Source organism: Talpa occidentalis, unplaced genomic scaffold, assembly GCF_014898055.3.
Source record: "Talpa occidentalis isolate TD23 unplaced genomic scaffold, MPIMG_talOcc4v2.1 talOcc4.11, whole genome shotgun sequence".
Lineage (NCBI taxonomy): Eukaryota > Metazoa > Chordata > Mammalia > Eulipotyphla > Talpidae > Talpa > Talpa occidentalis.
Genome location: NW_023601104.1, coordinates 92,999,405 through 93,279,491, shown reverse-complemented (window position 1 = coordinate 93,279,491; position 280,087 = coordinate 92,999,405). Strand labels below are relative to the sequence as shown.

The window sequence follows — 280,087 nt, the reverse complement described above, 5'->3', positions numbered from 1 at the left end:
TTAATGTACTTTTTCTCTCAAATTATCTGTGAGTTGCAGTTTGGTAAAGTACATCTTTGTAAGCAAAGATGAAACATTCACTACTTGACCACTCCAGAATTCAGAAACTCCAAAGTATTCTGTTCCTGATAACACAGTTATTTGCATAAGTTCAGTAAGAATCTATTCTCCTTGCAACAAGACATAATTAGAACACTGGTTACTAAGACTTTGATTGAAATCTCATATTTAAAAGAAGAATTCACCTAAACTCTCAGTATTAAAGGCAAAATCTGAGTCTCCTTATAAAAAGTTCCAGGAAATCAATCTTGAAAAGAGCTTCACATATATATAATCAAGCCAAGTTTTACACAAACAAATTAATTTACTGCCATTATCTTGATGACAGTTTTCTTCAGATGATAGTACAAAGAAAAATTATATTTGCACCATTGTCCATATTAGATACTGATCCTTTGTAAACTGTAAACTGGACTGGATCCTGAATTCTTTCACTTTCTTCAAATATCTGACTATGAATTTCCAAACTAGCATATCCTATTTTCTCCTACTCCTCTGACTGGGAATCACCAAGAGAACAAAGACCGCCCTTACATGCCCCAGGTCCTCCTCACAGCCAGATGGCGGTCAAACTTCTGGGACTTGGGAACTGGGTCCCACAGACACCAGGAACTGCATGCGCACCGAGTGGAAACTTGGTGTTAAATTGACCGGGGACAATCTGAAGCAGATATCTTGAGGTGACAGTTCTCAAGAGTCGAGACATCATATTTTAATTCCCTTTGTTCTCTTTCTTTCCTTTTCTCTGACATTGACCTGAAAAGATAACATGAGGTTCAGATCTCCCAGATCATTGCTAAAGGGGGGCTGGGAGAGGTAACCTTTCAAACCGCTAGATTTGTCATCAAAACCCCCAATCTGTTCATGTTAGAAACCCCAGGCCCTCCCCTGAATTGACGCCAGTGACATAGAGACCCTTCCAGGAGGTGTTTGTAATTCGGGATCCCCTGGCCCATCCCCACTCCCGTGCCTGGGAGTGACTACAAGTAAGAATGTGGGCACATGTCCCCACTTGCTCTGGAAGATACTGAAACTTCCATTGCTGGATAATAGCTGCCCAACAAAGGCCCTTAAAGGCCTCTCTGGGCAAAGTGTAGCTAATAGCATAGCCCTTGCTTGTCTTTTTGCCCAGCAAAGGGGTTTCTGTGCTCTGCTGGGCCTGGATTACTACTTCTGCAGAAGCTGAAGCTCACATAAGCAGCCATTTCTCTTTAAAAGGGACTCTTTCTTTTATTTATTTGATTTTAATTGGTTTGGGTCTTGGGGACCATGGCTTATTATAATCCTAATAATCCCACTGGTGCATTGTGGTCTCTCAAAATCTTTAACATGTGTTAGAAAACACTAATCACCATATGATCTCCCTAAGACTGGAACATCAGAGACAAAAGCAGAAATGTCGTGACTGTGGGTACTGAACAAGGAACAAAAATGGCCAAAGTTTCAGAGCAGTGGCTAAGAGAGGCAATAACACCTCAAATATTGATCACATCTCAAACAGTCAAAATGGGGGGGAGGGGGTTGTTACAAGGAAAATGACAGCCCCAAAATGGAGTTACTTATGCTAAGCCCACCAAGACTTAATCCCTAACCTAACTGCAATTGCTACCTCCCCCAGGAATGTAGTCTTAACTTGTCAGTATAGAATTTTTTGGTCAGCACCAATGAGATAATCTTCCCCTAAAGATGATGAGATAATGGACCCCAAGACTTTTTCCATCCCCCATAGTTAGGTTATCTAAGCTTGAAATAATTCTCTCCTCCCTTATCTTGCCTTCTTTCTGAAAAAAAAAAAAAAAAACCTCTCATTTTAAAACCTAACAAAAAGGAAATAGAAGACCTGTTCAGTGAAAATTATGACATTGTTAAAAGAAATAGAAGAAGACACAAAGAAATGGAAAGATTCCATGCTCATGGATTGGAAGAATTAATACTGTTAAAATGTCTATCTTACCCAAAGCAGTATGTTGATTCAATAAAATCCCTTCAAAGTTCAGTGGAGTTCTTCAAAGAACTAGAGCTGGAATTCTTCAAAGAACTAGAGCAAACATTATTGAAATTTATATGGAACCACAAAAAAAACCCAAGTAGCCAAAGCAATCTTGACAAAAAGGAAAATAAATGGAGGCATCACACTCCCACACTTCAAACTATACTCTAAGGCTATAGTAATCAAACAGTGTGGTATTAGAATAAAAATAAACAATAGAACAATGGAAGAGAATTGAGATCCCAGAAATAAACCCACATTTACATGGACAATTATTCTACAACAAAGGAGGGAAGTTTATACAAGGAAGAAAGGACAGTCTCTTTCGCACAGATGGTACTGGGAAGACTGGACAGCCACATGCAGAAAAATGAAACTAGAACAATCTCACACCATGCCCCAAAATCAACTCAAATGAATTAAAGACTTGAGAGCAAGCCTGGAAACCCCAGAAGACAACACAGGCCAAACACCCTACAACATGGGCTTCAGCAATGTCTTTGGGGACTCAACTCCAACAGCAAGGAAAAAAAGGCAAAAATAAACTAATGGGACTACATCAAGCTAAGAGCTTCTGTACAGAAAATTAAACTATCATTAAAAAGAGAGGCAGCCTACTGAATGGGAGAAGATGTTTGCACATCATACATCTGTAATATCAAAGAGTTGCAAAGAACTCATGCAACTCGACAAAAAGAAAACAAAGAACCCAATCAAAAATGGGCAGAAGAGCTAAATAGATATTTCTCCAAAGAAGACATACAGATGGCCAAAGGTGATATGAAAAAAAATGTTCAATATCACCAGTTAACAGGGAAATTTGAGTCAAAACCGCGATGAGATGCCCCCTCAGTCCGGTGAGATGGTATTCAAAAAACAAGAAGAAAACAGAAACAACAAATGTTGGTGAACGTGTGGAGAAAAAGGAGCTCTCCTGCACCACTGATAGGACTGTCAACGGGTCCAGCCCCTGTGGAAACGGTATGGAGGTTCCTCAAAATAGTAAAAATAGATCTACTACCTGGTCCACGACAAGATCACAAATGCACTAATCTGAGGGGCTCTGCTCCCCTGGGTTCACCGCAGCACCATCACAGTAGCCACGTGACCGAAACAACCTGAATGCCCATGGACAGAGCCGTGGATTAAGATGTGGCCTCTATAACCATGGAATACTACTCAGCTATAAAAAAGACGAATTCTTGCCATTTGCAACAACATGGATGGAACAGAAGGGGATTATGCTAAGTGAAATAAGGAAAAAGACAAATACCAGATGATTTCGCTCATATGTGGAGTGGAGAGAGAGAAAAACACAAAGGAACTGATGAAACTAAACCAAAACAAACTCTAGAAATCTGACTGTAGAATGAGGCTGGGGGGGGGGTGAGAACAGGGGAGAGGGGCCCACAGGTCTAGGGGAAAGGACTGTGGGGCCTTTGGGGTGGGAGTAGTGTGGTAACAGATATCTGAGGAGGTGTGAACTTACTCCCCTAAATCATACACAGTGTTATAAACCAGTGTAACCTCAATAAAGAAAAAAACAAAAATCCTTTCATTTTGCACATCCCTTTGGAGCACCTGCCCACCAGGTGAATGGGGGCCGCCTGACTCATGAGCCATTTCTAAAGCCAATTTGTTTTTAGAATTAACTTTGGGGACCTCCCTGGTGGCTCAAGGGGTTAAGTCTCAGCACTATGACTCTATCTGCAGCTGTAGTGAGTTTCACCCCCGGCCAGGGAGCTGACCCACACTGCACAGCAGACCTCTCCTGTCTCTCGGCTGCTCCCCTCAGCAGTGAATTTCAGTGGATCTGCCTGTTCTGCTCCCCACTCTGCCTCTGGGGAGTTCTCTCACCCCCATACCTCAAACCTGCACCCCAGCTCTTGTATGCATAAATAAATCTTTAAAAAAATAAAAATAAAATTAACTTGGATTTGTGCTGTTTAACAATCCATTCTCCCGGTGTCTCCCCTTCTGTTTTTCTCTCAAAGTCACTCCCTCCTCTCCACCCCTCCCCATGGCTGCCCTGTTCCTGGCCCCACCTTCTCCTCCCTCATGGTCCCCTCTCCCATGGCAGCAAAGCAGAGTGACCTTCCCAAGGCAAACTGAGGGATCACCACTCTGCTAAGTCGGCGAAGGCGCCCCACTGCCTCAGAACAAGGACAGCAAGGATCCTCGTGGCCCCGTCCAGACCCACCTACTCCACACCAACCTTAGCCATTCTGCCTCTTTCCACAGCCCCTTTCACGACCCACCACCAGCTTAGCTCTGAGCTGGGCCCCTGATGTGAGCCTGGCCCCCGAGTCCAGTGGGGAGGAGCTGCCACACCATCTCCCATGCAAGGGCATGTCCAAGGCATGCAGGAGCCCAAAGGCCAGAGCTGGGACAACAAAATAAATTATAATTCATTATAAATAGGATTAATTACTACCATCCAAAGTACAACATTAACATCCAAACTGATTCAAATAAATAACTGGCTAAATAAGCACATGAGGATGGAAAGGCAAATCTCTTTGCAGAAGAATTCCAAATCATCTGTGTAGCTGCTCTGCTCCCTGGGGGCAGCCCAGGCTCCAGGTTCCGAGGGGAAGGAGGACCATGTGCGGGGGAACCCCACAAACACCGCGCAGGTGATCTGGCCAACAGCACCCGGGAGAAGTCATGCTGCTCTTCGGTACCCTTGATCAGACGCAACCAGGACAGCCCTTCCTGTCTGGCTCTCCTGCAAGAATCCTACCTCTAGGAGAGGCCCCAGGCCGTCCCCAGCATTTGACAATGAGCATGAGCGGGTTGGTGCCCCCACTGGACCTACATCACCAAGGACAGGGAAAGTCTGAGAAACTCTCAGCCCAACACCTCGGAGGGAGAAGTTGGCCAGAGGGGCTCCCAGAGCAGAAGCCTTCGGGTGAAACTAATGCCATCTTCAAGAACTGGAGTCAAAAGGTGAATTGGTGGAGGACATTCTATGGGGTCTACAACTGATATAAAGTACATATAACTAAAGATATTACTTAAGAAAAGATTAGTAATTATGAATAAAAAATGGGCAGCAGAGCTTAAAAGACACTGCTTCAGTGAGGAAATGAAATGGCCAACATGTATATGATAAGATGTTCAACATCAATTATAATCAGGAAAATGCATATTGAAACCACAATGAGACAATGCCTCACACTGGTGAGAATGGCCCACACTAAAAGAAAAAACTGTCAGAAACAATTAAAAAAAAAAAAAAAAGAACTGGAGTCATTGGTTAATAATGTGGCACTATTTGCACTTCATTCAACTGATAAGGGACTGATCACAAAGATATACAAAGAACTCACAGGGCTCAACCAAAACAAAATAAACAATCCAGTTAAGAAATGCACAGAAGAACTTAAAACACATTTCTCCAAAGAGGAAATGCAAATGGCCAAGAGGCATATGAAAAAATGTTCAATATCCCTTATCATCAGGGAAATGCAAATTAAAACCATATTGAGATACCACCTTACACCAGTAAGAACGGCACATATCAAAAAAACAAGCAACAACAAATGTTGGCGAGGATGTGGTGAAAAAGGAACTCTCCTACATTGCTGGTGGGAGTGCAGACTGGTCCAACCACTATGGAAAGCTGTCTGGAGGTTCCTCAGTCTACTAAAAACAGAGCTACCATACGACCCAGCAGTTCCACTGCTAGGGATCTATGCAAAGGACACAAAAACATTGATTCAAAAGAACACCTGTACACCTATGTTTATTGCAGCACTGTTTACAATAGGTGAAACCTGGAAACAACCCAAATGCCCAAAAATAGATGACTGGATCAAGAAGATGTGGCATATGTACACAATGGAATATTATTCAGCAATCAAAAAATATAAACTCATGCCATTCACAGCAACGTGGATGGAACTAGAAGGAATTATGCTCAGTGAAATAAGTCAGAAGGAGAAAGAAAAATATCAGATGGTTTCACTTATAGCAGGAATATAGGGGAACCCAATAAGACATCAGTGTAAAAAAATAACAGTACAAAACACAACAAATCAAAAATGGACAATTATGAATCAGAGACATCCTGCAGGGGAGGAGGAGGGAGAGGGATCAGAGGGAGGGAGGGAGGAGCACAGGGGACTGAGGTGATGGTGCACGGGTGCCTTGGGGAAGGAAATTCTATGGGGACTCAATCTGAGGGGGTGAGGGGAAGCAAATATTGTTTAAAAAATAAAAAATTAAAAAAATAAAATAAAATACTACAAGAATAAAAAAAAAATTTTGGCACTATTGGCCTGTTAGTTGTAATAGGGTGAAAGAAGGAGAGTCGGCAACCTCAAAAGAGAGCCGTGGAAATTCTCCAGCCTGGAGGATGGAGAGAAACAGAACTGAAAAGAAATGGGTGGGGCTTCAGGGACCGTGGGGAGATATCAAGAGGCCAAATGCAAATGTAACCAGAGTCACACAAAAAAGAAGAGGAAATGGGAAGAACAAATATTTAGAGAAACAATGCCCAAAGTTTTCCAAATGTGGCCAAAGGCAAAAATTTTAAACTTTGAGAAATTCAGCAGACCCCACACAAGAATGGGATGAAAATAACCAAACATGCCTAAGCATGAAATAGTTGAATTGCTGACAACCAAAAATAAAGAGGGAGACCTGAAAGCAGTCAGAGGAAATGATTCTACACAGAACAAAAATTCAAATACCCACTGATTTCTCATCAGGACCCGCAGAAGACAAGATGGTAGATTAACATCTTTTCAGTTCAGAAAGAAAAAAAACCTTTCAACTCAGAACTCTGTGACCAAAAAAGATACCCTTCCAGAATGAAGGTGAAATAAGAACATTTTCAGGTCAGAGAAAATAAAGAGGATCCAGGGCACCTGTACTTCAGATAACCCTAAGGAAGTTCTCTCGGCTGCAGAGAAGTGATACCAGATGGGAACTGAAATCTTTGGGAAGGAATAAATAGCCTCAAATGTGATACATAGTTGGTAATTTTTATTTAATTTCCTCTTATTTCTTTAAAGTAGATAAGACTTTTTAAAGGAAATTCCAATTTCCTGGGAGGCTTATGTGCCTTGATACACTGCCTGTACCATGCAGCATGGCGGCAACAAGTGGATAGGATTGCAAGATTCTACATTTCACTTGGAGTGGTAAAATATTCATACTCAGTATAAATAGACAGAAAAGTTAGGAATGTATATATTAATCTCTAGAATAACTACTAAAATTTTTACAAATACAAGGAAGTTACAAGTAAAAATGCCAATAGATAAATTCAAATAAAACTCTAAAAGATATTCAAATTATCCAAAAGAAAACAGAAAAGAGAATGAGATGACCCAGAACAAAAGGGCAATCATAACACCAATAATAAAATGAAAGAAACAGATGGGCTAAACACCACAAGTAAAAGATAGAGACTGTGAATGTGGATGCAAAAACAAAAACCAACTACAGGCTTCTGCAAGGAATATTCTTTTCTTTCTAAAAACAGCATGATTGAAAGTAAATGGATGTGAATAGAGGAGTAGCTGTAAGAAGGCCGGGGTCAGTATATTAACATCAGATAAAAGAGGCATCACCAAGGGTTTTATTAGACATAATTATGACCACTTCAGGAAGATTAAAGAGCTAATTCATCAGGAAGAATAAAAAACATACAAGTGTATTCATAGACTACTCAGACTTCAAAATACATGAAGCAAAATGGAGAATTATAGGAGAAATAGACAACTCTCTACTCTCTCCATAATTGATATTATAATAATCAAAAAAATTAGCTCAGGCAGAAATGACAAAGTTGGTCTGAACAATATTATCAAAAACGTAATGGATATTTATGTAGTACTGAATCCAACAAACACAGTTTTCATATTCTTTTCTGAAGTATTCACACAGATAGACCATATGCTGAGCTCTAAACAGGTTTGATAAATTTGAAAGGACAGGAATCAGACAGCATGTATCTGATAACAATGGAATTCAATCCAATAACAACATGACATCTAAGAAACCCCGAAGTCTTTTGAAATTAAATATGAGAATTATAAATGATCAACGGATCAAAGAAATCACAAGGACCAAATAATAATAGTAAACACAACATATCAAAATCTACAAGTGCAGCTAAAAGGGTGCTTAGATGAAGCTTTGAATGCTTGTATAAGAAAAAAGAAATGTGGAATGACTAAGGCCACACTTAAGAAGACAGAGTAAGAAGAGCACAGAAGAGCAGAGTAGAATGAAGTGAAAGGGAAGCGGTGACACAGAGCAGGAATAGACTGCGTAGAAAGCCAGCCAGCCATGTGAGTCTTCAGATAAGCAAAACTGGCAAACCTCCAGGCAGACTGATCACAACAAAGAGAACACAAATTGCCAATACCAGAAATTAAAAGGCGATGCCCACTACAGATCCGACAGAAGACTGTATGCAACAAATTCAATAACTTAGGTGAAATGGGCAGATTTCTTGAAAAATACAACTTTCTCAAACTAACACAAGATGAAATGATTTTCTGGATCAGGCAACCAAAGCAAAAATAAATCGATGAGCCCACATCAAACTAAAAAGCTTTTGCCCCACAAAGGAGTTCATCAGCAAAATGAACGCCATGCTCCCCCAAGGTCCGCACGCCATGCACCCCGAAGGTCAATGTTGAAAACGTAGGAAGAATGTGTACAACTCGACAGCAAAGAAAAGCAAACAGTGCCATTTAAAAACTGGACAGAAGATCTGAATAGACATTTGTCCAAGCAAGACATGCGCTGGCCAAAGGTCCATGGAAAGATGTTCAACATCACTAACCATCAGTGCAAATCAAGCCTCAGTGGACACCACCTCACTCCTGGGAGAATGGCTCTCCCCAAAAAGATGAGATCACAAGTGTTGGCAAGGACGGAGCGCAAAGGGAGCCCTCTACCCCACGGTGGATGCAGACTGGTGTGACCACTGTGGAAAACAGTAAGCAGTTCCCTCAGAGGCTACAAACGAACCTGCCATATGATCCAGCAATCCCACCTCTGGGTATTAATCCAAAGAAAACCAATAACACTGGCAAGAGAAGACTTAGCTCTCCAGCAGCCCCTGCAGCCCTGTTCCCGGCAGCCAAGCCCTGGCAGCAACCACCTAGCCCTCCCCTCCCCAGCCACCCGCTCCACCGAGACTGGGGCAGCAGGGTGTGCTAGAGCCCAGCAGGACAGCTAGAGGGGGGTCTACACCACAGTCCATGAACTTGACAGGAGGACACGCTCGTTCCCGGGCCCTGCACCATCATCAGGACACTGCTGGCCTTTGCGGTCAGCATCCCCCAGGAACAACAGCCTGGGAGAGGGCCCGTGGAGGCTGCAGTGTGGGGCCCTGATGCTGAGGGCACTGAGTGCCCGTGCCAGGGAGACCCAGGCGTCAAGGCACTGGGCTTCCCACCCCCAGCAAGGCAGACACAAGGAGTGCAACAACCCGTTGTGCAGATGAGGAAGCTGAGGTCTGGGGAGAAGCCCTTGCTCCAGCACACAGAGGCTATACTCAGTGTCAGGTAGAAGCCCAGGGCAAGTTTGTCCTGACGACCAGCCCCCACCAGCTGCACATGGCCACCTGCCTGCTGGACATCGCCGTGGGACAGGCCCCATCCTGCCTCGGTCCCCTCTCCTGGCAGAGTTCACTCTCAAACTTGGACATAACCTTTGGCTTCTGTCTTTCCCCCCAATATCCAAACCATCGTGTATTTCTGTTGTCCCCTCCATGTCTAAGGTTTACCAACAACCTCTAGAGAGCCCACCCACACAGCACCTCCCGGCCTGAGCACGGCTGGAGTCCCCAGGGTCAGCACAGTGCCCCTCGGCTGCCGCCCACCTCTGCCTTCCCTCACGGCTGGGTTCTCTCCTGCCACTTGCTCTCCTCCACCAGCCTCCCACGTGTTCCTGAGACTCCTAAGAATGCCTGCCTCAGGGCCTTCACGCTTGCTGTTCCCGGCCTGAAGTGTTGTCTCTCAGGAGTTCTGTGACTTGCCCCCTATATTCATTTTGGGACCTGTAAGAGCAGGACAGGACACTGAGCAGGTTTTCTGATCCAGCAGACCGGGTAAAAGAGGAATCAGAGTCCTTAGTGGCTTTTTGCAGGTCTTTTATTGGAATTTAGCAGGTACATGGCAGGCAGGAGTGCTGGATTTGCCCCCAGCAAATCTTCACTCTGGGCTCTCTGGCCTTCTCTCTGCTTCTGCTTCTCTTGCTTCTCTCTCGGCTTCTCTCTCGTCTTCTCTTTCGGCTTCTGCTGGCGTCCCTGTGACGCTGCCCTTAAAAGCAGTCTTAGCCCAGGTGAATCCCATCTACCTATGCCCACACCCTACTCCAGGTACCCGCCATCAGGCATGCATTCAGGACCGCAAGGATCCATCATCTCTCCTGATGGCGGGAGGGCAGAAAAGCCCGACATTTTCTTTACCCTACAGGACCCCCTTCCCATTAGTCCCTGTCCCCTCACCCAGCTCTCTTCACACCACTTACCCTCCACCTTGTGTTATTTCTTCACTGTCTGTCTTCTCCCCTAGAATGGCAGCTCCTGGGGTAAAGTTCTGACCTTATTCACTGCTGGAACACCAGTGCCTAGAAGGACTCTGCACACAGTAGGACCAAATGGCTGTTCACCAAGTGGGTGAACAATGCCCGCTGGTGTTCCTGGTTCTCAATCATGTTTTCCCTGGATCACTTTCAGGAATGGGAAGACTCAGGAACTCTGCCCCTCAGTGGTCTGGGCTTCGCCCTAAACATTGGGGTTCAGGGTGTGTTTGGAAACTGTCAGGGTCTGTGGATCAAGGGTGAGCATCCTCTCGTGCTGCGGGGAGGGAGGGGGGCAGGGAACCCCTGCGGGTGCTGTTCCAAGGGTGAGGACAAGTGAGCAGGCTCTGAAAAGAGCAAGGCTGCGGTCTGCACCACTCACAAGTCTCTGGGCACGTCTGGTTCCCTAAGTGCCTCCGTTTCCTCCTGGGTAAAATGTCCTGCAATATGAACAGCAAGAATAGAAGAGGAGGCATCACCGTTGGGTCACAGCTTGGGTGCTGACGTCAGGTGCCAATTCAGATTTCAGGTACTCTGGGCGGATTCCCGACTCCTCTGTGCCTCAGTGTCCCCATCTGTAAAGTGGTCCCAGTGATCCCCACATACCTGACAGAACTGGTGGAGGACTAGATGAATTGCTACATGAAAGTGCTTAGTGTAAAGCCTGGCCCCAGATACAAGCTCAGTAGTTTTTTAATAATAGTAAATGGCAGGGCCTCCCCGGTGGCGCAGCGGTTGAGCGCTGGGTTGCGAAGCTGCCCGCAGCCTCTGCAGCGCCGGTTCGATCCCCAGCTGCTCCCCAGCCACCGGAGGAGGGTCCCACACGGCGCGCAGACCTCTCCTACCGCCCGCTGCTCCCCTCAGCAGTGTCCTTCGGTCCTTCTGCCTGCTCTGCTCCCCGCTCTGGCTCTGGTGAATTCTCTCACCCTCCCGTGCTTCTGACTGTACCCAGTGCTTGTATAAATAAATAAATCTAAAAAAAAAAATAGTAAATGGCAGACACGTGGCTTTGTGCGAATTCAGCAAGATGGCACCTAGCACTTGACCACAAATTAGTTCTCACTGACTCTGAGGGTCCTGAGAACAACCTCCACACAAAGGCCACACAGGCGCCAAATCACCACCTCATTCCTGACCTGCCTCTTCATCCCCATCGCCCTGACCAGCCCAGCCCACAGGGAAATGATTGTTTGTCTCCTCTCTGGTTCAGAGTAGAAAGTGAGATGCGAGGTGTGCGGCCTTGCCCAAGGTCACACAGTGCCATTGAGGGTCAGAATTCAAATGTTAGCACCCCTCCTCCCAGGCTCCCCAAGCTCCTGCCCCAACTAGCTCCAGTCTCCTTAAGAGCAATCCTTGCAGATGAGTCATCGCACGGGTGCTCATGTCTTTCCGGTCTCCCATCCCTGCAAGGGCCAGAGCTGCTCATGCAAAATTCCCTGCACCTGGGCCTGAGTCAAAGCTTGTTCACATTAAAGGTTTATTGAATGAATGGGTGGATAGATGGCTGATAGCAGATGGAGGAGGGAGAGAGGGGCTGGAGGGTGGATTGGTGAGTATACGGGTAGCTGGGTGGGTGGGTGAATAGGTGGGTTGATGGATACATACGTGAATAGATGCATTCTGGATGAATGCGTGATGGGTGCTTAGGTGGTGAGTAGAGAAACAGGTGGACTCCGGGGATAGTTCTCTCCCTGTGACATCTCACCGAGCCCTCACCATCTGAAATGCAAGGAGGCTTTAATGATCCCTGCAATGTAAAAGGTATTCTAGGTCGGAATTTGACAAGATGATGCCACAGTGAGGACACCAGGCTCATCTCATCCATCACTCACAACTACATTGCAGGGGGACAAAGCCAAAACCCCTAGAGGAAAGCAGATGACCACAGCACACACTAAGAGCAATAGTTTGGTAGAAAGGGAGTAGAAAAAACTTTAACTGTGTTTGTAGGGATACCAGAGCAGTGCAACCCACAAAGGGAGGGGTATTGCTGGGCAAAATTCCCCACAGTTTCTGACTCAGGGGCATAAACCCACGCTGGCGACTCTTGCAACCCAGCGCTGCACTAAATACACGGGAGGACCGAGTTGGTGCCCAGGACACAGTGTGCACCACTGGAGAGCTGCAGGGAGGAGGGTTACAGGCTTGAGCCTGAGGCTCTCAATTAGAGCTGCTGGAGCCAGAGTCAGCAGGGAACGAGGTCAGAGCACCTGTGTCTCCTCATCAAAGAGGCTATTACTAGAATCTGTAGTATTCAAAACACCTGCCACCCCTCAGCCCAGGTTTAGAGCCAAAATAAAAAATGAAGACTTGCAATACCTAGAATTTAAGCACTCGTTAATAATAGGGGCAAATACCTCAAAAGAAGTCTCTATGCTGGAAAAGAAAAGAGAACTCCCAGCCTGTGACTGCATATCAACTACAATCCTTGCCCAGCACTGCCTCTAGTACTCAGAAATAGCCTGGAGGTGGAAGCTGACACAAGACCACAGGAGACATTAAAGCCAGAGCTGGAGCAGAGGAGAAATCACTGTGGATCCCCACTACACAGCTCTGGCCTATATCATAGTAAGAAGCTTGAGTCCCTGACACTTACTGTTGTGATCCATTGGTTCCCGATAGCCCTACCAGTATCTGTTATTCAATTATTTCAATAGGTACAAAGGCAACATTCTGAAAGTCTATCCTAGTTATAACCTATAAAAACTAAAAATGAGGAGACAGAAGAACATACCACAAATGCTTGAACAAAAAAAAAAAATTGAGAAGGGTCAAAATCCAGCAGAACATGACTGAAAGTAAGGTAACCATTATAATAATGGAGCTCAAAACAAAACATGGAGGATATAAAACAGTAACAGACTGAAGATGAGGAAAATGTGAGGCAGTTATGCTTAGAAGAAATGGACATAAGAAACACTATAACTGAATTTATTTTTTTTTATTTTTTTTAAAGATTTATTTATTTATTTATACAGGCACTGGGTACAGTCAGAAGCGCGGGAGGGTGAGAGAATTCACTAGAGCCAGAGCGGGGAGCAGAGCAGGCAGAAGGACAGAAGTACACTGCTGAGGGGAGCAGCGGGCGGCAGGAGAGGTCTGTGCGCCATGTGGGACCCTCCTGCGGTGGCCGGGGAGCAGCCGGGGATCGAACCGGCCCTGAAGAGGCTGCGGTCAGCTTCGCAACCCAGCGCTCAACCGCTGCACCACCGGGGAGGCCCTATAACTGAATTTAAAAGTACAATTGAGGGCCTCAACAGCAGACAAACAGAAGTGATGGACAGAATTAATTAAGGAGCTCAAAAGAATAATGTTAGAAAACATACAAACAGAACAACATAGAGAAAAAAGAAAAAGAAAATAGTGTAAGAGCCCTTTGGGATAACCTAAAGAGGAATTACATTTGTATCATGGGAATCCCAAAAGAAGAAGAGAACAAGAAAAGCATAGAAAATTTGTTTTTAAAAATAATTGCTGAAAAACATCTCAGTCTGGGAAGCTAACCAGATCTTGTGATCCAAGAGGCCCAAAGAGTTCCAAACAAAATAATACCAGACAGACGCATATACACCAAGACATATTATAATAAAACAGTTGAAAGCTGATGACAAGAACAGAATATTAAAAACATCACGAGAAAAAAAGGTAACCTATAAGGGAACACCAATCAGACTGTCAGCAAACTTTTCAGTAGAAACATTACAAGCATGAAAGGTTTGGCAGGGTTATTCAAAGTACTTAAAGAAAAAGACTTCCAGCCCAGACTTCTCTACCCTGCAAGGTTACCATTCAAAACAGAAGGAAGGGTAAGGAGCTTCACTGAAAAGCAAAAACTAAAAGAATTCATAAGCACCAAGTCACACATGAAAGATATCTTAAAGGGGTTATTATAAAGCAACAGAACAATAGAGAGGCAAAAAACACTGAAGCCATTTAAGCTGGAGGAGAAGAGGAGGAGGGAGAGTAACAGTACGGCCCATCAAAATGAGATGGAGACCAGGTTGTCCAAAGGGTTACACAAATAGCCCATTATATACTAACCTCAGCAGAACCCTGAAATCAAAATTAATGGAAGCAATACATACAACAACAGAACTGGAACCTAAACAAAATATAAAAGGAAGACCTCAAAAAAATTAAAAAGATAAGACAAAAAATATTAAAAGGTAACTAAAAAGTTAACCAAAAGAATAACAAAATAGCAGTGAGCACTTATGTGTCAATAATCACCTTAAACATAAACAGCTTGAGTTCACCAGTCAAAAGAAGTGGAGGAGCTGAATGGATTTCAAAACAAAGTCTAATCTGCTATTTATAATATGCCCACCCATCTTACCAACAAAGATAAGCATAGACTTAGAGTAAAAGTCTGGAAGACAGTCATACAAGCAAATGGCAGAAAGAAAGAGAGAGAGTGAGAGAGTGCTATATTTAAATCAGATAAAATAGATTTCCAAATGAAAGAAGATAATAAGCAAGGACCTAATACAACAAGAAGAAATAACACTCATATATATACCAACTGATGGAGCATCGAGATACATAAGACAATAAAAAACATGAGAAAAAATGATGATAAACAATACTATAAAAATAATGTTATAAGTGGGGATTTTAATACCCCACTTATAACAATGGAGAGAGAAACAAGACAAAGAATAAAAAAGAAAACAAGTCTCAAGTGCAAAGCTAAACCAAATAGGTCTAACAAGTATCTAAGGGGCACTCCACCAAAAAATTGCTACATACACTTTTTTTTCAAGTGTACCATGAAACATTTTCAAGCATAGACCATATTTTGGAACACAAGTCAATTGTTAACAAAACTACAAAAATCAAAATTACACCAAATACTCTCTCTATAATGCCATAAAGTTGGAAATCAACTATAAGAAAAATAAAAACAGGAAAAAACAATAAATGCATGGAGACTGAACATTATGCTGCTTAATGACTACTACTGGATAAAAAGGGAAATTAAAGCAGAAATCAAAACAATACCTTGAGGTGAATGAAAATGAACATACAAGCTATCAGAATCTATAGGATACAGCAAAAGCAGTCTTAAGCGTGATGATTATTATTGCAATACAGGCCCACATTAAGGAGCAAGAAAAATCTCAAATAAACAATCTAATGATACACCTAAAGTAACTTGGAAAAGAAGAACAAACAAGACCCAAAGTTTGTAGTAAGAAGGAAATAGTAAAAACAAGAGCAGAAATAAATGAAAAAGCAATCAAAAAGACCATACAAAAAATCAAGGGAACTAAGAGTTGGTTCTTCAAGAACTTAGCCAAAAAAGACAAACTTCTAGCAAGGCTAACAAAGAAAAAGAAAATATTAATAAACAGAATCACAAATGAAAGAGAAGAAATCATCACAGGTAGAACAGAAATACAAAGGAACATGAGATTATGAGGTTATGCCAATAAATTTAAAAACCTTAAGGAACTGGACAAATTTATAGCTCTATATAGTCTACCAAAACTAACCCAGAAAGAAATAGATAAGTTGAACAAACTGATCACAACCATGGAAATTGAAACAGCAATAAAAAAAATAAAACTGGGCCTCCCCGGTGGCGCAGTAGTTGAGTGCTGGGTTGCAAAGCTGCCCGAAGTCTCTGCAGCACCAGTTCTATCCCCGGCCACTGGGTGAGGGTCCCACATGGTGTGTAGACCTCTCCTGCCACCCGCTGCCCTCCTCAGCAGTGTGCTTCATCAGTCTGCCTGCTCTGCTCTCCACTCTGACTCTGGTGAATTCTCTCACCTTCCCACACTTCTGACTGTACTCAGTGCTTGTATAAATAAATAAATAAATAAATCTTTAAAAAATAAAATAAGTAAAACTTCCCCAAAACAAAAACCCAGGACCAGTTGGCTTTACAAATGAATTTATCAAACTTCAAAGAACTAATTCCCATCTTGCTCAATCTGCTTTAAAAATATAAGGAGTGCTTCCTAATACACTTTATGATGCAAACTTTACTCTAACACTGAGACCAGATAAAGACAAAACCAGATAAAGCACAAGAAATTAAAATTATGGACCAATATCCCAGATGAACATTAACATAAAAATCTTCTATAAAATACTAGCAAATCAAATTCTAAGTATATCGACATGGACTATACACCATGATCCAATGGGATTTATCCCAGGGAATGCATGGATGTTTTAATACATGTAAGTCAATCAATGTAATACATAATATTCAAATGAAAAGATGAAAATCATATAATAATATCAGTAATTGAAAAAAAAATTTAATAAGGTTCATTATCAATTTATGATAAAATTTCTAAACAAGATGGGAATAAAAGGAATCTCCTTCAGCATAATGAAGGCTGTGTATCACAAACCAACAGCCAATACAGTACTTCATGGTGAAAAACTGAAAGTTTCCCCCTTAAGATTGGGAATAAGATGAGGATGCCCACTGTCACCACTTCTGTTCAATTTAGTATTGGAGCTTTTGGCCAAAACTATAAAAATAAAATAGGAAATAAAGAGAATTCAAGTCAGAAAAGAAGAATTAAAACTACCACTATTCACAGATGATATGCTATTCATATATATAGAAAAGTCTAACGACTCCATCAAAAAGTTACTAGAAATTATAATGTATACAGCAAATCATACATTTATATGTAATATATTTACATGTATTACAAAATCAACACAAAAAATCCATATTCTTTGTATGTAAACAATAAACAAGGAGCAAAGGAAATTAAGAAAATAACTCCATTTACAATTGCTTCAAAAAGAATTCACTAAGGAGATAAAAGATCCATACAGTAAGAACTACAATAGGTTATCACACGATTCAGATAGCTGCATAAGGATATGGAAAGATATCCCATGCTCATGGATGGGGAGAATCAATATAATCAAAATGACTATCCTGCCTAAAATGACATACAAGTTTAACACTGTCTAACATATCAAAATACCAGTAATGTTTTTCAAAGAAACTGAGCAAAAAATATTGAAATTTATGTGGAACTACAAAATTGCAAAGGCAACCCAGGAGAAAAAAGAAGAAAATGGAGATATCATGTCACCTGATTTGAAACTTTACTATAAAGCAAAAGTACTAAAAACAATATGTACTAGCACAAAAATAGATTAATGGATCAATAGAACAGGATCAAAATCCATGCCCATGTCAGCACCTAGCCTATGATAAAGGAGTTATGACCATACAATGGGAAGGGGCAGTCTCTTTAGCAAATGGTGCTGGAAAATTGGAAAACCACACATAAAAGAACGAAGTTGGATCACACCCTCACCCCATACACAAAAATAAACTCCAAAGGAATTCAAGATTGAGATGTAAATCTGAAGAAAAAAACCGGTGACACAATGCATGCATCAACAATAAAGATATTTTAGTGACTCAACCCTTAGACAGGGGAATTAAAAACAAAAATAAACAGTTAGGATTACCTCATGGTAAAAAGCTTCTATACAGGGAAAGAAATACGATATTAAAAAGACACCCTATTGAATAGGAGAACATATTTATACCATGTAAAACTGGTAGAGATCAATACCCAAGACATACAATTCAATAATTTTTAAAATCCCAAATTAATAAATGGGCAGTAGATATGAATAGACAATTCACCAGAGAGGATATTCAGAAGGGGAACAGACATACAACAAAATGTTCATCATCGCTTCCAGTAAGAGCGCTGCAGGCTAAAACTACAATGAGATGCCATTCCATGCCTCTGAGAAGGGCATGCATTAAAAAGCCCCCCAACAATTGCTGGAGAGGATACAGATGTAGGGGCGTGACACAGACATAGGGGCACGGACAGGTGGGGTTGTTATGGAAGGCAATCAGGTTTGCCACTGAAAGCTGAAAATGGGACTTGGGCTTGTTTTGGGGGTGTAATAGATACAGAGTTGAACTGCTCCCTGGGTTCGAACCCCACACTTACCTAATAAACAAGCTTTTAAAAGAAAAACACTAGAAATGGAAATAACATAAGACCCAGCAATCCCACTCAGGCGTGTATGCAAACATAAAGCCATCAGTGCGAAAACCACACGTCCCCCCCCCACCCCCGTTGTTCACAGCAGCAGTATCCACACAGCTGGACCCACAGGTGGCCAGGAGTGGTTCAAGAGGACAGTGGTCTGGCCTCACGGAGGAATATGAGCAGCCATAAGGAGAGATGAAATGCAAACATTTCCTACGTCCTAGGGAGTTTGAGAGAATTAAGTGCAGTGAAGCAAATCAGAAGGACAAAAACAAGTACTGGACATTTGCATCACGGAAAATTCAATGAGGTAAAATAGAAAAATTAGTGGACATCTGAGGGCTCTGAGTTCAGAGGGAGAAGGAAGAGGTAGAAAGGAGTGAGTGAGTGAATAAATGAGTGAGTGAGTGAGTGAGTGAGTGAGTGAGTGAGTGAGTGAGTGAGTGAGTGAGTGAGCCAGCCAGGCAGCGAAAGGGAAATGCCCTTGACCCCGCGGGCCTCTGTCCTCAGGGGAACCTCAGCGGGCACAGCCTGGTTGCCAGAATGGCCAGGGAGCGAGTAAGGCAGCACCTGGAAAATGCTAGGAGCAGCAGAGAGCTTGTCAGAACATAGCGTGGGCCTTGGCACGGGCGCCAACAGAGCGGCAAGAGACGGCCCCGCCAGACCTGCCCTAGGAGGCCCTGGGTGTGCCCGGGTGTGCCCCGCTGGCAGGTGCGCTGAAGCGGGAGCCAGCACCTCCCGCCCGGCGCGCGTGCCCTCTGCCCCGAGGGCACCTTCTAGGAAGGGACCTGAGGAGCCAGCCCAGGCCCCAGAGACTCGGCGGCGCTGAAGGCAGGGGCCGGGGCGCTCGCCTCGCCCTGCGAACCCCGCATTTCTCTGCGCTGGAGTGCGCCGCGGTCCTCAGACTGCTTTTGAAGAACGTCTCCCTGGTGTGGGGGAAGCTTGCAATGAACTCTTAGCGAAAAAAACCCACATAGGAGCGGGCGCGGGAGCTCTCGCGCCCCTCAGAGGGAGACGCCTTTGGGTCCGCGGGGAAGCCCGACGCGCGCACCCTCCGGGCAGCGGCGTCTCGGGGGCGGGGACCGCGGCGGCCGGTGCTCTCCGTGCGGAGTGCAGAGGGGGTGTCCCGGGGCCTCGCCGCTGGCCTTTCCCGGGGTGCAAGCAGGGAAACCCCGCCTGAACTCGCAGACAAGGGGTCCAAGGTCGCGGGAGCAGGGGTGACAGGCCCCGCCTCTCTTGGCCCCACAAATCGGAGCCTGGCCCTTTCAGATGTGGGGGTGCGTGAACCCGGGGCCCCTCTCCCTGCCTCTGGGGCTGGGATTATGAGTCTTGCTCTCCTGACTGCCGTGCTGGCTGTTTTCTTAACCGGCCACGTTTCCTCCCGGGCGCGCGATCCCTCCGCTCTCAGGGGCGCCGGCTGGGCCGCGACCCCAGCCCCGGCGCCCAGCCCGGGCCTGCTCCGACCCGCGGGAGCACCAGCCACCCCGCAGCCACCTGCAGCCGGGGGCGCAACCACCACCCCGGACTCAGTTTCCCGCGCGTGCAGCGAGGACCCCGCGCCGCCCCCCGCGGAGCGCTGGGAGGAAGGCCTGCGCGGGCGTGGGGGTGCCGGGACCCTCGCCCCCTCAACTCCCCGGAGGCCGCTCCCGGCCCACCCACCGAGGGGGCGGGAGAAGAGTGGAGGCCGGGGAGCAGGGGGAGCGAGAGGAGTTGGGGGCCCGGCGAGGGGGCGCCGGCGGGGAGGGGAGGGGCGGGCGAGGAGAAGGTGCGCGCGGGCCTCCAGGCAGCGCGGCAGGAGCACCTGTGGACGTGGAGCAGTCAGGGGACCCCTCCCCCCGCATGCGGGTGGGGAGCCGGGGCTCGAGACTCAGACAAAGCGGATCGCGACCCGGGTCGGAACAGGGTCGGGCGCGCGCCGTGATGAACGCCCTGCCGCGCCATTCGTGAGGAAATACACAAGACGTGTCATCGCCTTTGTGGTTTGGACGCTCGTTAGGGGAATAATAAATGTTGTTATTTATTAACACGGTCATGAATCATTCCGCTCTTAAAACGAAGCGTTAAGCCGCTCGCAAATTGAACGTAAGCGACGGCCGGCGCGGGCGCGGGCTCTGGCGCGCGGGGCCTTCCCGGCGCGGGGGCTGCGGCCGGGGTGACGCGAGGACACGCGGTGACGCGAGGACAGCCTGCCCCCTGCCGGCCGCGCGCGGGAGCGCCCCGCGCCCCCCACCCCGCCCCCCGGGCTGCGCGCGGGCCCGCGGCGGTGGCGGCGCCGGGGCTGGCGGCGGCCGCGCGTCCCGCTGAACCCCGCGGACAGCCCCGTGAGCGCGGGGTGCGGCCCTGGACGCCCGCGCCCGGGAAGCCGGGCTCCCGCGGCGGCTGCGCCCGGAGGGGGCGCGGGTCTCCCCGCCTGACCCCGACGGAGCGCGGCTCAGAGACGGCCCGCGGCGCGCCGAGGCCGCACAGCCCAGGCCGGTGCGGCTGCCCGAGGCTGCCGTCCTCTCGCCGCGGCGCGCCTTGGTGGCAGTGGGGGCCTCGGGCTGACCCCCCACCCCCAGGCCGGGCTGGAGGCCGGGAGACGCGGGCTGAAGCGGCGGCTGTGGTTTCCCGCCAGCCCCCCAGCCAGTCCTTCCCCAGGGCCGCCGCCCCCCAGCGGGGTGTCGGCGCCGGCTCTCACCGAGCCCAAAGCCCTTGACCACGGCAGACCCGGCTCCTCTGCTTTCAGAGGGAGAATGTCAGGAACTGCGCCTTGGGCCGGCCGAGTTCGAGGAAAGCCTGGTTTACTGCCCGTGGGCCGCCACGTGGGCGCCAGGGCGCTCCGCTCCCCCGTGGGTTCGGGGCTCTTTCCTGAGACCCCGGCAAGTCAAGCTGCTAGGATCTCGCAGGGGCCGTGGGGTGGGAGCTCCTGTTGCTAAATTGCCTTCTGTGAAGTGGGACCCACTTTGCACTCATTTGGGGAAGGCCTCCCGCCCCCTCCCAGCCAACAGCCAGAGACACCCTGAGGGGCAGCAAAAGCCCCCTTGACACCAGACTGTGTGCTGAGAAAACCCACTTGTCCAAGAGTCCGTGTCTCCACAGCCATGCCCCAGGCTTCAAGGAGGCGCTGCCAGCCCGGGCCCCACCTCCCCTCCTGCCCTCTCAGCCCAGACCCCTCCCTCTCTTTGCTCCCCCAATTCTCCCAGCCCTTGAGCACAGCCTCAGGTGTGAAGCCTCAGGATGCAGTGAAGACTTAGGAGGGGGCCTCCCTGGTGTCATAAGAGGTTAAGACGCAGCCTAAGAAGCTGTCCACAGCCACTGCAGCGCGAGTTCAATACCCAGCCAGGGAGCTACCCACATGGCACAGCAGCCCTCTCCTGTCTCCTTGCTGCTCCCTCAGCAGTGGATTTCAGAAGATCTGCCTGTTCTGCTCCCCACTCTGTCTCTGGTGAGTCCTCTCACCCCCCCAAACCTCTGGCCTGTACCCCAGTTCTTGTATGCATAAACAAATAAATAAAAGCAGCATACCAAGCACAGTTCCAATTTAGAAAAAAAAAAAATTTAGGAGGGACCACCAGCCCTGCTCCCTTGGCAGTGGGCCAAGGGCAGAGCCCAGCATACAGGGAAGTATCTGTGGGGGACAAACGCAGGCCTGACACAGGGGGCCTATCAGGAGTCACCCCCACCCCCAGGCTGGGAGCCAGGGGGCTGGTTCCTCCTGGAACCCTCACCCCAGTGGGTGGAGAGGGGGGTGGGCTCAGTGACTGCAGAGCATGGACACACCAGGACCCGCCCAGCCCAGGCCCTGAGGTCCAGACCAGCCTCTTCCCCTGGCCTTCTGTCCCCCTGCTTTCCCAAGAGCCCACCTTCCCATCCCTACTCTTGTCTCAGATTCTGTCACCCCAATATCTGGTTTGGGGCGCTGGTTTCTCAGTCCATCAGACTCTGTTCTCCCCCCTCCCCAGCATCCTAAATAAGAGTGAAGGAGCAGTCACCCCGCCTGCCCCCACCCCCACCCCATGGGAGGAGGGCTCAGCCAGCTACGCCCTTATCTCTCAGGGCCGCTCAGAGCCAGCTAATTTGTTTCAATCCCCCCCCACCACCCCTTATTGATCAATGCTTTAACCCAGCCTTGTGTTAAATGGCTTGTTCCCATGGCAACCATCAGATACACGGATGGGATGCGTCTGTTTCCTGAGCTAGATCGCCTCCTAAGAGCTCTGAGCGAACAAATCTCCTTTCATATCCGCCGCTGTTTTCTGAAAGGTACAGGATATTGTTCAGAACAAGTCATTTTTTAAAACAATATTAAAAAAGAACTTAACCAGGTTTCGCAACAGATATAAAGTTGCTTCATAAGGTGCATCTCTCTTAAGAAATATGAAGTCAGGTTAAATAAAAGGAAAGCCCTTGACCACATCCATCTTCCTCCCCAGACACTCTGCTTAGAAAATGCGCTGAGACTGGAAAGGGGTCCCGCGTAACGGCATCAGTCGCATCGTTTAGTAACAGCAAATGTAGAGAGAGCCTAAAAGTTCAAGCACAAAGGATTCAAACAAGCCCTAGTCTCGCACTGGAGAGGATATTATAGGCTTGGGAATTGCCGCCTGGAATGACGAGAAGTGAAGCAAGCGAGAGCCCCGGGATCAAACTCTGCAGGGGAAGACCCAGGGCAGAGGTGGGCAGAGCGCAGCTGGAGGGGCCCAGGGCCAGCTCCCTCGGGGCCCCCGCGCCCCAGCCGCCCAGGCGCTGGGACCTCTGTGGGCCTTTCTATTTCACGTAGCTTCCCAAATGTCTTTATTGAAGATGTGTTACTTTTCAGTGAAAAAACCATTTTTTTTTAATTTTGGGTTTGTTTCATCCGTCACTAAATGCAGCTGCTCCACCGGGAGGGGCGAGGTGGCGCGGCGCGCCCTGCTGGTGGAAGCGCGAAGTGCAGCTGCCTGTCTGCAGGAAACCCGCCCAGTTCCACTCCCCAGGCAGGTAACATGGGGGTGAAGCACCCCCAAACTGACATTGACTTCTCTGCCAGGAGGCCCAATTGTACGTGCCTCTCTGCAGAGCACAGAAAGAAAGCTCTGGAGAGCAGACACCACAAGGCAGATGCTGCATGTCCACCTCCTGTGCCCCGAGCGTGTGAGAGCCTTCCCCAGGGCGCGTCTCCTGTCTCCGCTCGCCCCACCCAGGGTTGGCAGCTGCCGGAGCAGAAGAGCTGGCAGGTTCCTACTGCAGCCGCATTTCCGCCTCCTCGGTGCATCCCTTTCACTTGCTGGCCTCAGTTTCCTCACCTGCACACTGGGGGCCATGATGCCTGGCTGGAGGCTTCCCATACTGCTGCGTGAGGTTTGATCTGTGCCACAGCCACGCAGCCCTCGTGATCTAGGGTTCTGTTTGTTTGCTTCCTGCGATGGAAACAGCAATAAAAATTGACTCCCTGCCACCACCACCACCACGTTCCAGGCCCGGACCACCCCCCTCTTGGCTGCAGGCCCTCCAAGCATTCTGGGGAGGGGGCCTTGTGGACAGAGAAGGGCTTTCCTCAGGGGCTGCCAGCTGCTGCAGCCGCAGATGCCCCATCCTGGCCTTTTCTGGCATTTTGTGCCCCAGGGAGGAAAGAATTTTATTCCTGAAGTTGATCTCCCTCCAGCCCCAAAGCCCAGGCCTCTGTGCCCTCGAGCCCAGCCAGCAGGGTCACCCTGGGGCCACTTCCAGGCTGTTTGTTCAGCTGTTATTTGAAAACTTATAAAACCTTTCTTTAAAAAAAAAAAAAAAAAAGCCAGGCCCTTCTTCAACGGGAATCCAGTGTTTTCTGACTGATCCTAACTCAGCAGGACTTTCAAAAACTTGAAAATAAAAAGGCAGGAGAAAAAAAATGAGTCACCTCTGGTTTCTGAGGGACCCTGCTGTGTGGGCTGGAGTCAGGCTAGGAAGTGGGGAGCAGCCGGGTCTGGCCTTCATGCCGGCACTCAGCCTGCCCTCCAGTCCTCCTGAGGGTGCAGATATAGCAGGTGTGAGCCCCAGAGGCCCACGCCTGGAGGGTGGGGGAGGGACCGCAGACAGGTATGTTGGGGGGCCACGGGGGAGAGGACAGCTCTGGGAACCTGATCCAGGTTGGCTCCACAGAGCTGCAAGCCCAGGGGCTGAGGCGCTAGGAGGTGAGGTGGGGCAGGAGTGGGGCAGGGGTGGGGTGGGGTGGGGCAGGGGTGGGGCGGGGGTGGGGCAGGGGTGGGGCGGGGGTAGGGCAGGGTAGCTCCAGTCCTCCTGGAGGACACTGGCATCTCCCACCCCAAGCCTTCCAACCCTGCATGCCCCCAACATGGCAACACACCTCCCAGACTGGCCATGGGAAGCAAGGCAGCCCAGTTCAGTTCCAGGTATTGCTGCCACACCCCTGCGAGTGGGGGTGCGGCGCTGAGGTCACAGGGGACTGAGTGCAGTGGGCTGTGGCTCAGACCCCAGAGCTGAATGAAAGCATCATCCTAGGGCCTCCCTGATGGCACAAGGGGTTAAGTCTCAGCACTATGAGCTTTAGCAGCCACTGCAGCACGAGTTTGAGTTTGATCCCCAGCCAGGGAGCTGACCCATATGGGGCAGCAGACCTCTCCTGTCTCCCCGCTGCTCCCCTCAGCAGTGGATTTCAGTGTATCTTCCTGTTCTGCTCCCTACTCTGTCTCTGGTGAATCCTCTTACCCCTGCACCTCTAGCCTGCACCCCAGCTCTTGTATGCATAAATAAATCTTAAAAAAAAAAAAAAGCAAGCATCATCCTAGCTGAGACCAAGGAGGGGTCTGCTCACCCATGGTGATGGCGAGAGCAGCAGATCACAAAACAGGGTGAGCAGTGCCGGACTGGATGGGGTCTCTGGAATGGGGGGCCATACAGATGGAGGCTTGGGATGTGCTGAGGGAGAAACACACGTAATATTGTGGTGGTGACTTCTGAGCCTTTCTTTTTTTTCTTGGACCCTCTCATCTCCTGACATTTCCCACATGAGTTAATGCATCTTTTTGTTCATTTCTGAGCCGGCCTGGGAGTCAGACTTCCTGAGTGCCCTTGGACAAGTGGCTTGACCTCTCTGTGCTCCAGTCTCCTGCCAATACATAAGGACAGCCCCTGCCTCCTGGGCCTGCTGGGGTGAAAGCTCATATCTGCAAAACACTTAGCTCACTGCCTACAAGATGATGCGTACGCAAATGCTCGTGGATTTCATTATTCGCTTTTATCTCTACCTAGAAACCTATCACCATGTGGGGGCTGAGAACACGGCAGTGACAGCAAACTCCAGGGAGAAGAGACATTAGAGCAACACTCACACACGATTAATTCACCACCGTTAGGAGTGATGATTAATTCATCCCGCGCAGGAGCGAGGATGTTCAGGCTCGCCCAGGGCACTTACCGGGGAACTTAGTGAGGGTTTTGAGCTTGTGGCAGGAGCGAGGCAGCTGGTGCTGGGGATCGCCAGCAGGGTGATCAGGAGAGGATGATTTTAAAACAGTGTCCACACTAGGGGGTGGGAGGTTGGAAGAGGCACTGGGGTGCTGGCCAGGGAAAGGTTACTTCTGGGGTTCTGCTGAGAACCCATTTGGAAGGAGCCAAGTGAACAGCATCCAGCGCTCTTGAAGAGAGGGGTCTGCAACACCCCAGTGACCCTCAGATAGTGGCACGGGGTGCTGGGGTGACCCCAGCCACCCGGCATGACTCACCAGGGGCGAGAACTTGGCGGCACAGCCTCTGCGAGGGAGCACGGCTCTTCCCTAGCCTGCTCGGGGCTCTAGCCCTGCCGCCCTCCTCTGCCGGGGGAGGAACAAGCAGGACCCACACCATGTTCCATGCTCTGGTGCTGGCCCAATCCCCCAGGACTGGCCGGTACCCAGAAAGCGCGACCCCGCCCCTGCAGGGCACTCGCCCGAGGTGTGTTATGTGTGTACATCTCACACTTAGCCACACATACACCAGGGACCCACCCTCCTGCCAGCCGCCAGCTCCAGGGGCACTTGGTGGCCTGAGGCCCTGAGCATGCCAGCTGCTCAGACTCCAGGTCCATCCTGCAGGGCCTGTGACCTCTGCCTGAGCCCCAGGGACATCCCCCCTTCCCAAGCTTCCTTTGCTTTAAGAGGGGCTGGGCACCCGCACCGCTGCCCAGGTGGGAGGCGCGCTGTGAAGATCTGGACTCGCGCTGGCCCCGCGGGCAGCAGGCCTAGGAGGCCGGGCTAAGGGCAGTCAGGGCCCGCGGGTTCAGCTCCGGGCATGGCTCCTCCCCCCACCCCAGCCCCCGCTCGGGCTGCGGGGCTTTGGGTCTAGTCGTGTGGCCCAGCCAGTCTGGAAGTTGCTGAGGGCAGCGCATCCCCACGGACCCGGCAGCTGACGGGCTGTGAGAGGCACTGACAAGTTAATGAATTCTGCCTGCAGCGTCCCAGGTGCCGGCTGGCCACCGCCGCTGTCTGTGAGCTTCTGGCCTTTAAAGGTGAACGGTTAATGCCCACCCATCACTCACCACCCGATCGAAAGTTTGGAAGATGAAACCGTCTCAGAGAGCGATGACTCACCCTCACGCCCCCGCACCAAAACACCGCCACCCTCTCTGCATCATAATAAAACTTTGCAACACCTGTGGTCCTCTTCCCAGGCAGACATGAGGCCCTGCACCCTCTGCAAAGGTGAGGCTGGGGTCTCCTTCACCCACCAGGTCTCCTCACCAGCTGGGGAGGGCCCAAGAGCCCTGTCTGGCAGCTCTCAAACCCACTCCTATCTGCCTGCACAGTGAACCCCATGGAGGACCGGCTGGGCGGGAGGGCTGTGGAGACAAGCAACTGGACACCAGCACAAGCTCCTGTCTGCTGGACCAGACTTCAGAGTCAGTGGGTTTCCCAGGGCAAGTCAGCAAGTGAAACTATCCCTCCCTCTCTCTCCGCTGGGTTGTCTGCAGGCTGGAACCCAGAGAGCCCTGCCCCAGGCCCCCGCCTGCCAGTCAGCAGCCCCTTTGCCTGGCCCACCATCTGGGCCCCAGAGCCCTCATCCACTCCCTCAATTCACATTTAGTGTAATTCTGGGCCCTGTGAGGGGGTTTATATCCCCTCCTCTAGGGGACCCCCGGAGGCTACGCCCCCACCTCCCACCAGCCAAACCTCTAGTCACATCACCACCTGAATCATCTGTTTTGAAATGCTTTGTTTTGCAGAGATATGGAAATTCTGACTTTCCCTTTTGATTTGCTTATGATTTTCCATAATTTTTAATTCTATCATCAAAGGTTCATATGATGTTTTTTCTTTATGTTGATGGTGATAAATCCTTTATGTTGGGTGTTTACAAATAAAGCATAAACATTTTGCTTTTTTAATTTCCCTGATGGCTACTTCATTTTAAATTTATTTTTAAAACCTGATATTTACAATTCCTCAAATCAGATTCCGAATAAAATTTTGTAATCATTAATACAGCCATCCCCTCCCTCCGGCCCCCCAGGCTTCTCATTCCCCAGTGTCAGTTACCTGCAGTTAACCAGGGTTGGAAAAATTACATACAATAAAAATTTGAGAGACACCACACTCACATAACTTTGATTACAGTATTATACTTGTTCTGTTTTTCTATGTTAGTGTGGTGTAGGAGCAGGATGGCACAGAGCAGTTTCTCTATGACCTAAGCAGACAGGTAAAGTCCTGGAGCCCTCCCTCAGTGGCTTTTTCAGGCTTTTGTTGATCTTTTACGGGGGAGGCGGGGGAGGGACTGGCAGGCCTCCTGGCCCTCGGAGTCTTCACTCTTTCTGGGCTCTTGGGCGTTCTCGTTCCTCTTCTTGTTCTTGCTCTGCTACCTCGTTCTGCTACTCTTTCCATCTCTACTGGTGTCCCCTTGACACCGCCCTTATAAGCCCAGTCTCAGCCCACGTATGCCCACCTATGCATGCCAATACCCCACTCCAGGTGCCCGCCATCAGGCACACATTCAGGACTGCAGGGATCCATCATCAACGCTAATGGCGGGAGAGCAGAAAATCCTGACACTTTTTCACTCATCCTACATGTGGTCAATCTCTTACTGGGCCTAATTTATAGATTAAACTTGATTGTAGGTGTGGTGTGTAGGAAAAGGCGCAATTTCTCCAAAGCTGGACACCATGATCTCCAGCCACTGGGAGGCTCGGAAGTTGTCCCCCCAGGGAATAAGGGAGACCTACATTCACATATTGTGAATTTTCCTGAGATTTAATTTCTGAATTAAATACGAATCAACGTCTGAATAGATCACGTTTTGTAAAAACCCTTGAAAAATTGAGTCTCAGAAGTGGCAAAGGCCTCAGGTCTCAAGTATTTCATATCTACGAGGATGTACTTTTACAGATACTTCTATTCCCTCCATAATTAACAACTTTTTAATTAAAGCTGCAGAGTTATCATAGTCATAAGACAAGCAGTAATTCCCCCCAAGTCTGAGCCGTTAATTAGGCGACATAATGAGAATTGTCTCGCTTCGGGATTCCTGTGCCAGAGCAATTACCCGCCCCCAGCCCAGCCTGAATTGGCCGCAGGGCGGGTCCAGCCAGGAAGGGGGGCGGACACTGGCCAGGACTCCACCACCGCCCTGGTGTGCAGTGCAGGGAAAAGCGGTGACCTTTCCTCAGCACAGCCACCGTGAATTAAGGAGCAAAGTTCTTGGCCAAGATCGATTGCCCCGGTGTCCTATGGAGCCCAAGGAGCTGGGTACAAGGTCGAGCAATTAAGAGCTAAAGCCGAAACGACTCGCATAATTGCAGAATCGCTCATTTTAACAGCCTGATTGGAAATTGTCAACACGGTGTCTGAAACTAATGAAGCAAAGGAAATGGAAAAGGTGACATTTTGGAATCACATTATTAGTAAACGAATTGTCAGCACGTCAGATGACAGAGACAGCTCTGATGAGGGGGTTATTAAGTCCAAAAAAAAGTCCACAGTGCAGACTGACGAATCTCTGGATTCGTGCATTACTAATTGGGCTCCAGTTAACAGCACCAATTAGAATCCCTAAAGGAAAGGGGCTGGGGAGACGCCCCTTGCGCTTTTAGGTGGTCCCCATACCACCAGGACGGGACACGCAGGCCGGAGCAGACGCTGGAGCGGCAGGCCCACCGGCCCTGCTGGGGCGGCCGTGAGGAAGGGAGGTGTGACGGCTCCCTGGCGGGAGTCGGTTCCAGAAAGCCCGGGTCTTCGTCCAGCCACCTTGCCTCGGCCGCATGTAGGAAAAGTTCGCAGGCAGACCCGACGCGGGCCTGAGCGGCATCGAACCACCGATCTGGTCATCGCATGTGGCGGCGCCTCCTCTTCCAAGTCCTGTGGGACAATCACATGGCGTCCGCGGGGCAGGCTGGGCTGTCTCCTACCGTGAGGCTCTCCAAAGAGGGGACCTGTCAAGAGTTTGAGAGTTCAGAGAAGAAATGGGGGTGGAACGTGTAAATGACTCAGAGGTCTCCCCGGGCTTCAGAAAACGGTGCATTTAGCCTGACAGCATGGAACACCTGAGAGAACTCGAGCGGAAATTGCAAGAATTACCAGGCCGGCTGTCTTTCAACCAGCCAGGCTAGAGAAACAGCTTCCCGAGTGAAAGCCCAGAGAATGTCCTCCAGGGCCCTTCCTGGGAGCCTATTAGGGGTGCTGAGATGCCTAATTGTGCCTCTGGAAGAATAACACATCAAAGGCCTGGGTGCTGACAGATGAAGGTAATGCAGCTTGAAGTGGCAGCAGGGAGAGCGGAGGGGGCAGGCGCTGCTGATTGGCACATCAATAACAGGTGGGAGACGGGGTGTCACTTAACCAGACAGACCCCATATTAGCCGGCACCTTCTGAAATTGCCAATATCTGACCACTTTCAACCCACAGAAATGCCAGTCCTATATGGCTTAAGCTAATTAAACGTAACACACGCTGGAATAAAGAAAGTCACTCAAATAAAGGTACACGCGTCCCACCCAGCAGAGACAAGCAAAAGCAGAAAAACAGTGTGGGTTAGCCTTGAAAATAAACTGCGTCGTGAAATGAGGCAAAGCAAAAAGACGAACAGTGTGAGCCGCTCACAGGAGGTGCCCAGGTGGGAGAAGCCAGGAGAAAGCAGCATGCACTCAGGAGGGCTGGCGGCCAGGACGTGGGGAGGCGTTGCCTCCCTGGGACACTCTGGGGTAATGAAAATTCTCATAAGCAGAAATGGTGGGTGCCCCAAAGAGAGGGTATAAAGAGTTTGAGAGTTCAGAGAAGAAATGGGGGTGAAATGTGTAAATGACCTGGCCGTCTCCTCGGGCTTCAGAAAGGGGTGCGTTTTGCCTGACAGCATGGAACAGCTGAGTGAACTTGAGCGGAAATTGCAAGAATTACCAGACTCCTGTCACTTAGCCATGCCCTTTCGAAAGATTTGGTGATAAATGTCATATTAGATGTACATTTGACTACAAGCTTTTTAAGTAAACAATGCAATTATCAAAAATCATTGACTTGCACACTTTATTTTTTTTTATTTAAACACTTTTTTTAAAAAAAAGATTTATTTATTTATACAAGCACTGGGTACAGTCAGAAGCGCGGGAGGGTGAGAGAATTCACCAGAGCCAGAGCAGGGAGCAGAGCAGGCAGAAGGACCGGAGTACACTGCTGAGGGGAGCAGCGGGCGGCAGGAGAGGTCTGCGCGCCATGTGGGACCCTCCTCCAGTGGCCGGGGAGCAGCCGGGAATCAAACCAGCGCTGCAGAGGCTGCGGGCAGCTTCGCAACCCAGCGCTCAACCGCTGTGCCACCGGGGAGGCCCTGACTTACGCACTTTAAATGGGTGATTTGTATAGCATGTGAAATATATCTCAATAAACCGGTATACCAAAAAAATAAGACATGAGAATAAAGGAAGTTATGTTTTAAAAAGTAAGGACAAAGGAAACAGGTCACAGAGAAATAGAAATAGAATAAAGTCGGTGCAGTAAATCGCGGAGTGGAGACCAGCCGAGCAAGCAGAGCAGAGAATGTGAACAGGCTTCACTCATCTATTAAAAGGAAAAGATTTTTGGACCAGCTTGCAGAGCCAGCCGCACTTCACACAGTGACATGGAAAGACAAGATCACAGAGCTGGCAAAAGTCTCTCAGCTCATGGAAACAGTGAAAACTCAGGGGCTTGACTCTGCTCTCCCAAGCTAGGATTCAGACAGAAAAGCACTCAGTGCGACAAAGATGCCAAATTATCAGGCTGGAGGAGAGTCACCCGGACACCAAGGCAACAGAGCACAGCAACCACCTTCTCAGAGTGAAAGTCACAGATGTAAAAGGAAACAGAAACACACAACTAATGAGGCCTCACTCACTGCTGATAGCCACGTGAACAAAAAATAAGATTTAATAAGGCCAGCTTAATGATTTTACATGAAATTGACATCATAATAAGAGACATGGAACATTCACCAAAGTAATTCTCTCTCTCTCTCTCTCTCTCTCTCTCTCTCTCTCTCACACACACACACACACACACACACACACACACACACACGCAATCATAATACTTTCCATAAAGTAGAAATGATACAAATAACCTTTGTTGATTACAATGCTTTAAAAGTGGAAATTAAAAACATTTTTGGTCTGAAAATTTAAAATAGTTCTCAAACAATTCACAGGTGAAAGGCAAAATACAAATTGAATTGTATTTAAGGTTTTCCTTAAAAACAGTGTTAACATACATGGCAGCATCTTTGGGATACTCTTAAGACAGTTATCAGGGGAAATAATGATCACTTCCAATACTTGTATCAATAAAAATGAACTAATGAAGAAAGTGAACTAAACTCAAAAGAGTGAAAAGATGAGCAACTGAGTAAACAGAAGAATGAGCAGTGAGGACATGGCGGCGATAGAAGCCGAAATCAGCAAGGTGGAGAGAACGAAGGTGACGCAACCACTTTTGAAGAACAGCCTGGAAGTTCCTAAAGAAGTTAAACATAACATCACCATCTGCTGAACACAGAGGTCCTACATGTATCCCCTGGGGAATGGAAACATATGTACACATTGAAACTTGTACATGAATGTTATAGCATCATTCATAATAGCCAAAAGGTAGAAGAAACCCAAGCGTTCATCCAACTGATGGATAGAAACACACGGTGTGTTCTGTCCATACAGTGGAATATTATTCAGTCATGAAAATGAGCAAAGGACTGATACACACAAATTAAATGAACCTCAAAAGTAGGAGACAACAGATATTACTTTGCAATGAAAATGAAGACAGTCTACCCAAACTCCAGGGATGCTGCTGAACCAGCGGTTAGGAAAACATGAGGAATGGTAACTATATAAACAAGGGGGGGTGTCAGATAACCTCACTTTCCACCTCAAGAAACTGAGAAAGAAAAGCAAACTAAACCAAGAGCAAAAAGAATAAAGATTAAAGAAAAAATTCATAAAATAGAGAAAATCAACAAAACCAAAAGTTGGTGCTTTGAACAGACTGACAAATATTTAGCTAGACTGACCAAGACATTTTTTTTTAATGATGTTATGTTCCTTTTTTTTTAAAGATTTATTTATTTATACAAGCACTGGGTACAGTCAGAAGAGCAGGAGGGTGAGAGAATTCACCAGAGCCAGAGCAGGGAACAGAACAGGCAGACCGACAAAATACACTGCTGAGGGGAGCAGCAGGCAGCAGGAGAGGTGTTCGCGCTATGTGGGACCCTCACCAGGCGGCCGGGGATGGAACCGGTGCTGCAGAGGCTGAGGCAGCTTCGCAGCCCAGTGCTCACGCGCTGCACCACCAGGGGAGGCCCTGATCAAGACATTTAAAAGACTCAAATTCTAAAACCAGACATGAAAGTGAAGAAATGACTACTAGCCTTACAGAAACAAAACCAGTTTTAAAGGAATACTTTGAACAATGATTGCATGTGGCTCAATTGCCAAGCTAGAGAAAATGGAAGTTTTCTAGAAAGACACAAGTTAAAAAAAACTGACTGCCGGGAAATTTTTAAATCTGATGCTAGGTATTATAAGAGATTGAATTAGTAATAATAATAATTGGGGGAAATGTTGTTTCCTATATTGTGTCCACTCTGCCTGATTCAGAGGAGATGTATCTGGCCCCTGTCATGCCCCGGTGGATAGAAGCAGAAGTCTCCAGCCAATTGCACATAGTGTGATTATTGACATATAGGGGGTTAAATATACTAGTAATTACTGACATGCTGGGAACTAATAAGATCTTCACATTCTTGCCTTGATCTATATTCCTTTTTCTCTCTTGCTATCCTCTTTTGAATAAACTGTTTTTATTCCATTTTTTTTACCCTATGAATTTGGAAATTGTGGCGTTTTTATTATTCTTTTAGTGGTTGCCCTAGAGATTCTAATGTGCTTCCTGCACCGAGGAGCTCAATACTGAATGACGCTTTCATGAACAATGCAAAACACATTGTCATTCCACCGTCATTGCACCACTCCCTGGCCAGGCGCCCGCACCTGCACTCGGCCCCACCTCCACTGCCTGCCGCCGGCACCTGCTCGCCAGGTGCGTCCCATCCGCAGCAGGTTCGCCCTCTGCGGCTTTGCAAACTCCTACTAGCTCGACCTCTCCCCTGAAGACTGCCTTTCAGTGTTTTCTTCTAAAGTGGCACTCCTAGTGCCAACCTCTCTCTAGATTTGTCTGTCTGGACATGTATTTCACTTTTAGTCTGGAAGGATATTTTCTTTGTGCAGGAAATAAGAGTTGGGTAGCAATTTTCTGGGAACACCTAAAAGATAATGTTATGCCTTTGACTCCCTTTATTTCTGTTGCAAATCAGTTGTATCCCTAAGGGAAAGGGGTACCAAAGTTAGGGCTCCCGACCTCCCTCCCTTGATTTAGGAGGAGACCAATGATTTGGTGTAAGGATAATCCAGAAGCTTCCCAGCCTCTGGGGTGTTAACAATTTCCTTTTGAAGCCTCCTGCTCTCGGGGTGAAGGCGAGCGTGGAGTTCTGGCGCCCCCTGGAGGCTGGCAGCGGGAAGGCCACCCGGTCTCCGCGCGTTTCCGCAGGTGCAATCGCAGGTGGCGCCCCAAGGGCCTGGGAACACACGAGGCAACCTAGGTGGGGGAGCAAGAGAAGCAGTAAGCGGCTGGGAGTCCATATGTTGAAATTACCATAGATTGTCATCCACGCATCTCAGAATAATATGTATTCTTTCCTGAAGGAGATAAAAGGCAGGGTAGAGAATTTGCAGAGATCTGACATGTGAAAGGAAGGACTCGTAGGCCTGCCTCTTCGCATGAGGATGCACCTGTGGCCGTCCCCGCCATTTGTGTTGCTTTGGCTGTCACCATGGTGACCGGTTACAGGTAGGCCCACCTGACTCCTTGTAGGTGAACTCAGCAGCATCGCCTCCCCATCTCCCCCACCAACTGGTGACTCTTGGCTCCCACCTAGATTGCCTGGAGAGCAGCTCAGCGCCTACACCTGCGCAAAAGCGTGGTGCGGGACTCCCTGCGGAGACCTCCTGCCAGCGGCGTCCAGGCTGGTAAATGCAGCCCCGCCCTCCTCCCCGGCTCTGAGTCCCTCTGCCCGCACCCCACGCCAGCGTCGGCCCTGCTCTCCCGCTGCCCCCACCCCCAGGCCAGCTTCAGCCCTGCCCTCCCCACTTCTCCCTCCCCGGGGCCTGAGCCTCTGCATCTGGCTGTGGTCCTTCCCTGGGGTCCTTCGGCAGGATGAAGGACCAAACTGAGTGTCAACACAACAGACACTGATGGCCTCCCAAGCCCGGCGGCCAGGAGCGTCATGGGTCACCGGCTTGACGGCTGGGAACCCTCCCTGCAGCGGCCCTCCCCACGCTTCCAGGCCCTCCCAGGCTTTCTCCCCTGTGTCTCTTCACACCTGTTCTCCCTGTGCCTGTGGGTCTCTGGGTCCAAATTTCCCCTTTATAAAGCCACCCGCCATGTTGGATCAGGGCCCCCCCAAATCACCTCGTTTAATCCAATTACTTCTATAAAGACCCGATTTCCAAATAAGTCCTCACCTTGGAGCCGAGGACTCAGAGGTAAATTTGGGGGATGTGGGGGAGGAGCAGCAGGACTAACCCCTATGGCTAGGGGGGCCTGCCTAAGACAAAAATAAAAATTCCACTAAGTGAATAATAATAAAGTAACTAAAACAACAAACTTGTCTGTGGGGCTTTAGGTGGAGCTCAGATGCGCCGGAAGAGAAGATCCAGAATAAAGTACAGGGGAGGCAAACAGAGGGGCCCGAAGGGGCGTCCTGAGCCCACCACTGCTGGTCCCCAAAGTATGAAGCTGCCCCACAGCAACGGGGCAGGAAAAAGAAACACAAGCCTTCCAGATCTGAAAGGAAGGGGGAAAGTGGTCTGTTAGCAGATGGTGTGATCTCGCAGAGGAAATGCCTCAGGACACCACCAGAACACTGTCACATAAACAAACTCAGTGAAGTTACGGGATACAAGGTCAAGAGACAGGAATCAGTTTTGTTTCTATATATTGACAATGAAAATCTGAAAAACAAATAAAGAAAATAGTCCCATTTTCAACAGTCTCTAAAACAATAAGATACTTGATAAATTTGACCAAGTAGGTGAAAGATAAGTGCACCGAAAGCGGTAAGACATTAATGAACGAAATGGAAGAAGCTGCGAGTAAATTGAGAGACGTCTGTGTTTATGGATTGGAAGAATCAATATTGTTAGGATGTCGATAGGACAGAGTCATCTACAGAATTGCTGTAATCCTTCGCAAATCCCTAATGGCATTTTTCACAGAAATAGAAAATAGAATTCTAACATTTGCATTTAACCAAAAAAGACCCTGTGCAGCCAAAGTAACCCTGAGATCGAGCAGAATCTCAGCATCGTCAAGCATCAGGGAGATGCCAAAGAACCCCAAGGAGAGGTCGCCCCACACCGGTTGGACCCACCAGGGCCATCACTGCAGCCAGCAGCCAGCTGGTGAGAGCAGAGGACCCTGTGTGCTGGCAGTGGGGGGGCGGGGGTGAGTCGGCACAGCCATTATGGAAAACACTATGTAGGTTCCTCAATTAAAAATAGAACGACCAGCAATCCCACTTCTGGTTATAAAGCCAAAGGAATGAGATCAGCATCTTGAGGTGTTATCTGCACCCCATCACTGCAGCTCTGGGTGCAACGGCCAAGACATGCATCAGTCTCAGTGTCCACTGATGGGTGTAAGTGAAATATATAAAATAACGTGAGTGTATACCGCACAATACACCACACAGCAGGTTGTAGGCTAGAGTGAGCATGCTGCACGCTAATTAGATCCCCAGAATTTAGCATCCTTATAACCTGCAGTTCAAACAATAGTTCCCCTTCCCCAGGGTCAGGTCAGCATTATTTTATTTTTTTTAAGATTTATTTTTATTTATACAGGAGTTGGGGTACAGGCCAGAGTTGCGGGAGGGTGAAAGGATTCACCACAGACAGAGTGGGGAACAGAACAGGCAGACAGTCCGAAGGCACTGATGAGGGGAGCACCGGGCGCGACAGGAGAGGTCTGCATGCCATATGGGCTTCTCCCTGGCTGGCCGGGAATCGAACCAGCGCTGCCGAGGCTGCGGACAGCTTCACAGTGCGGCGCTCAACCCGCTGTGCCACCAGGGAGGCCTGGTCAGGTCAGCATTAAACTTTAATGTTTAACATGTCCAGGTGCTAGCACCTATGAAAGAGCTGTACACGGGCTGACTTCATATCCGCGTGAGCTGGATTCAAATGAGAATAATTTCTAGGTTAGTCAGCGTATCCCGAGTCAGGAAAAAGTTTCATTTCAACTTGCCAAGTCAATGTATCTTTAATATCAAAGCTTTCTTAAGTTATTGTTTTAAAAGGAAAGGAAAAATTTTCGTTTTTTAAGATAGAAAGAGTAAGCAAAACATTAAAACACTAAGTGAAAAAAACTTGCAGGCAGACCACAGATCTGAGGCCTAGGGAGGGTGGAGGACAAGAGACAGGGGAGGGAGGAGCACCGGGGATTGTGGTGACCGGCGCAGGCATCAGGTGGTACAGAATTATGGGGACTACACCTGAAGAGAGATCAACTATTGTACAAAAATGAACAACGATGTAAGAAAATTTAAAAAATTAATAAAACACTGAGTCAAATATGTATTAAACTAATAGGCTATTTTTTTAAAGATTTATTTATACAGCACTGGGTACAGTCAGAAGCGCGGGAGGGTGAGAGAATTCACCAGAGCCAGAGCAGAGAGCAGAGCAGGCAGATGGACCGAGGTGCACTGCTGGGGGAGCAGCAGGCAGCAGGAGGGGTCTGCACGCCATCTGGGACCCTCACCCGGCAGCCGGGGATCGAACTGCAGCTGCAGAGGCTGCAGGCAGCTTTGCAACCCAGTGCTCAACCGCTGTGCCACTGGGGAGGCCCCTAAACTAATAGACTATTATCAAGTAGTTTTTATTCCAGGGAAATAAGAACGTGTCAATGCTAAGAAAACAACAGGTAGAACAAATTAAAGGTAGGTTAAAAACTAAACTAAGGAGAAGGAAACTTTGTAAATTTAATCGATGCTTTTCCAGGGCCAACAGCAGGCATCAAGCGGAAGAAGCGGGCTCCAAAGCCGTCCCCGCGGACACCCGGAACAAGGGGCCTCGGTGTCACCACCCCCTCGCCATGTGCTGGAGGCAGCAGCAGACACACAAGTGTGCAAACCAAAGGCCACATCCTGCTTCCGGCACCATTTCACGACACTTGACACTTCCTGGAAGGTAACACTGGCGTCAGCAGGCCAGGAAGGAGGACATCTGGGCGCTGGAGCGCAAGCCTCAGGCAGCAGGGGGCACACAGCGGGGCAGCGCCCTAGGGATGTGAGGTGGCCTGGTGACAAGGGGCCTCAGCCTACAAATCCTAGGGGAGGGGAGGACTCCATGGGGTTGAAGTGGTCCCCACTGGGCACCACCGAGTCTGCTGGCAAAGGATGCAGTGAGTCCTCTCAGGCTGGGGACCCATGGAGGAAAATTCAGCCATGACCCTGTTAGGGGGAAGGACGTCCTGAGCTCCATGCCGGCTTTGTGGACTCCACCCCCACTCCATCAAGACACTGGGAACTACAAATCCCATGATCACCAAAGGGAGGGCTGCGAGGACCTGAGCATGGAGTTAAGCAGCCATTTTTTTTTTTTGTTTGGAAATATAACCAGCCATGTGAGCTGGGGTCACCCTCTTGGCCAGGCAGTGCATGGTCTCAGAAGGTCATTGGAATTCCAGGTCAGTGGAACAGGTAGGACACATTTCTGAATTTATCTCCCTCTTTTTCTCCCTGAGTTGTACATTTCCTCATTCCTCTTCCCTTGTAAATAAACCTTTTATCAACCTTTTGTGTGTGTCTGCAGTTTAGCATTAATAATTCCCCCTTTAAGCGCATGGGTGAGGACCCACAGTCAGGCAACGCAACGCATTTCATGTCGGGGTTGCTCTATAACAACCCCAGAACTTATGATCCAAGAAGAGCAAGCTTGAGGACAGGTGTGGGGCAAGCAGAAGAAACAGCCAGCATCTCCTGCAGACTCCTGAGGCCACTGCTGCTCTTATCAGCATAAGAAGCAAATGTGTGTGAAATGCCTGGAGACATGAGGAGACGACTAACAAATACCACAGAGGCTAGGGTAAGGCTGTGGGCGAGATGCTGCCATTACAGCAGTCCGCTGAGCATCAGCACGTGGCTCCTGAATATTTCCCTCCAAAGAGAAATAACTAATCTGTGGTCTGGAGGAGGGAATGACATGATGCAGCTGGGACTTGCTACAAAGACTCAGAAGCCAGCTTGGTGATACACGCAATTAGCATGTTGAGTAAATAAAAGTCCATGAATCCATATTGACATTCTGAATGACAGAAAAATGGGAGAGACTGTCTCTTACAGAAGAGCATCAAATGATAGATAGATAGATAGATAGATAGATAGATAGATAGATAGATAGATAGATAGATAGATAGATAGACAGACAGACAGACAGACAGAGGGTGTATGGATGGGTGGATAGATAATAAAGGTGGGGAAGTTTTGAGGGCAATGACTGCAGAGTTGGGGACTCAGAGCTCCACCTAAGCATCACCCCATCCCACTCTGCCCCCACCCAGCAAAGCCCCAGGAATGATCTCTTTCCCTCCGTCTTCCTGCCCCCATCCAAATTCACCATCCACACCCGCTCCAGCCACCAGGCGCTTCTATCACTAACTGGCCTCTTTATGACCTGAAAAACAAAACCTCACTCCCCAGAGGGGCACCTGCACGGTGAATGAGCAAGGAGACTGTATGGCACCTGTGTCTGCCTGCATAGGAGCTAAAAGGAGAGAAATGAACTAAGATCGATACACGCTTGCTGCTGGATCTCACCACACCTGCCAGCCATGCATCCGTTCACTGTGTAAGACAGTCGAGCTGTCATGAAAGCGAGTCCTGATGGTTCATTTTCCCATTCCCATTAAGACACAAGCCCTAGGGCCTCCCCAGTGGCACAGCGGTTGAGCGCTGGGTTGCGAAGCTGCCCACGGCCTCTGCAGCGCTGGTTTGATTCCCGGCTGCTCCCCGGCCACCAGAGGAGGATCCCACATGGCACGCAGACCTCTCCTGCCGCTCGCTGCTCCCCTCAGCAGTGTACTTCGGTCCTTCTGCCTGCTCTGCTCCCCACTCTGACTCTGGTGAATTCTCTCACCCTCCCGCGCTTCTGACTGTACCCAGTGCTTGTATAAATAAAAATAAATCTTTGAAAAAAAAAAAGACACAAGCCCTAAAAGGCAGGACTTTGTCAGGCTTGACTACCCTCTAACCCCAGCACCTACAACATAGTAGGTACTAAACAAAAGCTGGTGACAGGGCAGGTACCCAGAGGTAGGCAGAGGTGAGGAAGACCTCCAGCTGCTGGGAAAAGTGGTGTGGGAACCAGCTCCAAGCGGGCACTGACAGGACTGGCCCTACCTGCCTCACCAGCAGCCCCACCCAGGCAAATTTCACTACTCCCCTGGGCTGGATCTCGCCACACCTGCCAGCCACACGTCCATTCACTGTGTAAGACAGTCAAGCTGTCATGAAAGCGAGTCCTGATGGATTCATTTTCCCATTCCCATTAAGACACAAGCCCTAGGGCCTCCCCAGTGGCACAGCGGTTGAGCGCTGGGTTGCGAAGCTGCCCGCAACCAGGGCCCGCCGTGGACTGGGCCCTGGGGACACCTGTGTGTTCAGAGGGTGGGGGGAGAACAGGCAAGGACACAGATGTTACTACACGTCCTTAAAGTAAGAGTGTTCCCAGGGGGCTGCACTGCAGGGAGATCCCTGGGTTCCGCCTGGAGGAGGTGGCACCTGCTGGTATTACAGGACTAAAGAGCTTCTCTGCTGTTGGTTTGCCATTGTCTGTCAGGCACCAGCGAAGGGTTTCTTCTACAAGGCTGTGATCCATCCTTCCTGTGACACTGGAGCGCCTGGTCATGGCCCCACTGGCCAAAGCGCACAAGCTGGTTCTGAGGACTGCAGGGTCAGAACATGTGAAGGTGAGAGAAGGGGGGAGGCAGAGGAGGCCAGGATGAAGAAGGCGCCGGGCACCCAGCTGCAGTAGCCAGGTGGCTTCCACGGTCCCCAAAGTTCACCTCGTCCCTGCATAAGCGCTGTGCCGTCTGAAGAGAGTTTTTGAAGCCATAAGGAAACCTACTCAAAGTCCCTCCTAGGTCAGCATAAGCTTCACACAGCCCTGATGCTAAGTATTGTCCTGAACGCTGGGGGCTCCTGCCAGATACACAGTGTGGGGCTGGAAATCAATGGCCCCGTCTCTCTGGCCTTAGGTACCTTTCACCTCTGACAGGCGACAGTCTAGTCACAATCTTGACCTGAACATCCCTTCCAGGACACAGATGGTGAGTCCCAAACACTGGACCTGCTCCCAGTGCAGCCTGAAGGGGCCCAGGGGAGCGCCTGACCTCCCCTAAAGGGTTGGGCTTGACTCCCCTATAAGAGGGTCCCTGTGCCCAGGGGGCCTCTATAGAACACCGTCCTGCTGTCCAGCATCAGGGGGGCACCTCTGGTGCCCCCTCTCCATCCTCTAAGCTCCGTGGCCCTACTGTCTCCCCAGCACCCAACACAGAGCCTTGCACACAGTAGGACCATTGCCCAGCACGGGCAGGATGGGCCAGACCGCCAGGGATGCAGCAGAAGGGCGGCAGGGCAAGGAGGTTCGGGGAAATCTGGGAAGCATCGTCCTCTCTTCACCCCGAGACGGGCGGCTGGGCTGCCCGCTCCCTCCCCCAACACCCGGGACACGCGCGTGGAGAGACACACGGGCACACGCACGGGCGGGCCCTCACCCACCCGCTCCCGGCCCAGCGTGGCCCGGGGCCGCTTTGCCCCTTAGCCCCGCGAGGAGCCCCGGGCGTGGGGGCAGCAGCCAGTCCTGAAGAGTGGGCAGGCGGGAGGGGAGAGGGTGGCGGCCCGTCCTGCTCTCTCCTGAGACCGTGGCTGTGGCCGGACGCGCTGGCCCAGGCGCCCCCGGCGTAATGACGGCCGCGGCCACCAGGGGGCGGGCGCCGACCGGCTCTGCCCCGCGCCGCGCCGGGACCAGGGCGCCGGGCCGGGGGGCGCGCTCCGGACACCGGTGGGCGCGCGCTCCTGTTAGCACACCAGCCTTCACGACCCCCCGGGGAGCACACACCGGGCGCCCCCGACCGCGGCGATGCGTCCGGAGGAGTCTGTCCTTGAGAACGGCCGCGAGCGCCCTGGTGAGTGTGTGGCCACGCGCCCTCAGGGGGAGCCGCAGGACTCCCCCAGGCTGGCTGGAGCGCCTGGGGGGTGGGGTGGGGAACCATCTGGGGGGGGGCCGGTGTGGAGCTGCTGTTGGCCCAAGCTCACGAAACCACACAGGCCGTTTTACAATGAATGACCGAAGGCTCAGCGAGCTGGACCGGACCTGAAGTCACACAGCAGTGGCCCAGAGAGGCGGCATCAAACCCAGGTCTGGCTGGACAGTCCATAGCTGCCGCTGGCCAGTGTGGCCTCTGCATTCAGCTCTTGTTCTAGGAAACACTCTTCCTGCCCAAGATGCCAGGCTAACCTGACAGACTGGGGTGAGCAGGGTGCCCCCAGAGGCGTGTCCATGGTGTTCCCAGGCCCATAGAGCCTCCAGGCTCCCTCGCCACCAGATCACACAGACACGGGCACCGAGGATGGCCTGCCCCAGACTGCCCACGCCACCCGTGGGCCACGACAGAGCCGCGCTATCCAGGACTCGGCCCCCACGCGGCTGTAGACGCAGGACCCCGGACCCGCTCAGCCCCGACATGGTGCGGTCAGGGACAAGGATGCAGTGGTAGGGCCGCCAGCCACGAAGGGGGCCGTGGGCCCCTACTCGGTTATTTAAAAGAGATGAACTCTTGTCACTTGTGGCAACAGGGGTGGAGCAGAGGGGGTGACGCTGGTGAAACCAGCAGGGGGAGAAAGAGCACGGGGAGCTTTCACTCCTGTGTGCAGTCTGCAGGCACAGAGCCAAGGGACAGAAAAGGAAAAACAGAAACCCCTGAAGCCTGAAGAACTGGGGCTATAAAAGGGCACAATGGGCGGGGGTGGGGGGGCAGCCATGGACTGTGGTGGAGTTTGCAGCCCCACGTCTTTTCAAATGACTCGCCCTTCCAGGGGGTCTCCTTCCAGGAGAGACAATCTCTTCCTCCTCAGGTTCTAAAACGGGCGCTGAGGCCACGCCAGGAATGGACCCGTCCTGTGAGCCCTGGGATTCTCTCTCCCCAAGGGAGTCCTAGCGGCCTAGGTGGGTGGACATGTGTCTCCAGGGCACAGATGACCCGAGTGGCAGCCAGAATGGGGACACCCCTGGGGTAAAGCCTTTGAGGCTCAGAGAACTTGGGAGCCTGGGGGCTTCCGTGGCTAGGACCATCCAGGGAGACGATCCTCGGAAAGAGGGTGGCCGAGGCCAGGGTCACGCCAGCAGGTCACAGTCCAAGTGAAGTCGCAGCCAGGGTCTCCTGCCTTCAAGAACTTGTGGGCTGAGACTTGTCCTCTCCCTGCAGATGTGTGTTGGGATTTCGACCTGTCCGTCTTTCGCGCTGTGGAAACCCCGGTGGTGAAGCACGCTGATCCGAGCGGTGGGGTGCCTGCTGCGCCGCCGACACCACCGCTGAGCCAGAGGTGCAGAGCCGGCTGCATGAGGCAGGAGGTGCTGCACGAGCAAGGTCCTGGCCTCCTCACGACCGAACAACCCCGCAGCGTCGGTTACGGAGCGGGGAGAAACGAGAGAAGAGTGGTGCAGCTGACGCTGTGCTTGTCTCCTCTAGGGCCTCAGGGGGACAAGAGTCTGCTGACCAGGTATTTTTTTATCTGTTTGATGAGCCAGTGGTGTGAGGAAAACCAGACCCCAGGCCCCAGCCACGGTTCCAGTCTTACTGACAAGGTGTTCCAGTCTTATCGGGGGCACTCGGTTGTACGTCAGTCAACAGCCCCCGTGTTCCCGGTCATCCCTCGCGATGTAGTCCCCCCCACACACACCCCCGGCGTTCATGTCCTGCTCTTGCTTAATTTGAAAGGAGCCTTGTAGGGGCTGGTATCCTACGTTCCGGTTGTGCTGTCCTTGTACCGCAGGGCAGACTGCACGTAGCCAAGAGGGCGGCCGAGCAGGTCCACAGACCCACAGGGCGCCGAGTCCGCACTGGTGCGGTTAAGCACTAAAGTGAATCTATGCATGTGGAAGAAGACACAAATCCCCCACCAGAGAATCCCACCCCATGTGGGGGGCCCATCTCCCCACTCCTGGGGGGCTGCCACATGACCTCCTTCCAAAGGGACTGTGGGGGCCTAGAGCCGGGCTGCACATGCGGGAGGCCTGTGGTTCACTCCTGAGACCACTCAGCCACTCAGGAGAGGAGTCTGATGTGAAAATCACAAAACCAGCTCAGGAGACTCTTCACACAGAGCTTGGGAAAGGGGAGCACAGCTGGTGGGGGCTTCCCTCCCGCGGCCTCCTGCAGCCAGCACTCCTGGTAGCACTCCTGCCTCCCTTTCTCCTTTAACCCCCTGTCGGGTTGCCCCTCTGCACCCCAGCCCTGAGCTCCAGCGAGGCCTGGAGGGAGGCGCCCTCACTTGCCTAGAAACCCTGGGTAACACCCCGGCTTGCCCTCTGGGTTCTTTGGGGAGCATTGGAGTTGGCAAGCAATGGGGGCACTGATTCGGAGCTGGCTTTTGGATCCAATGTCTGTGGATGGGGGCAGGAGGGAGAAGGAACAGTATGACCCCCAGGCAGTGTCTGAGAGCCTTGCTATGCACAGAGATGGCTGACCTTCATCCTCCGCACCAGGGTGTCATTAGTGGCAGTTGCCCCAGGAAGCGTCTGGACTGGGTGACATGGCTCTTTGTAACTGAGCAACCCTTGACTCTCCCATGGTCAAGTCTCTTGACATAACAGGTCATGGAGAGCAGAAGGCACTCCCAGCACCGAGGGTGACAGGGCGTTCCTGGAAGAGGGACCTGGGTGACTCATTGCCGAAGATATGGGAAAATGCTCGTTAAACATTGTTTAAATATGCAACCCCTACCTTCCCCATTCCAGGACAGAGGTTAAAAGGGGTTAGAGTTCTCAGTCGTCCTTATAAAACTGTGTGCCTTTTCCCCACCCCCACTCTCGCCTCCTTCTTCTGGGGAAACCAACACCTTGACCAACACTCCCATAGTCGGGGAGCGGTCTGCTGTTGCTGGAACTGGCTTGTTCCAGTAAGCAAGAACCGATTGCTTAATTGGTTGAAATGCCGTTAGTCATTAAATGTTGCTAGCTTGAAATGCACCCTCGTGGGAGTATTTACACCATGGGCATTGGTAGATGCTAGGAGCCAGATCAGAAGAGAGTTGCTGACTCAGTACACACTGTTCTCCTCATTCGCCAAGACACGCAGGACTCCCAGGCCATCCCTTGGGACCTTAATCCCTACAAAGCTCTCCTCAACTCCTAGTCCAACCCCATCCTTCACCCCCACTCACAAGGCCCTCACTGCACCCCCAGAGCTGCAGGTGCACCATGGCAGAAGCACCTTTGCCCTGCACGTCCATCTCTCCCGCTTGCTCTGGTGGAGCCAGCTGCCCGGGTGCCCTCGTTACTTGCATGTACTCGGGTTACTATCCCCAAGCACAGCCCCCCAGCCCTCCAGCCCCCCAGCCCCTCAGCCCCCCAACCCCTGCCTGCATTTGTGTGCATACCCCTGGTCCCTCTGACTGCTCCAGGAAGATTTTCACTCCTGGCTTATTGGCTCTCTCTAAATGACTCCCGTCCCAATACTCCTGATAAAAAGACCCACAGAGAGGATGTCTGTACCCCTTGTGCTCTGCCCCTCACAGAGCTTGCCCTCCCCTCCTGGGGACTCTCTCTAGACACTTGCTGTCCAGTACATGGCCACAGGCCATAGGACATGTTGTTGACCCAAAATGGGGTGCACAGCCAGTATGAAATACACTCCAGATTTCAAAGATTTAGCACAGAATAAAATGTAAGCTATCTCATAAATTGTTTTTTGAGGTCTCAGTTATTCTAAGATTATAATTATGACAGCTTCTCTGAGGGGCAGGTGACAAATAAGAGTTCTGTCTATTTCTGGCTACAACATGGTGTTCGCCGTACGTGTGCACTCGAGCCAACTCCTACAATCAAGCTGTGTGTGTGTCCGTCACCTCACCAGGTTTGTGTATATGTGTGCGCATGTGTGTGAACAATCAAGATGGACTTCCCCCAACACATTTCAAGTTCACCAGGTCACCCCACACCTGTTGGACCCACCAGGGCCATCACTGCGGCCAGCACCCGGCTGGTGAGAACAGAGGGCCACCAGGCAGCCAGTTCCCAGCTCCCAGGATCTGTTCATCCTGCGTGACCGGGACTTTTTCCCTTTGAGCAATACCTTCCATTCCCCCATCCCAACCCCTGGAGTCACCCCTCATCCCTGCAGCTGTGGGTTCAGCATTGTCAGACTCTGCATATGAGGGAGCCAGGCGGCACCTGTCTCTCAGCCTGATTATCAGCACAACGTTCTCCAGGTCCATCCACGTTGTCTCAAGTAACAGAATTTCCCTCATTTATAATGAAATAAATACTATCCCTGCATATGTGTGTGTGTGTGTGTGTGTGTGCGTGTAACATTTTCTTTATCCATCAGTAGACCCTGAGACTGATGCGTGTCTTGGCCGTTGTGCCCAGAGCTGCAGTGATGGGGTGCATTTAATGCCTCAAGATGCTGATCTCATTCCAGTGGCTTTATAACCAGAAGCGGTATTGCTGGATCATATGGTCGTTCTATTTTTAATTGTTTGAGAAACCTGCATACTGTTTTCCATAATGGCTGTGCCGACTCCACCCCCACCGCCCCCCACCGCCAGCACACAGGGCCCTCTGCTCTCACCAGCCGGGCACTGGCTGCAGTGATGGCCCTGGTGGGTCCAACAGGTGTGGGGCGACCTCTCCTCAGGGTTCGTTCTCTCCCTGCTGACTGTGAGATTGCACTTCTTTTCATGTACTCGTTGACCGTTTGTCTTCTTTTGAGAAAAGTCTATCCAAGTCTCTGGCCCACTTTTTAAATCTGCTTATTTGTGTTCTTGCTATTGTGAGGTGCCAGTTCCTGGCATGTCAAGATATTAAGAGCTCATTGGATGTCCGTTTGGCAACTACTTCCTCCTAGTCTGTAGGCTGTCCCTTTACTCTGCTGGTTGCTTCCTTCACTTCCCAAAATATTGTTGCTCAAATCAATGTCAGGAATCCGTTCCTTATGTTATCTAAGTTATCTTGGCTTGTTTCTTCTTGCGTCCCTAGTGGATGGCAACCCCACATTCCCCAAAATACACAACGTTCATGCCCACAATTCCAAGGTGACATTTTGGACCATCACCTCCCACCCCAGTGACTCTGCTCCCCCATTCTCCCCCCACCAACCTTCCAGTCCACTAGGCTCCTCACTCCTCACCAGTCACCCCCTCTAGGTGCTCACCTCCGCCTTGCATCTGCCCTCGGCTCCCCAGCTGGCTCTGCCCCCAGCCAGGCCTTCCCTGTGTCGTTACCTCACTAGCCTCACCATGGTCACCTACAGAAACCTCCAACCTGCTTCATGATGATGTCATGCCAGCACCTGTCAAGTGGGGCTGAGGAAAACCCACAAACATGGGACCATCTCATTTCTGTTCTCAGGGGAACACAAGTGTTCCTTGGTTGTGGGAGGGAGACCCATTCCTAGCACCCCAACACCTGCTTTCCAAGTTCAAGACCTGCCCAAGTTCAAGACCTCCCCCACCTTGACTGGCCGATGACGGCCCTGGCTGTGCTCCCCGGCTGCCCCCCTTGTGCAGCAGTTCCCCCACTTTGATGGCAACTTTCCACCACCTCTCACCTGCACTGTCTCCTAGACAATTCTCATTATTTCCCATTAAAAAGCCTCTTGATTTCTCATTCACTTTCCTTCCACTTTACAGTAAGAGCTTAAAATTGTATCAGATTTTGGTTCTTGTGTCTCTGGTTCTCTGCTCTCATTTTCTCTAGGGCCCGTCTCAACAGGCTTTGACCTCCCACTGCTGCCCTGATGGCTCCCCACCGCCACTCAGGGCAGGCGACACCGAAGTCTTCTCAATGGTGCCCAAAACCTCCCAGCACCTGGTCTCCCCTTACCGTGCACTTCTGTGGCAACCGGTTGAAGGAACAGCACAGGCCAGTGACTGCACAGCCCAAATCAGATGGGACTTGGAGAACATGAGGTCCTCCTGGTCACCAAGAGGACCCAGAAATCCTACAGCACCATCCCCAAACAGCAGACACTCTGCTACTCTGAGTAGTTGGGTCAAGGATGGAAACAGTCCAGAATCTGGTTAGTCAAGCATTTCAGCCAAAGAATCAGGGGTTTTTCAAAGAACTGTTTAAATTATTATACTAGATTAAGATTACTAAGTGGGGCCTCCCCAGTGGCACAGCGATTGAGCGCTGGGTTTCAAAGCTGCCCGCAGCCTCTGCAGCGCTGGTTCAATCCCCGGCTGCTCCCCGGACCCCGGAGGAGGGTCCCATATGGCGCGCAGACCTCTCCTGCCGCCCGCTGCTCCCCTCAGCAGTGTACTTCGGTCCTTCTGCCTGCTCTGCTCCCCGCTCTGGCTCTGGTGAATTCTCTCACCCTCCCGCGCTTCTGACTGTACCCAGTGCATGTATAAATAAATAAAAATAAATCCAAAAAAAACTTCAAAAAAAAAAAGATTACTAAGTGGACTCTTTCCTCCTTTCCTATTACCTGGCAGGTGGTGAAATCTTGTCATTTGCTGCAACACGGCTGGAACTAGAGGGGAGGTTGCTATGCGAAATAAGTCAGGAGAAAAACGAATATGGGATTTCACTCCTATGTGGAGTCTAAAAAGACAAAATAAAGAAACAGATGAAATTAAACTTAGACAAACCCTAAAAACCTGACTACAGATTGAGCTACTAGTCAGGGAGGGGCCCCATGGTCGTGCTTGGAGGATGGTGGGGGCTTTGGTGGTGGGTGGGGTGTGGTAACACACATCTGAGGAGGTGTGAACCCATACAGTGTTGCAAACCAGTGTTACCCAATTTAAAAAATTGTAACAGAAAAAAAAATCTAGAAAATAGTTTTAAAAGGTGATAGCACCAAAGAGTCCACAAATACTACAAGGACGATAAAGGAATATTTTAAAAACTGTACACCTGTAAATTACACAATTAACTGAAATGCCCAAATTCCTTGATTGACACATCTTCCTGAAAGAACTATTGAAGTTCTCTCAAGAAGAAATAGATAACCTGCATAGTCTTATCTATTGTCTATTATTACCTTTATCTAAAAGAAATAGCACATGGAGTGAAACATCTTCCTCAGAGAAAACACCAGGTCCAGATGAATTCTGCCAATCACTTAAGGAAGAAATAATGCTAATTCTGCAAAAAATGTCTGGAAACTTGAAAAAGTGAAGAGTTGCCAACTTTTACGAGATCATCATTAAATCAACCATACTACCCAAGAAAAGAAAGAAGAGAGAAAGAGAAGGAGTATGTGTGTGTTCCTCGTTCTCATTGACCCAAAATTTCTAAGCCGAGTGTCCCCCGCAGAATCGAACATCATCCCCAAAATAAGGCCCATTGGCGCTTCTGCAGAACTCGGGGTCCGTCCAGTGCTGCCGAGTAATGGGCCGGAGGGAGGGGAGCGTGCCCTTTGATGTCACCTGTGCCACAGCTAGAAAATGCTGGAAAGGTGTAGGCACAGGAGGAGGTGGATAGCTGCCCAGGGCGGGGCCGTAAGGGAAGACTCGGAAGGAGCAGGCTCCCAGGTGTGTCCACTCGCCCTCACCACTCTGCTCCCAGTTCTGCCTTTTATCAGGTCCCCGATTCCTCCATAAGCCGACTAGGAAGGGGCCGCAGAGGGGGGCACGCGCAGGCGTCTCCCACCCCAGGCCCACTCTCTGCCCCTCTGCTCCAGAATCTTCACTCCCTGGATGACCAGCAGGTGTTGAGGGCCCCGGGGGTTCTGCCAAGTGTGCCCAGCCTTCAGGGCAAGCTCTCCACTTGGCTGCAGGAAGTTTTTCTTCTGGGACGCCCTGTGGCTTCGCACAGCATCCCAGAGAGAGTGATTTCCCAGGCCCAGGGGTAGGTATGAACCCTAAAAGAACCCAAGCCCGTCCTTGGTGTTTTTGGGAGGGCCCGGCCATGGGTGCTGAACTCCAGCTCCGGAGCAGCCAAGGAGTCTGTTCTCACAAGCGCCCCGCGGAGATGCTAATACCCAAAATGTGTGTAGCCCCCCTGACGGGGGGCTTAGGTGACCAGCATAGCGGCCACAGTGTGGTTGCTGGAGACATGCAGAAATAGGGCCCCTCTCTTGCCCTCCCCAGGGGAAACAACAGACACCTCGGCAGCAGGAGGTGCTCTGGCGGAGGCAGCGGGCACCAGCCACAGACGGGCGATGGAGGGGACGAGGAGCCGGCTGAGCTCCTGGGTGCCCAAGGGGCCAGACGGCCACAGGGAGCTGCTGTCACTTCCAGAGCAGGAGAAGGCACCTGTGAGGGGCAGAGCCTCTTGCTTTCCTGCTCTCCTTGCTCAAATGCTTCCCAGGGGCGCGGGGGTGTGGGAGGTTAGCGCCAATGCCCTTTGCCCTCCTGTGAAGGCAAAAGGCAGTATTCTGGGAGGAACATGGAGGGAGGACAGAGTGGACCCCAAGGGGCAGCGACCTGCCAGTGGGTCTTGGGGCGTCCACCAGGCAGAGGCCATGCTGGGCAGAGGCCAAACCAGGCCACTGCCTGACGCGGCACAGGAACTCCCACTTCACAGGGAGACCTCGGACTTTGCATCCAATAGACACAGCTGCAAATTCCAGCGTTATCATTTACAGCCTCAAAGGTGGCCCTTTGGGGCAGGTGACCAGCTTCCCTGGTGGGGCTCCAGGAGACACCGGCCTCCCAAGGCCCTGGCCTCTTCGAGTGTCCATAAAACGCATTCCTTTCCTTCCAGAGCCTTTAGGGCACAGGGAGCGGGGCGGATCCTGGAGAGCTGTGGGACCCAGCCTGGGCAGGGGCGCTCACCATGGAGGGCCGCCCAAGGGTGCAGGAGCCATGCGGCTCGCTGGCTGGTGGTCACATTGCATGGCCTCGCACTGCCCCCACGAGAACCTGCATCCTGGGCATTTCTCCCTGAAACTTGGGGCTCGAGAGCAAAATCGCATTGCCTGTATACCTCAGCAGAGTTTTGAAGCAAAGGATTTCAATATTTAGACACTGCGGTTTGGGGATTGGTGCTGGGATGAAAATAATAAAAACTCAGTCTGTAAAGGGGGAAGAATAGAAATCACAGATGTATTATTTCACAGATTGCTCCTCTCAGGTAAACATACCTAATAATATCTGCTTAGCTAATGAGCGCGGCTTTGTGTCCGGGGCCTCGGCTCTGCCAACACTCTGCACTTGCACAGCACCAACACCCACTTCACAGCACAGCTGCTGGCTGATGGGGCAGGGTGACAGTGTGCAGTGGCATGTGATGTGAAGCATACCATGTGGGAACAACTGGACAAAATCATCTGCACTGCCGTGGCCAGCACAATCGCCATTTACACTCCACTCCACTGATCTCAGGCTGTCTAGTGGGTCACCCCAAAGCTTGGTGACCAGGAAGAACAGGCCCTTTATAGCCAACACTGCAATACCGTCCCTGGGCCTGAGGGGTTTGGGCACAGCCGGGGCTGGTGTCCCCATGCGGCAGGCTGGTCTGGGTGCTGCCTGCAGCCACAGCTGGGGAGCGCTGCCTGTGCCCTGGCCGGGCACTGAGCCAGTGTCCTGAGAGGCAACCTCTGATGGCCCAGCCTTGGCAGTCAGGCGGGGAGGGAGCACACACACGTCTGGCCTCTCCTCCAAGAACGTCATTGTCACCCAGGGGACGGGAGACCTGGCTGAGGCCACCTGGACAAGGCGATCAGCACGTATGCCTTCCCAGCACAGAGATTGTGGCTTAGAGGGGAACATGTGGAGAGGGCTCCCAGGGGGCTCAGGCCCTTGGCCCTGCCAGCTGGGTGACTGCTGGAGGTGGTAGGCTGGTGTGGAACCCTCAAAAGTGCGGGTCCCTGGGCATAGCCTCCCAAGTGCCCGGGATCCGGTGGTAACACAGCCTCAGGAGTCCGTGCAAGGCAGGACATAACCCAGCAAAGGTTTTCAAAATAACTTTAAGCTGGAGCCTCCCTGGTGTCGCAAGGGGTTAAGTTTCAGTGCTATCAAACATCGCAGCCCCTACAGCACAGTTCGAGCCCCAGCCAGGGAGCTGACCCACATGTGCAGCAGACCTCTCCTGTCTCCTGCTGCTCCCCTCAGCAGTGGATTTCAGTAGATCCACCTGTTTTGCTCCCCACTCTGTCTCTGGTGACTCCTCTCACCCCCACCATCTCTGGCCTGCACCCCAGCTCTTGTATGCATAAAGATATAAAAATAAATCTTTAAAAAAATGGTAACTTTGTTGTTACTATGCATGAATTCAAGCCAATACTGAAATTGACATCACTTCAGCGTAGCCCCTAGGTGACATTGTGGCCCCAGATGTCCCTGAGACACCGTCCCTGTGTCTGCTGGGCACAGTGCCTGGACATCAGCAGGGAGCTGATGGGACCCCAGTGTGGGTGGGTCAGCGCTCAGGCCTGCTGGTAGGTGGTGGGCAGCACCCTGGGCAGTGGTGGGCAGGAGGAACCCGCTGGCCGGTGGCACCTCTCCCAGGAGGCCTGGAAGCCAATCTGGACAGTGGGACTACTCGTCATGTGCTTGCCTGTCCCTCACCACACCACACATGGAACTTCCTTCCTGCCTCCTGCTGTGTCAGCCCCAGGAAGCTCCCTCGCTAGGCAGGACAGAGGCTCACATGTCACGCACTTCCTCACTCACTCAAACAGCAGCCGTGAGGAGGCAGAGCATCAGGCCTGCTTCACAGAAGGGGCAGCAGCGGCCTGAGGCTCCACATCTTCCCCAGGTGGGTGTGAGGGGCAGGTAGAGCTGCACTGGGCACGGTACCCCTAGGCAAGAGCAGGGGTAGACAGGTAGTGGGAATCAGGAGAGGGCTGAGACAAGCTTCCTCGGAGGCACGAGCAAAGGTTGTCCTGGAAACCCAGAGTGGGAGTGGGGGGGAGGCCAGAAGGTGTCAGGGACAGACTTTGAGGACGCGACAGAAGGGAGGGAGGCAGTAAATGACAAACCAGGCCCCTCACCAAGGAGGCCAGACCGGGCTGAAGTTCCACCCAAGGCAGCCAGTGGTAGGAAGTTCCAGAGGTAAGTCACAGGAAGACTGTCAGAGGCCACCCAGAGTCACTGAGGGCGCCCGTCCACCATGCGAAGCTGGATGCAGAGACACAGGGTCCTGGGCTTGGAGGGGGTGGAGCTGAACAGGATGGGTGGAGGCCTTGGCAGTGTCTCCTGCGGCCCTGACAGAATAGTTGGGGGGTTGGAGGGAGTGGACGCTCTGTCAGACCCTTCCTGGAGCAGATGGAAGCAGGATCCCAACCAGGGATCCCTCTGAGCCTGCAGAGGGCTGGGATGTGCTGGAGGAGCAGGTCACCAGGAGCTTGCCAGAAAGCAAGGCAACAGGGCCTCCCTAGTGGCGCAAGGGGTTAAGCCGAAACCTATGAAGCTGTCCACAGCCTCTGCAGCACGAGTTCGATCCCTGGCCAGGGAGCTACCCACATGGAGCAGCAGACCTCTCCTGACTCCCCAGCTGCTCCCCTCAGCAGTGTGTTTCAATCAGCCTGTTCTGTTCCCCACTCTCTCTCTGGGGAGTCCTCTCAACCCCCTCACCTCTGGCCTGCACCCCAGTTCTTGTATGCATAAATAAATAAATCTTAAAAAAAAAGAAAAAAGCAAGGCAAGGAAAAGAGCGGATAATTAGACTGTGTGGACAGCGTTAAAATGCTAAGCATGTGGGTATCGCCGGCCAGATCTGCAGCGGAGGAGCCGCGGGCATGGGGATTGCGCCGCTCGCTCTCTCGTGTGTCTCACACGAGCACACCCAGAAGACACCGGGGTGCACCCACAAGACACTGGGGCGCACCCACAAGACACCGGAGGGCCGCGGCTCGACGGCCGGCGGGCCAGGACGCAGTCGGGCAGCCGAGGCCGGGCGGGGCTGCCCACCTCGAGGGTCGGGTGGGCGAGGCGGCCCTGCCCGGAGCGAGACCACGAGGCCGCGGTGGGCACAGAGTGGCGGCTCCTCGCCGCTGAAACACAGGACCCCGTAGGAGCCGGCAGCTCCACTTCTGGGTAGACACCCCGAGGGGCGGGAGGCGCGGCTCCCGAGATACCGGCTCACGCGTTCCACAGCAGCAGCAGCGAGGCCGAGGGGCCCGGCCTCCCAGGGCCGCTGCAGGGAGAGAAGCTGCTGGGAGGGAGGAGGCTCCGCGCCTTCGAGCGGCCCCTGAGGACGCGCCCCACCAAGCCAGCGGGAGGGGCCCTGGGGCGGGCGCCCCGGGTCCGGGTCACAGAAGGCAGAGGGAGGGGCGGGTGTTGCAACCCGGTGTCGGTGTCGGTGTCGGTGTCGGTGTCGGTGCAGAGTCCGAGGCGAAGCCGCCAGCGGGGAGATGTGACGCGCTCAGCCCGGGAGACACACTGGACGCGGGTTAAACGGCAAGCGCCATCTTTTGTTCACTTTACCACAGTTCAGAACTGTCGCCCAGGGCCTCCCTCGTGGCGCAGCGGGGTGAGCGCAGCGCCGCCCCTGCAGCGTAGGCTCGATTCCCAGGGACCAGGGCGAGCCCCACATGGCGCGCAGACCTCTCCTGCCGCCCGCTGCTCCCCTCAGCAGTGCGTTTCGATCTGTCTGCCCGTTCTGCTCCCCACTCTGTCTTTGGTGAATCCTCTCACCCTCCTGCGCCTCTGGCCTGTACCCCCATGCTTGTATAAATAAATCTCTAAGAAAAAAAAAACTTGCAGAAAGACGGCTTTGGGCCGGCTCAGTCAACGGCCTTTCAGGGCTCCCAGGAGGAGTCAGAGCCAGGAAGGGCCCCCCTGGAATAAGGCGCTGAGCTCAGCCGCCAGCACAGAGGGGTTTCCTCTCTGTCCACTTAAGGGCAGAAAAGACAACATTGGTGTGTGTGTAGGGGTGTAGTGTATGTGGGGGTGTGCGTGGTGTGTGGTTATGATATGCATGTGTGGTGTGTGTCATGTGTAGTGTGTATGGGATGTGTGGTGTGTGTGATGTGTGTGGTGTGTGGTGTGTAGGAGTGTGTAGGAGTGTGTGTGTGGTGTGGGGGGTATGTGTGATGTGTGTGTGGTGTGTGGGGGTGTGTGAGATGTGTATGTGTGGAGTGTGTGGTGTGTGTAATGTGGAGTGTGTATGGGATGTGAGCTGTGTGTGGTGTGTGTGATGTTTGTGTGGTATGTGTGGTGTGGTATGTGGGGCATGTGTGATGTGTGGGGTGTGGGGCATGTGTGATGTGTGGTGTGTCGGTGTGTGTGGTATGGTGTGTGGGTGTGTGTGGTGTGTGAGATGTGTATGTGTGGAGTGTGTGGTGTGTGTAATGTGGAGTGTGTATGGGATGTGTACTGTGTGTGGTGTGTGTGATGTGTGTGTGGTATGTGTGATGTGTGGTGTGTAGGAGTGTGGTGTGGTGTGTGGGGCATGTGTGATATGTGTGTGGCATGTGTAATGTGTGTGGTGTGTGGGTGTGTGTGGTATGGTGTGTGGGTATGTGTGATGTGTGTGGTGTGTGTGTGATGTGTGGTATGTGTGTGGTATGTGTGTGAGTGCAGTCAGCACACTGTGGAGTTCCACCCTAGAAGCGAGGAGAATCTCTCCTCTAATGGCGTCTGCACTTCTGGTTTCACACCCACGCTCTCCTGTGCAGACCGCAGAGGGGGCAGGGCAGGTGGTATCACATCCGCTTCTCAGCCGTGGCGCATCCAAGCTGTCTGCACCTCAGCTCTGTTGACATTTGGGGCAGGGGGATGGGGCTGCCCTGTGCATTATAGGGATTTAGCAGCATCCCTGGTTTCTAACTACTGGGGGCCAGTAACACCCCCCAAGTTGTGACCACCAAAAACCTGTGCCTCACATAACCAATGTCCCCTGGCCAGGCCAGAGTCTTCACAGAGTCCAGTCCTTTCTTTTTTTAAAAATTTATTTATTTAAGCATAGAAGAACTGGGGTGCAGGCCAGAGGTGCAGGCGTGGGGTGAGAGGACTCACCAGAGACAGAGTGGGGAGCAGAACAAGTGGATCTACTGAAATCCACTGCTGAGGGGAGCAGCGGGGAGACAGGAGAGGTCTGCTGCACCCTGTCGGTCAGCTTCCTGGCGGGGGTTAGAACTCAGGCCGCAGCAGTGACAGCCTGAGACTGACACCTGGGCCACCAGGGAAGCCCAGAATCCAGTCTTTTCATTCCAAATCTCCCACTTCTCCACCCTCCCAGGTTAGTGTCCCCTTGGGGCCCCCTTGAGAGGCACCCCTCACACTTCTGAGCCCGTCCCCTGCCCTGGCACAGGACTCGGGGGGAAGGCATGGTCCTCTGGCTCCAGGTGGCAAGGCCAATGGGAGGCCCTTCCCAGGCCTCCCGTGTGCACTCTGGGTCCTGACATCAACTCTACCACTGCCCCCCGAAGCCAGGCCCAGGAATGGGGAGGCTTGGCCCTTGGCCTGTGCACCCTGCCGGCCCCTCGCCCCCCTCGCCCGCTGCCTTCCCTCTGGTTATAGAGCTCTCATTTATTTCCATTCATTTACTTTGATAGGGCATCTGCCTCCTGCCTGTTCAAACCCACAACCCCAAACTCAGGACAAGAGCCCAAATTCAACACATGCACACCTGTGGCTAAGGATCAAGGCCGCCCCTCCCACCAGCTCTCCAAGGCCCTTGGGGGGGCCCTTCCCTCAGAACCTCCCACTGCAGGCGGCTAACGCCCTCGGGAACTCTCTCTCTGCTGCAGAGAAGTTATTTCTGTCTCCTCCCATCTCCACTGGACCGAGGGACTTAGGAGGAGAGGAGAACAGAATTGTATTTCACCCAACGTATATGAAAGTAAAATTTTATTTTGAATGTTCCCATTTTTAAGATGTCAATACTTGCGATGAGCTTTACTAAACTATTGTTAAGGCTTTTTTACCTAGAACTGTCAGGTTGTTTTAGAACAATCCATGAAATGGTCAGTTTTCTCCCCCTTGGGCTTCAGAGCACAGGTACCAGTCATGCCCCGCAGTGGCCAGCAGGATTCGCCCTGCTGGGGGTGGGGGTGGGGTGAGGGGGCGGGAATGACAGATGGCATTTCCCAAAGCGCTTCCAGACAAGAGGCTCCTGAGTTCTCTGGCTGCCCCCGCCCCCAACAGCATTGACCCTGGGGTTTCCTGGCATCCTGAGAGCTGACCAGTCACTCACGCAGAACCCCTGCCCTGCGGCAGCAGCTGCACTTAGTCCAGGTCAGTAGGTGCTGGCCACTGCAGGCAGCACTCCTTGAGGAGACCTCCCTTTCAGGTAATCTGACTTCTATTGGCTCCCAAACCTTCACCCCAACTCTGCAGGCAAATTTGTCGAGCATGAATAATAAACAGGCCCAAATCCAAACGGAAAGGAGTGCGCCCGACCTCTGACCTCTGTGAGGGAGAGATTGGGGGGTGAGTGAGGTGAACTGCGAAGGTGGGGAGGGCCTCGGGGTGGCCCTGAAGGAACTACTGTCCAGTAGAGGTCCTGGGCAGTCCCCTGCCAGGAGAGGCCAAGAGGAGGGGCCCAGCCATGGGGCTGGTTGTAGGAGCTGGGTCGCAAGCTAAGGTGGGATGGCAGCCTCAGAAAGGCAGCGGGAGGTCAGGGAAGAGCTTGAGGTAGTCAGACCAAAACCCAGAACAGTCTCTTCATCACCCCCTACGAAGTGCTCACCACCCCAAAGTTCAGCCAGAACCCAGATGGGCCAGATCTCCTGAGGGATGCAAAGTTCACAGGCTGCGGGGGGCCTTTCTGGCTAGGAGAGGTGTGGCAGCAGGATTGGGGAAGGGTGGCCTCAGAGGGGAGCAGGGCCGAGGGTCAGGCCACATGGGGGCACCTTTGACACCAGCAGGAAGGGTGAGCCTGGGAAGACTGGCGCGGACTCTGGGCCAGGGCCGTGTCTTCCCAGCCCTGCTGTCACACCCACTCTGCCCCCAAGGGAGACATCAGGAGGCTGTGGAGAAAGGGGTCTGGGTGACACGGCAGTGCCTTCATAAAGTGGAAGGTGGGCCCACTCAGAGGACGGAACACATGGGCACGAGTGTGCACACCCCCACACTCCCGCACACACACGCGCGCGCACGCACGCACACGCCTGCCCAGGTAACAGCCTGCTCTGAATCCTTTCTTTTGGCAGCAGGAGCCACAGCTATGTTTAGTGTTTCCGAAAACGGCGCAGCAGCCGGGCCGGATATCCAGTGTCCCTGCAGAAGGTCCCACCCCCACTGTCGCGGGGACCGTCCCAGCATGGCCCTCGCTGATGTGAGCAAATGAAACCCAACTCAGTGGCTCGTGAGATGGTGTGGATCCAGACCTCTGGCCGCTAGGGCTTCAAGGTCACTGGGTGCTGATGACACGACTCTTTTGGGTGCCCTCGCCTTTCCCTCAAGCCCCCACCACCCTGGTAACTGTGCCTGACACGCAGTGATGCTCCGGGGGAGAATCAGGTCTCTGTTCCACGTGCAGACACTGAGTCCAAGGTGGCAAAGGTCAAACTCGACCACACTGAAATCCTAGTGCCTCAAAATGTGCCCTCCGTGTGTCACCTGCTCATCACTATTACCCAAGCTACAAGCACCGACACTTACCTCCTCACCCACCTATAGCTCTCTCCCACCAGAGCCATTCTCTCTCCTGGTGTCTGTGGTTCTTCCTCCTGTTACCACCACGGAGATGCCTTCCTGCCCCCTGCCTGGCACACACCTGCCCCACCCCCCAGCAGATCTAGTTGCTCTCCTTGCCTTCTCCCTTCATCCCCACTGCCAACGTTCCTGCCATAGCTGTCTCTAAATGTGAGCACATTGCTGCCAGTTTAGTGACCTTCAGGGACCCCAAACTGCATTCAGAAAGAAGAGCCTCTCCTTGGCCCTCCTAGTCTCTGTGGGAGCCTTTGCTCCTTCTGTCTCCCCTCCTACTCAGCCGTGCTCTCTCACTTTCCCAAACCAGTCACGCCGGCCCTCTGCATGTGCACCTACACTCGGCATGTGCTTCTGAGTGCTGGTTCCCAGCTTCTGCCCCAAGGATGTGCACTGCTCGAGGACAAAGGTGCCTTGCACCGGGCTTTGCCCACAGCGGCATCCTGCAAATGCCTGTGGAATGAATTAATGCCGAGCGAGGCTGCCTGGGTGCATTGACTTGCCTTGGAGAAGCCCCTAAGGCCCTTGGAGCCCGGGTGTCATCACCTGTTTCAAAACTATTACTATTGATGTGGCATTATACTGAGCTAATTAAATGGACAGCATATGCATTGTTTTTTAAAACAAAATAGCATTAATTAGGGACATTGCTCTACTCCCCATGTTTTCCTTAAATTTTTTGTTTTAGAGACATTACTTGTCCACTTAAAAGAGTAATCAAAACCACTTTTTCTCCACAAATAGCTCTTCGGGGCTGTGCAGTTGCCCTGCACATTCCTGGCAAGGCCACAGTCAGCCACCTGCAGGCAGAGCCTCCTCCAGGACCGCCCACGACAACCCTCACTTTAGATCTTTTTTCCTCTGCTATCTGCGAGTTTTCCCATCGCAGAGAAGCACAGAATAACCGAAAGTGCTTTGGCTGGCAATTTTCAAGGCTGAGGACCCGGCCTGAGAGAAAGCGACGACTTCTAAGTGCCCAGATGCTTTCATCGCTACGGGTGAGGGGCCGATGCTTCCCCACGCGGAGGCGGCTCGCTGCTGGAGTCCTGCCACCTAATGCGTCGCTGCAATTTTGAAGCTTGTCATCAGGGTCTCGGACCGCCTTTGCCCTAGTCAGCCGGAGTGCAGAGTGGTGCAGCCAAAAGTTAACCTTGTTCATAATGCAGAGATTGCCTCCTAGAGTGTATGATCAAGTCAAAGTCAAGAATAAAACAAAATCCCCTGGCGTGGCGGAGCCTCTTGCGCGGGGCGGGGCGGGGGAGGGGACCGAGAGGTCCGGGGAGCGGGACCCGGTGGGCGGGACGTGGGGGGGAGGAGGGACCCGGCACCGGGGCGGGGCAGGGCGGGGGCGGGCCGGTGGGCGGGGCGTAGCTGCAGGGCTGGGACAAGCCTGAGGAGCCGGGCCCGGTGGGCGGGGCGGGCCCAGGTGGGCGGGGCGTAGCGGGAGAGGAGTCGGTGGGCGGGGCCTAAGAACTCCCGGCGAAACCGCCGCTCGCGCGGCTCCCGGGCTTCGTCGGTCGCTCCCGTGCGCCTGCGCGCGGGCTCTGGGAGCGCCGCGGCGAGGGGCGAGCCCGGGAGGCCGCGTTCGTGCGGGTCGCGCCGCGCCGGCGGCAGAAGTTGCCATCGCCTCTAACATGCCCGTCCCACGCCCCCCTTGGCCCCTACTCGCTCCGTCCCGCGCCGCCACAGCGGACAGCGCCCGGCAGTCGCGGCCCCACGGCGCGCCCGGAGCCGCTATCTCCCCGGCCGCCCGGCGCCCCCCAGCGCGCCCCTCAGCCTACCCGAGGCGGCCGCGCGCCGGGGGGCGGGGACGCGGGGAGCGTTGGGGCACGTGAGGCGGCCTTGGCCAATGGCAGGGCGCTGGGAGCGCGGCGGGCGGGGCCGGCGCGGGGGCGGGGCGGAGGGCGGGCCGGCCGGCCGGCGGGGGGAGGGGCGCGGCGGGCCGGGGGAGGGGCGAGAGACGCCGCCTCCGCCGCCGCCGCCGCCGCCGCCGCCGCTGCCGCCGCCCGGCCGCCGCAGCTCAGGAGCCGGGCAGAGGCGAGCGCGAGCGCGCGAACGGCTCAGTCCCCGGGGGCGGCGGCGGCGGCGGCCGGGCGGGCGCGACGGCCGGGGCGGGGGCGCCGCTGCTTCGGGGGGCCGGCGGGGGCGGCGGCGGCCCGCTCCAGCCATGCCGAATAAAAACAAGAAGGAGAAAGTGAGTCGGCGGGGCCCGGGCGGGGGCGGGCGGGGCGCGGCGGGGCGCGGGCGGCAGGTGCGGCGCGGGCGGGGGGCGCCGCTGCACCCCGCGGGCCGGGCGGCGGGGGCGGCTCGAGGGCGGGCGGCGGGCGGCGCCCTGCGCCCGCGGCGGGGCCGTTGCTGCCTCAGGTGGCGCCGCGGCCCGGCCCGGCCCCGCGCGCCTCCATGTCTGTTTCTGCGCCGAGCCCGACCCCGCGGCCCGGGAGACGCGCGGGGCGCGCGAGCAGCCGCCCCCCACCCGGCCGGGCCGGCGCGGGGGCTGCGGGGCGCGGCGCGGCTCCGGGAAGCCTCATTGGTTTTCTTGCTGTTTCCCAGGAACCGCCCAAAGCAGGGAAAAGTGGGAAAAGTTCCAAAGAAGGACCAGACACCGTAGAATCTGAGGTAACTTTTCAGTTATTCCCTCCCGTCCTGCAGGAACGTCTCACCCTGGGGCAGGAAACTGGAGGGTGACGGGACCTTGGGGCTCCTGAAGGGTCCCCCAGTGCGGGCGATTTTGTTTTTCTCCTGCTGCCTTTTCATAATTCTCAATTTCTGTGACTCGGGTTTTTATTATTCTGCTTTGAGAAAATAGGATGTTTCGATGCACCTATTTTTAGGGTCATTTTCCCCAAATCTCACTGCCCTCCTGCAGGGACTGGTGGTGCCAGCTCCCCCACCTGCCTCTTAGGTTTCAGACCAGCCCCTTCCTCCCTGGCCAGGGGCTGGTGGCCTGTGTTCCTGGGTGCAGGCTTCACGGCTGGCTTCCTCTTCCACCGCTGGTGTCTGTCTGGCCCGTTAGCCTCGTTCCCCCGGCGTCGGCATATTTTGGTTTATGTAGTTTTGATATTTCTGTGCTGTCTTCTGCCCTCTTTCCCACTTTCTCTCTCTGCAGCTTCTGACTTCTTGGCCTTGGGGTCTTTGAGGAAGCTGGAATAATGAGGGGCGGGTATCCCAGGGGGTCCCCCCTCAGCCATGAGAACACTTGCAGAGGCGCATTTGCCTTTCCTTTCTTGAGACAGTTGTGGCACTAGGCTCCTGGCACACGGTCCCCCAGCCCAGTGGGCCTGGGCAGAGCCAACAGGCCCTTTGGTAGCTGAGAAACTGCTTCTTTAGTGGTGTCTTCAGGGCTGGCTCTTGTGAGGCCTCTGAGCTTATCACACGACATTAATTTGCAAGTGTCAGTCCCCTTCCTGTGAGCCAATTGAGAACAGGCTGGGTTCTGTCGGGGAAACACGGTGAGAGGTCTGATCCATTCCCAGCCTCGGGTTGTTGTCTTCTATTGGCTGGCATGTCCTCCGCCTCACTCCTCTTCAGCAGGTGCTTTACTCCAGCAAATCCCGTGCCCTCCCAAAGCAAAAAGCAACAAACTCAAAGGTTCCTTAAATACCAATACTTCAGGATTATTTGTGCCAGGCTCTCCCTGCCCACTTTTTATAGCAGACAATCAAGTTTTATGTGGCATTTTGCATTTGACTGACTGACATCCACGGTGTCACTCTACATGGAATTGATTAGATGGAATTTAGTCTCTCCACGGGAGTATTTTTTCTTTTCTTTTGGTTTGTGGATCTTTCATTAAAGCTGCTAAGACTCCCTATTGCGTCCAGACCTTTCTCTATCACAGGCCTGTCTCCTTTTTGTGTTACCATCACAAAGGATGATCAGCGTGCATGGTCCGAGCATTCCTGTCTTTGTAGAAAGAGTCTGGCTGCCAGGGTGAATAATGTTAAGTCTGCACCTGGGAGAGCCCCAGCCACAGGGGCAACGTCAGGGCAATGCTGCATCCACCAGCCTCGCCCCTGCCCAGGCCTGCGGTGTCCCTTGCGATGGCCCACATGTCTTTCTGTATTTCTCCTTGCGCTACTGGGTAGGTGCTGGAGCACAGCACTTGAGCTCACTGCTGACACATCCTGATGGGGTGGCCCTCCCTGCTGCCCCTGGAAGCCAGGCCTGCTAGCAGGACCTTGGCCCCTTACTGTGTGAGTCACTGTGTGGGAACACGCCTCGAGGCTCCCGCTCTCGCCTTGCCGCTGAGCCACCCCTTACCCTGCTCACATATCTCTCCCCGTCTTCATCTCACTTCTTGGCTTCTGGTTCCACCCACTTACCAACGGCGTGTGACTCACGCGGTTGAACTAAACCATCACTGCCCCCCCCCCATCTCCATGTTACTCTGCACCATGCCATTCAAAGAGGTGTGCTCAGGCCTGTCCGCCTCACGTCCCTCCCAGCCTGACAGGTCAGTCACCCCCTTGGGGCTCCACAGGCCCAGAGAAGAGCAGGACAGGCCCATGCCAGAGGAGCCCACTTGGAAAGTCAAGACAATAGAGGGAACATTCAGGAACTTGGTGGCGGCAGACTCGATGCCTGTGTCAAGGGGGTGAGAGGTCCGCAGAATGGAATCCCCCTATCTGTCCTCACAGAGCAAGGGAGCCAGCGCCCACTGCAGGGCAATTTTCTAAGCAAAAAGTGGGTCCCAATGGCTTGGATTTTGTAGGCAGGAATGTGACGTCCAAGAAGGCAGGATGGCGTGGTCTGGGTGGCCCTTCCACGCTGGACTTAGCTAGTTGGCATGCTCGCTCCCGCTGGCTACGAACACGGCCCTTGCCTCTGTCGCCCCGGCCCCCGTCTCTCTCGTGTGACTTGGCGAGTGTTGGATTTGGCCGTGTCTACTCTGCAGGGCAGGGCAGGCTCACTCCCTCCCGAGAGGATGGTGGGCTGCATCTTTCAACGTCGTGAGATACCTCTAAGGGTCATCGCTGCTGCTGTATAACTTTTGTCATTATCAAGAAGTTGCTACTCCTTGATAATGCACAAGTGAAGTTTTCTTTTTTTCTCTGTCAAATGGAATGTTTCATCTTGACTTGCGTAGCCGCATGCGCCCTAGAAGTCAGCCTAATGCAGGACACTGCTACCACCTTGTTTCTCGGCGCATGCAGGGAAGGAGGGCAGGTGGGCTCCTGGAGAGGTTGGTGCCGGGAGAACCTGTGGAAATGGACAGAGGGAGCTCACCTTTGAGCAGCTGCTCTCAGGGTAACATCCAGGTCTGTGGGTGCAGACCAGGCACGTTGCATGACTGTTTAGAATCTTAAAAGCTGCTCAGAGCTCTGAGGCCCGTTTGGGAGAGTCAGGCCAGGCCACGGTGTCGGTGGCACTGTTGTCTCCTAGCTTATTAGCTGTGCCCAGAGCTACGTCATGACAGGAGCTCCTGCATCCTGCAACGTGGGTTGTGCTCAGCCCAAGACTGCCAGGCTCCGGGTATGTGGCCTTGCTGGGGTTTGTCTGCAAGTTTCCACAGCAACTCTTATGAAACATCTGTGGCCGAGGAGAGAGCTGAACAGCTCCCTCCAGCCTGTTGGCTAGTCTTGCCGCCTCCCACCTCAGCCCTGGCTCCTTTCCCCTGCAGGCTGTCCCCGTACCCCCACCCCGGCACTGCCCAGGTCTCCGCAGGTACAGGCGGTGGAGCATAGCTTCATGAAGTAAAGCTGAAATTTTTTAATATTTACGCAGTTCAGCTAATGATAACACCTGCTACCCATTAACGTAACCTTTTCAGGAAAAACAGTTTCCAACATGTCTTTGACTTATGGGTCACTGCTGTTTAGCGGGAGTGAGCTCTTGATGATGTGTTTCCTGGGAGGACAATTGTGGTCATCACCCCTGAGCAGCGTCCCCAACTCCCCTCGCCCAGAAGTCACTGTCTGAAGGCTGAGTTCTGAGCTCAACTTTCGGGTGCCCCCTGGCCCCGTTGTCTTCCCAACTTTCCCTCCACACAACTCTGAACTAGCCTCCAGTGACACTCAGAGGACCCAAGGAATAATATCTCTGGCTGTTTAGGAAAGTCACATCACCACGATGGAGCAAATGGAGCTCCTGCTTTCAGTGGGTCTGTCTTGGTTTGTTTTCCAGCCGCTGGACCTAGGCTTTGCTGCTGGAGCCCAGCCAGGGGCCTAACTTGTAGATTAGAAGGTGTTGGTGGGGGTTGAGTTAGGAGGCAGCCAGGGAGCGACTGCCCTGGGGGGGTCGGGGAGCAGTGGGTCCCTCCTGGAGCTGTCACCTCTCTAGCTCCCTCTCTGTCCCAGGCACTGGGCGGAGCCCACGTGGATCCACTGCCTTGGGCCAGGCGTCCTGCCTTCTGGTCCTGTCACCCTGGAACTTCCCCCTTGGGCACTGCCTAAGGTTCACCTGCCAGGACCATTGCCCTACAGTGCATGCATGCATTTGCCTGACAGTCGCGCCTGGCATGCACCACCTGGGTGTGACAGCGCCTTCCTTGAGGCTGCCAGGCACCCTTACCCTCTGAGAACTGGGGAGGAGCCAGCAAGCTCTGTCTGGGTGGGTCCGCTCTGTCTGCCAGCCCTCACTGATTAAATGTTAAATTGAAATTTAAAGCCTAGAAATTAAAGTAGAAAGATTTAAGTTGTTCATTCATCAGAAGTAATGTGCTGATGGGTGTGTTCACATAAACAACGTATTTTAATGGAATACAACTGTTTTCAGCAACTCCTGCGCGTCGCTGTGCAGTGTGTTCTGGCACATCCAGCAGCTGGGGAAGCAAAGGGAGTCTATCTTAATAGGTTTATTTCGTTACCACCTTTTGGATCATTCAGTATAATTTGCTTTAAGCAAATAGCATTTTGCTAAAGCAGAGATCATGGCTCTTAGGTCTTTTTCTAACATCCTCCAAAAGCTTTAAGACAAGTATTTTGGTTTTGTGTTGGCTTTGCCTTCACATCCCACCAGAGGTCAGTGGGAAAAGCAGTTTCCTACGGTCTTAGTTTAAGGCAAGTGTCCTACAGTGGAATTTCCTTAAGCAGAAGGCTTCCAGTGTGCTCTCTTGTGCTTTGTATTTATTTTAAATTTATTTTAGGACTATTTCTTGGTAGACTATACGTATATACTTTAACATGTCTTGTCAGATGGGCACTGGGGGTGGGGGAGACGTTTGTCAGAGCTGTGCGCTCTGGGGGGAGTCTCACCCGTGGTGTCCTCACCTGCTGAGAACCTTTCCCTGTTTCCCATGATGTGCGACTCCTATTGTTTCTGGACACTCGGGGGACCCGGGAGTGACCCCGGCCCCTTTCACTAACCCTGAGACAAGACAGATATGTCTCCTGTAATGAACCTGCCGCGGGAGGTCAGGTGCTTCAAGTGACAGCACAGCAGGTCAGCTGGTCAAGCCTTCCAGAAGGCAGGTGGGTGGGCCACATGGCGGGCACAGGCAGCCGTGCTCCCCTCTCCAGCAAAGGTTCCCTTCCTCAGCGGGTGATCCTCAGAAGCACTCACAAGCCCACACCACCTTCCTTTCTCGCAGGCGGGGGCGGGGGCAGGCAGAGCGGGCCCAGCTGTCTCTGGGCGCAGGGGGAGTGCTGTCTTGCTTAGAGGACATGGGGTTCCCACTCCTAGCACACTCTTGGAAGGCGAGCTTCCAGCTTGAGCTCCCGGCTTGAGCTTCCAGCTTCCCCAAGTCTGGTTTTGCCCAGCGGGTGTGCCAGACCTGCAGCTAGGGGCACGGGCCTGGGCTGTGCAGGTGCTAGCCTGAAGCCACATGCCTTTCGCTTCCAGCAGATGACAACAAAATGAAGTTTGAAAACTCAGTCTTTACCCTCACTGCCCGCGGGGCGGTGCCTGAAGTGCCTCACCTGGACGGGGACACGGAAACCCCGCTTCACAGGAAGCCCGTTCTGGTGGATGGAGCTGCTTAGGGACTGACCAGCAGTGTTTCCAGGGAATTCTAATGTGGGGGTGCTGTCACTCCTCTTGGTGTGAAAGAGCACGTTTCAGATTACATTTTATGGAAAAGAAAACATACAAGTAGGCAAGAGAAGGAAGTGGATAAAATTGGGGTGGAGAGGCCTTGTCTCTGTAGAGCCGGGATGAGGCCCTGGGCCTCGGGGAACTTGTCAGCTGACTGCTACTTCGTGGCCCTGAGCCGAGCTGGCTCTTAGGCCAGAATTTGAGAGCATTGTTGCACAGGGCAGGAGTCCCCCAGCAGCCTTGGATTTCCCTGGATGGTTTGCTTTCCTTCCTTCCAAGCCCCTGGTTCACTGTGCCGGCACATGGCTCGGTGACCATGGACACATTGGTATTCAGACCAGAAATCTCTTCTTCATCCCCTTCTCTTGCTCAGCCTGCACCCCCTGCACCTCTGCTGACTGTGGGGCAGAGCACCTGCAGGTCCCTCCAGCCCCATCCCCCTCTGTGGTTTCCAGATGGAAGTTGCCTCTGCCTTGCTGTCCGTCCCACCCCTCCATCTGCTTTCTACCCTACCGACATCTGCTGAGGCACTTGTCCTTAGATGCACCAAGTCCCTGTGCAGATCTTTCTGTGACTGAAGGTTGCAACTGTCCTCTCCCTCCTTGTCACTGGGATCTGGCACTCCCGGGCCTTTCGACCAGTGTGAGTCCATGGCCTTCCTCGATGGGGGAAATTTCTTCCAGTCTTCCTTTCATCCCTCATTCAGCCAGGAGCGGCTGGCCTGAGGCTCTCTCTGTAAAGGGCCAGACAATAAATGTATTAGGTGTCCGGGCCGCGCAGTCTTACTCTGTCAGAAGTGCTGGGCCCTGCTGTTGCAGTGAGACAGTATGCAAAAGAAGGGGCTGCGTCCCGATAAAACTTTATATGCAGAGTCGGGTCAGGGACCAGATTTGACCCAAGGGCCTGAGCTTGCCAACCCCTGGCCTAGGGGAATCCAAATCAGAATCTGTACTTAGAAAAAGTGTTGGTGAGAGACTGGGCGCCATTGTTGCCCTGTGGGTCTCGGTGGGCAGTGGACACCAGCAGTTCAAGGCATTCCTCTCTTGTTGGGTCCACTTGCCATCTAAAAACAGCCGAGACCAGTGATTTGGCCCTGCCCAGTCAAACACCACCTAGCACTTCTGGCTGTGAAGTCTGAGAACCAGGGTGTCTGCTTGGAGGGAGATGCCCATTTAGTCCAGCCATCCTCGCATGCGAAACGTCTAGGACGGGGCTCAGTCTCAGGCCACTTGCAGATTCCGTTGCTTGAATTAAATGAAATGTCCAAGAATGCGGAGACCCAGCCGATATTGTGACCCTCCACCTGCAGTTTCCTCTCTCCAAACACTGGGGGCTGCTGCCTGGTTGTGTAGGAGTTAGGGGCTGGGAGCTGTCAAGTAGAGGCAGCACCTGGCCACGTTCTCCTGAGCCTAGGGGAGCCCCACAGTCCTGCTTCCCTCAGGCGGTGCAGCTCAGGGCACAGGCTGCTGTGAAGGATTCGGAAGCAGCCTCCAGCCCCAGGCAGACAGTGCCCTTCTCCTCTGCACCTCCATGTGCTGCCCTTCCTCCCCCTCTGAGCCCCAGCACCCGCCCTGTGAGCCCCCACCCTGCGTTCTTCTTTAAGAGGCCCTTCACAGGGAAGGCCCAGCTCTCACTCTCTCAGCATGGCTGCGATTTGGAAGGGCTGATGGGTATTCCTGGTGGTTCATCTGGTCCCCAAGCTGCGTGATGGGGGCATTCCTGCTTCCTAAGAACCCCACCTCCCCCGGGGGCACCCACTTTCAGGAACTTTCAGTAGAAGGAAAAGCTCAGGCATTTGACTTGGGTTTAAGAAATAACCCGGAGACAGAAGTGCAAGGCCAGGCACATCCCGGGGCACTGCTCACCTTGTGCAACTGCACACAACTCCATTCCAGGCATGGGGGACAGGAGGAAGTCGTCTGCTTCAGGTTTCACCCCAGTCAAGCGCCTACGCAGCACTTCTTTAGAGAATCCTTGTGTGATTTCAAGATACAGCCCAGTGTTTACTTAAACCAGGAGGCATACCTGTCGCTTCTCGCCATTCAGCCCAGTCACCCCTCACCGTCTCTGTCCACCCACCCACCCACGTATGCCCGGCACTCCGCTCGCTGTGTGTGGCGTCAGCCCTGAGAGGGCCAGGGCTGCCTGCCTCTGTGGTGGTGACCTGCCCCCTGCACCGGTGAGTGGGAGAGGTCAGCAGGGGACCCAGGAGAAGGGAGCCCCTGGCTCTGCCTGGGATGGGAGGGGGCCTCTCCAGACAAGCACAGACAAGATACCGTTTTAAAGACATGCAGTAAAATACACGTAAGACAAAATGTACCATTCGTTTCAGAATGTTCTCCTTACTCTAAAAGGAAGCCCCTTGCCTGTTTAAGCAGTGAGGCTTCATCACCCCCACCCCCACCCCAGGCCCCTGGCTTTCTTGATCTCTGATTTTCTTCCCACAGCCATTTCAGGTAAATGGAACCAGAGTGTGTGCGCAGAAGCCTCTTCAAGGTCCGTGCCGTGGCCATGTCAGCGCTCTGCCCCTTTCTGTGGTTTGGAATGGAATATTCCAGTTTGGGTAGAATACGTTGTGTTTGGTCATCCCAGCCTGGTCATGGAGAATACCGCCTCAGGGAGAGCCAGAGTGTGGGTTTTTGCTTGAGCTCGTTTCGTTTTTGCTTGAGCTCGGGGCGTACATCTAGGAGTGGGGTTGCTGCGTCGTGTGTGACTTTATGTTCAACCTGCCAAGCTGTTTGCCACAGCAGTGCTCCTCATGCCCTCCCCCGGCGTGTGGGGCTCTGGTTTCTGCACATCCTCCTGACGGTTGTTGCATCACAGCGGCTTGTGTCACACTTCCCCAGTAGCCCCAGTGCGCTGGCCATTTGTGTGTTCAGAAAGCTGTCCATCAGTCCTTCACTGCTTTTCAGCTGAGTGGTTTGTCTCTCTGTCGTCAGCGCTCTGAACACATTCTGGACCCGGGACTCTCACAGGTGTCTGGCTTGCAAGTCTTTTCTCCCATTCTGTGCATTTTCTTTTTGCTTTTTTATTTTAATTTCTCAGTTCTTTTAATTTTCTTAATTTTCTTAATTTTCTTTGTGTTCATTGATGCACAAAAGTTGATAAATTCTTGAAGTCCAATTTTGTTGTTGTTGTTGTTATTGCTTATGCTTTTGGTGTCATAGCTAAGAAACTCCAGTCAAATCCAGGGTCATAAAGATTTCCTCTGTTCTCTTCTAAGAGTTTCAGCTTTCACACTTAAGTCACTGATCTGTTTTGAGTTACTCTTTGTATAGGGTGTGAGGTAGGGATCTGGCTCTCTCCTGCATATGGATGTCCTGGTGTCCCAGCACCGCATGTCAGAGACACTGTCTTGTCCCTACTGGATGGCCTTGGCTGAGTCTTGCTCCTCTGATCTCAGGGTCTGTGCTTATGCTGGGGCCATGCTGGTGAAAATGCTCTTTAAGGAGTACAAGCAGCTTGGGATTACTGGAGAGCAGAATGTGTCTGTGCCTGGAAGCAAGGGTGTGAAGGGCAGGATTTAGGAGTCAAGACCTAGGTTGTAGGAAGACGACTTGGCAGCCCCTGGACTGGTGGCTGTGTGAAGGCAGATGACACTGTCCTGCTCCCAAAAGTCCACATCCCCTTGTAGTAGCAGACACAGGGTCAGAGCATGGCGCTCCTGAGCCAGGGGCCTGACAATCGCCAGGGGTGGTTGTGTCTGCGCGCTGGCATGCTCCAGGTCTCACTGGCATGTGAGGTTGAGTGTTTGAGTGTTTCCAGAGCTGGGGGGAGGGGAGAATCCTGGGAAGAGGCAAGGGCATTTCATGTCCAAGGGACAGACGTTGGAATAGGACACAGAGCATCCATGAGCCTGAGGGCGCCTGGGAGGCCTGCAGGCATGGTGGGCCTGAGCCAGGAGTCTGGAAGGGCAGGGCAGGCCAGGGCAGCCAGAGACTGGCCTTGAGTATACCCTGAGGAGTTTGGATGCTCCTGTGGGCAGTAGGGAGGCACGGATGACCTTTGAGTAGAGAGGAGTCTGACGTCGGCCTTAGGAAGAAACATCTGGGCAACAGACTAAGATATGGTTGGGGAAAAACCAGGGCAGCTGGGTTGACTGTTGTCTGGAGGCAGCGGCTGCTTTGTTAAGATGCCAGCTCCAGGCTGCCTTCCTTCTCAGAGGTCAGGGAGGCAGGGTGAACCCCCAGAGGCCCATTCTCCACCTTTGGCAGTCCTTCCTACGTGGCCAGCGTGGTTTTATACAAACACACATACTCACACTCTCCTTTCCTCACATGTGGTTATTTTGAAGCAAATCTCAGTCTCTCATCTTGTTTGTAAATCTCGGCCGTGCTGTGTCCTTCAACAGACCTGCCCGGCACACCCGAGGCAGCTGCCCTCCCTCCTCATACCTGCCGTCCCGGGGCCAGGGCGCAGCTCCTGTGTGGTCCTAACTCACCGCTGGTCTGGCGGGGCCCCTTGAGTTTGAGTGGGCACGTGTATGAAGGGTGTGGCTACCAACTGAGGCCAGATTCCCCAGGGGACATTGGGCAACCTGTGGGTTGACACTCCGGGGGGCGCGGGACCTGCGGGCGGAGTGGGCCAGGCTGGGCGTGCTGCTCCACCCCTGCACAGGCCTGCACTCTAGGTCCGCAGGGCTGCAGGTGGGAACTGCCGTCACTTCCCTCAGTTCTGTGTCTTGTGGTTACACCCCTGAAGGTTAGCGCAGTCCCCTCTCCCCGGCATTGCCAGGAAACGTGTGGTTAGACCTCAAGGCTTGTCCGGTCACGGACAAGCAGCCTCCCTTGCCACAGGCTCTCCCCACCTGCTTCCCCTCAGCCCTGCTCACCTCTCCCCACCTTCCCCAGGTGCTCTTTCTAGAACCCCAGTGGGCACGGGGGTCTTCCTGACCAGGGGCTGGCGACCTGCTAGAGAAGGCTTGCAGACAGTAACCAGGAAAACCAGAGAACAAGTCTTGGTGAGAGTCACGGAAGAAGAAAAGGGTCAGCATGGAGAAGAGGGAAGAGGCGGCACCAAATGCCATCTGCCTGGACCAGGTTGCCCTCTGGGCACTCAGGCTAGGGGCACATCCAGCTCATCCTGTCCTCAAGCCCGGAGGCTCCTTGGTGGCTGTCAGCGAGATCCCTGCACTCCAGGGCTGTTGCCTAGCCCCTATCCTGTCCATCTCAGAGCAGGCAAGTGGGAGAGGATTCTCCCCGCCCCTTCAGCCTCCACTGTTCCCCTCGGCTCTTGTCGTCCACTTGGCCTGCAGGCCCATGCCATGGTCCCCCACGACTCTCCCTTGGCTTCCAGCCACCCTTCAGACTCTCACTAAGACTAGCGGGCTCTGAGGCAGCTCCAGCCTCACTGGGCTGCAGCCGCCTTTCTTGGGGGCATCCAGCCTTGGGGAATTCGTGGAAGACAGGCGTTATAGTGGGGTTTAGGGAAGCAGGGTTCATGCATTCATGATCAGGTGGGAAGAGTGACAATGCCCCAGTCAGAGCCCAGGAAACCCCTGGCTTTTTGAGGAAGAAGCTGCAGACTGAGGAAACGGAGCCCCGCCCTCCTGGCTCAGACACCACCTGCTGGGCTGAGTCTGGCCTCTTGGGAAGTCTGCCCAGCCCCCTGAAGCACCTTATTAGAAAGCAAGCAGCTCTTGTTTCTTAGTGAAAGTTGCGCTCAGGTATGAGCATGTGAATGGGGGGCTTGGGTTGGTGCTCGGGGAACCCTGCATGCCTGAGGAGGCCTGGCCCGGCTGTTTTCTGGACCAGGTGGGCAGTGGGCGCTGGCCCTGTGGGCAGACCCGAGGATCTGCCGGTGCCCTGTCTGCGGGTGGCTAGCTGACAGGCGGGCGAGCACAGCCTGTCTAAGGCCCGTGAGGCTCTGGGGTTCTGCTCAGCCGCTTCTACTCCAGCTGCTGCCGCTCTGCTTGCAAGTCGGCGCAGAGGGTAGGCGTGTGTGTGGTCGGTGCCATGCACAGGGGTGCACCCAGGTGGTGATGAGAGAGCACAAGTGGAGATGCCAGAGCCGAGGTTCTGTCAGCCTTCACTGAGGGCGAGGGCTGTGGTGGGGCAATCCCAAGTTCTCTGAGGTAGCCGCCGTGTTCGTGTCCTGTGCCTCCAAATTTAGTGGCTTAAAAGAACACAAACTTATGTCTGTAATCTGGGGACCACAGTCTAAAGGGAGGCTGTGGCTGCACCATGTGGGCAGGCTGGTTCCTTTCGAGCCTCTGCAAGAAAGTGCCTTTCCAGCTTCTGGACGCCACGCACTCCTTGGCTGGGGCTCTCCCTGCTGCTCCAGGCCAGCTCCAACTCCAGGCTCTGCGGCCTTGGCCTGTGCTGTCGAGACCCGCACTGCTGCAGCATCCTAATGCCCCTGTTGTCGGCCCTGCGCAGGGCCCCGAATCTCTTCACTTCAGGGAATTAAGGAACCGGCAGGCTCCGGCACTAGGACGTGACCACCTCTGGGTCGCTGCTGAGCTGACAGCATCGGCCTGTTTGGTGGATATTTATAAGTCAGAAGTTTGGTGGAAAACATGAGGTGTGTCTGTGTCCAGCGTTTTGAGGGGCGTGCTGTCTGGAACCCGGGGAGAACAGGAGTCAACGTCACGTGGAGCTGGCCTGGAGTGAAAGGCGTGTGTTTTCTCCATCCTCTACTTGGGCCGTGGCGACGACTGCCCGGCATATTCACGTGTGTGTTTTTATTTGGAAGCAGATTCCCAGCAGGAAGAACAGCCTCGCTGCGCCCCCGCCCGCAGTGTCCAGTAAGATAAAAGTGCCGCTGGCCCAGCCCATCTTGAAGAAGGAGAAGCGGCAGAACTCCTCCCGGTTCAGCATCAGCAATAACAGAGAGCTCCAGAAGCTGCCGTCCTTGAAAGGTAACCGCTCAGTTTGCCTCTTAGTGTTGGATTTCCGCTCGGGGAGGTGGCACTGCGGTGGCAAGCCTGCGGCGTCTCTCCTCCCTCACTGAGATGCCTGGGTTGCCTCAGCTTACCCAGCTGACGGTGTCAGCGCCACTCAAGATAAGATCTGATCGTGAGTGTGATACAGGTATACACTGAAAAGAAAGAGGGAAGCCTTAAAATCAGTCTTGTTAGTTGTCATTATGTAACCAGTCGTGCATGGTCCCCCCCTCTCCTCGCTCCATCCACGACTGGGAAGCAGTCACCATGCGGAGCCTGGGCCTAGCAGAACCATGACCTGGTCCTTCACTGACGTCCTCCATGGGCGGCCAGGTGATCTCACCAGGTGTTCACTGGAGTCCAGTCAGGAGATGACGCTCCGTGCATCATCCCCCGCAACAGAACAGACGCCCCTTTCCTTCTGCAGGTGTTCAACCCCTGAGTCTCCAGTTGGAGATTTTGAAATTGAAGGAAAATAGGATAAGGACCCTAAAGTCAAGTGGGATCCCTGAAAACTTTGTTTGCTAAATTAACACTAGTTTTACTAAATAAAGAAAACGTCATGTTTTTGTGCCTTACGGTCATCACCACGGTCTTTGAGGTGAGCCGTCAGGGTGAGTGAACTCAGGCGGAGCCCTGCCGCCCACGCAGGGGGCCAGGCACAGGTGGCTGTGCCTGTGGGCCGGGAGGCTCGGGTCCAGGGAGGCACTACTGCCCCTGGCTCACGGGAGCCCAGCCCACGACTTGCTGCTGCCTCGGGCTTGAGCTTGGCCTTCAGTCGGCGAAGCTTTGTGGCAGGCGGCACACACCCGGGCATTCTGATGGGCCTGTCTCCCCTTCCCCCTTTCCTCCACCTGGAGTGGCAGTGCCTTCCAGGCGCACTGCCCACCATCTCCTAGGCCCTGCTCAGGAACGCAGGGCTTGGCATCAGACAAACCAAGCCCCACTCTGCCGGAGCCCACATCCCAGGCCGAAGGTGCAGTGGGTGAGTGAAGGGAGGTGCATGGGGCCCCTCCTGCCAGCACCCCGGTGGCCGCTGGGTGGGCCAGGCTTCTCTTAACCATTGCTGATCCCCCAACAGCTCCCCCAGCATGGCTCCCTCCCCTGAGGGTGAGTGCCCCAGGCCCCACCACATCCATGATCTCCTCCTTCATCTCCTCCTAGGTGGCCATGCGGCCTCCCTCCAGGTCTGAGCCTGTTCCCAACCTCGTCCCTTCCCTCCTTACCCCTGGTGAGGGTGCCACCTGCTCACCTCCGGGGGGGGTGAGCATTGTGAGAAGTGTGAGACACTCAATGTGAGTGTGAGAAGAAGTGTGAGACACTGAGAAGTGTCTCGTCCATGCCGGGGGAGCAGCACGTGCCTTGGTCACCCCGGCTCTTCTGAAGTATCCTTAGATGCTTTGTGTAGTTCAGAAAAAAGGAGGAATTGGCTGGAATTATACTGCAGTTACGTATTAGTTTGGGCAGACTGACCCCTTCGTGACACTTCCCGTCTGCGAGGCTGATACAGCTCCTTTATTTTCCTCAGTCTTGTTTTCTGGCTTTTTTATAAGATTGTATTTTCTTACAAGTCTCTGCCTTTCCACTAAATTTATTCCTCAGTATGTCGTTTCTCTCACTCTTGTGACTGGGTTATGTATTTTCCATATCTGCTTCGAATTAGCTCTTGTTAATCTAATGAAAAGCTGTCTGTTTTTTAAGACTTTCTTATGCTCTCACTCACCGCACTACCACTCGCAGTCACTTTCTTACCGGAGTCGAGTCTTGCCATTTTTCTTCTGACACTTTTATCTCTCTGCTAGCTGCCCTGGGAATGAGCTGTACCGTTCACCGCGGCCACGCACAGGAAGGGAGCAAGGAGCAGGGGTCCTAGTGAGGCTGGTCACAGGTGGCAGTGGGGACTGGGGGCTGGAAAGGGGTAGTGTGTCCAGGGGGGTGTTGGTACCCAGCAGTTGGCAGCATGTCCCGCTTAGCTGCTACAGGGAAGGGGTTAACACATAGGTACACTTGGACCAGACGTTACTGCCAGCTCATCCTTGGTTCGCACTGGCTGAGTGCCAGGCGCAGTGGAGGGGCTGGGCCCAGAGGAAGAGGACTTCCCAGAGGGGTGAGCAAGTGGAGACCCCTTGGGTGGCCCCACTACACCCCGCACTGCCATCGAGGGATTGTGTGTCTCTGATACTCTTGTTCCTTGACGTAGCATCTCACCCCAGTCCTGCTTGGGCCCCACTGCCTCCTCCTGAGTGCCACACTGCCCCTAGGGTGGCACCTGTGCATTCCCCTGACACCCGGGGAGAGGGAGTTCATTGGCGCCCACTTGACCAGGTATCCCAAGCGGCCTCTGTCCAGTGCTGACTGGCCCCGCCCCCAGAGAAGATGACAGCCGGCCCTGCGCCACTGACCTGGCTGCCCTGTGTGCCTCCTCTGGCTCACCTTGCTCCTCAGTGCGGGTGCCAGAGAGCTGGTGGGACACGGGGAGGGGTGCGTGGACCAGAGCCATGAACAGGTTAGTCCATCACTGGCTCCTTGAGACAGGGAGTCAACAGCCTCTAGTTTGTTGGTTCAGTTTGTTGGGCCCGATTCAGGCTAATTTTTGTTTGTGTGCTTTTATGTACATGATTTCATTGATGCCCCACAATCTGTCTTTTGTGTCATAGTTTTTCCCATCACGACCCTTTGTTCTTAGCCTTTGCCTGAGAGGCAGCCTTCATTAAGGGATTCTCCCTGCAGAGCTTAATCTAGATGTCTTCTTAAAAATTGTTACTTTAAATTGCCATGAAAGTAGCATGTCTATCTTAGCAATATTGAACATCCCTGAGAAGTTTCTGAAAGAAGAAATGCCCGTGGCCGTAAGCACTCAGCAGTGGCTGCTCTTGACGTTTGCTGAGTATTTCTTGTTATGCTCACGCTGCTTCTAGAAAACTACATACTGCCCTCTTCATTTATATTTTCGTTTCGTAAATGTATTATGATGCATGTATTTCATGTGGGATAATCCCTTTGACATTAAGGTAGTTTCTGGCATTGTAAACTCATAAATAAAAATGTGATGCTCTCAAAAAGAACATGTCCCTGTTAGGCATAAACTTAACCAAAGAGATAAAAGACTTATAACACTGAAAACTATAAAATTCTGCTCAAAGAAATTAAAGAAGTTATCAATAAATGGAACAGTATGCTCATGGAGTCAAAGACTTAAACTGTTAAGAAATTCCCAAGGCCATCTGTAGATTCAGTGCAATCCCTGTCAAAATCCTAATGAAATTGTTTTCCCTTCTGCTTCGCCCGCTGCTCCCCTCAGCAGTATCTTCGGTCCATCTGCCTGTTCTGCTCCCCACTCTGTCTCTGGTGAATCCTCTCACCCTCCCGCGCCTCTAACCTGTACCCTGGCTCTTGTATAAATAAATCTTTAAAAAAAAAAAAAAGAAATTGTTTTCCAGAAAAAGAGAAATCCATTCTAAAATTCACATGGACTGTGAAAGGACCCTTGATAGCCAAAGCGATCTTGAAGAAGACAACCAAAATCAGAAATCGTGGATTTCCTGGTTTTAAATTGACTGCAAAGCTGCAGTACTCAAAACACCATGGTACTGGTATACAAGCCAACAGATTATGGAGAAGAATTTCTGTAACTCAAGACCCACGTGCATGAGCGCCAGAGGACAGCTTCACACTAGATCTGTAGGGATTTCCTGGAGATGACACCAGCTCAGGCAGCAAAAGTCAGTTGATCTCATCAGAACTTAAAAATATCTCTGCATCAAGGACAAAATCAGCAGAGGAAAAAGACAGCCCAGAGAATGGGAAACAAATCTGCAACTCATATCTGACAAGGATTCACATGCAGAACATGGAAGGAGCTCCTCCAACATAACAAGTAAACAAGCACCCCAATTTAAAAAGGAGTGAAGGAACGGAGTAGATATTGCTTCAATGACAATATACCAGTGGTCAGTAAGCCCATGCAAACATGTTCATGTCACCAGTCATGGGAAAATGCAAATGGAAACCACAGCAAGAGACCACCTCACCCTGTTAGGACATTGGTTATCCAGCAACCAGAGGGCACCAAGTTGGCAAGGATGTGGAAAATCTTGGACACCTCATGCCCCATGGGAATGTGATGATGCAACCACTGTAGAAAACAGCATGGCAGTTCCTCAGAAAATTAAAAATAGAATCCCCACGTTGTTCCGCAATTCCACTTCTGGGCATATTCTCAGAAGACCTGAAAGCAGGGACTCAGATACTGCGCACCTTCCCCCCCGGCAAGTTCAGCATGGCTTTACTCACCACAGCCAGAAGGCAGAAGTTCCCCAAGTGCCCATCAACAGAGTGGACAAAGCAACATGGTCTGTACTGGGTGGAATATTACTCAGCCTTGAAAAGGACAGAAATCCTGACACAGGCTGCAACATAACTGAACATGAAGGACACTGTGCTGAGTGAAATAAGCCAATCACAAAAAGTCTAATACCACTGATTACAATTCTGTGAGGTCCCTAAAGCTGTCACATTCAAGGAGAAAGAAAGTAGACGGGCTAGGGGAGGCGAGGGTAGAGGAGGGGGTGTCTAACGGAACAGTGTCAGCTTTGCAAGATGAAAGGGGCTCCGGCGCCGATGTTGGGGTAGCTTTCCCAGTAGTGTGGATGAGCTTGATGCCACTGAGCTGAGCCCTAAAAATGGCCAACATGGTCAATTTTATATTATGTATATTTTAGCTCACTTTAAAAAAATAAATATTTTTAATGCGATGCTCACTCGCAGCTGCTACATTTTTAGAATGGGTTCCCGGAAGCACGATTACTTAAGCAAAGAATCGACACATATTGCCAGGTTCTTTTCCGAAAGGCTCGCATGGTTGGTAGGTTGGCTAGCAAAGCTCCACGTCTTCTCCAATATTGAGCAGTTGCCATTTTTTTTAAATGATTGTGGAATTGACCGGAGAAAAAAGACCTTTCCATGCAGTTACTGATCAGTTACAATTGTCTTGTGAACTGAACCATGTAAATAGTAGCTCTTGTTTTTTCCTAATCAGTTATGATATCAACTTATACTTGTGGCATTTGTACTTGCTTTGCTTTTCTGGAAGGAAAATACAGAAATTTGTAAATCTTTAAACGTGTGCAGTATCCCTCAGAGGTTCATTCAGTATTTTTAAATATCCTTTTTTAGCTTGAAAATTTATATTCCCTTTCCTTTTCTTCTAACACTCTGGCAGGGGGAGGCTCCTTGGATTTTTCTATTTAACTAACCATCTCAGCCAGCTTTTATTTTGGTCTCAGGTGAAGACTAAAACTGATTTTTCCCCACATACACCCAGTCACGTACACCCAGCTAGCAAATCTTCCACCCCTTTCCACTGGTTCAAGACGGTTCTTCACCGCGACCCTCACCTGTTAGAAGTGTGTGTTGGCTTGGGGCTGCACTTGGCGCCGTCGGCCTCCTGAGCTGTCAGTGGCCTAAACTCACAAGCTCTGTCGTCCGCAGGAGGAGCCCTTCTTGTTAGAAGTTTTCTTCTTACCTTTCTTTCTTCCAGGTGAACTGAGAATCATTTTGTCAAGTGCCCAGAAAAATAGGGAGGCTCGTCTGCATTTTGACTAGAATTGTTTTAGATCTATAAACCAACTTGGGGGGAAATTAACATCTGTTTATTTCTAGTACTTATGCTTCCAGTTGAGAAATATACCTTATCTTTAATGTGTTCAGGTCTTTTATTTCTCTCCCCGTGTTGCTTATTTGTTTATACTTTAAGGGTTTTTTCCCTCAGTGATTTCCAAATTACAGTCTTTGCATTCTTTAAAGAACTACTTTATATGCATAAGACTTCAAAAACGTGGGGGGAATCACTCCTAAAGTTGAGATCCTTTGACCTGAGATCATCAGGAAAGATACATCAGCAGGCGTCTTCGCTTTTTCTTTGGCTTCTAGTCTGTGTTTCATATAAAGATTCCGGCTTTCCCCCCTTATTGCTGCTTTCCAGCTTGGCAGCACCGTCTCGGGAAGGGCACATTTCCCTGTCCCAGGAGAAACACGGAATTGCCTGAGAGCAGAGCACTCTCTATCTGAAAGCACAGGTCTGTGGTCAGCACCTGCTGCTGGGCCCCATGCAGGCCCCCTGCCCGCCACATGCCTAGTTGCACTGAGTCGATCTGTGTCCCTCCTGAGGGGGCGACCCCCAGGAGAGCCACCCTGTCCGGAGCTGACCCAACCCGAGGGTCATCAGCCAGAACCTGATGCTCAAGACAGACCGGAAGCCAGGGCTGGTGCACAGCAGCAGTCTCATGTGGGCACCCCCTCAGGAAGGGGAGCCCCTTGGCCTGTTACAGATGTGTGTTCCCCCCCAACCCCAGCCTCCAGCCCTGCAGGACCCGTGCACGTAGGGAGGGCTCCGGGTCACTTTCATTTTCTTAATGGCTATTTTAAGAATTACATTCCTGCTAGTAAGGGAGGACTCACCAAGCACCCCGGTTCTGTGCTAGTGGTTCGCTCGTTCCCTGAAATGTGCAGCGTGCCAGGCCCACAGATGAGGCTGCTGACCCCAGTGGCTTTGGTGGTTCCTGCTATTGTGAATCATCTTTCCCAACCAAAGGGCTTTTGCTTTTGCTCCTAAGTGGGGCAAATGGAGAGGGGGAGTTGTGTGAAGAATTATGAAGATGGGCCTGGTTTGGACAAGTCTAGATGTGTGTGTGAAGGAGTGAGGAGATTTTTCATGCACTTCAATCTTTGGTAGCTGTGGACACTGCCGAGGTGGGAAGGGGCCGCACCTCCCGGCACTTCAGCGCAGAACCCGCCTCTCCTGGGGCAGCTGCGTGCCTTTCCCTTCTCTAAAGCTAAGAGGTTGAGATCTGAGTAATTGTCTTAGTCCCCATAAAATGTAGTTTTTAATTTTTTTAACTTGAAACAAAATACCTGAAATTAAATATCAAATGTTTTCATCTGTGAAATGCAAAAATAAACACTGCATTTCACTTGATAGCTTTTTTAAAACTCGCCCCTTGCCAGGTGCTGTGAGTACCTTTCATCAGTAGCACTTTCTGTCTATTGAAGATAAAGCAGCTTTCCTCGCAGTATTATGTTTCAGCAAAGGTTTTCCAAGAAAAAGCCTGCATGTGGCATGCCGTGAGAGCCTGACTGGTAGAGGACGGTAGCCGGAGTCCACACTAGAGAATCGAGTCGTGGACTATTTGAATAGTTATTTGCCTTTTAAAATAATAAATAAAACTGGGTTGCCCAACAGCTAAATATGATGCATATGTTGAGGTCACTGGAACTGGAAGGTGAGGCTGCCCATGTTGGGGCACGATGCCTGAGAGGGGTCCACGTCGCGAGAGGCTGACATGTGCAGCTGGCGTGGAGCATCCGCACACTTGGGGGGCAGCCCCCTGGCTCACTGCTGCTGCCTGGTGGGGCTTTGGCGTCATCCTGTCGTCCCCCCTCCCAGTGGGAGCGCCCAGGGGCTTCACCCTGAGGTGCTAGGCCCTGAGCCCCAGCCCGCCCGCCCTTCCCTGACACGTCCCGCCCCTCCCCACCTGCCCCTCCGACCCCCCGCGCGCCGGCCCTCCCCCTCCCCCTCCCCCGCCGACCCTCCGGGTCCCCGCCGGCCCGGCCCTCCCTTCCCCTCCCCTCCCCCGCCGGCCTCCGGGTTTGAAGCCGCCGCTCGGGCCAATGGGCGCCGCCGACGTCACGCGCAGCCGCCCGCCCGCCGCAGCGCTCGGGGAGCCTCTTTTAACTAAAATGGAGGCTGGTTTCTCGCCTTGAGGAGCGCGCCGCTCTCCGCGGACGGCTAGATGTTGACATGTAACAAGGCGGGCAGCAGGATGGTGGTGGACGCGGCCAGCTCCAACGGGCCCTTCCCGCCCGCGGCCCTGCTGCACATCCGAGGTAAGCGCCCGCCGGCGCGCCATTGTGCTTCCGACGGGGCCGGGCCGCGGGCGCCCTGCCCGGCCCGGCGCGCCGGCCCCGGCCCCGGCCCCGATGCCGGCCCCGGCCCCGGCCCCACCCCGCCGCGGCCCGGGGCTGGTCCGCGCCCGCCCCGCCGCCCGCCAGCTGGAAGCGGCGCCCGCCCCGCCGCCCCCTCCCCGCGCTGACGTCAGAGGACGTGACGTCACGCGGCGCGGGCCGGCGGGGGCCCGGGCGGCCGGGGGTCGCGGGGCCGGGGGGCCGGGCGCCCCCGCCCTGCCCGGGGCGGCCCGCGGCGGCCGGCGGGGCGAGGGCGCGCGGGCTCTGGCGGGGCGGCCTCAGCGCGAGCGGCAACAAGTTTGCAAACTGCGGGGATCACTTCTGGGAACCCAGGGCCTCGCGGCCCGGCTGCCCCTCCCCGTAGTCGGGCTTTGACAGGCTTGTTCCGTAGAGTTTTTGTCATAATGGGGTGAAGCAGAACATGGACGCGGAGTTTCGTCAGGTACAAACGCATCATCTCGCAGCTCTGCCCCAGCCGTCAGGCGCGCCTTCCCGGCCGCCGGGCCAGGGTGGGAGCCGGCTCTGCAGGTGACTAAGTGCATGACTAAAATGCCCGACAAGATTCTTCAGATCCTAGGGTGTACCCGGGGAGACAAAAGCCCGAGCACCCGGGTCTGTTGGAACAAAATGGGGCTTGCTTCTCTCCGTGGCCTCATTACCGAAACTGGGGACAACGAATGCCCGCAGTGACCAGCCTGCAGGTCGTGCACCCAGGAAACAGCACATGTTGGCCCCTGGCGCCTCAATATTCCAGCCCCTGCCGAGGAGCAGAAAGACCCCAATTAGTTCTTACGCAGCACTGGTTAGCAGGAGAGCCCTTTCCTGCGTATAAAAATGTATATTTTTATACTTTCAAGGTGTCTTTTTCTGAACTAAGAGTTGTTTTGGCTTGTGAGTTTCCAGGTTTATTGACACTTCATGCACTTGTTAATTGTCAAGCTAGGACTCTATTCTGATAGGTCTTTGGTTTTATGTCTTACATTGCGCTGCCTTTTTTTAAAAATGTCAAGACCTTATGACCCCTTTGGATTTTTTTTTTTTTTTTTTTTTTTGCTGTGGGTTGAGTGGTTGGTGGTTTGCCACCCAGTCAGGGAGGGGAAAGGTAATGCAGGGTATTAACCTGCCAAAGACCCGAGTTTTTAAGAAGGGGTAACCTTTAGGGGCCTAAAACTAACTTCTGATTCATACAGAGTACTTTTGAATTTCAAGACTTGGCAAATGCTTGATTTACTCACCAGGGGCTCTTAGAGCCTGAAGGACAATGTGAAGCTTAGCAAAACTGGTTTTATTTAGATTGGCTTGTAGATTCCTGACCAGCTTCACCTCCAGTCAGCAGCTCTGCAGCGTGTGCCCAAGAGCGCGTTGGTGGAGAGACCCAGGCCTGGCAGGTGAGGGTGCACGCCCTCCCAGCAGGGACACATCCCAGCCCAGGCCCAAAGGTGTGAGGGTGGCCCCAGCCGCTTTCAGCCCCAGCAGGTGTTGTGTTTCCTTCAGAAGCTTTTCTTAAAAAACCTCATTTGAAAATAAAAATTGTGACTGTTAGAACCTTTGACCACAGGATTACAGTAGTGGTTTTTCACAAAGTCCGTCTGTTTCAGTGGTCTCTTTTGTATGACAGTTGGGTGCCCGGAGTGCATGTCTTCATTCATTTCACCAGCCCCTGCCCAGCCCCTGCCCCCACCTGCCCAGCACTGTCCTGACTGGGCACCTGGAGCAGGTGGGTCCCGGCCGCATCCCATGGAGTCTGCAGTGGACACTGTCCACCACCAGAGCAACTCGGAGCCCCGGCTGGCTTGACAGCTATTTTCTACTACCGGTCTAGAGTCTGTGATTGATGAGTGAACTGGCATGTTTTGAAGAAGTTCAAGTGTGGGAAGGACTTTCGTTTGAAACTTAGTGCGAGCTTTTCTGTCTGTGGAAGGCCAGCGTCATGGAACTTGATGGCTGTAAATTTAGCTCGATGACTTAAATCCTGCACTTGCAGCGCTGTCCAAGAGAGCCGTCTGCTGTGGAGGGGATGTTCCCTGTGCTGTCCGCTGCTGGCCCAGCCTCTGTGGCCACTGAGCACTTCTCGTGTGGCTGAGCGCCGAAGACCTGGGGTTCTAGGTCTGTAGCGTCGGGCAGCGGGGTTCAGGCTGGGAGGGACAGGCGTTTTAGACCAGGGCTGGGAGTAAATATTTGGGATGGCAAAGGCAAAGGCAAAGGCAGCCATGGTCAGCAAGTAAAGGACAAGTCATGACCGCCTCGGGTTAAGTCTCTTTAGAAAGCAGGTAGCAGCCAGACCTGGCCCAGGGGCACTTTGCCCACCCCTGTTCAGACTTGTCCTATGAGTGGGCTTCACAGCAGCTTTCCCTCCTCTCCGTGGCTTGGGTGTGGGCACTAGCTCCCCACCGCCCACCCCCGCCACAGAGAGCTCTCAAGCAGGTGCAGCCAAGCCCAAAAGATGTTAATGGCAGAGCAGGGAGCAAAAACTTGTCTTTTCCTAAACCCATTTTCTTCCAGGGAAATGGAGGACTGATCTCAAAAAGTCTCCCACAAGTACTTCCTGAGCCACAGTTCGCAGTTTGCCTTCCTGATTAGAAACGCGCAGGTGCTGGAGGATATGGGTTCACACCCCTGCCTGGGGGTACCATTTGCCCCCACTGCTTGGTGGTGGCATTTACCATCACCCACACATGGTGAAGCTGGCCGGCTGGGACTACTCAGTGAGGCCCCGAATAAGACTGTCTGCCCCCCTCTCCAAATCCTCTGGGCCCCCCAGCCCTCTGTGACCCCAGTGCTCTGGGAGCCTAATCCTCTGGACCCCCCAGTGTTGTGGGTGCCCGGCCTTCCAGGCCCCCCAGTCCTCAGGGCACTAGCGGGCAGACTTTGCCCTCACCTCCCAGCCTGCAGACTGTGGCTGTCTGCAGGGTGGAGCTGTTCACCTGCCCTGGAAGCTGCTCCTGTGATCCTCCGAGCAGAGGAGTTTCTTTTGTGTTTCTGAGGGTGGGCGTGTCACCAGAGTAAGGGGAGGGAGCCCGTGCCCCTTTCTGTTCATTTCTCTTCTCTCAAACTTGGGCATGACATTTGCAGAGGCTCTTGTCTGGCAGCAAAAGTTAAACTCCTAGAATTTTTTTTCATTGAAACGTGTGATCAGCAAAGAAGGGACAAATAAAGGGGGAAGTTAATAGCCCAGGACAGGGCGTGTGCTTTTGAGACCCAGGAAGAGGACAGGCCTGCGCACTGCACCGGGTGGAGCTGCTCCATCCTGCCTCAGGCCACTCCATCCTGTCTTGGGCTGGCACTGGTCTTCTGCCCACAGGGCTGACTGGGGTGGACCCCCTGGGCCTAGTGCTGGAGCCTGGTGCCAGCCCAACAGGGCCTGGGGTTCTCCTCTGGTGCCCTGCCTGCCAGCCCAGGCTCCAGAGCTACAGCTGGGGACTGCCCCACAGGCGAGGCATCTGTGCAGGTGGCCCCACAGGTCTGGAAGAGGAGGGAACCCTTTGCCTTGAGCCAGGGTGGCCAGCATCCGAGCCAGGAGCAGAGACAGTGGGCTCCAGGGCTCTCTAGAGGCCACAGCTGCCTCCTGACTGAGCTCAGCGCTGCCAGGGAGAGGAGTGTCGCTGTCCAGACTCAGGTGTGGTTTGAGGGCGCTGGTTGGCCACACGTGCACGTTTCTGGTGTGGGAGAACGTGCCCCTCTCTTGAGCCTCCCCGAGCTGGGTCCACCTTTCCATTCCTTCCAGGCTTCCAGGGCCTCTCAGCAAGGTGCTCCCGCCTCGGTGAAGATGGAGCTGTTGCCCCAGCCACTCTGGCAGTGGCTGGGCGTCTGTTGCCTTCCCCACCATCAGTCAGAGGTCGGGATAGGTTGCAGGAGGACTGGCTGAAGCCAGGGCCCTGGGCTCACTCTGTGCTGCCTCCCCTTCCCTTCAGGGGACCCCGGAGAACTCGGAAAAGTCTTGAAAAGACTTCAGCTGAAGGTGATAGGCCCAAGTAAAGTCTAGTTTTGTTTTAGGCTTAAGTTGTCGCAGAGTTACTGATGGGAAGTTATCACCGAGTCAGTCCAAAATCAACCCCCTTCTAGTGCTGCTTTTTAACCGCGGGGTTGGAAGAAGTGAATGCTGTGAATGAATCCCTGTTGGATCGTTACTCTAAAAAACAAAACAGAGCCTGTGGAGACTTTCCTGAGGCCGCTGGAAAGCACTGACCCAGGTGCCAGGGGCGCTGTGGGGTCTCTGCAGCCCTCTGTGTGCAGGAAGGTGCCGCAGCCTGGGGGTGTCCAGTTCTTGTGCCAGGCAGGGTGACTCCTTGGGGGCAGGTCCTTCTGCCCCGCCCACCCGAATGAACTGACCAGGTAAGGGAAGGTTGGCCCCTCAGCACCAGCCTGCAGGTCTCTTTCTTGATAACTCCCTGTGGCTGCTCCATCTTACCAAACGGTTCTTTTGGGGTGGATACCTTTTTGGATGTTTATTGTTATTTTTTATTGGTCTTAAATTGTAACAGCCTTTACGGCACATTCAAAGTTAAAACTCAGGTTCCCTCAGCTCGAGTCTAGCTGGCAGGCACTTCGTGGGCAGGGATCTGAAACCCCTGAGAGGTCTCCGCCCTACTCTGCCCACCATCACTCCCTCTGGAACCCAACCTGTGGCAGCTGCTTGCGCCTGGGGCCTGGAAAGGGGAGGGAGTGGGAGGAAGCTGACCTGCCTCTGTGGGCTTGGGAGGTTCCATGGGTGACTGTAGCTGCCGTGGTGGCAGGAGCAGGTGTGCACAGTGCGGCCCGCGTCTCACTGGGATGCGTGGGGGCTCCACGCTGGTGTGTGAACCATGACCTGCGTGTGCTCTGGAGGCGGAGCTACCCTGCTCGTCCACTTGACGCTCACCTCTCTGCCTCTCAGCCACTTGCCAGGCCTTGCCCCCCAGCCCGTGCAGTTGGCTTGTCACTTCTCCCTACCTCGAGAAGCTAGCGTGCGTGACCCTGGGGTGGGTGCTGGGTTGTGTGTGTGGGTTGTGTGTGAAGTAGCAGCCGCGAAGACTGTGCCCAGGTGGTCTCCAGGCCTCCAGTCAGGGTGGTCTTCCTTACGTAGCCCCTTCCCTCCACCTGGGGCCCAGTAGTCAGCGTTTGCAGCCTTTGCTCCCTCTCCCCATTTCTAACTCTTGAAAGAAAGTTCTAGCATGACGCTCATAAGGCGTTCTATTTCTAGAAGTTGGGGATATTATTATCTGTGATTGGCTTCACATGTCTTCCCTTTAGTTATTTTTACTTTGTTACCCTTTTTTTGTTTTTAATGTATTTTTTTTAGTTTTTGTTTCTTTTTTTAATTTGTGGTGTTATTTTGTTGTTGTTTCTTTTCTCCTTTAAATGTGAATGCAGCTCTTGGTGCTTTCAGCACTTTAACTTCCAAAAATTCAAGAAGCTATTATCAGATCGCGTTACATTAAACTCCACCGAATTCCTTTTTGACGCTGGGATTTTTAAATCGAGATAGTATTTGTGGGATAGTATCGAGATAGTATTAAGTGGGATCGCAACTGTAAACTCAAAATCTTGGTGTTCAAAGGTTTAATATTATGTCAGCTATAGTCTCAATGACAAACCTCGATGTGTGAAGTTCTAATATCGTGGGATTTTCAACAGAAGGTGGGCTGGTCGCGTTGTCTGGTTAGGTTCTCTGGCTGTGGTCGCCGATGGACATGAACCGTCTCTACCCGCCCGGGTTCGAGTCAGCCGCCATGATGCGTGCCGGTGCTGTCTGCACGGCCTGTGTGTCTGCAGCAGCAAGCTGGTGGCTGCCCTCTCCGCACAGTAGAACATTCGCAGGAGAGAAGCGTGTCCCCAACTTCACAGCACGGTGTCCATGGGCCCTGCAGTCGCCCAGAGACTGTCCTTGTGAGTCTGCCTCTCTCTCCCTGTCATGGGGCCACTGTGGGCAGCCGCAGGGTGCGGGCCTCCTGCACAGAGCCAGGCCTTGTGGCCACTGCTGCTGGCTGGTCTGACGGAAAGCAGCCTTGTGAGTGAGACATGTTGGTCCCCTGCGCTCTCGCCCTTGCTCGTCTACCTCTCGACCCGGCTGGGAGATGCCAGTTCCGTGCCAGAGCAGACCTGCTGAGGGGAAGCGGTGCCTCTGTCTCTGGGAGCAGTGTGGTCACCGGAGAGGACAGGAGGCGGGCGACCTGGTTTACTGAGCCAGAGGTGTTCCAGACAGCTCTCTTTGCCGCTCAGCTCCCCTTCTGGCGTGGGGCAGGGAACCTGAACCACCCCCCCTTCCCATGAACGTGGCACTCGTAATGCCTTCAGCGAATGTGAGCACAACTCGAAGAAGATACCCCACGTGTGGAGGGCTGTGGGGACCCCCTCTTCCCATGCATGCCCGCACACCCGGGCAGTGCACTCAGCGAGGCAGCTGGCGGCCCCCCCTGTCTTCAGGGAGGTCAGACATCGGAGAGAAAAGCCAAAGGTGACAGTGCCATTGCTCCTGCTCATTTGAGGGGAAAATAGTCATTCTCTGTGATGCTGATGACTGTGAGATGAGCCTGCTGTCATTTTAAATGAATTAAAAAGTAGGCGCCATCACCTGCAGCCTGGGGACACGGAGCGTTCACCCCCCTTCTCTGACCTGCAGGCCCTCGCAGCACCATTCACACCTGGGCCATCTCTCCCACTGGAGGTGACGGTTGGCCCTGCTTTCTGTGAAGCCTCTGTCTGTTCTCTTCTTCCTCTAAAAAAACAAGTAGAAAATGCCGCGTTAGCTAGTCAGTGAGCAGTGGCGTCAACAGCCTCTTGGGCCACAGTGGGGCCATGGGGCCGCAGGCCACCGTCTCTGGAGCCCGCACTCCCTTCCACCTCTGTCCGCTTCCTTTGTTCTTTTTCTATTTTTTTTCTTTGTTTTTTTTTTTTAATTTTTTTTGTTTCCTTTGCTCTTTCTCTAATCTTTTTTCAAAAGCTGGTGCGCATCCAGCCAGCTTTACTCTTTTTTTTTTTTTTTTCCCTTTTTTTTTACAAATAAAGCTAAATTTTCTCCCTGGCCTTATCCACCAAATCAGGTGTTCTGGATTCTGCCGTGTATTCCCACATGTTCACACGGCCTGTGAGCAGACTGTGGCATAAATGACACTGTTTAGTCACAGAGAGTATGGGGTTTTTTTCTTTATTGCTTAAAAAATATTGACATGAGAGCAGTTTTAGAAGCTTAGGCATTGGACAAGTTCTCAGTATCTGGACAGCTGTCTAGTCTGCGTTCAGAGCGCCTGTGGGTACTCGCGTCACCCTGTGTCCCGCTGCTGTCTGTGCTGAGCACTCAGCATGGGCTCCTGCCACTAGCACCCCCTTCGGGACGAGGCGGCATCTAGAGGTGGTGGGGCCGGGCACCGGGGCCATCCTGACAATGCTGCCACGCTGCACCCGCTTCACAGGTGTGACAAGTGGTTGCCGGCTGCGTGGCTGCCGGGAGACCCATTTGTTGCCTGTTGGGGCCAGGCCCTTCCTGTTGCACCAGCTGCCCGAAAGTGGGCTTGCCTCTTGGGCTTGACAGCCTCACTGGCTCTTCTGTGCCTGCTTTTTATTTTTTTTATTTTTTTATTTTAAAGATTTATTTATTTATTTATACAAGCACTGGGTACAGTCAGAAGCATGGGAGGGAGAAAAAATTCACCAGAGCGGGGAACAGAACAGGCAGAGTGACGAAATACACTGCTGAGAGGAGCAGCGGGCGGCAGGAGAGGTCTGCACACCATGTGGGACCCTCACCCGGTGGCCGGGAATCGAACCGGCGCTGCAGAGGCTGCGGGCAGCTTCTCAGCCCAGTGCTCAACCGCTGCACCACCAGAGGAGGCCCTGTGCCTGCTTATAAAACATCTTACTAGATGTTGTTGATTTAGCTGGCCAGGCCTTCGCCCCTCCTCCACATCCCTTCCGCATCGGGCCCCATCGTACCAGCGTCTAGAGCTGTCAGGCCCGGTCTTCCCGACTGGGTCCTGAATTAGTACCTGAACCTTCTAGGACCTGTGGATCCTTCATGGTTTTAAATGCATTTGATTAAATTACTTATTTTTAAGGGAATTAAGGGAAAGGAGTAGGTTCCCATCCCAATCCAATATTCCTAAGGACAAAAAGCACATCATGAGAACAAGCAATTTCCTCCTTGTATTTCACCCTCCGTTCGGAGAGACGCTGTGTGGGTGGAGAGTGGGAGTGACTGTCCAGGGAGCTGTGGTTTGTTTTTTTTTTTTAAGAACCTCATCAGTGCAGCTGCTTTTTCTTTGCAGTAGAGGCATAAATGTCTTATTGAAAAGGTGTTATCTTAATCTTAAAGTTTAACTTAAATTTATACTTTAAGTCAAAGTTAAAGATGATGTCCCAAAATTTCTAGATCTACCTTCCTGCTTTCAAGAGCTCTTCTTACTTCATTTCTTTGCAGGTGAGGCCTTCTGGTGTTGGAACGCACCTTTTCGGAGGCACATAGACTTTCTTCTGTAGGGTGAAACTTTTTTTCCCCAATCGTGCGCAACCACTGTTTGCAAATCCTGCATTTGATTTTTGTGTCAGTTAAATGTAAACTTTCAAAATATTGATCTTAATCTTTGGTGTTAATTTTGATATGAGCTGCAGTTACCAGTGGCCAGTAAAATGGACAGCAACTGTCCTGCCTGCCAGACTGGAAAGGCACCGTGCGGGGCGTTTGTGTACAGCAGACTGTACCCCGTGGGGCCAGTGCCTTCCTACGGTCTTGCTGTTTGCTGTCACGTAAGAGTTTCAACATTTGCTCATGTGAGCCTTTTCTCTATTTTGAAAATGTAAGAGAGCCTTGAAGTGAAATGTTAGCTAAACTTGGAGGGGCAGGGAACCAAATAATTTTTAATATCATGCTTCACATTTAAATGTTAAAAAGCATGTTCATCAAGTGTTCTTTGGCAGGAAACAGGGACTTACCAGCCTTCACTGCAGCCTCCACAGGTCAGAGGGCTGGCCCAACACCCCTGCTCGTGCCACTGCTTGGGACTCATCTGGGGTGCTAGGCGGTGCCTCATTCATTCTTCCCGAGGGTTTCAGAACTATGGATCCTGAAGAAGCCTTCAGAAGGCCAGTCTACAGGGCACTGCGGCCCTCCCCTTGCACGGCTGGGCCTGCCCCGAATGGGGGGACTGTCGTCGTTTGTCATTAGTGCCCCGGGACCTTCTTCATCTTCAAAGCTCCTTGCAAGTGCTTATTAACTGTCTCTGTCCTAGGAGGTGGTGCACGGGTGTTATTAGTCCCATTTTTACAGTGTGGAAACCGAAGCAGAGCAGTGCCCGGGGTTCCAGAGGGACTGGTGGCAGACTGGACGGGCCTCGGGTGCTCTGACGCAGCTCTGCTGTTGGTGTGCGTGGGGCTGCGCTGGCAGGTCCCTTTATCGCCCAGATCTGCCTGCCCGTCCTCTGCTCTGGCTTGCTGACAGAGGTGGAGCGTGCCGCTGGAACCAGGTTAGTTGGTCTTATGGTATCATCTAGAAAAGCAAGAGATGCAGATTCTGGGTCATGGAGGTAAGGCTATACCTCGGGGGTTTGTGGTCAGGGTTGAAATGAACTCAGTGGGGCCTTAAACTGGGCTTGAGGGCCTGGCCTGCCTTGAGGGCGTCACGTTGAAGCTGCTTTTTCAGCAGAGCTGGCGAGAATCTTTCAGCACTGACCAGAAATGTGCTGCTGGTTAAGATTCCTCGTGAGTGATTCTTAGAATTTAGTACCATCGCCACAGATCGCCTTCCCCGTGGCACCGGGCGGGCTTGGCGGGGAGGGGCTTTGTTCATCTGAAAACTGCCTATTTGGGCACAAACATTTGTCCCAGGGAAGCAGAAGTGACCAGGACCATTTGTTGATGGTGGGTGCAGCGCGGGGATGTTTATCCTGCAGTAAGGTGAAGGTGCGGGAGTTCGTGTTTCTGCTCTCTGCAGAGCTCTGCCCGCGTTTCCTTCCTCATGCTTCGCTTCAGGCACTCGCATGCTGTCATTGCTGTGGCGCTGGTCACATGGCAGCAGCCTTTGCTGTGCCAAATAAGGTTAAAATTAAAACTAAAATATTGTACTTAATTATGTTCATTTCAAAAAGAAGGAAAGCTTTATGGAATATACCAGGCACAGAAGGAGGAACGAACTCTAGCTTTGACTTTCTATCTCAGGCCTTCCTATGACTTTGTTTCATCCCTTTGACAAATTTTCAGAAACGCCTACACTGGTGGTAGGCGGTGGGGCGGTAAGGAGGAGATAGCCCCCAGGGACAGGGGCAGAGTCCCACTAGGCAGCTGCCAGGTGGGTCCTTGGTGGCCCCAGAGGGCCCTGGTCTGGTGGGAGAAGCAGGAAAGAATCCCGGGAAGGGCTGATGTAGTGAGCGGTAGTGTCTCTCCCTGGACAGCCGACAGCGTCAGAGAGCTGTGGTTACAGGTTGCCAGGCAGTGGTGCCGCCTGCCACCCTGGTCACTCAGCAGGGCGGGGGCGGGTGGACGGCAGGTGCGGGCCAGCTCAGACTGCTGTGGCGGTCCCACAGTGAAGCCCAAAGAGAGCTGAGAGGCCGTGAGCGATGCCACTGGTGGAGGTTGGGGGTCACCAGGGGTGTCGGAACCAAGTGGAGATGCCCTCTAATTACAAAGTTAAAGAAAAGTAAGGGGCTGCCTTAAAAGTAGGGCGGGGACATAAACTCCTTCCTGATTCTCACTGCCAGACCAATGGTCGGTCTCTTCCTGTGTCTGAAGTGAATGTCCTGCTTTCAGCCACTGTGGCCTGATCATTCGATTGTAAAGGCCGGGTCACGCCTTGGGCTTGAGATTGGCCAAGTCCTTCTCCGCGCATGCATGCTCTCGGCATTCTGGCTGCAGTGGGGGGACAGGCGGGTCATTGCTGACTGCCTGGCAAGAAGGACCTCGCTCGGGTGGTGTGGTTCTGCCCAGCTGACCTGTCGCACTTGGGTTTGTGTCTTCAGTGAGCCAGTTTCACTGTATTCAGAGCACTGTCGCCGTGGGTGACTGGTGGCTGCTTCTCATGCGTGAATTGGTCAAAACCAGGTCAGCAGGTCAGCATGTGCAGTGTTGTGGTCGTGGCGGTGGGAGGGTTTCAGAAACCTCTGGAGCAGGAGGAAGGTGGAGGAAGGCGAGGAGATGCCTAGTGGCTCTGGTTTTCCTGGTGGTGCAGGAGGGGAGGCCCCTGAAGAAAACCCAGGGAGAGCCAGAAGGTGGAATACGGGGTGCCAGCCGAGCTAAGGTCGGGCGTGGCCAGTGTGGCCCTCTGACCAGGCCCCAGCAGAGGCCTTGGCAGTCTAGGGACCAGCCCTTTCCCACCAGGTATGTGCCAGACCTGCAGGTTTTTTCTCCCAGTCTGGGTTGCCTCCACGCTCTTGAAGTATCATTTGCAACACAAGAGTTTTTTAATTAATTTGGTTGACGGCCACTGTCCCTAATTTGCCCTTTGCTGCTCATGGGTTTGGTGTCATAGCTGAGAAACCATTTCCTAACACAGAGATTCACTCCTGTGTTCTTCTGTGAGTGTCATAGATTGAGCATCTATGTTCGGTCCGTGGTCCATTTCAAGTTCAGTTTCATGCTTGGTGGCAGGCCCAGCTCCCGCGTCATTCTTCTGCGTGTCGGGATCCAGCTTCCCATCGCCACTGGTTGAGGAGGCCGCTGTCCCTGCAGAACCGACCCGGCGCGCTCTGGACGAACAGCGCAGAAAATGCGTGCGCTTCCGACGCTGCTTCCTCGGACAGTGTGTCTGCGCCGTGGCCTTGACTGCTGTAGCTGAGTCAAAAATGTTAAAACTGGGAGGTGCGAGTCCTCCAGGTTGTTGTTCTTTCTCCAAGTAGTTTTGGTGTCCAGGGCCAGCTCGTCAGTGCTTCTGCCACTTCCCGCAGCAGAACAGTGCTGCCCAGGCTCTCCTGGCCGCCCCCCAATCCAGGGGGAACCTGAGGCCTTGGCCCGTGGGGTCTACTAAGCACCCCCAAAATGAAATGCCCAGATTTCTCATAAAAAGCTACTTGAATTTTGTTTTCTGTTCTACAGGTATTACAGTTTGATATAAATGTTTAACCTGATTTAGCTGCATTTGCAAAACTGCTATTTCAAGAAGCGTATCTTGTTTATCCTGTGGTTTCATGTACCCCCAGAACACATACCGCAGGTTAAAAGGCCAGATTGGGGACCAGCCTGCCTGCTAGAGTGCTTGTCTTTGTAAAGCCATGTCTGCGACAGCTGCCAGCCTCTGAGACCCCAGGAGATTGTCCGTGGGGCAGGGTGGCTGTCCCTAGTGGGCTGCACCCTTCCCTGCCGTAGAGATCCCACCCCGGAGTTCAGATCTGGTCCGTCTTCACCTTCAGAGGTTCAATTCTTACGGGATGAAATCCATTTTGTTGTGTACATTTTTTTCAATCGTGTTCTTGGCCAGGGGCACGTGTCCCCTTTGTGTGCCAGAGGCGGCCCAGAGTCAGGGTTTCCCAAGCACCTGTGCTGCCCTGTGAAGGGCTGTTCCTTGTCTGAGGAGGATGGTGATGTCGCGTGGGCATTGGGTAAAGTAAGATTATCCAGTTTGCAGGACTAGCCTTTATTCCAAGGTCACCCTTTTGATCTCAGAATCCCTTTCCCTCCGGAATCTTTTTTTTTTTTTTTTTTTTTTAAGATTTATTTAGGGGCCTTCCTGCTGGCGCAGGTGGTTGAGCGCCGTGCTGTGAAGCTGTCCGCAACCTCTGCAGAACAGGTTCAATCCTGGCTGGCCGGCGGGAATCCCACATGGCGAAGCAGACCTCTCCTGTCTCGCCCGCTGCTCCCCTCAGCAGTATATTTCGTCAGTCTGCCTGTTCTGTTCCCCTCTCTGTCTCTGGTGAATCCTCTCACCCTCCCATGCATCTGGCCTGTACCCCAGTTCTTGTATAAAAATAAATCTTTAAAAAAATATATTTATTTATTTATGCATACAAGATCTGGGGCACAGGCCAGAGATGCAGGGAGGGGGAGGGGAGTGAGAGGATTCACCAGAGACAGAGTGGGGAACAGAACAGGCATTGACCAAAGTACACTGCTGAGGGGAGCAGCGGACGAGTCAGGAAAGGGCTGCTGCGCCTTGTGGGTAGCTCCCTGGCTGGCCAGGGATCAAACTCGTGCTACATCGGCTGCGGACAGCTTCATAGTGCAGTGCTTGCGCCTCCAAGGAGGGCCCCCCAGAATCTTTTTTTAATGTCTACATGGGTTGTGAAGGGCCGGAAATGCATGTCAGTGTGCAAGGCTGTGGGAAGTCTTACTGGTGTGCGAAACCCTAAGTCTGGAACATCATTTTTAAGCACAAACCTTGTGGGCATTTATAATTACAACATGACATTTCAGATAATTTGTGTAACTTAAAAGTACATTTTTTATTTGAATTGTCCAGAATAGACAAGTCTGTTGGGACCGAAAGTAGATTGGAGGTTTCCAGGGACTGGGGGAGTGGGGAAGGGGAAGTGATTACTTAGAGGGTACAGCATGCTCCTCTGGAATATGAAAAAGTTTGGAAACTAGAGTTGGCAGGATTGCACAACATCATGAACACACCAAATGCCGCTGAGCTGTCCATGTAAAATGGCTAATTGTACACTGCGTGGCTTTTCCCTCGGCCTCTTTAAGAAGCCCATTTTATTCTGTGGTGTAATTATACGTATAAGACTAGGAGGTGGGAGGGGAGTGTTTTCCCAGGTTATATAAATCCAGGTGAGCACACTGCGCTTGCATACACGCGTGCACAGGAAGGCATATATTATGTTTGCATCTCTATGCATAATCATCAGACTGATTAGGTAAATAAGTGTTCTGCTCCGGATCGCAGATAAGTATGTTTAACACTCCACTGAGACTCAAAAACATTCTTGGTTCTCGTCTCAGAAACAAAATGCATTCACCATGTTCTGTAAGCTCTTACCCTAGAGAGCTAGAGTTTGAAATCTCCTTCGGGAGAAGCCCGCAGTGCTCTGCTGGCCGGCCTGTTCAAGTCATGGCAGCAGCCTTGCGGGAGGCAGCCAAGCGGGGTCTGTCTGCAAACCTTCCTAGAGGAGAAAGACCCTGCGTTGTTTCTGGATGAGTGAGAATCCCTACAGTGAGTGCTGAGTGCAGCCTTCTTGTAGACGTCCTCTCAACTTCCAGGCCCACAGCAGATGTCGGGTTGGGGCCCCTCTTGGATTTGAGGTTCAGTGTCGACCTGACCCCTCACTGCTGCTCAGGATTCTTCGTTTCCTGAAGTCACCAAACTCGTCACCTTAACTTCAGTTAATACACCGATGGTGCTTCGCTTTTAACGGAACATTAAATCTCCTGTGCTCTGTAAGGTTGGATTGTTTAAGAAAGATGATTTTTCCACTTAAGTTTGGCTCTGTTTGTAAATGCTTGTTCACTCGTGGACCCTGATCACAAGGGACAGGCAGACTTGAAAGCACAGGTGGTAGAGTGCGAGGATGTTGACGTGTGCCTCTCCCATCCCCACCCCATTACCCTTCCGTGGGGCCTTCCAGTTACATTTCTTCACTAGGGAGCAGCTCCGTGCCAGTGTTGATGCTGCTGGTGGTGTTACTGGTGGGGGTGGAGGGGAGGTGGAGGTGGTGATAGTGGTGTTACTGGTGGTGGAAATGGTGGTGGTGGTGATAGTGATGGAGGTAGCAGTGGTGATGGTGGAGGTGGGGATAGAGGTGATGATGGAAGTGGAGGTGATGGTGGTCGTGGAGGCAGAGGTGATGGTGATGGAGGTGTCATTGACGGCGCCGTTTCCTTGTTTGCAGTATTGAATTGTGTTCTAGAAACTGAGCCCTAGTCTAGTGCCCACAGTGGCCAACAAAGAGTTGTTTCTGTTTAGTTCACGCAACCTTGTAAGCACTAGAACTGGAATTAGGACATATGTGGTGTTAGCTGAATCCCAGATTCTATGACTGTCATTTTTGTAAAGATAAAATCTGCTTTATTCTGCCCCATTCTCCAAGTAGCATATCTTAATTAGAAAGGTTTAGGATTCAAAGAAAAAACGAAGTGTGATCCCTGAAACTGCGCTGTTTCTCCTGCTCGTTCTCTGAGACTCAGTATACCATACGTCCCGGAAGAGAGAGAACTTCTGCATCCCTAATTCTGTTTCCTGTTATAAAACTAATGTTTTACGCCCCTTGTGGCATGTATTTCAAGGAAGTCCATTGTCCAAGTAGAATTGTGTCAGATTTAGGAACTAGCAAAGGATGATCTGTGTCAGATCTGTACAGATTTGCGTTGTGGTTTAGTAAGTTTTGACCTGATTTGTCCCTGCTTTGAGGCTGAGGACAGCTTGGGGTCAGCCCCCATTAGAGCAAATTGGGGCAACAGAAAACTCACCTGGAGTGGGGCTCCAAGCGGGACAGACTTCGGTCTTTGCCCAAAACATATGTCGAAGACATGAATCATTTCTAGCATAAGTATTTAGATTTAACCTACATGTGTCATTCTATTAAAAGAAAAAGGGTTTCTGTTCAGTTGAGTCAAATTACAGCTCCCATATCAGATACTTGCATTTAAAGGTGTCAGTGGAAAATTCAGGTCTATAAAGCAAGGACTGCGAAGACAGGAGAGCCTGCCCTTGGCGAGCGCAGGGTCTGCAGCTGACTGGGGCGGGCAGGAAGGGCACAGCAGCAGGTGGAGGGAGAGCACGGCAGAGGTGTGGTGCTGGGAGAGACCACCAGCCCAACGGCAGGGCCCCGGCAGCCGGGGTGGGCTTGGGGTCGATGGGAGGCCGGACCCTGGTGGGGCCTTTCTGTAAATGTGTCCATTCAGCAAACACAGCTGAGCACCTTTGTGTCCCATACCTGCCTAGGACACACAGGAGGAAATAAAGAGGTGAAAAATCTGTGCAGGTACCAGCAGTGTGGTGCATGTGTGGACAGCAGCGGTGCGGGGAGCTGGTCAGCCCGGGGGACAGGCAGTGGCCCAGCCGGGGGAGAGGCGCGTGGTAGTTTTATGTCACTAATGAAGCTCCTTGGCCCTTCCTCTTGGCATCTGTGGTTCCCTAATGCATGAGGCCTGCTTCCCTTTGTGTCTCAGACATTGGTTATTTACATTGGAGTCTTCAAGAAAGAATTTGATAGGTTATTTGCGAACGATCTGCTGGCAGACCTCTCCTCTGTTCAGCAAGAATTCTCTCAGCTTCTGACTGTACCAGTGCATGTATGATGCATGCCTCTATTAAAAAAGAATTTGATAGGTTATAAAATAACTGGGCACTCCAGACTTTGCACTTTGTTGAGCAGTAAGTCATCAGCATGGACGACTGTAATAAGGAAGTGGGTGGGCTCTGGATCCTGGCTTTGCTTCATGCTGTGAGGTGGCCTAGGCCTCTGGGTATGCTGGGCGCCCAGCCCCGGTGGCATAGCAGGGGCCTCACGCCATCAGAGTGGGCCGTTGTTTGCTGCATCACTGCGAGCCACAAATTGTAGGAATGTGTAACTGGTGTGTCAAATGCATGAGTTGCTACTGCTCAGGACAGGACTTAGTAAAAAGTTTATCCATTTCAAGAAAAACACCAGTGAAGAGTAGCACAGATCAGCCAAAGCAGGCCCGGCTCATGGTCCCAAGGTTGGGCCCGGGTGGCCCTGGGCATTCATCTCCGCATCCTCCTCTTCGTCCTGAAGAGCCCGCGTTGTCTGCTGCTGTGCTTGCCCCAACCCAGGTATCTGCGTGGAGCTGGACTTTGAAGACAGTGCGGAATCTGGGGGAAGGGTATCCACACCCGTCTTGGCGCGGGCCCTCACTCCCCCATCGTTCTCGGCACATCTCTTGGGTACAGCTCCAGTGACTCTCTTCACCTCCTGAGTAGCGTTTCTTCATCTGCAGAGTGGAACAGTGGCATCCCCCGACACCCCATGGCCTGGCTGTGGTATTGGGTGGCACCGGGTGAGCCCTGGCGCTCCGCGGGGAACACACTGAATCAGCATAGCAGTGCTGGCGGCAGCTGCCCTGGCACCCCTTTCTCCCCAGGCCAAATTCAGGTCCCAGTTAGTGGAAACTCCTTGCTGGCAGCTTCATTTCCAGGAGAAAGGCCACGTATGACTCAGCTAAAACCTTGCCAGGTCACGCGGTTTTCTCAGAGGCCCCCAGTGCCCAGCATGGGGTCCGGGCACTGCCAGAGCTGCCCTCGTCTGACCCCTGGCCACTACTGCAGGCCAGCTGGTGTGGGGGTCCAGTCTGTGTGAGCAGGCGGCGGCCCCGCCCTGACAACACGTGTCAGCCTGGCGTGGGCTGACTGGAGCACATGTTCTAAGAAGACAGGGTCAGCTCGGTGTTCCCTCGACTCCCCGAATTGTCACTGGTTTTACAGGGGCACAGTCGCCCCAGTTGTCTGCTTTCAGGATGTGGCTCGATACTGACCCGGAAGCCGCCGCCATGGGTGAGCCCTGCTCTCGCTCCCACTGCTTCCTGGCTCGGCCTGTCTGGGCCGGAGACCTGCCTGCCTTCCCTGGGTTTCCTTCTGGGGCACAGGGCGAGGGCGCAGGTCTGCAGGCTCAATCTGACTGCGCACCCCTGCACCTCCTGGCCTGTCGGGCAGAGCGGAGCCTTCGCCGTGCTGCTGTGGGCTTGTCCTGAGTCTGCTCTCCGCCCCATCAGGCTTTGGTCCTTTGCAGCGTCGTCGAATATGAAGGCTCCAAGTGGGCTCTTCTGTGGTTGGCCAGCCGTGGCCCAGTCAGGACAGATCCCGGCCATGAGAAGGGCCACCTCAGGCTGGAGGGGCTACCCTAGACCTCGTGCGTCTCCACAGTGGCTTGTGAGGTCAGGGAGGCACCAGCCAGGCCGAGCCCCGTGTCAGCAGCAGGAAGAGTCTTCTGAAGGGCTCTGACCTTTCTAACAGGAGCCAGAGAAAGACAGTGCCAGGATGGGGCCCGGCGTACGGCTCCCTGCCAGCTGCCCCCCACGGGCGTTCTCTGTGGCTCAGGCCAGGTTCCAGGAGAAGTCACCCCCCAGCCTCCGTGTCTTTGTATGAGACTTCATGACCCACCCTGGCCAGCGCCGAGGGCTCTCACACTGAGCCCAGGGTGCTGGAGACACTCACACACAGACTTAGGCAGTAAGACACTAATTTGGCCTTATCAGGAATCTGGATGGGATTAGAGGAGAGAATCTCTATTACATGCTGGGAAAACCAGAAGCTAAACCTCTAATTGACTGCCCTGTCTTCTCCCAAGATGACTTTGCCAACAGCGATGAGAAGTCGTCGCGTCATTGGAGGCTCGCTTTCTGAAATCCCACGCTCCGTGGCAGGTGACAGAGAGCCTCAGAGAAAGGCGCCCCGCCTGGCAGGCCCTGCTTCCCTTTCTCGCCAGATGCCTGGAGAAGCTCTGCTTTTGGGGCATTTTCAAACCAATCAGAGTTGGGGGAAAATCCAGCCCCTGTCTCTGGGCGCTCCAGTTCCAGTGATGGCCTAATCATCCCAGAACTGGTCCTTAGAGCTGGGGGCGGGGGGGCTTCTGGCCTGGCCATCTAAGGAAGGCAGCTGCAGAAACGGCGATGTTGTGTGGTGCGGAATGGGAAGAGGGGGACTGGGCCTCGGGGTGGCCCTCGGCCCAACGCCGTGGGCCCGACCCTGATACATTCCTAAGCCACGGCCATTCTGGCTTGGGGCACGCTCTCCTGTCTACTGCGTGGCCGACAGAATGAAGCAGATGGGAAAGGTGAAGATTTGGATTTTGGGCCTTACAGGAAGGCCCCATCCCGGCTGGGCTGTTGGGGGGCTGCTTTGTGCTCCCTGTTCCCGGCGCTGTTGGGGATGGACACAGGCCTCGTCTGAGTCTCTGCATTTGGGACCATGGATCCTGGGACCCAGCTTGTCTTCGTGAGCCTCAAGGTCTCGGAAGTGCCACTTCTGTGGAGGTTTCTGAGGCTTCCTGGGGGAGTAACACAGCCTTGTGCCCTGGAACCCTGACCACACTTATCTTAGGAAGCGCAGGCAGCGTGGGGGCCAGGGCGCCTGCTAGGCTCCTGGAAGGCAGAACAGTGGCAAAGCCAGACAGCCCCTCTAGGGGCTTGCCCCAGGGCCTCCGAGCCACCCACTGGATAGGGACCTTGCCTGTCCTGCCATATCGCCGCCCCGTGCAGTTTGTGGCAGGACTCTGTCCCAGGAGGTCCTTGAGGGACCACAGGGTGAAAATAGTGCAGAAGACCAGTCAGATAAATGCAGGGGGAAAGGAGGTCTTCAGAATTGCTTAGAGTCTCAATCCCCCAGGCAAAAATAAACAGGCGGCTCAGCCTCCCAGCTGGAAACACCTACTGTGCTCTGCCAGTGAGGCCTAGGCCAGTCGGAGTGGGGGCGGGGCCTCCCTCCTGCCTGCCCGGCTGCTCCTGACCCCAGTCTCGGCTCCGAGGCTCACACACACATACCTGCCCTTAGTTTCTGTGATGTTCAGTTGTTATTGTGACCACAACGTTCTGTTGTTATGGAAGTATCTCGAGGACTCTACCTCAAGGATCTGGACATAGTTCTGCTCCAGTAGCTGCTAAATGAGTTTATCTCCCCCCAGTATCTCACTGTTAACAGTCTCTCTGGGTGTTGGATATATTTTTCTCAGCAAAACTTAACATTATTTCCATAATGTAGGAAGTTACGTCGCCCTCTTTACACACTGCGTGTAGATATGACAGACATGGTTCTTCTGCCTTTGACTTTAAATCCTGGGTCCTGTGGAGGTTCAGGTCTCGGGGCCCTGCTGCCAGCCCCGGTCACATCCTCCCTGGGGGCCTCCTGCACTGGGCTGAGGGCTAGGGGCCAGCAACAGGACAGAGCCGAGGCTCAGGGTTTCCAATTTAACGTGAAAGTTGCAATGAGAACCCCCTGCCCTGAAGGCGCCAGTGGAAACCATCGCAATTCAGTAAATGGTGCTAAATGCAAAGGGGGCCCAGGGTCATCTGGTGGGTCACTTTGGGGGTTTAGTGGGTGCTTGTGCACCTCCCCACTCTTCTGAGGCCCCCCACAAAAGCAGGGGTCCTGGCACTCGGGCTGAACAACAGAGGCAACGAGGAGCTCCCCGTGGTCCCGCGGCAACCGTAGTGAGCACATGGCGTCTCATCTCAGCACCCCACACCCGCCCTCAGAGGCTCCCTCAGTGCCCACACTTCTCAGAGTTCTGGAAAGCCTCCAGGTCCACCACTTTCCAGCCCTGCAGGGCATGTGTGCTGTGTGTGTGGAGCTGCCAGCGCTGCGCTGGGCCAGGTGACGCGTGCTCTGTGCCTTTGGTCATAGGTCACCTGCTGACTGCGCAGGTGAGGGATGATGGTGCTTTGGGCAGCCAGGGTGAGTGTGACTTGGGGATGGAGGGGGCACAGTGAGGTGGGTCTGCTGTGTGTGTGAATGACAGCTCGCCTTGGCAAGGTCACGCTGGGGCCTGGTGCTCTGTGCATGCCTATGCTCCCTTGTGGTCCTTGCAGGCCGCAGTGGCGGCCTGAGGAAGCTCCTTTTAGCGCCCCTCCCTGCCTCTTCCTATTACATCACCAGCGGGAGTATCTGAGTCCAGGGCCTTGTCCCAAGGCCCATGTGGCCCAAACAGCATTTGCTGAGTGATGCATTCAGTGGGGTCTCCTGGACAGCACCTGATGGGTCAGAGGGCAAAGTGTGGCCACCCCACCAGGCCGCACGAGGTCAGAGCACCGACAGACTGGGCCTCGCTGTCTGAGGACGGACCTCTGCTCACTGCTGCCCCGAACTTCTGTTAGTGGAAAGGGCGACTTGGAGTCTTGTGATCAGTGACCTCTGCTCTCTGCTTTTCAGATGTTCCTCCTGCAGATCAAGAGAAGCTTTTCATCCAGAAGCTGCGTCAGTGTTGCGTCCTCTTCGACTTTGTTTCCGATCCGCTGAGCGACCTGAAGTGGAAGGAGGTGAAGCGTGCGGCCCTGAGTGAGATGGTGGAGTACATCACCCACAGCCGCAGTGTGGTCACGGAGCCCGTCTACCCGGAGGTGGTGCACATGGTGAGCGCAGTGGCCTCCACACAGCCCTGCACACGTGGGGCCAGGCGCCTCTGGGGCTGCCCGAGGCTGCGGCAGCCGTGGGCGCTCCTGGGACCGCGTGCCCTGTGTTAGCGCACTTAATCCTCACGGCGCCTGCGGGCAGATAGGCTTAGTGCCCAGCATCTGTTCATCTTAAATGTTTCATGTTTCTTCTAATGTTGAACACGAGCACATGTAGCACATGCAAAACTGAGATATGACACTTGTCTGCATGTGTGCAGGACAATTCTGGCAATGGGGCAGAGCCCAGCCTGCCAGCCAGACACCCAGCCCTAGTGGTGGCAGCGCGGCGGCAGCTGCACTCACCCCAGAGCTGCAGTCCTCTGTGGGCTCACTCTCCCAGCTCGGCTCCAGGTCCCGCCCTGCTGCCGCTGCCAGAGGCATCTCACGCCATGTTGTCACCGAAACCTTGTTCATCGTTCCCTACGGCGACTCTGGGTCTGTTGGGTCTTGTGGCCACCTTAGCACTTGTGCTCCCAGTCCCGGGTCTAGCCTCAGTCCCGGGCTTCGTTTCCCTGCCCCTCACATCCCTGGTTTTCCCCAGAATCGCGCCTCAGAGTTTGTTGGCTGTGTCTGACTGGCCTGTTGACCTGAAGTCTGCTCGTGGCTTCCTGTCGTGTGTGCACTTCGGAAAAGGAAAGTGAGGGGTTCTCAGGACTTGTTGCCTCATAAGCTGAGGTCAGCTCCAGTGTGCTCTTTGACCTTCAGGCTCAGCACTAGCAGCCTGGAACCAGCGGGCTGCCAGGCTGCGCTGCTCCCCATCGCCGCGGGGCCACAGGCCCAGCTTAGCCGTGCACGGCCACAGCAGCGGGCAGGCCTGTCCCCTCTCTTTCATCTCACCCACCTTGCTCTGGAAGGCTCCCAAGCCTCAGAATCACAAGACAGAGCCTGTAATGTCTTTGGTCCTTTCCCAGCACGTTTTACACCCGCTTGGATCTTTTTGTGCTGCAGGGTGAGGATGTAATTTAACTTCCTTCCAAAATAGTTGAAAAAAATCATTTCTGCTATATCATGTATTGAATATTCTGTTTTCCCCACTGATTTTTCCCCCACTGATTTTAAATGTTTCATTTTTTTTTATTTTCAAGCTGTGTGCATCAGTGCAGCACGTTGCACTCCCTGTGTAGGTTTACTGTATATTAATATCCATGTTTCAGACTCCTTGGCAGCCAGCCGTCCCCAGTCTGCCTCTTCACCGAGGGAAGGCTCATGCAGAGCATCCGGGGCCGCCAGGGTCTGGGGGCCTGGTCCAGAGCATGGCCAAGGTTCTGGACTCGGCTCTCATTTGCTTCTCATGGTAGCAGTGCACGGCCAGGTCCACAGAAGACAGAGAGCCCCAGAGACCCCTTTTGGCCAGGCCTCGCCGCCCCTCTCCCTGGCACCGCCGTCTCTGCGTCAACTCCCATCCTGATGACTCTGTCCAGGGCATCAGCAGCTTGCTCTCTGATGCTCTTGACACACACCTTCTGAGTGTCCGCAGCAGCCGGCGAGCAAGTTCAGTCGCCAGCCAGGCTCTGCCCACCCAAGGCTGCCCTCTTGGCAGGGGCAGGCCTGGTGTGCGCCCACCAGTGCAGCGCTTGAGCAGATAGGAGGCTGTGAAGGGCGGGCCACAGGGGAGTGGACAGCATGCAAGGCATCGCAGGCAGGCAGGAGGCACAGACTATCCCAACGTGAGTTTCTGCTCCGCCAGAGGCAGAGGGGTAGGGCCCTTTAGGCTTGGGGTTCTCTTTGTAGTTGTTCTGCTGGCAGGTCAGGGAATTGCCAGAAGCCACATGGAAAGGAGTGTGGTGGGGCGGCCTTAGCAGTGGCTCTGACCTCTCAACAGAACTGGACCCCATCCCTGGACGCATCTGGGCCTACAGTGACCGGTGGGAAGACCTGGCCTAGGTAGTTCCACTTGGACGTGATGCTCTGCGCCCAGTGCCCCGGGGTGCTCGCCACCCAAGCCGCCAGCTTGGCATTTTCTCTCAGCATTCTTCAAAGACGTGCGTTTCTGTGCTGAAGAATCCAGCACCCTGCAGATGTTGTGCTGCTGATGCTCCTTCTTTCAATATATTACCTGTTAGACAGGCTGGGCGGCTCTGTGGTTCATAACAGCTGTGTCCAGAAATAATTCACATTCTGTACAACTCACCCACTCAGAATGGACAGTTCCATCATTATATGTTATGAGGCGTGGGTTTCCATCACCACATCTCGAGTGATAGCATGTTCATCCCCCAGAAAGAAGCCCGATAATCCCATACCCACGGACGGCCACTGCCCACTTCCTGGCCTGCCCAGCCCCACTCACCTGCTTCTCTGTCCTGCCTGCTCTGGGGTTGAAATGGTATCATGGGGGCCGACTCCTTCCATTCAGCATCACATTCCAGGTTTGTCTGCGCACCAGCACATGTCAGTACTGTGTATCCCTGAGCAGATCCCCATGTTGCGTGGCTCTCTACCCCCCACTTCCCACTGTCCTTTGGCAGCGTGTGCACCTTCTGCTCCCTGGCAGTCGTGAATCACGCTGCCAGCATTCACAGCGTCTGTGCGGACACGTATTTTTGCTTCTCTTGAGCATCTAGAAATGAACAGCTGGGTCTCAGTCAGCTCTGCTCTTGAGGTTTTGAAGGCCCTCCAGGCGGTTTCAAGAAGCAGCTTGCCTTGGGACAGCCACAGCTGCCAGCCTCAGGGCCCTGTCTTCACTCCCGACCTTTGTCACATCCCTCTGTGGTGCCGCCTCCGGTGGGTGTGAGGGTGTCTGGTGCCCGTGGGGCAGCCTGCCCTACACCATGCACCTTGCACAATGCCCCCGGTGCTTGATGTGGCAGAGCCTAGCAGAGCAGCTGCCTGCCCTCTCGTTAAAGCAGAACAGCTGGGTTCAGCGGGATGAGGACGGAAGGGAGCAGCACCCAGCGGGGAAGCTCTGACCTCTAGATTCTCAGGCCTGAGTTATGTAAGCACCATTATCTCTTAATTTCCACCGTATTTTAAATATAACTAGCCGTCTGCTTTTTTCCATTAAATTATCTAGGTAGCCTGACTCTTAGAGTCAAGCCACTGAGTGCAAAACCAAGGCATCATGTGGGCGCCTATCTTAGAGGAGCGCCCTGGGCTCGACGACAGAGCCCAGGCTGGTTATTCAGAGCAGTCCTTTGCAAGCATTTTCTCAAAAACTGGAGAAAATGAGAATGTCAGGTTAAGGAAAATAACTGACAGCCTTCAGGGATTTGTGGCCGGCGGTGGGGGCGCCAGCCCTCCTGTTGATGGCGGCAGTGAGTGGACGGGGCTTAATGCACAGTAGCAGGCGTCTGCGCTGGAAGGTCAGCACCGTCCAGGGACCAGCCTCTTCCAGAGGAGCAGTTTCTGGTGCCACCGGACCACCCCGGAGCAGGAGCACACACACCGCGCAGATACCGGGCTGAGCAGGCAGCGCCCCCAGGGATTCAGGCTCCACTTGCCGGTCTCGGTGCAGCATCAGGAAGCCACAGCCGCCCGCAAAGGCTGTTTGCTCCCTCCCTTTCCAGTGCCACTGCAGGGCTGCTGTGCGGGGCCTGCATCCCCCCGAGGGGATGGTAACGAGAGTTGCCAGAGTACAGAGCAGTGCCACTCCTGCTGGGTGTGGTTTTGTTTGGGAAATGTTATTTGAGTTATTTTATGAAATAATATTGTTTTTAAAAATTAGTTATTTTTAATAAATGTCCTTTATTAAAATACAGTGGACTTAATGAATTAACATTTTTTAATTTCTTTGGCTTAATTTCCAATATAGTCAGTACAAATAGATGTTAACTCTCATAAACAAAAGCCATTCTGGGTCCTCAATAATTTTTAGGTGTTTACAGGTGTCCAGTGACCAGAAAGCCCGAGAACCGCTTTTCCCAAAGAGCTGCTCGAAGGCCATGGCCTCGCTCCGTCAGGGGCTTGTTGGAAAGGCCTGGTCTGGGGCCACAGCCGCCTTCACCCCTGCCCAGGTCATACTTAACGTGCCAGAGGGTCAAGGGTAAATGCTTGGAGTCACCTTCCTGCACTGAGCTGAAAGCCCGTGGGCACTGGCGCCTTCCCGGTGGGCGCTCCTGAGATGGCACCGCCATGGCCGGTGCACGTCCACTGCATGCCCAGTTGTGTGCAGAGACAAGGACGCAGACAGGCCTTTGTCCTGGGTGGGCATGACCCACACGCCGCAAGAGGAGCTGGCCGCGAACAAGCCACATCTGTGTGTGGTGGCTGAGTAGGGACAGTGGCCCTCAAGAGGCTGGCTTGTCAGGAGGGACTGGTCAGGCTGTGACAAGTAGCCACCCTGGGGTGGCTGGGTTGTGTGGCTTTTCCCTTGTCACGTTCCATTCTTATCATTGCAGAAGAAGTTTTTAATGTCATGTACCATGTTTGTCATAGACAAGCCCTGAGGGCAACAGCTTGTCGCCTGGCGCTTACCCACCTGCTGCAGCGCGAGCCAGGCACTTGCGAGGCTTCGTTCAAGCCAGCATTCTCTAGTGAGGGCTGAGGGGCTTTTCTGGGTCCTTGGGGACAGTCTCCCCCAGAGCCGGCATGCGTGCCCTGTGCCCAGTGACTTGGGACACCGCCCTGTTCTTGTGCCTGTCCCTACTGAGGGTGTGGGATAGTGCTGCTGTGGCAGCCAAGACGGCCTTTTTGAGGGAGAGGACGGAAGCCTGACACTCGGGTAGGCGTGAGAGTCAGAGAGCCTCGGTGGGCTGCACCTTTCCTTCAAGTAACGCTTCAGACCTGGCAGTCCCCTTCGCTGGAGCTCTCACTGGCCTAGCACATCAGTCCTTGGGGAGGAGAGCACAGATTTCACAGGTGCAGCTTCCGGCCATGCGGAGGTGGCTCGCGGGAGCGCAGCCCGCGCGACTTGAGAGCACATCCCTTCGTCTTGTTTGATGTTTTATTTATTTTTTTTTTTTTTTTTTTTTTTTTTATAGAGGCATGCTTTATTTATTTGTTTGCTGGTTTGTTTGTTTGTTTTTTGTTTATACATGCACTGGGTACAGTCAGAAGCGCGGGAGGGTGAGAGAATTCACCAGAGCCAGAGCGGGGAGCAGAGCAGGCAGAAGGACCGAAGTACACTGCTGAGGGGAGCAGCGGGCGGCAGGAGAGGTCTGCACGCCATGTGGGACTCTCCTCTGGTGGCCGGGGAGCAGCCGGGGATCGAACCGGCGCCGCAGAGGCCGCGGGCAGCTTCGCAACCCAGCGCTCAACCGCTGCGCCACCGGGGAGGCCCTTGTTTGATGTTTTAAATTGTGAAAGCAGAGTGAGAGGCATCAACAAAGAAAGCCCCTCCCCACTTCCACCTACACTTCCAAACAGCCAGCTTTCTGTGTATGTTTGTTTTTCCAAAAAGCTTCGGAGAAGCTGGGGTGACGGAGGTGTCCGCTGTCCAGATGGTGATGTCTCCACAGATGTCACATTGTTGAAATATGCACTTAATTTTTCTTAAAGATTTATTTACACATGTGTACAAGAGCTGGGGTGCAGGCCAGACATGTGGGAGTGAGAGGACTCTGCAGAGACAAGAGTGGCGAGCAGAATAGGCGGATCCACTGAAACCTACTGCTGAGAGGAGCAGCGGGAAGACAGGAGAGGTCTGCTGTGCCCTGTGGGTCAGCTCCCTGGTGGGGGATCGAACTCAGGCCACAGTGATTGGCACTAGCTTGATAGTGCTGAGACATAACCCCTTGCACCACCAGGGAGGCCCAAAACATGCACTTTAAATCACGCCTCAGTGGTGCTGGTTTGTTTTGTTTTGTTTTCCTAAGCTGACAGGTATTTCTATTCTGAGGGCACAATGGAGAAATTACTTCAAAGCAAAGAACTTTGTGAATGAGGTTTGGAAAATTATGACCTACTGAATATCTTTCCCCATCATTTTTAATTAATTTTGAATTTGCAGACAGCAGAATTCACCCTTTGCTTACCAAGCCTCTATGAGACATGTGGCTACCACCATGGTGAAAACCTCGGACCGTTTCATGCCCCACAACTTCCGCTCCATGGTACCCCCAGCTGGGCCCCTGCGCCCCTGGATGCACCAGCCATTGGCTGTAGTCGTCGTGGACACCTAGGTGTCCCCCTGTGCCCTTAGGGAGGTGTCAGAGCCGCCTGTGGTTGGCCCCGGTTCAGGTTGTTCGCTCAGAGCTTGAGGACAGGGGTTTTTGTTTGGTCCCTGTAGGCACACCCGTTGGGCAAGTTTCCTAAAGCCCCGTACCCAGCAGGCTCTGCCCCCGCAGCGCCCGAGGGCCCTTGCACCTCTGCCCCGAGCATCCATTCAGGTGAGATGCGCGGAGGAGTTCCATCTTGTCTACCATCGGCGTGTCCTCCTCGGGGAAGCGCCTGTCCATGTCATTGCCCATTTTAAGCTGGGTTATCTGTGCTCCTGTTACTGAGTCTGTGGCTCCTGTGCACGCTCTGGCCGGCGTGGTGTGTGAACATTTTCTCTGTGGCTTATCTTTTCTGACAGTGTCTCTGCTAGTTGTTTGCTGAGATGAAGTGTAATTTACAAGGGTTTCTTTGAAGAATGCTGCTTTTGGTGTCATGCCTAAGAAGCCTTTGCCCCCCACCTCCATTCAGGTCTCTGACCCGTGGCCGAGTATCAATTCTCGGTACGTGGGTCTCTGTCCTCACACCCTGCTCGCTAGAAGCCACTTGCTAAAAATGCTGACCATCTCCCCTGGGCTGCCCGGGCACCTTGGTGGGCACCGGCTGGCCTGTCTGGGCCTGAACCTGGACTGCAGGCTCCATGCACCAGCACCACACTGTCCTTGTCGCTTCATGCTGATTTTGAGGTGAGCTCTGTCTCAGGACCATGCGGCTCTTGTGTCAGCGCCCGGACCTGCAGGGGCGTCGGGCCTGGGGATGGTTGTCGCCTTAGCAGCCCCTCCACCCATGAGCACAGCATCGTGGCTCCTTCACTTCCACTCTGTTATATTTTTTAGCACACAGAGCCTATGCCTGTATTTTTAGACTCATAAGTTTAAATTACTTCCATGTCTGGTGCTGTTGTAACTAGAGCCGTTTGTGTACTTTTTGCTCCTAATTGTTTATTGTCTCTCCTTGCAGTTGTCAGGTTTTGCTTCGTACTGTTTTTGCATCAATATTGGTGTGATTTATTCATTGATGGCGCCTTTATCGCTGTGGAATGGCCCGCACCTGTGACGGGCTGTGCCGTGGGCCTGCCCTGGCAGAGGCCCGGTAGCCGCGGGTCTCTCTCCTGCCCGTGCCCTTGATCCACGGCATCTCTGTCGAAGATGGCACGTAGGCGGCATGTAGCTGGGTCTTGCTTTCTGTTCCGTCACAGGCTCTGCCTTTTGAAGGGGTGTTCAGGCTGCACACCTGTGACGCAAGTGCCGGCGCCTTTGGGCTTGATTGGGCCATTTTGCTGGTTTTTTTCTTCCTCCCACCTGGTCTTGTTTCCTTTCCTTCTCTTCCTGCTGCCTTTTGGCTCAGTTGGATTTTTATGATTCCCCTTCATCTCCTTTGTTGATTTTTAATAACTATTGTTTGATCTCATTTATTGAGCTTTTCTAGAACACATCTTCAACTCTCTGGGTCTGGTGTGCTTCGCCTCAGGCCTGCCGCCAGCGGGCACCAGTCACCTTCTCTGGCCTCCTGTTCTTGTCAGGCATTTACTTCTTCCTGTGTAACAAGCCCCACAGCGTACTGGGTTTTTTCCAAGTTATCTTTAAAAAGACAAGTTTTAAAATTAAAAATGTGAAGCCTTTTGTACTTATCCAGGTAGGTAACATGCCGCTATCCCCGCTGACCGCGCAGACGTGCGCGCTCTGGGTCGGCCGCCCTCCCGCTCGCACGGGCTGCTGCCGGCGCGGTTTTCCTGTGTCTGCACAGAGCGTCTTCTTGCCTCTGACTTTGGAAGATGCGCTTGCTGAGCATAGACTCCATCGCCAGCCTTACCCGTTAAAGAGGCTGCTCCACTGCCTTCTACCTCCCCTCCCTGCGCGTGCGCCTGTGTCCGCCTGGCATGGCCGCTCCCCTGGCGGCTGCTGGGGTTGCTTTTCTCTCCTTGTTCTTTCTCAGCAGGCTGATGAGGGCGTGACTGTGCACAGCCTTCTTTGGCTCATATTTGGAGTTTGTTTATAGTTTTCATCACATTTGGGGAAGCGTTTGTCTTGTAGATTTGTTCTGCCCCCGCCCCTCACCCTTAGAGGCTCAGCCTCGGGCACTCCTGCCCCAGCTCTGTCCCTTCTTGGCCTTGTTTCCTTCCTTCCTTTTCCTTCAGTGTCGTTTGCTCTCCCTGCGTCCACAGGCCCTTCCTGCACTTTCTCATCTGGTGGTAATGTCCTTCCAGTAGCTTCCATCTCACACATGGTAGTCTGCTTGTATCTTGTTTATGTCCTCGTGTGTCACCTGACTTCTGAACCCAGAATATGTCTGATGCCCTTGTCACTCATGTTAACATTGTGTGGGTTCCAGGTCAGCTCAATTGATTGTTTTTGCTTCTCATATTAAAGCATATTTTCCAACAGGGCCCCTGAGGCGGCACACTCCCCTCATTGGGTAGTTGCATACTTATGTATTTTTATTCGTTCTTGAGATTGTTTTGAGGTGCAGTTCAGTTACCTGCAAACACAGTGTGGTCCTTTTGGTTCTTGCTTTTAAGACGTGCTCCGGGGGGCCAGATGCTAGTAAGTCTCCCCTCCCTGCACTCACCCGCTGGCCACTCAGCTTCCAAGCCTGGCGTGTTCAGGGTGGTCTGGACCGTGGCCCAGAGCCACAGGGACTCTGGCTCTTCACTCCCCACTGCTCGGACAGGCTCCTCCCCATCATGCCCAGTGCCCAGGGACTCGGGGTTTCTGGCTGAGTTGGTAGTGGCAGGGCGAGAGCTCGGACTGGCCACTCTGGCCTTTCCCTGGTTGTTCCCATGGCCTCTTGCAGTCCCCTCACACAATCATGCTGCTCGCTGTTCCGTGGAATAGTTGGGGTCTCCGCAGTCTCTGGAGTTCTCTCTCTGGGCAGCTCCCTCCTCTTCGTGACCTTGCCTTGACAGTCCTTCCACTTTTCTGCGGGCTCCCCCAGCCTCTCCCTGGGCGTCCCACCCAGGCTGTGGGTGGAGGCAACGGTGGGGCTCACCATGATCGTTTCCCATCACCCAAGGACCTCCACGCTTCACTGCCTGGAATCCAGGATCTCAAAACCATAGTTCCCTGTTTTTGCAGCTTGGGGTTGTTTCAGGAAAGGTCAGTTCCATCCATCACTTCATCTTGTCTGTGAACATTAAGTCTCTGCTTCGTTTGTAAGAGGCATGCATCCACGCAGGTGGTCCAGCGCGATCCTAGCAGGTGCTGGGTGGGGGCGACCATGTCCACACGGCTGTGCGTGTCTTGGCAGTGTGAGGCGGCCCTGGTGCTTGACCGTATATGTGACTATGAGTGACAGGTACCTGACTCTGAAACGTTCCTTTCCAATTTTTTATATCCTGTGGGCTGCAGAATATATAGTTTTGCTATTCTAAAGCAATCTTAAACTTTCTCACATTTTACTGCAAAAAAGGATCTCACATTTTACTGCAAATATCTTGGAATGTAAGTGGTAAAATCTGCCAGCAGCTGTACAGTTATTCACTGTAAACTTCAACTTCTTTGCTTTGAGGGTTTACATAACAAATTATCGGGGAAACTTCATTCAGCATCTATGTCAGCCCCTCCAGCACAGAGTGAACAACTTGAGAGAAGCCTCCAGAGCCACTGTTGCCTTTAATCTTTAATGACACTGATGAACTGAATGTCCTGTATCCCCGTACTGCTTAGCTAGTATCAGTGAATGTTCCATTCTTGAATTCAAAAATAAAAATTAAAAACTGATAATGATTATAAATGACTAGCATATTTTATGCTAAGATGGTACTGTCCATTTAGTTGTGAAATAGTGATAAAGCATTCTTTGTTTGAAAACTTGAGAGTAAATTTCCTTTACTAACTATTCTACAGATATTTGTAGGATTTTATTTCCACGATATCTTTTAACTGTTATGAACATATTTGAATGATTGCAAAAATAGCAAGCTATTCAAAATAAGAATTTAATTTATAGCTCTTTTTTAAATATCATATCTATTTTGGAGTTAAAGCTGCAATCTTTGAAAGCAGTGCTGGAGAGGAGCCCACCTCCCTGGCGTGCGTGTTCCCCAGAGCCTCATTCTGTGCCTGGCATGCGATGGGGCCTGAGAGGGGGCCCCCAGGAGGAAGACCTTAACCCAGGGGCCCCCCCAAGCCACCCAGATATATTGGAAGCAAATGCCACTGGGGAAAGGAACATCATGATAGAATATCATGAAATTGGGGAGACTGCCCCTGAAATTACAGTACCACTGAGAGCTAAGGTTGATTTTAAGTGTTCAGGTAATTTCTTGGTTTTGCAGTTACTGAAGTCACTAATGGGAGCTTTCCCAGAGGAGCCACTTACTCTCTGCAGGGGTTGTGTACCTACTGTGTGCAGGTGCGAGACATTCAGTGGTGAGTGGATCGGGCCTCTCAGCCCAGGTGACAGGGACAGGACTCTGTCCCCAAAGCCAATTTGAACTCACCTCACATATAAGGGGGGACCATTTTTTTCCCTTGAAGATTGTTGCTAGGATTTTTATTACTCCCCTATGTTTTGTTACATTCATTGATTTCAGGAAAAGCCTGATTAAAGTGTTTCAGACTGTATTCAACATGTAATTGCTTTGCAGCAGAGAAATCGCACCTCTGTAGAACGATGGCTATGGCCTCCCACGCTGGAGACCAGAAGCTTCTGCAGCTATTCAGTGCCTTTGCCAGGGTCTTGGTGGGCTACGTTGAGGCCCGTAGCTGTGCCCGAGGGCCCCCTGCACCCCTTAATGAAGGGCTGCTTCTGAGAGAAACACTTTGCCAGACCAATGTCTGAGAAGCACTTACTGAGCTCCAGGCTCCCACACACCTGGGCCCCACCAGCCCTTGTAGGTGCCGGCCGCCCTTCCCCAGCCTCAGCGCCTGCCCGAGTTCTCAGTTGTTCAGTTGGGGCATGGGGGTGGTGCGGCTTTTTACGTTGATGGCAGCTGTGGTGTGTGGCCTGTGTTGGTTTTTTCAGGAATATCATTTTCAAACAAATAACAATTTTTATTTAAAAAAATGTAGATACAGACTACATCAAATTAAAGAGTTTTGGCACAGCAAAAGAGACAATAACCAAAACAAAGAGAAACCCCACCAACTGGGAGAAAATTTTTGCATCCAACACTAATGATAAAGGACTGATCACAAAAATCTACAAAGAGCTGATGAGACTCAACAAAAACAAAGAAAATAATCCAGTCAAAAAATGGGCAGAAGAGCTAAAAAGAAACTTCTCCAAAGAGGAAATACAAATGGCCTCCAGGCATATGAAAAAATGTTCAACGTCACTTGCAATCAGGGCAGTGCAAATCAAATCTATAATGAGATACCATCTCACACCAGTGAGAATGGCACATATTTAAAAAAACTAGCAACAACAAATGTTGGCAAGGATGTGAAGAGAAAGGAACTCTCCTGCACTGCTGGTAGGAGTGCAAACTGGTCCAACCACTATGGAAAGCTGTGTGGAGATTCCTCAACCTACTAAAGATAGAGCTTCCACTCCTAGGTATTTACCCAAAGGACACAGAAACAGTAATTCCAAAGAGTAATTCCAAAGAGCACCTGCACCCCTATGTTTATAGCAGCTCTATTCACAATAGCTAAGCTTTGGAAACAACCCAAATGCCCAAAAATAGATGACTGGATCAAGAAGATGTGGTGCATATACACCATGGAATATTACTCAGCATTCAAAAAAGATAAACACATGCAATTTGCAGCAACATGGATGGCGCTGGAAGGGATCATGCTCAGTGAAATAAGTCAGAAAAAGAAAAATACTGGATGGTCTCACTCATAGCAGGAATCTAGAAAACCTAAATAAGGGACCAGGAAAAAGAATAACTATAAGAAAGAAAAAAATCAAAATCAACAAACAACTATGAACCAGAGATACACTTTGGGGGGGTGGCGGGGAAAGGAGGGATTGGGGTCAAAATCAGGGGGTTGCAATTGTATGGGGAATATAAAAATTTAAAAAAATTAAAAAATAAAATGTTACATTACTCTGGGGAAAAAAGTCAATAAACTGCTTGCCAGTTAAAAAAAAAAATTTTAAAAATGTGGATACACTTAACCCCCAGCTCCCAGGAATTCAAATCTTAGCTACGCAGCTCTGGAACCTACTGTTCTGTTACTGGAGCGTGACCTGGGTGGGCTCAGCTTTATAAATTTTATTCACATGAATAAATAGCAGTAGACAAACGTGTGTGGTTTTGTCCCTTTTATATCAGAAAGAAGGAAACTGCCCACACCAGTGCCTCCCACCCTCCGGTGCCCCTACCTCTTTCAGGTTTGGCTTTGTTAGTTCATCTGCTTTGAGTCCCTTGTATTCCCCACATATGTGAAATCATCCAATATCTGTCCTTGTCTTCCTGGCTAGTTTTGCCTTGCATAACCCCCACGAGATCCTTCCATTTTGCTGCAAATGACAATATTTCAAGTTTCCTTGCAGCTGAACAGCATATCGTGGGTATAGACCATGTTTGCGTGATTCAGTCTTCTGTCAGCAGGGACTTCGGTTGTTTCCGTGTCTTAGCTGTTGTGAATGATTCTGCATATAGTTCTTCGAGTTGGTGGTTTCTGGCCCAAGAGCAGGGTCAAATAGCGTGTATATCTCCCAGCTTTCAAGAACGGTCCTGGCCGCTTCCAGAATAGCTGGACCAGTTTACATCCCCGGCAGTGGGAGGGCTCCTCTCTGCCCACATCCTCTGACACTCGTTCTGCCTCGCAGCCATGCGGCTCTCCAGGCCCTGAACTGGCTGAAGGGCCCTCGTTCTCCTTGTCACTGGTCTGGAGTGTGTCCCATGCATGCACCCACGCCGCTGCTCTGTCCCACACGGTGGTCTCCCCTCTGCGCCTTGGCCATGATGGCCATGGTGAGGGGTGGCTCATGAGCACACTGAACCCAAGATGAGAAGGCGGTGAGGGCAGGTCCTCCTGGCGGCAGGCATCCTGCATGGTGCCCCGGTGTAGAGAGGTGGCTTTACAGTCCAGGCTCCTGCTTCTTGCTGAGAAGGGGCCCTGAGGTTGGGGACGGTCCCCCAAAGCCAGGCAGCTTTCCGCCCGGAACCTGAGTCTGGCTGTGTCCATGCGCCAGGGCAGTGCATCTGCGATTTCAGCACCTCGTATCAGACACTCCTGGACTGCAGAGACCTGTGGCTCTGGCTCTGTGGCACCAGGGTGGCCGCGCAGCATGCTCCCCCTCAGCACCGACATGGGCACCATGGCTCCTGGCTAAGGTAGCCCCCAGCACTTTTGAGCCAAGGAGTGATGCTAGACTGGAACCAAGGAGCAACGTGAGGTGCCTGCTGTTTGCCTTCTCTTCTTTTTCCCAAATTCTGGCTCTTGGTGTGTGTGGCCCGGTCTAACTTAACTGCCGCCATCTGCGTGCTGAGAAGGGTGCATGGAGACTGCAGTGCAGCGCTTCATAGCCGCAAAAGAGATGGCTGGCCGGTAGCAAGGCCCCTGGACGTTGGGTGAGGCCCCTCCCCATATGGCGACAGGACCTTGTGTGACAGCACAGGGAGCCGTGCCCAGCCAGCTCCTGGCTGGGTGCTGGGGACCGGCCCTCGCTGACCCAGGGCTGGGCAGCGGCTGGGCTTGCTCAGCCCGATTACTGGGGATCCCAGCAGTCCTGCCAGACGACTGAGCCACTAGCAGGGAGACTAGCCGATGAGCTCGCCAAAGCCCCAGTCGCTGGCCCTGCAGAAGCTCTGCTGTTCCTGTCCACAGCGGAACTCTTCCTCGGGGAAGCCGCAGCTTTGTTCTTAGGACTTCTCAGCTGACTGGACAAAGCCCCCCACACTCTGCAGGTGACTCCATTCCTTAAAGTCAGCTGATTATGGGAGTTAACCACCCTCGGGGGCTGAACCCCGCGGGCTGCCATGCACATCTCCTAGCCTTTGCCCGTAACCGTCACCTGGGAAATCCTGCCCTCCCCCCGGCCCCCACTGTCACCTGTGTTTGTGGCTTCCCCACGGGCAGCACTTTAGCCCCAGACACTGAGAACCTGCCCCTTTGCCCCCAGAGGCAGCCTGGCCAGTGAGGGCCTAAAGTACAAAGGAGGGGAAAGCCCCAACAGAGGAGGGCAGCCACCGTGCATCTGCCCCGTGCTTCCTGGGCCCACCTGTGTGGCATGGCCACTGGGCAGTGGTCAGTGCCACGATGGCCCCTCCAGAAGGTGATTGTGCCTTCTGTCCAAGTGTCCAGCACCATCTCTGAGCCGCCCCCTTGGGTGACCCCACAGCATGTCTCACCTGCACTACCTCGTGTAGCCAGGGGGGCACTGTGCCCACATCACAGGCTGCTCCCACATACCCCTGCCCCCACCCCCCAGGCTTCCAGGAGAGCCGTGCTCTGTGTGTGGTCACATATGTGTGACCTGGGGACACCCTGGACCCTCACCTCCCAGAGAGCAAAATCCCCCCTCCCTTTTAAAGAAACAACCCCGTCCACTGGACCCTCCCTTCCTGCACCCTCTTCCCACCTGGTGACCCCAGTTCTATTGTCAGAGGCCACTGGTTTATTTTCATTTTGTGTTGTCCATGCATCTGCTTTGTTTCCTTTTTATTTGAGCACCTGTACATAGGTGAACTCATCCAGTATTTGTCTTTTGCTTCCTGATGTACCTCCTCATGTACTTCATGTACCACACACATACACACACACACACAAGCTCCTCCACTGGGCTGTCAAGGGTGATCTCACTTCATCCTGGTGCTGAGCAGTGCACCCCCACGCAGGCCATCTCCGCCACCCCCCCCCCGTAGGGTTACTTGGTTTCCACAGCTCAGCTGCTGCAAGCATCGCTGTGTGATTCTGTGACTTGATGGTGCGTGTTCTTTGGCTGGGTACCCAGAAGTGGGATTGCTGGATCACATGGTAGATTTTAATTTATGGAGGAAGATCCACACGGTGTTCTGGACAGTTCCCCCGGTTACCTCCCCAGCGGTGCCTGGGCTGTTTGCTCCACATCCCTGGCAGCACCTGTTTTCAGGGACCTTTTGATGACGGTTCTCACAACCCCCACCCCCACCACCCACCCCATGTGTCGACTGGCATTTCCCCAAGGAGGAGGAGCACATTTCCATGGGCCTGCCGGCCTCTGTATGTTCTCTTTGGAGAGGTGTCGATTCAGATTGTCTGCTCTTTTCATTTGGCGGGAGGCTGGATGGGGCGGGGTGCGCGGGCATTGAGTTAGGTGAGCTCTTTATGAGCCTTGGATTTAAGCCCTATGACGACATGTGCTATGTGCAAGCACCTTCTCTCACTCGGTAGACTTTTTTTTTTTTCTTTTTCTTTTTTTTTTTTACTCTTTTTAGAAAAAAAAATTCTCTTGAAAGTTTTGGATCCTCTTCCCGGAAAACCACACACTTTCTCATTGGGTTCAAAGGCTTAGATATCCCAGGGCTATTCCAGGGTCTCTGCTCACAATCTGCTCTCGGTTCCTCAGCAGCAGCTGAACTCCTGCTTGCTCAGAGGCCTGGATCAGGGTCCTGTCCTTGCAGCCGCCACGGCCTTCTCCTGGCAGAACTGAGCACTTGCTCAGTTTCCAGCCAGGCTGACCTCAATTGTGCGCCCACAGGCCCCAAGGGGCCACTCAGAAGGAGGCTCTCCCCCAAGCCTTACAAAGCCACAGTCCGCAGGAAGTGGCCCCAGAAGGGCTCCCTGCGCTAGAAGCTCGACAAACACCAGCTGAGTGTGAATTTGGCCACAGCTCAAATCACTTGGGGAGAGGGTTGCTTTTTTTTTTTTTTTTTTTAATTTTTATTTATTTATTTATACAAGCACTGGGGTACAGTCAGAAGCACAGGAGGGCGAGAGAAGGGCTCCCTGCGCTAGAAGCTCGACAAGCACCAGCTGAGTGTGAATTTGGCTACAGCTCAAATCACTTGGAGAGAGGGTTGCTTTTTTTTTTTTTTTTAATTTTTATTTATTTATTTATACAAGCACTGGGGTACAGTCAGAAGCACAGGAGGGCGAGAGAATTCACCAGAGTCAGAGCAGAGCACAGAGAAGGCAGACTGACGAAATACACTGCCGAAGGGATCAGCGGGCGGCAGGAGAGGTCTGCGTGCCATGTGGGACCCTCGCCCGGTGGCCGGGAATCGAACCGACGCTGCAGAGGCTGCAGGCAGCTTCGCAACCCAGTGCTCAACCGCTGCGCCACCAGGGAGGCCCCAGAGAGAGGGTTGCTTTTAAGGACACTTGAACCAGCCTCAGTTTAAGCTTGGAACCTGGTGGAACCCGTGGCACCTGGAGCTGTTAGCACAGCCTGGGAGAACCAGCTGCTCCCCTGGGGACCCGCTGGGCCCTGCCCCTTTCCTCTACATGGGCCCTGCCTATTTTCTCTTTCTCTTTCCATTTTTTTTCTGCTTTCCTTTCCCTTTATCCCTCAACCTTGCTGGTCCTGAGTGTTTCCTATGTGAATTTTAAAATCTGATTTCTCATTTCTCTTTTTAACTTTAAAAAGAAGAGTTTCTCTTCCAAATCTCCCATGAGGCGGGGAGGCACAGCTGACCAGCGGCTGAGTCCATTGCACTGTCTGCCAGGAGTGCCGCCTTGGGGGCGGCTGCCCACTGCTCAATGGGCCAAGGGGTCAGCTGGGGAGGGCAGCAGCCAGCATTAGCCCAGGCATTCAGATTTCACCTCTCTTCCAGCTCCAAGGATCCTGGGAACCTCAGCTGGTAACTGGGCTTCCTGACTTGGCAGTTTAGCTTCACGTACCCCCATTTCTGGGAACACTGTGGGGGCAGAGGGTGCAGAGTCTGGCCTGGGGCATACTGGATTTTCCCTGGTGGCCGGCCCACGTCTGGGTGGTTGCCCCAGTAACACAAAACCAGAAGCCTTGGCCACCAGGAAGAAGGCCATGGTCACCTGGGCAAGCTAACTAGTCGGCCACATGGTGGGCATCCTGCGCAGTTCACTGACCAGGTGGATAGTGCACTCCACATCTGGCTTCTGGCAGGGCCACCTGCAGTGCTTTCGGATTCTTAGATTGGGCTCCAGGAGCTCTGACTATCCCTGCTGCCCCTGCTTAATGGCCAGCCCGCTGCACTGGGCCAGCACATCGTGCCCAGATCGACTGTTGATTCTTTCACAGCGCAGAAGCTTTTTTTTTTTTTTTTTTATAGAGGCATGGGTTTTTTTTATTTATTTGTTTGTTTGTTTGTTTGTTTTGTTTATACATGCACTGGGTACAGTCAGAAGCACGGGAGGGTGAGAGGATTCACCAGAGCCAGAGCAGGGAGCAGAGCAGGCAGAAGGACCGAAGTACACTGCTGAGGGGAGCAGCAGGTGGCAGGAGAGGTCTGCGCTCCATGCGGGACCCTCCTCCGGTGACCGGGGAGCAGCCGGGGATTGAATGCGCTGCAGAGGCTGCGGGCAGCTTCGCAACCCAGCGCTCAACCGCTGCACAGCGCAGAAGCTTTAATCTGACATCATTGGTTTTGCTTTCATTTCCCTTTCCATCGGGGTGGAGTCACCAAAGCCGTCTCTAAGGCTGATAACGTGGAAAATATATGTTTTTGTCTATGTATTTTATGGTTGGGTCTTACTTTCAAGTCTTTCATCCATTTTGAATTTATCTTTGTGTCTTGAGTTAAGAGTGATCCAGTCTCATTCTTTTACATGTGTCCAGTTTTCCCCACACCATTTGTTGAAGAAATTACTGCATTGTATGGTCATGACACCTTTGTCTTAGATTAAGTGTTGATATGTGTGTGGGGGGTTATTTCTGAGCCCTTGATTCTGTTCCATTGAACCATGTGTCTTTTTATTACAGTGCCCTACTGTTTCAATTACTGTCACTTTGTAATATTGTTCAGAGTTGGGTAACAGATGTTTCTGTTTTGTTTTGTTTTGTTTTGTTTTCCTCAAGAGTGCCTTAGCTATTTATGGTTACATATAAATATTATTATTTTTCTATTTCCTTAAAAGATGTGATTAGAATTTTGATAAGGATTACATTGACTCTATATATTGCTTTAGATCATATGGCCATTTTAACTGTTAATTCTCCCCATCCATGAACATGGAATTTCTTCCCATCTCTTTGTGTCTTCTACTTTTAACAATGTCATAGTTTTTGTTGTATGGGTTTTTCACCTTTGTCAAATTTATTCATATACTTCTATTCTTCAATTCTTTTTGATGGATTTGTTAATTTTCCTTTCCCTCTAGCTCATTTACATAGAGAAGTGCAACAGATCTTTGTCTATTGAATTTGTGACAGCATTTATTGTCTCTAGTCATTTTTTGGGGTTTCTATGATTTTATGTGGCCTGCAAATAGTAATAGTTTCATTTCTTTTCCAGTTCCGAGTCTTTTTATTTTTTAGTGTTCTCTAATTGCTCTAAGAGCTTTAATTTTAAATAAAGTTGCTCCTAATCTTATTTTTTTTTTAAGATTTATCTATTTTATGCATATAAGAGCTGGGGTACAGGCCAAAGGTGTGAGGGGTGAGAAGATTCTCCAGAGACAGAGTGGGGAAATAACACTGCTGAGAGGAGCATCAAGCGAGTCAGGAGAGGTCTGCTGCACCATGTGGGTAGCTCCTTAGCTGGTCGGGGATCAAACTGGTGCTGCAGAGGCTGCGAACAGCTTCATAATTGCGTCTTAACCCCTTGCGACACCAGGGAAGCCCCCTGCTCCTAATCTTAAAAGGAGAACTTTCAGGGCCTCCTTGGTGGCGCAGCGGTTGAGCGCTGGTTGCGAAGCTGCCCGCAGCCTCTGCAGCACCGGTTCGATCCCCGGCTGCTCCCCGGCCACCGGAGGAGGGTCCCGCATGGCGCACAGACCTGTCCTGCCGCCCGCTGCTCCCCTCAGCAGTGTACTTCGGTCCTTCTGCCTGCTCTGCTCCCTGCTCTGGCTCTGGTGAATTCTCTCACCCTCCCGCGCTTCTGACTGTACCCAGTGCTTGTATAAATAAATCTTTGGGAAAAAAAAAGTTCACTAATTATAGTTCTGCTTTTAAAAAAAAAAAGAAGAAAAACTTTCAGTTTTTCACCATTGAGTATGAGAGTCATTGTGGGTTTGTACAATACAGTCTTTATTTTGTTGAGATATGTTCTTTCTTATCCCCATTTTGAGTTTTTATCATAATGGGTACTGAATCTTAAAGTGGTTTCTATACATCTGTTGATGTGATCATATGTCCTTCCTCTTGTTGATGTGATAAATTACATTAATTGACTTGTATATGTGAACCATCTTTACATACTTGGAATAAATCACATTTGGTCATGGCATATTATCTTTTCAACATATTTTGTTGGTTTTCTAGTATTTTGCTGAGAACTTACGCGTGTGTGTGGTTTTTTTTTTTAAGATTTTTTTATTTATACAAGCACTGGGTACAGTCAGAAGCGCGGGAGGGTGAGAGAATTCACCTGAGCAGGGAACAGAACAGGCAGACTGATAAAATACACTGCTGAGGAGAGCAGCAGGCGCAGCAGGAGAGGTTGCGCGCCATGTGGGACCCTCGCCGGTTGCCGGGGATCGAACCAGTGCTGCAGAGGCTGTGGGCAGCTTCGCAGCCCAGCGCCCAACAACTGCGCCACCAGGGGAGGCCCAATTTTTGCATGAGTTTTCATCAGCAATGCTGGTCTGTAATTTCTCTCGTGTGTGTGCGCACTCAGGTGCATGTACATATGTGACGTCCTTGACTAGTTTTATTATTAATGTTGCCTTCGTAGAATGCATTTGCAAGTATACCCTCAATTTTTTTGGAGGAGTTTGAGACCTTAGTTCCTCTTTGAAGGTTTGGTAGACTTCACTGGCAAAGCCATCTGGTCCTAGACTTTGTTTTTGGGAGATTTTTTTTATTACTGTTTCAGTATCCATAATTGTGATTGTTCTGTTCAAGTTTTCTATTTCTTCCTGGTTTGGTCTTGCAAGGCTATATTCTAAAAATGTGTCCTTTCTTCTAGGTAGTGGAATGTACTAGCGTATAGCCCATCACTGTCTCTCCCAGTCCCAAATGTCTCTGTAGTGGCCATTGTAATCTCTGCTCTTTCATTTCGGAGTTTGAGCTTCTCTTTTCTTTCTAAGTGTAAGTAAGTTTGGCCATTTTTTTTCTCTTCGGTGTAATCCTCTTGGTTTCGTTGATTTTTTTTTTTTTTAACTTCATCTTTTTGGTTTCAGTTTCATTTATTTCTGCTCTGTCCATTATTTCCTTCCTCCTAACTTTTGGTTTCATTTGTTGTTCTTTTTCAAGAGCCTTTAGGTGTAGGGTTAAATTGGTTTTTGAGATTTTTCCTATTTCTTGATGTAAACCTGTATAGCTACTAACTTTCCTCTGAGCATCACTTTTGCTGTATTCCATAAGTGCTGATAACTCATACCGTCATTTTTGCCTCCATATTTTTTTTTTTTACAAGTAGAAAGGCACTTTATTGATTTGTTTGTTTGTTTGTTTATTTATACAAGCACTGGGTGCAGTCAGAAGCGCAGGAGGGTGAGAGAATTCACCAGAGCCAGAGCAGGGAGCAGAGCAGGCAGAAGGACCGAGGTACACTGCTGAGGGGAGCAGCGGGTGGCAGGAGAGGTCTGCGCACCATGTGGGACCCTCCTCTGGTGGCCGGGGAGCAGCCTGGGATCGAACCGGCGCCGCAGAGGCCGCGGGCAGCTTCGCGGGCAGCGCTCAACCGCTGCGCCACCGGGGAGGCCCCGCCTCCATATTTTTTTGATTTCTGCTTTAATTTCCTCATTGACCCAATGATTATTGAGAAGCATCTTGCTTAATCTCCACATGTTTGAGGTTTTTCCAGTTTTCTTCTTGTGGTTGATTTCTAGTTTTAGAGCATTATATCAGAGAAGATGTTTAGTATGATTTCACTCTTCATACGTTTGTTGACATTTGATTTCTGTCTCAACATAGAGCCTGTTCTTGAGAATGTTCCATGTGTGCTTGAGAGAGTAAATTCTGCTGTTAAGGTAAATTCTGTAAATTCTCTGTTAAGGTGGGATGTTCTATAAATGTCTATTGAGCCCATCTGGTCTAGTTTGTCATTTAGGGTTCTTGTTTCCTTATTTATTCTTTTGTTGATCTGTCCCTGGTTGTAAGTGGGGTGTGAAAATCCCCTACTATTGATGTGTTGTCTTCAGTATTCCTTTTTAGTTCTATTAAGAATTGCTTGATTTTGGGCCTCCCCTGGTGGCGCAGGCAGTTGAGCGCCATACTGTGAAGCTGTCCGCAGCCTCTGCAGCGCTGGTTCGATCCAGGCAGGCCAGCGAGGGTCCCACATGGCGCAGCAGACCTCTCCTGTCTCACCCGCTGCTCCCCTCAGCAGTGTACTTAGTCAGTCTGCCTGTTCTGTTCCCTGCTCTGTCTCTGGTGAATCCTCTCACCCTCCTGTGCATCTGGCCTGTACCCCAGTTCTTGAATAAATAAATAAAAACAAATCTTTAAAAAAATAATAATAATAAAGAATTGCTTGATTTTGATGCTTCACCATTTGGCTCATATATATTAATAAGTGTTATATCATCTTGGTGTATTAAGCCCTTAATAATTATATAATGTTCATTCCTGTCTCTTATTATCTCTTTTAGCTGGAAGTCTCATATAAGTATGCCTATATGCCTTTTTTAGGTTACCATTTGCCTGTAGGGTTAGCTTCTTTTAATTTGAGCCTATATTTGTCTTTAGAGCTAAAATGAGTTTCCTATAGGAAATAAAAAGTTGGTTTTGTTTCCTTGATCCATTCAGCCACTATATACATTTTAATTGGTGATTTTAGACCATTAATATTTTGGGTAATTATTGAAATGTACGTATTCATTATCATTTTTTAATTATTTTTTGCCCTTTAAGCCACCCCCAATCTCTGGGTGACTCTCTTGCCCACATAAAGACCCCAGATTCAACTCTGACTACCCCCTCCACATTTCCATAGCCCAGGAAGGGACTAGTTCTGCTGCCCCCACAGCCCTGGAGAAATTGAGGCCCATTCAGGGTATGACCTTTGCTTAGTGGGTGGACTCACAGCGTCTCCTCGCTTTCGTCAGTGGACTTTGGGGCAGGAGGGCAGGAAAAGGCCCTCACTACTCCAGCCCCTGAGACATGGGAGCATGACTGAGGAGGTGTCCTGTCCTCCTGGCAACACCTGGCACAGCCTCACCAGAGCCTGCACACACACACCATTCAGAGGTTCCAAACCTTTTTTCCTTCTCATTATGTCCTAGGAACAGTACTCGTATTTTTACTAAAAGATTTTCTGGATTACTTGTTTCTGAATTTCCCCACTATTTTCATTCCTTCCACCCCTGTATCTTCTACATCTGTCTGTAGTTACCAGCATGTCAGCTCATCTCAGGCGGCACAGAGAACATGTTACACTCAGGGCTTTTGTAGCTGGTGGATGGAAGAGTGAAAGCGTTAAAAAAGGATGCTGAAGTTTGCAGTTCAATATCAACAGCAAAGACAGGAAGAAGCAAAGTGGGTGATGTGGCACTTGAGCTTGGTCCTTGCCAGCATGGAGACCTGAGCGTCTGGTTTGCCCTGGACTCCCGCTAACAACTGGACCCTGTTGTGGGGCTGGATTTTACCTCTCCTGTCGGGCATTCTGATTGTGCACTTTGGGTTGTGGAGGAATGGGGAGCCATTTCTGTAACTGGAACTTGCGAGGTTCCAAGATTCACTAAGGTAACTAATTATACTAAAATGTACTATGAAGGAAAAGTGAGTTATAAACTGATGGTACCAGAAACAAACTTTTTTTTTTTTTAACTTTTTTTTTTAATACTTTTTTTTTTTAATAGAGGCATGTTTTTATTTATTTGTTTGTTTGTTTGTTTGTTTGTTTGTTTTGTTTATACATGCACTGGGTACAGTCAGAAGCGCAGGAGGGTGAGAGAATTCACCAGAGCCAGAGCGGGGAGCAGAGCAGGCAGAGGGACCAAAGTACACTGCTGAGGGGAGCAGCGGGAGGCAGGAGAGGTCTGCGCGCCATGTGGGACCCTCCTCCGGTGGCCGGGGAGCGGCCGGGGATCGAACTGGCGCCGCAGAGGCCGCGGGCAGCTTCGCAACCCAGCGCTCAACCGCTGCGCCACCGGGGAGGCCCCAGAAACAAACTTTTTTTATATATCACTAATCTGTCAGTGTTTATGGTGCTTTATTTAGAAGTTTAACTTTCCATATTAACCATATGGGCATTAAAATGGACCGTGCTCTAAAGAGTTTTAGGTATTACTAGAAAACACGTGTTGTTAAAACACAGATTTTTATGACGTTGAAAATAAATGGAGCCTGGGTCGATGGAGAGGTGACGGGCACGTGAAAGTGGAAATCGGGGCCTCCCTGGTGGCGCAGGGGTTGAAGACAGCGCTGTCAAGCTCTCGGCAGCCACTGCAGCACGAGTTTGATCCCTGGCCTGCCAGGGAGGTGACCCACACGGTGGAGCAGACCTCTCCTCTCTCCCTGCTGCTCCCCTCAGCAGTGTGTATGTGTGTATTTCAGTAGATCTGCCTGTTCTGTTCTCCACCCTGGTCTCTGGTAAATCCTCTCACCACCACCCCGCCCCCGCATCTCTGGCCTGTACCCCAGTTCTTGTATGCATAAATAAATCTTTTTAAAAAAAAAAGTGGAAATCAGAGGAAAAGGTGGGTCAGACGAGGGACTTAGCCACTCCCTGAGAATTGCTCCTTACTCAGGTCTTTGTAAGTCCAGACAACTCAGAGAAATTGCAGTGTCCAGTCCTGGGCTCACAGCCGGCCATCCTTGCTAACATGCTGCCCTCTCTCTGGAAATGGCCCCTGTTCTCTCCCCGTTGCGTGCAGGGGTGTTGGGGAGCCCGGCGTCAGGTGTTACCCAGCATGGGGCAGCAATACCTGTCCATCGTTTCCAGTTCTTTCATCCCCGTGTCTCCTTCGCAATCACACCCTTCTCTTTGCTGGCCCTTGGGACATGCTCCCTGGCTTAAGGGTCTCCCATCCTGCAGAGACCCTGGCCTGCCCACCTGTCGTCGGAGAGGTAGACGGCTGGGAGCAAGCAGCTCACAGTGGCCGTCTGTCTCTGACCAGGTGCAGTTTTGAGCCGTCGTCTCCTTGGGCCCCACCCTGCTTCTGGGGATGAGAAAAGGAGCCTGATAATCTCTGGAAGCAGCTATTCCTAGAATTACTTAAGTTTTTTCAAATGTTCTCTGTAAATATTTTTCATGTCCTGGTTATAATTATAGAATATGTGGATTTTAGTTTGCAGTTAACATGTTTCGAACGTTACCACCTTCCTCCAATCCTACGGGAGCAGAATTTGACCCAGAGGAAGATGAGCCGACGTTAGAAGCAGCCTGGCCTCACCTGCAGGTACCAACCCTGGGAGGGCCCGAGTCGGGCGGGACCAGGTATGGCTGTCTGCAGTGGTCCTCGGTGCCAGTGGCCAAGACCCTGCAGATCCCGCCTGCCAGGACTGTATGTAGCAGCAGGAGAGTTCTTGCTCCTTTGATGTGGGATGCCGACACAGACTTAAGATACACAAGGTTGGCATGTTCCCATGGAAGCGACCGCCTCACTGCTGCTGTGGAATCGAGGCTGGAAGTTGGCAAACCTTTCCCCCATCTGCACACATCGATTGATGGTGTGCCCCCCGTGGCCCCAAGCATGCGGGCACATTTGTGGGAGAAGGGTTGATGGGCGAGGCTGACCCTGAGGCCATGGGCCAAGCCTGAGCAGAGAGTGAGCAGTGCTCAGTTGGGAGGTCTCAGCTGGTTCTGGAGTGGGTTGTGGAGAGGGGAGGCCAGAGAAGGAGCTCCGTGAGGGAGAAGGCAAGGGAGGGATATCCTGGCATAAACCCCCTCCCTGCCCTGGGTGTCTGCATGACCACCACAGCATGCGGCCCTAGGCAGGGGAGGCGGGCCGGACTCTGCCGGGGCCCCCAGCAGCGTGATTGAGACATGGTGACATCAGCCATGGAAACTTGTGTTGCAAGGCCGTCCCGGGATAAAGATGTCCAGTTTAAGTAGGAAAGACATAAATCTTGTTTGGACATGCCCAATGGAGTAAAAGTGATGATTGTATAAATAAGGGTGAAACTTGCACAGCCGACCACGCTCCAGTACCCACATGGCATGGCCCGCTGCAAACCAGACAGCAGCTGCCTGTCAGGCCCTCATGGCTAGGAAAGCTGGCAGGTGGGGTGAGTGAGCAGGCAGCCAAGCTGTGCCCCTGACAGCTGTCAGCCAAGAGCCGGCCGGTGGCCTCACCACAGTGGAGGGCACAAGCAGCGGCTGAAGCGAGTGGCCACTTTTCTGCCCGGCAAGGTGGGCTGTGGCCAGCAGACAGGCCCCATGCCCAGGGAAGGAGTGGTGGGTGGGGGGTTCGTCCAGATTGGGGGGTTGTCTCTGGTTCTTAGTTAAATAAATCACCATCATCAGTTGTAACAAAGCCACATTGATTTGTGTTAATTCTATGGATTCCTGACTTTTTAAGAGGTTAGTATTTACAGACAGCAGATTCCACTCACGGGGTGTTTTTGTCTTTGTAAAAATACCAGGATATTTGACTCATTGTTGTTTTTCCTTCTTCCTAGCTTGTTTATGAATTTTTCTTAAGATTTTTAGAGTCTCCAGATTTCCAACCTAATATAGCGAAGAAATATATTGATCAGAAGTTTGTATTGCAGGTAAGGCGCCAACTAGCTAAGCACGAAGCCCCAATCTGCAGCAATGCGGAGTCACTGAGTGTCTTTTTCTTCTTGAAGCTTTTAGAGCTCTTTGACAGTGAAGATCCTCGAGAGAGAGATTTTCTTAAAACCACCCTTCACAGAATCTATGGAAAATTCTTAGGCTTAAGAGCTTACATCAGAAAACAGATAAATAATATATTTTATAGGTAAGTCAGTGCGCGCGGCCCACCCTGCTGCCCGGCAGCCTCGTCCTCGGCGTTCCTGGGATGCGGTGCGAGGGCCCGTGAGGCTGGTTACGCGGCCTGCTGGGTGGGCATGGGTGGCCTGGTCTACACCCGACTCTTGAGCCAGCAGGCCCAGCCCCTGCCCTCACTAAGCGTGGTCTCAGGACGGGTGGGAGAACCAGCCTGCCCAGAGCTGCTGCCTCTTTCCCCTCCCACTCATCTCCCCACTGAGTGTCAGGCACCTGTCCTGGGGTGGCAGCACCCCGTGTGCCCTAGAAGAGGGGCGCTGGCCAGAGCAGCCCGAGGCAGGACCACGGGCGCCAGTGACTGGGGAGCTGGCCCAGAAGTGACCCTGTCTGAGCTCACAGGATGGAGGGGCTGCCCCACACCTCATGGAAGAACATTCCAGAGGCACCTCAAGTGCAGCGCTTACTGAGGTCCTCCTTCATCTGGTTGGCTGCTGCCTCTCGACAATTCTTGTGATCCTAACGCCCTCCAGCCTGCCCCTGGGTGGCATGGGTGCAGGTGCTCTTTGGTGAGGTGTCAGGCCCAGCTCCCAATCCCTCCTCCCCTCTCAGCTTCCTCCCACGCCAGCACTTTAGCTACCCGGTTGTGGTCCTCCTGGAATTTTCTTTTCCGCCAGCCCTTCTCCCAGACTTCCAGAAATACCCCTCCACCAGGACAGTCCCCAGTGTGGGGACATGCTGCCTCCTGTGAGGCGGTGTGAGGGGCTGTCCCACGCCCTGGGCCAGCCTGGGTCCAGGCCCCGTGGTGCACCAGATAAATACCCATTAATGTAGTGTCTGCCAGCCCCAGAAAGCTCACCAGCAGAGCACATGCTACAGAGGTTGGACTCGGTGCTCTAGTCCAGGGAGCTCATGGTGTCACATCTGGCACTGACATTCCCCTGTGACGTAAGAAAATGGCAGGTGCCACGCTATCTGGCTGCACAGCCTGAGTGAGGGCAACTGCCACCACCTGGATGAAGCACTAACCAGAGACCCATTGAGAGGGCAAGGAAGCGGAGGGGCAAGGTGGGTAGGCAGGAGCTCAGCGGGCAGTCTAGGTCCCAGCACCAGACCCTCTCACTGCCCCCCCCTCCCGCCGCCCCACCTGCAACCCTTAAAGCCACCTCGCCTGCCCTTCTGTGTCATCTTCTGTCTGTCTGCACCTTCACACCTGGCGCAGCATTTCTGTGTGGTCGAGCGGTGTGTGTGGCATTTCTGTGATCCCAACCCATGTTGCCCACACCCCACTGTATCGTGGAGCAGGGCTAGCTAGGCACATGATTGAACCCCGAGAAAGACATGGTGTTGGCTACAGCGTTAACACTCCTGTCTCGTGAAGCATTTCACGCAAGGTCACTGGAGGGCTTAGCTGTGGAAACACACGGTGTGTTGTCTGAATAGCACAGAGCAGGTGCAGTCTAAATTCAGTCTCAAATTAATTGGGTGTGTTCTCAGCACATGGGTTATGTTCAGGAAGCAGAACCATAGACTGGCTGCACTGGTGGGGCGGGGAGCAACTCTGGCCCAAAACTGCCCAATTTAATAACTGAGATACTGAAGTAAATGGTTATTCAGAAATTATTAGTAATTGGTTCAGTTCTCACTCAGTGTTCAGAGCCAGGCAGGGCATTTAGTTCTGTTTTCTGGCCATCTTTTCTCTTGCTGGACAGTCACGGTGAGCGTGTTGCTGAGGCCCCATGCAGCTCTGCGACTCACGCCACCCCTCCCCACCTCACCTGGGCTCCGTGGACACGGTGCTCTGGCTTCGAGGCGGGCGGGGTGTCCTGGGCTCTCCGAGCTCCACCCTGCCTGCACCTGTGACTGACTTGGGCCTGCACACACATGGGCTTCCCTGCCAGGCCACAGACCACAACCTGCTTTCCCCTTCTTGTCAGTCAGAGCCACTGGCCAATGAAAGCCCAGACCACAGAGGAGCGGGGATGCAGGCCACCACCCACCATCCCCGTGAGGCCCTCCAGGACACCGCATAGGCAGCCACAGCCTGGCTCCACCTCCCACTTGGCCCTTTTGCCTCCTGCAACCATAAGGAGAACCATGCTCCTGCTCTTGGTCAGCCCCGCTTCACATCAGGTTAAAAGGATTCGCAGTAAGGAGTGCACAGAGCAGTGTCGACAGAGGATGGAAGCTAGCTTTGCCCCTGGAGCCGTCCCTGCATGCCTGTCACGGCTGGTGGCGTGCCGCCACTGCTCAGCCTCGGCCCACGGTGCGACATGGTCCTTCTGGGTTCCCAAGGCCCGGGGCTGACCACCCTTAAGCTCTGCAAATAAAACGAGCAGTTGGGGACTCAGACAGCATTTTGTCACAGCTGCATCCACGTGGCAGGACCACGAGAGCCTGGCTGCCCTCAGGCGCATTTGGCCCCGGCTGCGGTAGCATAGGGCGTGAGGGGCACGAGGGAGCCCACACCCGGCCTCACCAGCACGTTCTTGACCCCTGAGGCTGCCAGGCCGAGTGGGACTGTCTCAGTGTGCCCGCCTCTGCTCCTGCCCCATTTCACAGGCCATGTTCTGGCCTCTCCATGCTCCCATTTTTCAAGACCTGTGGAAACTTTCCCTTGGGGTAACTTGGGCCCAGCCACAATGACTGGTCACTTGCAATATGGGGCTGTGATTCCAGGCCTTCAGGACATTTCATGTCTGTGCTGTCAGCAACTGCCCCACTGTCCCAGGAGGACTGTGGACCTGCCATCAGGCTTCCTACCAGCCATACTCTGTTCTGGGCCGAGAACTGTCTCTGAGCTAACCACGTCCTTCCCACAGGCAGGAAGGGGGCAGGCAGAGCTGGCGGTGGCTTTCCTGGAGTCCTTGGAGGAGACCTTTTCCTTTCCCTGTCCCAGTTTATTCACCAGATGTGTTTCAAGCATGAGACAGATACCAGGCTCAGTCCCAGCACTGGGGACACAGTGGCAACGGGACCTGGTCCCTACCCTCAGCCAGGCCAGGTGGCCACCTTAAAGCACTTCCCTTATTGAGAGGATTTTGCCCTTTGCAGCTGCTATTTCAGCACCTAATTCTAAATGCCATTGCTTCCTCCAGGTTTATTTATGAAACAGAGCATCACAACGGCATAGCAGAGCTGCTGGAGATACTGGGAAGGTGAGTCCTCTCTGCTCTCGCTGCCAAGGGCCTGGCACAGAAGTCACAGCAGGAGCCCCCGGGCTGAGCCCAGCCACTCTCTGGAGCAGGGTCACTAGCCCATCCTGTGAGGGCTCAAGTGCAACAGCACGGGGTGGGGCAGTCACCGGGCCCCAGGGTCTCACCAGGCGCCCCCACCCGCTGGCGGTGCTATACTCGTCGGCGGTGGCAATCCTGTGGAAACACAACTGCGATTCTTTTCTCAAGGGCAGTGTTAAAAATAGTTATGTGAGGAAGGTTTCCCATTCAGCCAAGAGGAACAGGTCTTTTATTACACATTCTGGGTTTTGAATAGTAAAAGCTCATTCTACTTTGCTTTGACTTCATAAAGTTTTCATCACACTTGCAAAGTAGTTAACACTTTGAAAATTTCATCTTAATCCAAGTAAAGTTCTTGTTTGCTGTCTTTTTTTCTCAAATCAGTGACCTACAGGTTTTTATCAGGCCTCCTACACGTTCCCCAGACAGGACTCCCCAGCTGCTAAGCTGGGAAGTACTTATTGCCCCCGCCACCCTGCCACTGACCTTCCGCGCTTCTTAGCAGCCTGGGGTCCTGGGTCCTGCGGGAGTCACATACTCAGTGATTCCCAGAGAGTGTGCCTGGAGGACCCCTTTGTGGTCTGGTTGATCTGGCCAGCAGTTCTGGGGAACCCCCCTCACTGTTCTAGATGTGACTTGAGAAGCTGTTAGTCCTCGTGGAGACATCCTCACCCAGCCCCACGTGCCAGCATGCCATCTCCGCCAGTGCACGCTGAGTGGCCCACCTGCTGGCCGCGCCATTCGGCGGTGCCCCAAGTTTGCTCCTGCTCCCCTGTCCTGGTGCAGAAGGGGCTAGAGTAGTCACCCCCAACGCTGTCTCCTGTCAGCCTCCCTGCCACGTGTCTCCCCTGGCCTCAGCGCCCCCCACTGGACCCATGCCTCACCCTTGCAGAAGAGGCCTGGCCTTGAGGGTGGCCCAAGTGGGCGAGTGTTCTCGATGGGCGCCGGAGGCCAGCCCTCATCTGTGCCACGTGCCTGAGGCCCAGGACCACAGAGGAGTCCAGGGGCTGCTCTGACTCCCCCGCAGCTCCCAGGAGCTCTGTCTGCGCCTGCCTGATGAGAGGCCCTTGATGCTGGAGGTGACACTGCAGGTTGGGAGTGATGGGTCCTCCTTTCTCTGTGGGGGAAGCAGCTCTCACTGATCTTAAGTGCGTGCGTGCACACACACACACTCACTGATCTTCAACACACACACAGAGTCAAGAGCAAGAATTTCTCAGAGAAAGTGTGAATTGCTAAAGACAGGTGCAGGCTGAGGGAAGGTGGTGTGTGTGAGTAGTCCTGGCATGGGGTCCCCCACCTTAAGCAGCCCAGACCTTGTGACGCACTCCCTGGGTGGCACTGTGTGACGCAGTCACAGAAGTGCAGGTGACTGCTCGGGAAGGTGTTTCATGCTCTTTGCAACCTGTCTCTACCCTCTTCTCTGCAACCCCTTCACTCCCTGGCTCCCACACTGGGAACAGAAACAAAGCAAAACACCAAGTTTTTATTATTTTCATTTGTAAATATTCAAACTTTGAGTTATTTCTGTTTTCACAGCATAATCAATGGATTTGCCTTACCACTCAAAGAAGAACACAAGATTTTTTTATTGAAGGTGTTGCTGCCTTTGCACAAAGTGAAGTCTCTGAGTGTCTACCATCCCCAGGTAAGGGCCACCCCCACTCCACCTGGAGCACGTCTTCTCCAGGTCGCCTCCCGGCTGGCATCCAACCCTGGAACCACTGAGGGCTGAGGAGGTAGAGTTCTCTTGAGGGAGTCATAATAGCCTCTGGAGTGGGGAATTAGAGGTGAGAATTAAGCGTAGGGAAGAGCATGAAGAAGCATTGGGGAGGCCCCTTGGTGGGAGCCCCGTGAGTAAATGTGACACCCGTCTTGGGATGAGGGCACATCGTGTCTGAGACTGGGAGCCGGCCAGGGTGGGGTTGTGCCTTTTGAGAGCTGCGGCTTTTTAACCTTTCATGGCCATCTGATCACAGTTACGTGTGTGGCAGAGAGACAACGTTGTCACAGAGACAACGACCCATGGAGAGTGGTCCCCGGGCAGGCCCCAGGTCCTGGTCTCCCCAGAGAAAGGTCTGTCAGGACCGCAGGGACGCCCAGCAGCTCACAGATCCTGCGGGTGGTGACACTGTTCTTTGGCTTCACAGCTGGCGTACTGCGTGGTGCAGTTCCTCGAGAAGGACAGCACTCTCACGGAGCCGGTGAGCACCCATCAGGCAGGCCTGGGCCGTGGGGATGGTAGGACGTGGGGTGGCGGGTCTGGGAGCAGTGCCTCGAGGACATGCCCTCTGGGGTCGGAGGTGGGGGTTGGTAGGGGGGACAGCCACTCGTGCTCCACAGCGCCGGGAGGCCAGGATGTCCATCATGTTTAGCTTTCTGGATTTCTTGGAACTTTATCTTCAACTTTATCTTCATTAAACATGAAAAGGCCATGTGGCCTAGATTTAAAAGCCAGGCATGTCAGGTGCAGATCAAGCCTCTGAGGATACTATTTCTTAATCCGACCTGCAGGAAGATATACCAGGTAGGCCGCCCAGCCAAGGTAGAGCATGGTGGGTTTGGCATATTCTTGATTCATTTTTTAATTGTGGTAAATATGTATAACTTACAACTGGCTGGTTTGGGCCGCTTGAACTATATGATTCAGTGGCATTCTCCACTCCAGCCTGGCACGGCTACCACAGGGACACTGTTGCTCCAGTAAAGGCCCCGCGCCCAGCACCCCATGCATCCTGCCCTACACCCCGGCCCCTCCCAGTGCCCCATCCCCAGCACCCCCAGCTTCTCCTGCCCCGCACCCTACCAGCCGGCTCTGTCCCCAGGGGCCTGGAGGAAAGGGCGATGGGTGCGTGTCCCACATCCCGGCTCACTTCACCCAATGCAGTGCCCACAGCTGCGGCCGGCAGGGCCCGTGTCGTGCCTTTCCCTTGTGCCCATGGGTGTCCCTCATGTAGCTGTGCACGGAGCTGCCCTGTGTGGCTGCTGTGATGGGGCCTGCAGGTCTCTGCTCAGGTCCTGCTTTCAGTCCCTGCGGGCACCCCCAAAACATAGAGCTGCCGGCGGCGGCAGCCACACCGGGCACAACCCGCAGCCACACACTTGGCGTCCAGGGTCCCCACACCAGGCGGTGTCTAGCCCGTGCTCACTTTCTGCTTTCTGGTTCCAGCCTCCTATGGGCGGGAGGTGGGACCTCCTGCAGGCTTCGGGTCGCGTTTCCAGCAAGTGCTGCTGGTTGCCGTCCCACAGCTGCTTTGGCGACATCTCTAGGTTCGTTTCCTCTTGGTTAAACAAAGACGTATTAGGAGCCAGTCTAGATGTTAGAATACTCTTTTTCTAAAAGCTGCTACTTAGATAGAAAAAATAAATACTGTAATTCCTGAGTCTTTTCTGTCCCTTTACCTCTTTCATGGTTTTCTTACGAGATCATAAAAGTGAAAGTGCAGGAGGAGCAAGCTGCATGTGCCCTCCTGCTGGGCTGTCTGCTAAGGCCGCGTCCTGTCCTGCTGGGGCACCGGTGGGCAGACCTGTCTTACCCTCAGTTGCAAGATGAGCCCTTCAGGATGTGGCCCTCAGCTGCAGCCCAGAGTACCCCTTCCCGCACTTTCCCCCAGGAGTCTCCACACACCTCCAGCTGGGCTCTGTCTGACATTCTGGAAGCCTCCCAGGAAGTGGATCAAATCCACAGAGTTCAGCATCACCAAAGTACTTACTCCAGACCAGCCTGGAACATGCTGCTTCCATCCCCCTTAGCTAGAGTGAGGGCATGGTTAGGGGAGAGAGCCGGGCCAGCACTCCCAGGAAGACGCCTCATAGCTTTGTTCTCTGCAGCGGCAACACTGTCCTGATTTCTCCGTCTATGTTTGACAGCCTCCAAGCTGGAGGGTGCACGCTTTCCTGGAGAAGGCGTAAAGAATTCTCACACACACCCGGTCTTGTCTACTTCAGGGATAAAGAGGGAAACAAAAAGTGTCCCAAGTCGTCCTCTCTGGTTTTTCTTTGTGTGTGCTCCCATGCACACTGCAGATGCTGCAGGGTGCCCTGCCTCTTCTGGGACCAGGCACCTCCCAGGCCCTCCATGGCCCCTAGTCCTCCCGGTGTCCGCAGAGCCCCAACCCTGAGCCCACCCTAGCAAGCCTCAGCCAGCAGGCTTCTGACCTGCAGGTGGCGTGAAAATGACAAAGGTGGTTCGTGTCTACAGCCCCCACTCATGACAACTGGGCCCTCGCCTCCAGCGCAGCCCAAACTGCCTCGCCCCACAGGCCCAGAGCCCGCAGACGCCACATTTCCCAGCTCCCATAGTGCAGCAGACAGTGCGCCTGCCACAAAGAACGCAGTCCATTCCCCACGCTGAAGCTGCCTCCCCTGCCTTGCACATCCTTAAGCCCCGCATCTCACAAAGACATGGAGGCGTCTGGGCTCCCTTCAGCCTTCAAAGCCTGTCAGCAAGGGGCAGCGCTGCGGGGGGCTGTGCAGGCGGGGGACCATGCCTCTCCCCACAAAGACCTAGAGGACTCCAAAGTCAGCATGTGTCCAGACGTGGGATTTTTTTGATGTATAATCCACTTCAAAGACTTTGTTGCTGCCTCTTGTGACTAACTGAGACATCACTGCAGAGGGCATGGCACTGAAGGCCTGCAGCATTGTGGCACAGCTGTTGGTGGCAGGAGGGAGGGCAGCCCTTGAAGAAGAACCCCCTCGGCGGGCGCCACCCATCTCCTCAGACCGGTTGGGTTTGGCTCTGTGGCCTGGTGGGGCCAAATCCTGCTGTGCTAAGGCAGGACAGGTGCCCAGGACTTCAGGCCGCAGCCTACCAGGCTCACCAGCCTCTGCAGGGTGAGGGCTGCCACGCAGGTCGCTGAGAGCTAGCATCCGGAGGCTGCAAGCAGCGTGCAGTAAGACGCATATGCGCCAGCACCCTCCCCAGCCTCGCCCTGTGAGACAGCCAGCAAGGTTGGCCAGGTCTGGGTGCCAGATGACCCGAAACCTGAGCCTCCTGAGACGGACCCACAGGCCACAAGCCTCCAGAGGCACTGAGTGGCCAGGTCAGCTGCCTCTTAGCACACAGTTCCCGCCGTCTGGTGAGATGCCTCTTCAGCTCAGCCAGAGCGCTGGGCTTAGAAGGTGTTCTGCGTCTGTCATCTTCCTGACAGTGGCTCCAACACGGACACAGTCGCAGCTCAGTAGAAGTCTGTTCAGTGCCTTTAAGCTAAAAGGAGGAGAAAATCACCACATAATGCATTTGTAAAAAGAATTCCTTTTAGAGACGATTATGCTAGGAGCATGTTCTTTTTTATATAAATTCTGGATTTCCATGGGGTGTCATCCAGGAGCCAGAAGCACCAAAGCAGAACTGTCCTAAGTGGACGCTGCTCAAATGGGCACCTCCCCTTTCCGCCCTGTCCGTGCTGCCATGGCAGGTACAGCTGTGAGTGGGGGTGGCCCCCGCCCCACCAGCCCCGGGGTCTTGCATGCATACTCCTGCGTCCTTGCATGTAGGGGCATGCCTTGTAAGAGAGTCAGACCCTAGGAATGTTAGTAATCCATGTTGAGTCAAATCGGGTGCTGTGGGTGGGCCGTCTGCGTGGGCTGGACGGTGTAGGCAGTGTGGACACAGCAGGAGAAGAACCACTGCCCAGTGGGAACTTGCTCCCCATCTGACCTGGGCCTGGAGTATCACCCCCATACCACAAATCAGGGTGCCATGGGGCTCAACTGAGGGCACGCTTGCCCTACCGTGCCCAACTTGGGCGTTCACAGGCCCTGGCCACACAGTCCTCATGGCAGCCTCCCGGGCTAGGATCGTGGGGTCCTCACCTGTGACGAAGACCTTTGCATGTGCATGTGCGCACATGGCACAGGCGTGGATGTGCATCTACATGCACGTACTTACATGTAAGTAAACATCAAATACCTGCAGGAAATGGACATTCCACCTATGCCCGTGTGGCCAGGCCTCCTGGGCAGCCTCCCTGGCACCAGGCTCTTGCACAGTTCACACTCTGCACTCCTCTGTGGGTCTTAATCGCTCTGAATGCCCATAATTTGTTATTTTTAAAGGAACCTATTGAAATGTGGTTAATCCAAGAGTGAGTCACGTAAATTAAAACTGTGATTCTGCAGTGTATAAAAGTAGATCTACAGTTATTTTTGGAAAGATCAGCACTGGCCTTCTCCGGGGAGAGGCTGGGTGGAGGGCTCACCGTGAGCTGTTTGTCCCTAGGTGGTGATGGCCCTCCTCAAATACTGGCCAAAGACCCACAGTCCAAAAGAAGTGATGTTCTTGAATGAACTGGAGGAGATCCTGGACGTCATCGAGCCGTCAGAGTTCGTGAAGATCATGGAGCCGCTCTTCCGGCAGCTGGCGAAATGTGTCTCCAGCCCGCACTTCCAGGTATGGGGCTGGGCGGAGCGTTAAGCTCCCGGTGTTGGCTGTGCTGTGGAACAAGCTGCTGGGGCTTTTCTGCTATGAGATGCCTTCACAGCTGGTCCCCATCACTGAAAATGTCTTTCTCAGTGAGTAAAGTTGGCTTTCCGGAGTGAAACTTCCTGCCTGTGTCCGCTGTGCCCAGCGCATGCCAGTATTCTCGGCAGCAAGTGACATGTCTGGAAGCTGGTGGGAGGCAGCTCCGCTCCAAGCCACTCCCTGCACCAGCTCCTGCTCTGGCATGGACGTTCATCTCACTCTGCTCCTCTGAAAAGAGCTGGTGGTTCTGACAGTCGTCACCGCCCACTTCCATACGAGTCACTTTCTATCCCCTCTTCCTAGCCTCCTCAGACCCTTCACACCACTTCCAGTGGGCCCCCAACCCGCCCAGCCCCCATCCGCCTCCACTCAGCCAGCCACCCTACCCCTGTATCATTGAGCAGATGTTTGCTGTCACTTCACGTGAACAAGGCACAAATCTGTGTGGGAATAGCACAGCTGAGTGGGGGACTGGACAGCAGGGCCAGGTCAGGTCTGGGGTGCCACAAAGGAGTGGCACCCCCACAAGGCTGCAAGTCCTCCAGGCCCTCAGGATGGGAATGAAAACAGGTCACTGAACCCCACAAGGGTAAGGGCAAACAGCCCAGCAAGTGACAGGGCAGGCTCAATGTGGCGGGTAGTGACGGTCCAGTGAAGCCCAGTCATGTCCACAACCACGGGTTTAAGCTAAAGCCCCTCCCCCCACCGGCCCGCTCACCCCATCCCAGCTCTGCCATGGTGCATGATTTCCCTCAGGTAAATTCAGTAGCTCCCCAGGGTGCGTCCCATCCCCATCAGAAGTCCCAGAGAGGCAGGGATGTCTGCCCTGGTCATGCACGCTGATAAGCCCCTGGAGGGATGAGTCCCTCCCAGGCCTTCATTTGCTCAGACGCTGCAGGAGTGTGGAGCGAGGCCGTGCTCTTGTGGATGAGAAATCCTTGCGAAAGGCTCTCAGGGCTGCGGTCTGGAGTGACACACTTGTGGGAACCATAGTCTCCTACCCAGCGTCACTTCCCCCGGTGCAGGGTCTGGGAGGCTGCTGCCGAGCGGCTCCACAGCCCGCTGCTGTCTTGCAGGTGGCTGAGCGGGCGCTGTACTACTGGAACAACGAGTACATCATGAGCCTGATCAGCGACAACGCGGCCAAGATCCTACCCATCATGTTCCCGTCCCTGTACCGCAATTCCAAGACCCACTGGAACAAGTGAGCGGTAGCGTGTGCGCAGGCGTGTCTGCGGACGCTGCGCCCATCAGCCTGAGCTCCGGCTTTGAGGCATCAGTTAGACGTAGATGCTGCCCTGATGCCCCCTACCGAGTCCGCAGTGCAGTATGCGATAGTGCCTCGACGTGAGGGTCAGCACTCAAAGGAGCGCGAGTGGGGGTGCGCGCAGACACCAAACCACGCTGGCTCCTGCGGGCCTGGCCTCAGCAGCCATGCAGGGCCCCAGCTCTGCCCACCCAGTGTAGGGCTTGGGGATGCCGAATGGTCCCACCGCAGCTTGGGGACACCTTCCAGCCTCCCTCTGGGAGCTGTAGGTCACCACGGTGCTCGGGCTCAGTGCCCACAGGGGGCGCTACATAGTAGGGACCCAGAGCCAGGATGAGCCCCCTGAGAGGCTGGGAAGTGCCCGCTGGAGAGTGGAGATGAGTAGGTGGCCCCGACACTGCCTGAGCCTCAGCCGCAGGCCCTGCAGGGGTCTGACCATGTTTCTCCTTTTGTGTCTTTCCTGTCTGTGCTATAACCATGGGTTGGAGCTGAAAGCAGTGGAAGCAGTGCTGGGTCTGGCCCACACCCTGTCCTGCAGACGGGGAAGGCAGCCCTTCCCCTTCGTGAGCTCGAGTCTACGGGTCCTCGGCTTCAGGCGGGTGCTGACAGCAGTGCTGACAGTAGAGAAGGGGCCACTGTGGGGGACCCCACAGCCATGGTCGAGTGGGCCTCATTGGAACACCACTTCTCACAGCCTGTTCTTTGTGAGGTGCTTTTACTGAGCTGAGCAGGAGATGACAGTGGCCCGAAATGAGCTGAAGTCCCTGTGTGACTTCGTGTGACATGTGTGACCGGCAGGGGCGACGGGCCGACAGTCTTTGCCCATGATGTCAACCACCATTTGGCTGCTCGCAGTCCTGGGGTGCTTGTCCCTCTGGGGCAGTGGTCAGGGGGCTGCTAGGGCCTGTGCCAGGCTGGTCAGCTGGCCTGCATGGTACTTTCCTGCTTCATAGTGGTGCCCTGGCACGGTTGAAAGTCAGATGTTTGTGCCCTCAGGGAATAAGATTGAAAGTCAGATGTTTACCTCATTTTCTCTCGATGACTGAGTTTGTCTTGATCTCATTTGTCCGAGCTACAACATACCTTACTCGGTGTCCGAGCTAGTGGGGGGCTCTTGGCTGCTGTTAGCCAGGGACGCCGAGGCCCCCAGGCCAGAAGTACAGGGAAGCCCGGTCTTGACAGCACAGGCAGGAGCCATGGCCGGGGGCAGGACGCAGGGCAGCCAGGTCTCACGCCGGGTCTCGCTTGCAGGACGATACACGGCTTGATCTACAACGCACTGAAGCTCTTCATGGAAATGAACCAGAAGCTCTTTGACGATTGCACCCAGCAGTTCAAAGCAGAGAAACTGAAGTAAGTCGTGCCTTTGAGCCACTGCTTCTCTTAGCCCTCAGCCCTGGGAACCATCCCGCCCCCTGCCCCAGACCGGTGTATCCACAGAGTCACTCTTCACGTAAGCAGAACCAGGCCCTGGTGATTCGTTGTGATTCGTCCTCCTGGGGCTGGAGTGTGGAGTCAGCCTTTGTGCTGTCACGCTGCGCTGTCGCAGGGCGTGGGGGCTTCCCCCAACCCCGGCAGGCATGTCTCACGCCCAGAGGCAGGTTTCGGTGGAGAATCAGCATCCTTACCTCACCCAGCCTGATGTGGCTGCCATGGTGATGCACAGGTGCAGGGTCTGTAGAACCCAGCCCGCATCCTCCACATGGCCCAGGGACTTCAGAGCCACGTGTGTGCAGGCACGGAGTAGGCGTGTGGTTATTCAGATCATGTGTGCAGAGTCCGGCAGGGACAGTGGCAGGCTTTATTCTTTGCTTGTCCCTTGAAGCTGCTGGTTTCAAATTACCATGAACTGTGTGGCCAGGGTCAGGCTCACTCTTCAGACCACTGCGTCTGCCTGAAGGCCAGGCTCCATTTCAGGTTCTGGCAACAGCTCCATTTCAGGTTCTGGCAACAGTGAGTAGAACAGGCACAGCCCCTGGCCCTTAAGAAGCTTACGTTGGGAGCAGACTGGTGGGAGAAAGGGGGGAATACAAATAAGTGAAATCCGCGTGTGGGATTTCACAGGAGGAGGAGGAGGACAGTGGCCCGTCCTGACCTCGGGCCAGAGCACATGTCCTCCAGCAGCCTCGGGGCTCTCAGAAGCCATCACTCGAAAGGGAGGGTGGCCCAGGCAACGCCTGGGGGGCTGCCCTGGGGTGGAGCCATCTCCCTTCCCAGCGTTTGGTCACAGACTTGGGTTCTGGGAAGAACCAGCCAAGCAGGGGCCACGTAGATCCCCCACAACTGTCTTAGACATATCATGGGTTTAGCATGTTACGACTCTTCCTCTTGGTGCTGTCCGAGCTCCAGGCTGGGCTTGCCTCTGAGGTGCGAGGCGCAGGCACAGAGTGATGGAGGGAAACAACTGATCTGTCCTACCCTTTGACCCTTTTTATTTGATTTACTTCTCTAATACCAATGACATTTTGCTGTTTTTCAGAGAGAAGCTAAAAATGAAAGAACGAGAAGAAGCATGGGTTAAAATAGAAAATCTAGCCAAAGCAAACCCCCAGGTACTAAAAAGAGTGACATGAATGTGTCCAGGGTGTTCTAGAATGTTTTTATAAGGCAGGGACGTGGCTTTATCTTAGAGACTGCACTAACATTGTATATGGAAATACCTGCAATAAAATTACTTTTCAACTTTTGTACAAGTACTTATTTTGCCCCACAAAATTTTTACCACAGAATTGCTTTTTTTTCTTCTTTGAAATAAGATAGTGAATCTTACGAACATACTGTGGTAAAAAGAAAACCAAGGTTTAACCTCTGCTTTGGGCACAGACTGTAATTTGCTCGCTCTCTTGTGTCGGGAGTGGGGCGCATGCGTTGCTCAGCCTGACAGGACCTTCAGGAGATGGGGTGCCTTTCCCGGGGCAGTTCTCTAGATCTGCCTCTGGTGCTGACCTGGACGCCTCCCAGGGCTGCACTGACCTTTCTCAGTGACCTACCTGTGGCGTTGCCTGTGCTTGAAATAGGCCCCACATGGCACTAGCTCTGGGCTCTGGGCAGTGTGGTCAGGGCGCCCGAGTCCAGTGTTTTCAGGGTGACGTCCAGGTGGCCGGCACCTCATCACGATGCCCTCGTGCCCAGGGTGTAGTCCACTTCCTGAGAGTCACTTGTGTGAATTGCTGCCGCCAAGGATGCTCAGAGCAGACAAGAGCCCCCCTTCATGGGGCAGCTGCCCTTGCTGTCCCAGGAAGTTGTGTGATTAGGTCTGAAGCCCTGGGCTGGTTTGGTGAGGAAAGCGTAAGTAAGTATTCCCTACATTGCCGTGTGGGCTTCAAACCTGACGGTAGACGTAGCATGTGGCTACAAGGTAAACGTGACCACGTAGTAACTGATTTGTGTTTCCTTTGAGAAAACTGCCATCAGGAGCCTTAAGCATAAAGAGACTTAAAGCCCAGGGAAGTTGACTGGCATCTTGAATGCGTGCCCGATTCTGAAACAAGTAACCAGCATTTTTCTAGCAGTGTTTGTCTGTGCCCTTGTGAAGCCCCATTGTAAAGCTGCTGTGAGCCCAAGTTGTCTCTCACTCGGGAGGGTAACAGTGGGTGTCTGCGTCAAAGCGTAGACTGTGTGTCGAGAATGAGGTTAAAATGCTGGTGTTTGTCTTAACCCGCACATCTGGGTCAGGTTTATTCGGATGGGCCTTGCTCCTCCTGCCTCTGCTCGGAGTGGCCCGGTTGGGTGGGGGGTCCCTTAGTGCTGCAAGGCCCCGTCCGCACACTGACCAGAGGGAGAGGGTCTGCCTCGGCGGGTCCCACCAAGACAGCACATGGCCCGGGAGGCGCAGCAGGTGAGCACAGATGTGGGTGGCTGTCTTCTCAGACTCGTCTTCCACTCCAACCCTCCCGAGCCTGTCCTGGGTTTCCTAAGTCGCGTTCTTTCTTCCTTTCGGCTTCTCTCTTTCAAACGGTTGTGGTGGCAGCCTGAATGTCATGGAGCACCTGCCTGTGCTGTGGGGGCCCATCTCTGTGAATCCCGTGTCCGGCCCCACGTGTCCGTCTGCATGCCCCCTTCACTCACCTGTCTGTGGAACGGAAAATACTTCATGGTGAACCTCAGCTGGGCAGCAGGGCCTCGACAGTCCGGGAGATTCTAGTGGACACCTGTGTGGGTTTGCAGTGTGTTTCTGTAGCTGAGGTCGTGGGTTTTAGAGCTTGCTCTATGCTCTCTGAGAATCCGCTCAGTAGGTGTGCTGTCACAGGGAGACTCGAGAGCTGTTCTTGGGCATGTTTCTAGAAGCTTCTTGGTGCTTCCCCCTGACTTTTTTTTTTTAAGATTTGTTTTATTTTTCTGCATACAAGAGCTGGGGTACAAGCCAGAGTTCCGGGGGATGAGAGGATTTACCAGAGACAGAATGGGAGCAGAACAGGCAGATCTACTGAACTACACTGCTGAGGGGAGCAGTGGGCGAGACAGGAGGGGTCTGCTGCACCATGTGGGTTGTTCCATGGCCGGGGATCGAACTCATGCTGCAGAGGCTGTGAGTAGCTTCATAGGTTGCGTCTTAAGCCCTTGCGCCACGAGGGAGGCCCTAAATCGTGAAATATTGAAGGCTTCTACATCAGTGAGTTTTTCTGACACACCAGAAGAGGCCCGGTGGCTGTGCCACCTACTCCCCCAACCTCGGTGGGTGGTATGAAGCAGGGACGTCCATGAGGCCCTGCGGGCGCTGACCCTCTGGGGGCCAAGGCCAAGCTGGCTGCTCTCCAGAGTTGCGCCCTGGGGGCTGCCTGTCCTGAACCCCACCTCAGCTCCCTCCCGAGCCCCTTCCCCCACAGCATGCTTGCCTGCTGCCCCTGGCACGTGTGTCCTGTGGGCACTTTCCTCTGTCAGGAGCCCGAGCACCTTCGGGCCTGCCTGGCTCTCATGGCCGTTGGAGGACTCCACAAAAAACACCCCCTTTTTTTTTCTAGTAGCCAAAGGCTGAAGCGGCTAAAAACAGCCCTGCACCCCACCCGGGCACCGCAGTAGCTGTGCTCTGTCCGTCCCGCCGGACCAGATGCCCTGCCCCCAGGGGTGCCAGATGGGTGCCAGCTGCCTCTGCCCAATCCTGGGACTTGCCTGGAACCCAAAGACAGGACAAGACCCAGCTAATCTGGCCATAGCTACCTGGGGATGTGCTAGAAATGTCAGGAGGGGCCTGGGTGAAGCCTCATGGCCAGGGCAAGAGGACAGGGCCATGCCCTGGATCTTGACTAAGGGATTCACCTTCCTCAGATGGGGAGAGGCTCGTGGCAGAGAGATGAGTCTAGGAAGCAAGTTGTTGGCACCGTCGTTATGGTCGGGGACTGTGCTGGCGTGAGGTCTCCCCAGCCGCAGGTGGGGTTGATGGCCCCAGAGTGCGGGGCGGCCTGGGCAGACTTGCATCTCAGGAAGCTCTCCAGGAGCAGAGCAGCAGCCTTTGAGGGCTCGTGTGGAACTGGTGGTGCCAGGTGGGGTTAGTGGGTGCAGGCTAAGCACAGCAGGTGCCCCATGGGTGTTGGGAGAAGGAACAAAGTGAGGTCAGAGTGGGGGGAGGCGAGGGACGTGGACAGCCAGGCAAAGCCGCCTGGAAGCTGTGGTAGCACATCTAGTGGGGGGACCCCAGTGGAGTGGGTGGGGCCGGGCACATGTGCCCAGGAGGGTGAGGTTTGGGAGCTGACTGCACTCTATCCACCACACCCCAGGGGGGCGCCAGGAGGATGGAAACTGAACCAGCACAGGGCCCAGAGGAGAAGGCGGGACACAGGGCTGGGCGGCTGCTCCCAAGGCCCTGTCGGTGGGTGGGGAGGGGTGGGGGTCAGTTCCAGGGGCAGGGAATGTGATAGACTATAGCCTGGAACCCCAGTCCCTTTGAACTGCCCGTGTCAGACAGGGTAACTGGACCCCATCTGGCTCACTGCGTGCAACTTGACTACTACCCGGAGCCCAGCAGGGTGGGAGGCAGCCAAGGGTCCAGGCCTGGACGTGGGCGCCTGCCCACCCCAGCAGGGCCCACATGGGGCTGCAGCATGAAGTGTGAGCTGTTGCTTCGGCAGGGACGGTGAGGACGTGGGTCAGAAGGTGCAGTCGAGACGGGCGACTCAGCATGGTAGGAAAGAGACAAGAAAATGGGATCAAAGGGAGCAAGGATTGGCCAACTGCCTCAGAGAGAGCGAGGAGAGGCCAGGGAGAGGTGAGGCTGGGCACAGAGATTGTGCCTGGCAGGGCTGGAATCCAGGACAGGCAGCGGCCTTGCCCGCACCTGGTCAGCCCCAGCCTGGGGTCTCTGGCTGTCCTCGGTGCCTCGGGGGGGTGGGGGAGTTGGAAGCCATCTCCAGAGCCTCCTTTCCCCCCACACCCCAGAGTGACCTGGTAGCAGGAAGGTCAGCACTCTGTGGGGTGGGGACACTGCAGGCCCTGGGGGCAGAGGGGGGCCTGTCCCTGCTGGGCAAGGCCCCTGGAGCCAGCCCAGTGACCGCCCACTTTGCATTGCAGTACACAGTGTATAGTCAAGCCAACAGCGTGAGCGTCCCGGTGGCAATGGAGACAGATGGGCCTTTTTTGGAAGATGTGCAGATGCTGAGAAAGACAGTGAACGAAGAGGCTCACCAGGTAAAGGTGCGCCGAGCTCAGCCAGGACGCACTCGCTGAAGACTCAGTCAGTGACGGGACCGAGAGCCGCGCGCCTCCTCCCACGCCCCGCGGACTGGCCCCAGAGCTCAGCCTCGCAGGCACCCAGCAATGGGCAGTGCTGGGGTCCAGTATGTGCTGGGGTGCCTTCCTTTATTTTAACAGTGATAACCTTGCTCTTAACTCCTCTTTAAGTGGGAACTTGGGCAAAAAGCTGGAAGCATCGCAAAGCGTCTTGCTGGCCCCTCTGTTCCTACAGAGGCAGCCCCTCTGGAGCTCCCAGGCGGGCGGGGGACGCCACGCCGGGCCTGGTGTCCTCTCTGGACAGCAGAGCTGCAGGCTCTGGGAAATGTGTAGGACCTGGGGCTGTCTGGACCCCCTGAGGTTAGCTTCCACTGTGGTGGGAACGTGTGTTTAGAGCCCCCAATCCAGAGAGACTGAGTTCCAGGGACAGGAGAGGCAGCGGCTCAGCCCCAAAGCAGGGATTGGGCCAGGAGCCTGCCTGTATGCTGGAGCCGGCCCCCGCTTTCAGCCCATGTAAGCAAGAGTGGTCCAGAGCAGACGTGGGCATGGGTTAAAGCAAGAGTGACTAAAAGCACCCTGTGAGCTGCACCAACTGGCAGCGTATGGGGCTCGGTTCAACAGGGGTGGGGGGCCCTATTTATTTTTAATTAAAGTCAGTTCTATTCCCCACCTAACCTGATGGTGTTAGCATCTAGACCCCCATGGCGGTGTCCCCGGCGGCAGCCTAGGGCCACAGGGACTAGGGCGCGCTGAACCGTGGCAGCCTGCTCGGGCCAGGCCATCCGCCCGCAGCGCTCAGGAGTAGCAGGCTCAGAACCAAGATGAAAATTGAAAACATCTCATTTGTTACATCTTTATTGTTGATTTAGGTTGAAACTATAATATTTTGAATATACGGGTTAAATTTGAGATGTCACTAAAATTAATTTCACCTGCTTTTTTTTTTTTTTGTTTGTTTGTTTGTTTTGAGAGGATTCACCAGAGACAGAGTGGGGAACAGAACAGGCAGATGGACTGGAATACACTGCTGAGGGGCGCAGTGAGGAGACAGGAGAGGTCTGCTGTGCCATGTGGGCAGCTCCCTGGCCGGCTGGGGATCGAACTCATATAGCAGAGACTGCAGATAGCTTCACAGTGCTGTGCTTAACCCCTTGCACCACCAGGGAGGCCCCTCATCTGTGATTTCTTATACTTTTAACGTGGCTCCTAGAATATGTGAGCTCCTGGCATTTCCCCGCTGACTGGTCTCATGTGCTGAGAAGGAAAGGGCCCCTCACCCGCCCTCTGCTGCCCCGTATGACCTAGTCCAGCCGCCTCCTGTCCAGCTCGCTTCTGCCCTTGGATTAGGATAAAAAGCAGGTGAATCTGTGCTGCTTTCAGCTCAGGAAAGTTCAAAAATATGAAAAATGCAGTGGACAGACTCAGGGCACTCCTGCTAACCGTCAGTGATGCGTTTTTCTTAATCCAGTCAGACTGCATAATTTCCTCACAATGGATGTGCTTAGCCATGGTCTATTTTTAAAAGCATGAAGATCCTCCTATTCTCTAGCCTATCCAGGGAGGTGTTCATCTTCCTACTTCTTGGGTTTTTTTAACTCAGAAAGGAATTTGAGGGTTCCTTCCCCATGGGCATAGCTGAGAGTCATGAGCTGGGGGCACAAGGCCTGCCCCCCTCCCCCCCACGAGCCCCGCACCTGCCAGGGGCAGGGAGCACAAGTTAGTTTTTCAGTTTTTAAGCCAAAGTTGAAAAGGAAGCAGATGATTACAAGTTGGTTGTTGGGCATTCGATCTTTCCAGGCTAAAGGACTTTTCTTTTTGGCATATCCCTTTAACGTAGCTCGTAATTAAAGCTGGGAAAGAGCAGCTCTTCCCAGGGTGTTGGGTGTGTCCGTGAGACCCAAACCAGAGTGGGGCAGCCTTGGAGGGGGTCTGGGCCAGGCCCACAAGCAGCCCGCACCTGCCCCTGAGGACGGGAGGAAGCCGCCTCTGGCCTCTGCTGAAGGTTCCCTGGGATGGCCACGGGAGGACAGGTGTGGGGGCTTCCAGAGCCCTAGCCTTTTGTTTCTGTGACCCTTGAAGTCTGATCACCTGACCAAGTTTTCTGTACAGTTCACCCTGATCTTTACATTCATCTGGATCAAATTCCTGGGTCACAAGACTCAGTGCCATTTACAGGCGGGTTCTCCCCAGAGTCACCTCAGTCAGAATCCCAGCAGGCTTTTTAAAAATAAATTGACAAGCCGATTCATCTGGAACTGAACATGCAAAGGACCTAGAATAACAAAAACAACTCTGAAAGCAATAAAGTTAGGAAACTAACACTGTCCCAATTTTAGGGCATCATAGGTTTCTGTGAAGCAATTAAAATGTGCTCCTGGCTCAGCCTGCCTGGCTGGAGATACACCGTGTGGGGCTCGGGTGTGATTTCTGACGTGACCAACTAATCTTTGAGTATTCTGAGTCCAGAGTCCTGAAACTCCCCACAACGCAGCTTAAGCAAAAAGAAGACACCAAGATGGGGGGAAATTCATGTGCATGGTTTGGAGGCCAGGCTGACATATGCTATAGCTAAAAGTTAAGCTTTTGTTTTTCATATTTAGTAATTTGAATATTTTAATTTTTTAAGTTTACTCTCAGCCAATTGTACTTTGCTGAATAATTACACACTCCTTTGAGCTGAGTGCCACTGGCTGAGCGCACATGATGATGGTGTCTGGGGACGCAGGGGCGGGAGGGGGGTGTCTTGCTGCTGGGGAGCGGCGCCGGTTGGGATTTTGGCAGAGATTTCAGCTCCATGTTTGCCTTGAAGTCCTTTTAAGAGCCTTGCGTAGCGCTGTATAGAATGCCTACAGAAAACTAGTGAACTTCATGTGAACGACGTTTGCATCAGAGACATTTAAAATGTTTACAATTCTCATTTTTGACAGTCGGTCGGGAGGAAAGCAGTGTCAACCACGCAGATAAGGAAGGTGTAGAAAGACGGAAGGTGGGCAGTGAAGGTATTGCTTACTCAGTACATCGAGTGTGTTCAAGGCTTTTAAATTCGGGAAGAGAAATGACAAGAATGTCACATACATGAAGTATTTTCTCTTGTTTCCTTGTCATTCCAACTTGTGGTAAAAACAAAGCAGTGTGGTCCCCCTGAGAAATTTTGATTCGCTCTGTCCTGAATTAAGTAGTGAAAGCATGCACAATTAAGTGGGCCTGGCCCAGCAGTCTCTGCCCACTGACTGTTGAAATGCAGCTCTCGCTGGCATCCCTGAAGCCCAGACCTCAGCCATGCTGTCTGTCTGTCCTGTCTGCTTTTCCCCCTGCCAAGTGCTCCCCGCAGCCTTCCCGCAGGCCTTGCCCACTTGGGGTGACCATCTGCACACGCCTGTCTGTCCTGCCTCCTGTTTTTCCAGTCCCCGCCTGCCCCCTGTGTTTTGCTCTCCAGCCACTCAGCTGGAGCTGGAGCACCCGCGCTTAGAGGGGCGCCCGTGTGTCCGTCTGCCTATCCCCTCAGCAGCCCAGGCTGCTCGTTGTGTGTCTCCACTTGTGCTGACTGATGCCACTCAGGGGCCTGCTGCCTTTTCTATTAAAATCTCTCTTCTCTTTGGAATGCCTGTTTTAGCAGTAATTAAATATTTCAAGTATATGAAAGTCTTGGTTTTATTTTGCTTCGCTTTGTCTTTACGCTCAACATAGAAGGAACAAAAGTCAGGGTGGAATTTCTGAGTGTGTCCACCCCAGGAGGGTCCCAGCACAGTGGCTGGCGCAGACATGGCCAGCACGGTCCCCTGAGCCATCCTGCCCTCGTGTCTGGGGAGGAGAAATAAAAAGTCCTGCCTTTACCACCAATGAATAATGCTATTCAAGTCACATTTCCAGAAATAATCCTAGAACAATATCCCCAGAATTCTTTGTAAACAAAGAATATCATTGCCATTTTCATAGATTTGCAAAGAACCAGAGGAAATAGTAGCTCTGCAGAAATGTCAGCTTTCCGGGTGCGGCTTCAGTGAATCCTTGATTCTCACTAAGGCCCAATGCACTTTGCATCCCACCACTGTTAGCTGCCTGGAAACTGAGGCTCTGCTCTTTCTGTCATCAAGAGGCTGATGGGGCCGGAACAGAAAGAGAGGCCTCCAAGCCTGTTGTGCCTCCACAGCACAGTCATCACCTGGCCTCACACGGGGTGGGGGTGCTGGGTATGCACCCCCAGCACCTGCCCACCTTCTTTGCAGACAAGTCTCTAAATCCTCATGCAAACGTGGCATTCATTTAATTTTTTAGCAGTAAAACTAAAATTTCCTAAACCTTCAGAAGCAAATGGGAGAAGAGACTCTTAACAGGCTGCCCTTACCGTTAGGGTTCTTAAGTAAACAGTTTTTTCTAAGTTCAGAAGTTTCTTTTCCTCCCCATGTAACCCACTCAATACCTTTCATTTCAAGTATCTTTTTTTCAAACTTGTTAGACGTTTCAGATTTTTTTCATTGGCTCTCAACCCAGTTTAAATATATTTTTTAATCATTTTATTTCTCTGCAAAGGAGGCTGCAGATTTGTAAAATGCTTCTGTGACAAACACATGCTCTGGTAACATTTCATGAAACAGGAGGGTTTTACTAAAACCCTGAATCCCCAACACAGGGGCGCTGGCACGGCCCCTCCCCTGCACACTCTTGTCAACCCCCAGCCCCCTCTGGCCCCGGGGGCTTCTGTCTGTCCCTGCCCCCCTCCTAGCTCATTCCTAGGCAGCCTTAGAATGTAGGGCCCGGCCCTCTGCACCTGCCCTTGACCTATAGTGTAGAATCAGGTGCCCCCCCGAAGCGGGGAGCTCAGCCTAGAGCCAATGCCACTCCCTTTGTGATTCCAGGCCCAGAAAGACCCGAAGAAGGAGCGCCCTCTCCTGCGCCGCAAGTCCGAGCTGCCTCAGGACCTCCACACCAAGAGCGCCTTGGAGGCCCACTGCCGAGCTGGCGAGCTGCTGCCCCAGGATGGGCGCTAGCCCCTCGGCGCCGGGGCCCACCCGGGTTCTGTAGAAAACACCCACTTTCTGTGCCATACGAATCAGTTCCACTCAAAGTCAAATGCTTTCCGCACCCCATTCCGTAGGCAATAAGGCACTGCGCTCAGCTGAGATTAGGAGTTCAAACAATGGTGACTTCCTGGAGGCCCCAGAGCCGGCAGGCCGGGGCCCAGCCCAGGCCCCACCCCTGCCCCATGTCAGCGCTAAGGAAAGCACCCTGCTGCCCGCCCCCATCCCCCACGCAGGCAGCCTGTGACGGGCGCTCTTCAGATCAGAGGGGCCCTGTCCAAAGTCTTGCCTGTTTTTTTAAGACTTGACAACCTTGGCGATGGTTTTCTCCTGCTTGTTTTGCCAACACTTCTTTTCGTCTCACTGACGTGGTTCATTGCTTTCAGAGGCCCTGACCAACTTCCAGGGAAAGCGCCTAGAGGCCCGGCCTCCCCAGGCCTGACTGTGGCCACACTTCTCTCCCCCTAGCGAAAGCCATACTGGAGTCCGGCAGGCACCGGCCGCTGAGAAGCCCCAGAGCGGTTTCCCGTCAAAGGCGCTCCCTGTCTTACCTCGACTGGAATGAAATCTTAAAATTATGTGTTCGCTTTTCTGTTTGCAGGATTTCCTTGACTTACACACCGCTGTCCTTTCACAGGCTCCTGAGTTAATAAGCGAGAGTCCCTGAGAATTCCACATTTGGAAGAAAGTGAGGAGATCCTTTGGGGGAAAGCCAGGGCTCGGCCTGGCGCAGGCCCCCCATGTGGTGTAGCCCAACCCCTCGCCACCGCCTGCAGGCCCAGGGCCCAGAGGAACCGTGGCTGAGCCCTGCCCTCCTGCCGAGCAGACACATGTAGAGCGCTCCAGTGGGGCTGGAACGGCCCTGCTCCTGGGGGCCCTGCATGCAGACCCACACGCTCTGAGCTCTGGCTCTGACAGAGAAACCCTCCCCTCAGCGCTTTGCCTGACCTTTGTCTCGCGGTGGCCAGTGCTCTGCTGCTCCGTCCCGCCTGAGAGCTGCCGCGGTGTGCGCGCCTGCCAGCCGCTCGGTTTCCGCTTTCTGTGGCGTGCGATCCTGAGCCCACGGCCAACGGTCCTCGCACGGAGAAGGTAAAGTGTGGCTTCTCGGGGTCTGTTTTTCCTCGAGGTGTCGGGGCCACGTTCCCACCGAGAAAAGCAGATGTCCCCGCAGCTGGTCCCCTGCTGCCCGCGGTGTCCATGTGGACCCTGGGCTGCATGGGTGTTGCCATGCGTCTTGGAGGAAACTCAGGGGAGGGGATGCCTGCGTGCAGAGTGAGTTCTAGGTTAAAAGGTTGCCCTTGGTGAACAGAAACACTTCCTGAGAAACTTGACAAGTGTCTACCCATTTTATGAAATTTATCATTTAAAAAATGTTCAGATGCCTTCTCCTTTTGAGGGAAAAAGGGTGCTTTTTACTGTATAAAGCAGCGTCTCATGTATTTTGATATACCATTGTTTGAACTTCCATCTTCAGCTGACAGTCTCAGATATCCTGGATTTGGGGTGTTTGGTGTGTCTGAGAGAGTTTTCTGGGAAGACCCTCTTGTGCCCTAAGGGAAAAGCAGAATATCCATGTGTGGGTGACTGTGTAAAGCTCCACGTCCAAGAACATCTTTTTTGTCTAGGTTTTATTTCCGCTTTTTATGGAAGACAAACATTCACCAAAAAGGAGGGGAAAAAAGTTGGGAGAGAAACTCATTTTTCATTGATGAGAGTATCATTTCATATTTTGGCTATTCAAGTTTTCCTGGTTAAAACTCGGATTCCCTGTGCTAATTGTTCCACTTATACATTGCTGTATAGATACACTGATTATCTGTATCCAGCTAAGCTCAGAAGTACGACGTTGAAAATAAACTGGTGACTGTTTTTCTTCATACGGTTCTGCGTTTGGCATTTTCACTCTCCCCACAATGCATCTGTACACCAGAAATGTCACTATTCCCACTGTCTTTTTAGTGTGGCTTTAGTATGGCTTCTTTTAATATTGTACATACATTGTATCTTTGTTTTATGGTAATAAGTAATAAAAATGTAGACTTCATATTTTGTACAAAATGTCCTATGTACAGAAAAAAATTCATAGAAACAGCAAAAATAGGTAAGTGGCACAATTATTTTTCTTTAGAAGATATCTGTAACTTTATGCTTCAGTGAAATGTTAAGTACCTACATATTTTTTAACATTTTGTAATTCAGAACTTTTTGTTTTGACATTGTTTATGAAGAGAAACTTCACACACTTGCCATTTAATATGCTCTTTTATCTAATTTTAAAGAAACTCTAAAAATGGTGTATTATATGGACTAAATAAAGAACATGTGAATTTTATTGCTCATCATGAAACTAAATGTAGCCGTGGTGTGGGCTCCCAGCGCCGGCACCCTCAGGCCTGGGGGCACTGCCACCCTGTCCCAACACCGGCGGGCGGCTGGTGCTGCGCCCACCCTCTCTTCCAGCCGAGTCCACCAGGTTTTCGGTGACGGACTCTCTAGTGGAGAAGCAAAGATGGCTGTTCCCGGGCCACATGTGACCACCTCAGGTGTCTTGAGTTGGCAAACGTGAATCAGAACACAACTTCTAGAAATGGTGTAACTTGAGCCCTGAATATGATGTTTAGTGTAATTCTTCAAGAGAAACTCGTGTCTTGAGAGTAGAATCCCTGAGAACATGCACTTGGGACCTTAATCACACCCTTCTTCACCGAGAGCTCCCTGGCCTCACCCAAAAGCCACGCTTGGAGTAGTTACTTCCTCAGGCCTCTGCAGACTCCCATGGCCTTGTGCTCCTGGCCAGCCCCCGCAGCAGGGGTGTAGGAGCTAGGAGCTGCTACCGAGGCCCATGAGCTTCCTCCCCTATCAGGTGGTCTCTGTGACCCCGGTGGTGGTTTGGGGGCCACGCCCAGGCAGCCCTGGGCCACGGGACACCCTCTCTGCCTGGGAGCAGGCACACTGGTCTACTTGCTTTAAATCCGGTGCTGCCACCAACATAGCCAGTGCTCTGAGCTCCCAGCCTCCTGCCAGGAATTCCCCAGAGAACTTGTCAGACAGGCGTGCTCTGGTGCAGCCCAGCCTCGGGCCCCTCTTTCAGGGAGCAGCTCGGGCCTGCCTGTCCTTACGGGACAGCTCTCGGTGACGATACTGTCTGCAGCAGCGCCTCGGCGAGTGCCTCATGCCCACGTGCTTGCCACTGTCCTCACCGACAGATGAGGAACTATGGCACACAAAGGCTGGGTCACTCATCCGGGTCGCACGAGGACCAAGGGGAGCCAGGTTGTGACCCAGGCAGTGTGGCCCCGGAGTCCAGGCCCCTCATCTGTCACATGGCAGAAACTCCTAGACCATTTGAGAGACACCTTGGACACACTGTGGGCCCAGCAACCCAGGAGAGACCTAGGGGCACGAGGTGGAGGTCGGCCATGGGCACGGCGGGGATGGGGGTGCTTGACCATCTGGAACTAGACCCTCAGAAGCCATCCGGCCCTAGGGCCTCCACACCTAGTGCAGAAGCTCCTGTTTCATGTCAACTGAGACTTCCTAATAGTCCAACTAATTTTTAAAAAGCCCTCAAACGTTCTGTACCACGTTTCAACACTCTGTAGAAGACCAGCTCATTAGCTTCTGTGCTCACTAACTTTGTTTCCTTAGGAACCTATAAATTTGTCAAAAATTCAGCTCATTTAGTAGATGTGCTTTAACATGAGATTTCATTTGGGGGAAAAGGGGTTCCACTACCACAAAGCCTGAAATCCACTAAGATAATCGTACGTTCTAGAGGAGATGGCCCTTTGAGGTGAAGAGCCCACGCTAGCCCTGGGCCAGTGGCAGGCGGTATGCCCATCCCCGCTCAGCTGTCTCACCTGATCCTGTGAGCAGTGCTGTGAGCTCAACAGGCCGGGCTTCTTGACATGTTCTCCCAGCATTACCCATTCTAAAACATTTAAACTCAAAAACAGATGGCAACGAATTAGTTACGTTTCTCCAGCCGAACAGCCCTGGGCTCTTCAAAACTGGAAGAGAAAGAATGGAAGTAGCACTTCCTGAGCAGCTACATGCTGGCTGGCCCTTCGTGCAGAGCATCAAATGCTCACCACAATTAGGGTGCTGTGGATCCCCAGCCTTGAGAAGTGCGCACAGAGGTTCTGAGTGATCACTTGGTTCATCCAAGCTGGTACAGCTAGTACATGGTACAGTCAGAACCCAGCCACAGGCCAGGGTCCAGCCACCTTGCGTTTTCCTCTTCACTCTCCCCAGATGGAGGAATAAACGAAGCCCACCGTGCTTTGGTGGCAGACCCTAGATCAGAACTTAGATCACACTCATGCTAAGGTCCCCACTGCCTCGAGTCCTCATCAACCCCCTGGCATGTGCCCCACTGACACATCTCTGTGACTTGCCATGTTGTTTAAAATACAAAAAGAAGGGGCCTCCCTGGTGGCGCAAGATGCAGCAACCTATGAAGATGTCTGCAGCCTCTGCAGCACTGGTTCGATCCCCAGCCAGGAAGCAACCCGCATGGCACAGCAGACCTCTCCTGTCTTGCCTGCTGCTCCCACATGGCGTGGCCAATCTCTCCTGTCTCGCCCACTGCTCCCCTCAGCAGTGTATTTCGGTCAGTCTGCCTGTTCTGTTCCCCACTCTGTCTCTGGTGCATCCTCTCACCCCCCACACCTCTGACCTGTACCCCAGTTCTTGTATGCATAATTATGTAAATCTTTAAAAATAAAATACAAAAAGAACAGGAGCTGACATCCTGAACATGGTCAAATAAGCAGCTGCTGGCAGCCCTTCCCTCTAAAGCACCAGAAATCAACTAACTCATAGAAATCTCAGCCCCTTATCTCCTTTGCCTGGTTGACCTCGCATCTGTGGTTTGAGACTTTGGAAATATGACATAAAACACTGCGTGAGATGCACAACGTCCGGATGTGATAAATGTGTACATGCAAAATCATTATCACAGGATAGTTAACACAAATCCCAACCCCAAAAAACCTAAAAATTTCCCTTCTAATCCTGTGGTCTCTTCCACATCCGCAGCCCTTCTCCTACCCAGTTACCCACTTGTATAGTCTCCAGAGATGATTTTATCAGGATATGAGTCCACATGTATTTTTTCCCGAGTTGCAGAACCCTGGTTGTGACCCCTAAAATCCAAAGACAATTTAGCCTGACGTTTTTACTGTAATCTCCTATTAGAAGTAGACTCACACCCAGAGGGCTGGTGTGAGCTGCCCAAGTTCACACCATAGGACAAAGGAGAGTATAGTCAAAGAATGGCTCTGACCTGGGCTGGCCTCTGGATCCTGCCCTCCCCCTTGAAACCATGTTCTTCTCAGAGACCCTTTTGTGTTTCACTTTCTCCCCCACCACCACACCTCACTCCCTTTCCTCTTTTCTATCCCTGCTATAATCATTTACAATTCTCACCTACCTCCAGCATTGCTAAATTGGGACCAGAGGGGGCAGAACCTTAAAGATGAGTCCAACTCCAACACTTTACAGATGAGCCAACTGAGGCCCACAAAGATGCCTGCACATGTTCAGATTTCCACCTCATCTTGGCTCAGCTGTTCCATTTTCTAACCAACTCTCTCCTGTCCTTGTATCCCTTACTGAGGGGCCAGCTGACTGTAGTCAGGGGGATCATCAAAAACACGCGGCCCACCATCTACTGGCCTTTTGTTAAAGATCAAGTGCAAAAACACTGGACTGATCTGCTCACACCCCAGGTCCTGCCACCTTCTTTACTACCTCCTGTGACAAACTGAATTTTACCCATGAGCCTTTCAACGTGCTGGTCCCTTCTCACCCAAACTTATCAGCTACTTATCCTTCATGTTCAGCTCCCCGGGTTCCCTATCCAAGGTGCTCACAGCTCATCTCTCACCTCTACATCCCTGCAGCCACTGCCTGGGCCTGTCTTGTTCATCACTCTCCAGTGTCGCGCTGTGTTCCACCCCTCCACTCGCTATTTCATACGCTCAATCAAACTTTAATGGAAGAACGAATGGATGCTCCAGCAGAAAGAAGAGGATAGGCACCAGCAACTATTTAGTGGGAAGTCAGGCTGAGAGGTGTTCAGGGAGTAACTGGGAGGAATTAGGCTGAGACATTCCCTTACGTCTAACAGGCTCCTGTGAACATCTGTGCCCGGCACAGTGCAGACAACGCGCACAGAGACCGACCAGGCAGGGCCCCGTCAGTCCTGTGCTCAGCCCCACAGAAGCACCTGCACACCGCCTACTGTGCATATGGGGGAGCGGGGGTCTCCAGAGACCCAGTCAAGGACACGCCTGCAGGGTGCCCAGTAGGGCTGGGAGATGGACACCAAAGGCTGGGAGAGGGACATGGAGCTTGGATGCTCGATGCCAGCCCGGCCATTCGGAAGCAACCGAAGACTTCGGAGGAGATCACGAGAACATGAGCTCGCGGGCATGGGAGGGACAGCGGTGGGAAACCCTGGGGTCCGCGTTAAGAAATCTGTGCCCTCCCCAGCAAGCAGAAAGCCCAGCACAAGAGTCCGAGCGGGAACCGCCGCCTTCCCGCGCCGGGCTCAGGAGGATGACGTTAGCAGCGCGCAAGCTCGCTCCTGCCGCGCGGGGTATGCTGGGGCTTAGAGTGCCCGCATGACGCCAGGTCTCGCGAGCGGACGAGATTCACGCGCATGTCCGCGATTGGAGAGGGAGAGGTTGACCATCTGCCTTCTCAGCACAAAGTTCCGCCCCCTGGCCGGAACGAGCCAATCCCAAGGCCTACCCGTCCAAGCCGCGGAGGTCGGTGGGAGTGCTCACGTGACCGTCTCGGGCACGTGACTTGGCAGTCTGTGCACGTGATGCGGCGCCCGCGGCTTTTACAGTCAGCTCGGCTCCCGGCGTGCTCGGTTGCCGTCGCGCGTCCGCTGCGTGCCGGGCGGCGCGTCTGCTCTGTGCTGCCGTCTGTGCGGCGCCCCCCGCGGCCGTTTCTCGCGACCGCCCTCGCGAGGGGCGTGGCGGCGCTGCGGCGCAGGGGAATGGCCGCGAGGGGCCGAAGCACCGGTGCCAGGCGGGAAGCTGTCAGGGCGCGGTCGCGGGGCCGAGGAGAAAGCCCTGGGCCTTCGACGGAGGCGCGACCCGAGGGGCCGAAGCGGGCCGGGCGGCGGCCAGGGGCGGCGTCCTCGGAAGCAGCGTCGCAGGAACCCCGGGCGAAGTGCCTATGGCCCGCTTGGCGGCTGCGCCTAAAGGGAAAATATATTATTGAGCAAATGAATATAATAAAGATTCCAGCAGAACTTCCAGCCCAGGTGCAGTGAACACGCCAGTGCAGGCATAATCAATACGTCAGCTCACTTACAGCTCTTTCCCTTCCAAGATTCATGGGGGCCGGGGCCAGAGCACTCTTATCTACAAGGTCGGGCGGCCAACCAGCTGGTCTAGCTCTCCAAGGCCATACCCAAATGCCTGCAGCTTGCCCCCTTTGCTGTGCCCCCCGCCCCTTCTCTGGGGCCTTTGCCACAAATGGTTGTGCCTGCTGGGAAATGATGCTATCAATGTAACATGGAGACAGTTGTGTATAAAAGGAACCCTTGGTCTTTAAACCAGTGCTCAGACCTTAACGGGGCTACCCAGGTCTGGGCCCTCATGCATGAGTAATAAAGCTTCTCCTGACCTCACCATTCCTGAAGTATCACTTGTTCTTCCTCTGCCTGGGTAAAAGGCTAGAATTTATTTCTACAACTTTTTGGTGCATTGGCAGGGAACAACAAGCACGTTGGCCCTTTGAGCCATCAGCTTGGGTGGACACGTGGTGTGGGAGGGTATGGAGAGCCAAGGAAGGGGAAGCCCGCTTGGCTGAGGACTTTCTGTAGTCTCTAACTTGGTTGCTCCTGCCTAGCCCCCACGACACCTTCCTGGCCTGACTTCCAAAGGGCTGAGTGAAGCCAGGACTTGGTGCTGACATCAGATCAGGTAAGGTCCCGGAACGCTGGTGCCCATGTGGCCTATCCTGAGTGGTAGAAGGAGAGGCTGATCACCTCTCATGGAGACCTCGAGGGTCTCATTTGGTTTTGGTAGGGAACCTTGGAACTCCCAGAAAGGGAGGGATGGTATAGTTATAACCTTCGGGGTGTGTGTGAGAGAGAGAGTGGTATGAGTATGAAATCTTCACAGCTGCAGCTGTGGAGATAGATTGGGCTTTATTTGTGGTTTTGTCGACAAGTCATATGGCTGAAAGGTGACTGGACTTGTTAACATCTCCGAGAGGGGGACAGCCAGGAAAGCATCTTTGTGCTCCCCTTTGCCTTGCTGCAACATCGAATACAATGGGAGGGAACTGGAGCAGACAGATGGACCTCCTTTCCCCATTGTGGCTGCTTTATCATGAATTGAGTGTTGACACATACATGAATTTATTCTGAGATTTGATTCTAGCCCATTGATCCACGCGTCCATTTTTATTCCATTACTGTGTTATTTTAATTACTATTACTTTATAGTATAGTTTTTTTTGTGATTTTTTTAAAGATTTATGTATTTACTTATACAAGCACTGGGTACACTCAGAAGCGTGGGAGAGTGAGAGAATTCGCCAGAGCAGGGAGCAGAACAGGCAGAAGGACCGAAGTACACTGCTGAGGGGAGCAGCGGGCGGCAGGAGAGGTCTGTGCGCCATGTGGGACCCTCCTCCAGTGGCCGGGGAGCAGCCGGGGATCGAACCGGCACCGCAGAGGCTGCGGGCAGCTTCACAGCCCAGCGCTCAACCGCTGTGCCACCAGGGAAGCCCCTTTATAGTATTTTTTTTTAAGATTTATTTATTTATACAAGAACTGGGGTACAGGCCAGATGTGTGGGAGGGTGAGAGGATTCACCAGAGATAGAGTGGGGAACAGAACAGGCAGACTGAAGAAATACACTGCTGAGGGGAGCAGTGGGCGAGACAGGAGAGATTGGCCACGCCATGTAGGTCGCTCGCAGGCTGGCCGGGATCAAACCGGGGCTGCAGAGGCTGCGGACAGCTTCACAGCGCTGCACTCAACCGCCTGCGCCACCAGGGGAGGCCCTTTATAGTATAGTTTAAAGCCAGGTAACACAATGCCTCCAATTTTTCCCTTCCTTCTCAGGATTGCTTTAGCTAATCAAGGACTTTTATGGCTGCATATACATTTTAAATTTTTTCCAATTTCTTTGAAGAATATCATTGGTATTTTAATGAGAATTGCGTTAAATTTATGTTGCTTTTGATAGAATAGTCATTTTGTCTATATTGATTCTCCCCCCTCATGCAGCATGGAATGTCACATCAATACCCTCAAGAATATCTTAGTTTTTGTTGTATGCCCTTCACCTCCTTGGTGAGGTGAACTCCTAGATATTTGAGTCTTTTAATGAGATTGTGAATGGAATTGTATTTTTAATTTCTTCTCATTCATTATTTGCATATAAAAAGGTAAACAGGGGCCTCCCAGGTGGCGCCGTGGATTGAGCACAGCACTGTGAAACTGTCTGCAGCCTCTGCAGCGTGGGTTCGATTCCCGGCCGGCCAGGGAGATTCCCACATGGCGTGGCAGACCTCACCTGTCGCTCCCGCTGCTCCCCTCAGCAGTGTATTTTGGTTGTCTGCCTGTTCTGCTCCCCACTCTGTCTCTGGTGAATCCTCTCACCCCCCTACACCTCTGGCCTGTACCCCAGCTCTTGTATAAAAATAAATAAATCTTTAAAAATAAATAAAAATGCAAACAGATTTTTGTATGTTGATTTGGTAAACTGCCACTTTGCTATGTTCACTTATTGTTTCTAGTAGCTTTTGGCAGCATCTTTAAGGTTTCTATAGACAGTCATATCATTTTCAAAGAATGATAGTCTCACTTCTTTTCCAACCTGGATTCCTTTCATTTCTTGTTGCTGTCTGATTGCTCTTGGTAAAACCTCTAACACTAAATCAAACAGAGGTGGTGGCAGAGCTGGGAGCTCTGGGGAAGGAAGGGGCTTGAAAAGAACCAATAGTCCATTCTGGACAAAGGCCAGGAGAGATAAATAGAAAACCTGCAGGACGGTGACTCAACCCAGACACTTCAATCATCTCTCAAAAGAAAAGACAGAGAGGGCCTCCCCAGTGGCGCAGCGGTTGAGCGCTGGGTTGAGAAGCTGCCCGCAGCCTCCGCAGCGCCGGTTCAATCCCCGGCTGCTCCCCGGCCACCGGAGGAGGGTCCCACATGGCGCATAGACCTCTCCTGCCGCCCGCTGCTCCCCTCAGCAGTGTACTTCAGTCCTTCTGCCTGTTCTACTCCCCGCTCTGGCTCTGGTGAATTCTCTCACCCTCCCATTCTTCTGACTGTACCCAGTGCTTGTATAAATAAATAAAAATAAATCTTTTTTTTTTAAAGATTTATTTATTTATTATTTATACAAGCGCTGGGTACAGTCAGAAGTGCGGGAGGGTGAGAGAATCCACCAGAGCCAGAGCGGGGAGCAGAGCAGGCAGAAGGACCGAAGTACACTGCTGAGGGGAGCAGCCGGCGGCAGGAGAGGTCTGCGCGCCATGTGGGACCCTCCTCTGGTGGCCGGGGAGCAGCTGGGGATCGAACCGGCGCTGCAGAGGCTTCGGGCAGCTTCGCAACCCAGCACTCAACCGCTGCGCCACCGGGGAGGCCCAATAAAAATAAATCTTTAAAAAAGAAAAGAAAAGACAGAGATGGTAAGATAGGATTTTTTTTTAAGATTATTTATTTATACAAGCACTGGGTATAGTCAGAAGCATGGGAGGGTGAGAGAATTCACTAGAGCCAGAGCAGGGAACAGAACAGGCAGAGTGACGAAATACACTGCTGGGAGGGAGCAGCAGGCGCAGCAGGAGAGGTCTGTGCGCCATGTGGGACACTCACTGGTGGCCGGGGATCGAACCAGCGCTGCAGAGGCTGCGGGCAGCTTCACAGCCCAGCGCTCAACCACTGCGCCACCAGGGGAGGCCCAACATAGGATTTTTTAAAAACAGGTGACAACTATATGCTGCCTAGAAAAAACCCACTGTAATTAGGAAAGAGAGAGGGGAAAAGAAAAGGTATGCATAGGTTAAAAGTAAAGGATGGGAAAAGACACACCACACCAACGCTGGTCAATAGAAAGCTGGAGGGACCATGCTTAAATCAAAATGAATTTCAGAGCAAATCAGGGACATTTCCAAACTATAAAGGCATCTGTGAAAAGGACACAACATTGCTGTAACAGATCGTCCAGATACATGAGGCAAATACAGTCTGAAGCACAAGAAAAAGAAGACAAAGCACAATTACAACCCAAAAGCTCAAGCCCTCACTCCCTAAGGGATAGAATAAGTAGCTAGAAAATCTGTAAGAAGATTGAGCAGCACTTTCAACCAACTCGGCCTGGTCGACATGTCCTAGAACATGCCCCTCAACCATGGCATCATGGGCCTTCAAAGTTGGGGTGTTACCTGGGTCCAGATGGGTGGAATGTCAAGGGCAGGGGAGGAGCCTGGGGAGGAAGCATCGACAGACACCAAGTCTTCCAAGGGTTGCGCATGCAGCCACTCCAACCTTTAGGGGTTGGGAAGAGGAGAAGGATCCAGCAAAAGGGGACAGAGAAGGAGTGAGGCTATGAGGAGGGCCAGGAGAGGCCACCAAAAGTCAGGTAAAGGGAGGGTGTGCCTGCGGTCACAATGCTGCCCAGTGGTCAAGCAAGATGAGGATTCGGATAGGTGTCTGCCCCAGAAGTACAAAAACACCAAAACAAAGGGAAACCTGGACTCCGTATTTACTGCAACTCAATAGCCAAGATGTGGAAACAACCTAAGTGCTCCCAAACAGATGAATGGATCAGGAAGATGTGGTATTACACAACAATGGAATATTACTCAGAGACCAAAAAAAGATGAACTCATGCTATTTGCAGGAACATGGAGTTGGAAGGGATTATGCTCGGTGAAATAAGCCAGGAGGAGAAAGATGAATACAGGATGGTGTTGCATGAGGAATACAGAGAAACCGAAGAGTCAGACAAAGGCAACCTTTAAATTGAACCTTTGAAAATGTACCTAAGAACTGGGGATTGTGAGGGATGCAAGGGGAACCCTGTGGAATGCTGGAGGACCCTGGTGACTGCGCCTAAAGAGGGGAATCCTATACTGTCAAAATTAACAAGGATGTAAAATATGGTACTTGAATTAAAAAAAAAAAAAGACGAGGATGGAGAACTGGTCCCTGGACTTGGCCACGTGGCGGCCTCAGTGGCCTGGACAGGAGCACGCGCCCTGGAATGTGGAGGTCAGTATGTGCAAGGCCTGGATGCAGGGCAGTCCCCGTGCACACTGATTTTCAAGGAATTTTGCAACAAAGGGCAGGGAAGTGCTGGAGAGGCACTGACAGGGACAGTCCACGAGGGAAAATTTGAGAGCATGGGGAGAATTTCAGAGGTGATGTCCTTATGGGCAGGGAGCGGTAGCCTTGCTGGGGACACTGTCCTTAGACAAGAGGAAGAGCCAGGTATCTCCAGGGTGTACCCAGGAGAGAGGCCATGACTTGTCTGTCCTTCTGAGGACAGACTTCTGCCCCTTTCTGGGGGGGCGGTGGGATGGCTGTTCCTCCAGGCACCGCCACTGCTTGCTCTGTGACCCGGGACAGGCACCCCGGTGACCTTGGGAAGGTGCGTCTGGTGGAAGCAAAGAGATGGTGGGGCAGTGGGCTGGGGAGGGGTCCTCCCTGCAGAGGGAGGAGTGGGTGCACAGTGTGTGGTGGGGTGTGTGCATGTGTGCCTGCCTCTCACCCCTAGACGGCGCCAAGAGCCTGCTCTGTCCCTGAGGTGCCCTTGGGCCCTGTGCGCTCCCCTCCCCACTGCACATCCCCCCTTCCCCCGCACCCAGCCAGTCTCAAAACCTCCAGGAGCAGGATTTGGACCCAGCCTCACCCTGAGCCCACTTAGCAAGGAACCCAGACAGCAAACAAGGTGGGACTTGGGAGAAGCTTGGTCTGAAAGCGCCGGGAGGGGTATTGGGTGGAGGCGGGTAGCCCAGGCGGCAGTGGCCTGCACTGGCTGCCGTAGCGCGATCTGAACCCATGATGTGGCCTGTGCGGTGACAGGCCACCTCTGGCCCCTTCAGCACCCCGTTCCCGGGTGAGGCTTTGGAGTCACAGGCATTAACTGAGTATCCCTAGGGTACAGGCCCTGCGGGCGCTAGGAAGGAGCCAGTGCAATGAAGGATGGGGGAACAGACGAGTAGGAGAGTTTTGTGTGGAATTTGGAAGGAGAAGAGGGGGTCGCAGGTGCAGAGCCTGAAGGAGGGGGCCAGGGGCCTTCTGCTGAGTGACTCGGCCAGGACAGGGTCAGGAAAGGGAGCAGAAGAGGGAGGACGGGATGAGGCCCCATGCGTGGCTCCCAGCTCCAGACACAGGAGCCATCCAGGGCAGAGGGGTGGGGCATGTACAGCACCTCCTCCCTGCGGACAGTCATCAGCACTTTCTGCAAAACGACAAGTGCCCTAGCAGCCATCAGCCCCCCTCAACTTGCAACCAGTTCCTCTCCGTCCACCCACCCACACCAGTGGGAAGCAGATTCTCCTGTGGACAGGAGGGATCTGAGAGCCAAGCCAAGCAAGGGTGGGAGAGGCCAGGTTTGGGGGGCCCTCACCTGTACCTAGATCAGCTTGGGGAGCAGAGTCCTGTGGCAGGAGACCAAAGTGGCATCTCACAAGAAGCCCCCTTGCTTTTAGCCTGGGGCAGTGTAGCCAGCCCCACCAGGTAAGAGCTGAGAACACCACACACAGCCACCATCAGGCTGCGCGTGTTAAGCCCTTCAAGTGTCAGGACAGATGACCAGGGAACAGATGTGCGAGTACTTTGGGCCAAGGGCCTTGGAGTCTGGCTGTTCAGGTCCTTCTGCCGTCTACCCTCTCGGGAATAACAGACATTTTTAAATTTCAAGCCTAGATCATGAGTCTGCTTTCTGGTGCTCCTGCCTGGGTGCCAGGTGCGGATGTCTGCGTGGCTTGGATCCCTGCATGGCTGCATTTCCAGGCGGTGCTGACTCACGGTGCAGCCTGCAGGAAGCCTCCCCACTCCCAAAGCTGCTGCAAGTATGGTCCATGCAGAGTGCGCCAAACTGCACCTAGTACATTTCATCTCCATCTATTCCTGCCCCTAGGACTTTGGTGGATCCCTTAGCTCAGCATCCAGTATTAAAAAAGCACTTGATGGGGCCTCCCCGGTGGTGCAGCGGTTGAGCGCTGGGTTGCGAAGCTGCCCGCAGCCTCTGCAGCGCCGGTTCGATCCCCAGCTGCTGCCACCAGGGTCCACATGGCGCACAGACTCCTGCCACCGCTGCTCAGCAGTGTCCTTCAGTCCTTCTGCCTGCTGCTCCCCACTCTGGCTCTGGTGAATTCTCTCACCGCGCTTCTGACTGGACCCAGTGCAAATAAATAAATAAATAAATCTTTAAAAAAAAAAAAAAAAGCACTTGATGGGCCTCCCCTGGTGGTGCAGCAGTTGAGCTGTAAGGCTGCCAGCAGCCTCTGCAGCACCGGTTTGTCCCCCGCTGCCAGCGAGGGTCCCACAAAAAAAAAAAAAAAAAAAAAAAAAAGCTCTTGGTGTCACTCTTGGTGGTGTTATTATTCATTACTGTTAGGATCAAGCCCGACCTCATTACTTTATATTTTTCCAGGAAGAAGAGTTAGAGCTGTCTGGGCATGTCACACACAGGTGGGCTGCTGGAGAGCAGGAGGGGGTATTGATCTATTGCCTCCTCCATTAGTTCCTTAAAGACAGAGTCATCTGATTAGTCTCCTCATCCCACAGCCCTTGGGGCTGGCATCCGGTGGCTGAGCTAAGATAAGCATATTGTATGTTTCAAAGTTTTCCAGAGATGATTTGGGGGAATCAAATCATACCATCATCCCATCCACCAATCAGGACTTGGCTCTCTGACTGTGCACTTTGATACAAAAATAACACCTTTGGTTTCCCTTCCTCCACTCAGTTTAAGAAGCAAGTTGTGACTTTCAAAGTTTTTTTATTAAAAAAAAGCAAAAACCTGCCGTTTCTAAACCAACAAGGGGGGCAGTCTGGGCCTGTCCTTATGCTGCCTCCCGGGGGTGGGGGGGGTGGTCCCATCAGGTGGGAGCTGGGGGGAGCCTTGGCGGTAAGGTGCCCCACCTTGCTGGGCACCCAGGGAGCGAGGCCCACAGAAGGACAGTGCCAGCCCTAGCTGCTACTGTTCTAGGTGGGTGGTCTCACGTAGGTCTCCCCCCTGGTCCTCCAGTGACCTTGGGGGCAATGACTTTTGCCATTAGCAGCCTGGACCCACAGCAGCGTGGCCTTACCCTTCCCTTCGGCGCCATCTCCTGACTTTGCTTCTCACAGGCCCTGCAGTCAGGGCGGCGGCCACCACGCTCAGGCCCCTCTGCCCTTGCAGAGGCCATTTCCTCTGATGGGAACGTCCTTGCCCACCTCCCTCTTACCAGCCTAGCAAGTGCTTCCCCCAGGTGCCTGGACACGTCCCTCGTCTCCTCACCCCCAGGCCTCATTTCCCTGTGTATATATCTCACAGCACATGCGTCATCACCGCACGGCAATCATTCATTCATTCATTCATTCATTCAGGGCGAGAGCACAGGTACAGTGCTTAGCACAATGGTGGGCACAGATAAGTGCTTAAAAAAGTTCCCCCTTTATCACGAATATCATTCATTCACTCGATGTTTACTGAGTGTCTCAGGCTTTATGCAGTTCGCTGAGACCCCAGCAGTGAACTAGACGTTCGCAGCCCCTGACCATCCCCACTCCCACCCGCGCCTGAAGTCAAGCTCTCATCTCCAGCGTGGGCGGTGCGGCGGCTGCGGGCGCCGCCCGGCGCTGGGACTACAAGTCCCAGAGGGCGCCGCGGCGGCGGCGGCGGCGGGAGGCCTGCGCGCATGCGCGACGTGGGGGCGCCAGTGCGGCGGCGGGCGGGGCCGGCGGGGCGCTGCCTTTAGGGCGGAGCCGGCGCCCGCTCGCCTCAGTCGGCCGTGGGCAGCGGACGGTCCGGCTTCGGCTCCCGCGTCCCTCGCGCCCCTCGCGCCCGCCCGCTCTCGCGCCTTCGCGGTCTCCTCGCGTCCCTGCGGCCCGAGCGCGGCGCCATGTCGGAGCCCGGCGGCGGCGGCGGCGAGGACGGCTCGGCCGGCCTGGAGGTGTCGGCCGTGCAGAACGTGGCGGACGTGGCGGTGCTGCAGAAGCACCTGCGCAAGCTGGTGCCGCTGCTGCTGGAGGACGGCGGCGACGCGCCCGCCGCGCTGGAGGCGGCGCTGGAGGAGAAGAGCGCGCTGGAGCAGATGCGCAAGTTCCTGTCGGACCCGCAGGTCCACACGGTGCTGGTGGAGCGCTCCACGCTCAAAGGTGCGCGGCGGGCCGGGCCGCTTTGTCCGCGCCCAAGATGGCCGGGCGGGCGGCGGCCGCGCCGGTCACATGAGCGCGCGCTTTCGCGTCGCCGCGGCCGGCCGCGGGCAGGGTCGGGCGCGGCCACGCCGGGGGATGCGGGCCCGGCCCCGGGCGGCCGCGCCAAGGTCACGGCCGGACCCCCGCCCCGCCCCGCCCCGCCCCGCGCGGCCGGCCCCGCAGGCCCCGGCCCGGGCGCGGGTGACAGCTGCCCGCTGGGTGTGGCCGCGACGCCGAGCCGCCCCCGGGGCTGCCGCGGCGCTGGGCCGCGCTCGGGCCGGGGCCTCGCCGCAGCCGCCGGCTCCTGCTGGGCTGTTGGCAGGGCCGCGAGTGGCCGGGCTGCTCCGCCCCGCAGACCCTCCTTCCTGGGCCCGAGAGGCCCCTGCCGCCGAGGCCGCCTCTCTCTCACTCCGGGCCCTGGAAGCCCCTCGCTGTGCTTTTCGCTCGCCGGCTCGCAGGGTGTGGTCGTGACCCGCGGGGTACTGTGCAGGCAGGATGGAAGCCCCGGACTGCCTCCGTCCAGGCGCCGCTCGGTGGCCTTTTGCCATCTCGTTGCGGTCATTTTCAATGAAAGGGCCTGTGTTTGTCATGTGCCCGTGTTCTTACAGCGTGGGTCATCGGCCCAGGGCTTTGTCCTTTTCCTGGGCGGGGACCGGGCTCCTGGACTGCAGCAGACCGGCTGCTCTAGGCCCCAGAGCAGCGGTGAGGCAGGCGGCCGGGGCGCGGTCAGGGAGCCCTTGGAGGGCAGGTGTGGGGAGTGGTTCCCGGCTCCGCGATTCTGGAGCGTCCTGCGGGGTGGGAGATGGTCCGTCTTGTGGAAAGGGCCGGCGGTCAAGCTGTGTCTCAGTCTGCCTTGTTTGTGTGCTTGAGTGGTCTGACCTTGGCTGTACGTGTTCGTTTTTTAATTGTGCAGTTTAGGCACCGAAAATAGGTGGTTTCCACCTTAGGTTTTAATTTTTTTATGGAAAAGCTTGGTAAGTTTCGTTTTTGTTTCCAGAGCACCCATTGGTATTCATCTTTCAGAAATCTTAGAATTTGAACTTCATTAAAATTACCGGGGCTAATTATTCTTAGCATGCTTTCTAGAACAAATCATCTCTCCTTTTCTTTGTGGTCAGATTATTTTCTCAGCACGTGAATGTGCAGGCATCTGGATCCTGGCTCCATAATGACTTGCACTTTTGAAAGTTGTCTGAGGAATGAGACAATCTAAAACTGAAATCCTATCTCATTCTTGTATTTATAAACTGGTGTGTGTCTGAATCCTTCAACGTGTCATATATTCCTCGTGCAGAAGTCTAAGGGGAGACTGACTTGTAAGCACCTGCTACATGAGCATGAATTGGGCGAAAGTCCCAGCCCAGGTCACTTGGTAGGAGGGCTTGCTTCCGAGTGATTATTAGGAGTTAATTTGACATATGTTTGTTTATTTATTTTAAAGATTTATGTATGCATCCAAGAGCTGGAGTGTAGGCCAGAGATGCAGGGGCGTGAGAGGATTCACCAGAGACAGAGTGAGGAGCAGAACAGGCAGATCCACTGAAATTCATTGCTGAGGGGAGCAGCGGGGAAACAGGAGAGGTCTAATGCGCCATGTGGGTCAACTCCTTGGGGGGGGGGGGTGTCGAACTCATGCCTCAGTGGCTGCCTATGGCGCCTAAACTTAACCCCTTGCGCCACCAGGGAGGCCGACATTTGTATATTTAATCAATTATGATCATCTAGTAAATTAAAGTGAAAAGGTAGAATTGCATGTTAATATGGAAAACAAATCTAAATTATTTAAGCTGAATAAGGACCACAGGCAACAGTGAAGTCGTATAATTTATCTAATGAACAGGGGAAAGTGCTTCAGTTTTCTCCCCCTCTTTTTTTAAGAAAGAATTTTCTGTGCTTGTTTCAGCAGCACAAATACTAAAATCAGAACAATATATTCATAGAAAGAATTTTCCAAAATCTTGTAATTGAATTCAGAATTCTCTTTAAACATGAAGGTCAATCTCTATATCAATTTTTAATTATCTCAGCTAATACAGACCTTTTTTTTTTTTTTTGGTCAAAGTATAACAGTCCTTAAAGTATAAAATAAAGGTTGCAAATTTAGCAGTGTATTTTGATGGTGAAGAATTAAAGAGTTGGCAGAAAGGGGAATGTTAAATTATTGTTCCTCATTGTAAAAAGAGAATGCCCCTTTTCTGTAATCCTTGGCCTAAAGGGAATTAATTTCTTCACGGTGTACTTGTGGAACCATGCCCAGTAGATGCTGGTCACAGGCATTTTGCTGATGGTTTTTTTGGTACTGCATTTTATGCACCAAAAGTGCGTTTGGGGCTGTTGAGTCCCGTGGAGAGGTTGGTGGGAACCGGGAATGGGCCGGGTGCTCCTGTGCTGCTGTTGGGGCTGGAGGTCCTGGAACTTGACTCTGAGCCCCAGCTAGTGACCTCTCGGTCGCTCTGGCCAGTTGGGATCGGATGCTTTTTGTTTTTTTTCACACCTTGGTCTCATAGCCTGGGCATTTGTCTCCAAGACTGAAGACAACCACTGCCTTTAGTCAATGGCTTCATTTAATCCCGCCTTCTAGCCTTTCCTGAGATTTGGGGTGTAGGCAATAGAGATAGCACGAGACCAGGATGGGAAAGAAAGCTGGGGTTTGCCATGGGACTCAGCTTACTGGAGAGAGTCACGGGGAATGTTTTTGTGGATTTAAAACTCTTTTCTGAGGGTGAAGAAACATAAAGGGTTGATGGCTAAAATGTATTCATCTGTCCTTGGCTTAGCCCCCCCCCCCCCCCCCCCCCCCGCAGTGGTTCACAAAATGGTTAATGAGTGAATGGGAAGAGTTTTGTGACCTGGCACTATCTTGATGGTTTTGGAACACAAGACTAGGAGTCCCTGAACCTGGGTTCTGACGTCCTGTTGTGGCGCTCTGGGCAGGACAGCCCATCGCACCCGGGAGCCAGCCTGGCGCAGAGGTGTGGCTTTTGCTCAGGGAGGAAAGCAGCCAAGGCTTATTAATTAAAAAGTAAAGGTGGGAGGAGATTCTGTTCATCAGCATCATAGAGTATCAGGCTGGGAGCAGCGGGCAGGATAGAGTTAGTCTCGCCGCCTCTGCTGTGAGGAAGTCTGAAGGACCCAGTCAGTCAGGAAAAAAAAATGTTTTAAGGAAGAGCCTGAAATCTGAAAACGAATTTCTCTCTTCAATTCCTTGGTATCTGGGAAAAGAGTATTTGTTTTCATTTCATATCAGTTAAATCTTTTGTATTTGTACCAACCTTAAACAGTATTAAGTTCCTTGGGCATTAATAACTTTAGTTTTTTAATTCATTTTTTCCCCCTAAAGTAGCACAATGTGGCATTGACTGACTGTCTTCATGTTCCTAACAGTGTTGCAATTGGAAATCTTCAGGTTGCAGAGAAAACTGGGACTTTGTCCCCAAGGTCTCAGCTTTGCACTGGAGCAGGGAGTGGCCAAGGCAGAGAAGTCAGTTCTCCCTCAGAAGGCGGGAGAATGGACATGGGGATGGCAGGGGAAAAACTAAATAAAGCACTGCATGAGGGGACGGGGGCAGCAGTAGAGTGCTCCGCCAGAATGATGTGTTAGGGTGGTAGGGGTTTGAAAGGCCAAGATGAAAGCTAAGAGTCAGGAACATGTAATGAGCGACTTGGTGGTGTGGGGGGGCTAAAGGACAGGGCCTGCGGCCTTTGCTGGACTCGCAGTGACCTGCCCTGGCTGAGAGTGTGGCTAGACGAGCTTCTGGAGAGCGGGCGAGGGCACGGCCATGGAGCAGGCGCAGGGTGGCCTCCCGCTCCCATTTGCCAGTTTACCAGACGAATGAGAAAACCCCATCTAGTGAGGCCAGGAGGTGAGTCTTGGGGTAACTGAACGTGCATCCGTTATTTTAATACTTCATTAAACAAAGCATAACGCTCTAATTCACAGTGCAGCAGTGAGATCACCCAGAGCCTGAACTACGTCCAAGTCCTTAAACAGAAGTAGACAAAGATTAGTGCTAGATGACATTTTGAACATCTCTGGAAATTTGATAAACTCTAGCGTCCACCCCAGAAGTGCCCACAGGCTGCAGCCATGTGCAGGGGGACTTGCGGCAGCCGAGCTCCCAGGCCTCGGAGCCCTGCTCTGGGTGCTGCCTTTAGTGGACACTGTCAGCCACTTGTGACCAGGCGCTTTGGCAGCATCAGGACACTGATTCACACCTCACTGAAAGTGGTAACCCCTGATAAAACACTCGCTGTGTTGGGTGTGGCTTCTAGTTAGACAGGATTCCTAGCCTCTATTATTAAATTCCTCTGAAAATTTTTAAATGTTTCTGCAGAAGTAGACTGTTAAAATATTGTTATTTGGAAGATATTTGTTTATAACAATATACAGAGTGGCCAAAAGGTTAACTCATTTGATGGCAGTTTGTAAAGCAGTGTCTTGGCTTCCTTAACTTCATAACGGGGTGGGGGGGGCGGAGGGAGCGGGGGTGATGCTCAAACTTCAATCCAAGATGTAGTCTGTGACTGATTAATAACGACTTCCGTAGTCATCCAAGGAAGTTAGAATCTGGCAGAGCAGCAGAGGGCACATCCCGCCTGCCTCCGTGTCGAGGGTTACGTCATGGGGTGTGCCTTCCTCAGCCCCAGCCTCTGCTGCATTGCAGTGTCCCTGGCGCAGCCCGGAGCCCAGCCAGTCCCTGGGCCGCCCGCCTTAGCAAAAGCAGGCACCGTGGCTGGATGCTGCTGTGGTTGCCGTGTTTTCTGTGTGATTTTATTTGTAGAGATGACTGAATCTACCTGAGTGGAAGAAATTATTCTGTTAGCATACCATATTTTGTTAATGTCAGTAATTTCCTTTGGTGATTTTAGAATGGTACTTTTATTTCCTATGTAGTATTTGGTTGTTTTTTCATGACATACTTTATATAAATCGTCGGCAGCATTATGGCCTCTTCAGAAAATTGAGACACGAGCCCTGCTAGGCCCCCGCCCTGCTAGCAGTGTTAGTTTGGGAATATTTCCTTGTGCCTCTTGTTCACGTGCTTGCAGTGGCAGATCGCAGCTGTGTGTGCTTGGTTCTGGGCAGTGTGACTTAGCTTGTGCTAAATCCTTGTTTCTGTTAGAAAGCAGTTGATTAATTTGTATCTCTGTGTTTTAGTTATTTTTTAAAAAACAGCTAGAAAGTAGCTGGCATTCTAGAATGAATGCCTCCCTAAAATTATGCCAGTTTTGGAAGTTACATTCTTATAGAAGTACCAACCTTTTATACTTCCAGAATGAATTTTGTATTCGTCTCATCAAATATAAAATACTAATTAAAACGAATGAGGCAAATAGCTTTTGATCTAACCCTGTACTCCCAGACTTCATAATTTTTGGTATTTAAAGAAACCTTATAGACCTAATTCAGTGTCCTACCTGTTTTACATATCACGAATTTTACATATCCCAGAGGAAGAAAAATGAATTTCCCAGGGTCTCTCTGTAAGTCTGCTGTCTTCAAGGGAAGCAGCTGCACCTAGTGTTTTCGGGCAGCCCTCAGTCATTTTTGCGAATGCAGCTATTCCATGTGGTGTGACACTGCAAAGACAATCTGAGTAGGTTTTGGCATCTAGTGGGTTAGTACTAGATCTAGAAATTTGCGTTATTTTCCATTCTCGCAACATTTTTGTTTGAAATTTTCAATTTTGATTTTTAACTCTTTGGAAACTTGGTTTGTTTGCACCCTGCGCTTCCTGGCTGTTACGCGCCAGCGAGCTTTCAAAGACTACTGCGCAGGGGCTTGCTGCATGGACACCACAGGGCCCGCCTCCGAGGGTTCAGTGGGGTGGTTGCTGCTGTCCTACAGGCCGCTGGTGCTAGGAGAGCAGACGGAGGCCGCGACCTTTGGATCACAGGCTTCCGAATCCTCCCTTGGACCTTTTCCACCTCCTGTCTGGGGGCTGTTTCTCACCTTCCTTACCTGGGAAAGTAGGGACTTAGTGGCGCCAAGCCCTTAGCGCTGTCCTCAGGGCCAGAGGAATGAATGACAAATTCTTAGTAAAATGCCTATCTCATGCTAAGACTTCTGTGCTTGGAGCAGAGGTTCCTCCTGGGACGGAGCAGGGAGTACTGGCTACGAGGCACTGCGCTGCACCTTCTGGGCCGGGCCCTGGCTGTGCCGGTGCATTCTGACTTGCAGACCGGGAAATGAGACACAGACGCTAACGACTTTGCCCAGGACCATGTGGCAGACAAGTGCCTCATCACAGGTCAGGGGAAATGGTCGGAGGGCAAACTAGATGGGCCACGTGGCAGGAGTTTCAGTGTCAGATTGGAGTGGGCTGAGGCCAGTCTCTCACACTTGGTTTATTAAAAATGCCATGAATTTGTTTTTTTTAATTATTTATACAAGAACCGGGGTACAGGCCAGATGTGTGGGCGGATAAGAGGATTCACCACAGTTAGAGCAGGAAGCAGAACAGGCAGACTGATGAAATACACTGCTGAGAGGAGCAGCGGGTGAGACAGGAGAGTTCTGCTCACCATGTGGGTAGCTCCGAGGTTGACAGGGATCGAACTGGCACTGCAGAGGCTGTGGACAGCTTCACAGTGTGGTGCTCAACCGCCTACGCCACCACCAGGGAGGCCTAACACCGCTGTGAATTTGATCAAGTATTTATTGATTTGTAGAGGACGTTGGTGATGAAGGAGAAGAGGAGAAGGAATTCATTTCCTATAACATCAACATCGACATTCACTATGGAGTGAAGTCCAACAGGTGAGTGTGCAAGTGCGTAGTCCCACCACTCCCCTGTGGGGATCCACTGGCAGTCGCGGCCCTTCAGCCCAGACATTAAGAAAACACTCAAAAGATGTCTGCTCTTTAAATTCAGTATGTTATCTTTGATTTCATGTGTTCAAATTAAAAGGATTCTGAGTCGATGTAAAATGTAAAGTATGTTTATTGCCACACCACAGCAACCTTGTTGGATTTGAGTCCGTGTACTTGACATGGCTGATGGTGCTGGCAGGTTGGTCTGGATTTCTACTACTCTCATAACGGGAAGCCTTCTTAGCATTCTTTTCAGGATAAATCCCGGAAGGTAGTGGTACTGGTTCAGAGACAGTGCAGCATTAAAGCTTTTAATGTATATTACCACTTCCCCACCTTCCAGAAAAGTTGTGCCAGTTTACACTCCTGTGACATATCTGAATTTATTTATTTTTTTTTTTAGAGGCATGTTTTTATTTATTTTATTTGTTTGCTTTGTTTATACATGCACTGGGTACAGTCAGAAGCCCGGGAGGGTGAGAGAATTCACCAGAGCCAGAGCGGGAACAGAGCAGGCAGAAGGACCGAAGTACACTGCTGAGGGGAGCAGCGGGCAGCAGGAGAGGTCTGCGCGCCATGTGGGACCCTCCTCAGGTGGCCGGGGAGCAGCCGGGGATCGAACCTGTGCCGCGAGGCTGCAGGCAGCTTCGCAACCCAGCGCTCAACCTCTGCGCCACCGGGGAGGCCCACATATCTGAATTTAAATACTGTAAATGTTATCATTGAATCTGCATTGGCTTTCTTACACTTTATAATAAGTAGGTTTGCAGTTTACAAAAGAGTTGCCTGAATAGCAAATAGAACTCCCAGGTATCAATTAGCATTTGCTACATTCACATAGTATTTTTCCTGAATCATTTGAGTGTTAGTTATGACAGCACACCCCTTTGCCCAAAATACTTCAGTATCTTTCTTTAGAACAAGAACATTCCTGTTGATGGCCTCAGAATAATTTTCAGATGCAGGAAGCAGTGGGGTATGTTGCTATAGGCATAGATGTGCTTGATTATCTCAGTAGTGTCACTGATAGTCATCACACGTGACCGGCACCCAGCGGTCACCGCTGGTTTCCTGTCTCTACTTCAGCCTTTCTGTGTCTGTCATGGCGTTGCTCGATAAGTTCAGACCAGTGATCTTAGGCAACATCCTTCGATTGGGTTTGTCTGGTATTTTTCCTTGATTAGATTCAGCTGTGCATTCTGGGCAGCACTGCTGTTGGGACTGTTCCTTCTCAGCGTAGTTCATCAGTAAGCTCCATCACTCTCTAGAAAATATGAAGTATTGTGTATAAAGTACTCGCCTGGGAATTAGAAAATCCAAACACTAGTTTTCTGCACCTGTTCTGTGTGAGAAACGGCAGTAGGTATGCAGAGAAGTAAAACCAGGCAAAGAAGCTTGTGGCCTTGGGGGAATGAAGACCAGCAGATAGGCAACTAAGTATAATACTTGGCAAAATTCTGAAGGTGTGACCTACTATGAAACATGGAGCTTGGGAGGATTGCTTGAGATCAGGGAAGTGCCTGTGCAAGAAGTGTGCTGGTGCTGGGCTTGAGGGTCACTGGAATATCAGCATTTGACTATACACTAACTTCTCAAGCAGAGACACAAAAGCACATGGCACCTTTAGAGAAAGGGGCATGCATCTTACTGATTGCGTGTGGGGAGAGGGGTATAGGGTGGGTGATGAAACTGGAGGAGTTGGTTAGGCCAGGCTGTGGGGAGCCTGGTGTACCCTCTTGTCACTTTAACCTGTAGGTGACTTGTGTTTATTCAAGCTGGTCGTGACTGAGTGCCATAAGTGCTGCGCAGATGAGTATAGGGTTGGAGTGCCTCACAGCTGTAACTCACGGTTGCTGAGGAGGTTAGCTTTCGTGAGGCCAGAATTATGAGCTCAATCTGCGTATGAGATAAATGAGCTAGCCTGTTGCATGGGCCACGTGCTGTGGCTGTAACCTGGGCCCCATAACTCTCACGAGTGAGTAAAAGAAAGGTACAAAATATATTTCACTAATAGAAAGCAACTCTTCAGTAATATGATCTTTAAATTAAAACATTCAAACATTATATATTTATGTGCAACACAGAGAAAGCTACAGTTACTAAGATTGATTAGGAATGAGACGCTAATTTCTTCTTTTTTTTAAGATTTATTTATTATGCATACAAGAACTAGGGTATAGACCAGAGATGCGGGGGTGAGAGGATTCACCAGAGACAGAGTGGGAGCACAGCAGGTGGATCCATTGAAATCCACTGCTGAGGGGAGCAGCAGGGAGACAGGGGAGGTCTGCTGTGGCCTGTTGCACTGACTGCCAATACCTTGATAGCACTGTGTCTTTAACCCCTGCGCCACCAGGGAGGCCCTCTAATTTCTTCTTTTGCTTTCTTTTAGCTTGGCATTCATTAAGCGGACTCCAGTAATTGATGCAGACAAACCAGTATCTTCTCAGCTCCGAGTTCTCACTCTCAGTGAAGACTCGCCTTATGAAACCCTGCATTCTTTCATTAGCAATGCGGTGGCTCCTTTTTTCAAGTCCTATATCAGAGAGTCTGGCAAGGCAGACAGGTAAAACCCATTTTTCCCTGCATTGATCTGAATGTTATATTTCATTTAATGTTCACAAGGAGGAAGACGGAAGATGATGTAAAATTCAGGATTCAGAAGGGTAAAGCTGAGAAACCAAGTCTTTAAATCTTTTGTGTTAATCAGATGTATATTAACAATATTTGATAAACCTGAAATAATGGATCCTCTTTGGGGGCCACTTGTACGCTAATATTTGAGGTTTTCCTTATCTCTTTAGGGATGGTGATAAAATGGCTCCTTCAGTTGAGAAAAAGATCGCAGAACTTGAAATGGGGCTCCTTCACTTGCAGCAGAATATTGAAATCCCAGAGATCAGCCTGCCCATCCATCCAATTATTACAAACGTGGCAAAGCAGTGTTACGAGCGTGGAGAAAAGCCAAAAGTCACAGACTTTGGAGATAAGGTTGAAGACCCAACTTTTCTCAATCAGTTACAGTCTGGAGTTAACCGCTGGATCCGGGAAATTCAGAAAGTAAGAGGGCGGCCTTGGCATCCTGGTGGGGAACACCTTGCCCCAGACTCCGCGAGGAGGCTGCCTAAGAGGTGTGGGTGGGGAGGATGAGTGGTGGCAGCTACAGCCCCTCCCTGTGGGCGTGGGATGTCAACAGAGGACTCCAGTGTGAGCCTAGGTGGGAAGTCAGGGTGTCAGGGGGTTGCTTAGTGTTAGCCCCGGGGGGAGTGTTCATATCAGCTGTTTTATACTTTGGTTTCAGATTAAATCACTCAGAACTTACAGGGAAGGAAATCTACTGGAACATGGGCATTACACTGTAATGCATGTGTTGTGGTTCATGATACTCTATCTTGGTTTAGATAGCGAACACTCTTAAATGTTATTTTATCTTTTTTTTTTTTTTAAGATTATTTATGTATATAAGAGCTGGGGTACAGGCCAGAGATGTGGGGGGTGAGAGGATTCACCCGAGACAGAGTGGGGAACAGAACAGGCAGATTGACTGAAGTACACTGCTAAGGGGAGCAGCGGGCATGACAGGAGAGGTCTGCTGTGCCATGTGGGTTGCTCCCTGGCCAGCTGGGGATTGAACTCGTGCTGCAGAGGCTGCGATTGCTTCATAGTGTGGTGCTTAACCCCTTGCGCCACCTGGGAGGCCCCCTTAAATGTTATTTTATCTTTCAAGGTGACCAAACTTGATCGCGATCCTGCATCAGGAACTGCCTTACAGGAAATTAGCTTTTGGCTAAACTTGGAACGTGCATTATATCGCATCCAGGAGAAACGAGAGAGCCCAGAAGTTCTCCTCACTCTGGATATCTTGAAACACGGCAAGCGTTTCCACGCCACCGTCAGCTTCGACACGGACACAGGTGACTACTCGGACTAATAGTCTGACGGTGATCTGACCTTGCTTTTGTGTGGTCTTACTGATAATTTAGATGCAAATTACCAGATGCAGTCTTTCCTCTCTCCTCCCGTGCACCTTGTATCCTCTTTCCCTCTGTTTTAGGTAATGAAATGATTTTCCCATAAACCTGCCTTTCCCTTCAAGGGCTTTAAAACCATAAGTCAGTTTCCAGGCCTGGTAGAGAGGCCTGGAGTTCCTCCTGGCTCTCAGTGGCTTAGTTCCTTCAGCAGGTTGTGCTCTTTTACTCAAAGTCAAGTGTTTGTTTGAGAATCCAGGCAGGAATATGGTATTGAGTAAAGCAGAAGTTGTTTGCCCATAAGACTGGGGGTGGAAGCTGGTAGATACTCTCTCTTCCCTTTATACCTGCTGTTGCCCCCCATTCTTGGCCAGCCTGCCTGTTTTGGAAAGTGGTCAAAATAAATGCCGTTTTCTGAATGGGCAAGTGTGAATGGTGTCACCTTTAAACATACTAGGCACACGTGTGCTTGACTGAGCCATTGTGGTTGCACATCGGTCCCCACAGGAAGCGTGAGTCCTTCAGGCTGCAGTGGGGGATTGTGTTCTCTCCCTCCCCGTCCAAAAAAGATGTGCCACAGTGTGGACATCGGAGGAGACTCCAGGTTGCTTTGCATTCACTAATGCCGATGTGTATACCTTGGTTTGTTTTCTTTTTAATAACTTTGAAATCTTTCCTAGTACTTTTTTTTTTTTTTTTAAGATTTTATTTATTTATACAACCACTGGGTACAGTCAGAAGTGCGGGAGGGTGAGAGAATTCTCCAGAGGCAGAGCAGGAAGCAGAACAGTCAGAGTGACGAAATACACTGCTGAGGGGAGCAGCAGGCAGCAGGAGAGGTCTGTGAGCCATGTGGGACCCTCACCCGGCAGCCAGGGATTGAACCGGCGCTGCAGAGGCTGCGGGCAGCTTCGCAACCCAGCACTCAACCGCTGCGCCACCAAGGAGGCCCCCACTTCTTTTTTTTTTTTTTTTTTTTTTTTTTTTATTTTATAGAGGCATGTTTTATTTATTTATTTGTTTGTTTGTTTGTTTGTTTATACATGCACTGGGTACAGTCAGAAGTCCGGGAGGGTGAGAGAATTCACCAGGCCAGAGCGGGGAGCAGAGCAGGCAGAAGGACCGAAGTGCACTGCTGAGGGGAGCAGCGGGCGGCAGGAGAGGTCTGCGCACCATGTGGGACCCTCCTCCAGTGGCCGGGGAGCAGCCGGGGATCGAACCGGCGCCGCAGAGGCCGCGGGCAGCTTCGCAGCCCAGCGCTCAACCACTGCGCCACCGGGGAGGCCCTCTTTTTTTTTTTTTTTTTTTTTTTTTTTAACTAATGCCAGAGAAAGTAAAAAAGAAAAATAGCTCTCAGGTGTGTGCGTGATTCCATTTCCATAACATTCTCTGCTAACTTGATCCCTGGGAATAAAAATTGAATTTTCTAAAAGACAATAGAATTTCTGTTTTTCTAAGCTTCACTGTTAACCACTGGCCACTTTAGATAATAGGCAAAGCAAAATATGGACTCTGGGCCCACCATCCACATCCATTGGACTGTGTAGGGTGACTCATGTCCTTAGAACAGCAAAAATGAGACCCCACTAGAGCCCTCCTGTTAATATGTTTGTTTTTTCAAATGTCATAAACATTTTTCTGTTGCTGAATCTTTTGCAACATCGAAATGTCCCATTGTGAGGGTGTATTTCCTTTGCTTATACATTACTGGCCTGTAAGATCCCCTTCGGTTGTGCACCTGCTGTGAAATCTGTTTCTCTTGGTCTAGGGCTCAAACAGGCCTTGGAAACGGTGAATGACTACAACCCTCTGATGAAGGATTTTCCTCTCAACGACCTGCTGTCTGCCACTGAGCTGGACAAGATAAGGCAGGCGCTGGTTGCGATTTTCACCCATTTGAGAAAGATCCGAAACACAAAATATCCCATTCAGAGAGCATTACGTTTGGTGGAGGCAATTTCCAGAGACTTGAGTTCTCAGTTACTCAAAGTGTTGGGCACTAGAAAGTTGATGCATGTTGCTTATGAAGAATTTGAAAAAGTAAGTTTTAATACATCAGAAAACCAACCTTGGGTCCTTGGGGTGAGAATATGCTTTAATAATAAGCTTTCTTTCTTAAATTGTATCCTAGGTTATGGTAGCATGCTTTGAAGTTTTTCAGACTTGGGATGACGAATATGAGAAACTTCAGGTGTTACTGAGAGACATTGTCAAAAGAAAAAGGGAAGAAAACCTGAAGATGGTGTGGCGGATCAACCCTGCCCACAGGAAGCTGCAGGCTCGCCTCGACCAGATGAGGAAATTCAGACGCCAGCACGAGCAGCTGAGAGCTGTCATTGTCAGGGTCCTGAGGCCTCAGGTGTGACTCTGGGCAGGAGAGGCCCAGATGCGGTTTTTTTTTTTTTTTTCTTTCTTTCTTTCTTTTTAAAGATTTATTTATTTATTTGTTTGTTTATTTATACAAGCACTGGGTACAGTCAGAAGGGCGGGAGGGTGAGAGAATTCACCAGAGCCAGAGCGGGGAACAGAACAGGCAGAAGGACCGAAGTACACTGCTGAGGGGATCAGTGGGCGCGGCAGGAGAGGTCTGTGTACCATGTGGGGCCCTCACCGGCAGCCGGGGATTGAACCAGCACTGCAGAGGCTGTGGGCAGCTTCGCAGCCCAGTGCTCAACTGCTGCGCCACTGGGGAGGCCCCCAGATGCAGGGTTTCTGTGCCTATACCCCTCCCCCCTTTTTAGAGTTGGAATTAACCTTTCATTTTGTACTATTACAGTGCTCCATCTTCTTCCTGTTGCTGTCATCTTTAAGATCGGACAGCTCTGTTGTATTATGTCACTCCAAATCTTGTTTTATACCCATTCTTCCCTGCCCCCCAATTTCATGATCCCTAGAGCCAGACTCCCTGGGTTTTGAATCCTAATTCTACCATTTAACTAGTTATGTGACGTAGACACATTCCATAATCTATTGCATATGCCTGAGATTTACTGAAAGAATTAAATGACTCCTTTTTTTCCTTAGTTCACCTTTCTCTTTCTTATTGGTGCTTTTCTTCCCTTAAAAAACCCAGTCCAGGAATATAAGGTGGATTGATGTACGCAGGTAGAGGAATTGATAAATGGATAAATAGATAATAAAGCCAATATATGGCAGGTGTTGATACTAGCATTGGCTGAATATTATTCATGGGCTCACGGTGGGGTGTGTGGGTGTTCAGTCTATGATCTTCCAAACTTCTGTAGTTTGGAATTTTCTATCAAAGTGTGTTAGATCCGGGGGATAAGGCAGGGTAGGAACCTGCTCTCTGGGAGGTTTCCCTCCCTGGGTGCCTGCCATTGGGGTCAGTTGTAGTAGTGACTCGAGGGAGTCTTTGGACTCGGCATGTACTTTATTAATCAGGGGTGTGTGCGTTCGCGTGCCCTAAATGTTGGCCTGCCCTATCACACGTGAGGCATTTGGGACTAGTGCTGATTCCTCTAGCTTTCCTTAACTCTTCCTGCTTTGATAGCATTTTTTAAAAGATCATTGTGTGTTTTCCTTTGTTTGTAAATCATGTGGCATGCAGCTTTTATATTAGTACATTTTTTTTAATTAAACTTTTCTAACACTGTTGTTCATTTTTGTACAATAGTTGGTGTCTCCACACAGGAGTAGTCGCATAAATCGCCCCTGGCCACAGCACCTGTGAGCCATCACCACAGTCCCTTGTGTGCTTCCCTCCTGCTTTGACCCCCCACCGCCTGCATTCCCCCTCTGGGTGCCCCTGATCTTTATTTGCCTGTAAAGTTTGTCCCTTCTTTACCCTTTGTTCAGTTTCCCTGTATTCCTCCTATAAATGAAACCACCCGATGTTTTTCTTTTTCCTTCTGACTTCTTTCATGGTAGCAGTAACATCTGCACTGGACTTGTGTGTCCTCACAGTGCTCTGTCTGCGTGGGGGCCACTCCGCCTTCACGGAATTGCTGCCGCAGCTGGACACAGGGCTGCCACTTGCTGTTTGTGTCCTGCTGACCTCACTTTCCTCTGTGCCTCTGCTGCCTTCTTCCGTGTCAGTTTTAGTGTCATTCTGATTCCTCTCTAGGCTAGTGGCTGTGTCTGCTGACTTCTGGTAAAATGGGAGGCCCTCATAGCAGCATCGCTCTGTGTCCTCCTGCTTGCACATGCAGCCAGGGAAAACATGCTGGTTAGCTGTCCACACACGTGTGTGTGTGTTATAAATCTAATGCCATGTTGTAAGTTCTGTTGTGTTTTTTTTAATTTTGATTTCTCCCATAACCATAGGCTCTTGTTCCCACTAATTGGGACCACCATACATCCTGGCTAGCCCAGGAGAGCTTTGTTATGGGGAAAAATCAGGCTGTAGGCCAGAGGAGCAGGGATGAAAGAATTCATCAGAGAGTGGAGTGCAGGAAAGGCAGATTTATTGAAAACCTGCACAGGAGCAAAGGGTGAGATTGGAGATAGCATCTGTGCCTGTAAGTTCTATATAAAACACAAAAATATATTTTTGTAAATTTTCTAGTTCTTCCCATTCTTTCCTATGGATCTGAGTTACTGTTTGGTGTCTTCTCTCTTTAAGGGGATTTTTTTTATTATTTCTTGTCCCATAGGTTGGCTGGCAACGTATTACTTCATTTTTTAATCAGAAAATATGTTTTGCTTTCCTATTTGAGGGAGAGTTTCACTAAATAGAGAATTCTTGGTTGATAGCAAGTTGTAAATCTCCCCAGACTTCATTTTTGCAGGGCTCCTTGGGGTCTTCTGTGTGTGTCTAGTTTCTCAGTTTCTTTCTCATTTCCAGATACTCCCCTTGGAAATGTTCTGCTCCCACAGCAACACTGCAGGTTTTTGCAGGTGTGAGTTTGGAGGTGGGGGCACCTCGAGGCCAGAAGGGCCATCAGTTGGCCATCCTCACTGGACAGTAGTACTTTGTGGGAAGTAAAGATGTCTCAAGTCCCGGCTGGTTTTGTTTTCCATTGTGGTGAAATTTGTTAAGTTGTAACCAGCACGCTTTCCCCGGTTGCATGTGCTGTTCGTTAATCATTTTATCTAGTTTTTGTCTTCAGAATGTTTTTAATGAATAAAATGCACAGGCTTGCAGAGAAAGTTGTTAGCAATTTTGATGTTATGATATAATCTATGTGTTCTCCAGAAACACATAAAATAGCAAGATCACACACTGGGCCTGATGCCAGCATTCTGAAGCAGCGATGTGTATAAACATGCTCTCGAGATAGGCACCTCACAGCTGCAAAGTGGGGGTGTGTGCTGGGGCAGAGTCATGGAATTGCAGAAAACTGACTGTTCTGCGTGCTCATAATTGCAAGAAATGCTAAGTTTTAGTTAGGGGTTAGTGAAAATGATTATAATTTCCTCCAAACAAATCCACCCACTGTTGGAATTTCACCCAAGGCACCTGTGTACTCCAGGTCACCCTGCCTAGCTTTGTAACTGGGGTGTGGGCCCGAGGTGCCGTGGACTATAACTCTTCCTGGGACACAGGTACCACGTCTGCTCCATTCTTCCCCGGTAGCGTGTAGAGAACTGAACAGTTGTTTCTTCTTTATATTTCTTCTTTGTTGTAGCTCTTGTCCCTCTGGTGTGGCGCTTCCATGGTTACAACCTAAGGTTTTAAAAAATCAAAAGGGAAGATCACTCTGCTGGCTACTAAGTTACAGCTAGCACCTCTGAGAAATACCTGAGGACCCAGGTTTTAACACATAATTTTAACTTTTTTTTTTTTTTAAGATTTATTTATTTATTTATACAAGCACTGGGTACAATCAGAAGCACAGGAGGGTGAGAGAATTCACCAGAGCCAGAGTGGGGAACAGAACAGGCAAACCGATGAAATACACTGCTGAGGGGAGCAGCGGGCACGGCAGGAGAGGTCTGTCGCTCCATGTGGGACCCTCACTGGTGGCCGGGGATCGCACCAGTGTTACAGAGGCTGCGGGCAGCCCCGTAGCCCAGCACTCAACTGCTGCACCGCCAGGGGAGGCCCTATTCTAACTTCTTAAGCAATGAAGCCGGATTGTCAGATCTTTACGGTGCGCAGTGAAAATAGACACCGTAGTATTTCACTTGGTTTTACTGAGTTGTGGTTTATAACTAAAAGTTACAGACTTAATTAGCTGAGTCCTAATTTGTGTGGCACGTGCTGCTGGTGTGCAGCAAAATAAAAATACCTGCTTGGTTCGCCTTTTTTACAAATCCTTCTCTTTTAGGTCACGGCTGTTGCACAGCAGAACCAGGGGGAGGTACCTGAGCCCCAGGACATGAAAGTAGCTGAGGTTCTCTTTGATGCTGCTGACGCTAATGCTATCGAGGAAGTGAACCTTGCTTACGAGAACGTCAAGGAGGTGGATGGGCTCGACGTTTCCAAAGAAGGCACAGAAGCGTGGGAGGCTGCGATGAAGAGGTACGACGAGAGGATTGACAGGGTGGAGACCCGCATCACCGCCCGCCTTCGAGACCAGCTGGGCACAGCCAAGAATGCCAACGAGATGTTCAGGATCTTCTCCAGGTTCAATGCCCTATTTGTCAGGCCTCACATCCGTGGGGCCATCCGTGAATACCAGACCCAGCTCATCCAGCGTGTGAAAGACGACATCGAGTCTCTTCACGACAAGTTCAAGGTCCAGTACCCACAAAGCCAGGCGTGTAAGATGAGCCATGTGCGGGACCTGCCGCCTGTGTCGGGGTCCATCATCTGGGCAAAGCAGATTGACAGGCAGCTGACTGCCTACATGAAGCGTGTGGAGGACGTTCTGGGCAAGGGCTGGGAGAACCATGTGGAAGGGCAGAAGCTGAAGCAGGACGGAGACAGTTTCCGCATGAAGCTCAACACTCAGGAGATATTCGACGACTGGGCCAGGAAGGTGCAGCAGCGCAACCTTGGCGTCTCGGGGCGCATCTTCACCATCGAGAGCACGCGGGTTCGGGGCCGCACGGGAAATGTCCTGAAGCTGAAAGTGAACTTCCTGCCCGAGATCATCACACTTTCCAAAGAAGTACGGAACCTCAAGTGGCTTGGTTTCCGTGTCCCGCTGGCGATTGTGAACAAGGCGCACCAGGCCAACCAGCTGTACCCGTTCGCCATCTCACTGATCGAAAGTGTGCGCACTTATGAGCGGACCTGCGAGAAGGTGGAGGAGCGAAACACCATTTCCCTTCTGGTGGCTGGCTTGAAGAAGGAAGTGCAGGCACTGATCGCCGAGGGCATTGCCTTGGTGTGGGAGTCCTACAAACTCGACCCCTATGTGCAGCGCTTAGCAGAGACTGTTTTCAACTTCCAGGAGAAGGTGAGTTGCATCCTGGCGCGCAGCGGCAGTGAGTTGAATAGATGGTGGTGGGCTCAGCGATGCCTTCGTCCTCCGGTTGGAGTCCCAAGTAGCTGATGCTGCCAAAGGCCCGTCGGCTGAGTGCTTCACACTCTGGGCTCTTTGGTGGCATTGGGGCTTCTGGGAGATCGTGCACTGTCACCGAGGCAGAAACCTGGGAAGAGGCGGCCGGTGTACCTGCCATACCCAGAGGTGGGAGGAGAGCCTTGTTGCTCAAAACCACGGTGTAGTGTGAGCCCAGGGACACCTGGAAGTCACGGGACTTGTTTTGTTGCAGTGTTCTCGAACCGGTAATGCCTCCGAGGTGTGCTTCCATATAAAAATAGGGAGTGGGCATCTTAACTGTTAAGCATATCTTTGTTTAGGTGGATGACCTGCTGATCATTGAGGAGAAAATAGATCTGGAGGTCCGTTCCCTGGAAACGTGCATGTATGACCATAAGACCTTCTCAGAGATACTGAATCGAGTCCAGAAAGCGGTGGACGACTTAAACCTGCACTCCTACTCCAACCTGCCCATCTGGGTCAACAAGCTGGATATGGAGGTGAGGGGGCGGAGTGCGAGTAGTGCGCTTCCTTCTCCTGGCAGTGGAGGGCGCTCCCTGTTGCATAAGTTTGTCTGTCTCTGAAATGCATTTTCCATAGAAACCACCAGTGATGACCAGTTTCCCCTCCTGAAATCCCACTTAACCAGCAGGAGAGTGATTTGGGCCTCACTTCTGCTCCAGGCTGGCGGCAGATAGTGCGGAGGGGGAATGAGCACCTCATTTCTGGGCATTTGACTACCTCCTACTTGCCCTGGCCTGTTCTCCAGTGATTTAGGCTGTATCTCTTGGGCCTCCCCTCCAGGAATGGACCCTCTCTGATAAGCCTGCTCTCTCTACCCACAGACCCCCCCCCCCCACCTTTAAAAAGGAAGAGCCTACAGTAACATCCCTGTTCTTCCTGGTGTGGAGGAACCTGTCTCTGTGGGAGTACGGGGGAGCATGTGCCTGGCCTGAAGTGCACTTGGCCCCCTATGTGGCGTGTGCAAGTGGGACTGCAGGATAGCTGGCAAGAGCTCAGTTAGCCTTACCAGGGCTTGACAGCGAGAGTCAACAAGCTCTCCCTGCCAGTTCCACGAGGGCTGGGGTTTTCTTCCCACCCCCTGGTTGCTTCCCCTGGCGATTGTGCAGCCTGAGACAGACCCTGGGGAGTGACCAGATGTCACAGAAATGTACACACCTCATTCTGGATCAGAGAAGGCTCTCTTCTTTCTCTGTCAAAAGAAGATGGTTTAATCTCCAAATTCTACAGTTTCTTAGTTTTATCTCTGAGGTTGCCAGGGAAACACTCTGGTAAATTTTCTGATTTCTGCTATACACATTCAAGACCTTCGGGGCGTGATGCTTCACCCACAGACCAGGAACACAGCCAGCCCAGCAGTCGAGGATGTGACCACATGACTACTGTGGCAGGCGACTGTATCCTTAACCTGAAACAAACTTTGTTCAGCGGTTTCTTAACTGTTCTTTCTAGATTGAAAGGATATTGGGCGTTCGCCTACAAGCTGGCCTTAGAGCGTGGACCCAGGTGCTTCTTGGACAAGCTGAAGATAAAGCAGAAGTTGACATGGACACAGACGCACCACAAGTTAGCCACAAGCCTGGCGGAGAGCCCAAGATCAAAGTGAGTATGCCATGGCCTGGTTGGGCAGTAAGTACAACAGAGCCCTCCCCTTGAACGAACAGTCACTTCATAATGGACGAAAGGCTGCTTACCCAGGACCCGGGTCTCATCGTGGGGGCTGCTATGTGGGCACCGCTGACCCCAGCCTTCCTGTACCACGCTTATGGGCACTGCCCTGGGAGGTCTTCTCCCCATGTCTCTCGGCCTCATTCTGATCACGAGAAAGAAGCCCTTATGAGAGTCATGCCACACAACATCGGAGCCCTATTCTGCCTGGGCGTTCAGGGTCATGGGGGTGGGGGGGAAATAGAGAAAATGTCATGTGTCAGAAGACGAAGGAGATGGGACGACTGCCTTGCGTCCTGGGTTCGCCCGAGAGCCTGGAGGAAGCCGGTGTCAGGAGTGTTGTCCTGTTCAAGCTGTTTTGGTGACTATGTCACATTAGAGGGTAAGGCTGGATGGAGCTGGTGAAGGTGTAGGGAAGGCCGTCATACTTTAGTGGCAGTTCTATAAATCTAGAATAATTTCAAAAACAAAAATTTTTTTAATGAAAAATATGTCTTAGGGAAAAATCTGTAGTGGGAAAAGAAAACCTTTGCTTCCCAGACACGTGCAAGGTTATATTTTAAGACCTGAATGTCATCTACAAGTGAAAGTTCAGGCTGTGACGCCAGTCACTGATTTCACAAAACTCCGAACTAGAGTCTTGGGGGAGCGCAGGAGCAGGGCAGATATCTCGGCGGGGACACTCCAGTACTGCCAAGCGCCTGTCGCGTGTCTGTGAAGGAATGTCAGTGGGAGCCTAGCACGGTTTCTAGAAAATCCTGTTAATTCAAGCTGTGCAAGTAGGTTTTGCCTATAAAGGTCCACTCTGCAGTGGTTCGTTGAGCTACATGTGTGTTGTAAATAGTTACAGTGTTTGTGTTCCTTGCACTTACAAGGTCCCGCATGGTGGAAGCCCATGAGAACGGTGCATGTGTCAGCTCTGAGCTGAGAACAGAGAGCTTGCTTCCCTGCCAGACCTGGCTTTTCACTTTCCCCTCATGTTTGGAAAACACACTTTGGACTCGTGGATATGCCTCCCAGAGCTTGCTTTTTAAAACTCTGAGATGCAGAGCAGCAAGTGAGCATGTCTAAGCTCATGAAACCACCCAGTGGAGAGTGTCAGGGTTCCTGCTTGGCTTCGAGCCCTGGCTGCTGGCCGGCTGTCAGTGAGGGCTTGCGCCAGCCTCCTACCATCAGTGCCTCGGGCTTAGAGTCACATGCAGAGAGGCCATCGCACACCTACTCCCGCTGTCTCCCCAGTGCCTGTTGTGTGTTTGGTGTCTGCCCTCTGACGTGATGGGGGCACGACAACACAGGAAATTGTGAAAGGGCATGTCTAATGCCAGAAGCTCAGAAGTTCATAGGAAGTGCTGTGTACCGAGACATTGTGTTTTTTTATTAAAGGTTTATTTATGCATATAAGAACTGGGGTGCAGGCCAGAGACAGTGGGGAGTAAGACAGGCAGAACCACTGAAACTCTGCTGAGGGGAGCAGCGGGGAACAGGAGAGGTCTGCTGCGCCCTGTGGGTCAGCTCCCTGGCCGGGGATCATACTCAGGCCGCAGTGGCTGCTCATAGCCTGGCGGCACTGAGACTAACCCCTGCGCCACCAGGGAGGCCCATAACAAGACGGTTTATCAGGACAGATGGCTGAAATGAAATCTTTCATTCACAGAACGTTGTTCATGAGCTAAGAATAACCAACCAGGTCATCTACTTGAATCCGCCCATTGAAGAGTGCAGGTACAAGCTGTACCAAGAAATGTTTGCCTGGAAGATGATCGTGCTGTCTCTTCCCAGGATCCAGAGTCAGAGGTACCAGGTGAGCCTCCCTGAGACTCAGGGACACCTGCACCCCGCTTGTTGCATCTTTCCACATAACTTTAGTTATTCAGGTCACATTGCTTTATGACACTGTGTCTCTAAACTGCTTCTTTCCACACACAGCTCCTCCGGTGGCCTTCCACACTCCAGACTTCAGGCTCAGAGTCCTAAGGGAAAGGGAAGGTCAACCTCGTGTGGCCTGGCCCTTTCCGAGACTTTCCGAGGCTGCAGCTGTGCTCACAGTGGTCTCTCAGGGATTCCCTCCATGAACTGCTGTGGGAATTTTTACTTCCAGCTGCTCCCTACTCCCCACTATATATGATGGAACTTTGCAAACAGATGTGAAAATAGAGGGGCTGGCTCGCGCAGCCCATCTTTGTAAGCCTTTGGTCAGTTTTGCTTTTTTATATTCTCTTCCCCACCTCTCGCCGCTGGGCTATTTTGAAGGAAACCCCAGGTAAAACATGCTTCTGTTAGTAACTTCTAGAGCACAGGGAAAACTCAAAAGACGCTTTGGTCCCTGGGCTCTAGGTAATGTTACTTCTAAACAGAACCAGTGGTTTTCAAATAAACCCATTGCATGACCTCTGTATTAACAGGCTCCCACGAAGATAGGAATCTTGTTAGAAAGTATATCTATGAACACAGACTCAGTACTTTCTAGAACTTTCTGAGGTAACAACCACCCAGAGGTTGGCCACTGTGGCAGTGCTTGACCAAAACCTGGCCCCTCCAACCCATCCAAACCAGGCTGAGGCCTGGCCGCTGCCCAGGGACCCGAGTGCAGCAAGGACGAGTGCATCTGTCACACATCTCCTGCTTCACCAGAGAACTCTGTCCACAGTGTTCCCCCGTGTACCCCAACTACCAGCCAACACCTCTGTCCACTGACCCCCAGTCCTCCCCTTTCTCCGGAGTTCCTGTCGGCAGCCAGTCTTGACTCCTGTGCCTAGCCGTCTGCTTCCCTGTGCGTCTTGGTAGCACAGGCACCCTCTGCTCAGGCACCCGTGGGGCGTCTCTGCCCTTCCCGGGGCACCACCTTGTGGCTGCTTAGTTCGGGACTGGGCAGGGGTGTGCTCTCCTGCTGTGCCTCCCACCTTGCTGGCCAGTCTCCTCAGCTTCCTCTGGGCAGTCCCTCTCCACGCTCTCTGTCTCATCCTGTCTGTACAGGAGTCAGATTAAATGCTGACTCTGTGCTTGTGACTCGTGCCTTTCTTGTCTCCACCTTCAAAACCAAACCTGATCTTTCTTTCCACGTCCATCGCCAGCAGCTCAGTCTCAATCCGGTCACACCCCACTCGGGTCACCAGCTCTCCCCCCTTGCTGACTCTGCCTCCGCCTTTGCCCCTAAGGTCTGTGCTCAGCACAGCAGCTAGTCAGCCTTCAATTGTGCCATGACCTTGAGTCGGTTCTTTTCTGAGCTGTTACTGGCTTCCCGGCATGAGGTAGCTTGCTGGGCCATATGTGAAAAACTGCTTGTTCTGCTCCTGCTCCTCACCTCGTGGCTTCTCCAGCCACACCAGACTTGTGCTCACCCACAGGCATAATCTTGGCCCTGGGCCTCTGCTCTCGCTGTCTCTCCGCTTGGCAATCCCACTGAAGAAGAATCACAGGGCTCCGCCCCTCTCTTCTCCAGCCTCCGCTCAGATGTTGCCCTCACTGAGCTCTTCCTGACCTCCCTATTTCAAACACAGCTGCCCCCGCACTCCTATTCTCTATTTTCTTGGTTTTTCTCTGTTGTACTTCTTAGCGTTTGCATCCTGCATGTTTTGCTGTTGTACTATCTCCACCACAGAAAGGAATTGACTCTGTGAGCAGGGTTTGTATTCGTAGCGCCTGTCACATCACAGGCCTACAGGGGGTAAAACAAACAAATGACCACTTCATCAAGTCCGTCTCGCTCCGTCTGCACTCTCATTTGAGAGTTCAGGTCTGGGCCCTGCTCCTTAGGCCGTGAGCTGTCACTTTTATTGTGAGCTCTTCTTCCAGCCTGTTCTAATCAAGTGGACACAGGTGCACACTTCCTGCATTCATTTCGGCCTCTGTTGGCAGGTGGGTGTGCATTACGAATTGACCGAGGAGGAGAAGTTCTACCGGAATGCTCTGACACGCATGCCTGACGGCCCTGTGGCCCTGGAAGAGTCCTACTCCGCGGTCATGGGCATTGTGACCGAGGTGGAGCAGTATGTCAAGGTGAGGCACCTCGCCCTACTCAGTGCTTTTGCATATGGGAGAGTGATGTGGGTGTGAAAGGGTTTTGACTATCAGTTTGATTCACTGGATGTTTATTAAAAAAAATCAATAGGACAGATCTTCTGGGATACTGTTATTTTGGAGAACAGTAAATTTTATTTTTTGATAGGGAAATTCTGCGCTTTTGAAGTGGGAACTTCCCTGTGTGGCATAGACACTGACCTCACAAGGGGTGCCTGACGGCTGCTCTCTGCTTCCTCAGGTCTGGCTGCAGTACCAGTGTCTGTGGGACATGCAAGCTGAGAACATCTACAACAGGCTTGGGGAGGACCTCAACAAGTGGCAGGCACTCCTGGTTCAGATAAGGAAGGCCAGAGGCACATTTGACAACGCGGAAACCAAGAAAGAGTTTGGGCCTGTCGTCATAGATTACGGCAAGGTGCGTACGCGCTCGTGGGTTGGCGCAGGGCCTCTGGCGGCAGCAGGTGCAGGGGCCCTCCAACAGCAGCGGGGGCAGCAATTGCTGCAGCGAGAGCGCTCAGCTGAGGGCTGGTGGCCTTGTGTGTTCGTGCCCCGCAGGTCCAGTCCAAGGTGAACCTCAAGTACGACTCCTGGCACAAGGAGGTTCTCAGCAAGTTTGGGCAGATGCTTGGATCAAACATGACAGAATTCCACTCCCAGATCTCAAAGGTGAGGCGGCAGTGCCCTGGGGACACCGCTTCCCGCGAGCGCGTTTCTGAACTACATCCCTGCCTCCACCCCGACAGTCCCGCCAGGAGCTGGAGCAGCACTCCGTGGACACGGCCAGCACCTCTGACGCCGTGACCTTCATCACCTACGTGCAGTCTCTGAAGCGAAAGATCAAGCAGTTCGAGAAACAAGTGGAGGTAAGCGCAGCGAATGTGGCGGCCCTCTGCGGTGGCCCTCCAGTGCCCCTTGTTCTTCTCAGGTTTCATATCCTGAGAGGGTGTCCGCCTACCGCCTCCCCTCAGGCACCTCCCTGGGTGCTCGTTGGGTATAGGGCCTGGCATCCAGAAATCTGTGCTTTGGAATGCTCTGCGGGTGATTCCTAACCACATCAAGGCTTGGGAGCCTTGGCGAACTTGCAGGGGGCTTCCCCCTAGGACTGTCAGTGTGAAAGTTTCTGGAGAACAGCAAGTGTTTTCCTCCTACATGTTCTGTAGCCATAGCCTGTCGTCTTCTGTGGGGACCTGGCCATTGTTCTAGTAACCTTACAGGAGAAAAATGCTGTGTTTGCTTCTAACTCTCAAAGCTCTACCGCAATGGTCAGCGTTTGCTGGAAAAGCAGAGGTTCCAGTTTCCTCCATCTTGGCTCTACATTGACAACATCGAGGGAGAGTGGGGGGCCTTCAACGACATCATGCGGAGGAAGGACTCTGCCATTCAGCAGCAGGTGGCCAACCTGCAAATGAAGATCGTGCAGGAGGACCGGGCTGTGGAGAGCCGCACCACGGACCTGCTGACGGATTGGGAGAGGACCAAACCCGTCACGGTGAGTCCCCGTGGTGGCCAGAGAGCTCCTCACCCAGTGCGTCTGCTGCCTTCAAGCATCAGAGGCTTTGCGATGGCCTAGCTTTCCTCTAACAAAGACTCTGTCCTTAGACAAGCATTACTTGCAGGCACAAGTCCTTAGACAAGGCATTACTTTCTTATTCCTGAAAATAAGAAAGCTAGCTTGCTAGCCTCTTTCACCCAGAACTCCTAATGGCCACTGAAGTGAGGAGGTGGTTTTAAAGGTTAAAGTTTCTCCTCAGAAACTTTGTCGGGAAAACGCAGAAATCAGACTTTGCTTTCTCTCAGCACCGGCCAGTCCTCAGGTTGCTGCTGCTAAGTGTCAAGCTGTGTCCTTAGTAGCAGTGGGCGAAAAGAAGGGTCCTTGCCCTTGTTGAGCCTCTCCTCTGAGAAGGGATCAAGAACCCAAGTGAGTTGGGTTGGGCGGAGCCTGGGAGGAAGCTGACAGTCTCTGTGGCGCAGGGGCAGAGGGGGCCTCCTCGGCTTCCCTGGTGGAGTGCGGACTTCACTGACGGGCACCTGTCGACATCGGGGAGAGGTAGGGGAGGGTATTTCACACCAGGTCTGGTGGCAGATTTGGCCTGCACTGAGAAACTGCTTAGGGCCCTTCCTGCCCTCAGCCTGTCCGTGCTGATCGGCCCAGAGGTTCTATGTTGTACTTAATTTTGTTCCTAGATCCTTGTTTTATAACGGGTCCCAGTAGTACCCATACAGGTAGTGTTAGCCCCTCATTGCCGGCTATCAGGACGCTGGCCTTGGCGGGCGTGAGTGGTGGTCAGCAGGCACAACCCTATCAGGATTTGAGTGTCTCTTGCCTAGCCTTGCTAGTAATGTGTTAGAATTTTAATTGATTGTCTTTGGTAGAAAACTGACAAATAGTTGTCATCAAAAGCTATTGGAAAAGGAAGCGTGTAAGTTGTAGTGGCAGAGCTGCAGTAGAGGCCATTTCCAGAGAGCCCTTTCTCGGTGACCTATCTGCTCATTGAGGGCCAAGGCTGGCAGGCCCCAAGAGCCTGGTCCCCTCAGAAAAAGTGTCTGCCCTCATGCTTCTTCCCACCTCCTGAGCCCTTAGGAAGATGTGCAGCGAGGAGAGGGGGGCACCACCTCGGCATAGGGTGCCGCTTGCGTCACCTGACTGTGTGTGTGGACAGAGCCACAGGCTCCCTCCCCATTTCAGGGCAGAGGCCTCGAACCATAGTTCTCTGCACTTTGACTGCTTTCAGGGCAATCTCCGCCCAGAGGAGGCGCTGCAGGCCCTCACCATTTACGAGGGCAAGTTCGGCAGGCTGAAGGACGACCGGGAGAAGTGTGCGAAGGCCAAGGAGGCCCTGGAGTTGACCGACACTGGGCTCCTCAGCGGTAGTGAAGAGCGCGTCCAGGTACAGCTGCTGTGTGCACATGGGTCCCCTGACTGCAGTGACAAAGCCTCTCCCAGCCTGCTAGACTGGGAGACACTTTCCCTCTCCTAAGTGTATTTGCTTCGCTGTTCTTGCTCACAGGTGGCCTTGGAAGAATTACAGGACCTCAAAGGTGTTTGGTCAGAACTTTCTAAGGTCTGGGAGCAGATTGACCAGATGAAGGAGCAACCCTGGGTTTCAGTACAGCCTCGAAAGGTACACATACTTCGAGTGGGTGTCTGTGCGCACCTTGCCATATCAGGAGTCAGATGCGGATGCTCTGCAAGTCAGGCGCCGTGGGGCCCGCTAATGAATGGCACTCAGTGTCCCGCATGAGTCTGCGTTCTCTGTCCAGACTGGGGCTTTTTGTCTCACCATGTAAAGAAACTTTAGTGAGTGGAACCTCACCCGTGTCTCTCCTGACAGCTTCGGCAAAGTCTGGATGGCCTCTTGAACCAGCTGAAAAACTTCCCGGCACGACTGCGGCAGTACGCCTCCTACGAGTTTGTCCAGCGGCTCCTGAAGGGCTACCTGAAGGTAGGTGACTGGCCCCTGCCAGCTCCGGGTGGCCATGGGAGCCCAGCTCCACAGGTAACCATGCACTCTCCCCGCAGATCAACATGCTGGTGATCGAGCTGAAGTCCGAGGCGCTCAAGGACCGCCACTGGAAGCAGCTGATGAAGAGGCTACACGTGAACTGGGTTGTTTCTGAGCTGACCCTTGGCCAGATCTGGGATGTTGACTTGCAGAAAAACGAGGCTGTCGTTAAGGATGTGCTGCTCGTGGCCCAAGGGGAAATGGCCTTGGAAGAGTTTTTGAAGCAGGTAAGTCACAGGACCAACGGCCACCATCTGACCCGATGTGAAGACCCTCCAGCCTCCCGATGCCTGCATGGCCCGTGGCTGAGCTGCTGGCGCCACACATTGACAGCACGCCTTTCTGGTTTCAGATACGAGAAGTGTGGAACACTTATGAACTGGACTTGGTCAACTATCAGAACAAGTGTCGCCTCATCCGCGGCTGGGACGACCTCTTCAACAAGGTCAAGGAGCACATCAACAGTGTCTCCGCCATGAAGCTCTCTCCGTACTACAAGGTGCTTTGTCTGGAGTGTCTCCTGCCCCTTGCTTTTTTAAACATGAGTGTAGAGCTTGATCTTAATCTGTGTTGTTGTTTTTTTAATGAGTTTTGTTATATCTGCGAGTGAAAAGCTTAGCCGCTGGCTCTCCTGTCCACCCACTAGGTTTTCGAAGAGGATGCCCTGAGCTGGGAAGACAAACTGAACCGGATCATGGCTCTGTTTGACGTGTGGATTGACGTGCAGCGGCGCTGGGTCTACCTGGAAGGCATCTTTACGGGCAGTGCGGATATCAAGCACCTCCTGCCAGTGGAAACCCAGCGCTTCCAGAGGTACAGCTTCTAGCCTGAGCAGAGCACTGATTTCAACTGATTGGTCACCGTGGCACAAAGGCTAACTCTGGTTTTAATTTGGTTGGCAGTATCAGCATGGAGTTTTTGGCTCTCATGAAAAAAGTCTCCAAGTCTCCCCTTGTTATGGATGTTCTGAACATCCAGGGGGTGCAAAGGTCTCTGGAGAGATTGGCAGACTTGCTTGGGAAGATCCAGAAGGCTTTGGGGGAGTATCTGGAAAGAGAGCGCTCGTCTTTCCCCAGGTAAGCGAGCCACGGGGCTGTGCTAAATGATGTCGGCCATAGGCATGCCTCCAGCCTCCTCTCCCGTCCGGGCCCACGGGGTGGTCACTTGGCCCACCAGGGTCTTGTTACCAGCAGTCCACCTAACGAATGCCATTTCTTTCTCGCGCGCTGCTTGGATTTGTTTATCAAGCTTCATTTATATCATCACCACCCACCCAGGGAAGACTGCATGCAGTGCGGCTGTTTCCGGAGTGGCTTCTCTTTCTCTCTGTACAGTTTACTTAGTGTAGATGGAGTAGGTTTTTTAAAAAAGGAACTCATAAAGTAAGGAGAATGACATGAAATCCCTGAATTCCTCTTCAATGTCTCATTAGATAAACAAGCGTCTTGCTGGAGTGTTGGGAGAACTGTGAGTGTGACGTGACTCACCCCATGTGTGTGCACCTGTGACATCTTAGCAACTTGTGCATTATTTTGATTTTAGGTTCTATTTTGTGGGTGATGAAGATTTGCTTGAAATTATTGGAAACAGCAAAAATGTGGCGAAGTTACAGAAACATTTCAAGAAAATGTTTGCTGGCGTGTCAAGCATCATCCTGAATGAGGATAACTCTGTTGTCCTGGGCATTTCCTCCCGCGAAGGAGAGGAGGTAGTTAAATGCGTGACTGTAGCCTAGAAAACGTCTCTACTGGTTTTGCCCATCATAACTCTTGCATTTTATTTCTTTCAGGTCATGTTTAAAACTCCCGTGTCCATTACCGAACACCCCAAAATCAACGAGTGGCTCACGCTGGTGGAAAAGGAGATGAGAGTCACCTTGGCCAAACTGCTTGCCGAGTCTGTCACAGAAGTGGAGATTTTTGGTAAAGCGACTTCCATTGACCCGAACACCTACATCACTTGGATCGATAAATACCAGGTAGTGGATAGCAGAGGCGGGTGGTTTGAAGACGAACGCCTGGGACCCCAAAGTGACCCTGTGGATGGTGTGTCTTTCAGGCCCAGCTTGTGGTCTTGTCAGCCCAGATAGCCTGGTCTGAAAATGTGGAGACGGCTCTGGGCAGCATTGGGGGCAGTGGCGATGCGGCACCCTTGCACTCTGTGCTGAGCAACGTGGAGGTCACCCTCAATGTGCTGGCTGACTCGGTCCTCATGGAGCAGCCCCCACTCCGCAGACGCAAGCTGGAGCACCTGGTCAGTCCCTGCCTGCTCGTCCTCGCCGTCTGTCTCGCCCCTTCAGCTCTAGCAGCTAAAGAAATCAAGCTTAAAAACCATGTCACTGGGGCCAGGAGGAAAGCAGGTGGCCCTTGCTCTCCTCCGGGGTGGGGATTTGGCCACATTCCTGTTGAGAGGTAATCTTGGTGCGACCTGGGGGTTACCCAACTTCCTGGTAAAAAGGAAGCGATCAGCCTTGGTCAGGGTCTCGCTTGCTTTCTCGCCATCTATCTCCTTCCCAGAGAGACACTCTCAGAGCAGGGCGCACCCAGCCACTGAGCCTGGACTCCGTGAGGAGACAGACCCGCAGGCAGAGCAGCTGTTTTCTCGCTTTTTGCTGCTTAAAGTCTGTCCAGAGTGTGAGGTGTTTTTGTTAACTGTTTCCTGGGTCTTGCCACAGTTCTTGATTCTATCATTCCATTGTGTGGATAACAGGTCTGTTGTTTTTTGAAAGTGAATTTGCAGTCTAGAACTTGTGCCTAAAGCCACTGTAACTGGCCCCATAATTGAAGTCTAGCACAGCCAGAGAACGTGCACTGCACACCCTTCGTTCACGACAAGCTCTCAGCGTGCCTCTTCTTCAGATTACAGAGCTAGTTCACCAGAGAGATGTCACAAGGTCCTTGATCAAAAGCAAGATCGACAATGCCAAGTCTTTTGAATGGCTCAGCCAGATGCGGTTCTACTTTGACCCTAAGCAGACTGACGTGTTACAGCAATTGTCGATTCAGATGGCCAATGCCAAATTTAACTATGGCTTTGAGTACCTGGGTGTTCAGGACAAGCTGGTCCAGACTCCCCTCACCGACCGCTGCTACTTGACCATGACACAAGCCTTGGAGGCCAGGCTCGGAGGGTCCCCATTCGGTGAGTTACTCCATGAACCTGGGCCATGCTGTCAGGTGGTGAGTGGGGACTTCTCAGGTTGAGAGAATGACTCAGATGTATTTCTCGGTCACCTGGCTAGCATGTTACAAAGTCTTCAACTTGAGTTTTTTGCATTTACTCTGATTTTTAAATTGTAAAGCTAAAGGTATATTCTTAATTGAACGATAGACTCAATTGCTTTTGTCTTGTAACAGGGCCTGCCGGGACGGGGAAAACAGAGTCCGTTAAAGCTCTTGGCCATCAGCTGGGCCGGTTTGTTTTAGTTTTCAACTGCGATGAGACCTTTGATTTCCAGGTGAGAAGTCTTCTGGGGTCACCTAAGATCTAGTGGCTTGGGGAGGGCCAGGGGGTCTTGAGCTCACACCTCTCTCAAAGTTTGTCACCGGCTATTTCAGTGTTTTTTGTCTGCCTCTTGGTCATTTTGAACTGGTCGTGTTACCTACCATATGTGCTTTGATGTTGTCTTAAGCTTCATGTTCTCAAAAGTAAGGTTTTTGAGAAAAACCAAAAATGTGCCCACCATCACCCATTGCACCCCCACCATCCCACCCTTTCCACCTCTTGTCACCTCAGTTCAGTTATTGGTGTCCACGTTTTTTGTTCTGCTTTGTTCATTGTTTTATCTCCTTGCGTTGCACGTGTCAGTGAAATCATTCCGTATTTGCCTTTCTCTTTCTGACTAATTTCCCTTCACATAATTGCCTTGGGTTCCTCCCATTAGGTAGCAAATGGCAAGATCTCATCTTTCATTACAACTGTGTAGTGTTCCATGTGTCACGAGTGCTTCATCTGGTCCTCTGTCAATGGACGCTAAGGTTACTTCCGTGTCTCAGCTATTGTCAGGAGCCCTGCAGTAAACATCATGGTGCATGTGGTTCTTCAAGCCTGTGGCTTGCTGCTCCTTGGGTAGATACCCGGTAGCTCGGCCACATGGTAACTCACTTTCTAGAACAGTTGTACCAGCTTCCACTCCCACCAGCAGTGCACTAGTGTGCTCTCCACCCCTCGCCGGCACTGTCGCCAGTGACCTTCCCACGTGTTTCCCTGATGGGAACACCTTACATTGTTGTTAGAAGTGTCTGTTCAAATCTGCCCATTTTTCGTTGGGTAGCTGTGGGTTGGTTCTGCAACTCCCTGTATCAAGTATGTGGCGGGCAGATTCTGCCGCCAGCTTGGCTGATAATTTTTTCCATGTGCAGGAAGAAGACTTTCAGCTGTATTTTGTGGTTTCAGATCTTACGTATTAAACTTTAAATCTGTTTTGAGTTTATTTCTGTGTGTGGAATCAGAGAGAGTGGCCCAGTTTCATTCTTTTGTGTGTGTCTGTACAGTCTTCCCAGCACCATTGTTGAAGAGATTTTCCTTTCTGCATTGTGTGATCATGACTCCTGTCATAGATTTGGCTTTGGTGTGTGTGTGGGTTTATTTCTGGGCTATTTCTCACCCCCAGAGATGTGGGGGTGAGAGGACTCACCAGAGACACAGTGGGGAGCAGAACAGGTGGATCCACTGAAATCCACTGCTATGAGCAGCAGTGGGGAGACAGGAGAGGTCTGCTGAGCCCTGTGGGTCAGCTCCTTACCAGGGATGGAACGTGTGTTGCCGTGGTCAGTGAGGATAGCTTCATGGTGCTGAGACTGACCCCTGCGCCCCCAGGGAGGCCGGACTGTTTCATTGATGCATGTGTCTTTTTTCCCATAGCAATACAGTTTATTTCTGCGACTATTGTTGGACATGCTGCTTTAATTACTGTTGATTTATAATTTAAATTTGGGTAACCCAGTGCCTCCATTTTTCTTCTTGAAAATTATACAATTTCAAAGTATAATTTTGAGATTATACAAAAGTCTTTGGTGGAACATACCATTTTTCTAAAAGGGGGGGTGCTGCTCATCGTTCACTGCTGTGCTGGTCCGCGGCAGGGGGGTTTCTTAAAAAATGGTTCGTGCCTGTTTCTGGAAATGAATATTGTGAAAAGGGTGGTAAGCAACAAAGAGTAGTAGAACAGAAATGAGCACAGGAGGGCATGGAGCACCCATCTGTACTAGTGATTGCTGCAGCTCATGCAGGACTTGCTGTGTGTGCTTCTGGGCCCTTGGTCTCGCGTGTGGCTCTGGTTGCACCTGCGCAGCCCCTGACAGGGAGTGGTATGACGCCTGCTTCAGAGACAGGCAAACCGAGATGTGATTGGCCAGGGTCAGCCCGAACCCAAGTTGGACCCTGACAGCGGCTTGCTTTCTGTTCTAGGCCATGGGAAGGATCTTTGTGGGGCTGTGCCAGGTGGGTGCGTGGGGCTGCTTTGACGAGTTCAACCGCCTGGAGGAGCGGATGCTGTCGGCCGTGTCCCAGCAGGTGCAGTGCATCCAGGAGGCACTGCGCGAGCACTCCAACCCCAACTACGACAAGGGTGAGGCCCGTCTGTTCTCGCACTGTCATTAGGAACGCAGTGGGAAAGTCCGTGGTGGGCCAAGTAGCCCCCTCTTAGCCGGGACTCCCTGCTGTGGGTAGGGGAGGGAGCTGTGGGAGAGGGGTCCCATGGTGAGCGGCAGCAACATTTGGGACGCCTTGTCCCTGCACAGGTCTCCTTCTGGAGCTCCTCCCAGTGCGTCTATGGCCCTCTTCCTGCAGCCCCAAAGAGCCCACATTCCTAGCCACTTTTGGGCTGGAGTGTTCTCGTATGGGGCTGTGCGGAGGCAACCACAGGGCAGGCGTGCGTGTTCTGAGCAGCTCTGGAACTTTGTTCAACACAAAGTGTACAGATTGGGGCGGAGTAGGGTCTAGGGGAGGCGACACATCGCTGTGCCCACATACCTTTCAGCATTGCCTTTGAGCCCACCACAGTGGTCACTTGTATTGCCACAGAATTTGCCAGACCTATGAAATCAAACAAATAGCGTGTTAAGGAAAGCAGTACCGGATAGGCTATTGTGGGCTCAATGGACCTCTCCCATTTAGCGTTCAGAGCTGTGGGGCTTGGGGTATTTTGGGTGATGTAGGAAAGGGGAATTCTGAAGATCTCAGCCAGTCACTATGTTGCAGTCTGCGTTCAGTTTCACTTCTGCAGCTATTGTTGGACTGAGTTTCTACTCTTGAGCTGATGTTGTGCCAAGTCCTGTTGCACAGGCTAGGGCTTGCTGCCTCTCATGAGTTGTCTGCTTGCTACACATGGACAGAAGAGGTGAAGAGTGGGTCTCCTGGGCAGGTGGTGGTGCCTGCAAAAAGACCATGGCATGGCTCCCCTGGAGTCCTGGACTTTGGGCTTTAGTGGCCAGCAGGGAGGTGGAACTTTGTAGTTTTAGAGAAGTTTTGAACATCGTGATTCTTAATGCCATCATCTGATTTTCAGCCTCTGCCCCCATTACCTGTGAGCTGCTAAACAAGCAAGTCAAGGTGAGCCCAGACATGGCCATCTTCATCACCATGAATCCTGGCTACGCGGGCAGGTCGAATCTCCCGGACAACTTGAAAAAGCTGTTCCGGAGCCTGGCCATGACCAAGCCAGACCGGCAGCTCATCGCCCAAGTCATGCTGTACTCTCAGGGCTTCCGCACGGCCGAGATCCTTGCCAACAAAATCGTCCCCTTCTTTAAGTGAGTAGCCATGGGTAGCGGGGCTAGGTTTGTCAGTGTCGAGTTGACCTGAGCATCATGGCACATCTTTCAAAGTTTCCATTGATTTCTAGACACTGGGCACACTGGGCACTCATGTTAAAGTGTATTGTTCTTTTTTTGTTGTTTTTTTTTTTAAGATTTATTTATGTATGCGTACAAGAACTGGGGTGTAAGCCAGAGGTGCCAGGGGTGAGAGGACTCACCAGAGACAGAGTGGGGAGCAGAACACGCAGATCTACTGAAATATACTGCTGAGGGGAGCAGCAGGCAAGGCAGGAGAGGTCTGCTGTGCCATGTGGGTCAGCACCCTGGCCGCCCAGGGACCGAACTTGTGCTGCAGTGGCTGACAGTAGCTTGACAGCATTGTCTTTAACCCCAGTACCACCAGGGAGGCCCCGAAAGTGTATTGTTCTGAAAGAAAACCTTTCTCACTTCTAGACTATGCGATGAGCAGCTCTCCTCTCAAAGCCACTATGACTTTGGGCTGCGAGCTTTGAAGAGTGTGCTGGTAAGTGCAGGTAACGTGAAGAGGGAGAGAATTCAGAAGATAAAGAGGGAGAAAGAAGAACGAGGCGAAGTTGTTGATGAAGGAGAAATTGCAGAAAATCTACCTGAGCAAGAGGTGTGTGCTTTTACTCACTCCAACCTCAAACACGATTTATGTTTACCTCTTCACCTTTTAAGTCATGACTGAAGAGAGTCTTCAGTGCACCTCGCGTGTACTGGGGTGGTGGAGCAGGCTGCACGCGCCTAGCCCCTGACTCAGTCCTTGTCCCTCCGTAGATCCTCATACAGAGCGTCTGTGAGACGATGGTGCCAAAGCTGGTGGCCGAGGACATCCCGTTGCTCTTCAGTCTCCTGTCGGATGTGTTCCCTGGGGTGCAGTACCACCGTGGGGAGATGACCGCGCTGCGAGAAGAGCTGCGGAAGGTGTGTCAGGAGATGTACCTGACCTACGGCGATGGGGAGGAAGTTGGCGGCATGTGGGTTGAGAAGGTAAGCAGGGCCCTATGAGCCGGCCAGCGCGGTGGCTTCACTGCAGGCATCTGCACTTCAGTACGCGCTTCCTTCGCTTTTCTTCCTCTGAGATTCTTTTAAGAAAAAATGCATGTTTTCCTTGAGCTGTGTGTGCTGAGCCACGTGCACGCTCCCACGCTCCTGCTTAAACACGCTTCCCCTTTGGTCGCCTCTCCCTGGAGGGGTCGACCCTTCTGCGTCTTTTTGAGTCAGCTGGGTGAGCATCTCGTGTTCCCCTGACTCTGACCTTCCCAGCTTACCAGGGGACGCCCCACAACTTGCTTCTTGAAATGCTTGCTTAGATGTGACCGGGCACTGCTGCTCTGGCTGTCAAGCCCTGGTGCTTGCTGCAGGGGCGGCTGCCCAGCTTGGCGCGGGTGGCTCTGAGACTTAACTGAGGCCCCGTCTCCGAGCGGTGCTGATACTGGGGGTGGGCCCGCAGGTGCTGCAGCTCTACCAGATCACCCAGATCAACCATGGCCTGATGATGGTGGGGCCCTCGGGCAGCGGGAAGAGCATGGCCTGGCGCGTCCTTCTGAAGGCCTTGGAGCGACTGGAGGGTGTCGAGGGTGTGGCCCATATCATTGACCCCAAGGCCATCAGCAAAGACCACCTCTATGGTACCCTGGACCCCAACACCAGGGAGTGGACAGACGGGCTCTTCACACACGTTCTGAGGAAGTAAGTCCCCCTCGATTGGTGCAGGGCCTGGAGCTCGGGCCTTGGATGATGGTCGGACTTGTTTCCCGCCGGGTCGGGCAAGTTGAAAGCTGTTCCGGGGCGCACACATTCAGTCTTAACCACCCCTGCCAGGATCATCGACAACGTGCGGGGCGAGCTACAGAAGCGCCAGTGGATCGTCTTCGACGGCGACGTGGACCCCGAGTGGGTGGAGAACCTCAACTCCGTGCTGGACGACAACAAGCTCCTCACCCTGCCCAACGGGGAGCGCCTCAGCCTGCCCCCCAATGTAAGCTGCACTCCCATACTCTGGGTGGCTCTGGAGGCCAGGCCAGGGTCCTGCCGAGGGGCCTCTTGTGCCAGCAGCTCCCCACAGTGCGGCCTCTGCACCAGGGCTTAGCGGTAAATGGTCTCAGAGTCAGTCAGTTACACTGCCGCCCCGCCCCGGCAGGCTCAGGCTGGCGCCTCATGTGCCTTGACTGTGAAATCAGGGCTGGCCGCCAGGCAGCACCTAAACCTCAGCCCCCACGATATCCATGTTCCTGCTCCCTCTAGCTTTCCCCGGCTTCTCTCGGCCTCCCGCTCTCGGCCCAGGTGTCCATGCTTGTCCTCCCAGGCGCTTCTCATCACAACACGTCACCATGCATGGGCCACGAAACCTGGGGTAGAGCGAGGCTGCAGGCAGCAGCCATAGAGGCCAGCAGTGGGAAGCCAATTCCTTTCCCTACCATGTCCCGCTGCTGACTGATACCATGCACACGCCATAATGCTCAGCCTCGTGACTCCATGATGCATAGTTGTGGTTGGAGTTTCTGACATCGTTACACCTCAGAGAGGTGGCAAGATGCAGGGGTAGACACAGGGGCTTTAAGGCTACTCCTCTGGAAACGAGCATCTGGTGCAGGTCCTGAACATGGTCCCACTACGTTGGGTCATGTGGGCACACCAAGCACGGATTTGCATTCATAGAGACTCGAGTGTTGGGGTGCTGTCATCTGCAAGCTCTGTTCCATGCACTAGATGCAAGCTCTGTTCCATGCGCTGGAAGAGCAGCAGTCGGCCCTGGGCCCACCCTACTCTCCTGGGACTGGCTTCTGCAGTGGGAGGCAAATAGACGGGTAGAAGGTGCTGAGGAAAAACATGCAGGGAGGCGGGTGGGTGCTGGTGAGAGGCGGTGGCTTCTTGGGAGGTGGGTTTGGGTAGAAGTTGAGGAGTGAGAGAGCAAGTCCTCTGGGCCCCCCCGGAAATCCAGGCAAAGCAACGAAGAGCAGAAAGAGATGTCTGAGTGTGTCAAGAGTGCGGAAGGGAATGGGGCACAGTGGGTGGGCACGGGAAAGTAGAGGAAGAAATTTGGTCCAAGACCAGGCCAGGCTGGCATCCCTGGGAGGACTGGAGCTTGCCTACAGGGGAGTCAGGAGTCTAGGGCGAGTCCAAATCAGGGCCAAGGAGGCGTTTGCAGAAATGTGAAATGAGGGGCGTGAGCTGTTGGCAGAGACCCCTCTGGCGCTCCGGAGGGCAGTTGAAGGCAGCATGGGGTGCCTGGTGCCCGGGCACAACCCCGGAGCTGATGTAGACAGTGTGGAGCAGCGAAGTGCTGAGAAACGCTGGGCTGTGGGTGCTGCTGCAGGACCCCGACAGGCTAGACTGTAAGACGGGCGGTGCCAGCCTGGTCCTGGCTTTCAGCCAGAGCAGCTGTTGAGTGCAAGCCTCTGTCCCGAGGGCTCGGCACTGGTGGCTCCACATTCAGAAGCGACGCCAGGGACTTGGGTGCCAGGCTCATGTTCCCTCACCAAGGCCCGTCTCTTGACTGGACGTGGCAGCTTCTTTCCTTTGGGCTCCTTTCCAGCAGGTCCTGACAGTGCCAGAAAGCGATTGCCTTGCATGGTGCTAGTTCTGAAGCAAGTCTCAGGCGTCAGCCCTGTGGAGTGAACTGAGCCTGCTGCCTCCTCACAGAGCCCGCCTGCCAAGTGGAGGCCCCCTGGGGGGGCAGGGGCGGCAGCACCCAGCAAATGAGCATGCAGGCACCCCTGCTGACCCTTCTGCGGGAGTGAGGCGCCCCTGGTGGACCCCCCTGCCCTGCCTCCTGCCCTGCCTGATTGTTGTTGAGACAGGATGGTGGGTATTGGAGCGGCATAGACAGCAGATGCTTTTACTTTTAAAGTAGAGGAATTGTAGTTTCCTGTTGGCTGTGTCTATAGGACAAAGAATCTTAATGCCCAGATATCTACCAACCCTGGGTCACTAAATCCACGTGCTATTGCCTGCAGGTGCGGATAATGTTTGAAGTGCAGGACCTGAAGTACGCCACCCTGGCCACCGTGTCGCGCTGCGGCATGGTCTGGTTCAGCGAGGACGTGCTGAGCACAGACATGATCTTCAACAACTTCCTAGCTAGGCTGCGCAGCATCCCCCTGGACGAAGGGGAGGAGGAGGCGCAGCGTCGGCGCAAGGGCAAGGAAGACGAGGGAGAGGAGGCAGCTTCCCCGATGCTGCAGGTGAGGCCGAGGCCATAGGTCAGGGCTGGGTGCTGGCCCTGCCCCCACGCTGAGGGTGGCTGTCCCACCCAGGTATCTGAATTCCAGGTGCTTTTCAGGGTAGTCACTGCCCATCTGGCGCTGGGCTCTCCCGGGTTATGTGGTCAGTCCAGCTTCTAAGGGCGCTGCAGAGGCCAGGACAGTACAGAAAAGCCCAGGCTACTCCGCTTACGTATTTTCCCTGCAAATTGGTGAAGGCCTGCCCTTTTCCGGTTTGTTCCCCAGAAGCATGATTTTTGAGAGCTGCCAGGGTGAAGGTGTGAGGATGTGTCGATGCTTCGTCCCTCGATTTTGTCAATCCAAATTTGTTTTCAGAGGCCACATGACTCTCCCCCAGGCCTCGGTTAGAGTAATTGAAGCTCTCCCAGATGTTGGGCATGGGAGTTAAACGTTCTATGCCCCCTCCTGCAGATCCAGAGGGACGCGGCTACCATCATGCAGCCGTACTTCACATCTAACGGCCTGGTCACCAAGGCCCTGGAGCACGCCTTCAAGCTGGAGCACATCATGGACCTGACGCGGCTGCGCTGCCTGGGCTCGCTCTTCTCCATGCTGCACCAGGCCTGCCGCAATGTGGCCCAGTACAATGCCAACCACCCTGACTTCCCCATGCAGATCGAGCAGCTGGAGCGCTACATCCAGGTCAGGGCACCTGGGCCCTCACCGCCCCACTCTCTACCCCCCGGGGTGTGCGCTGCCTGGGGAGGGCAGGCCCTCACGATGGGTGGGGACGGTGCCCAACAACGCCGGGAGCCCCTCTCTTAAAGGGTCACTGTGCTGCCAGAGTCTCGTTGGAATTCTGGGGGACAATGGGATTTTTCTCCTCTTTCAATAGCGGTATCTGGTTTATGCCATACTCTGGTCCTTGTCTGGAGATAGTCGACTGAAAATGAGAGCGGAGCTGGGTGAATACATCAGGAGAATCACCACGGTGCCACTGCCTGCTGCCCCCAACATTCCCATCATCGATTACGAAGTAAGTGCCCGAAGTCAGCCTCCCGCCCGCTCGTCCCCCCACCTTTGCTTTGACTTACTCTTCCATTCACACTCCGACCCTGTCCTCCGAGTTTGTGTGGACTGGTTGGAAGGTTCTGGTGTGTGTCAAAGTGAGCAAGTCTTTAGTGAGAGGCTCTAGGTCTCGGGCTGACCCGGCTGTCCTGCATGCAGGTGTCCATCAGCGGGGAGTGGTCGCCATGGCAGGCCAAGGTGCCGCAGATTGAGGTGGAGACGCACAAGGTGGCTGCCCCCGATGTCGTCGTGCCCACCTTGGACACGGTCCGCCACGAAGCCCTCTTGTACACCTGGCTGGCCGAGCACAAGCCGCTGGTTCTGTGTGGGCCCCCGGGGTCCGGGAAGACCATGACGCTCTTCAGCGCTCTGCGGGCCCTGCCCGACATGGAGGTAAGGCAGCTTGCCTGGGCGAGGGAGCCTTGGATGTCCCCTGGGAACCAGGCCTCGTAGGACCTCACTTGTTTTCTCCCTTGAAAAGGTCGTGGGCCTTAACTTCTCAAGTGCCACCACCCCAGAGCTCCTGCTGAAGACTTTCGATCACTATTGCGAGTACAGACGCACACCCAACGGGGTGGTTCTGGCACCTGTTCAACTTGGAAAATGGCTGGTCTTGTTCTGTGATGAAATCAACTTGCCAGACATGGACAAATATGGGACACAGAGGGTCATATCCTTCATCAGACAGGTTGGCTTTTGTCCCGACCCCCCACGACCCCCACTGCGATGCCTGTTCATAGCTGCTCCTAACATGTTCCTTCTGCTCCCCACAGATGGTGGAACATGGAGGCTTTTACCGAACCTCAGACCAAACCTGGGTGAAGCTGGAGAGAATCCAGTTTGTCGGGGCGTGTAACCCCCCCACTGATCCCGGAAGAAAGCCCCTCTCACACAGGTAACACATCTCAGACTTCCCATGTGCTCAGGCACCAGTGCCAGGAGAGCTCTGGATGCAGCATGGCCACAGCCTTGTTTGAAATACCACTCCGGCTTCCTCGGCCCTGCTGCAGAGCCAGGAACCCAGAACTGAAAGTGCTTGACCGGGGTTGGGGGGGGGGGCATGTCCCCGCCGTGCCCCATCTGCAGGACCGAGCTCTTTGCCCACCTTTGCTTGCTTTTTTTTTTTGCATCCGCTGTTGTGTTGTCCTCCATTTCCGGTGACGGGGCCAGTTGGCTGTTGGGAAGCACCTGGGCCTGCTGATGGCCTGCACCGCGCCACAGTGGCTAAGCTGACTGTCCCTGCACAGGTTCTTGCGGCACGTGCCAGTCGTGTATGTGGACTACCCCGGCCCCGCCTCCCTGACGCAGATCTACGGCACCTTCAACCGGGCCATGCTGAGGCTCATCCCGTCCCTGCGCACGTACGCAGAGCCACTCACTGCGGCCATGGTGGAGTTCTACACCATGTCTCAGGTACGCGGCGCTGCCCCCCAGGGCTCAAGAGCATTTGGGGGACGAGCTGCAGTCGGTTCTCAGTTCTATGATCTGCATTAGGGTCATCCTGTTTCCTAGCACCGTGACAGCGCTTTCTTGCTCATTGCTCATTCTTGCCGTCCTCAGGCTGTGCACATCATGTGTGTCGTCTCCTGTGTGAGCTTGACTCCGCTTCCAGGGGCCAACAGTGCCTCCACACCTCAGCTTTAACAGCACACATGGCGCATGTGGGCGGTCTCCTCCACAGTGTCTGTGGTGCCCCTGTTAGCTATGAGCAGACCCAGAGCAATCTGCCTGCTCCCTGGCCACGTCCCTGCTGTGCCCCATGCTGTGAGGCTCAGGCTCTGCGGTGGCCTGAGTAGTTGTGCCTGCTGTCTCGTTTATTTAGACATCTAAACCTGTAACTTGGATGACAATGTTCTGGACCGTTGTCCAGCTGGTCCGATGTTGTTTATGGATTTATCCTTGAATATCCCAGGCTTTGACCTGTAGTGCAAAAATGTTATTCGACATTCGATCTCTCATGTCTTAAGATGTTTGCATGTGATTTGCATCTCCCCCACAGGAGCGCTTCACTCAGGACACTCAGCCCCACTATATCTACTCGCCCCGAGAAATGACTCGTTGGGTGAGGGGCATCTTTGAGGCTCTGAGGCCTCTGGAGACTTTGCCCGTCGAAGGCCTCATCCGGATTTGGGCACACGAAGCCCTCCGTCTCTTCCAAGACAGGTAGTGCTAAAGAGCCAGCAAGCCCCGTGCTCCCTTGCTTTGATTTCTTGGGGTGCTCCGAGTCAGGACCTATGTCAGGCCACGCTGCACCAGCTGTGCTGGCTATGTGCAGGAGCAGAGGACGTGGGGCAGCCTCGTGTCTGGAAATTGATCTCGTCCAGTGTAGCCGGTTGAGCCTGCTCGTTGTCCACCACTGGTCACCTTGGGACTTAGCAAGCAAGCCCTTTCACTTCCTGACCTGTCCAGAGCACGGGATCCCTGCGATGGCCTATGTCAGCTCACAGTGCGTGTGGACGGTTTCCACAGCCAGTATGCCTCTCTTGCTGGGTCCTCATTCTCACCCAAGGCCTGCACTGAGTCTCTGCCTGTGGGCCACGTGCACTTGTGAGCTTGCCTCAAAGCTTTTAGAATTAGTACCGGCTGCCGTGACTCAAAGCACAGTGCCTTTGACGGTCAGTGCTGGTCACGACAGCGTGTAGTAATTCCTTCCCATTAAGCGCTGGCCACTTATTAGAAAAACCCAAAATTTTTTTCCACAAGGAATCTTGAAAGTGATTGACCATTTGGGTAATGAACTATAAAATGATCCCTGAAGTCAACCTTTTAAAATCAGGACCTTCTCCTCACATTCTTAGGTTCTGTGCAGTCTTTGTCTGTGGTGGAGCCTCACTTTCCTAGCTCTGCCCTGTAAACACGTAGGTGTTTACTTTGTGTAGTTTACCACTGAAGTCCTGCATAGCCTTTCAGGCTCATTTCAGGTGAGAAAAAGTTAAATTTGTGTTGGTTTAACGCTGAACATCAAGTAAATAATAATTTCATCTGATATATGCCACACTGCCACCCCCACTGCAGATCATCTGGGCAAATACATGCTCCACCCCTGAACAAGGTTATATAGAGCAGAGGCCAGAGTCACAGGCAGGGCAGGCCCCTCGCTATAGAGTGAGCATGAGTCTCCCAAGTGACCCCGCAGTGGCCTCGCGTCATCTGAGGTGCAGGTGGTTGGCAGCAGTAAGTTCATGGGAGTTCCCTTGGGCAGACCCAGGGCAGAGAAATACTTGTGTTGGCAGCTGCGCCTCGACCTCCAGGCAGCTTTTCTGGTTCTCACTTCTGGGTGCTAGAATAGCATGTCGCTGCAAGTGACTCACGCCAGCTCCATGGAGTTCAGTGTCCACGGAGCCCCTGTGGAGAGCTGGGCAGAGAATGCATGGCCCTGGCAGCCCTGGTTTCTCTTGAATTGAGGTTCTGCCACTGTATAAGCTATAGTCACTCTCCCTTTTTTAATCAGAAGAGAAACTAAGTTGCCATGTCATTTTCGGATTTCCCAGAATAGCAGAGATGTTTTGCTAGAGTCAGTGTAGCACACGTGCTTCTGAATCTGACTGGCTTCAGCAACAGGACATGCTTCACCTGCCTTCTCCGCACCTGGTGTGGCCATGCGCTGTGTCCCCCTGCCCGCCAGGACAGGGGTGGTCTCACCTCATGGCTTGGCAGGAGTCTTGAAAGCACCATGCCTCTATAGCCACATAACTGTACCTCCAGCTTCTGTTCCCGTAACGCCTCCTGGACACCTGAGACGTTTCTACTAAACAAGCTTAGGAACTAGAATCAAACTTCACTTTTTAAGTCAATTGTAACTTTTTAAGTCAATTTTTAGAGGAGGATTTCAGATGGCTATAGATTCCTGGAATCTTTCCTTTGTAGAAAATGAATATTTGTGAGGAAGACTAATTCAGCCTTAGGCTAGTTCAGTCCACAACACCCACAGAACTGGGGGTTTCTCACCACAGCCTTTATCTGGACATGAACACTTTCTTCCTCCCCCAGGCTTGTGGAAGACGAGGAGAGGCGCTGGACTGACGAGAACATTGACATGGTTGCCCTGAAGCACTTCCCGAACATAGACAAAGAGAAGGCGGCAAGCCGGCCCATCTTGTACAGCAACTGGCTGTCAAAGGTGAGTGCTCCCTGCCACTGCAGCAGTCCTTTTCATTAGAGCTTGTCCAGTCAGCAGGCCTGTCTTGAAGGGCACTGCCAGTGAAGCTGGGGTTACGGCCGACGTAGGAGTTGTGTGTGGCAGTGGATGGTTGGGGTGGGACCCCAGAGTGTGGCTGGCTGGCTGCCAGCTGTGTGCTGCTCGCCCACAAGAGGGCACTGCAGAGGTGATGAGTTTGTAAGCACAGGAGTCACCTCCGCCTGAAGCCAGTTTCAGCTTTGCTTTCAATTCTCACTGAAAACAGGGCAGTTGTGACTGATTTATGTGAAAATGGCTCATGCACAAACATACTAACAGAGGTGACATTTCCAGAGTGGCTGTGAATTGTCCTTTTCTCTGAAAAAGAGAGAAGGACGTTTGAGCAGATCTCACTCTCCATGCATTTCACACACAGGCCCTACTGGTGCCAGGTCTTAAGGGTATCACAGGCCTTTCATTGTCAGCAAGGGCCCGTCAGAGGCAGGACATCATGAGGTAGGTTTTTTTAGGAGGTGCTAGAATTTTCTGTTGCTAGACTCTATATACTCTTTCACTCACAGGCAGCACCTGCCCATGGCTTGCCTTGACACTGTGTATGGCTTCTTGAAGAACAAACATTCCTAACCACAGTCACGGAACAGCTCTTTGTTTAGTTAGGTCTTCTGCTATGTCTTCCAGTGAAGTTCAGTTTGTATCGAAATTTTGCATGTTTTTTAGGTCAAGTTAAATTACACTTTGTTGGTATGTTGTAAATGACATCCGGTAGCATTTAAAAACCACTTAATAAGCATATGTAGAAATGTAATTGACTTTGGTGTAATAACTAAGATGGTTTCATCTTAGTAACTAGGGTCCTACCTTTCTCCCTATAGGATTACATTCCAGTAGACCAAGAAGAGCTGAGGGATTATGTCAAAGCTCGGCTGAAAGTCTTTTACGAGGAGGAACTCGATGTCCCTCTGGTCCTGTTCAATGAGGTGTTAGACCATGTGCTCAGGATTGACCGGTAGGTTCTGTTGTTACGGCCTCGCCGTGTGCTCTGAGTGTGGTTGGGAAGCATGTTTATGCCAGGCCCTGTGCCACGCTCCTGACTGACCCCCGCCTCCAGCCCTGCCAAGTGACTGCCCTCTTCCACTAAGTGGCTTAACTGCCCTAGACTTACCCTGCTGCGCAGAATTCCTCTGCTCCTCCTCACACCTTCTGACCGCCGTGATCACAGTCCTTTTAGCCTCAGCGGGTCCTGGGACTATCTCGTGTCATCTCAGTAGCTGGAGGCAAGGTCATGTCTTATGATCTTTGTGTCTCCACTGGACTCCAGATAACAATTATTCAAGAGCTGTTTAATGTAGCAAGTTAAAGCATATTCGAAATGTTGTAGACAAAATACTTAAGTAGCTTAGGACATGACTGTCTAAGGGGGTAGAGCCTAAACACCTTCAAAGGTTTCCTTTCTGACAATGTTGTAGAATATTCCGTCAGCCTCAAGGCCACCTGCTTCTGATTGGTGTCAGTGGAGCAGGAAAAACCACCCTCTCGCGCTTCGTGGCCTGGATGAATGGCTTGAGTGTGTACCAGATCAAGGTGAGTTTTGGCCTCACGCTCCCAGCCCCCATGTGGACTCTGGCACGTTGCTCCCTGTGTGGGCCAAGCCTGATGTTCGGCTGCTCCTCTAGGTCCACAGGAAGTACACCGGGGAAGACTTCGACGAGGACCTCCGGACGGTGTTGAGGCGTTCTGGGTGTAAGAATGAGAAGATAGCCTTCATCATGGACGAATCCAACGTGCTGGACTCTGGCTTCCTGGAGCGGATGAACACCCTCCTGGCCAACGGAGAGGTATTACTGGGCACCCTCCCCCTGCGCACTGCACCCCGCAGCCGTGGGCTGTGGGCACCTGCGAGTGACAGTGCCATTTGGCTTCCTAGGTGCCCGGTCTCTTTGAGGGAGACGAGTACGCCACCCTGATGACCCAGTGCAAGGAGGGAGCCCAGAAGGAGGGCCTGATGCTGGACTCGCACGAGGAGCTGTACAAGTGGTTCACCAGCCAGGTCATCCGCAACCTGCACGTCGTCTTCACCATGAACCCCTCCTCGGAGGGGCTCAAGGACCGCGCCGCCACATCCCCAGCGCTGTTCAACAGGTACCCCCCTCACACGGCTCCTCCCAAGTGCTGCCCTACCCCCAGTAGCTGTTGCAAGACACAGGCCTCTCTTTCAGGTGTGTGTTGAATTGGTTTGGGGACTGGTCCACTGAGGCGCTGTACCAAGTCGGCAAAGAATTCACAAGTAAAATGGACCTGGAGAAGCCCAACTACATCGTACCCGACTACATGCCGGTCGTGTACGACAAGCTGCCGCAGCCGCCCACACACCGGGAGGCCATCGTGAACAGCTGCGTGTTTGTGCACCAGACGCTTCACCAGGTAGGTCCCTCGTGAGAGCGCGGAAAAGGCGAAACCCACCATCTCAGTAACACTGCCGTTGGCAGACCCTCGCTCTCCCAACCCCACACTTCACCGCTCCTACAGGCAGCTATCTGCGCCTCACCTGCCTCGTTACCTCCATTAATGTCATTTTGCCCAGCCCTTCCCTCCCCCACTGCTGGCCTCTGTAAAGAGCCTCTGCTGTTCCCTTCTCGGCCCACTGTGCATCCAGGCCCTTGTTCTCACTGGACTTGGGGTCTAGAAACACTTTCCTCACAGGGCCAGGCCACCGCTCTGCCCTGCCTGGTACGCTGGCGTTGCCTCAGCAGAAGACTGACGTGCCAGTGCCCTGCAGAATCTCTGCTGGCAAGGCGTGTGGGGGCGTGCAGGGGCAGGCCTCCACCTACTGCCAGGCTTGAGACTCTGATAGAAGAGTCCATTGTCTGTTCCCCAAAGGCTTTATAATAACCACTTTGAGATTGGGGTGGTTTTGTGGGCTTCTGCCCTCTTTCTCTCCCCCCACTGCACGTGCAGGCACCCCTGTAGCTTCCGGAATCTAGTTCAGCCTTGGCCTTGCTAATCTCATCCCCCCACTGGCCAGAGGGGACCAGAGTCCCATCTTTTTTGAGGGGCATCTCTGCGGAGGCCACACTCGCCTTCCTCACCTTGGAGGGGTCAGAGAAAAAGTAGGTTTCAGGGGCTTCCTGCAATGTCACATGGTGACCCCGGGGCTGGGTCCGAGCCCCCATGTGCACTGCGATGCCACAGGCAGGGCAGTGGTTAGGGGCTTCTGAGGGTGAATTGCAAGAATGCTCTGAAAAGTGAAGAGATCGGGCTTTCTTCTTTGAAAGGCGAATGCCCGGCTGGCCAAGCGAGGTGGCAGAACCATGGCCATCACGCCCCGCCACTACCTGGACTTCATAAACCACTATGCCAACCTGTTTCACGAGAAGCGCAGCGAGCTGGAAGAGCAGCAGATGCACCTGAACGTGGGACTCAGGAAGATCAAGGAGACCGTCGACCAGGTGCACTGCTGGCACTGGCCTCGCTTGCTGGGGCCTGGGGTGGAGATGACCCTTGCAAGGTAATCTGCTCTCTGACATGGCTTTTGTCCTTCAGGTGGAAGAGCTGCGTCGTGACCTGAGGATAAAGAGCCAAGAGCTAGAGGTCAAAAATGCGGCCGCCAATGACAAGCTGAAGAAGATGGTGAAAGACCAGCAAGAGGCTGAGAAAAAAAAGGTGCTTTTTTGTTCCAGGGACTGCAGGGGGCAGTGGGGGAAGGGGTGCAACATGGTGTGAGGGCTGCTGTTCAGGCCTCACACCGCTGGTTAACCAGTGCCCCCAGAGCTGAGTCACCCCTGTCTTCTAGGTCATGAGCCAAGAAATTCAGGAGCAGCTGCATAAGCAGCAGGAAGTCATTGCAGACAAGCAGATGAGTGTGAAAGAGGACCTCGACAAGGTGGAGCCAGCCGTCATCGAGGCCCAGAATGGTATGTGAGTGCTCCCTGGAGGAGCAGTGAGGCTGCAGTGTCGGGGTCCAGCACCCATGTCAGTAAATGAGGCTTTCCTAAGTGCTTAGGGTCACCGTGTTGCTGAAGCCAAGCTCCTTTCTGAAAGCTAGTCTGCTCATCCTAGTTAAACCCTCACGAGGGAAAGCTGGCAAAAGAAGCTTTTACATCAGTACAGTTTTTAAGAATCTGGTCTGGTGGTGATGACGTCAGCATTACAAGCCCAACATGATTTTCACCAACACATGCTGGGACGTTGCAGCACGTCCTGGCCATGCTGTGTAGGGCCAGTTCCAGTGCTGACATCAGCACTGGGTCCTCACGCGCTGTAGAAGAGCAGTGGCCCTTGCGTCACACGGTCCTCAGTGCCTCTGCCCATGCTCCTTCCTGCCCACCGTGTGTCACTGTTCCAAGTGACCTCGTTACCAGTAGCTTTCACGTTAACACCACAAGCTGAATCCAGATGCACCATGCAAACTACAGAGTGCTGTTCACAGCCGAATTCAGACAGGAATCTGATTTCTCACCTGCTGAGTAATTACTGAACAGGTGCTTGAATCAAGCTTTAGGCTGGAAAACTCCACATTTCCATGTGTGGCAGGCGTTGGCCATTTTTTTGCAACTGTTAATTCCATGTCTTTACCAGGCCAGGCACACTTACAGATTGTGGCAAGTTGACAATGTCTTTGTTGAAAAATTTTAGAAATGTATTATTAAATTTTTTTCCATATTCATGGAGGTAAGGATAAGGTTAAGGAGAAATTGGGTGGCTGTTTACCCAACTTGTTAGCCACAGAACTTTCATATTTAAAAGATCGGCTATTATATTAAAAAATAAATAAGGAAAAAGTAAAAGATGTGCTATTTAAAGACAGTCCATTTGGGCCTCCCTTCTGGCGGCCCCTCCCCACTGCCCTTGCTCCTCCGCAGCCGTCAAGTCCATTAAGAAGCAGCACCTGGTGGAGGTGCGCTCCATGGCCAACCCCCCTGCCGCTGTGAAGCTGGCGCTCGAGTCCATCTGCCTGCTGCTGGGGGAGAGCACGGCGGACTGGAAGCAGATCCGCTCCATCATCATGCGGGAGAACTTCATCCCCACCATCGTGAACTTCTCTGCTGAGGAGATCAGGTCAGTGGGGGGTGTGGGGACTGTGGCCAAGGGCCTCTGCTGGCATCTGCTGGGTGGACCAGTGACCGCAGAGTCCTCACACCAGGACCCACTGTCCCCTGGGGTCAGGCTTATCCCCGTGGCCATCAGCGTGCCAGTTGGGGACTGGCCTTTACATTTTAAATTCCTAAGAACTCTGCTTTACTTTGCGCTGCATGCACTTCTAAACAATCCCTCTCTTGCAGTGATGCCATCCGGGAGAAGATGAAGAAAAACTACATGTCCAACCCCAGTTATAACTACGAAATTGTCAATCGGGCTTCCCTGGCCTGCGGCCCTATGGTTAAATGGGCAATCGCACAGGTAACTGCACGGCCTGGCATTCCTGCACGTGGGGCCCACCTGCCGGGTCACTCCCGGACAGTGGTGCCAACTTGTTCCCTCAGCTCAACTACGCGGACATGCTGAAGCGGGTGGAGCCCCTGCGCAACGAGCTGCAGAAGCTGGAGGATGACGCCAAGGACAACCAGCAGAAGGCCAACGAGGTGGAGCAGATGATCCGCGACCTGGAGGCCAGCATCGCTCGCTACAAAGAGGAGTACGCAGTGCTGATCTCCGAGGCCCAGGCCATCAAAGCGGACCTGGCTGCTGTTGAAGCAAAAGTAAGATTGTCCTCCCGGGTGCACACTGCCTGCTCCTCTGAGACACCACCGCTGAGTGGTTTGATAGTCGCTCTCCGGCCTTGGCGGGCAGAGCCGAGGGGCGCGCACCTGACCTGTGCTGCGTGTGCTCCGTGCCTCCTCGCGGGCAGCTCTGGGGGCTCCCACTGCCTGCATGCCAGGGTGTGAATTAGGACACACCCAAGCTGGGCCTCCAAAGCCACTGACCCCTGTAGCCAGCTTGTCCCACCTTAAGCTCCTGTTCAGGCCCCTACCACTGCCGCCCCCTCGGTCACATGCACGCCTCTTGGATCAGCCTCAGTCTCCCGCCACTGGTGCTGCCTCCTGTCGCATCCTTCACCCCACTGTTCCTCTTCCCTGCAGCTTCTCCTTACTGCCCCCTGTTCACACACAGTCGAGTCTGCGCTTCCTTCAGCCTGACTGTTCTAAGGTTTACTTGTCCTCCATCACCTGTGTTCCGGGTCCTGCCCATGATCGTGAACAACTGGGGCGCTTCTGTTTCTAGCCCAGCCAGACCCTGCCCCAGCTCGTGCTTCCAGTGTCTGTCCTGGAAGCGCTCCCCAGCCTCTGAGCGCCGTCTGGCCTTCCTCATAGGTGAACAGGAGCACCGCCCTTCTGAAGAGCCTGTCTGCGGAACGGGAGCGGTGGGAGAAAACAAGTGAGACTTTCAAAAACCAGATGTCCACCATCGCCGGGGACTGCCTCTTGTCGGCCGCGTTCATCGCTTACGCGGGCTACTTTGACCAGCAGATGCGCCAGAACTTGTTCACTACCTGGTCCCATCACCTGCAGCAGGCCAACATCCAGGTACCCTCCAAGGCTCCAAACCGCGCGTGGACATGTGGGCCGGAGTTGCCGGCGCCCAGCAGCCCTCCCTTGTGCTGCCTGTGGCTCTGCAAAGGGAGGGTAACGCCCTGGCCTTTCAGTTCCGCACAGACATTGCCAGGACGGAGTACCTGTCCAATGCCGACGAGCGCCTGCGGTGGCAAGCCAGCTCCCTGCCCGCAGACGACCTGTGCACGGAGAACGCCATCATGCTGAAGCGGTTCAACAGGTGCGTCCTGCAGAGGGCAGGGGGCCAGTGTCCGGGTGCTCCAAGCCAGCGGCCCCACTTTGTTCAAAACACTTTTATCTGCGACCTGACCAAGACTGGGAAAGGGCACACAATGCTGCCCGCCTGGGACTCGCCACTGGTCAGGGCACACGGGGACCATGCGTCCCCATTGACAGACTCAAGGCCGGAGTAAGACAGACGTTTTTCAGACCTGAAAGCAGAGTTGAGGGGAAATTGCTGTCGGCTTTTCTAAGGAGCCAGGGCAGCAGGATGTGGCACGGACAGTAAGGTGGCTGCAGGTGGCAGGAGTGGTGCTGACCTGTGACCAAGGTTGCCCCCTTAGGGCTTGACCCTCCTCAGGAGCAGCTCTGAAATCCAAAGGTGTTTCCTGTCTTCATTCAAAAACCCTATCCCTAGATTTGTTTTGGTCCCCATAAACACCGTGAATTTCTTTTTTTTTTTTATGTTACTTTAACAACACTGTATACACTTCACGTGCCTGTTGGCATCTGTCTGTCCTGTGCTTCTGCCCATTTTTGACTTGGCGTTGCGCTGAGCTATAGTGCGCTCTGGGCTGTCCGCCATCTGTCAGGTGTGTGTGTCTGCAAACACCCCGCTCAGCAAGCGGTTATTTGAGTGACACCTTCTTTTGCTGTGCAGAACCTTTTTACTTTGAACCTTTGAATCTTCGTGGCACCCATGTCCCAGGGACAGTGTGGGAGGCTCCACTAGGTGTCATCCTTGACACCCAAGCCCTGGGGTCCCAGAGCATGTGTCCAGGTGGTGCTGCTCCCTGTGCAGAGTTGGGCTCGTCCAGTGGGAGCTGTGCTTGCTGCAGGTATTACTCAGCAGCTGCCTGGCACATAGGTGACGTGTCCAACCACACATGAAGGTGGAGTGTGTGCCCGCTGATGGCTGGGAACCCCTCAGCTGGGCCGGTTAACAAATGGCCTTGGGTCACCACCTGAGAGCCAGGGGCCCTTTGGAGCCCTGCAGAGGGCGCTGCGACAACCAGAGGAAAGCAGATGCCGGCAAGTGTGGGGTGTGCCCCCCAGGCCACGTGTATGTTTCACGTGTGCCCAGAAATGGAGACAGCACCCACCTGGGGCTACTCTAGTGACCAGAGCATTATGGGGGAGGGGCTTCTTTTTTGATCTGTGTCCAGTTTCACCCAGTCTTAAGTTTTAAATTTTTTTAACGGTAGCTCTGGACAACAGCTGGTTATATTTCCATACCTCTGGTTCCTCATTTGTGGAAGGGATCTATAGCAGCGCCTCCCACTGGGCTGTTGAGAGGAAGAAGTGACATTGAGTTACTTTCTCTCCGGTGCTGCTGCAGGGCAGGTGGTGAAACCCCCCGTCCAGGGGTGGCGCTCTAGATGGACGCAGATACACGCATGGCAGTTGCCCTGGCAGCACACGCTTAGTGCCGGGAGGAAGCGCACAGGAAGCTAAGCACTGCTGGCCCCAGAGTCCATTCCTAGAGCGGCCTGTGACAGGGCTGCCTCACCACAGACGTGCTCCTGGGAGGCGCTTGGCATAGAGCCTTTAGCATTTGGAGACTGGGAACCGTGCCTGTGGGGGGGGCAGCTTCCTGCTCTCCCAGGCTCCAGGGCTGGGCCCGGGTGCCTCAGCTTGCTCCTCCGCCTTCCCTGCAGGTACCCACTCATCATCGACCCCTCCGGGCAGGCCACCGAGTTCATCATGAATGAGTACAAGGACCGCAAGATCACGCGCACCAGCTTTCTGGACGATGCCTTCCGGAAGAACCTGGAGAGCGCCCTGCGCTTCGGGAACCCCCTCCTGGTCCAGGTGCGCATGTGGCCCCCAGTGCACTTGCAAGGGCTGCTTGGGATTGTTCACACACAGCTGATGTGGAATAAGGCTAGGCATACCACAGAAACTGGCCATCCCGATTTTAGAGCAAGGAAAAGGCTTTGAGGTAGTTCTATAAAAAGTGAACCCAATGAGCACAGCGTAAGCACCAGTTCACCTCATGTCCAGGGCCACTCTCACAGGTGGCTGTGCCGGGGCCTGAGCTGCAGTCAGCACCACACGTAGCCGATGGCTGCTGCCTGACGGTGTGGGTCGGGGTGTCTAGGTTTGTCGGGAGTGCAGTGTCACCATCAGCACAGTGTTGCTGAGGCCAAACACTGCAAGGCTGAATCTCGGGCTCCGCATGTGTGCAGGATGTGGAGAGCTACGACCCGGTCTTGAACCCGGTGCTGAACCGCGAGGTCCGGCGCACAGGGGGCCGGGTGCTTATCACCCTCGGGGACCAGGACATAGACTTGTCACCGTCGTTTGTCATCTTCCTGTCCACCCGGGACCCAACGGTAAGTGCGGGGCCTGCTGCGTGGACGCGTGGCACAGCCACGGAGGCACAGAGGGGACAGGCTGACTTCCCAAGGCCCTTGGCAGGTTGAGTTCCCACCGGACCTCTGTTCCCGGGTCACTTTTGTCAACTTCACGGTCACCCGTAGCAGCTTACAGAGCCAGTGCCTGAATGAGGTGCTCAAAGCAGAAAGGCCCGATGTGGACGAGAAACGCTCTGATCTTCTCAAGCTCCAAGGTAAGTTCCAGGCAGGCAACTTCTGTAGGCTCACGGGCCAGGAGGCGGGGCCTTTGAGGGTGCAGCCGGCCAGGTTGTGCAGGCGCCCCAGTGACCCTGGGCCTTTGTCCTTCAAGGGGAGTTCCAGCTCCGGCTGCGCCAGCTGGAAAAATCTCTGCTGCAAGCCCTGAACGAGGTGAAGGGACGCATCCTAGATGACGACACCATCATCACTACGCTGGAGAACCTCAAGAGAGAGGCGGCCGAGGTGACGCGCAAGGTGGAGGAGACCGACATCGTGATGCAGGAGGTGGAAACCGTGTCCCAGCAGTACCTGCCACTCTCCACCGCCTGCAGTAGCATCTACTTCACCATGGAGTCTCTGAAGCAGGTGGGCCCTCCCCCTCCCTGGGGCCCAGAGCCCAGCCGGGGCCTGTGCCCACCTCACACCCCCTCTGCCTCTTCAGATCCACTTCCTGTACCAGTACTCCCTCCAGTTCTTCCTGGACATCTACCACAATGTCCTATACGAGAACCCAAACCTGAAGGGCGTCACCGACCACACACAGCGACTCTGCATCATCACGAAGGACCTCTTCCAGGTACAGTGGGGCCTGCGCCCATGCCCGGAGGGAGCAGCCCTGGTGAGTTCCTGGGGGTCAGCGGCGTCTCCTGTCTTTGTCCCCAGGTGGCATTCAACCGGGTGGCGCGAGGCATGCTACACCAGGACCACATCACCTTTGCCATGCTGCTCGCCAGGATCAAGCTCAAGGGCACGGTCGGGTAAGGCCAGCCACCCCCTCCTTCCACTGAGCGCCATTGCACTCCCCTCCCCCCCAAACCCACTGCCATGAGCACTGTGGGACCATGAGCTTTCATTAGAGCTCTGGTGACAGTGAGGGATGACCAAAGAGACCTTCTCTAACCCGTGGCCTCCTTCCTAGCGAGCCCACCTACGATGCTGAATTCCAGCACTTCTTGAGGGGGAAGGAAATCGTCTTGACTGCTGGCTCGACCCCCAAGGTCCAGGGCCTGACCGTTGAGCAGGCTGAAGCAGTGGTGAGGCTGAGCTGTCTCCCTGCGTTTAAGGATCTGATCGCAAAGGTTCAGGCAGACGACGTAAGTATCCAAACACTCCTGGTATAAAGTTGGCCTTCCTCAGGAAATTGGCAACAAGGAGTGAAAGTTGTGTGTCGTGTTTGTCACTCTCAAGTCACATCCACCCTCTCTGCCCCCTGCACCGTGGTGATGCTGTCCCTCTTGTCTCCTCAGCAATTTGGCATCTGGCTGGACAGCAGCTCCCCAGAGCAGACGGTGCCCTACCTGTGGAGCGAGGACACCCCTGCCAGTAAGCCCACCAGCGCCCCTGGCATCCTGTGCCCCCGGGTGAGGGTGGGCTCTGCTGCCTGAGCAAATGTACATGTCCCCCAGATCACAAGCTGCCAGCCTACAGATAAGTTCAGTGTTGCAATGCCAGGCATTGGCTTGGAAGCGGGAGAGCAGCAAAGTTGGACCAGAGAGGGTGGGGTTGTCCCTTGCCCAACACCAGGGCAAACTGGCTGTTTCTGCGTGCATCACTGAGGCCCAGGCAGTGGGGGAGGCGCGCTCCCAGCTCCCATAGAGAGGCCTGGGAGGCATGTGATGTCATAGGAGGACTCGCAGAAGACACAGGAGGTGGTCACCGTTCTCCTGGGTGACCTGGGCAGAGAGCAACAGAGCTGCGGTGTGGTTTCTGAGGACTTGGACTCTGGAGACTTTGCAAAGCCAGGTTGTAGCATGAACAGTCCAGTGGGGGCATCTCAGGGTCTGCTTCACCGGCCACCAACCCTTCTCGGCCCCCTTGCAGCACCCATCGGACAAGCCATTCACCGCCTGCTCCTGATTCAGGCCTTCCGGCCCGACCGCCTGCTAGCCATGGCCCACATGTTTGTTTCAACGAACCTCGGGGAGTCCTTCATGTCCATCATGGAGCAGCCACTGGACCTGACCCACATCGTGGACACAGAGGTACTGCGCTGGACCCCGCAGACGCCCAGCCGCAAGCTCCAAAGGCCAAGTGCCTGCTGTAGACTCGGCCCTTGCCAACTGCCAGCACACCGCTGCAGGCCTTCCCCCTGGGGCGTGCCATGTGAGGCACGGAACTGAGCCCTGTCTCCTCCCACCGCAGGTAAAGCCAAACACACCTGTGTTGATGTGTTCTGTGCCTGGTTATGACGCCAGCGGGCACGTGGAAGACCTGGCAGCGGAGCAGAACACTCAGATCACCTCGATTGCCATCGGTAAGTGGCTGGTCTGTCCAGTGGGCTGAAGCCCCACAGGACTCGTGGGCACAGACCCCTGAGACCACCATGCTGACACTGAGCTTTCTGGCACCAGGCTCGGCAGAAGGCTTCAACCAAGCAGATAAGGCCATCAATACCGCTGTGAAGTCCGGCAGGTAGGCCTGTGTGTCTTAGAAAGCCCAGTCCCCGCGGACTCAGGCCAGAGGCCTGCAGCGTCGCTGTGGCTTTGCCTATGCAGGTGGGTGATGCTGAAGAACGTGCACCTGGCCCCGGGGTGGCTGATGCAGCTGGAAAAGAAGCTGCACTCCCTGCAGCCGCATGCCTGCTTCAGACTCTTCCTCACAATGGAGATTAACCCCAAGGTGGGCAGCGGGCACGAGATGTTGATGTTACGGCTGGTGTGGCAGCTGTTGGAGGGGGGCGTGCTGAAGCAGAGTGACGGGACCCTGTCCCCCACAGGTGCCCGTGAACTTGCTCCGCGCAGGCCGCATTTTCGTGTTCGAGCCGCCCCCTGGGGTGAAGGCCAACATGCTGAGGACCTTCAGCAGCATCCCCGTCTCACGCATCTGCAAGGTAAGGAAGGCCTCCTCCTGGGGTCTGGGGCCACCGCAGAGGGGGCCACGACCTCCCCAGAGGCCAGTGTCTGCTCTAGCCTCTGACCCCACTTGCACAAGCCCTGTGGCGGGCCCTACTCCTGAGAGGGATGGCGGCATGGGGTTTGGCTACAGTGGGTGATGGTCAGGCTCCCACAGGAGCAGACGCCCCACTCTCGCTGGAACCTCGGTCATCCTCCCAGAAGCCTGGGAACCGGAGGCCACACTGTGTGCCCCGGGCACTGAGCAGAGGCTGAGGCTGGCAGCAGGGGTGGAAGGGCGTGGCGGGCACTCCCATTTCTGCCATGAGCCATCTTTTCTGATGTTCTTAGAAATTTCGTTTTTAGTGTAGTTTTCTGTGAACTGAATAGCAGCAATACCCACCGTGGCGCCTGCCCGGCTGCTCCCTGGTCAGGCAGGCCAGGCTTGGTACGTGATTGGCTCTGCTCAGAACTTCAATTTCAATGCGGGGTCCACACCTCCCTCGCCCCCAACGTGGTGCTTGCTGCCCTGGTGACTCTGCCCTCTGATCCCGTGCAGTCTCCCAACGAACGCGCCCGCTTGTACTTCCTGCTGGCCTGGTTCCACGCCATCATCCAGGAGCGTCTGCGTTACGCACCCCTGGGGTGGTCCAAGAAGTACGAGTTTGGGGAGTCTGACCTGCGGTCGGCCTGCGACACAGTGGACACCTGGCTGGACGACACAGCGAAGGTGCGTGCAGCTGCACCCAGGAGGGTGGGTGCTGGCTCCACATGCCCAGCAGGTGGTGGGGTCCTGCCCTCTAAGAGCTGCCCCTCCCACCCCTGACTGCTCTTCCCCCCCAGGGAAGGCAGAACATCTCTCCAGACAAGATCCCCTGGTCAGCCCTAAAGACGCTGATGGCCCAGTCTATCTACGGTGGCCGTGTGGACAACGAGTTCGACCAGCGCCTGCTCAGCACCTTCCTGGAGCGCCTCTTCACCACCAAGAGCTTCGACAGCGAGTTCAAGCTGGCCTGCAAGGTGGACGGGCACAAAGACATCCAGATGCCGGATGGCATCAGGTGGGGCCTGCTGCCCGTGACAACCTGGTTCGGGATGCTGGGCCATGGGGCGATACCCGTGACGCATTTCCTGGTGCTGGTTTTCCAGGCGAGAAGAGTTCGTGCAGTGGGTGGAGCTGCTCCCTGACACCCAGACGCCCTCCTGGCTGGGCCTGCCCAACAATGCCGAGCGAGTCCTCCTCACCACCCAGGGTGGGTGCGCGCCTGGCCCCTGGGCACCTCCCCTCCCTGGACACCATGGTGTGGGGGGCGGGCAGAGAACATATTTAGCCTGGGGGTGTCTTTTCTGTGCCAGAAGCTAAGTTTTTGGCCAAAGGCTTCATATTTTTAAGTGACTTGCAGCCTCTGGCGCCGGTTGTGGGGGTGTGGGGATGTGAGACTGAGGCCTGGTGGGCACAGAGGGGTGGGCAGAGCCAGCAGCTCTCAGGGCAGCTCCTGCCCACCAGCTCTTCCGCCTCGCTCTTGGGCTTCACAGTGGCCTCCAAGTGAGGAGGAAGTGGCTTCTGTGGCCGGCAGCTCCTCTGGGCGCCTCCCCACACTTCTGACTAAACTGTTTCCTGTGCTTCTGAGCGTGTCCCATGTCCCTCGGGACACCTTTAACCTGTCAGCATGTCACGTGGCCTTTACATTCAAGTTTTCTGGTCCCCACCCCCTGTGGCACCCAGGCGTGGACATGATCAGTAAGATGCTGAAGATGCAGATGCTGGAGGACGAGGACGACCTGGCCTACGCCGAGACAGAGAAGAAGGCCCGGACGGACTCCACATCCGACGGCCGCCCCACCTGGATGAGGACGCTGCACACCACCGCCTCCAACTGGCTGCACCTCATCCCCCAGACGCTCAGCCACCTCAAGCGGACGGTGGAGAACATCAAGGTACGGTGGAGGGGGGAGCCAGGCAGAACACAGTGTACCTGCAGCAGTCAGAGGGTCGTGCCTGGGGCCGGCCCATGTGAGCCAGACTGATGAAAGCCCCTGCCCGCAGAGACTGCCCAGAGCTGCCCTCGGGCTGGGCCAGGCGGGCTGTGAGGGGCAGCCCTGAAGGCCAAGCGCCTTCTTCTGACCGGGGGCCTTCTCCCTTCTCTCAACAACCGCAGGACCCTCTATTCAGATTCTTCGAGAGGGAAGTGAAGATGGGTGCTAAGCTCCTGCAGGATGTGCGCCAGGACCTCGCGGACGTCGTGCAAGTGTGTGAGGGGAAGAAGAAACAGACCAACTACCTGCGCACGCTCATCAACGAGCTGGTGAAAGGTGTGGCGCTTGGCGGGTGGGGCGGCCACGTCCTCCTGCACAGAGCAGGATGTGGGCAGGCCTGGAGGTGCTGCTCCTGTAGTTCGGGTAGGGCAGGGGGGCAGGTAGGAAGGGCTGGGGAACCTGTGTCCGTCATCAGCCTGCTGTGCCACAGTTGGTGGCTGCGTCCTCAGCATCACCCACACCCGCCTGGGCATAGCATGTGGGGCCGGGCCAGCGGAGGCCTGTCCCCCGTCCCAGTGGGGACTGGCCATGATTGAGACCGGGTCTTCCCTGCTCGCAGGCATCTTGCCTCGAAGCTGGTCCCACTACACGGTGCCCGCTGGCATGACCGTCATCCAGTGGGTGGCCGACTTCAGTGAGAGGATCAAGCAGCTACAGAACATCTCACAGGCGGCAGCGTCAGGCGGCGCCAAGGAACTGAAGGTGCGAGGCCGGGGGCAGGGGAGCTGTCCGGGGCTTGGGGGCCAGGGTGGGGGACAAGCCCAGCCCAGGGTCGGCGGAGGCAGGTGGGCTCCCTCATGCAGGCCGCTTCCTCCCTCAGAACATCCACGTGTGCCTGGGGGGCCTGTTTGTGCCTGAGGCCTACATCACAGCCACGAGGCAGTACGTGGCCCAGGCCAACAGCTGGTCCCTGGAGGAGCTCTGCCTGGAGGTCAATGTTACCACCTCCCAGAACACCACCCTCGACGCCTGCAGCTTCGGAGTCACAGGTGAGGAGGGTCACAGCAGGGCTGCCCTGGCCTCTGGCCTGCCCCCGGGGCCTGCCCTCGGGGGCCAGGGGGTGCCCACAGAGCTGGGGGGGGGACCGAGCCAGTGCTTGGTGGGCCGTCTGCGTCCAGCGCGGGCTTCTCCCCCAGGTCTGAAGCTGCAGGGGGCCACGTGCACCAACAACAAGCTGTCGCTCTCCAACGCCATCTCCACCGTCCTCCCGCTGACGCAGCTGCGCTGGGTCAAGCAGACTAACGCTGAGAAAAAGGCGAACGTGGTGAGTGGCTGCCCCCTCCCGGCTCCCACCCCTCCCCTTCCCCCAGGGCCCCCTGTGAGGCAAGCCCCCCACACACACTCCCCACCAGCCTTCCCTCCAGATCACCAGCCAGCTCTCGCCCTTCCCCAGGTGACCCTGCCTGTGTACCTGAACTTCACCCGGGCCGACCTCATCTTCACGGTCGACTTCGAAATCGCCACCAAGGAAGACCCACGCAGCTTCTACGAACGTGGCGTGGCCGTCCTCTGCACCGAGTGAGCTGGCCCGGCCATGTCTGACGCGTGGTCACAGTGCACCAGATGGCATGGCCGGTCTGAGGCGGGAGGGAACGAGGGAAGCCCGAGGGTGGGCAGCGCGGCCCAGCTGACACGGGAATAAAACACTACGCACAAGCCGGCTCTGCTCGTCTGTTCCAGAGGTCGCGCCGGGAGCCCTGTACCCGCAGAGCGGCTGCGCGCTCCACACCATTTAGAACTGGGATCCATCCCGTGACCCCCGAGGCCTGGCCGGGATCCAGGGTGGAGGCTGGGGAGCTTTCCTGTCATGCTGGGGGATGGCGGGCTCACCCTAGCCCCCACATCCACCGCCACCACCCATCCCGCCGTGTCCCTGGCACATTCACACCCAGTTCTGGGGCAGCTGGTGGAGTGACCGCTGTCCACTCAGACATGAACAGCGCGTCCCCAGCCAGCCTACCCCTGCCCAGAGGCACTGCCCCCGGCTGGGACAGGCACACATGAGGGCCAGACTTGGGGAGCAGGGCACCTGCCTGGGATGATGCCGGTTTACTGCAGCCACCGCTCGCTCTGGGAGCTCCTTCCCACCTGATTCTGGAGTGTCCATCGGGGTCCCCAGATGGCCGGGCTGTAGCCCACACCTGAAGACTGGGGCCCGCTCTTTTTTTTTTTTAATTCACCTTCTGTTTGAGATTTATTTTTATTTCTGCATACAAGACTGGGGTGTAGGCCAGAGATGCTGGGGTGGGGGGGTGAGAGGATTCACCAGAGACAGAGCAGTGAGCAGAACAGACGGATCCACTGAGATACACTGCTGAGGGGAGCAGCGGGGAGGCAGGAGAGGTCTGCTGCGCCCTGTGGGTCAGGGCCCTGGTGGGGGATGGAGCTCAGGCCACAGGGGTCGTGACCGCTTGGTAGTGCTGAAACTGACCCCTGTGCCACCATGGAGGCCCTGGGGCCCTCTGGAACCAGTAACAAGCATTTCTAGCATGGAAGCTGGGCGCACTCTAGCAATGTGGGGTGCACCCACAGGAGCCCTGGGTCATTCACATGAGTTCCAAGCACAGGCCAGCAGAGTCCCAGGTGAGGGTTCTGGGGCCCCAAGAGAGCAAAGAGCTGTACCCTGAGGCCCAGCTGCGAGGAAAAAGCAGGAGACGCCATTGTCCAGCCCACAGGCAGGCAGAGCAGACACTGCTGAATGGGCGTCACTGGGACCCACAAATCAAGGGCCCCACTCGGTGGCCATGTCCCTCGTCTTCCGCCTGAAGGGCGGGGCAGGTTAAGAGTGAAGCCCCCACGGAGGGCCTGAGGCTCCCACTTGCCACCCCCACCTGACACCCCACTCCCACTTCTGGGACCACCCACTGGCCCTGCAGCAGGGGGACAGGCTGGACGGTGGCACAGCCCTGTCCCTCCAGGTAGAGCAGGCGGGGTTGGGGTCGGCCCTGTTGCGGGTGTCCCTCCCCGAGGCAGGGCGAGCGCGCCTGGGTGATCTGCTTTTATTGGTGTTTGGACAGCGAGTCCCAGGCCTGCGACGTGGCCCCAGCAGAGGGGCTGGCCCCGGCACTGGCCCCACACTCCGCTCGGTCTGTGCCTGTGAGGAGACACACGGGGAAGGATAAAGGGCCCGGCAGGCAGGCCACAGGCCGGACCGCGACGCAGCTGGCAGGCTGAGCCTGCCCTGTCCCCGGACACTGCCCTGGCCGGGACGGGCACCCGGTGGGTCTGGTGGTCACCAGGGCGGCCGAGGCGCCTGTGCAGCCGGTAGCCTGACCCTGCCCTCAGCCCGAGTGACCCTCACAGCCTCGCCCGCCACCTTGGCCCGTGGTTTGGTCCCATGTGTTTGAATGTTCTTGGAGAAGGGTCTTGTCGGGCCAGCGCGGGACGCTTGCTGGGGACGAGGGGTAAGGGCAGCCATGGAAACCCCAGCGAAGAGGTGGCAAGTTGGGAGAAGAGGATCCCGGGGCCCAGCTCGGATGAAAGGGCTGGTCCTCAGGGGACACGTTCCGGAGCGAGAACTCCCTTGACTCAGCCAGGGCCCCGCAGCCCCTCCCCAGGGGGACCCGCTGTGCAGCCGGGGAGGGGACCTGGCGCCCAGCACAGCCTCCCATTCGCAGGCGCCTCCGCAGGCCGCTCACCTGCTCTAGCTCACATGCTGCTTCCGCCTCTTATGTTTCTCAGGCTCCGCGAGTAGCAGCTCTAGCTTCCTCTTGGAGAGGGACAGCTTGGGCATCCTGTCCCGCTCACTCCCGAGTCTGGGGGCCCGGGCCGCCCTGGCTCGGCCCCGCGTGTGTCTGGCGGGGTCGGGGTGCTCCGCTGCCCTGGGACCCCACTCTCCCCCCAGCCTCCTCAAGTCCGCTGGAGCCCCAGGAAGCCCGGCTGGCCCCATGGGCACCTCAGGGCCACTGGCCTCCACCGGCTGCATGTCCACGTCTGTGGCCCCCAGGGAGGCAGAGGCCCAGCCAGCATCTGAAAGTTTCCACGGTGGCCCTTCTAAGCAGCCTTCTTCCGGGCTCCTGGGCTTGGGTGCGTGGGGAGGCCCAGTGCCACCTGCAGCGCAGCCAGGGCCGCGGCAGGCCCATTGCCAGGGGGCAGCGTCCAGCTCCCCGTCAGAGGGATCTAGAAGCTGAGACAGAGGAGCCTGCACCGGCAATATCCAGGGAGGCAGACGCTGAGCAGGCCAGGAGCTGTCCTGCCCCCATAGGGGGCGCCCCAGGGACTGGGTCCCCCCACTGCCAGGTCTGCCGCTCCCACCTCTGGGTCCCTCTGCCCGAGCAGGCCCAGCCGCCTCCCATGCCACCCCACGCCAGGCCAGGCCTCGTCCAGAGCTGCGGGGAGGACCGAGCCAGGCATCCCCAGTCCCGAAGGGACCTGTCCCCCAGGGCGGCGCGTCACCCCAAGAAGCCGGGTGGCCCAAACGCCTCTTAGCTGCATGGCCAGGGGCAGAGGGGCCTGGTGGAGTGTTCTGGAAGTCTAGGAGCTCCCTCCCAACCTTTCTACCCCAAGCTCTAGTCTTCTGTCCCATCTACCTCCTGCCCCCTTTTCCTGACTGGACAGTCAAAGCCTCCAGAGTCGTCTCCTGAGACTAATCGCTGTCACCTCCTAGCCGACAGCAGGCAGGAGCTCTGTCCGGTCCAGCTGCGGCGGCTCATCCTTCCAGACATGCTGACAGGACGTGATGGCCGGCGAGCACCAGGCGGGTCAGGCCCAGGAAGCACACGCCCCCCTTGTCATCCGCTCACACACCCAGGCTCCTGCCACACGCACACGCCACGCACCACACACACATCACGCACCCGCACACATCACACACTCTAACGGTCCCCAGGGGACGGGGAGGGCCCAGGCCCCTGCCCCGCCCAGGGAGGGTGAGCACAGCGGAAGAGAAGCTGCAGGAGATGGGAGGGAGGAGCAGGATGGGAGCAGGAGGAGCCTGAGGAGGCGCGTGGAGCGGCAGTCGTGTGAAGAAGGCGCGCTGGCCTCTCGCCCGGACTGGACAGGGGCCTGGGGGACGGGGAGGGACACTTGGGAGAGACAGACGCGGGTGAGAGACGCGTGGGGAGGTTAACGATGGCAGCCTTGATTCTGATTTTGATTTTGCTTTTTCCCTCCCAGAGTTGTCCGCCTGTTTCTGACCCTTTTCTGTGGGTCCCCGCTGGAAGGTGCTTTCAGCTGTGGCAGCTTTTGGGCCTTGCTCTGGGCCAATCCCGTTTGGCTGGACTTTTACCCACGAGGGACGGGTAACTTCAGGTGCTCGACTTGGAAACTGTGTTCTTTGCCTTCTCTGTACTGCACGCTAACTACTAAAGTTCCTTTCCATTAAAGCTCTGTGTGCTTGTCTATATGCGGCGGATGGCAGAGCCTATTTCGAGTAGGCGGGTTTGGGGGTTCTGGGTGCCCCTCTCCCTGCCCTGTAACAACAGCACACACACCACAGCCCTGCAGGCCCCTATGTGGTCATCTCACTGGGGGGTCTAACTGTGGGGACACACACACACACCCCACACCCCACCCCCACACCCCAGGGTAAAGTAAAAAGTATCAGGCTTTTCTGCCCTCCGGGAACCCTGCGGTCCTGAATGCATGCCTGATGGCGGCACCTGGAGTAGGGTGTGGGCATACGTAGATGGGATTCACCTGGGCTAAGACTGGGCTTTTAAGGATGGCGTCACGGGGACGCCAGTAGAAGCAGAGAAGCCGAGAGAAGAAGAGAAGCAGAGAGAAGGCCAGAGAGCCCAGACAGAGTGAGGATTGGCTGGGGGCTGGGAGGTCTGCCAGCCTCCCGGCCCCCCAGCACCCCTGCCTGCCACATGCCTGGTAAATCTAAATAAAAAGCCTGCAAAACCCACCAAGGACTCTCTAGGACGCCTTCTTTACCTGGTCTGCTGGATCAGAAAACCTGCACTGTGTCCCTCCTGCCCTGACAATACACCCCCCCCCTTTAAATCTCAGATTCAGAAGCCGAGCAGGCCCGCTGACTCCAGAAGCCACTTCCTTCTCGTGACCCCACCAGAGCCTTCATCCCCGCAAGCCCCCAGCCCAGGCAGGGCGCTGGGGAGGGGGCGGCAGAAGTCGCGTCACAGAGCAAATAAAGTGACAGTGTGAACCCAACTCGGGGGCGCCGGCCAGCCGACCGGCCTCCCAGGCCTACCTCTCTCCAGGAGCTGTCCGCGAAGTCCAGGTGGTGCTTGTTGAGACCGGCCTGGGGAGAAGGAGGCTGACTGGCCTTTCCACGAACTAAACATCAGCAGCTGTGCCCAAGCCAGCCCGAGGGCGCCTACCCCCCATGCCAGCGGCCACTGTCAGGCCGGTCATAGTGGCTGGGCGGGTGGGGTGGACATGGAGAAGACGGAAATGCTCCCAGTCGCTGCCAGCGGGAGGGCGGAAACACCCGTCCCCACAGCACCCTGGACACCTGTCCTGGGCTGAGGCCGGGGGTCTGGAAGACGCCAGGTCATCCGCCCCAAGCCCTCCCCTTACAGCTGCGGGTCTGAGGCCCCAAAGAGGCGTCTCGAAGAACCTGGGGTGCCTCTGGAGACCGCCCCACCCTCCAGACTCTGGAAAAGCAACTCTAGCTTTTTCCTCATCAAGAGAAAGGGTGGGGCCTTGGCCGCCTCTGGCCTGGGGAGGGTGAGGCCGTGAGTCCTCACAGGGCTGGGCCTGGCCTGCTCTTCCCGCCCGTCTCCCGGAGGGCAGGCCTGGAGCACCTTGAGGCGATGGAGCGGGCGCCTCTGTCCCTTCCGGAAGTTGGTCCTGGTGCTGGGGGTGCTGAGCGCAGCCCTGATGCAGGTAGGTCGGCCACACCTTGGCCCAGCCATGGCTTGGGGTCCACCTCCCTGGAAAACACCGGGGTCGGGCGAGGAGGGCGGCCCCAGAAGCTAGAGGTGCCAGGGGTGGGCGCAGCTGGGGCAGCAGCCAGGTGGGTGCCTGGCATGTCGGTCCACAGGAGCGCTGGCAGAAATTAGCCTCTCGGGAAGGCAAAGCCTGGGGCCTGCAGGACTTCCTGTCGCGAAGAGCCGACGGGCAGCGTGGGGGCAGCCCCCGCCCCAGACCCGGTCTTCCCTCTGTCTTCTCACAGAAGCGCATTGGGAAACACGACACGTTCATTGACACAGAAAGTTCCAGAATGTTGGGGGGAGGGGTCCGTGCAACTCAAATGCCCCCCTTTGTTTCGTTTTGTGAAAGATGAAGACAAACCCACACGGGGGCCTGACGCCCCCAGAGTGACACTAAAATCCCAGATTTTCCTACAAAGTTGCTAAAAACATGAAGAAAAACCCACACACCCAAAGATGCAGAGGCAGCGTCGCCCAGAGACCACCGGGCGAGCACAGGCCTCTCGCGCCCCTGGTGACCCCCAGGGCGGGCTTCAGTCGCCACCGGCCCCACTTTCCAGGAGTAACTCGCTTTCCCCGCCAGCTCTCGGGCCTGGAGCCCAGGGTCGCCGGGGCTGCTCTCCCGGACCCCCCACCCCCCGCACCTCCGCCGCACACCTCTGGCCGCGCTGGCCACTCGCACGCGTATCTCAAGTCCCCGGCAAAAGCCAGAATCTGCTGCTGGTCTCCTGCCCTGCAGGAGGTCTGCGCCTCGCTTGGGGTCTGCGTCTTCACCGGCTCTCCTCTTCCGGTCCCGGGAGGCCCCCGGGCCACAGACCCGCGCAAGGAAGTCCTCAATCTGAGACCCCAGACGGTACGCGGGGTGACTGGAAAGCCAGCGCCCATCGGCCAAGTCACCACGGCCCTGCACCCCGCAGAGCAAGGGTGAGCCCGAGGCAGGGCAGGGCCCGGGTCCAGGGCGTGGCCTCACCCGGCGCAGCGGCTGAGCTTGATGCGCTCGCCCCAGGGGCCGTGGGGTCAGCGTGTCCGAGGGGGGCTCAGACCCGGCACAGGAGCTGCGAGGGGCTGTGGCTTCTCAGTCACACCCTCCAGAGGGTCCACTTCCTCCCCAGAGGCTGCCCTCCCTCCCTGCCCCGGACTCAGACTCCTGCCAGCCGCTCGCTCTCGTAACGACGGCACCGCCTCTCCCGAGAGCCACACACCTCGACCTCCAAGCCAGTCCTGCCCGTTAAACTCAATCCCTGAGTGGCCCCAACACCAGAGGCCGCTGGCCCCCGCCTCAGGGGACCCCGCTCTTCCCCCAGCTCTATGCCCGGCCTGGCCGGGAGGCGCTGCAGGTGGCTGGTTCACGTCAGCTGGACTCACCATCCTGGCAGATGTCCCCGGCGAGGGCGTCCAGAGCAGGTGGCTCCAGGACAAGGGGTGGGCCCACATCCACCCCCCAGAGGCGCGGCTGCCCCTAGAGCCGCCCCAGGCTGGGCCTACCTGGAGTCAGGAGAAAGGGGGGGATTCCGAGCAGAGGCCAGGTGGTCTTCCACAAAGATGAGCTTAGCGTCTCCTCTCAAGACCTGGAAAACGGGAGAGAAGTACCATGAGCGCCCCGCCCTCCAGCCACCCAGGGGAAAAGCGGCAGCCGGTCCTGCCCCAGGGAACAGGCACTGGGGTGCGGGTGGGGGACGCTGGTTACCTTCAAGGGCCCTCTGCTTTGGCCTCCAGGTCAGACCAGGAGGTTAAGTCAGCTTTGCTGCTCTGCTATGAGGGGAAAACACGTTTCAAGAGTTTTCAACAAATTCCACACCTAAGCAGGGTCTCGCTCAAGAGCAGGGACCCTGCCTTGTTGCAACTTTGGTTCTGGAAGGGTTCTCCAGCTCCGCGTCCCCAGTCACGCGGGAATGGAGACAGGCAGGGGCCCAGTGCTTCCTTCTCTAACTCAAGGCTGAGCTGGTGGGCCTCCCTGGTGGCGCAAGGGGTTAAGCACTGCACTATGAAGCAATCCGCAGCCTCTGTAGCACGAGTTCGATCCCCGGCCAGGGAGCAATTGACATGGCGCAGCAGACCTCTCCTGTCTCGCAGTGCAGCAGACCTCTCCCGTCTCGCCTGCTGCTCCCCTCAGCAGTGTATTTCATCAGTCTGCCTGTTCTGTTCCCCACTCTGTCTCTGGTGAATCCTCTCACCCCCCGCATCTCTGGTCTGTACCCAGCTCTTGTGTGCATAAATAAATCAATCTTAAAAAAAAAAAAGACCGAAGTGGCTCAGGCTCAGACCTCTGAGGCCGCTCACATTCTGACCATGCCGGCCCGGGTCCCCTGCCCAACCTGCCCTCACAGGGATGCCCGATCGGCCGCATCCCTGCCCCGGGCCAGGGCAGGCTCAGGGGATAACAGTTTACCTGAAACAGGTTAAGGGGGGAGTCGGGAGGCTTCAAGCCCGCCCCCTCCAGACTGAGCTAGGACAGAAGAACGCGACAAAGCAGGTTCCAGCAGGAACTGGGACGCACTGGCCCAGCTGCGTGGCTCCAGCTCCAGAGCAGGAAGACAGCTGAGAAAGCGCAGCCCCTGGAAGGCCGGGCCCCAAGTCAAGGCCCCGCGGGGCAGAAGACACCAGCTGGGGCTTCTGAAGGCCGGACTTGAGGGGTGGAAACAAACCCAAGCCCTCAGACGGTCGCTTTACGCCACGGATGTGGAGCAAAGGGCCATGTCTGGTGGGGCTTGTTCTGAGGGGGCGGCGCTCATTCCTGTGGGACGTGGGGTCTGGATTGGGGCGACCAATGATGGGCCTGTTCTCTCCTCCCGCCAGTTAATTCTTCAGACACCTTCACACCACACTTGGCCACTCGCTCGGCCATAGCAGCACAGGAACGCAAGGGCTTGGCTTGTTCTTGCCTCCTGGGACTCTCCCGCCCCTTACGCTGTTTCAGAAAAGGTCCAAACTCTTGGCTCAAGTTCCAGGCAATGGCGACTAAACTTTTGAGGGCAGGACACACTCCCGCGGCCCCACGTACCTCGTATTCTGAGTCGGCCCCCCGCAGCATGGGCTCTCGCCAGACCCCATGGGCTCACCCAGCTCTACGACAGAAAAACGCAGCAGCGTCAGGGGCAGGAGGCAAACCCCAGGCCCTGAGGCCCATCTCATTCATTTGACCTCACTGTGCTTGAGGGGAAATCACGGCCTTACTTTGGAGAAGTCCGGCCTGGCGGCTGCAGACCCTCACTAGCCCAGGTTAACTGCAGGCGTCCTAGACGCCCCCTGTGGTGGTGGGGGGAGCGGAGGGGGTCCCCACTCCCCAAGCACAGGCAGTTACTGAGGGCAAAGCAGTGTGAACCCCCGCCCCTCCCCCACCCCCAGGCCACCCCACCTAGGAAGGTGACAGGGGTTTCCTCTCAATCCCTCACTCCTCACACCAGGGGGAAACGCAGGCCCCCACAGCAGCCGCTCCCCACCAAGCAGGCCTGACTCCTGGGGAGCGAGGGTCCCCCGTAAGTGGGGCACGGAAGAGGGGTGAGGCCACTCCTGGGGTGGGGCATCATCCCTTCTGTAGGGCAGGGCCCCCACCCTCTTGAGGGTGCCTGCTCACTCGCGGGTCTCAGTTCTGGGCCCTGGCAGCTCTGGATCCTCCAGCTAAAGCAAGACCCATGTCCTGCCCGCCCCTGCAGGGGGGCTTCCAGCAGGCAGCCCCTCGGGGTGCATCTGACCAGCCCTCACCTCCCCCCACTTCCATGCACCTGCCCAAGATCAGACCCTGGCGCGGTGGCCGCCTGGGCTCCCAGAAAAGACGCCCCCAGGTCCCCAGGGCCTGGGGAGTCAGGTCTCCAGTCTGGCCCGCCCAGTAGTGAGCAGCTCCTCAAGGGGGGGTCCCGGGATTCTGACCCAAGGGGTGGGCCTGGGGCCAGGCTCCTGCGGAGCAGTAGGAACTCGCGCTCGCTCTGGGGCGCGGGACAAGGCAGTCCTACCTCCTGAACGGCACGTCCATTTCGTTCCCGGAGTGAGCATTGCGGGGTCTGCAAGGCAGGTCCTGGGGTGGACCTGTGTGACGTCATAGGGACCCCGCTTCACCGCCACTGCACCCCAACCCCACGCACAGGCCCCGCCCACTGCCCCAGGTGCGCCCCGCCCCTCGTGCCCGCGCCCTGGGCGGAGCCTCCGCCCGCTCGCCGGGCCCCTCCCCCGGCTCCGCCCGCGCCGCGCAGCCTGTTGGACGACGTCGTTGTGCCCCAGTCTGCGCGCCCCCGAGCCCCGGGAGGACGACCTAGCCCGCCAGCGCGGCGTCCCGCGGCCCTCGCGAGGACCAGCCCCCGCCACTCCCGCCCCCGGCCGACTCGGGAGGCGGCCCCTGCGCCCCACCGCCCGCTGCTCAGCCAGGGGTGCTCACCTCGCCCCCTCTGGCTTGTTTAACCCCCCCCCCCCGCTTAGTGTGGCACCTCTTCCAGGAAGCCCTCCTGGCTAGCAGCGCCCGGCTGAGCTCCCACAGACCCGCTGTGGGTTGCCTGACAAATGCGCGGCCCCAGGCTGTCATCCTCTGAGCCCAGGGATTTTCACCCCTCACCCCCATGGTACCGGGCACTGTAACTCCCCCAAAGTATATTTTTGTTTTTGTTTTTTTTTTAAGATTTATTTATTCATTCAAGCACTGGGTACAGTCAGAAGCGCGGGAGGGTGAGAGAATTCACCAGAGCCAGAGCGGGGAGCAGAGCAGGCAGAAGAACCGAAGTACACTGCTGAGGGGAGCAGCGGGCGGCAGGAGAGGTCTGCGGGCCATGTGGGCCCCTCACCCCACGGCCGGGGATCAAACCAGCTGCGGGCAGCTTCGCAACCCAGCACTCAACCACTGCACCACCGGGGAGGCCCCCAAAGTATATTTTGAACGATGAAAGGAGCTGGTGACTGCGCCGCAAAGTCTGTGAGCTGCTCAGCCACTTACTGCACCATCATTTTTTAAGTCAGGACGTGTGGCTGCGCCAACCTGCCCTCCTAGATCAAGACTGCCGCCTCCCTGGTCCCCTGCATTTCTGGGTGGACATTAGGCTCAGCTTGTCAGTTTCTGGTACCCCTGGGGTTGTGGCAGGAGCTGCCCAGAATGGGGGCAGTGTGGGGGCAAACTAGGGAAGACCATTTCTGAGGTCTTGGTCTTCCATTTCTTTGTCCCATGTTTTAAACTTCTCAGTGTGCAAGCCTTCATTCTTTCCTTAAGTTTATTTTTTTTTAAGATTTATTTATTTATGCATACAAGAGCTGGGGTGGAGGCCAGAGGCACGGGGGTGAGAGGATTCCCCAGAGACAGAGTGGGGAGCAAAACAGTCAGATCCACTGAAACTCACTGCTGAGGGGAGCAGCGGGGAGACTGGAGAGGTCTGCTGCGCCCTGTGGGTTGCTCCCTGGCCGGGGATAGAACTTGTGCTGCAGAGGCTGCAGTAGCTTCACAGTGCGGTGCTTAACCCCTGCGCCACCAGGGATGCCCCTAAAACAGTTTTTTAATGGTACTAATTTATGGAAAAAACAAACATCTTGTAGGAGCTTCTCGGCTTGTCTGGTCGCATCCTCTTTGGGTCCTTCTGGTCCCGCCCCTCTTCCCCATGAACTAGAACCACCTGCTAGTTTCAAATCTTCCTCACTAAGTTCTCGCGAAGAACATTCTTGAGCCTTTCTCCTTGTGCAGGTGGGCGAGTGTAGGGTAGATGAATTAATCAGGCTCTTTACGCCGCTGGTCTCTGTGGCCACCACCTGCTGCCTTGAGCGTGTTGCTGCAGAGGGTGCGGGGGCGGGCGCGGGCCTGACTGTGGGCACCTGGAGCCTGGAGTGTAGATGCACGCGGCGCCTGGAGGCTGCAGAGCAGCGAGCACGAGCAGCGTGAGGACTGGTGAGGGAGACCCCAATGGCAGGAGAGAGCCTAGAGAAGGAATGTAGAGATTGTGGGGGGCTGGCTACCTGCCTGCTCCTGCCCCCACCAGGGGTGCCCATGCACCTGGTCCCTGAGGGCACTAGAAGCCAGTGAGGTCCACTAAGGGCTCTGGACTGTGAGCCCGGCCTGTGCCTGCCGGCCCGGAGCCAGGCTCTGCCTGGTGCGGCCAAGGGACGGTCTCCAGGGACCCCTGATCACCCACTGCCCTGGAGCGGCTGTCCCAGGCAGGCCTCCCTGCAGGCGGAGAGTTACTTCTGCCAGATACCCCCCAAAACTGGAGGTGATGGACATAGGCTTCTGCCACTCTTTTTTTCCACATTGAGATGTTTTTATCAGGACAGGCCGTGTCCTGGGGTTTACTCCCTGCCAGGAGCGTACTTGTTGGGATGTTGTCTTCTTTTCCTGCCCATGAACTGCTCCCAGGCCCCAGGCACAGTTTGGGGGCAAAGGTTCCACTGGGACCACCCAACTGGGTCCCCCCAGCCCCCCCAAAGTGGCCTCACCTCTGGTGCAGCTTGGCCTCACAGGTGCCAGACCTGCCTCTGGGGGCGGAGGGGTCTGAGCCCTCCAAGGCCTTGCCCAGCTCATCAAGCACAGGAGGCGCCTCCAGGAGGGTGGGGGGCGCGGAGGCCGAGGCCAGAACCCTGCCCCCCTCGGCAGCCAGGCGTTTTCACCGTCCTCCTCGACTTTTCTCATCACACGGCCAGGTAAGGTATTGCCCCCGCAGTGCGCCCAGCCCAGGGACACAGTGGCCTGCAGAGGCGGCGCCCCCTCTGCGCCAAGGACGCCGCTCCCCTGCCTACTGCAGTCTCCTGATGCTGTCCCCCCACCCCGTGGCTGAGCCGCCTCTGCTGCTCATCTGCCAGGTGGAACAGGCATGGGCCACAACCTAGGGGGTAACAGTATTTTTAGAAACGGAAAATGCAGCCTGAAAGGTTTAATTTTTTAAAAAGATTTATTTATGCATACAAGAGCTGGGGTGCAGGCCAGAGGTGTGGGGGTGAGAGGACTCCCCAGAGACAGAGTGGGGAGCAGAGCAGGTGGATCCACTGAAATACACTGCTGAGGGGAGCAGCGGGCGAGACAGGAGCAGTCTGCTGCGCCATGTGGGTATCTTGCGGCCGGCCAGGAATCAAACCTGTGCTGCAGAGGCTGCAACAGCTTCACAGCACTGCGCTCAACCCCCTGGGCCACCGGGGAGGCCCTAAATTCTGATTTTTTAAAAAAGATTTATTTATTTATTTATACAAGCACTGGGTACAGTCAGAAGCGCGGGAGGATGAAGAATTCACCAGAGCCAGAGCGGGGAGCAGAGCAGGCAGAAGGACCAAAGTACACTGCTGAGGGGAGCAGTGGGCGGCAGGAGAGGTCTGCGCGCCATGTGGGACCCTCGCCAGTGGCCGGGGATCGAACCAGCACTGCAGAGGCTGCGGGCAGCTTCTCAGCCCAGTACTCAACAGCTGTGCCACTGGGGAGGCCCTTTAAATTCTGATTTTTAAAAATACAAACTTAAAAACACACAGTGCTGCTTGGGAGCACATGTTAGCCCCAGAACCTTCCACTGCGGTGAGTCTGGAGGCTGGCAGCAGCCCAGCAGAAGGCGGTGTGTTCCCTGCAATCTGCTTGACTCCTTGGCTCGTGGGATCTTTGTTCAGATTTCAATGGTGCTATTAATATACCGTGACTCACTGGAAGCCCCGCTTCCTGGAATGTTCTTCCCGGGAGGTGAAGAGATGCTCCCTCCTATAGAAGAAGAATCTGCAATCCTGCTTTCAAAGGTCTGAGCCAATCTGGAAGGCTTAGAAAAGGGAACAGAAGCTTCCGAAATTACACAAAAGGACTTAAGCAAATTGCCACCCCCCCAGGAGGGGGAGGGAGCCTGGCTTATGCCTCCTGTGCAGTCCATGCAGGTAGCAGGCCCCGCTGGCCTGGAGCAGGGCGCGCAGACAGAGGGAGGCAGATCTCAGACCCTCCGCTGGGGAGGCGAGAAACCTGCAGCTTGGCGAGGGGCGCAGCAAGCAGAGTGGGGGCCGTGGTGCGCCAGGAGGGCGTCATGTGGTCAGGCCAGACGCCAAGGGAATTTAGGCCGGTGCAGAGGGGCCCAGAGGCCACTGCTTAGTGGGCACAGTTGCTGTGTGAGGGAGGTGTTGGAAGCAGCTGGTGGCTTTGACCACGGGACACGGGTCTGGCCGTGAGCGGGCCCTGGCGGTGTGAGTTGCGTGTCCTCGAGATCCACCGAGCTGGGGGCCGCTGCGGGGTGTGAGGTCTTGGGCAGGGGTGCCCATCAGCTCAGGGCCATTGACCTGCAGTGACCCCTCATCCAGAGGCTAGAGGAGAGGCCAACGGGGGCAAAAGGGCTGCCCTTGCAGCTGGGACACAGCTTCGGGACAGGCTGGGCTGACCACAATTTTATTTTTAAAAAGATTTATTTATTTATTTATGCATACAAGAGCTGGGATACAGGCCAGACGTGCGGGGATGAGAGGACTCCCCAGAGACAGAGTGGAAAGCAGAGCAGGTGGAGCCACTGAAATCCACTGCTGAGGGGAGCAGCGGGGAGACAGGAGAGGTCTGCTGCGCCCTGTGGGTAGCTGCCTGGCTGGGGGATCAGACTTGTGCTGCAGACGCTGCAGATAGCTTCATAGCACTGTGCTTAACCCCTGCACCACCAGGGAGGCCCCGATCACATACTTAAAATGGGGACGCTTGTGGGGAAAGCCAGGGCTCCAAGATGGATGGGAGGGGTTCTGGATTCTTCGTCTATCATGAGGGATCGATATCAATACTTTATGAAACTCCAAACTCAGGTGAGGTCCCGTGACCATCACTGTTGCAGCTGGAGGGCAGGTGTGTGGCGGTGTGTTGTGTTCAACTCTAGGTGACAGGAAATTTTTATTATTTATTTATGCATACAACAGCTGGGGTGTAGGCCAGAGGTGCGGGGTTGAGAGGATTCACAGACAGAGTGGGGAGCAGAACAGGCAGACTGACTGAAAAACACTCTTGAGGGGAGCAGTGGGGAGACAGGAGAGGTCTGCTGCACCCTGTGGGTAGCTCCCTGGCAGGGGCTCGAACTCGTGCTACAGTGGCTGCTGATAGCGTCATAGTGCTGAGACTTAACCCCTGCATCACCAGGGAGGTCCAGTAATGTGAAATTGATAGTTTGCCTGGCATGAACCATGTGGTTCAGTGGCCATAAGTGCATTCACCCTGAGCCCATGCCCAGCAATCAGCCCCAGAGCTTCGTCATCTCACACTGCATCTCTGTCCCATGAAACATCTCCCTCTTCTGCCCCCCAGCCCAGCCCCTGATGCTCTGTCTGGGTTCTACTCACAGAAGTAGAACCACAGGTAGTGACTTTCTGTGTCTGGCTTATTTCACTCAGCATAATGTCCTCAAGGTGCCATCAAGCTGTAGAAGGTGTCAGAAGGTTCCTCTTGAAGGCTGAATAATATTCCACTACATGATAATAATATAATATAAGGTCTCTGCCACACTGCCTTACCCATGCACTTGTGAATGAACATGGGGGCTGTTTTGTCTGCATCAATTTTGCTATGGACGTGGGGGTGCGGTGTCTCTGAGCCCCTGCATGGGGGCAGCTCCCTGGCCAGGGATCGAACTCAGGCTGTAGCAGTGAAAGTGTTGAGACTTAGTCCCTATGCCCCAGGGGAGGCCACAGAAGAGATTCTGTACTCACTCAGCGGTGGCTCCTGCGCTCCCCCTGACCCCCCGACCTCGGCAGCATGACTCAGTGGCTGGGCAGTGTGGACATTCCTGGGCGAGGATTCCTGTAAGACATAGGACTGGCTCATTTCACCTACCATGTTTACAAGATTCTTCTACATGTGGCTCGAGTCAGCGCTTCCTTCCTTAATTTTACGGCAATAAAATATTCAAAACTGCATCCCACAGCGGGGCTGCCATGCCTTGTCTCCGTCCAGCGCCCATGGACGTCTGGCCTGTGGCCCCTGCTGAGGTGCCCTGCTCCGGGTAGCGTGCAGCGGGTGCTGGGAAGGGCGGGTGGGAACGACTGGGCCCCCTCCCTGAGGTTGTCCGGGAAGCGCCGGCCACGAGCATCCACCGCTCCAGCAGCCGTCGCCGTCTGCCTCCCTCTATTTTGGAAATCTCCAAAGTGAAAAGTTAAAAGATGGAAGAAGTGACGAGAAGCTGCAAGGTGCAGTGTTTGTCAGCTGCGGGTGCCAGGCTGGTTGATCTGTTCACAAATGAGGGCCCCGGGCCGGAGGCTGCTGGAGCGTCTCACGAGGAGCGGGACATGGACACCTGCTCTCAGACTCCGCGCCCTGCCGCGCTCTGTCCCGGTCGGGCCGGCCCGGAGGTGCGGGCGGAGCCCAGAGAGCAAGTGGGCGGGCTCCGTGTGGCCAGATGGCCTTGTCCACCCGGGGGGGCTTGTTTTCCCCTGTCTGTCCGATGGGTGGGCTGGACAGGAGGAGGACAAGACGGTGGCTGACTCCCCGAGTGCCTCAGTGTGCCTGGTGTCGAGGACGTCTCTCTGCTTTAAGAGGCTCCTTGCAGGCGGCCCGTGGGCCTGGGTTACCTCCAGGAAAGTGGCTGCCTCCAGCCTGGCCCCAAGGCCGCGGCTAATGGCTAAGCTCAAAGCCCACCCAGTTGGTCCCTGAGCCCTCGGTTCTCTCTCTGGCCACTCAGAACACCCGGGAACCCCCTCCCAAGGCGGACGGCGTCTTGTCCTGGGACGCCCCCACCCCCGCTGTGGAAATCAGGTCAGCTCCTGCCCAGAGCCGCCCCCGGCCTGCCCCCACCCGGGGCCCTCCCGCCAAGCACCAGTGACCCTCACCACAGCGCCTGGCCTCCCTCGCTGGCCACCACCTCCCACGATGCCAGGTCGCACGGGACCCGGCTGCAAGGGCCGGTTCCCAGAGCCCAGCGGGAACTGGAGTCCAGGTGGGGCTGGGATTGCTGAGCACACAGAGGCCCGAGACTGGGTGAGGGCTGGTCTGGGAAGCTCGGGGAGGGGGCGAGGCCCAGGCAGGGGCCCCGTGGGGGTGAGCCTGGGGAGCTGCCCCCAGAGTAGATGAGTCCAGGAAGGCCCTGCTCAGCCGCCACCCAGTGCCCCGGCTGGGAGAGCGGCCCAGCCGCCAGCTCTCGGCCACTGCCAAAGGCCCCGCAGACTGCCCTCCACCCTCGCTAGGTCTAGCACACTCTAGGTACACCTGGACGGCAGCCGAGCTTCTGGACACTCTGCGCCCAAGGTCCCCTTCACCCCTTCTCCACTCGGTCTCCTGCCCCCCCCACCCCCTCTGCCACCCGCCGCTCTGCTTTCCCTTCTTTTTGCCCTTTTTATAATTTTTATTTTAATATTTCATTTTATATAATTTTTTAAAAAGATTTATTTATTTATTTATACAAGCACTGGGCACAATCAGAAGCGCGGGAGGGTGAGAGAATTCACCAGAGCCAGAGCGGGGAGCAGAGCAGGCAGAAGGACCAAAGTACACTGCTGAGGGGAGCAGCGGGCGGCAGGAGAGGTCTGCGCGCCATGTGGGACCCTTGCCCGGCAGCTGGGGATCGAACTGGCACTGCAGAGGCTGCGGGCAGCTTCGCAGCCCAACGCTCAACTACTGCGCCACCGGGGAGGCCCTTATATAATTCTTACATCATTTTTCATTTTTGCACAATGTATGCATTTTCATTTTGGTTATATCCCCATATAATTGCACCCCCCCTTATTTTGACCTTAATCCTTCCTCTCCCCATCCCTCCCCCCCATAGTGTGTCTCTGGTTTATAGTTGCTTGTTGATTTTGATTTTTACTTTGTATTAATTAGTCTTTTTCCTGGTCCCTTATTTAAGTTTTCTAGATTCCTGCTATGAGTGAGACCATCTGGTATTTTTCTTTTTCTTTCTGGCTTATTTCGCTGAGCAGGATCCCTTCCAGCCATCCATGTTGCTGCAAATTGCATGTGTTTATCTTTTTTGAATGCTGAGTAATATTCCATGGTGTATATGGACCACATCTTCTTGATCCAGTCATCTATTTTTGGGCATTTGTTTCCATAGCTTAGCTTTTGTAAATTGTGCTGCTATAAACATAGGGGTGCCTTTTAGAATTTTTTTTAAAGATTTATTTATGCAGGGCCTCCCCTGGTGGCGCAGCGGTTGAGCGTTGGGTTGCGAGGCTGCCTGCAGCCTCTACAGCGCCAGTTCGATCCCCGGCCACCAGCGAGGGTACCACAAAAAAAAAAAAATTTATTTATGCATACAAGAGCTGGGGTACAGGCCAGAGGTGTGGGGGGTGGGGGTGAGAGGATTCACCAGAGACAGAGTGGGGAGCAGAATAGGCAGATCCACTGAAATACACTGCTGAGGGGAGCAGTGGGTGAGTCAAGAGAGGGCTGCTGTGCCATGTGGGTAGCTCCCTGGCCGGGAATTGAACTCACGCTGCAGAGGCTGCAGACATCTTCATAGTTGCGTCTTAACCCCTTGTGCCACCAGGGAGGCCTCCTTTTTAGAATTGTATGCAGTTGGACTGTGTGGTGGTCCTTTCGCGACTGGCTGCCTTCCTGGTACTGAGGCGAGCCTGCTGCTGACACTGCCTTGCAGCGCCCCGGCCCTCCAGACTTCCCAGTGCTCCTTAGTCTTGTGCAGGCCTTGCAAAGCTTTTGCAAAATTTCTACTTAGCATGAGTGTAAACGAATTGTTAGTTCAATAGATGAGCTATTGCTACCAACAGTCAAGTGCCTTCTGTGCAGGTCCGCGCCCCACCCCACCCCAGCCTGGTGTCACGAGCTGTGCTCACACCGTTTTTTTAAGTTCCTCCCTCTCTGGCTTCTACAGACAACTGTGCACTTGGACAGGCACCATGTCTGCTTGTGTCTCAGCACCGCCCTCTCCGGACAGGTCACAAGCAGCTGGTGAAAGGCAGGAGCAACAGTCGAGGGGCTCCCCAGGTGAGCCTTAATTGCACCCCAGGGTGGGACTCACATGCCTGGTCCAACAGGGCACCTAGATGTCCCATTTCGGGGGTTACTTTCTGGCTGAGAGGGCCAGATACACCAGCACCAGCTTTTGGGTGCTCAAGAGGGTTTCGTGGGGAGTCTTATGGAGGTGTTCAGGTTCATTCCCTTAAATGCCTGCTGCACTTGATTTTTTTTTCCCTTAAAGATTTATGCATACAAGAGCTGGGGTATAGGCCAGAGGTGCCGGGTGGTGAGAGGACTCACCAGCAACAGAGTGGGGAACAGAACAGGCAGACTGAAATCCACTGCTGAGGGGAGCAGCGGGGAAGACAGGAGAGGTCTGCTGCGCCCTGTAGGTCGGCTCCCTGGCTGAGGCTGCAGACAGCTTCACAGTGCTGTGCTTAACCACACGCCACCAGGAAGGCCCTGCTTTTCATTTCAATGGCTGTTTAATCTCAGAAAAGGTAAAGTAGAAGAAATTTGCCCTTTGCCATTGGAGTCCTGGACTTACCAAGGAAACCTCAGCCTCCACCTGCCGGCCCCTCAGGGGCAGGCGCGCTCACTTGCCTCAGGGGTCTGAGGGCAGTTGCCGTGATCGTCCATTGGGCCCTGCACCTACCGGGCACTGGGGGGACCCTTCACAGCAGAGAACCCCAGGCCTGTCACCCTGCTACTGACCACTTTGTCATCTCACATGTGGTCTCAGGCACAGGAGTCAAATCCTGTCCAGACCCGCGGCCACCCTGTTTTCTAAGCCTTTCAGGACCTGAAGATCTGTTCAGCCGGATCCTCACCTTGCCTCGCCCATAGTTTCTTCTTGCCTGAGACCGAATAAAGAAGCAGAGAACAGGGAATGATTGGGGTGGGGGCGCCGGGTGGTATTAAGCAGACTTGGTGCAGAGTTCCGAGGCACCAGGCCACAGTACTGAGGGTCAGACTTAGAGCAGGTCTCATAAAGGCCATCAAAGGCAGGTTGGACATGAAGCCCCAGAGGAGGGCGGCTGTTCACTCGGTGGTGAGAGGCGGACACACGTGGCCGGACAGTCCCTGCCCTCGTCTCCGATACCTCGCATGCCACCCCACACGCCGGCACCTGGGAGCCCATCCTAAGTCCCGGAGCATCCGCGTGCCCTGCCCACCTCCCCACATGTGCCCACCCAGAGGCCCCCCCACTGCCATCTGTTACCCCACAGGAGTCTTCACACACTTATTTAATTCACTGTATTTGAAAGCAGAACGTGACTTGAGCATTACATTCCCGTACACAAAACTTGCTTGAGTTACTTGTGAACAGCTTTACAACCTGCCTGGGTGGGCGGAGAATTTTGCTACTAAACATTACTTTTCTTTGGAAAATCAGCCCCACAGACAGTTACTCCTGTGGAGTTGCTTCAGCTCAACGTGCTCTTTTCTAGAGGCCTGGTACATGCAGCTGCAACTACGAAGGAGGAAGGTTCAGAAAGCAGACCTAGAAGATGAAGTCGTTCTGCCACATTTCCCCTTAGACGTCAGGGCTGGTTTCAGAACACTTCAGTGACAAAGTCTCATCTACTAAGGGACCCGCTGACAACGAAACACTTCAGACCACAGTGAATGCCAGGTCACGTACACCTGTTAAAACGAGGCAACATAAAACTGGGAAACAGCTAGCTCTGCCTGAGAGTCACGGTATCACACAGGTAGAAAGAAACCTTATCTTCCCCACAAGCAGTTATGGTCATGCCAAAAATGTTAACAAAAATAAAGTCCTTGAAAACATATCAGAGGGAACGAGGACGAAGCACTGGACGCGCGGATGCGGCTCCCCGGCCGGGCCTAGTCTACTTCCTCCATGCGCGACGTGTCGTCATCCCCCTCGAGGGGCGGCATCTCCTCGGTCACCGTGGCGCTGCTGTCGTCGGCCGTGGGGTCATCCTCATCGATACCTTTCGGGAACAAACCCACAGGTTAGCTTTCTTCCAGACGCCCATTCTCGGGCCTCCCTGGTGGCACAAGGGGTTAAGCACTGCACTATGAAGCAAGGCACAGCCCCAGCAGCACAAGTTCGATCCCCAGCCGGCCAGGGAGCAACCCACATGACGCAGCAGACCTCTCGTCTTGCCCCGCTGCTCCCCTCAGCAGTGTACTTCATTCAGTCAGTCTGCCTGCTGTTCTCCACTCTGTCTCTGCTCAATATTCTCTATCCCCACATCTCTGGCCTGTACCCCAGCTCTTATATGAGTAAATCTTAAAAAAAAAAAAAAAAAAAAAAGACACCCACTCTCTCAAAGCGGAGTGGCAGGGGCCTCCACCTCAACTGGCCAGCGCTGAGCTTGGGGCTGGTCACCCCACACTGGCTGTGTCTGCTCAGGCAGCTGGAAGTCACCACTCCCACCCCCCGCACCAGCCCAAGTTCCCGCCTCTCCTGAAGGCCCTTGCCAGGCGTACCAAGCCCCAGCTTGATCATCCTGTAGATGCGGTTGGCATGTGTCTGGGGGTCCTCCAGGCTGAAGCCGGAAGACAAAAGCGCGGTCTCGTACAGCAGGATGACCAGGTCCTTCACCGACTTGTCATTCTTGTCGGCCTCTGCCTTCTGCCGCAGGGTCTCAATGATGGAGTGGTCAGGGTTGATCTCCAGGTGCTTCTTGGCTGCCATGTAGCCCATGGTCGAGTTGTCGCGCAGGGCCTGCGCCTTCATGATCCTCTCCATGTTGGCTGTCCAGCCATAGGTGCTCGTGACGATGCAGCACGGGGACGTCACCAAGCGGTTGGACACGACCACCTGCAATCATCATGCGAGTGATCCCATGACCCCACCTGCTCAGCCTCACAGTGGAGTGAAATCTAAGGTGACCCAGGTGGGTGAGGCAGAACTACTGGCAAACTCGGGTCCCAAGCTCCCTCTCATCCCCCAGATGCCCTCAAGCCCGAGAGGCTTTAACATAATGTGCCGCCCCAAAGGGAGGCTCCGGACCCTACTCGGGAACTGGGAGAATGCGAGCAGACTGACTAAACACTCAACAGGGCCTCCCTGGGGGCGCAGGGGTTAAGTCTCACGCTATCCACCTATCACCAGCCCCTGCAGCCCGAGTTCGATTCCCGACCAGAGAGCTGACCCATAGGGCATATCCGACCTCTCCTGTCTCCCCGCTGCTCCCCATTCAGCAGTGGGTTTCAGTGGATCCGCCTGTTCTGCTCCCCACTCTGTCTCTGGTGAGTCCTCTCACCCACTGCACCTCTGGCCTGCACTCCAGCTCTTGTATGCAATAAAAATAAATCTTTCAAAAAAAACCCACCAAACACCCGAACACTGTTTTCTAAAAGTATAGACATTTAGGAAACAGCATGCACACACCTTTTCTACTTTTTTCTCCAAGATGTCCTTCATGATTTTGCAGAGGTTTTCAAATTTCGTTTTCTTCTCTTCTTGTTTCTTTTTCTCCTCTTCGTCTTCTGGAAGTTCCAAGCCCTCTTTGGTGACTGACACCAAAGTCTTGCCCTCAAACTCCTTCAGCTGCTGGACGCAGTACTCGTCGATGGGCTCGATCATGTAGATCACCTCCAGGCCATGCTTCCGCAGGCGCTCCACGAAGGCCGAGTTGGCCACCTGGTCCTTGGTTTCACCTGCAGCATGGAATGGGCTGCTCAGAGTGGCCTGCCAGGGCCTACTTTCCCTCCCTTAGCCAGACCTCAGTGCACAGGTGTCTCCCATCGCCCGCCAAGGCCCCTGACACACAGTGCCCATGGGAGAACACGCACAGCTCCTCAGCAGTCACAGGACAGAGACATAATCACCGCCTCGCGCCCAGCACCTGTGATGTAATAGATATGCTTCTGGTTCTCCTTCATTCTTGTGCAGTAGTCCTTGAGAGACACCATCTCGTCCCCGGAAGCAGACGTGTAGTAGCGCAGCAGCTCGGAGAGCTTCTTCCGGTTCTGAGAGTCCTCGTGTATTCCCAGCTGAAAGACAACACACGCATCAAGGCTTTCTGTGCTAAAAAACCATCTGAAAATCAAGACGTCGCTGGGATTACTGCTAGTGGACAGATGGTCTGTACCAACCTTAATATTTTTAGAAAACTGCTCATAGAACTTTTTGTAGTTCTCTTTATCTTCCGCCAGTTCAGTAAAGAGCTCTAAGCATTTTTTGACCAAATTCTTTCTGATAACTTTCAGGATTTTGCTCTGCTGCAACATCTCACGGGAAATGTTCAGGGGCAGATCCTCGGAGTCCACCACACCTCTAATGAAATCTGGAAAAACGTAGAAGCCAAATAGTGTTTATCAAAAACTCACTCAAGGCCAAACACCTACCTGTAACCCATGTGCCGCCACCCAAAACAAAAGACCCCGAGATGCTAGCCTCCCTCTCCACCACGCTTGGAACTTTTGGAGATGACAGCGTGAGCCGGGCTGGGACGAGGCCGGCGCCCCGCGCACTCACTCAGGTACTCTGGGATCAGCTCCTCGCAGTTGTCCATGATGAAGACACGGCGAACGTACAACTTTATGTTGTTCTTTTTCTTTCTGTTTTCAAACAGGTCAAAAGGAGCACGTCTTGGGACAAAAAGAAGGGCGCGGAACTCCAGCTGTCCTTCCACTGAGAAGTGCTGTATGGTGACAGACACAACAGCTTTCGCTGGCACCGCTCACCACATACACCTGCAGTTACGCGACCCCCAGCCCCGTGGGGAGGAGGGCGAGGCCAGCCAGCGCGAGCACGCAGCACCCACCTTCACCGCCAAGTGGTCCTCCCAGTCATTGGTCAGGCTCTTGTAGAACTCGCCATACTCCTCGTTAGTGATGTCGTCGGGGTTTCTGGTCCAGATGGGCTTGGTTTTGTTCAGCTCTTCTTGATCGATGTACTTCTCCTTAATCTTCTTCTTCTTCTTCTTATCTCCATCTTTCTTCTCTTCCTCTTCTTCGTCAGAGCCCACATCTTCTATTTCAGGCTTGTCGTCAGACTCCTTCTCTTCTCTTTCCTTCTCTTCCTCTTTGTCTTCCTTTTCTTCCGCCTCATCATCACTCACTTCCTTGTCACGTTCCTTCTCCACCTGCAAGACACAAACCCAACACCTCTGCCTTCTTGACCCAGAACGCAAGCTAAGGGGCATGAAACGGCGCGCTTACGGAGCCTGTCAGCCAAGGTGAGCGGCAGGAGCCGCCAGGAAACTCATCAACGTCTGATGTCTCTAATTAAACACCCTGGGCACCCCCCACAGCCACTTCACACCAGAGCAGGAAACACTGCAAGCGCAGGTCCCTTCCTACCTGTATGTTCAAGGACTAAGAACCCGAGCTCCAGCAGTTTAGTCACCTACACAGAAAACGCAAGAAACTCACAAAGAGAGTAATGGGGTAGCCAATAAACTGCGAGTGTTTCTTCACAATCTCCTTGATCCTCCTCTCCTCCAAGTACTCAGTCTGGTCTTCTTTCAGGTGCAAGATCACCTTTGTTCCGCGGCCCATTGGTTCCCCTGGAAGCGAAGTGGGGGAGTGCACTCACCACCAGTGGCCGATGCTGATTAAAAAGAAACCACCACCCACCTATTCTACTCCCACTGCCTTATCTAAGACTTTCCTTCACAACAGCTGCCCTTCGAGGCAGAAGGAGAAAGTCCCAGAGCAGCTACTATCTTGCTCAAAACAAACATCCACAAGGTCACGCCAACAGAGCAGAGCCTGAAGGGTGGACAACCTAGCTCCCCTCCCCCCCCACGCAGCCCGTCTGCTGCTGGGTCGCGGGGTACCCACCTGTGTCGGTCCTGACGGTGAAGGAGCCACCTGCAGAGGACTCCCAGGCGTACTGCTCGTCGTCATTGTGTTTGGTGATGACCGTTACCTTCTCGGCCACCAGGTAAGCCGAGTAGAAGCCGACGCCAAACTGGCCGATCATGGAGATGTCGGCGCCTGCCTGCAGCGCCTCCATGAAGGCTTTGGTGCCAGACTTGGCGATGGTGCCCAGGTTGTTGATCAGGTCGGCCTTGGTCATCCCGATGCCGGTGTCCACAATCGTCAGGCTGCGGTCCTGCTTGTTGGGGATGAGGTTGATGTGCAGCTCCTTCCCGGAGTCGAGCTTACTGGGGTCCGTCAAGCTCTCGTATCTGATTTTGTCCAGCGCCTGTTCAAAGACATCACAGGAAAAACCCACCCGGCTGGTCAGGCGCCGGCCCTCAGGTGCAGAAACTCCGGCAGAAACCACCCCGAAGCCGGGGTGCCCAGGGCACTCACATCTGACGAATTGGAAATCAGCTCCCTCAAAAAGATCTCTTTGTTCGAGTAGAAAGTGTTGATGATCAAGGACATCAACTGGGCGATTTCCGCCTGGAAAGCGAACGTCTCCACCTCCTCCTCCTCCATGGGCTGGTCGCGGGTCTGGGTCTCCTCGGGCATCTGCAAGGACGCCGCAGGTCAGCCCCGGGCCCGAACCGGGCGGGCCGACAAAGGGATGACCTCATCCGGCGCGGCCGCGGCCCCCTCCCCGCCCGCCCCCGCCCGGCCCGGCCGCCGCCGCCCCCCGCTTCTCCAGCGCCTTCGCCGGGCTCTGGCCCGTCCCCGCGGCAGGCCCGAGGCCTCCGGGGAAGCAGGGGCCGCGGCCGCGCCAACGCGCGGAACGGGGGCCTCCATCCCGACCCCGGCCCCAACCGCCCGCACCTCGGCTCCGGGACGCGCGGGCTCCGCGGCGACGGGAAGCAGGACGCAGAAGCAACTGGCGCACCGCCCCCGCGCCGCCCTTATATAGCGGCGGGCCCGCCCAGCGCGCGGCGCCCGTTCCAGAAGCCTCCCGAACCTTCCGGAAGAACCCTCCCCAACCGCCGCCGCGGCGCGCGCCTGCGCCTGCGCCCTGCCGCGCGCGCCCCCGCCGCCACGCGCCCCGCCACCGAGTTCCTGAGCCTGCGCCCTGCCCCGCGCGCCCCCGCCGCCGGTCTCCTGCGCCTGCGTCTTGCCGCGCGCGCCACCGCCGCCAGGCTCCCGCGCCTGCGCCCTGCTCCGCGCGCCCCGCCGCCGGACGCCTGCGCCTGCGCACTGCCCCGCGCGCGCCTGCCGCCTCGCTTCCCCCAAGCCCCGCGGCGTCTTCCCGCGCCTGCGCAGCCTGTAGTCCTGGGCGGGGGCGGGAGGGGGCCCCGCACCTGGTCCTGGAGGCCGCCGAGGCAGGCTCCGCCCCAGAAGCGCGTCCCGCGTGGGGTGCGCCGCCGCGCCGCGTGGGACTTTAATAGTCGTGGGGCGATGTGGGGTCCAGCGCTAGGCGGGGGAGCGTGTCACGGCTGCTCCCCAGGCAGATCTTGCAAATTCGGGGCCCTGGAGCGGGGCAGCAGGTGCTGGAGCGCTCCCGGCCGGGTCGGCGGGGTGCGGCGGCGCCCCTCGATGGAGGGGGGTTAGGGGTGACCACGCCGGGCGCGGGGCGAGTCCCGCCCCTGGGTTCTGCTTGCAGGGGAAGGAGTCCTCGGAGGGAGGGGGTCAGGTTTAGACTAGGGGAGCCCGGGGGACGAGCACCGAGAGCGAGGGGCACCAGCGGGCCATTCTGAGGGCGCCCCCATCGCCTTACTGACCAAGCACCATCCTCTGCTGGGGTTTCCGGCCGGTGGCGCCCCGACTCGCCATGGGCAGCGCCGGAAGGAGGCTGAGTTCTCCAAGCCCGAGGTGAGGCCTTGGGGTGTCTCCCGTCCTTACGCCGTGGTCTTCATTGGGAGAAGGAGTCTTGCTCACCCCGCTGCACCCAAGAGTGATTTTGAAAAGTCCACCTTGTGTATCAGGTGAAGTGAGGCCTCCAGCTGGAGTGGCACATTCCCGGCTCCTTTCTGCACTGGGGTTCTGAGCATCCCCGCGCCTGGGGGTCGCTGCAGGCCCTGAGGAAGGGGTCTTCACACTGCCGCCAGCCCTGTCTCCACCTCCTCCCATTCTGCCCTCGGGAACAATCTGGGAGCTCCTTAGGTGTAAACAAACTTGAGTGAACGCTCCCTAGTCTCCAGGGAAACCCAGCTTTTCCTGGACTGGTTTTCAAACTGGGCCTTGCGACCCCCAGGAGTGTGAAATTGCCGAAAGGACAGGAGCGTGAAATTGCCGAAAGGACAGGAGCGTGGGACCAGCGGTTGAGGGGGCGCAGGCTCTGCGACCCAGGCTGGGGCCGGCGTCAGCGCAACTGGGCCCTGTCCCCACCGTCACCCCTGCACATGGTCTCCAGGGCCGTGACACCACGACCACCTGACCCCGATGTTCAGTTTCCAGGAAGGATTAGGTTTCTTTTTTTTTTTTTAAGGATTAGGTTTCTTGAGCCTCTGAAGGGGCCTGGCTGTGAAAATTGCAATCTTCACCTCTCCTTCCCTGTGGAGAACTTGCCCCAAGTTCTGCCAGACCCCCCTCCCAGCAAGCTCCAGGGCCTAGCCCTCCCTCCCCCCATCCTTGGGCTCATGCTGGGCACCCCTCCCCGGTGTGGGCTTTAGCACTGCAGACACTCCCTCTCCCGCTTGTCCGGGAACCCTGGAAGCTACCTGTGTGCAGGAAACTCACAGACAAGCCCCAGACCTGGATGCTGAGCTCGGGCCCCTTCTGGGCTCAGGAGCCCTGTGACCATCCACCACATTCTGGAAGCCCCAGTGTCCCCGCTGGAGGCTGGAGATCTGGCCTGAGTTAGTGCCTCCTAAGTGCCCTTTCAATAGGTGCTCGTTCTCCCCACCCCATCCCAGCGGGGGTGTGGGGGCTTGAGGCTCCTCTCTGTCCCCAGGGATCTGACCCTGTCAACTCCCTCCTCCCACTCTCCCTCCCCGGCTGATAGCCCTTCCTCCCAGAGAAGAGCCTGCCTGCTGGGGTACCCCTACCTCATCCACCACTCACCTCCCCCCAGGGGCTGTGCCGGGTGGTGGGATTGTTTCCTTCCCTTTTGCTGCAGGAGCTTGTTTCTTTAGGGACACCCACCTTGCTTTCTTGCCAGGCCCCACACAATCCCCTGGCTTAAATGGGTTCTGAGAATGTGGGGTGTTGTTCCTCTTCCCCAAACCACAGCATGCTCCCCACTTGATGGAGCCACCGCCCTTACTGCCTACTCTCCCTGCCCTGGGTCCACGCCTCTGGCCTGGCCGCCCAGTGATGTGGGCGGAGCTTTCCGCCCCTCCTTTCAGCTGGACTCGGCATCCAGGTGCCCTGCTCTCAGCCCAGCTCTGCTGAAGCCTGCTGTGTACCCCGCAAGTCGCTTCTCCTTTCTGTGCCTCTCCTTACGCATCTGGAAAGGGCATGAAGAGGGCTTCCTACGGGTTTCCTGCACTTACAGGTGCCCATCCTGCTCCTGGGAGCCACCTGCTGGGCCCACACACAGTCCTGCTGTGACCACGTGTCCACAGTGTGCAGTCTGTCCATGCTGGGTCAGTCTGGGCCCTGAGGCCGCCACACCAGAGCCTGGAGCATCCTGCAGCCCAGATAATTCTCTTCAAACTCTGAAGCAGGCGGCTTGGTTTCCCCTAAACAGATGAGCACCCTGAGTGCAGTGCAGGGGGGGAGCCGTGCGCAGGCCTGGCTCACAAGTCTGGACATGCTGAGTTTTCATTTTTATTCAGTTTTATTCAGCTGAGAGACACGTGAAGAAACTACACTTGCCTTTTGGTCGTGGACTGGGTGACACAGATGTGGGTGAGAAACCTGTGGGGAGGTGCCAATGGCGGTTTTTATCTGTATCTTAATTTTGCTCTTTTCCTTCCAGACTTGTCTGGTTGTTTCTGACCCTTTTCTGTGGGTCCCCACTGGAAGATGCTTTAGACTTGTGGCAGGCTTTGGGGCCTTGCTCTGGGCCAATCCCATTTGGATGGACTTTTACCCACGAGGGGACGGGTAACTGGGCGCTTGATTTAGAAACTAGATTCTTTGCCTTTCTGTATTGTTTCCTAATTGTATTAAAGTTCCTTTTCATTCAAGTACCATATGTTTTATGTTGATGCAGTGGGTGGCAGAACTAATTAGAGTAGGCAGGTTTGTGGGTCTAGGCTGCCCCTCTCTCTGCCCTGTAATGGGGAGGGAGGCAGGGGACCGTGGAGCTGGAGCACCATGTAGGGGTACAGCAGTGCACCAGGCCAGGAGACTCGACTGTGGCCAAGAAGTATCGGCCATTGCGGGCTCCTGGAAGCCAGCTGCCCTTGCACTCTGACCGTGGTGTGGATGACAGTGGAGGCAGTGACCCCTGAAGGGGGCCACACCCACAGAGCTGCGGGGGGGGGGGGGGGGGTTGGGGGGAGAGAGGGTGAGCTATGGAGACCAAGGTGAGCAAGGTAACAGGCTGGGTGAGGATAAGGAAGTCTGTAGGATCCTAAGAGTTGGGTGTGGGCAACTGAGGGGGGGGAGGGCGGGCACACCCAGGTGGATGGGCATCCAGTCAACAGGAGGCTGGCAGTGTGGTAGAGGATGTGGGGGGAGGAAGGGAACCTGGGGACTGAAGGCTGCTCCTTCAAAAGGATTCAGAGTGGGGGGTGTTGGGACCCCCAATCCTCCCTCACCAAAGCCCCAGGCTGTGTCTCCTGGCACCTGCTGTGGGTTAGGCTGCGGACAGGTATGCCACAGGCAGCCCCACCCCAGCTGACATGTGCTGTATGTGTGTTGGGGATACAGGAATGGGACAGGTTCCTGCCCGTTTTTTTTTAAATATTTATTTATACAAGGCCAGATGTGCGGGGGGGGGGGCGGCATGAGATGTGTGTGTGAAAGGATTCACCAGAGACAGAGTGGGGAACAGAGCAGGCAGACTGACGAAGTACACTGCTGAGGGGAGCAGTGGGCGAGACAGGAGAGGTCTGCTGAACAATGTGAGACTCTTGCTGGCCGGCCGGGATCGAACCTGCGCTGCAGAGGCTGCAGACAGCTTCACAGTGCAGCGCTCAACCACCTGCGCCACTAGGGAGGCCCCCTGCCCAGTTCTTAAGTGCTAAAAGAAGCAACAGTCCTGGGCGTGAACTTGAACTCCCCTGAAGCACTGTCATTTTCCCTTGAACTCACCTTCAAACCTTCTGAGTCATCTTTGACTCATCCCTCCCATTCAGCCCCCATGTTCCAACAGCTGCCAAGCCTGCTGGATTTTTCCTTTAGAATTTCCTTTCTCCCCTGCTCAGGGACCCACGCTGAAGCAGCTTCCCAGCCGGCTCGTGGCTGTGCAGCCGGCCCTGCTCTGTCTTCCTGCTCTCCTCTGCATGCCCAGGGCTCTGGGGGCGCCAGCCTTTGGCACGCACACACACACCCCCCCCTCCACCCCCGGGGGCACCCTCTTGGCTGGGGCCTCCTGAGCCGGAATGTAGAACAATAAGGGAGGAAAAAAGGTGTGTGTGTGTGTGTGTGTGTGTGTGTGTGTTTGTGTGTGTACGCCAAGTCCAGCCCTCCAGCCCTTCCTCCATCCTCTCAGCCTGACCCCCATAAATGCGCGTGACGCTCACCCCCCACACACAGTGAAACTCTACCTTCACTGCCCCGCTGAAAGGATTCCTGGGGCAGCGCGAGCATCCACCGCGGCACAGCCTCCCTCCCACACCCGCTCTGTCCACTCCCAGGCGCCCGCAGGTGTGCTGAACCCCGGCTTCTGGGACGCCCCTCCGGCGCTTCAGCCTGGCCTCCCAGCCTCAGCAGGAAATCACCTCCTCTGGCTGCTTCCCCTGGTTGTCTGCTCCACCGCGCTCGCCTTCAGGCCGGATTGAAATTGGCCTTTGACCTGCCCCTCTTTACCCCCCACCTGGCCCAGCCCGCGGAGACCCGGCTCGGGGAGCACCCACGTGGCTGAAGCGCCAGGCTGGACCCGGCGGGCCTTGGCGCCACCTGCCGGCCAGCGGCTGCCGCGTTTAGCCGCGTTTGTCTGGAAACGTCTGGCTCAGCGATTGAAAGCCACACAATTAAAACGCTGCTTTCTAACAACAACAACAACAACAACAAATCATAATAAATAAAAGGGAAAAAAAGATGTCCAATTGGAAACGGCTCTGATGTTTACTATTATTTAATTTCTCGTATGGGAAAATTAAGAAGAGCCCCAGCTCGCTGCAGGTCACCATCCTTCACGCTCGCCCTGAAAAGTCCGGGGGCTTCCACGCTCACTGGGCTGGAGAGAAAACTGTCTCCTGGGACAACAGGAGGTAATTTTCTGAAATTAAAAATGCAATATATTTATTATATAAATAGATACTATTAAATTTTGTTTTCTAGTTTACATTAATGTATATACTGATTATAAACTTAGATTTACTGTATTGTGCACATTTAATATATAAAACAAAGATGTTAAATATATTAAAATATAAATAAAAATATACTCACGTATTTCACTACTAAAACCCTATGCACAGGGGTCTCCCCGGTGGTGCAGCGGTTGAGCGCTGGGCTGCGAAGCTGCCGCAGCCTCGGCAGCGCCGGTTCGATCCCCGGCCACTGGGGAGGGTCCCACATGGCGCGCAGACCTCTCCTGCCGCCCGCTGCTCCCCTCAGCAGTGCATTTCGGGCCTTCTGCCTGCTCTGCTCCCCGCTCTGGCTCTGGTGAATTCTCTCACCATCCCGCGCTTCTGACTGTACCCAGTGCTTGTATAAATAAATAAATAAATCTTAAAAAAAAAAAATAAAACCCTATACACAAAGAAAGACTGGAGGACAAAGAAATGTGAAATTCAAATGGTCTCAGTTTAACGGACAGTAGGAGTGTCCAGTCCCTCTGGTCCTCCCCGCCCCCTGGGATCTCTGGGATGCCCGGGTGTGGGGGCAGCACGGGTGGGCGGACCAGCGGGAGGCTCCACCCTCAGGCTCCCTTCCAGGTCTGCTGCCCACAGGAGGAGGCCTGCTTGCTGACCACCCACAGGCAGCCTCTCCCTGGCCAATGGAGGACCTGCTTGGTCCTCCTGGCCCAAACTCGAACACCCCCATTAGGGTGGGGTGCATCAGTTACTGGAACTTGGGGAGGGGCATGAGCAGGTGCGTGGGGGACTGGCCAGGAGCTGCTGGTCCCTTCCTGTCTGCACTGAGCCAGGTACTCCTGTCAGGTAGGACTCTGGCCCCACAGGCTGTTCATTTTCAGCACCATTATCAGCACCAACTCCTAGCAGCCCTGCCATAACGGGCATTGCTGTTTCTCTCTGGTACCCCTGAACCCTGTTGCAGCCCCCCACTCATGAGCTCTCCATCTGTACCAGGCAATGCCCTGCCTTTCCCTCTGGCCCTGCCTGGACACCCATTCTCCCTGGACAGGGCCAGGTGGGCACTGTCTTCCCCGCTGCCCCGGCCGCCTCTGTGCCCTAGGTGTGCCTTCTCTGCTGACTTGGGCCAAACCTCAGTCCTGGTCTGGGGAGTGGGGGAGGCGCTGGCTGCTCCAGTGGGCCTGGGCCATGTGGTTCTCAGCGCTGGTGCCCGACGGCAGTCACTGGACAGACATGCATGAGGCACCGATGCCAGCGTGATCCGGCTCCCAACAGTAACACTGTCCTGGAACTCAAAGCCCCTTCAACACTTTGCCTTTGGAAACACAGGTGGTAAATGCCCCCCTCCCCAGCTCACTGTGCAGATTAAATCGAGTATTGAACCCCACGAGGGCATGAAGAACACCAAGTTCTTCGAGCCCTGGGTCTCCCTTCACAGGGACCTCTGAGCCCCCAGCCCTGTAGCCCGCCTGACCCTGGCTGTCACCACCCACCTGTGGGCACTCACAGGAGCTCTTTTTTGTTGAGGTCGTGGGTCCTCACTGTCATGTGTCACCCTCAGCACAGCGTCATGGCCACCCGCCACAGCCTCCTCAGACAGCACAGCCCAGCCCGGCCCGGCCCATGCCTGGTGCCCCAGCTCTGCGATGGGGTGTCTGGGTCTTGTCATGGGTTTGGCTACGTCTGACCCTGTGCTGGGTTCCCCTGCTCCCCGTGTAATGGACACCACCGCCTGTCTGTCCTGCTCACGTGCTCGCCTTCTCCTTTCCATTTTTTTTTTAAGATTTATTTGTTTATTTACACAAGAGCTGGGGTGCAGGCCAGAGGTGCAGGGTGAGAGAATTCACCAGAGCCAGAGTGGGGAGCAGAGCAGGCAGACTGACAAAGTGCTGCACCTCCCCCTGCAGTGACCTTTAGGGCTAACCGTCCCTAGGTCCGGCTGGGCGACCAGCACGCAGGGGGAGAACAGCAAAACCCCCTGAAGACATACCTGCTGCACCTCCCCCTGCGGTGACCTTTAGGAATGGCTTTCGCCACGGTCCCTAGGTCCGGCTGGGCAACCAGAGAGCAGGGGGAGAACAGCAAAACACCCTGAAGCAGAGGAAGTACAGCGGAAGTTCCCTGAAAAGGCAGAAGCTTGTCAAAAGATAAGGACCACCAGGAACCACTACAAGAATGCTAAAAATCTTATCCCTCTTTCGGGAACTACAAACTTTAATCCCTTATTGTCTTTCTAAACTTCCTTCTTTCTTCTATAAAGGTCATTGCTTGTTATGTAGATCACCACCCTGTTGGTGATAGGCTGAGCCCATGAGCAAGCTGATTTCATTGATATTCATTCCTGTGCTTTTGGAAAACATATATATACTGGTCACAAACTCAAAGAAAATTACACTCAGATTTTCACTCTTGAAGTGTGTCTGTTTGTCATTTCTTTCACCGACGCCCTGACCACCCTGCACGCTTCTCTCAACCCTGAGGTGGCCTCATCGTCTACTGCTGTGCTGGTCCGCTGCAGAGGTTGCGGGTAGCTTCACAGCCCAGCGCTCAACCGCTGCGCCACCGGGGAGGCCCGAAAATTCCTTTATTATTATTATTATCTTTGCTGCTGCTGCTCTTGTTATTATCCTTTCTCCATCTTCTCCTTAACTGTCCACAGTCCCCTCCTGCTGGCCACCCCTGGTCCTGGCCCACCCCACCCTTCCTCAACCCCCTCCTCCAGCTGGCTCAGCGCTGCTCCCTCTGCCCAGGAGTCTCCCTCTGCCCTGAAGTCTCTCTCTGCAGATTTCTGTAGCAGAGGACTCAACTTCCCTCCCCACTGGCTCCAGTGTAAGTCCCTGTCCCCCTGGGGAAATGTACTGCCTTATTTGGGAAGATTTTGAGGCTTTTGGGTTTTGTTTCTCTGCTTTCTCCCCTCTTTTATTTGGAGGGAAGGGGAGGAGGTGGAAACAGGGTGGAAGGTAGATTTTGTTTGAATTTTTAGGTCATTTCCAGGGGGAGAGAGTCTTTGTTTTAAAATATATGTCATGAATAAAGTGGCTTTTGAAAAAAGAAATTTCCCTTTAAAACAGAAGCGCTGCTCCCCTGCAACAGGGTGGTCCCCAGGAAAGGGGAGGTTCCCTGCCCCACCCAAGGGAGGGTGGAGCTGAGCAGGAAGAGGAGAAGCAGAAGAAGAGACTGAGGAAGGAAGCAGGATGGAGCCAGGAGACCTGGAGGAGGCGCATGGAGTCTAGAGACACGTGAAGAAACTGCGCTTGTCTTTTGGTCGTGGACTGGGTGACACAGATGTGGGTGAGACCCGTGGGGAGGTGACCATGGCAGCTTTTATCTTGATGTTGATTTTGCTCTTTTCCTTCCGGGCTTGTCTGTTGTTTGTGACCCTTTTCTGTGGGTCCCCACTGGAAGATGTTTTAGACTTGTGGTAGACTTTGGGGCCTTGCTCTGGGCCGACCCCATATGGATGGAGTTTTACCCACGAGGGGACGGGTAACTTTGGGTGCTTCATTTAGAAACTAGACTCTTTGCCTTACCTGTATTGTTTCCTAGTTTTTATTAGTTCCTTCCCATTAAAGTCTCCTATGTTTTGTGTTGATGCGGCGGATGGCAGAACCCATGTAGAATAGGCAGGTTTGCGGGGTTGGGCTGCCCCTCTCCTTGTCCTATAACACCCCGAGGCAGGAGAGTTCAGGGTGCCCTCCGCCTGTAGACCAGCCATGGAGAAGGCAGATGGGACCTGCTGGGGCGGCGGGACCTTCCCAATAGTGGGGAGTGCCCTGATCTACCGTATACACACAGCCCTGCATCATTTTTTTAAAAAGAATTATTTATTTATGCATACAAGAGCTGGGGTACAGGCAAGAGATGCGGGGAGTGAAGGATTCACCAGAGACAGAGTGGGGAACAGAACAGGCAGACTGACTGAAACACACTGCTGAGGGGAGCAGCAGGCGAGACAGGAGAGGTCTGCTGCGCCATGTGGGTTTCTCCCTGGTCGGCCTGGAATCGAATTCGTGCTGCAGAGGCTGCGGATTGCTTTATAGTGTGGTGCTTAACCCCTTGCGCCACCAGGTAGGCCCATTGTTCATTTTTAAACAATATTTGCTTCCCCCCTCCCCCTCAGGTGTGGTCCCCATAGTTTCCTTCCCCAAGCACCCTTGCACCATCACCTGAGTCCCCTGTGCTCCTCCCTCCCTCCCTCTAATCCCTCTCCTGGTTTATAATTGTCTGTTTTTGCTTTGTGTTTCTTTTTTTTTTTCCAGGCTTTTATTGTCATTTTACCAGGTACACAGCAGGCAGGGTTGTTGGGGGCCGGGAGCCTGGCAGGCCTCCCAGCCCCTGGCGAATCTTCACTCTTTGTGGGCTCTCCGGCCTTCTCTCGTGGTCTCATTCTCTCCTGCTCGTTCTCTTTCTGGTGGTTCTGTTCCTCTGGCATCCCCCGATGCTGCCCTATATGAGCCCAGTCTCTCGGCCCAGGTGTACCCACCTATGTATGCCCACACCCCACTCCAGGTGCCCGCCATCAGGCATGCATTCAGGACTGCAGGGATCCATCATCAATGCTAATGGCGGAGGGCAGAAAAGCCTGACAATTATTTATCCTACCCAGGCCCTCAGCCCAAAGGGCTGGGCTAGTGGGTGGCCCTGACCTCAGCAGCAACAGCTCTCCTTGCCCCTGCAACTCCAGTCGCCACAGCTCCACTTTGCATGGCTGCTCAGCCTCTGGACCTCCTCTCTCTCCCTCGACCATGTTGGTTAAGAGAATCGCTTCTCTGCTTTTCCCGCACCACAGGCCTTTTGTTTCCATTTGGGTGGGTGGCCAGAGCCAGCATCGCAGGAGGTTCTGGCCTGGTCACAATTTTTAGACCCTTTGCTGGTAAAATAAAGAAGAGCAGCTGGTGGGATGGAGAGCTGCGGGAGACGCTGTGAGGAGGCAGCCTGTGCAGGGAGGCCCAGCACTGTGGGGGCCAGGGCACATGGTCTCCCTCTGCAAGGAGAGTGGAGGGGCTCAGGCTCTTTTTCACCTCCCGCCGTGCCCTCCTGGCACCCAGGCACGCTACTGTGTCGTTGCAGAGAGGCCTGGAGCGCAAGCCCGGGGCAGGCACGCCTGACTGTGGCACCGGGGACGAGAAGCCGGAGAGCACGGGCTCGTGCAAATAATAGTGCAAGAGGTGAGAGCAGCCGAGGGCGAGCATGGAGATGGAGGGGCCCGGGCTGAGGGCTCGGCTGCTGCCTGCCTCCCTGCATGCAGGCCTGCTTATTTCTGGCGCCTGCTTCAGCACTAAAGGCTTGTCACATGTATGGAGAGCGCTAGGATCCTTATCCGTCTGCCTGATCAACAGTAAACCTACCTGGGCTGGACGGCTGCACGCCGCCGCCCTTCATGAGACCCAGGAGCAGGGAGAGCTTCATCCAGGACCAGGGAGGGTTTCCTGAGATCTGTTTTCTGTCTAGCTTGGTGGCTCGGTGGAGTTTGGACTTGAGGGTCTCGAGCCTGGGCAGAAGAGGCAATTGAGAGCTGCCGCAGGGGGTCCCGGTGAGGCCTGGCAGGGCTGTCTGTGTGACATTGTGGGCTCAGCGCCGAGCCTGGTTGCTCCAGCTCCTCCTTCAAAAACAGACCTCAGATCAGGGATTCTTGACCTCTAAAAGCATCTGTCCACACTTCAATTGCTCCTTCAATTGCTCCTGCAAGCTTTTTGCTATCTTCATAGCAATGGATGTCAAAATTCATTTGACCAAAGAATTTCATTAGCTTTTGACTTTCCATGATAGTTTCAGAGCCATTTAATCAAGAACCTTTTGTTCTGTCAGCTGATGTGAAATAGGGAGCTTCTTTAAAAAGAAACCCTGATGACACAATCATGAATAATCAGGATGAAGACGCAAAGAGGGGAGCAATAACAGAGCCAGGGTGCCAGCCTGCGCTCTGTAGCTGCAGGACATGGGCACAGAGCAGGTTTTCTGATCCAGCAGACCCGGTAAAGGAGGAGACAGAGTCCTCAGTGGCTTTTGCAGGTCTTTTATTTAGATTTACCAGGTATATGGCAGGCAGGGATGCGGGGGGCCGGGAGGCTGGCAGGCCTCCCAGCCCCCAGCAAGTCTTTACTCTATCTGGGCTCTCTCATAGTTCTGCTTCTTTTTCTCTGCTTCTCCTTCTCTCAGCTACTGCTGACGTCCCCTTGACGCAACCCTTAAAAATCTAGTCTTAGCCCAGGTGAATCCCATCTACATATGCCCACACCCTACTCCAGGTGTCCGCCATCAGGCATGCATTCAGGACCGCAAGGATCCATCATCTATCCTGATGGTGGGAGGGCAGAAAAGCCTGATTTTTTACCTTACCCCACAACTCCCATTGAGCTAATTTTTTTGAGAGGATGGAAAATATAAAGGGGGTGTGACCAGAGGTGGGCCCTGGAAGGCGACACAGCCCTGGAAACACTGTCAGGAGGGTGTGTTGTGTTTTGTCAGAAACCACAAGGAAAGCAGAAGCTCTTTAAAGTTATTCTTTTTAAAAAAAATTTATTTATTTATTTTATACAAGAACTGGGGTACAGGCCAGGTGCGCGGGATCCACCAGAGACAGAGGGTGAGAGGATCCACCAGAGATAGAGTGGGGAATAGAACAGGCAGACTGACAAAATTCACTGCCGAGGGGAGCAGCGGGCGCGACAGGAGAGGTTTGCCATGCCATGTGGTACCCTCGCTGGCTGGCCAGGATCAAACCGGTGCTACAGAAGCTGCGGACAGTTTCACAGCGCGGCGCTCAACTGCCTGCCCAGGTTACTCTTTTTTTTTTAAAGATTATTTATGCATACAAGAACTGGGGTACAGGCCAGAGGTGTGGGGGTGAGAGGACTCACCAAAGACAGAGTAGGGAGCAGAACAGGCAGATCTACTGAAACACTGCTGAGGGAGCAGCAGGGAGACAGGAGAGGTCTGCTGTGCCTCTGGGTCAGCTCCCTGGCCAGGGGATCGAACTCATGCTGCAGATAGCATCATAGTGCTGTGCTTAACCCCTTGCGCCACCAGGGAGGCCCAAGAGTTACTCTTAGAGCAAGAACAAGGGGGATAGATTCCTCTCTGGGTAGGCGCTAGGGCAATCCGTGCCTCCAGGGTCCCTGCAGGCTGGCGAATAAACAAGGTTGGCAGGAGAAAAAGTCTAAAAGAAGTTAAATGATAACAGGTGAATACCTGGGCACACAGGAGAGACCAAGCTGGACTGAGAAACTCACCCGGATACTGCAGATGCCACCTCCGGCAGCTGGGAGGAGGGGCGGGGTTAGGGTCAGGCGCTTCCTGCATGGAAGGCACAGCTAGGTTCTGGCTTCTCCACTGAAAAGAGGCGAGGAGCTGAAGTCTTCCTGGGAGAAGCCCTGCCTGAGGGAAGTTTGTGTGTAACTGTAAAAAGCAACTTCCATCCAGTCTTCAGAGTCCTCCCAGGCATATTTTGGGATGGTGGGTTTTCTCCCCTATAATACAAAGTAGAGGGTCCTAAGAGAAGGCAGAACTACACCTTCACAGATGGAAGAGCTGTCATGTAGTGATTCAATAAAGAACAGGCCATCCAGTGGGCTCTGGGAGCTGCAGCGATGCGGGGGAGGTGAGGGGGAGCAGGACCTCTCCTTGTCCACAAGTTTCAAGAACTATAAGGAATTCCTTTTTTAAATTTTTGAAAAAAGATTTATTTATATATGCATACAAGAACTTGGGTGTAGGCCAGAGGTATGTGTGTGTGTGGAGGGGCAGTGTGAGAGGATCCACTAGAGACAGAGTGGGGAAGAGAACAGGCAGATCCACTGAAATCCACTGTTGAGGGGAGCAGCGGGGAGACAGGAGAGGTCTGCTGGGCATGTGGGTAGCTCCCTGGCCAGGGATTGAACTCGTGCTGCAGAGGTTGTGGATATCTTCATAGTGCTGTATCTTAACCCTTTGTGCCACCAGGGAGGCCCTATAAGGGTATTATTTGGAGGTATTATTTTCTGTAACAGATTACCACAAGCTGAGTGTTTAACAAACCAGCAGTGTGTTATCTCACCACTCTGAATTATCGAAGTGTCAGCAGAAACTTGCCCCAGCAAGGCAGAGGACTGGTCTGTGCTGGGCTCTCCCAGCCTCTGGTGGCCCCAGTGTCCTTGGCTTATGGCCCTCTCCGCCCCACCTCCCCCATCTCCACATTGCTGCTTCCCATGCCTGTCTCTCCTCTGCCTGTCCCTTTAGGGAGTCATGGGGGCTTAGGGTCCACCTGGAGAACCCAAATGACCTCATCTGGAGATGCTCAACTCAATCACCTCTGCAAGACTTTTATTCAGTAACATTCTGACTTTTATTCAGAAACCCGTGGTGGGTTTCAAGGTCTGGCATGTGGACCTAAGTTTTGGGGGCCACCATTCAACCCACCACAGGACCAGAGCCACTTTCAGATTCTGAAGACAGCTGATGAAGGCGGCCTAGGTCAAGTTCCTGGAAGCAGAGCCAGAGGCAGGGGCCAGAGTACAAGGCCTTCTGCAGGAGTCCTCTGACCAGGGGGTTAGGGAAGGTGGCAGAGAAGAGTTGATCAAGACTAGCAGCGGGAAACTGGCTTCCTCTGTCCTGAGGTGCCCCAGAGCAGGAGTCGCCCTGGAGGGCAAAGAGGGGCAGGCACAGCCTCTCTGGTTAGGGGTTCTCTTGGGGTCAAGGAAAGTTCGTCAAGGGAGGGGCAGCTGTGGGCTATCAGCTAACACTCATAGCAATGGAGGGGGGGCTAAGGACTCTTGTCATGGTACCTACAACTGCACATGTGCTCACACACACACACACACACACACACACACTCCACACACACTGTACACTGTTGGGGCTTCCCAGATCCCCGGTGCCGCAGCCGGTCTGGGGAACCACCCACGACTGCAAACCTGACACTCTGGTCTCACTTCGCACCTCCCACTCACTAGGGGAAATGTCGGGGTGTTTGGGTGAGGCTGGAGGTAAGCGGGGTAAGCAAGGTCCGTTCTCAGGCTTCAGGGGTAAGGATGGGGACATGTTGCCCCAGGACCTCTTGGACTGAGGCCTGGGCAACCTAACCGTCCTGTTATGGGGCTTCCTTTCTGACCGGCCGATGTGGGGGGAGACGTGGACCCCCACTGGCAGAGGCTTCGTGCTCAGAACGGGGCTCTAGAACCCATTGAAGCTGATGACGTCATGGATGGGTGTAGGAGGACACCAGGGAACAGGATGTGGGTCTCATCAGCCCGCTAAAACACCCCCTGCGTGCGATGGGCACAGTCCAGCCCCAAACAGTCTGTCATGCTGCCTAAACCCCCGCCCGGTAACCAACCCCATCACCCACAGAAGCAGGACCCACGCTCGGGTTGAGGGGCTCAGGGCACTTGCTGCCCCTCTTGGGGGTGACCCACAATGCTGCACCTCCCCCTGCAGTGACCCTTAGGGCTAATGGCTTTCGCCAGGGTCCCTAGGTCCTGCTGGGCAAGGAACCAGCATGCAGGGGGAGAACAGCAAAACTCCCTGAAGCAGGGGAAGTACAGCAAAGTTCCCTGAAAACATAGATAAGACAGATGCTTATCAAAAGATAACGACCACCAGGAACCACTACAAGAATGCTAAAAAACCTTTTCTCCTCTTTCTAGAACTACAAACTTTACTCCCTTATTGTCTTTCTAAACTTCCTTCTTTCTTCTATAAAGGTCATTGGTTGTTAATTAAAAAATCATATAAAATCCTTAACACAAGGCTGACTCAAATGAAACGTTACTAAACCCTGTAATAATTAAAATATAGTTTAGGTAAAAAAGTAGTTAAACAAAAAATACGATTATATAGTTTAAAAACAAAACTAATGGTTTATCTACTTAAGAATGCAGCTAGGTCCAGATGTAAATCACTGCCCCGTCAATGATAAGCTAAACCCATGAGCAAGCTGATTTCGTTGATATTCATTGTTCCTATGCTTTTAGAAAACATATATATACTGGTCACAAACTCAAAGAAAATTACACTCAGATTTACACTCTCTCTTGAAGTGTGTCTGTCATTTCTTTCGCCGAATCCCTGACCACCCTGCGCAGTCTCTCAACCCCAAGACGGCCTGATCGATCGTTCACTGCTGTGCTGGTCCGCGGCACCACAATACTGCTCCTTGCTGGATACCTGTTAGTGGCTTTTCAAACCTGGGGTGGGGAGGTAAAGACAGGCGGTAATGATCTTTTGGGGGTCACCATTCAGTGCCCTCTAGGATCGTAAGCCACTCTTGGAATCTGATGAGGGATCGGGAACTTTGAGGCAACCGTCTTCTATCACGACCCATAGACAGCACGGCTTTGACTGGGCGCTGCCCAGGGACGGCCTGCCTCCGCCTGCCTGACCGTGACAACTGTGAGAGGAATTCAAAGGGAAAGGCCTCGGCCACGTGTGCATAACTGTGGAGGTTGTCGGGAGGTCATGACTTTGCTTGACCACCGTGAAGGTTCTGGGCAGGTAGCGGGTAAGTGAAGTTAAAAACCAGGCTTCCTTATGCCCGCCTGCCACCAGCCTCTATGGCCGCCACCTGCCGTCTTGCACACCGAGGTTGTGGGTGCCTGGGGCTGAGGTGCATGGGCGTGGGGCATGCTCACCTCTAACTATGGACACCTGAGCCCAGGTGCGCGGGGCGTGCTGTGCGAGCTCAGCCAGTGCCTGGGGGGTGGGGGGGAGGCGGCAGCAGTGGGCGAGAAGACCATTCCGAGGCCAGACCATGAGACCATGAAGACTGAGAACGCCAGAGAGGCTGTTGTAGAGCAACCCCGATACAAAACGGGGTGCCTGACTGTGGGTCCCCACCCGCGCGCTTAAAAGGACTTATCAATGCTCTACTGCAGGCACACGTGAAAGGTTAATAAAAGGTTTATTTACAAGGGAAGGGAAATGAGGAAATGTACAGCTCTGGGAGAAAAGTGGGAGACAAAGTTTTAAATGAGTCCTACCCGATCCACCGATCAGGAATCCCAAAATGGCGCTCTCAGAGTTGGCCGCCAGCCAGGAGCGGTGAAGCCAGGAGGGGAGCGATCGTGAGCCAGAGAGAGCCCAAGGCCCACATGTTTGGTTTTTATATCCAACCTGGCTGCCCAACTCCACCCTCAGGTCCCAGCCACCCTCCCTTGGTGGTGAAGGGATTTGTCTTTCCCAATGTCTTGATGGCTTTAGTCTGGAGTGGGGGTGGGGTCCACAAAACCTGTATGGGATTAACTCAGGACATCATTTCCCCCTAACAAGGCCACTCTCTCTTTGGGGGCTGGGGTCCCCCCTGTCTGGCCGTGCCTGCCTCCTTGCCTGCCAGCCCCCCTGCCCAGGGTGCCTGTGCGCCTGGTCCCCATGACCTAACGGCCTGTGAAGTCCACCGAGGGCTCCAGACACTTAGTCCGGGAATCCACACTGAGCCCGCCCTGCACCCGCCGGCCGAGAGCAGGATATTGAGTGGGCAGAAGACTCGCCAACCAGACAGCTCGAACATCGGCGCTTTCTCTGGGGTAAGGGCACATACAGGGGTATCTGAGGACCTCTGGGGGCGTGTTAGACGTAATTTAGATGTTTTCCGGTTGTGCAAAGACAAAAACTAATAATACGCCTCCATTACCAACGTCATATTAAAAAGTAAGGGTGGTTTTTAGTTCCCTGGGGTCTGTAACGTTCTGGGTGGGTTATCTAGTGTGAGTCTGGCTGTGGAGCATTGTCTCAGGATGTGCACATTTAAACTGCTATATTGGGGTGGGGTGGGGCGGTTAACGGGAGTGGCCTGGCCAAGGCCCACAATGCCAGTCCGTGTCAGGCCAAAGATGGACACCTCACCTCACCTCATGGGGTTTTCAAAGGGATGTTACTCCCTTTACAAACCAAGAAGATAAAAAAAGTTATAAAATTAAGTTTAAAAAGAATGATTATAGGTCTGTTAGTTTCTTTCTTTCTTTTTTTTTTTTTTTAGAATTATTTATGCATGCAAGTACTGGGGTACAGGCCAGAGGTGTAGGGGTGAGAGGACTCACCAGAGACAGAGCAGGGAACAGAACAGGCAGATCGACTGAAATACACTGCTGAGGGGAGCAGCAGGCGAGACAGGAGAGATCTGCTGCGCCATGTGGGTTGCTCCCTGGCTGGGGATCGAACTTGTGCTGCAGTGACAGTGGACAGTTTCATAGATTGCGTCTTAACCCCTTGCGCTACAAGGGAGGCCCCCAGGTCTGTTAGTTTCATTAGAAAAAGATAGTCGTGGGCCTCCCCGGTGGCGCAGTGGTTGAGCGCTGGGTTGCGAAGCTGCCCGCAGACTCTGCAGTGCCGGTTCAATCCCCGGCTGCTCCCCGGCCACCAGAGGAGGGTCCCACATGGCGCGCAGACCTCTCCTGCCGCCAGCTGCTCCCCTCAGCAGTGTACTTCAGTCTGCCTGCTCTGCTTCCCACTCTGGCTCTGGTGAATTCTCTCACCCTCCCGCGCTTCTGACTGTACCCAGTGCTTGTACAAATAAATAAATAAATAAATAAATAAATAATAAATCTTAAAAAAAAAAGTTAAATTTTTTTTTTTTTTCTTTTTTTTTTTTTTAAAGATGATTCTTTTTTTTTTTTTTTTTTTTATAGAGGCATGTTTTATTTATTTATTTGTTTGTTTGTTTGTTTTGTTTATACATGCACTGGGTACAGTCAGAAGCGCGGGAGGGTGAGAGAATTCACCAGAGCCAGAGCGGGGAGCAGAGCAGGCAGAAGGACCGAAGTACACTGCTGAGGGGAGCAGCGGGCGGCAGAAGAGGTCTGCGCGCCATGTGGGACCCTCCTCCAGTGGCCGGGGAGCAACCGGGGATCGAACCCGCGCTGCAGAGGCCGCGGGCAGCTTCGCAACCCAGCGCTCAACTGCTGCGCCACCGGGGAGGCCCAAAAAAGTTAAATTTCTAAAAAAAAAAAAAAAAAAAGATAGTCGTGAGTGTCATTGGCAGTTAACGACATTTTGTCTGATTTCCATATGCTTCTACAGGGCACTACCACTTACCAAGAGCTTTTATTTTTTATTTTTTATTTTTTATTTTTTTCCCAAGAGCTTTTATATACATTTTGTCTTTTGGGCCTTTTAACATAAATGATATAATACATAGTACCATATAATATATAATACTCTAGTTTGAGGCACAAGAAAAATAGACAATCTCTAAAGTAGAAAAGTAATAAAGTTAAAAAATCCTTACTCAGATGTAAGTTACCTTTTTTTTTTTTTTTTTTTTAAAAGATTTATTTATTTATTTTATACAAGCACTGGGTACAGTCAGAAGCGCGGGAGGGTGAGAGCAGCCCTGGCAGAGTGATGAAGTACACTGCTGAAGGGAGCAGCGGGCGGCAGGAGAGGTCTGCGTGCGCCATGTGGGACCCTTGCCCAGCGGCCGGGGATCAAACCGGCGCTGCAGAGGCTGTGGGCAGCTTCGCAACTCAGTGCTCAACCACTGAGCCACCGGGGAGGCCCTGTAAGTTACTTCTTTTAGAAGCAGGTTCATATCATACAGACCCATTGGCAGCTAGTTTCCATTTACTGGTCTTCGGACATCTCTCCATGTCAGTACGGATGGCTTTATATATTTAGTTTTTAACAGCTGCAATGTATGGCTGATCCAAAATTAATTTAGGTAATTATCTATGGATGAGTATTTAGGTAATTTCCAAGTTTTCACTGTTAATCATAAATGCTTCATGAAAACCCTTGTCAACATCATCTCCACATTTGTGGGGGTCAAAGCCTAGAGCGGGAACTGTTGAGTCAGGTCCAATAACTTCAATAAATATTTCCGCAGCAAGAATCCAAATAATAGCGATTTATATCCCTACCAGTGGGGAGAGTAACAGTGCCTGTGTCTTCGTACTTTTGCCAGCGTAAACATGGGTGACACTACCACCTCAAGTTTATATGGATGACTGACATTTCCTGATGTGAGAGTAAATGTTTGATTTTGGTTTGCATTTTCTTTCATTACTAGAAATGCTGGGCGGGTGTGGATGAGGGGGCTGGCGGCTCTTCCTGGCAGACCCTACCTGGGGTGGGGGGCATGGTGGGGGAGTCCCCAGGGGCCTTTGAGCTTGCTTAGACCCTTACACCCTTTGCCTGTTTTCCCCACTGGGTTATTTTTCCTTCCTAACTGGTTTAAAGAAGTGTTTTTATTTTTAGGGATATTATCCCCCTGTCACATGCGTTACAAATATTTTTTCCAAGTGTGCTGTTTTTTTAAGTAGGTTGTGTGCCGGAGAGAATAAAAATAGCCTCGGGCTTCTGAGTTTTGGGCGATGTTTAGAAAAGTCTTCCCCATTCCAAGATCACAAGTGTGTTTTTCAAGTATTTTTTTTTGACTCAGTGTTAATTTTTATATTTAAATATTTGACCTGGGGCCTCTCTGGTGGCACAGGTGGTTGAGCTCAGCGCTGTGAAACTGTCCGCAGCCTCTGCAGAGCCGGTTTGATCCCCACCGGCTGTGGAGCAACCCACATGGCACCGCAGACCTCTCCTGACTCACCCGCTGCTCCCCTCAGCAGTGTACTTCAGTCAGTCTGCCTGTTCTGCTCCCCGCTCTGTCTCCGGTGAGTCCTCTCGCCCTCCCACACCTCTGACCTCTACCCCGGGTCTTGCATAAATAAATCTTTTAAATAAATAAATAAATGACCCATCTGGAGTTTATTTTGGAATGAAGAGAGAAAAGGGCATCCATATTGATTTCATTATAAACGGCTAGTTGGTTATTTCCATACCTTTCACTACACTACCGCTGCCCTCCTTAGTATAGGTTTGTTTTTATTGGGGTCCAATTCTGTGCTCTATTGTATTCCATTGGTGTTTTAACTAAGGAGGTGTTATACTATGTGTTGGCATTATACACCTGGGAGCAAAGTCCTCCTTCAGCATTGCTTTTGTTTATCAAACATTTCCATAGTGATTCTTAAACAGATCTTCTTCCAAATGAAATTTAGAACCATTTTGACAAGTTCTAAAGAAAATTCTGTTGATTAAGCTCTTGTCATTCAGTTGATATATTGGTCCAGAAACGGCCAGCGCTTTCCCGCACGAGTCTTCTCACCCAGCAGAGGGGTTTCCACCTCATTCTCTTCACTCCAGTCGGCCTTAGGGACCTTCAAGTGGCTTCACCCGCGCGCCCACCCGCAGCTCCACCTGCCTCCTCGCGCACCCGCAGGCGGCTCCCACGCCCCCAGGCCGCCCCCCTCCCCACTCCCTCTCCCCCCCCCCCCCCCCCGCAGCACCGCTTCCCCCGCAGCTCCAATACCCCTCACCCCGCCCCCTGCAGACCCCCCAGCTCTCCCCGCAGCCCGCCCCCCTCGGCCGCAGGTCCCCACAGCGTTGCGGCCACCGGCCTGCTGCTGGGGTGTCACCCTCTCCGGCTGCACTCGGACCCGACCGGTTAGGGCTGTGCGGGAGGGTCGCGGGGTCCGATCTCCGGCTTCCCGACCTGGGCGGTCTGGGGGTTCCCAGCTGCTCCCTCAGGCTCCCCAGCACGCACGGCTCCCACCTAAGCCACCACGGTTCTCTGGGACTGCGCCTGCCGCTGCGGGCCGGGCTGACCTGAGCCCGCGCCCCATTTGGGCACAGCCCAGGAGCGCCCCGGAGCGCCCCGGAAAGCCCGCTCCACTCCAGAGGGCCGTGGAGGGGAGAGGGCTGCTCCTCACTCGCGTCCATTCACCACCTTTCTCGGCCCCGTCGCGGTGGGGGGAAGGGGCGGGGAGAGGGGCCTGGACTCAGGCATGGGGCTCGGGGGATCTGGACCTGAAAGCCCAGCACAGCGTGACCAAGGGACTATTCCCCCTCCCCACGCCCCCCAAAGCTAAGGCAGTGCTATCTGAACACAGGAGTGAGGTCACCCCACGGCAGAGCTGAACCCCCAGCCAGGAGTATGGAGAGGGCAGTGAAGGTGCCCCCAGGCCCTGGCCTGCAGTTGTTGCTTAGGGCAGTGACCCACAGCTGTGCCGGCAACGGCCCAATAACTCAAGTGTTCACACAAGGCCCGAAAAGTGAGAGGCTCTTCTCCAGGGAGGGGCTATCCATTCGGGGTTCCTGTTGAATGAAGATGGGGGAGTCGCTGCAGAGGATACCGGATCTTCCTTTCTCAGCCTGGGTCTCGGCCCCTAAAGACTGGCCCAGAGGACAGGAGGGGCCGTGCAGGCCGGCCTGGTGCTCTCTCCCCAACAGCTATGCCTGGAAATGCTGGTGCGAGCTGGGGCTGCCGAGACAACGCTGGGAGAACAGGTGTATTCCGACTTGGGGTTTGGGGAAGGCCTCTCATCTCCGGTCAAGGGCACAGAGGCAGGGGCTGAGTCAGGGCTGGAGGGATGTGCAGCCTGTCCCGGATGCACCAGAGGCAGGGGAGGCCCAGGTGGGCCCTAAGGGAAGGCCGGCGGGAGGCAGTGAGGGGGCGCGGCAGACAGCAACAGGCCCAAGTGCCAAGCTCGGCCCCTCGGGCCACCATAGCACATTCTCCCCTAAAGGTGCCCTTTCGGCGCTGCCCACCTGTGCTCACCTTTTCAAGGTCAGCACCTGCGCTTTTGCTTCCCCAACAGCAGCTCCTAAGCTGAGTTTTCAGAAAAGCAAAGGCACCTAGCTACATAGCCTCAGCCAGAAGCCCGCCCTGCCGCCTGCTGTGCCGGCTCTCCGGAGAGCCAGGGGGAGCCCTGCAAAGTGGGGCGCAGCAGCTCCCTTGCTCTCTGCCCCCGGCTGCCCAGGCTTTTTGTTCAACATCCTTTCCCCTCCGAGTGTTTCTGGCTCTCCAACAGAAGGAGGGCGCGGTGGGGGTGGGGTGGGGCAGCAGAGCGGTGCTCTGGTCTCCAGCAAGAAACCCACAGTGTGCAGGCCTGGGGCGGGGGTCATTGACCTCTCGCTGGAAGGGCACAGTGGGCTGTGGATGTCAGGTCCTCATTGCGGGCAGTTCTGAAAACATTCCTTTTAAAAATTTCCTTAGACGAGAACACATCCGCTTTTATTGGTTAGCTTTTTTAAATAAGTTTTTTTTTTAAATTTTTTTTTAATAGAGGCATGTTTTATTCTATTTATTTATTTGTTTGTTTGTTTGTTTTGTTTATACATGCACTGGGTACAGTCAGAAGCGCGGGAGGGTGAGAGAATTCACCAGAGCCAGAGTGGGGAGCAGAGCAGGCAGAAGGACCAAAGTACACTGCTGAGGGGAGCAGCGGGTGGCAGGAGAGGTCTGCGCGCCATGTAGGACCCTCCTCCGGTGGCCGGGGAGCAGCCGGGGATCGAACCGGCGCCATAGAGGCTGCGGGCAGCTTCGCAACCCAGCGCTCAACCGCTGCGCCACCGGGGAGGCCCTTTTTTAAATAAGTTTAAATCCTCGAGGGCACAGCAGTACATGGTGGTGTCCAGTGGCCTCAGCAGGAAGGTGGCTTCAGAACTGGCTGGGGCGGCGCCGAGCCCAAGGCAGCGTCCCCTTCCCCGGATGACTGTGGCGTTATCTGCTGCCCCCAGGAGTCACCGTGTTATTCGTGCTGTGCATGTAAGCACGTCTCCTGCCTTGGTGGAACTCGGCTTCATCCCGACATACACACTTTAAGTTTTTTTTAAGATTTATTTTATTTATTTATGCATACAAGAGCTGGGATGTAGGCCAGAGGTGTGGGGGAGAGAAGACTCCCCAGAGACAGAGCGGGGAACAGAACAGGCAGATCCACTGAAATCCACTGCTGAGGGGAGCGGCGGGGAGACAGGAGAGGTCTGCTGCGCCCTGTGGGTAGCTCCCTGGCGGGTGTGGGGGGGGTGTCGCACTCATGCAGCCGCGGACACCTTCATAGCGCTGAGACTTAACCCCTTGCATCACCAGGGAGGCCTACACGTTTAAAAAGAATTGTACGGGCCTCCCCGGTGGCGCAGCGGTTGAGTGTTGGGTTGCGAAGCTGCCAGCGACCTCTGCGGCGCCGGTTCAATCCCCGGCTGCTCCTCGGCCACCGGAGGAGGGTCCCACATGGCGCGCAGACCTCTCCTGCCGCCCGCTGCTCCCCGCAGCAGTGTACTTCGGTCCTTCTGCCTGCTCTGCTCCCCGCTCTGGCTCTGGTGAATTCTCTCACCCTCCCGCACTTCTGACTGTACCCAGTGCTTGTATAAACAAAACAAACAAACAAACAAATAAATAAAACATGCCTCTATTAAGAAAGAAAAAAAAGAAAAAGAGTTGTACGCTCTCTTTGTTTCCAGAGGCCCTGCTTAGAGCCAGCGAACGTGGCCTTCCACCCTATTTAGATGCCCATTTCTTAGCAGGTCTAGTCATTTGCCCCCAAAGTTCACCAACAGAAATTTCCAGTTTTAGGAACATGACAAGCACTTGCTCAGCTGGCTCTGTATCGCTCAGATTCTGTGACAGCTGATTCTCTCACTTTCTTCCATATCTTCCCTCCAAACTGTGGCCTGGAACCCACATTTTATTCTGATCCTAGAGTCCAAGACCATTAAAAACACATGTGGGGGGTGTATTTACTTGAGGGGCTGGGCGACAGCTGTGGATCTCAAGGCTGGGACTGGAGAGACCAACAATGGGTCTCTTGCTCAGTGAGTCTAGCCTGCAGGGGAGGAGAGCTGTGTGGGAGCGTGTCCTGGGCAATGGGGGCGTCAAGCAGGACTTTTTATTACAGGAGCCTGTGGGAGAAATTAGTTTTGAAAAGAACTACCTCTTCGAGCCTAGAGAAAAGGAGTGAGCACAGGTTCTGATAGAGTAAAAGTGTGACTGGCAGGTGAGGCAGGTTCAGGCCTACGTTCTCACTTCTTAGTGTCTCGGTCATTTCATCATGTCAGCCCTAGAAGCAAAGAACAGTTAACAGTTTTGTTTAATATATATATAATATATCTATATCTATATCTATATAGCTGTTTTATGTCTGGCCTAACAATTAAGTAGCTGTCTGAAAAGCCAACTGAGTCTCTTGTTCATCTTTTAACAGTCCATGTCATTCACCCACGTAAGTGTCTCATGTTATAATTCAGTGGTTTTTGGTATGATTGAATTGTGTAACCACCACCCTGATCAATATTAGAACATTTTTTAAAAAGATTTTTATTATTTATACAAGAGCTGGGGTGCATGCCAGAGGTGCGGGAGGGTGAGCGCACTCACTACAGACAGAGTGGGGAGAACAGGCAGACGGACCGAAAGCACTGTTGAGGGGAGCAGTGGGGAGACAGGAGAAGTCTGCCATGCCATGTGGATATCTCCCTGGCCGGGAATCAAACCTGCACTGCAGAGGCTGCGCACAGCTTCACAGCGCTGCGCTCAACCCGCTGCGCCACCGGGGAGGCTCCAGAACATTTTTTTTTAAATATTAGAACATTTTCGACACTTCAAGAAGAAACCCTGTTGCTCACTAGCAGTAGCTCCTCTTCACCCCTCACCCCCATTTCAAGGCAACCACTAACCTATTTTCTGGTATTATAGATTTGCCTCCTTTCGACATTTCATACAAGTGGAATCATGCACCGTGTGGCCTCTATCTGTGGCTTCTCTCACCAAGGCTGTTGTAGCAGGCATCAGCACTTTATTCCTTTTAACAGCTGAGTAGTATTCCATTGCAGAGATAGACCACATTTTCATCCATGAATGGACATTTGATTTGTTTCTACTTCAGGCCTCAAGTTTCTGTTTGGATGTGTTTTCATTTCTCTTGGGCAAACACCTAAGAGTGGAATAGCTGGGTCATATGGTAACTGCTTAAACTTTTGAGGAACTACCAGACTGTGTTCCAAAGTGGCCCCACCTTAGTACATTCCTACCAGCAGGACTTGAGGGTTTCACTTTTTTAACATCCTCACCAACTCTAGCTATTATGTTTTTGATTATAGCTATCCTAGTGGGTATGAAATGATATCTCATTGTAGTTTAATTTGTATTTCAAATGCAAAGGTGCCGTTTTCCTGTGCATATCAGCCATTTGTGTATCTTCTTTGGAGAAATCTCTATTCAGATTCTTTGTCAAACTAGGTCATACTTCTTGAGTTGCAGTTATTCACATATTCCAGACACAAGTACCTCATCAGATACTGTTGCATCAGCAATGCCACACTGATAAAGAAATGGGAGTCTGGAGCAGGCTGCACAGTGCAGGACGGTGCTGAAGAGCAAGATCCTGGCCTTTTTTTTTTTTTTTTTTAAATATTTATTTATTTATTTATACAAGCACTGGGTACAGTCAGAAGCGCGGGAGGGTGAGAGAGTTCACCAGAGCCAGAGTGGGGAGCAGAGCAGGCAGAAGGACCGAAGTACACTGCTGAGGGGAGCAGCGGGCGGCAGCAGAGGTCTGCGCGCCATGTGGGACCCTCCTCCGGTGGCCGGGGAGCAGCCGGGGATCGAACCGGCGCTGCAGAGGCTGCGGGCAGCTTCGCAACCCAGCGCTCAACCGCTGCGCCACCGGGGAGGCCCGATCCTGGCCTTTTTATTCCTAGAATAATCATACAGCAACACTTGTGTGGGATAGGAATACAAAAGAAAAAGAGAGGGGTGAAACTAGAAAATGTGCTCTGTCATGTATAGTTTTAGGGGTCATGAGTCTGCCTCTCCCCAGGCACTTCTTGTCTTTTTTTAATTTATGCATACAAGAACTGGGGTACAGGCCAGAGGTGGGGTGTGTGTGAGAGGATTCACCAGAGACAGAGTGGGGAACAGAACAGGCAGACTGACTGAAATACACTGCTGAGGGGAGCAGCGGGGAGACAGAAGTCTGCTACACTATGTGGGTAACTCCCTGGCTGGCCGGGGATTGGGGATCGAACATGCTGCAGAGGCTGCGGATAGCTTCACAGTGCTGTGCTTAACCCCTTGTGCCACCAGGGAGGCCTAAGTACTATCTTAAGAAAATTAATTTGGGGCCTTCCTGGTGTTGCAGGGGTTAAAGTCAGTGCTGTCAAGCTATAGCCAGCCACTGCTATTGCCAGCCAGGGAGTTAACCCACAGGGAGCAGCAGACCTCTTTTGTTTCACCTACTGCTCTCCTCAGCAGTGTATTTTGGTGGCAACGCTTGTTCTGCTCCCCACTGTGTCTCTGGTGAATCCTCTCACCCCCCCACACCTCTGGCCTACACCCAGTTCTTGTATGTGTAACTAAAAACAAATCTTTTAAAAAAAGAAAATCTGGTAGTTGTTAATTGGAGCAAAGTTGAGAGAAAAAGGCAGTTAAGGAAACCATGAAAAAGTGATTCAAGTTAAAGAAATTGAATGAGAACTCACAAGGTTAAGAGATGATGAATTTGGGCCTCCCCGGTGGCGCAGTGGTTGAGCGCTGGGTTGCGAAGCTGCCCAAAGCCTCTGCAGCGACGGTTTGATTCCCAGCCACTGGGTGAGGGTCCCACATGGCCCCCAGACCTCTCCTGCCGCCCACTGCTCCCCTCAGCAGTGTATTTCATCAGTCTGCCTGTTCTGTTCCCCACTCTGGCTCTGGTGAATTCTCTCACCCACGCTTCTGACTGTACCCAGTGCTTGTATAAATAAAATATTTTTTTTTTAAAGAGATGATGAATTTGAGGTATGAATCCATTTATAAATGTTTAGTTTGAAACTGAAAATCAGAAATGAACTTTTTTTTTTTTTGTGGGACCCTCATCCGCGGCTGGGGAACAAACCGGCGCTGCTGAGGCTGCAGGCAGCCTCACAACCCAGCGCACAACCGCTGCGCCTCCAGGGGAGGCCCCAGAAATGAACTTTAGCTTAGGTCCAGTTATATAGATGTGGGTGTAATTTACTGAATCCTTGAGTGTGGGGGAGATAATGACAAAAGAACTAATATAAAAATTTCAAAGACTTGGGATGAGTCAAATGAATGGCCTAATATCGTGATCACAATGAAATGCTGGCTACGTAGAATAAAGCCTTAATGGAGCGCTTGCGGTATTCTACAGGTATTATCGGTAATTCCAACTTGTGGGCGAGCGCTAGTAAAATTTTTGTTTTAATTTTTGCTCACTGAGATTCTTTTCTTCAAAATTTATTATGCTTCTTCCTCCTCCTCCCCCCATAACTAGGGAACACACTGAATTATTCCCAGATGATTCAGATGTCACTATCCTTCTAGGCGAACATTATGAACACATTTTCAATGTAAAGAGATAGTTACAGGAAATCTGATAAAATTCATGGTGACCACAGGCACATCGGGTATTTTAAAAGAACTTCTTGTTTGAAACTATCTATTTGAAACAAGATTCAAAGCAATTGTAATAAAAGTTTTCATTATCTCGGGAACCTGGTAGGCAGGATTTTACTGCAGTGCTTTTTTGCCAACGCGGACAAAGGACAGAGGGTGTTGCTGGCAACTGCACTATTACATCACCGGCAGTTTCCACCTGCGTCTGCTTTTGCCACGTTCGTGACTTAGACCCTCTTAGGATCTAGCACAAACCTCTACCCTCTCCTTTCGTGACCCTCCAGTTATGATTTGAACTTGAACGAAAAGCTCGTTCTTGGTGTAACCAAAGTTGACTTTTTTCGTCCCTGAAATTCTATCAGAATGTTCTGGTCATCTTAGAAAACTTTCTTACTCTGGCGCCAGGTGCCCAGAAACCCAGGTGGAAAGTGGGCGTCCCCCGCCCTCCACCCGCAGACCCGGACAGCACGTGCACGCTGCCCAGCGGGCGATTCGGACCCCCCGGGCCTCCGCCCCGCCCCCGCCAGCCTGCTCCAGAGCCGGCGCGGAGCCACCCCGCGCGAGAGGGCTCGGCCAGCCTCCCGGTGCCGCCCCTCGCCGCCCCCTTTTCTCCACACGCCCGGCGGAGGCCGGCTCGGGAAACTGCAGGCCCCACACCCACCTCCCCGCGGCGCGGCCAGGCGCAGCACTGGGCGGCCTGCGGCGCCAGCACATGCCGCGCGCGCGTCCCCTCGGCGCTCCCCGCGCCGCCCCAAGACAGACGGTGAGGCGCGGAGGCAGGGTCCCCGGGACCTTCCGGGGGCGGCCCCCGGAGAT

General features: G+C 53.6%; 4 protein-coding genes and 1 long non-coding RNA gene across 20 annotated transcripts; 3 read left to right on the top strand and 2 right to left on the bottom strand.

Moving 5' to 3' along the window:
* The first annotated feature begins 61,009 nt into the window (after positions 1-61,009).
* Positions 61,010-153,555, top strand: PPP2R5C (protein phosphatase 2 regulatory subunit B'gamma). 11 transcript variants are annotated; one of them, XM_037503892.2, is made up of 16 exons: positions 61,010-61,073; positions 61,430-61,495; positions 73,547-73,709; positions 102,415-102,614; positions 126,938-127,048; positions 128,271-128,363; positions 128,442-128,572; positions 131,655-131,714; positions 133,332-133,440; positions 133,943-133,996; positions 138,016-138,186; positions 139,335-139,462; positions 140,777-140,878; positions 142,005-142,077; positions 146,030-146,152; positions 151,045-153,555. In XM_037503892.2, exons 1-16 carry the CDS (start codon positions 61,047-61,049, stop codon positions 151,174-151,176), a joined length of 1,743 nt encoding a protein of 580 aa, XP_037359789.1. In that variant the 5' UTR covers positions 61,010-61,046; the 3' UTR covers positions 151,177-153,555. The 11 variants fall into 11 exon arrangements, with proteins under 11 accessions (XP_037359789.1, XP_037359788.1, XP_037359787.1 ...); XM_037503891.2 differs by having other exon boundaries at positions 73,544-73,709; XM_037503890.2 differs by lacking the exons at positions 61,010-61,073; positions 61,430-61,495 and adding exons at positions 71,701-72,027; positions 149,116-149,187 and having other exon boundaries at positions 146,030-146,146; positions 151,045-151,082.
* LOC129145306 (uncharacterized) lies at positions 73,716-79,416 on the top strand. The gene is made up of 3 exons (XR_008550657.1): positions 73,716-74,718; positions 74,898-75,118; positions 75,947-79,416. It is a non-coding gene; the product is annotated as an uncharacterized LOC129145306 (long non-coding RNA).
* Positions 153,556-167,149: 13,594 nt separating the features above from the next.
* On the top strand, positions 167,150-227,027 carry DYNC1H1 (dynein cytoplasmic 1 heavy chain 1). The gene is made up of 78 exons (XM_037503885.2): positions 167,150-167,560; positions 174,272-174,359; positions 176,806-176,979; positions 177,218-177,473; positions 178,141-178,327; positions 180,150-180,421; positions 180,513-180,740; positions 184,612-185,688; positions 186,093-186,272; positions 187,246-187,395; positions 189,116-189,262; positions 191,317-191,457; positions 191,720-191,896; positions 192,037-192,147; positions 192,225-192,344; positions 192,731-192,970; positions 194,214-194,369; positions 194,490-194,603; positions 194,814-194,924; positions 195,002-195,211; positions 195,337-195,483; positions 195,631-195,797; positions 195,887-196,060; positions 196,527-196,692; positions 196,774-196,962; positions 197,043-197,237; positions 197,843-198,125; positions 198,341-198,441; positions 200,394-200,553; positions 201,493-201,736; positions 202,196-202,379; positions 202,541-202,753; positions 203,217-203,455; positions 203,588-203,744; positions 205,723-205,950; positions 206,401-206,631; positions 206,825-206,965; positions 207,157-207,390; positions 207,479-207,685; positions 207,771-207,892; positions 208,245-208,410; positions 208,997-209,160; positions 210,988-211,117; positions 212,008-212,141; positions 212,602-212,716; positions 212,809-212,970; positions 213,060-213,274; positions 213,352-213,556; positions 214,408-214,581; positions 214,676-214,795; positions 214,926-215,046; positions 215,995-216,190; positions 216,415-216,532; positions 216,616-216,831; positions 217,444-217,656; positions 217,776-217,903; positions 219,561-219,714; positions 220,092-220,238; positions 220,324-220,474; positions 220,591-220,844; positions 220,921-221,055; positions 221,142-221,236; positions 221,398-221,572; positions 221,726-221,801; positions 222,300-222,460; positions 222,621-222,732; positions 222,830-222,890; positions 222,974-223,097; positions 223,195-223,308; positions 223,869-224,039; positions 224,153-224,370; positions 224,459-224,562; positions 225,036-225,247; positions 225,469-225,622; positions 225,906-226,048; positions 226,167-226,335; positions 226,483-226,610; positions 226,740-227,027. Exons 1-78 carry the CDS (start codon positions 167,305-167,307, stop codon positions 226,866-226,868), a joined length of 13,941 nt encoding a protein of 4,646 aa, XP_037359782.1. The 5' UTR covers positions 167,150-167,304; the 3' UTR covers positions 226,869-227,027.
* Positions 227,028-228,333: 1,306 nt separating this feature from the next.
* Positions 228,334-236,209, bottom strand: LOC129145302 (uncharacterized). Of its 6 annotated transcripts, none has more exons than XR_008550650.1 (8): positions 236,133-236,209; positions 235,184-235,247; positions 233,870-233,934; positions 233,668-233,750; positions 232,054-232,182; positions 231,498-231,548; positions 228,985-229,472; positions 228,334-228,440 (listed from the first exon to the last, which is right to left on the bottom strand). XR_008550650.1 is itself a non-coding variant. In XM_054692228.1 (6 exons), exons 3-5 carry the CDS (start codon positions 232,162-232,164, stop codon positions 228,990-228,992), a joined length of 660 nt encoding a protein of 219 aa, XP_054548203.1. In that variant the 5' UTR covers positions 232,165-232,182; positions 233,668-233,750; positions 233,870-233,931; the 3' UTR covers positions 228,334-228,440; positions 228,985-228,989. The 6 variants fall into 6 exon arrangements, 2 of the variants coding, with proteins under 2 accessions (XP_054548203.1, XP_054548212.1); XR_008550651.1 differs by having other exon boundaries at positions 233,870-233,931; XR_008550648.1 differs by lacking the exon at positions 233,870-233,934 and having other exon boundaries at positions 228,985-229,487.
* A 9,988-nt stretch (positions 236,210-246,197) lies between these two features.
* On the bottom strand, positions 246,198-251,709 carry HSP90AA1 (heat shock protein 90 alpha family class A member 1). The gene is made up of 11 exons (XM_037503883.2): positions 251,651-251,709; positions 251,228-251,389; positions 250,751-251,117; positions 250,340-250,473; positions 249,730-250,050; positions 249,441-249,606; positions 249,059-249,249; positions 248,809-248,956; positions 248,352-248,620; positions 247,445-247,778; positions 246,198-246,942 (listed from the first exon to the last, which is right to left on the bottom strand). Exons 2-11 carry the CDS (start codon positions 251,387-251,389, stop codon positions 246,833-246,835), a joined length of 2,202 nt encoding a protein of 733 aa, XP_037359780.1. The 5' UTR covers positions 251,651-251,709; the 3' UTR covers positions 246,198-246,832.
* Positions 251,710-280,087: the final 28,378 nt, after the last annotated feature.

What these genes read in the sequence shown, in the direction of transcription:
- LOC129145302 (XM_054692228.1), bottom strand. Translation starts at nt 232,164, where the DNA reads ATGGCTGGGCCAAGGTGTGGCCGACCTACCTGCATCAGGGCTGCGCTC. An exon ending in GCCCGCTCCATCGCCTCAAG is followed by an intron (nt 231,549 to 232,053) that starts GTGCTCCAGGCC and finishes CCTTCTCCCCAG; the next exon opens with GCCGGTCTCAACAAGCACCA. An exon ending in CGGACAGCTCCTGGAGAGAG is followed by an intron (nt 229,488 to 231,497) that starts GTAGGCCTGGGA and finishes TTGCCGGTGCAG; the next exon opens with GCTCCTCTGTCTCAGCTTCT.
- DYNC1H1 (XM_037503885.2), top strand. Translation starts at nt 167,305, where the DNA reads ATGTCGGAGCCCGGCGGCGGCGGCGGCGAGGACGGCTCGGCCGGCCTG. An exon ending in TTCCCATCATCGATTACGAA is followed by an intron (nt 206,966 to 207,156) that starts GTAAGTGCCCGA and finishes TCCTGCATGCAG; the next exon opens with GTGTCCATCAGCGGGGAGTG. An exon ending in TCACGAAGGACCTCTTCCAG is followed by an intron (nt 221,056 to 221,141) that starts GTACAGTGGGGC and finishes CTTTGTCCCCAG; the next exon opens with GTGGCATTCAACCGGGTGGC.
- PPP2R5C (XM_037503886.2), top strand. Translation starts at nt 71,842, where the DNA reads ATGGAGAAGAGGGAAGAGGCGGCACCAAATGCCATCTGCCTGGACCAG. An exon ending in CAGCCTGGCCTCACCTGCAG is followed by an intron (nt 127,049 to 128,270) that starts GTACCAACCCTG and finishes CCTTCTTCCTAG; the next exon opens with CTTGTTTATGAATTTTTCTT. An exon ending in AAGAGGCTCACCAGGTAAAG is followed by an intron (nt 146,153 to 151,044) that starts GTGCGCCGAGCT and finishes TTGTGATTCCAG; the next exon opens with GCCCAGAAAGACCCGAAGAA.
- HSP90AA1 (XM_037503883.2), bottom strand. Translation starts at nt 251,389, where the DNA reads ATGCCCGAGGAGACCCAGACCCGCGACCAGCCCATGGAGGAGGAGGAG. An exon ending in AGGACCACTTGGCGGTGAAG is followed by an intron (nt 249,607 to 249,729) that starts GTGGGTGCTGCG and finishes GTCACCATACAG; the next exon opens with CACTTCTCAGTGGAAGGACA. An exon ending in TGGAGAAAAAAGTAGAAAAG is followed by an intron (nt 247,779 to 248,351) that starts GTGTGTGCATGC and finishes TGATGATTGCAG; the next exon opens with GTGGTCGTGTCCAACCGCTT.